The sequence below is a fragment of the Schistocerca americana genome, chromosome 1, assembly GCF_021461395.2.
Source record: "Schistocerca americana isolate TAMUIC-IGC-003095 chromosome 1, iqSchAmer2.1, whole genome shotgun sequence".
Lineage (NCBI taxonomy): Eukaryota > Metazoa > Arthropoda > Insecta > Orthoptera > Acrididae > Schistocerca > Schistocerca americana.
The window spans coordinates 377225438-377483429 of NC_060119.1; the positions used below are offsets into that span (position 1 = coordinate 377225438).

A 257992-nucleotide genomic window follows, 5' to 3' on the forward strand; every position below is an offset into this window, starting at 1 on the left:
TAATTTACCAACAGCCGTATGTACTGTATAAATTTATTTTGTGAACTTCTTATGTGCTACCATGGATCAATACCTGTATATTTAATAGGATTGCCATATATCCTCAATGACAGCATGCAGAAGGTATCTGTTATTGTTGTATCGGAAGAGAGGGACATGATAAGAACTTATTGAGTTCTCTGTTCGCTGATGTTAGTGGAGTTTTTATAGTTCGTACTTTTTCTCTTTTGGATGGTAGAAGCTAATTAGGAGAGAGATAATATCAGGGTGAGAGACATGAATGAACCTTGAGGGATGCAGATCTTTGGACAGCAGTACCTGTGAGTATTTTGGAGATGCACCACAATGCGGTAGCAAAATCCTCATCTTTCTTCCAGTTCCTGTATGATGTGGAGTTGTCCCAATTTTCCTGATAAGAAACACCAGCGTAACTACTCATACTGTCTCTTCTACTAGCTTGTGTAGCAGAAGGAAGCTCCGTTTGGTGGTGGCATTACACATCATACACTGTTGGTGGAGCTATGTCAAGATCTACCCATTTCCACCTAGCGGTCAAAATACGGTCCTGTCGTATTAACTCAGCTCATCCTGTTTCTTCATGGGGATGTAGAACATCTTAGTTATAGAGCTCTGTGACTTACATTCGTTTCCGACTTAAATTGGAACGAACACGGATAAAGCTGCAGGGAAGATCCAGAGGGACTATCTCACAAACCACGCTGGGGTTTTACTGTACGGGGTTTTCAGCAGGGAGGTTCGAAGATGGTGACTCATCTTGGGAAATGAGAGTTCCATGAATATGATTCACCAGTGGCTGTAATCATTAAAAGACGTATCTGGTTGGATGGATAGACATGATTCCAAATGACAGATAGCATTTCTACCAAGAAGTGTACCACTATACGTCTGAAGAGTCAGGATTCTCTCATATGATTTCGTACATTTCTTATGCCATTTTTAAAGTGATTCCTCAAATAGCACAGTGTCTACTGTATGTGATCATTCTCAGTCAACCATCATCCTTCCTCGCCTATAACTCTGTGGATACGTCACAAAACCTCTTTTACACTGTCTACATTTTATCGATGTAGAATGCACTACAAATGCTGTTTGTCACCGTGGTAAGTCTCTAGCAGTGGCAAGATGGAGTTGTAAATATCGACTTAATGACATGATCCCCAGCTGAATCACTTTCTAAATTTGGTGATAAGGGTGATTTTATTATGAGCGTACACCGTTGGCGATATGCACCCCCACTTCTAGTCAGTTAATACGCACCCTGCAATCACTGTCTGTATTCAGTTTTGCGATATCTGTGTGGGAGACTACGTCATTCAGAGACAGTACGATACCTTGATTTATAAAGCATGTATAGTTTTTAACACGAATATCGTTAGCCATCCTTGTGTGTGCCTGTAGAACCAAGACCGCTTTTTATGCAGGGTGACAGTAACATGGTCTTTGCGATCGTGTTTTCAACGTCCGGCAGCTTATATGACGATTACGCCTCTCTTCTAAGAGACACTGGTATCACTTGCAGGAAAAACAAACCAGGTATGTTCATCCGTCACAGATTTTCGCTCAGTATTGTTTGGTACCAGCAACAAAGAGTTACTGCCGAAGTATTATACTTAGTAGGGGATGTGTGATAGATTCACTGTGATCGACAGGTTTATAACGTTTGTGTTGGGGTGTAAAGTTACTGTGAACATTGTTCCATCATGTGCAAAGAAAATTGCTGTGTGCAGTCGTAAGGGAGGTATAGATTTGATCTGGGCCTTTGCTGTTTGAAAGCACCGATAGGCGTAAGAGGAGGATGAAGGATTTTTTTGTGGAAAATTGTGTCCAATCAGAAGAGGGATGTAGATATTGATATTCCCAGAGCCGCAGCTGTCAATAGGAGGTATTTCCAGAACAATCCTCATTGTAGATTATTATCAGATTGAAGGTGCAATAGTAATATTTAATTGTAGTGACAGTGATAAAAATGTGGCTGGTTTCCTAGGATGGCACTGTTTGGTGTGCAGGGTGCATGGCAGAGGTAGCCTGTAGCCAGAACGAATGGCATTTCCGGCTTAAGGCTCTTGTGAGCGACTGGTACAAAGAAAAGTTTCAACTGCATGGGTAGTCAGTTCTTGCCCACAACTGCAGGGGCAAGTCCCAGAAGTGGCACTCTCTGGATAGCTGAATATCGAACTAATACTCAGTATGCAGTGAGCCGTCTCCACGATTGCGTGTTGCATGTATTCTCTGTGAGAAACTAAGTCAATATTGATCACTACCAAGTGTTGTTGCTGGATGTGTTGATAGCATCCAAATTCCTACCACTCCAGTCATGCCCTTCATGGCTGGGGGTGATGCACTCTAGCATACACATGTGTCTGTGACTATGGCTGAGGCCATGGCAGTAGTTTTCACCAGCTTCTGACCATTGACACCAGGGGAAAATGAGTGGGTTGGCATGCTGCATGTGGACATATGGGATCCGAAAGTGTTTCAGCAATCTCCAACATCTAACCAAGACAACTACTTCTACAAAGTGTATCGTAGTTTAAGTGTGTCATGTTTAGTGCTTCTCAGTACATCACACTGGACTCTGTCTTGCAGAAGTATTGTTGCTATTATGACCCCATTCTGTGGAGGACCATTCCTCCTCCTTCTCAGCGTAGTGGAGAGAACTAATTTAGGAATTTTACACTGCTTTAAAAATCCAATTGCAAAGTCAAATTCCTGACTGATCAATTTATTGTTTCAGATAATTGTATTGTGAGCACACATTTGTCCAGCCCCTCCCAGAAATTGTTTAGGGATATAGCATGCAACTGAGCTGAATTTTGAAATTTTCAGCTATCCACAGAGAAGAGGCAAGGAGAAAACAAATTGCAGGATCTAATTGCGCGAAATATTCCAGTCCTAGTACCCAACAATAGGAAGCAAGGGGAAACTGTTCCACACAAAGGGTATCGATTAAATTAATTAGTCAATCAATCTGGTAGAGTGAGGGAATATTTCCAAGACATCCACAGCTGATGTTTATATGGTAAATGCTAGATTGTTTACCCAGTTCGGTCCGACCATGGCCGATGGCATGTGCAGGCCTGGAGGTGACACACTACAGGACACTTGAGAGAGAGACAAAGCGAGAGACAGCTTGTATTTCGACAGGAATGTTGCAGGTATCAAATATCAAAGGGTTGTCACCACCTGAAACTATTGGTCAGGGGATTATTGCAACTTCTGGTCCCTACATTGCACAAGGTGGCTGGCTGTGTGGGAGCCGACATGACAACCCTCACGAGGTCCATTCTGCCTCCTCTCAATTTTATGTTAGAGTACACAACAAAAAAAAAACAAAAACTTTTACTTCTTCCTCGATCTCCCAACTACACCTGACATAATTTTCATTGTCGCTGCATCAAACAGTTCACAGTAATACCAAAATGTTCATTGTTGTTGTATCGAACAAGCCACCACAGTACCAACCTCTGCATTATCTATGAAATGTTCCTGGTAGCAAAACTCATCTACTACTTTTAGTTTCTCATTTCATAATCTAATTCCCTACCTGTTGTCTGGTTTAATTCGACTACACTCCATTCCGATGTTTTACTTTTGTTGATGTTCATCTTATAATCTTTCAAGATATTATCTATTACTTTCAACAGTTCTTCCAAATCCTTTGCCGACTGTGACAGAATTACAGTGTTATCGGAGAGCCTTGAAGTTTTTGTTTTTTCTCCATGAACTTTAACTCCCTTTCTAAATTTCTCCTTGGTTTCCTTTTCTGTTTGCTCAATGTGCAGATTTCATAACTTCAGGAATAGAGTATAACCCTATTTCCACAACTATGGCTTCCATTTCATGACCTTTGATTCTCTTAACTGTATTCTGGTTTCTGGACAAGCTGTAAACAACCTTTCGCCTCCCATATTTTATCCATATTGCCTTGCAAATTTCAAATAGTGTAGTTCACTTAACATTGTCAAAAACCTCCTTTACATCTACAAATGATATAAACGTAGGCTTGCCCCTCTTTAACCTATGTCCTAAGAAGGCAAAATGGTCTTCCCCCAAGGTAGCCTCTAAAATTTTTTCCGTTCTTCTGTGAAGTCATTTCAGTATTTTGCAACCATGCTTTAGTAAACTGTCGATTTGGTGGTATTCACCACTGTATTTGTCTGCCTTGTTTGGAACTGGATATTGCATTCTGCTTGAAGTCTGGGTGCATTTCACCTGTCTCATAGATCTTACACACTAGATAGAAGAATAATTTTGTCTCAGTTGGTTCCACTAAGGATCTCAATAATTCTGAGAGAGTGTCCTCAATATCAGGGGCCTTTTTCTACTTAAGTCTTTCAGTGCTCTGTCAAATTTTTGTTGCAGTATCTTATCTCCCACCTCATCTTTATCTAGTTTCTCTTCTCTTTATATAATACTGTTCTCAAGCTCCTTCCCTTTTTAATTATAGGCACTCCATATACTCTCTCCACCTTCCAGCTTTCCCTTCTTTGCATCGTTAGTGCTTGTGGCGCCGATGAGGTCGAGACCAGCATCGATATATGTTTGTCTCTAGACTCCGAGCATCGTCTTTGGATGCTAAGCTAAGATTATCTTTGTTCTCTTCCGCCATGGCCAGTTGTTTGTAAGCCTTGCGTGTAAAGAGATGAATAAATGAATTACTGCAAAATGGGAGTGTTGTTTGGTGTAACCGACCCGAACTTCCTCCTCACTGGTGACCCCGAGTTGTAACGTCTTCCGTTTTCGCCGTTCTACTGTGTCCGCAGCTTCTGCGTCGGTTATTTCCGCGTGTATTACATCGACACAGCATTCCAACAATGATTTCGGCCCATCGCCTAACGCCGGATTTTGTGATCGACATGCATCATGTTGCCGGCGATGTACACCTGCCAGGACTGCAACACGATGCCTCTCACTCGACGATTACGCCGATTTCGCCAGACGTTTTCGAGCCTGCAACAATAAGTGAGGTTAGGAGTGTGCATGACTCCAGCTATCAGACGCCTTTGTTGCCACCACATGTGACCTCCCTCATCGATGGTACAGTTACCTCTTACGGATCTCCGTGCAGTGCGAGACCAATGCCGATTTCTGCAAATGCTTCGTTGGACAACCTACCACTGCCAGGACAATGATTTGCCACGCCGCAATCTGTGCAGTACCATGCGGATTCCTGCCACGTGGCCGGAAATGCTTTGTTCACAGGTCAGCCTCCTCAGCATCCGACCACGCCCACGCCTGCCTTGGTTCAGCATCACCACATGCCTTCCTGCTTCGATACCTCAGCCTGCAACAGGAACAATAGCTTGTTATCTGTGCCTGACCTCCATCTCCGTCCCACTGCTACGCCTCAATGTTTTGTGTCTCGACATTCACCTTATCTGCACACCATTTTGGGTGCAATGACTATGAACAGTGAACATTCACACATTCTGTCCAACTTTCAACATCATTTTCCACACTGTGCTTCTGGACAGCCCACATCTCCGCAGCCTCACTGCAACATAGGTGGCTCCCGACTCTGATCATACGTCGAGCTTACCATGGACTAACACGCGTTTTCCAACTTTGAACATTTTCTCACCTGTCGCCCCCGCGCCGGCTCCAGTCGAGCTTCCACTACCGTACTCAGCACATCTCGGTGCCTCATCCGCATCAGCTTTCCGCGACACATCAATCCGAACACACTCGCAACATGTTGAGCTTCCGCAACCGCAATCGACACATTACAGTGTCTCACCCGCGTCGGCCTTCAGCGTCGCTACAGATCGCGCTCAACCGCAACGCATCATCTTCACGCTGCCACCCGACCAGCCGTCGTCGCCGCATCCCCTGGAGGCACACTCTCCTGGAATACTGCACCAACAACAGCTCGTTTCAGGCAGTGCCCCAACGAATTCAACTCAACCTGTTCTTCCGAACATTCTACAATGCTTACCGACGCAGCCGCCATTTAATCCCGACAGGGCAGCAACTTGGTTCAAAATTGTGGACGAAGTATTCAACCATTACAAACTCGACGAGTCAACCAGATTTCTGTGCCTCATCACCCACCTGCACGACCAGGAGGACTTGATTGCTGACCTGGTCGACGCCCCAGACTCATCTGCCCGGTACACTCTAGCCAAAAAGACAGTTCTACGTCAGCTTGCACGCTCAACTGAGGCAGCAATATGGCAAGTGCTCCACGTCAAGCAACTAGGTAATGACAAACCTTCCCAGCTCTGGAGACGGCTACGTGCCCTGGTGAGCGCCAATCTATTCTCTGACACAGCTCTCCTCGCCATCTGGTCAGATAAACTATCTCCTCACATCCGCTTTGCTTTAGCTCAAAGGTCTCCTGAACCTGTCGAGCAAAGAATGACAATTGCTGACAAGCTACATGATGCATCACTGCTCTATTTCGCCAGCCACTGCCTACCTGACAAGTCTCAGGTTCAGGCTCATTGCCCTGCGGCCGGATGCGGTTGGGGCCGTACTGTGCCGATCGTTCCACTCGCTCTGGGAAGCAGTAAACAAGCAAATGGGACGTCACCGGCTCTTCCTGCGGTCACACCCCCTCCTGCAACATGACCTGCTGCGGCCACCGAACCTCGGCCACCGCCACTAGCAACGAGCTTTCCACAGAAAATGCAACCGCACTACCCGTACTGTTACTTCCACACACGGTTTGCTGAGGCGGCACAGAACTGCACACCACCCCTGCTACTTCCCAAACGCCAATCGCAGGTAGGTTCGGGTGCTGCCTCCTGCGCACAACATGCCAGGCACCCCCCAGTGCTCCATTCTGTCTGGGAACGACCGGATAATTGTGGACGACTTTACATTAAAGACATTTCGTTGGGATACCTTTTCCTAGTGGACACAGGCGCCAACGTTTCACTGCTGCCCACGTCCGTAGCATCGTCGAACATCCGCCCTCATCATACTTCACTGCAACCCGTGAATTCAACTAAACTACAATGCTCGGGTTCAACTTCACAAGTTGTCTCACTCTCCGGAAACTGCAAACTCGAGTGGACTTTTTTAGTGTACGAAATTGACAAACCTATACTGGGCATTGACTCCTTGCGACACCACAAAGTTTCATTGGACCTAGTGCAAAACACTGTGTTTTCCACCATCCGTCCAAGACTCAGTCCGTGCTCATCTCATCCATACACGCTTGTCTCTGTCGACGGCGTTACAAGAAACCACGCATAAGTGCCTTGTCGGGCTCGAACACGTCGCTCGCCAATGCAAGGAAAACTTTGAGCGCTCCCTCCGGCTCCACGAAACACAGCTCCAGCTCTCCGATGCAGCAAAGGAATTACAGACACTACAGCAAGGACAAAGCAAGGTCAGTAAGGGCGCCGAATCTGCTTGCAATCCCAGCAATCGAGCCTCTGTGTGTTTACCTCCCACTACCCCTCGCAACTGTGCTATCAAGACAGCCATAACATGTACTGACAGCTCTGCAGGGCCACATGCTCCTGACACGGCAGCGTTTGACACTCGGCCGGACACAAGTGCGCATGCACGACGAGTGTGACGTGTTCCCGAACTGAGGGCTCCTACCCCACCCCTCACGGACAGCACCTCAAACTATGCAACTTCGGCTCCTACACGCTGCTGTGCGACCGCTACTGACAACACAAACAGTGCACTTGCACCCTCGGACAATGGACTCACTAACAGCTCACAAGCTCTACCGAGCTCACCTGACCTTGGTGCCACTGCTTCGGGCCGGTGGCCATCATGTCGCGTTGACTCCTGGGACACTTTGCCACCTTGGTTCCCGTCGGATCCTCCGAGTGGCTCCGAACACCGTGACCACGCCTCGCCCGCCCCGCCCGCCACACATGGTAAACAAACAGCCTCCCGTGCCGCACAACGGAAATATTCCGCGTTTGACAGGGAGTTGCTCGCAGTCTACGAAGCAATCGAGCATTTTAAGACTGAGTTGAGAGACGCCCTTTCTACGTTTTAACAGACCACAAACCCCTGGCTGCGGCCATTACAAACCCGCCAGCTGACCCGCCTCCTCGCCGCTTCAGATACATGGACTTCATATCTCAGTTCAGACACATAAAGGGTGCTGACAATATAGTTGCTGATTACCTTTCACGAGTCGACACCGTTCATTCGCTGTTAGACCTCTCTGAACTGCCTAACCTCCAGCCTGCCGACAAGGAAACACAAAACCTGATTTGAGACTCTACCTCTTCACTACACTTCGTCCGCACCACCTTCCCTGGCATTTCTGGTGGGATCTGGTGTGACAACAGTACAGGCACGTTACGCCTCCTCATCCCAATCACGCTCCGTGGAGCTGTCTTCAACGCACTGCATAATTTAGCCCACCCCAGTGTTCGTGCATCCGCCTGCCTCGTTGTGGAGCGCTTTGTGTGGAGAAATGTCAACAAGGACTGCAATGGGCATGCTCCTACGTTGCGTGCCAACGCTGCAAAGTACACAAGCACACTTCACCCCCCCCTCCCCCCTCGGAGTCTTTTCGATCCCTCCTGGGCGTTTCCAGCATATTCATATTGACACTGTCGGCCCTCTCCCCCCCTCTAACGGCTTTAGCTATGTTCTCTCGTCTATCGACCGGACAACTCGCTGGGTCGAGGCTACCCCCTCCACAATATTACGGCAGAAACTGTTGCTCGAGCTTTCGTCGAGTCATGGGTATCACGTTTCGGATGTTCAGCTATCATCACGACTGACCAGGGCAGACAATTTGAGTCGGCCCTGTTCAACGAGATTTGTAACATCTGTTGCATCCGGCGCATCCATACCACAGCATATCACCCGCAAAGTAACGGGCTAGTTGAGCGCTGGCACCGCACTTTCAAGGCGGCTCTTCGAGGCCACGACTCTCCATGGATGGAGGCCCTTCCCCTTGTGCTACTCGGCATTCATGTGATCTATAAGGAAGACCTCAAAGGCACAATAGCCGAGTTCGTATACGGCCTGGCGAACTTGTGAGCCCTTCCACTTCTCTCCCTCAGTCTGACTTACCTCCCTTCGTGGACCGCGTCAGACGCCACTTCATCAACCTCCATATCCCTCTGCCTTGCTTGTGTAAAGAGGTGAATAAATGAACTACTGCAAAATTGGAGTGTTGTTTGGTGTAACTGACCCGAACTTCCTCCTCATGCTGATTGCAGTATGAGCTCTTGGTATTCATACAGGGCTCTAGAGCCTGCATTTGTCCCCTAGGCATTCCCGCTTAGCCATTTTACATTTTATGTCGATCTCATTTTTACAGTTCTATAGTCCATTGCACTTGTTTCATTTTTGTATTTTCTCCCTTTGTCAGTTGAATTCAGTATCTTCTGCGTTATCAGAGATTTCTTCTGTGAATTATTATTACTCATATTTACAGATATAAGTTTCAAGTATGGAATAAACCCAATTAATATGAAGTAATTGCATCACATTTCCCTTTTTTTTTCACTGTACACAACCTTCAACAAATCTGCATACAAGTGCTTCTCCATGGCTTTTGAAAAAAAGCCTAAGTCTATGAATCATGAGTCCAGCGAATTTCTAAGAGCCAGTGTTCAGATAAAATATTCTAATTTTATAACATGCACAAATTATATATTTACTGAAGTTTGATGAAAAGAGAAAGGTCAGCGAAAAAAATTCATTAAATGCTAGCAGTAGAATGTGAGTTAAAAAAATAGGGTAAATACACTGTGGAATTAATTAAGCTGAGAAATTGACAATTTATGATAACATAGTACATGAAGAAAACTATGTGATACGAAAATTTATGAAGACTTCAAAGGAAGTCTTATTTCAATTAAAAGTCTCACGAGGAAAATATAAGGTGCCCTTAATAACTTAAAATTATGGAAGTTTTAGGTCTATTTGTACTAGCATTCAGGGCATAAACTACTCAACTAGGTCTGTTATTGTGTTGTACAGAAAATCTTCGCCGGCCTGTGTGGCCGAGCGGTTCTAGGCGCTTCAGTCTGGAACCGCGCGACGGCTACGGTCGCAGGTTAGAATCCTGCCTCGGGCATGGATGTGTGTGATGTCCTTAGGTTAGTTAGGTTTAAGTAGTTCTAAGTTCTAGGGGACTGACGACCTCAGATGTTAAGTCCCATAGTGCTCAGAGCCATTTTTGAAAATCTTCTTCCATTACAATCAAAAGAAGACCGTGCGTTATGAAGACTGTGAAAATAAACTACTCTGACAGCTATGACCTCTGATCAGTCACTAGATTTCTCAAAACAATAGCGTTCATTGCTGTTATATCTCATCATAATTTTTCCTATTCTATCAGTTGTCATAACCGTGACTTTGTGTGTGAATTCTGAGTCAAAACTGTATACTGTTCAATCATGTCATTGCATTTAAAGTTAAACGACAAAATCAACTACCCAGTTTTAAAGAGAAAATGTTATTTACGCAATAACAGGCTTTGTTTTCAGAGGATTTAATTAATACTCGAACAATGATTACAAAGCAAGCCTATTCTGAAATACTATCGTTTGGTGACATACCGTTCAAACCGATTAAGAGATTGAGGTCGGATTCCATTGGGAACCATGTGCTCAACGACTGCAGTATTAATACTGTAAACAAGAAAATTGGCAACATCGGTCGTAAGTGGTTTGAAATCATTTATTACAGCAAAAGATTTCAGTCACTATGTGACCATCTGCAGCACAAATTTTAAAGTCTTCAAGATACATGTACTATTAATTTCACCACAACCACTGTCTGCATATTGTCGTTCCTGTAAGCAATACAATTCGAAAATGATGAGGGGACTTCTATGATATTCCTATGACCACTCCTACCTGCATCAGAAAAAGGCAATCCACAATTTCTGAAACCACAACCATCCGAGTTAGGAAACTGTTACCAGCATGACAGAAAAGTACCCATGGGAAATCCGTAAGTTGGATGCATACTATTTTATTTAATGAATGATTTGGAAAAAGATGCAGTAGAAGCGATTACTTCCAGACATATGGTCCATTAATTGAGACTATTAATATTTCATTGGAAACAGTGAAACTTTGTTCCTGTCACACTGAAGATACTTTTGAAATAAATGGTCGTAGCTCCGTCATAAGCTGCATTAAGAAGTATCTTTTTTATTTCTTAGTGGTGACTAGTTTCGGACCCCTAAGTCCATTTTCAAACCATCCGTGTCATAAGTGTAGCAATACAGGCCTGTGTACAAAAATTACCCCTGTAGTGACGATCAGAGCAGCACTACGGCCGACATGAAAAAATACCACATAGGACAGACATTGGAGAACGAGAAGTTGCGGACCATTTTTCACCTGCAGCATGTTGCAAGTTCGAAAATACCTGTGCTTGTATTTCTGGAACCAATTGGTCTCATAAATGTGTGAAGCGCTTTAGCAGAAAATGTCTCGCAGTCTACCGTCGAGTAAGGCACTGCTGAGAAGTGCAAACAAGGATTAAGTGCAAAGAACCAGTACAATGCCGTCTCATATTTACTCTCGACATCTGTGGCAAATAACTGATAACAAACGCTAGTTTCAGAAAGACACTGAAAAAATAAGACACATCGTAACCCAGTAACTCTGCGAACATAACACGAAACAAAAATGAAAATCAAAATAATGTAAGCTATTGGAAATCTCAGCATTTCAGTTTAGTTTTATAATGTCATCAGAAAGATGGGAATCATCATACAGAATTTTGATGAATGTTTTATATAGCATGTTAACAAATATTCAATATGTTATTGTTGTTGTGGTCTTCAGTTTGAAGAAGCTGATGCAGCTCTCTATCTCTCTCTATAGTGCGCAAGCCTCTTCAACTCTGAATAACTACTGCAACCTGCACCCCTATGAATCTGCTTACTGTATGCGTCCCATCCTAGTATTGGCCTGGTGCATAAGTTAATAGCGTTTTTCCGAGTTAAACACAACAGGTATACATAACACAGACTTCAGTCATCGATAAATCCTCCTTCACAATTTACAACATTCTACCACATTCTACCAACGCTGGGGTAATTTGCGATTCGGTAACTGTAAGGTTCACGTTGTTTTAGGGCGAAGAACCCGTCCAGAGATATTCGGAGCGCATTTTCATCCGAATAGGAAACTCCTTGAAAGTTGTTCGACAGAGAGCGGAAAAGGTGAAAATCTGAGAGCAGAAGGTCAGGTGAATAAGGCGGGAGCGGAATGACTTCTCACCCCAACTCCTGTATGGCGCTTTTTGTTAGTCTAATAGAATGCAGGCAGGCGTTTTCATGGAGTAGCGTCACTTCATGCAGCCTTTCTGGTCGTTGTTCTTGGACTGCATCTGCAAGACTTCTCAGCTGTTGACAATAAACGTCAGCACCTCGGGGAAGCAACACGTAGTACGCCACACCATTGCTCTTCCTCCAGATGCATAACATTATCTTTTGTGAATGCTCACAGGTCTCTGTATGGGAAGATGCTGCTTTGATTGGGCTCAAGTACTCCTTTCTTTTCCTTATGTTAGCTTAAAGACACCATTTGTCGTCATCAGTGACGATATACAATACGAATGGCCGGTGTTGTTCATGAGACAATTGATGATGAGCAAGCAGAGATACACATATGGCCATCCACTGATTTTTGTGATTTTGGCTTAGAGCATGTGGAATCCATACGCCCTGTTCTTGAACCTTCCCCAATGCATGCAAATGTCGCATGGTGGTTGAGTGATCACAGTTCATCATATGAGACTGTGGTCATGTGTGTGTGAGTTGCGTTTGCGTGAGTGTGTGTGTGTCTGTCGTCCATTTTTGACAAAGGCCTTACTAGCCAAAAGCTTATTTTGTGACAGTCTTTTTGCTGTGCCTATCTGCAACTCAGCATCTCCGCCATGTAGTGAGTAGCAACTATCGTTTTCATAATATTGTTACATTCCATCCTGGGTTTTGCATTGTTTGATTTAACCATTTTAGTTTCTAGTATTTTGCTTGGGTTTTTTAACTTACGAGTACATTAATTGCGTATTAAGTATCAAGAAATAAATCAGACATTCATATCAAGTTATGCTAAAACCCTCTGAGTGCAGGTGGGTTGCTTCTGGAGAACTAGAAAATAACGATTCTGGCTAACAGACGCAGCTGAAGCGAACATACAAAAAGTTACCTTTCGTTGAAAATTTAATTATTTGATTACAAAGGTGCAGTAAGCAATTGTGTTTAGGCTGCACTCTATTCTAAGTAATGCTACCTCAAACATGTTTTTGCGTTTAAATGAATAATGTTACAAATTATGGAAAAAATAAGGTGTAATTTCCACAGGGAAGAAATTCTCAAATGCTGTTTTTGAGTACACTTGTTCGCACATAATTGTCTCCTCAAACACAATGAATTAGTGACTGCCTACTGAACTTAACAGTCCTGAGATTGCTTTGGTGTATTAGTTATCTATGATTCATTATTCTTGTGTGGATTTTCTTACTGCTTGAGAGTGGTACATTGTCTGAACTGGACAGAAAAGACTTTCTGAACAAAGTGGTTACAAGCAGGGAGAGTCAGCTAAATTACTTACATGTTTGTAAGCCTACATCGGCCACCTTTTGGCAACTGATATTAAAGATTCCTATATCATCTTCCACATACTGATTCTTTAGTGTATCTAATGGATGACAAGACCTGTCGTAGAACATTTATCATTCACTGCAGAGGTCATTATACAAAAAAGATGCCAATAAATTTAAATGTAATAATTCAGCACAGAGTTCAGGAACTTTGAGCTGCCTGCTATCATCAATAGCGCTTTTAATTTCACAAAATAAACTTCCCTGCCAGAAGAACCAGTTCACTATTATTTAACCGTCTTTAGATTCGAATCATGTCTTCCAGCTGCCCCAAACACCTTCATATTTCTGCTCTCGTTTGCTCGCTCATTTATCTCTGCAGTGACCAACCCTCAAATTCCCATTATATCGTCAATAAAACTATGCTAATATGTTCTTTTAAGCCAGGAATTGATAATAACTGAAGTTGCCACAAGCCCAAGTGGATCTACCAATATAAAAGAAAGCCTTTAGCAATAAAATTAATTCATCGGGGATAAATAAATAATTATCATCATCAGATATCCTTTTCTGCGCTTTTCCATGCGTTTTGATCTTCAGCTGTTCGTTTCAATGCTTCTGTTTGCTTTGCTATGCCATCTACACATCTTTCATTAAGTGGACGTTTTGGCTTTTTTTTTATCGGACATAATCGAACAAGAAACTTCCTTAAGCCAGGTGCTCGTTATTTGGGTGGTTAATTGTCCAGCCCACCTACATTTCGTTTTTATTCATCATCAACATCGCCTTCTTCTTCTTTTGTGGCACTACAGCTCATTGTGAGCCTTGGCCTCTTCAAGAATTTTCTCCATTTATCTAAGTTTGCTGCTAGAGCTCTCCAATTCCTATAACGCATTTTCCAGAGATCCTCAGTGACTCCACCCTCCCACCTGATTTTCTTCCAACTACACCATCTCTGTCCTCCTGGGTTTCCTTGCAATACCTTTTTGGTTACTTCCTCTTCACTCATCCATGCTACATGGATGATTTCACTATTCTTCTGATATATCAATTGAAGATATATGTCTGAAAATGAGTCTGTGATCATATTTTGGCACTTTATTCTTTATTTTACAGGTCTGTCTTGACCACACAAACTTTGTCACATCATTATTACCAGTTTTGGCTACTGCCATCTTCAGATAATAAAATATTCTGATGTAGTATAAACCTCAAACTAAACATGTAGGTACATAACACTTACTAAGTACCTACATGTTTAGTTTGGCATTGATACTACATCAGAATATATTATGATCTGAAGATGGCAATAGCCAAAACCGGTAATAGTTTGTGTGATAAAGATGGACCTGTAAAATAAAAATAAAAATCTTCTGTTGCATAGCTCTTTGTAAACTATGTGTGACTCCTGATTGTCTCTTTTCCTCCATATTCCTCTTTGAGAAATTGGACCAACGATTCTTCAAAAAATGGTTCAAATGGCTCTGAGCACTATGCGACTTAACTTCTGAGGGCATCAGTCGCCTAGAACTTAAAACTAATTAAACCTAACTAACCTAAGGACATCACACACATCCATGCCCGAGGCAGGATTCGAACCTGCGACCGTAGCGGTCGCTCGGCTCCAGACTGAAGCGCCCAGAACCGCACGGCCACTCCGGCCGGCAAAACGATTCTTCAAAGATTCTTTTACTGTTAGGGCACATTTAATCCATGTTCCTGCTAGCCAGTCCAAGGGTTGTGATTGTCTCGTCCATTACCTTTCGAGTTCTTGCCATTATACGTATGTCATCCACATAAGCGAGTATCTGCACTGATTTATGGAAGACTGTCCCCCTGCTCAAATGTTTACATCTCTCACCACCATCTCCAGGGTAATGTCAAAAATGAGGTGGGCCAGTGCAACTCCCTGCCATACCCCATTTTCACGTTTGTGTAACAGACATCATTCTACCAGTTCTAACGCTACGAGAGGCATTTAATAAGTAATGCAACACTTTTTTTTCGAAAAACATTTTTTTTCTTTTTTTGAGATTCCAACGTACCATATTATTCCCCACATGTTCTTAACATCACCTCACTGGGAGGGCCTTTTGTCCACAAGGTTCCACCCTACTTGTCGATGTCTAAGCCAATGTCGTGCTGTGTCAATAACCCTCGTATCGTTCACGTACTGCTTCCTGTGGAGTTCACTCTTCATTGGGCCAAACAGATACCAGTCACAAGGGACAAGATCTGGACTATAGGGTGGATGATGGAGAATAGTCCAATAAAGTTTTGTGTGCTCCTCTTGGGTGTGCAGACATGTGTGAGACCTTGTGTTGTCATGGAGAAGGAGAAGTTCGTTTACATTTTTGTGGCGACGAATATGTTGAAGTCGTTTCTTCAGTTTCCTGAGGGTAGCACAACACACTTCCAAGATCGTCGTTGCACTGTTATGCAGGACATCGAACGTAATAACACCTTCAGAGTTCCAGAAGAAAATCACCATGACCTAACTGTCTGACGGTACAGCTTTGAACTTTCTCCTCGGAGGAGAGGTGGTGTGATGCCACTCCATGGGTTGCCATTTTGATTCCGTTTCGAAGTGATGAACCCATATTTTGTAAATTGTAAATTTGTGGTAAGATCTTATGGGACCAAACTGCTTAGGTCATCGGTTCCTAAGCTTACACACTACTTAATCTAAATTAAACTAACTTACGCTATGGACAACTCACACACCCATGCCCGAGGAAGGACTCGAACCTCCGACGGGGGGAGCTGCCTGGACCTTGACAAGACGCCCGAGACAGCGCGTCTACCCTGCGCGGCGAACCCATATTTTATTACCTGTGGCGATGTCGCAAGAAATTGTCACGATCAGCCTCGTGATGGACAAGCAATTCCGCACAGATGGTCCTTCGTTGCTCTTTATGGTTTTTCGTTGATGGACAATAATATTTCAGTACCCCAGCTGGTGGAAGAGTGTGTCAGCACTATCAGCAAAGACGTCCCATTGTGCAGCAAGGTGTTTGTGATCCGTCGAACACCTTGAGTGAGAGTGTCCACATGTTCCAGAATTCCAGGAGTCAGCCGTGTGCAGCCAGCCAGCACCCAGAAGATCAGAGTGGTTTGTGCAGCTTTGCAGCAATGACGACAGATGCTCGCCCAATGATTCACCGTGCTTTTGTTCACTGCAAGGTCTCTGCAGACATTCTGCATGTGCCTAAGAATACCTGCCCTTTCAGGATAGAAGTAGTCGTGGAAACAAAATTGATGCCGAACTAAACGACACAATGAAAATTGTCTCTGGGACGATAAAATCAACAAAAGTTCACTGGCTTCATCCTAAATATCACCGCCAAATCTCAGACGACAGTTGGTTGTGGAGAGAGAATAAAGCAAACATGAACATAAGCTCCTGGAGGGAAAATTAGTCACCCCTAGAGAAATCATTACAAGTATAATTTGACACAGTGTAATTCTGCCACTTGACTTGATGTCTGGATGAATTCAGTTAGGAAGAGAATCTACAAGACTTTGCAGGTTAGGGACCGATGACCATAGTAGTCTGGTCCCTTTAATCCCCCAACCAACCAACCAACATTGCAGGTTAGGCCACTCGCTGGTGAGTTGATCGCTGAATTTCTCTAAATTGTGGGAATGCTGATGACAGCATTTTACCTGCTGTTCCAACATGTCCCACAGATTATCTATGAGTTTCAAGTCAGGTGATTTTGCAGGCCAGTCGAGAGGCAACAGTGCAGGGGAGTGTTCAGCAGACCAGTCACATATTCTTCCAGCCCAAAGAGTTTTGCTGTTGTCATATATATGTGCCTGTGTGACCAACGGACTCTTGCAAAGTGATCAACTCCAAACGTTCAATGCAGCAGTTCCTGTCCCAATGCACTCCCACTGACAGGTTGGGATGGACCTTTATTCAGGGCCTGGAGCAATTCCTTTACGGTTTGGAGGTGATTTTGATTCACAAGACATTAAACTTGACTCTTGTCCATCTCAATCAGGATCTTTTCTTAACCACAATATTGATTGCATTCCGTAGCTATATGTGATGCACCACTGCATTTGAGTAGTGGGGTAAAGTTCATACAAGCATACTTTTGACATAAAATATATATAAAATTAATTTACTAATTAATTAAATTAATCAGTTAATTATACCTTCCCTTCTAGGAAATCACCAATCCATCAGAGGGCCTGTCACCCTCCTCTTGGGGCAAATTTCCAGCTCAACCTGTCCCTTACCCCATCCTCTCCCCACACCATGGTTCCCCTTCTCCCACTCCTCCCAGAAAAAAATCGGCAGGAAAAATCGCTCACTCTGTGCCGAGCTGTTGGACTGGAAGGATATTATGGCGTCGGCTGGTTTGGGTGAGCGGTTGTAGGCGCTTCAGTCTGGAACCACATGACCGCTACAGTCACAGGTTCGAATCCTGCCTCGGGTATGGATGTGTGTGATGTCCTTAGGTTAGTTAGGTTTAAGTAGTTCGAAGTTATAGGCCACTGATGACCTCAGATGTTAAGTCCCATAGTGCTCAGAGCCATTTGAACCACTTTTGATCTCATGACATGAAACTGAAATCAGTGTCGATTATATTGCAGTGAATATATTGTTCATTTATAAAAGTCAATTTGCATATTCTTTATTTAATCAGTTTGCCGGAGACAGGGCTGTGCGTCTCTTTATTTGGCTCTCTGTTGTTTATTTAATTTTGGAAGGCGTAAATGTATCCCCTCCCTCCCCTCCCCATCCCTTCTCTCACCTGGAAAATAGCGGAAAACGCTCAGTCTTTGCTGAGCTGTTGGAATGGAATGACATATGTTGGTTCATTTTTTTTATTTTGGGTGTTATCCTATTGGAAATTGGCAGGAAACTCTCGAAGTGTGCTCAGTTGATGAGATGTTGGTGTCAGAAAGAAAGGAGTTTAATAACTGCATCACCTGTGAGAATACAGCTGTGGACTGTGTCCATAACGCCCTATACAAGGGTTGGAAAGAAAGATAATGGAGGAGCGTAAGAAGGAAAATACTTTTCAGCAAATAATGGTGCAGTTGGAGAGTTTGGAGACGCATTCCACAGCTGACACAGATAGTTGCTTATGCTGCAACTGTCAATCTTTTTTTCAAATGGCCAGTCAATATGCCTGAGAGACGAATGTGTGCTCTTCAACAACCCCAGCCTGACTGACGTATTTCACAATACCATCACCAGAGTGTGCTCCAAATTGTGACGTCGTGGGTGAAAAATTGGTGGGAACTAATGGCCAAGATGCATCCTGTCACGTCATCATGATGTCGGGGATATAAGGTGAACGCAGTAGCCTGCCAGTCTCAGTCAGTGGAAAGATCATGAGACTCCTATACCAGCAGCAGTTGAGGTCGTGCAGCACCTCCCAGCAGAATAGTGATAAGCAGAAAATAAGTACTCATTACATGTTTTTGTTTGTGTCTGTCCATTGCTGTCCATTGCTAGTATTACTACGGCATCCACTGGTTCTTCTTCTTTGTTCAACAGCAGATTTGATCTCCAGTATGTTGGGGCCTGCAGCGACAGTGGCCACCAAGATGTCAGGACCTGCACACGTGGCAGCGACTTCTGGCTTCCTGGGACCTGCAGCACCAGCGGCCTCAACTTGTCAGGACCTGAACCAGTGCCAGTAGCCTCTGACTTGTTGGGGGTGGAACTGGCCTCCAGCTCATCGAAACCTGCAGCAATCCTGATGTCTCAGGAAGCAGACACCATCACGTGCCACCTGCTCTCATAAACCAATACATGCATCATGATAGGCGAAATCCTATACAACCAACACACATACATATTGTTATTCTCTGTCTTAAACTTCTCCTCCTTAATGTCACTCATGTTGAAAACTAATTTCATGTGTGTGTCTTTGCACATCTTTTATATATACAATGCAATGGGGGGGATAGATTTTCTGTAAATAACAGCAACAAAGACATATGGTTATGAACTTCATTTTCCCATTCTCAGAGATATATAGATACAATTTGATTCTTTTTTTCACCACTCTGATACAATTTGGTTCTTAAGTTACAGTTTGGTTGTTTGGATCCAATTTGGTTCTTTTTCACATCACTGATAAGGTTTGGGTCTTTTTAACATAATATTTTTCAATGTAGAGATACTTTTTTATTTATGCACTACTGTTAATACTAATAACCATGATTTGAAGAAAACCTCCACAGTCCACCCAACACTTTACTGCTTTTTGGGCACACAAGCACTGGCTGAAAATATTCATAATTTTTTCGATGGATAGCACTAAATATTCACAAGTTTTTTCGATGGACTGGGGGTTAAATACATCTACACTAAAAAGTAATCAGACTTGGAGGAGTATCGACAGGTGGAACGTAAAAACGATTACATTTACATGATGGTAGAGACTATTTACAAATGTATGCATCTGAAAGGGCTATTTACTAGTATGCATTCTGCCGCCACACATGATGTGCGCACAGGGTCATTTTTTTCCTCTGTATACAAACTCTAGGGATTAATTTATGAGAGGATATGGAACAAAAAAGTTCTAATGAACTTATTCCCAGAAATGCACGGTTCTCATGTGAAAGATCATTTATTCAGTCATACATTGTTACAGACACTGCAGTCTAATACACGCCGTACCAAGCAGCCACTGTTACAGTATGTGTTGAAAATGGTTTCCATGTGCCTCTACATGTGTGTACACGCCGTAGCTTGTTCTGTCTCACACATACAAATCAGCTAGGCTACATGTGAACAGTGTCAAAGGCAGCATGAATACACATACATCTGGAACAGGCTCTGCATACACGATACTTTTGAGAAGGCCCTATATCCAGAAATCACACGAATTGACATCCAGTGAACGAGTAGGCCCTGCAACTGGACCTCCTCGTCCAATCTATCGAGCAGGGAAGACACAACTGAGAAGTGTCCGCACGTTAATGGTGAAGTCGGTTGGAGCTCTATCATGTAGCAACCACATAACTCTTCGAATCATCAATGGCACTTTTTCCAGCAGGGGAGGCAAACTCACCCATAAGAAATTCCGATAGTTCCGGCCTATTGGGCGGCGTGGAAGGAAGTCTGGTCCCAAAATATGGTCGCCAATTACCCTGGCCCACACATTCCAGCTGCACCAATGCTAATGTTCCGCTATCACCATGCCATGGAGTTTCTGCTTATTATCCCACAGATGACTGTTATGAAACCTGAAGACACCTCTCCATGTAAAGGTGGCCTCATCTGTGAATAGGATGGAGGGCACTAATCCCAGAATCGTAGTTGCCTGATGAAGAAAACAGCGATAAAACTGCTCCCAATGTGGAAAGTCTGTCGCTAGTAAGCTCTGCACACGCTGTAAGTAATATGGGTAGTAACAACAATCATGGACAATGTTCCACGTGGTGGTCTGGCTTACCCAGTACTGGCGTGGTACTGACATGGTGGTCGCCTTCCACAGTGTTAATCACATTTTCTTCCAAGTCTTGTGTCTGAACATTTCGGATGCGCTCCTCATCATTTCATGCTTCATGAAACGACTCTGTCTCCGACAGATGGCGAAACACTGTTGCAAGTATTGAATGGTTCAAATGGCTCTGAGCACTATGGGACTTAACAGCTAAGGTCATCAGTCCCCTAGAACTTAGAACTACTTAAACCTAACTAACCTAAGGACATCACACACACCCATGCCCGAGGCAGGATTCGAACCTGCGACCATAGCAGTCGCTCGGTTCCGGACTGAAGTGCCTAGAACCACTCGGCCACCGCGGCCAGCAAGTATTGAATGCTGTGGTTGTTGTCGGCGGGGATAGGTCTCCTGATACAACCTTGCTGCGCGCCACCCATTGCTATTTGCCTTTCCGTAAGTAAACACCATGTCGGGAAGCTCTCAATTCGAATATGAAACCATTGCATACAGTGCTGTTTACATTCACTACAAGATGAGTAAGCAAGAGAAGTGAATGGGACTCAACATTATCAATTACTATGGTAGTAGAGGGTGCTACGGAATGATGTATGAGGAACAGCACCACCCTTTAGGAGGAAACCATGCAGACTGTAACTGCAGCTGCATGGTACAGCATGTATTAAACCACAGTCTCCATAACAAAGTATGATTGAATAAATTGTCTCTAGCACAGAAACCATGCATTTCTGGACATCAGTTCATTAGACCTTTTTTGTTCCAGAATTTCTCATCGATCAATCCCTAGAGTTTGTACAGGGTGAAAAAAATCATCCTGTGTACAATATTTTACACGATTTTAGGTCTTTTTATACTATCACTGCACATATTGTGTGCATATATTTACAAGTGCACATAGTGTACAACTATGTTAGCACACATGGTGTGCATATATTTTACATGATTCTTTTGGTCTATTTATATTATCATTGCATACATGGTGTGCAAAAAGATATTTAAGCTATGATAAATGGATCATACCATTCCATATACAACTGCTATTCACACACACTCTCACTCTCTCTCATTCACACCACTCTCATCAAGTGAGTAGTGGAGGCGAGTTTCAGTCCTGTCCTCACAAATGACCTGCTTATCATCATGAGGAGACAGGCTGCAGCACAGTGCACACCTCATGCTCTCTCGATTGAATACTAATTTGCTGTACCATATGCTCCGGCTGCATTGGAGCACCACAAACACCACTGTACAGGCACTGCAAATAATTTTCAGTTGTGAAGACCCTTGATGCCATATGACGCACACTCTTTGCCCACCTCTGGGTGGCATGTCCCCATGTGCCATACACGCACATTTTGGATCTAACACCTACAAATTCCGCAATCAGCAACCCATTCACATCGCCTTTCATAAGACCAATGACCATCTTGTTCTGCAGAACAGAACCATGAGAATTATCAGTCTCATAGGAAGATGTATTGAGTGCATTAGTGCGGCACCTCATTACTTCATATTGATCACAGCCCTTCACCCAATAGATGCAGCTGCCTGTTTCCATATAAAGTAACTCCGGATCGTCGAACTGAATTTTCTAAAACTCATAATAGTATCTACATATGGGGTTTGGACTGGACTTACCCCACATAGACAGGTTTCATGAACTCTACTGCAGTCTTTGCCAACTCCACAGCAACAAAGTTCTTATTAAAGATAATGACTGGTTTAGAGTTTGGTCTGTTGATACGTTTCCTTATGCATCACATTGTATTCTAATAAGAATTTCGCATTGTTTCTTCAAATTTCCCACTGTCTTGCCGAAAATTGCGCTATTCACCAATTTAAAAATCTTTTTCGAAATAATTCTTCACAGAAACCCTCATTTCGGAATTTAAATCAATATACTCCTTCAACCAGTATGACTGCTTGGAGATAGCGCAAGTGATTCTAACCAGCTCCATGCCTAAGCTGAGACACTGATGAAGGTTTCTATAATGCATGACGTATCTCTGATTGTACACCAGTGTGGTCATCAGTTTGTGGATGGAGCCTCCTTGCAGAACTAGTTACTCTGTACACAGAAGCATATCGCTGTGTGCATAACGCAAACTAATAGAATATTTGAGGTCTGCCTCCACAACATACCCTGCCACAGAATCAGCCATTTCCATCTAATACGACACATTCATCTCCAGACAGACATCGAAATTCGCCAGTCAGCATCGATTTTTGCATGGCAGGTCTGTACAAATTATTTACATCCAAGCACATAATGTAGTTCGAATCTTCAGATGTGTGGAATCTCTCGTCCATCCATGGGCTATTAGCCTTTGCATGCCTATGGACACATTGGCAAAGTCCTTCGTGGATTCCTTGCTCACAGGAAAGAAGCATGTCAACACTGGTCAATAGTTCAATTTTGACTTACGTTTTCTTGAGCATAGCGTCCCAAGACAACGCAGGTGCTGTCTAATAATAAAAGCCGGGCTCCAGATCGTACGTGGTCGTGCATAATTCCTAAATTTCTCAAAAACATCTGCAAGCAAATGCAAGCCTGTGTTCACATAAAATTTTGCATATCTTCTAAAGTGGAGATGTTACACTCCTGCCAAACATTCACAGATCGCTCATACTCTGCATCCAATATGGCATTGGATGTAAGATTACTGGTGAATGAAGTTATCTCAGGAAGTCTGATTTTGTTGAGTTTTCTCATACAATCCAGATACTCATATGGAAAAAACCCCTTCCTTGCCACAAGTTTAAATTTTATGTCATCGGAGTACACACCTCGAGTGTTGTGCATATCCACCTGAGGCAGAGTTTCATCAAGGTCTTGGAGTGATCCCTGCATAAAACGTAACGAGTCCAGGACACGGAGCATAATTCTTGGCGTCATTCATTTCTCAGTGATTTCAGGCAGAACACTGACCTGATCCTTCTCCATATCGAAATCAGCCAAGTGCTCAACTAGAAAATGTGCTTCATACCAGCTCAAATTGTGCAAAAAGATGGGCATGTGTCACGGTAATTTGTAGTTCATGTTGCATGTGTTATGGGCAGCACTGGGGCTTCCCTGTTAGGTGACAATGGTGTCTACGAGAAGTTTCGTCTTTCCAATCTAGTAGCTGCCCACAGACACGACAATCAATCGTGTTTTTTTACAAATCATCATTCTCCTTTGACTCAGCCATGGGAATGTTGGCGCTGTAAAGTTTATCAACCTCGCATGAAAGTTTTTCAAGCTCGTGAGCCGCCAAATCACAGGATTATCCCCAGCATACGATTTGTAATGGCTAAGACTCGAATCATACGAACATACAGCCTGGTACGCTGCCACATATGGTATGTGTTTTCCTGTGAAGGTGGTATGTGAGGCTGCATGCCTTCATGGCATGTTTCAGGAGCAAGGTGGACTTCAAAGTCAGCATACACTACAAAAGGGCATCGCTCCTGTCGGTAGGCATCCTTAAACTTCAAGACTTTGTTTTCCTCAGTGGGCATTAAAAAATGTATGTGTTTCCTGGTAGAGCAATATGCTTCGCTAATAAGTCGCTTGTAGAAAATACATTGGGGTACTTAAGGCAGAAATGCTTTACACAACGATTTTTTGACAGCTGGGATGAAAGTAGTCTGTACAAATCTTTGATCCATACATAGTGATCACTATTATCCCCATCACAGAATAGCAGCATGTTTACATGCAGCTTATGCCGACCAGCAAATTCAGAGAAATGAAGCCCATAAACATGAGTCAATATCTCGATATTCTGTGACTCAGATTTAGGAATAGCCTTGATCTAACAGCTAGCTCGATATCTTGTAAACGGCCAGGGAAGTTATTACCTATATGGTATCTACTTGGACGCTGTGAATTTTTTATATAATTTCTTTCACAAGCCAGGATTGACCATTCAAAACAAAGTTGCCTTTTTTATTTTGGTCATTAATACATGCCTACTTGGCCACTACATCCTCTGGAAACTTGTTTCAGCTGGAACCCCTATTTATCTCATCAAAGAGATGTGTATGGATGTCGAGACGTAATACGCAGCTGAGTACTTTACCTGAGTCTCATACTTTCATCTCGAAAAACTTTGTCTGTACAGCACTTAAGGTGAAATCATGAAACCACTTAGTGATTGAGATGCTCTTCAATACCATGCCATTCCCCCCTCCCCCCCCCCCCCCACCAAATAGACGATACTCCTCTTGTTAACACCAGAGTCCTGTTTGGGAGGATTCATGGGTTCACAACATAGCAACACTCAGCACTTTGTGGTGGGGTACCACAGATCATTAAATGAGGAGCTCAGCACCCAGGACAAGTTGGCACACTTTCAGAAAACCGATCAGGTCTCTGTGCCCTCCTGCTGTATTCTCTAAGGGAGAAAATGAGATGCACTCCTCTAAAGCATTCTCAGTCAATTCGTAGTTTACCTGTGGCTTCACATTACTAACCCAATGTGCATCTACAACAGGCCAGGTGAGGGAACTGCTGCTAGTCACAGGAACACTATTAATAGCATTACAACTAGCAGCCGAGGACTGTGACCATCCTCTGGGCAAAGCATGCTGTGGGGTGGAGCAATGATATATACGGTGTGGTGCGCCAGCTCTGAGAGGCTGCTGATGGTGGGCTGCAGCCACGTCATGCCAGTGTGAGCATCCGGGCTGTGGTAATGGCTGACATGAGCTCTTCATAATTCCCAGTACCAACACAGTTGCCAGTGGTGGTGGCATCCAAGTGGCTGGAGGGGTGGAAGTCTATGCCTGCCAGAGTGGTGTTACAGTGGCTGTAGCGTTGGCAACGACAGTTGCAGGGATGGTGGAGGCTGAGATTGCTGTGGCTCACACAGCTGTGAGCCTCGTCCTTGTGGGCAAGGTGTGCCACACAGGGCCATGTTTTGGTGGTGTCTTCACATGCCCCAACATTTGCGCTACAGCATGCTGCAGGGATGGCAGAGAGGATCACACCCCTAACAGTGTTGGCGTGTCAGCTATAGGGACAGAGAAACAATAAGAGCCACAGCCGAAACAATAAGTACAGATGTTATAAACTCGCCTGCTGCTGCAAAGAAATAAAGAATGCTGATTATATGTGCTACAACTAATAAAGATTGATACATAAATTACCTGAAACTTTGCCAATGTCACCCTGCCTCCACAATGACACCACATCCCCATGGTCGTTGGGGACTGCCTCCAACAATTTCAGGGATTTGCAACAGGGATTCAGGGGGTGAAGCTCTTGTTCCATTCTTCCACCCACTGTGACATCTCCTAATCAGGACTGGCATGGAGCCACCGGTTTAGTTCGCAATCACCTACAAAAGCAAGGACATATCGATTTAAAAACGTATACACGTAAACGAAATACAACAGTGTGAAAAAAATGAAGAAAATACGTAGTTACGTGGTGGTATTGGGACTGGAGTCTGCTCCGAGGGCTGTACAGCGCCGCCCACAGACTCGATGGCTTGCTGCTGACGTGTTTCACCCTCCAGCTGCTGGTCAAGCTCAGCCAGCATATATACTGCAACAATAATAATTGGAAACATTTACTAGCGAAATTATACTATCAAGTTTGAACACGTGCTTTGATATTTGACGAGATGAAACTTTTGCAATACGCGAAATCTGAACACACAAACAATTGCTACGAAATGTTTTTTAACGAAAATATGCTTTGAAATCGGAACACGTTGAGGTACGAAATTCGTTTTAACGAAAGTATAACACGAAATATAGGCACAAAACTTGCTGCAAAACTTCTTTTAACGAAGATATACTACGAAACTTGAGCGCTCAAAGGAAAGAAATAATGAAAATATACTTTTAAATCTGAACACGATGATTTCATGAGCACTGGCTACTAAATTCGTTTAATGAAATCCGAACACTCAGAACAACGAAAGAACGAAAATATACGTCGAAATCTGAAGATTCAGAGCAACAAACACACTAACACTTTCCTATGAAAATATGTATTTTCATGACAATTCTTCCAAGTGCTCGGGCGTTTTCCGCCGCCAATGACGCTGCTGAGGCTGATTGAAAATGCTGAACGCTTCATGGCAGTACTGGATGATGACAACTCGACAAAAGAGGAGGACAGATGCACCAACGACGATGACAACCGAACATAGTCGCAGACTAGAGCCGAATATAGATGACTGTGGAGGGGATAAGGTTCATATAGACTCAAGCGCCGCCCACTAATTTGGTAGGAACCAATAGGAATGCTTATACATAGAGGGAAAAGCCTGGTCAACCTGGGTATTGTTCACATCCTTCAGGACCACCCACACACAGAATGCAGGTGAGAAGACATAGAATGCCTTTGTCTACATTCACCACTCTGTCTCAGAAAACCAGATATTGGCTACGTCGAAGTTGCTTAAAATTCCCTGAAACGGATATTGTTCGCATCCTCCAGGACCAGCCACATGTAGAACGCAGGTGGAAATACAGGGAATGTCTTTGTCGCCGTTCACCAGTCCACCCTGGAAAAACCCGGTCGTTGGCTACATCAGATCCAAGGTCAACGTCCTGGTGTTTGCCATACAACTTCTCTGGATGCCTTTGAAGGAAGTGCTTAGGCAGAAAACGTACCGTTCTTCTGGGAACCACTTTGCGCTTTTGTCAGCGTCTTTCAAGTGTGGAAGTGGTCACCATCTTCCAAGAACAACAGGATAAGCTGAAGAATGTCTCTAAGCACCCGCTCGTGTGTGACGACGGGAAATGCACCGTTCTTTGTCGGTCTTTCTAGGAAGGTATTTGAAGCTGCCACTAGAAGTTTGCTGGTTGAAACACATTGGGGTATGGGGTGGTTCAGACGGGAACAGTGTCCTTCAGACAGAACGCAGGAAGTATATCGTTAAGTCAACAGTCCTTCTAGGAAAAGTCTTTGATGCAACCATTACAAACCTACAGACTGCATCAAAGTGACACCGATGCAACGGTCACAAGACACCGACAAAGGGGGCCAGTTCCAGTCTACACATGATGAAACAAAGGCCCGCATGAGCCAGAAGCAAGGCCCAGCAGACCGCTGACTGCCGCTTGGGTTAATGTGCTCCCAGCGCCCAGCTCATGCAGCACTCCAGGCGCAACGCACTAAAGGTGTCTATTAGCGAAGTTTTTGTATCTTTATAGATGCAGTTTTTTGTGATTCAGAGTCAGACATCACAGACTGAGCATTTCATATCAACCTGTAATGGTGCAATTATGTGGGTGAGTGTTTTATGTTGATGGCAATTCCGTGGCAGTATTACACATATGATAGGGAAAAGTGGTCTATTTGAGTATTTAATTACTTTTTGACAGGTCGATATTTTTTCTTGAATTAATTTACAACACTCTCACCTTCCAAAATTAAATAAACAGCATAGAATGAAGGGCTTTCGCCACTAAATAAAGAGATCCGCAATCCTGTCTCCCACAAATTGATTAAATAAAGAATATGTAAATTGTATTTTGTAAATAAACTATATACCCTCTGCAATGTAATAGATTTCATGTCGTGAGATCTTTTCAGTCCAACATCTCAACACAGACAGGGCGATTTTTCCGTCAGTTTTTTCCAGGAGGGGTGGGGTGTGGGAGCATGTGGGGGGAGGGGGAAGGGTTGGGGAGAGCTGTGGATTTCCCAGAGGGAGAGGGGAAAGGGACCCTTCGATGGGTCAGGGATTTCCTAGAGGGGATGGGCTAATTAATTTATCAAATTAATTAATTAGCCAATTAATGTCATATCAATTTTATATCAAAAGTGTGCTCATATGAACTTTATCTTACTACTCTTGTGGACACATTGAACAGTCTGCGGCAAAGCTCCAACAAATCCAGCAACTTCACATGCCATACGATCAACTGAGCTTTTCAATTCTTGGAATAACTGCAGTCAGCAAAATTCTCTCTCTTCTCTCATATATTTGGCTTAGGTCTAGAAAGAATGTATGGGATTTTTGTAATCTCCTGCAACCTACTCCTTGAAATATAGAGGACCATTGTCCAGTCCGGTGGTCTAATGGGAACGTGCATGCCTGGATACCCAGAGATTGCAGGATCAAATCCCAGTCGGACCACGGCAATTTTCAGTCTGCCTTTAATTTAGCCTTCATCTCTTGACATGTGAGGAGTCAGCAGTAAAGACATGTGATTTTGATTCTACCTTATACTTAGCTTCCCATTACCCAATTGCATAAATGATGTATATCATGAACATACAAGGCTCTGAAATGTCGTACAATTGAAAGACCTGCACGCAGTCATTAAGTCATGAAGTTGTTAGAGGAGCATTGGATAGCTTAATTAGACTTATTTACCAGATAAGGCGTAAAGAATCGAAGCTAATCATACCACCTACAGGCGTGCTGCGGCCAAGGAAGATCTTGGTCCAGCTCAACAGAGTCAGAATGGGGTGTACAAGATGCAAACTACCCCTTTTTAAATGAACTATTGAATGCAGTCTAGAATGTGACTGTGGCACAAAGAAGCAAACATTACAACATGTTGTTAGTAACCCTCCTCCTATCACCCATGCCCTGGTCTTTATCCTCCACACCTTTGTTCTGTCAACCCTCGACTCCAAGTTCCTCGATACCCATACCCTCACCATGGAGATACGAAAGTATCTCCCAGGAGCTCCCATTTCCCAACTGATTCCCTGCAGGGACTCAGTCCTTTCAAGTCCTCCTCCCCCTCCTCATCAAGACCCCTCCCCCTCCTTTCATACGGACCTCCTCCATAAACTCCCACACGTCATGTTTGGCCACCACGCATCCCTGACACCCTTACTCCCATCTTCTTCTCCTCGCCAGCCCCAGCCTCTCTGTGGCTCCCCAACATACACCACCGTGATCACCAAGCTCAGCCCGGTGATCATGGTGGATGAGGTTCTGTCTGAACTCAACTCTCACCCTAGCCTTGAAATCGACTCTGTCCACCATATCCACAATGCCTCTGGTCCCACTTACTTCATGCAGGTCTTTTCAGAGTCCGCCCCCTCCATCGACCACCTCCTCACCCAGACTGCCCTGATTTTTCGCTGCCACCACCCAGATGATTCCTCCAAATCCCCTCCACAATCCTACTGCTACCAGCGCTGTCTAATGTATAATGATCACTTGACCCCCACTGTAACCCCCCTCCCCCACCTGTCCCCATTGTAAGGCCTCCCATTTTCTCAAAAACTGTCCCAACCTCAACACCCCTCCTTCCTTTAACACCACAAAAATAAGACCAAACGCCCACCACCACCACCACCCTCGAGCTTACCGTCCACATCCATCCCATCGACCACCCATCCACCCCAACAATTCCCTCTGTCTGCCCCTCATAGCTGAAGATGAAGAAATCATCCGTTTCTTAACCATAGTCCTCCAAAACATCCACCCTTTCCAATGCCCCGACAGGCTCCAACACATCTATCTCGCCGCCCACTCTCTCTTTCACCACAACACCTATGTCACTTACTCCCACGATGGAGCCCACTTCACCTTCACCTGCCACGACACCGTAGTTTAAGCCTCTCCTCTCCCCTCCCTTTACCTCCCCCTATCATGGAATGGCACAAGTCTCGCATACTCTTCCAGAACATCTGCTCCTTCTGCACCAACAAACAGCTCCTCATAAACATCCTCTCCCAGCACCAGGTTGACACCTTCCTCCTAAATGAAAGCTTTCTCCAGCCACACCATAGTGTCCACACCTCTCGCTATATTCTCCACCAAACTGATGCTCCTGATCACCGAGCACATGGTGGTGTCACCATCGTCCACCTTAAGCACATCCCCATCCAGCCACAACCCCTCCTCAATTACCCCACCGAACACCTCATCCTCCAAATCTTTATCCTCTCCCTCACCGTCACCTGTACCACCATGTCTGCTCCACTGTTCCTATTCCCTATTACTTCATCTCCCATGTTGAACACACCTTCTCCACCTATGTGATTGCCACTGACATCAACATCCACAGCCGCTCCCCTGCTACCCTTCGGCAGTGGCATCAGTTCCTCCCCACAATCCAAGAAGGCCTTGTTCCTCTTCCTCAGGACACCCATCCCGAAAGCAACACCACCCCCGATGTTATTGCCTCTGCCAACCTCCATGGGCGTATTGCTGTAGACATCCCTGACCCCACAGGTAGCAACCACATCCCCATCCCTTCTCATCGTACCGCTCACCACCTGTCTCTGGCTCCCCACGATTCACCCCCTCCCAAGGTAGTCCATGACTACCATTGTTCGAACTGGGATGCCTACTGGGAATCCATTGCCACACAGGTCCAAGCCACCCTCCTACCTATCACCATCCTGACAACATGTCCCACATCTCATCCTTCCTTCAGGAGGCCATTACTGACGCTATGGAGGCCCATGTTCCTATTACAACCATCTATCCCTACTGTCCCACTCACCCTCCACGGCCTGTCCTCCTCCTCTGTGAATCTTGTCACCTCTATCACTCCTTCCTGTGCACTCGTGACAGGGATGTACTCCGCTGCCAACAGGAACTCCAGTGACACGTTCAGAACCTGATTACAGCAAAGAAACACCACGATTGGTGCCAGACCTGTACATGACTCAATGCAACTCTCCCTATGAACTCCTCCAAATACTGGTCACCCATCCATCACCTTACTGGTTCCCATTCCACACCCCATTACCCCCTTCCCCATACCGACTGCCTCCTTCCTGACAACCTCAGTAACGCTAACCATTTCACTTCCCACCTTTCTGAGGTCTTCTCTGTCCCTAATGATCCCCACTTTGTTTATTCCCTTTTGTCTACCATAATGGAATGTGCCAGTATCTTGGTCACTTCACTCTCTCCCAGTCTCCAGTACTTGGGGCAGTTACCCCCCTTCAACATCAACACTCCAATCACAGCACAAGATTTTAAACCTATCCTCCAGGCTAAATGCAACACAGCCTCTGTTCATGACTGTGTCACCTATTGCCACTTCAAAGAATGCCCCTTCTCCTTCCTGACTGTCCTTGCTGCTTTCTACAATGTCATCCTCTCCACTGGCTTTTACCTCGACCTGCCGGCCGGAGTGGCCGTGCGGTTCTAGGCGCTACAGTCTGGAGCCGAGCAACCACTACGGTCACAGGTTTGAATCCTGCCTCGGGCATGGATGTGTGTGATATCCTTAGGTTAGTTAGGTTTAATTAGTTCTAAGTTCTAGGCGACTGATGACCTCAGAAGTTAAGTCGCATAGTGCTCAGAGCCATTTGAACCATTTGAACCTCGACCTGTGGAAGAATTCCTGCATCCTCTTGTTCCTCAAACCCAACAAACCCCCTTCCGCTGTCTCTTCCTATCGTCCCATCTGCCTCACCTCCATCTTTATTAAGGTCTTCGAATCTACCCTCTCCTGTTGTATCCATCACCACCTTAATCAACGCCACCTTCTCCCCCCTTACCCAGTGTGGCTTGCAACCCTCCTTCTCCGCCGAAGACCAACTCCTTAACCTCGTCCACCTTCCCTCCCTCCAACTTAACTCTCGTTGCTCCACCATTTTTGTTTCCCTCTTCCTTCAAAATGCTTACAACTGCGTATGGCATCCCAGTCTCCTCTTTAAATTCCAAACCTGCGCCCTGTCTATCAATTTTGTCTGTCTGGTTGCTTCCTTCCTCTCATGCCGTCCTTCCTATATCACCCTCCACGATACCAACTCCCATATCTCTCATCCCACCACCGATATCCCCCAAGGTTTCGTTCTCTCCCATCTCATCTACCTCTTGTACACTGCTGACATGCCCAAGCCACCCCAACCCGTACACCTCCTGAAATATTCTGATGACACCGCCTTCCTGGCTCTCTACTCGGCCCTTCAATGGTCTGAATGCACCCTCCAAACCCACCTTCACCAGTTCAACACTTGGTGCAACCAGTGGTTCCTTTGTATCAACCCCTCAAGACCCAGGCAATCATCATAGGACGCACCACCTGCTCCTTCCATCTGCATGATTTCTACATAACCATTTATGTTCGTCCCCTCCTGGCTCACCTTCAACCGCCACCTCACCTAGATCCCTCATCTCCTGACCATCCAGCAGAAAGCCCATACCCACCTTCACCTCCTGAAACTCCTGTCCAGCTGGACACGAGGATTACATCCTTCCACCATCCTCCACATCTGCAAATCCCTCATCTGCCCTATCCTCTGTTACGCCAGCGTTGCCTAGATTTCCAGCCCCTACTTTTATAAGGCCCTCCAAATCCTTGAACACCAAGTGCTCCACCATGCCTTTGGTATCTGCCTCTCGGCCCCCCCCCCCCACATGGCTCCTTTATGCCCTCATCCCCTTCCCCCACCTCCTCCTTTTCCTCCATCATATCCACATCCTTTACAGTGTCCACAGGCTTGATCCCCCACCCCCTGTTGTCCTCCTTCCTCTCCATTGCCACACCTCTAGTGCTGTATCCCCCCTCTCTCCACTTCCACACCCTCCATATCATTCATCAGGGCAATTTCCAGCACCTCCCCCTTCCAGATGATGAACTTCGCCATGACATCTACCCTTCCTACCAGCTGTAGCTGTGCCTTGTCACCCCTTCTCCAGGGCCCCCCTTCCCCTCCCTTTCCCTCAGAGCGGTTTCTCCTCCTTCCGCCCTGAGTCTCTGCACTCCCTCCTCAGCTGTTTTCCTCTCCTTCACTCCCCGGTCCCCTTCGGCGTTCCCCCACTCCATCTGCCCTTCTCTCCTCCCCCTAGCACTGTTTTTTCTCCCCTTCCTTCCCTTCTCCCTCCTATCCCTACCCCTGGCAGATCCTCCCAGTTTGTTCTTCGTCATCAGTGTGCTACGTCAGTGTTGCGTTTGGTATCAATCTACAGTGACATCAAGTGCTATGGTTTTAATCGTGTGCTTGACTTTATTGCCTGGCCGTACTTCGTCTTGTGTTATTTTAATCGTTACAGTGTGTTTTTTTCGTAATATACTTTTTTTAGATTTTTATCTGCGTTTTTACAGTCATTCCCTTTTGTATGCTTTCTTCCATAATCCCTTTTTATATCTATGTTCCGCCGTATTTTCTACTTTATGTTGTTTCAAATGTCTTCCTGTTATGTATTTATTGACTCTCGGCTGAAGAGTAGCGCCAGCTCTGGATTGGGAATTGAAATTCAATAAAGAAAAAAAAGTGCTGCATTAGATCCCACCTGGATTGCAACGTCTCTTGACGCCAAGCACCAAATAGTCGAAGAACTTCCTAAATTGGCTGCACTTTATCAACACCCGCTCTTTGATCAGGTAAAAACCAGATGACCTCAGAGGGCAGTATATCTCCATTTTCTCTAGGAGGTCGATGAATCTGCCATTCTGTCTTGTGCCACAACCTGACACCTGTCCTCAGAGAGGTGGTGTGTCCTTGGATCCACTCTCAACCAGGTGTGCAGCGAAGTTAATTCATAACACAGAGGGTGTTACGTGCACTACATGACGTAAATTAAGGCTCTTGTTTTAGGTAAAGTAAATTAATTCTTATTCTGTAATTTTCCTTGCAGTGATGCAGGAGGTCGACGAAGAGCTCCCAAAATCGGCCGCTCTTCGCCAGCACTTGCTCATTGAGCAGGTGAACGCCACATGATCTCAGATGGCAGTATATCTCCATCCTCTCTAGGAGACCCATGAATCTGACTTTCTCAGCCTTGTGCAGTACTTTGACACCTGACCTCAGAGAGGGGAGGGTGTGTTCACTCTCAACCAGGTGGGCAGCGAAGTTAATTCATAACACAGAGGGTGTTACTTGCACTACATGACATAAATTAATGATATTGTTCTGTGTACAGTAAATTAATTATGATTCAGTAATTTTCCTAGCACTTTTGGACTGAAGATGGCTATTCAGGTCTGAAATCTAGATGTGCAAGAGTAATAAAAACTATTGGAATTGCTACTGATTGCTGTGTGCCTCTCCTTACTTATAGTCTATGGTCGCTGTGCACAACAGTTCCTTATGGAGTCAAAGTCGGACAAGGAACTTGTTCATCTGGTGATCCCAAAGGGCTTGAAGGCACAGATACAGCCGTGGGATGTGTACAATGTAGTGCTCTGGTTGCAGCAGGTCATGTCGACTATTAGGCATTGAGGACAATCTGAACAGCACTTACTACACCGTTGAGGGTCAGAGCCAAAGTAAGGCTCTTCTTTCAAGCATCTCATCATACCAAATTTCAACAGATAATTGCCTGTCCACACGTGCTGAGGCAGGATAGATTGTCTTCAAAGAAATATGTCTACCACTGTTTCTTTGAAGCGTACATTCACGTGACACATCACTCATCACAAATGCCTAGGACATCATTCGTTCGTCAATTGTTCAGCGTAGCTTGTGGACTCCCATAGAAATCTCGTGGAGAGAGAGTCTCTCAGAACATATCCAGCCCCTCTTGGATTTCGAACCATGATATTTAATAACTAATTACAGCACATGTTGTTTCACACTACATCTACGTGATTACTCTGCAATTCACAATTAAGTGCCTGGTAGAGGGTTCATTGAACCACCTTCAAGCAATTTCTCTACCCTTCCACACCCGAAGGGCTCACAGGAAAAACGAATACTTAAATCTTTCCATGCGAGCTCTAATTTCTCTTATTTTATTATAATGATCATTTGTCCCTGTGTAGGTAGGTGCCAACAAAATATTTTAGCAATCGGGGGAGAAAATTGGTGATTGAAACTTCTTGAGAAGATCCTGCTGCAATGAAAAATATATTTATTTTAATGATTTCCACACCAATTCGCTTATCATATCCATGGTACCATTTTCCCTATTTTGCGATAGCTCAAAACAAGCTGCCTGTCTTCGTACATTTTCAAAGTCACTCACCAGTCCCAACTTTTGCGTATCCATCCCACCAGTGTTTCCACTATTTGAAACATTTTTTGTGGTCATCTTTAGAAATATCTAATAGGTACTCCCTCCTTATTTCCTTGACTTCTTCAATGTTGTCAAAGCCAGGTCACGAGAGTAAGGTAGTGGGGCAGCGGAACCATGCCCTTTTCAGCCAAAAACTCTATCTTCTAACAGAAGAAACTCTGAACGAACTACACCCTTGGCATCAAAAAAGCAAATCAGCATTGTTCTAATGTTTGATTTGATTTGATGACATTTTTTTGGACAGGGCGACGGTGACGTCTTCCATTGGCTTGACTGTTGCTTTGTTTCTGGGTCGTAACCACAGCACCACGACTCATCACCGGTAATGACATTTGACAGGAAATCTGGATCAATTTCAAGCTGTTGTTTCAAAGTGTGACATGTTTCAGCTCTATGTTCCTCTTGGTTAGCAGTCAGAACCCAAGGAACAAACTTGGCAGCAATCCTTTTCATTCCCATATCTTCCGTCAAAATTCACTGAACTGAGCTCCAAGATAACAGGCTAATCTCTGATAGTTGATCAATTGTCCGTCGACGGTCTGTAAGCATAAGTTCTCGCATTTTTTCAACATTTTCGTCGATTCGGGTGGTTGATGGAGTCCAGAACGAGGTTTGTCGTCAATAGACACGTCGCCATTTTTAAATCCAACAAACCGCTCCTACGCTAGAGTTTTTCCCATTACATCACCTTGGTAAGCATTAGAATGGTTTCGGCAGCATTTTTACCGAGCAGAAAACAAAATTTCCCAGCTGCACATTGTTCGCCTAAACTTGCCATCATAAGAAAGGAAACAAGAACAAAACAGCGCTAGCAAAAACAGTCTCTGCAGATAAACAACACAGGAGGCACTGAGCTGGCAATTAGTTGCACCATACACGCCTAGCGGCAGAAATGCGTACTACACAGTCTCCGCCCACAGCAATGCTATCCTTTTTTTTGGGGGGGGGGGGGGGGAGGGAGGAGGGGTGGTACCACTTCGTATGTGAACATTCCAATAAGTAACTTGTAATTTAATTCCTAAGTATTCAGTTGAGTTTACATCCGTAAGATTTGTGTGATTTGTCGTGTAACTGAACTTTAGCAGATTCTTTTTAGTGCTTGGTGAGTGACTTCACATTTTTTATGATTTACATTTTACAGCAGTTAGTTGTACCTTTTTGCACTGCACACATATCTTGCCTAAATCATTTTGCAATTCATTTTTATCATTGCTGACATTAGATGATGGTAAATGGCAGCATCATCTGCAAACAATCTCAGAGGATTGCTCAGATTGTCTCCTAAATCGTTTACGTAGATCAGGAACAACAGACGGCCTATAACACTTCCTTTGGGAACGCCAGATATTTCTTCTGTTTTATTTGATGATTTCCCGTCAGTTACTACGAATTGTGATCTTTCTGACACGAAATCAAGAATCCAGTCCCACAACTGAGGCAATACCCCATAGGCACACAATTTGATCAGAAGTCGCTTGTAAGGAACGGTCTCACAAACCTTCTGGAAATCTGAAAATATTGTTCCATACGAATAAAGAGGTAGTTGTGTTTCGTAACAACGATATTTTCTGAATACTCGTTTTGCCAATAAATCGTTTTCCTCGAGGTAACTAATAATGTTCGAACGCAGTACTTGTTCGAAAATCCTTTTGCAAATCGACGTTAGCGATATGGCTCTGCAATTCAGCGGATTACTCCTATTTCCTCTCCTGGGTATTGGTGTGGCTTGTGCAACTTTCCGGTCTTTAAGTATCGCAGGGATCTTTCGACGAGGAAAGGGTTGTAAATGACTGGAAAGTATGAAGCTATTGGATCAGCATACACTGAAATTCTGAATTGTTATTAAAGATTTAACACAGTTGTGTTATCCTGGTCACTTTTACATACTCGTGTACAGTCGACAAAACAAAGCTGTTCGACGGAAAATTGCTACACCCCACATCAGACATTCCCAGCGTGTACACTTACAAGGGGAGGCCGCCAATTGTGAAATTCAGATTCGATTCATACTGCGCATAATAAAAGCTCATGGCCAGAGGTGTAATGTGGCAAAGCACCAAGATGCACTTCTCAGCCGTTGTCGAGAAAATCGACAGTTAAAAGAAACCGTTGCGGTGAAATACCCTCTACGTTCAATACTTCTATACAGCGTCGTGGCGCAGTGGTAAGCGCTCGGGTTTGTAATCCGAAGGTCACCGGATCGAATCTCGCGTCATGCAACTTTTTTTTTTTTTTTAGTATTTGTTTTTTGTAATTCAAATGTGTGTGTATATACACACACAAGATATATATATATATATCATTCCCGGCAATCTGTTGCAACAATTATGCATATAATAAGTTGTAGAAAGTCGTTTGTCGTGGAAAAACTGGCGACTTCGAACATCATTACGTTTTCCGCAAGTCGTATTTCATAAATGTTATTAATTGTCCTCATAATCTTAACCACGTATAGTTAACGGAAGACGTAGAAACGATATTCCGAAACGAATACGTGTAGCCTAAGTCAAACGTTCGAATTAGAACAGAGACCCCACGAACACAAATTTGCTGTGGGAGGTATGAAATATAAACTCCGTTACTCGCTCGTTACACTTGAAGCACAGATGTCGAATGGGCCGAAACGAGCCGCCGCATAACAGTGTAGTTTCCTGCTAACTTCGAAAGGAGGTAGATGCGGTCCCTAGCGCAACTTATAACATCGTCGAAAATCGATGCGGACGTGAGAGCTTTGGTACACCCTGTTAAACAAAGGGAAAATGGAGGCGGTACAATTGGAGAGCGATCCGCCTTCACCAACATGCATAAGCAATTCATTAATAGTATATATATATATATATATATATATATATATATATATATATATATATATATATGTATATATATATATATATTATTTGAATTTCAAAAAACCAATAATAAAAAAATTGCATGGCGCGAGATTCGATCCGGCGGCCTTTGGATTACGAACCCCAGCACTTACCTCTACGCCACGACGCTGCAGAAAATTATTAAACGTAGAGAGTATTTCACCGCAGTGGTTTCGTTTAACTGTCGATTTTGTCGACAACGGCTGAGAAGTGCATCTTGGTGCTTTGCCACATTACACCTCTGGCCATGAGCTTTTATTATGCGCAGTATGAATCGAATCTGAATTTCATAATTGGCGGCCTCCCCTTGTTAGTCACAAATAGAAGAAACACTTTCGCCCTATTGATGCCCGTATTGGATTATAGCGGTAACATGCGGTCATACCAGCGAGACATACTATACAAAAGATTGGAAATTCATACCAATTAAACATTGTACACGGCAATATAGGATGTCGACTGCAATCGTGAAATATGTAGTGCTTTGACCGGTAGCGCTAGATGCGGCCCGAAGGTGATGTCTGCATCGCTGTGCAAGTACCTCACGGCCAAGGCGATGGGCAACAGCGGAAGTGCACTTGCGGCTCTCGCTTAACAAACCGCAGCGTCAGGCCACCGTCAATGAAGCAGGAGGAACGACATAACGCGCAAATGCCAGTAGCTTGGCCGTCGACAAGCGAAGAGCTGCCAGGGACGAGAACAGTGGGGCCAACCTCACTCGATGTGGCGGTAAACAACATAACACGAAGCCCCGAGCTAGCTGCCACTAGCGAAAACATACGAGGGTCACTCCAAAAGAAATGCACACTATTTTTTTTAAATCCATCTTTTATTCTACATGTTTGAAAGTTTTACAGTGTGTACATACATCCTTTAGGAACAATGTTTTCATTTCTCCACATAATTTCCATCCCTCTCAACTGCCTTACGCCATCTTGGAACCAGCGCCTGTATACCCGCACGGTAAAATTCTGGACCAGCCTGTTGGAGCCACTGTTTGGCAGCGTGCACAAGGGAGTCATCATCTTCAAACCTTGTTCCACGAAGAGAGTCTTTCAGTTTCCCAAAGGGATGATAATCACATGGAGCCAGGTCAGGACTGTAAGGTGGGTGTTTCAGCGTTGTCCATCCGAGTTTTGTGATCGCTTCCATGGTTTTTTGACTGACATGTGGTCGCGCATTGTCGTGCAACAGCAAAACATCCTGCTTTTGCCGATGTGGTCGAACACAACTCAGTCGTGCTTGAAGTTTCTTCAGTGTCGTCACATATGCATCAGAATTTATGGTGGTTCCTCTTGGCATGATGTCCACAAGGAAGAGTCCTTAGGAATCGAAAATCACCGTAGCCATAACTTTTCCAGCAGAAGGTGTGGTTTTGAATTTTTTTTTTTTCCTTGGGTGAATCTGCATGATGCCACTCCATTGACTGCTTCTTCGTCTCTGGTGAAAAATGATGGAGCCATGTTTCATCACCTGTCACAATTCTTGCAAGAAATTCATCTCCACCATTCTCGTACCGTTCCAAAAGTTCGCTGCATACCGTTTTTCTTGTTTCTTTGTGAGCCACAGTCAACATCCTGGGAACCCACCTGGCACAAACCTTTTTTAACGCCAACACTTTCAGTATTCTGCAAACACTTCCTTCCCCTATCCCAATATAGCGTGACAATTCGTTCACTGTGATGCGTCTGTCAGCAGTCACCTGTTTGTTAACTATCTGTACATTGTGTGGAGTGTGTGCTGTACAAGGCCTGCCGCTGTGAGGACAGTCCTCAATATTGTCGTGCCCGCTTTCATCACGTAACCTACTTGCCCACCGACTAACTGTACTGCAATCGACAGCAGCATCTCCATACACCTTATTCAACCTCTTGTGGATGTTTCCCACTATCTTGTTTTCACAGCACAGGAAGTCTATGACAGCACGTCGCTTCTGACGAACGTCAAGTGTAGCAGCCATTTTGAAGACATGGTGTGATGGCACCACTCACGGGAACAGGTTGAACTTAGTTTCAAAACAAGTGGTAACTATGTATCTACACACTGTAAAACTTCCACACATGCAGAATGAAAACTGTATTTTTACAAAAATAGTGTGCATTTGTTTTGGAGTGATTCTTGTAAGTATACAGGACGGGCTCAACAAACAACAACTCCATAATGAAGGCTCAGGAAACCGTCCTATAATACACAGTACGCAGACTTCTGAACAGACTGATGTTGATCTCTGAGCCATAGTACAAGATGATTCAAAAAGAAAGACCAGATTTCTCAGTCTGTTACAAACAATGAACGACAGAAATACATTGCGCACATCACTCGATAGAGGAAGGTTCATTGTTTTATGTTCGCCTAGACACAATACTATACTCTCAAAATGAGCACCATACGATGCTCGAGAACGTCGAAACGGTAGTCCATTTCAGTCCACACATATATCAACAGGTCCGTTTTTACTGAATCGATAGCTTCAACAATTCGATTCTCAGATCTTGAAGAGTAGCTGCCATGGAAGGGACGAAGACTCTGTCTTTTATATACCCCCACTGAAATAAATCGTAAGGTGTGCGGCCTGGTGACCTGCGAGGCAAAAATCAACGAATAAGAACTTGCCCACCTCTTCCAATGGAACGTTTTGGGAAGGTGTTGTTTATGATAACATCAAATCTCAAGGTAAAAGTGAGCCTAAACGCCGTCATGCATAAAAATGAAATCATTGGAAAATTCATGAACTTGAGGAAACAACCAATTTTGCAGCATATCCAGCTATTACATTCCTGTCACAGATTCCTTTACAAAAAAGAAAGGTCCATAAACTTCGAGAACAGAAATGGCACAAACACATTCAGTTTTGGTGGGTTTCTTTAATGTTCAACAACGACGCCACAGTTCTGTGACCTCAAACTTCTTACATTATAGTGGTTTGCCTTACGAACGGATGAATTGTCAATTCGTCTGAAAAAATTATGGTCACCGGAAAGCAGTTGGTGCAGTAACTGCAGCTTTTAAGGTTTCGTATGCACGAGTCATTTCAGAAAATACCACACTGCTGTTTGAGGAAGTTGCGAGTTTCTTGCCTGCTCCTCTTCTGGGCTTCAAGGGCTCTGTGTGAATACATCTCAGCTCTCAGATACACTCGACTTTTTCATGAGTCATGTGTGGCCGACCAGTCTTCTTCCCTTTGCATATGCAATCAACTTCCAAGAATTTGGCCTGTCATCAATCTGGTTGTGCAGTGGCGGCTTTTTGCTGAGTTGACAGCGGAATGCACGTAGCATTTGAAAAATGGATTGACTTCGTGCAAATTCCAACACACAAAATTATTTCTCTGGTGGTGTAGTCGCCATTTTTGTAGAAAACAACAGTGCAGCTAGGTCACAACTTCCTCTTAACCAGTTACGGAACAATGTGTTTATATGTTTTATAGTTTGTAACAAACAAATTAAATCTGTTGTTGCTTTTTGAATCACCCTGTAATTTTGAGACATTGAGTGTTCATGGGACAACGGAGGCAACATTCCCATCAAACATAGTTGCGCTGTGAAGATGGCAGCAAAGAGACCAAACATGACAACAGCTCAACCTGTCGACTACCAAAAAAAATCATCGTAGTCAGCGGACCGCCAAATCCAAATGGATGCGGAAGTAGAATCTCGATGAAACTCAGGAATTAGCGAAGAAATTGGAGCACACGAAGAAGATACTCCCAAAAGACAGCACAGAAGGTTTCGAAGAGGATAACGTCGGGGAAGACAACACCATGCCTTTCCGAAGATGTTATGTGGGTGTGGAAGGCAAGACAGAGTAACTAAAAGTACAAAGAAAAAGGAGACATGCTACTCCGGCCCAAGACAGACCATTCCAGCTCCTGGCGAGCAAAAAATTGCCAGCCGCCCTTGCGCGCCTTGACGTCACTTTGAGCACTGTCGTAGCAGTGCCTTCAGTATAAAGGCCGGTTCCCACTAGCGTCGCGGTTTGACCATGTCGAACTGCTGCCGCTGCCGCGTGCCGCGGTCCAGGTCCCCGCCGCCAATCACAGAACGCGCTGAGCGTGACGTCAGGTACGGAACCCCGGGCCACACGAACTTTCGCTGAACCGCTGGAGCAGGCGCGGCGGCAGCTGTGAAATACTTATCATCCGATTCCAAGGAAACTATTCGGTAGAAAAATTTGATTCTTGTGCATGTTACAGCCTGATATCTTCTCTCGATAAAGGACCGAATTTCTTTTCGTTAATCGTCATGGTTACTTGCTGTATCGCATTTACGTAAACCTTTACACAAAATTTTAATGAGTGTGCAGAGGTAAAACTGCATTGCGTGGACCTTGCGTACAGTTAAGTTTAGGTAATATATTATTGCGTATGAAATTTAGCCACCATATCGAAATTGTTTTTAAAGCTGAGAGCAGAACGATAGCTATCACCATTCTCGAGATATTGAATGATATGTCGGTGGACGGGCTGTGCGGTGACCGCACGCGGGTAGCTCGCAATGCGACCAATACTCTGTCCTCCTCGGCGTAACTCATGTGGTTGTATCAACCGCAAATTTCGTAAACTGTTCAAAAAATCGTGTTTTAACTTCTAAAAAGTCATGTATTTCGTCGCATGATAAATATCCAAAATCTATTTATCTACCGAGATATGAAAGTAAATACAGCTTTTCAGAAGGGATAGATGAATTTTTTTAAATGGCACTTAATAGCACGTGGAATGAGAAGTTAAACCGAAACTAATTTGCTGGTATGTCATAAGATGTAATTTGCTAAGTATCTACAGCTATTGAGTATTTCTTTTGGTAAGTAACAAACGTTTTTTTTTCTTGATCCTTGGTTCAAGACGCGTTTCGCCTTTTACTTTAAGGCATCTTCGGCGGAATCTAGAATGACTCAGTTTTGTTGCGATATGTGATACTTGCAGATTATAAAACAGTTCACATCTTTTTTTACGTGACTAACTGATTACTTACAGTTTTAGGCGGACATCAGCGTTTCCCCTCACCTGGCCACATGCTGGAGGTTGAACTGAAACTTAGATTATGGAACATAAGCACATTTTCAATTTCGCTCTTTTTTCTTCTGTCACTAGCTGTAGACATTTTACCGAAAACTTTGATTTGAAGTCGTAACTACAGTGTGTTCACCTCATGTCCCTTCCTGTTCAGTTTGTTTACGTACATGTTGCCAACCTAAGTAATTACATGCTGAAAACTAATGTTTGTTTGTTTCTGTTCTCCTTATATCTGTATGTGTGTGTGGCTAGCCTGTGATAGTTATAGAAAGTTGAAAGTGAATGCAGCAGTTGTCAGACAGTGGTTGAAAGGTTTGGTGTTCGGCTGATTTCAGTTTTGGTTTAAATGTTTTGTGGAGGAGTGCATGGAAGAGTAAATTCACTGCTTACATTAATAGACAGAGTAGTAGAATAGCATTTCAGCAGATGATTATTATCAGAATACTATCACCCAACCCCTTTGTCCTCACTCTTTGACGCCTCATAATATGTCCTGTCAACGAACCCCTCTTGTAGTCAAAATTGTGCCGTAATTTCCTCTTCCTCCTCTTGTTAATTCCGTACCTCTTCTTTAGTTACACGATCCTCGTATCTAATCTTCAACATTCTTATTCATCACCACGTTTTGAAAGCGGCCATTGTCTTCTTGACAGGACTGTCCATCATCCACATTTCACTTGCATACAAGGTTGCACTCCACACAAACACCTTTGTAAAATAGAACCCAACCATTAGAATTTATATTCAATGTGAACAAATTTTCCTTTTCAGAACGCTTTTCTTGCTATTGACAGTCCTCATTTTATATCCTCTCTACTTCTGCCTTCTCAATTACTGCTTCCCTTTCAAGTCATTGAAGTCTTAGAAAAGCAGTTTGGTTTCTGTACAAGCTGTAGATAATCTTCTGTCCCTGTGTTTTATCGATGACATCTCCAGAGCTTCAAAGAATGTTTTAATTAAGGTTGTCAAAACCTTTCTCTAAACATGCAAATGCTATAAACACAGTTTCGCAGTTCTTCAGTCTGTCTGCTTAGCTAAGTGGTAGGATCAGTATTGCCTTATGTGCTCAGACATTTCACAGGAATCTAACATTGTGCTTATGTTAGTTTGTACAACCCCTCCCACTCTCTTCTCTGCATTTTCCTTCCACTTTATAGCCTTCTCTTATTTACTTAGTTCTGGCTTGCCAAATGAGTTCTTGACAGTTGCTTCTCCTTTGAGCAAAGTTTCCTTTCTTCTTTCTCATTTTCATTCTCCTGTGTTTTCCAAGAGCAAAATGGCTTTGCGATTCTGGACTTTCTGTCAACATCATTTCTATTTCCCATGGCCTACTTCATTTGTTTCATTTTTATATTTTTCCCTCTTGTCAAATTTAATATGTCACGTTTTATCTAACGATTTCTACTGTACCTTCTTCCCATTCACATACTCTGCTGCATTCACCACTTCTTCCCTCAAAGATATCTATTCGTATTCTAGCGGATTCCATCCTCTGTTTCAGTCAGTCGTTGCATTACGGTAACGTTAATATTATCGAAAAACTGTGGATCTTGACTTATTCAAGTTCCATCTCCTTAATTTGCTACCGTTTACTGTCTCTTTAGTTGTAAACTGCAGCTCGTAACCAATAAACTATTGTAGGTTTGCGTCTGCACCGGGAAATGTCTTATAATTCAAAATGTGATTTCGAAAACTCTGTTCCAAGTATATATTATTCTTTCGTGATTCTTAAGCAAGGTGCTGGCGATGATTACATTATGCTCTGTGGGAAATTCTATCAGGTAGCTTCGACTTTCATCCCTTCCCCCTAGCCTTTGTGTTCTAACTGTTTTCGTGTAACTGGTAAAGTATCACATTTTAAATTTTTGTCTTGCTGAACTATCTGAATAATCTCTTTTGTCGAACATTGTTTCAATGTGTTAGCATATAGTGAACAATCATGAACGGTAGTCATGAAATCTGTTTATGGTGAAATGAGAAAACATGAATCATGAAATATGTGAAAGAGTACATTGTACAGAAAATGAAAAATTGGTATGTCTTCACCCAACTTCGTCTTTCCTTCATGTAAGTGTAAGATATAGTTCATCAAACGCTCCGTGCGTTTCAGTGGGTCCCGCCCCGTACCTCAGTGGCTGTCCGTCATTGGCTACCGCTAGCGTCTGCCGCTTCGAGATGGAAACGCCAATTCTGCGAGCCGCCACGTCAAAGCGGAAAACGCTTGTCGCTGCTGTTGCCGCGCGCCGCGCTGTCATGCTGTAGTGGGAACCGGCCTTAACACAGAAGACATGGTGTGCATCCAAAGAAAATAACACGTTTCATGTAAATCAGGACAAAGGATCACCATGGCACAATGCATTAACACTGCTCGAAAAACGACAAACGTTTTTAACATGGTTTTCTAAGAGGTGAGCAAGTGCAGCGTGAACAGCTAATTCGATGCAAACATGATGACAAAGTGAATGTGAAAACTGCACACATGTGTTCAGTTCATTTTCGACCGGAAGATGATGAACGAGATTTGAGAAACGAACTTCTAGGGTTACCTTCGATACAGAAGCTATTATCTACAGTAATGCCCAGTGCATACATTCCAAACCTGACAAGGAGAGGTGAGAAGCCACTATGTAAAACAGTCAAAATAATTATATCTCAAAAATTACCTTAAAGTAAATTCATTCATATAAATTTATTATTATTATTATTATTATTATTGCACACAGTACTGGAGTACTCTGTGACAACGAATGACTAGTTACATGGTGTAGGAAACAAATTATGTTACTGAGATTTATTCGGTTTTGCGTTTGGATATTACAGTTTCATTTCCCGTGGAAATACCTCTTATTTCTTCGCATTCTCAAGATGTCTTAACTATTTCAGTTTAAGAATATAGTGGACTGAACTCATTCCTGAACATTTCGCTTGGGGCACTGAGATTTTGGTAGTAACAATGTTGGCCAAAGTAGGTCTATAGCTTAACAGATAGAGAATGCGATTACTGTGGAAATTCAAGGGATGCATTATCTCGAAGAAATAGAAAGCTCAGTTAGTAACCTAATTTTTGATTATGAGGTTATTTAGAGGGACCTACTCGAGAGTAGCCACAGTGGAAAATTCTATAAAAGGCATCTGTTCACATGTAACAGGCACATGCTTAGAGACAATGACTTTGCAATACAACAGGATTTTGATGTAGAGGATGCAAACAACAGCCGCGCGGTTTGAGACGCAGTGTCACAGTTAGCGCCTCCCACCAGAGATTCGAAATATTTGGCCAAAGCGGTTTCTAGCACACTCTGCATTGTTGTCAGATGTATCCAAAATGGCGCCTATGACGTCATCCAAAAAGTGACATGTAGATTTGGCAACAGTGCATGGCATCATCCAATATGACACCTGTGACGTCATTCAAGATGGCCGACTTTGGCGGGAAGATAGGGCAATTGCGCAACCTCCACTAACCTACCCCCCTCCCCTCCCCCAGAAAAATGGCGGGAATTTCAAATTCCAACAGGATAATGCATCGCATTACTGTTATCCCTACTAAGCTAAAAAATCGTGGGAAGATAGGACACTTGGGCTACCTCCACTAACCTAAGTCACTCGATCGCCACCTCTTCCTTGGAACTAGCGCCAAGTTTGAATTCTGGTGGTAAAGAAAGGTCAATTTGCGTATCTTTACCAAACTAAGAAAATGGCGGGAAAGATGAGACACTTGGACTACCTCCACAAACCTAAGTCACCGCGACCACCACCTCCTCATAGGAACTGGCGCCAAGTTTGAATTTTGGCGGTAAAGAAAGGTCACTAGGGGTTTCTCTATCAACCTAAGAAAATTGTGAGAAACAAAGCTCACCTCCACTAACCTAAGTCACCCGATCGCTACCTCTTCCTATGGATTGGTGGGAAAAGGACTCAGCCTGCACTGAGCTGGTGGAGAGAGGAAGGAGTGAACTTTATTTATTTTGGAATAATTTATTTAGGGATGGAGTATATTTAACACAGTGATACAGAACACATGCTCTGACATACCACACAGCACATAGACCTGCAAACTATTACTAAATAAGTCATGTATGATCTTTACACATGCCCCTGCAAATTGTAAATTGTCAAAATAATGCATTGCACAACCTACAGACCTGCAAACCACTCGTAAATAATGCAATACATTTACGTCCAGAGAGCCAAACAACTCCTAAATTGTCAAAATAATAATCCATCTAAAAGACTCTGCAAACATGTTTGCTAATTGTCAACTGTCAAAATCATGCAACAGTCTTTATTTAAACAGTTTGAGCCACTACCGCCATCCAGTGTGCTCGCCACGAGGTCTAGAGCCCAACTGACCTAGTACACACTACCACCACCAGAGGGCACTGTCATCCGTTCTGTGACGTAATCCAAGATGGCAGCCATGAGGTCAGCTGAAGACGCAAGTACCATTATCCAAGATGGCGACAAGCAGTGTGTTCACCATGAGATCTGGTCCTAGTACACAGTACTGCAGCCAGAGGATGCTGTCATCCATTCTGTGACATAATCCGAGATGGTGGTCTGGAGGGGTGATGTAATCCAAGATGGCAGAGGAAAATGATGGGAAACAGTGTCTTCACCAAGAGATATAGCGTCCAGCTGACCTAGTACAAAGGACTGGCACCAGAGGGCGCTGTCATCAGTTCCATGATGTAACCCAAGATGGCGGTCTGGGGTGGGGGAAAATGGCGGGAAACGACTCTGGAAACAAGTTTTTATTCTGCTGGCAATGTCTCCACCATGAGATCTAGAGTCCAACTGACCTAGTACACAGTACTGCCACCAGAGGGTGCTGTCATCCCTTCTGTGACATAATCCGAGATGGTGGTCTGGAGGGGGAAAATGGCGCGTAAATGACTCAGCCTGCGCTGGGCTGCTGGAGAGAGTAAGGAAGGACTGTACTCTATTTACTTTAGAACATTTTATTTAGGGATGGAATATATTTATCACACTGATACAAAACACACACTCTGACATGCTTGGGGTCACGCTACACAGACCACAGATCTGTAAACTACTCCTAAATAACACTGTGCAGGCACTCAAATAACTCCTAAATTACCGAAATAATTTCAGTACAGACATACAAACTCCTCCTAAATAGTGTAGTACACAGATGTGCGAACACGAAATCGTAAACTTTCCAAATATCGCATAGTACAGCCTACAGACCTGCTCACAAAATAATGCAACAGACACGCAATCAATGCGTGCAAGCACCCTCCGCCACTCCCTGTCCACTAGTCCGCACAGGAGGCTACAGGCAGCCCCAGCAAAGTGATGCAGCTGTCAGCTGTCAAACTACGCAAAGCTGCCCCCAAAGCATGAAGTGGTGACATTCCTTTCATACTAGGTACCTAAGAAATTCCTCTCAAAATACGTGATCACCTAGGTACCGTTGATGATGCGAGCGGATGAGAGCGAAGACCTATTTCCAAAGTGCAGACGCTCCAAGGTGGGCAGCATACCTGTGTGTTTGCCACTGCTGGCGTGAACCCTCACTCTACTTGCGGTCTTTTGAAGAACTAATTGCCGAGCAACGCTGCAGAAATCCATTCCCGAATAGCACAGGCTGCTTTCCTCTAGCGATTCCAACGGGGCATGCGTGACATGTGGCTGACGGATCGCTGCACATCTAGAGCAAGCACATCTAGCAATGTTCTCAATGTCAGACTGATATCACATGGCTATGTAAAATAAAAGCCAAGTCGACCTCTCGGAAATTGTATAGTGTCACAGAAATAGTTAACGGTCGCTTTTGTAAGAGCATTCCTAATGTCTCGGCTTGTATGTACGGAAATTCTTATCCTAACAGAATCTGTTTACAAAAATAGCGCATAATAACCCAGTCCATCATGTGTTACCGTTCCAGCTATCAACATGCACAAACGTTCTCATTGCTTTGTAGAGACTCCTATATCCCAGCGCAAAGAATGTCTTGTGAATGAATTGAGCATTATGATTGGCTCTTATCGAATTTACCTGTGAATTACTGATGCCGCCAGTATCGAAGCACCATCCAACTTTTCTTTCTTTCTGCAGACAGGACTTTAAGCGGTAAAATTATTTTGCACAGATCGCAAAATTGCACTGACAGTTAAACCCACAAAGTTATATGTTGAGTATTGAATATTGGAAGACATTTACCAGTGCAATTACAATTAAATATTACGATTACTGCTACAGTATGATACCGATCAATGTACAGGTAATGTTTCCTCCATATGGCTGTGCTTCTGGAATTAATCTCAGCATCTATAGCGCACACAATTTTCTACGTAAAAAATCTCTCTGATACCCTCGCGGTTGTCGATGTGTCAAATCTATATGTTCCTCTCAATAGAACACACAGTCATCCTCTCTAGTCATGCCACTGCATAAACCACTCTAACTTTACAATGCAATATACAGGGTGGTCCATTGCTCGTGACCTGGCAAAATATTTCACGAAATAAGCGTCAAACGAAAAAACCTACAAAGAATAAATCAGATGGCGCCATGGTTGGCCCGCTAGATGGCGCTGCCATAGGTCAAACGGATATCAACTGAGTTTTTTTTAAATAGGAACCCCCATTTTTTTATTGCATATTCGTGTAGTACATAAGGAAGTATGAATGTTTTAGTTGGACCACTTTTTTTGCTTTGTGATAGATGGCGCTGTAATAGTCACAAACATATGGCTCACAATTTTAGACGAGCAGTTGGTAACAGGTAGGTTTCTTAAATTAAAATACAGAACGTAGGTACGTTTGAACATTTTATTTCTGTTGTTCCAGTGTGATACATTTACCTTTGTGAACTTATCATTTCTGAGAACGCATTCTATTACAGCGTGATTACTTGTAAATACCACATTAATGCAATAAATGCTCAAAATGATGTCCGTCAACCTCAATGCATTTGGCAATAGGTGTAATGACATTCCTCTCAACAGAGAGTAGTTCGTCTTCCGTAATGTTCACACATGCTTTGACAATGCGCTGACGCAAGTTGTCAGGCATTGTCAGTTGATCCCGATAGCAAATATCCTTCAACTTTCCCCACAGAAAGAAATCCGGTGAACGTGCAGGTCATGGTATGGTGCTTCGACGACCAATCCACCTATCATGAAATATGCTATTCAATACCGCTTCAACTGCACGTGAGCTTTTGTGCTGGACATCCATCATGTTGGAAGTACATAGCCAGTCTGTCATGCAGTGAAAGATCTTGTACTAACATCAGTAGAACATTACGTAGGAAATAAGCATACATTGCACCATTTAGAATGCCATCGATAAAATGGGGGCCAGTTATCCTTCCTTCCACAACGCCACTCCGTACATTAACCCGTGAAGGTCACTGATGTTCCACTTGTCGCAGCCATCATGGATTTTCCGTTGCCCAATAGTGCATATTATGCCGGTTTACGTTACCACTGTTGGTGAATGACACTTTGTCATTAAATAGAACGCGTGAAAAAAATCTGTCATCATCCTGTAATTTCTCTTGTGCTCAGTGGCAGAACTGTACACTACATTCAAAGTCGTCGCCATGAAATTCCTGGTGCATAGAAATATGGTACGGGTGCAATCAGTGTTGATGTAGCATTCTCAACAACGACGTTCTTGAGCTTCCCGATTCTCGCGCAATTTGTCTGCTACTGATGTGCGGATCAGCCATGACAACAGCTAAAACACCTACTTGGGCATCATCATTTGTTGCAGGTCGTCGTCGACGTTTCACCAAGTGGCTGAACACTTCCTGTTTCCTTAAATAACGTAACTATCTGGCAAACGGCCCGGACACTTGGATGATGTCGTCCATGATTCCGAGCAGCATCCATAGCACATGCCCATTCGGCATTTTGATCACAATAGCCATTCCTGAACACGATATCGACCTTTCCTGCAGTTGGTAAATGGTCCATTTTAACACAGGTAATGTATCACTGGCGGCATGTTACGTGATACCACGTACTTATACGTTTGCGACTATTACAGCGCCATCTATCACAAAGCAATAAAAGTGGTCCAACTAAAACAGTTATATTTCTTTACGTACTACACGAATATGTAATAAAAAATGGGAGTTCCTATTTTAAAAAAACTCAGTTGATATCCGTTTGTCCTATGGCAGCGCCGTCTAGCGGGTCAACCATAGTGCCATCTGGTTTCCCCCTTCAAGCTAGATGAGTTTCGTTTTTTGTAGTTTTTTCGTTTGATGCTTATTTCGTGAGATATTTCGCCTGGTCACTATCAATGGACCACCCTGTATACACATTTTACACAACATAAGCCACAGTAACTTTACAATACAATATATAAACGTTTTACACAAACACTGCAGTTATCTTTTATGTCTGTACAGCACCCAAAAAAAAAAAAAATGGTATGCCTACACTCACGCCAGCTACATGTCACGATACTCGTCAGTCCTAGGGAAGCACCATCAGTCTTTTATTTCCTTCTACAGACGTGACATTCAGTGGCAATAAACTATTTTACACTGATCACCATATTGCACCGACAACAAAACCTCACAAAGTGCCATACATATCGTCAGATACGGAAAGACTCTTACTCAATTACACTGCTCTCCCACTGAGGACAGGAGCTTGAATATTAGAGCGTGAAACCGATCTCCACCCAGCAATATATCACTGTGTACCGTGTCGATGTAGTAAACATACAATTCATATCCTCTGCCATACAAAATCATCCCTTTTACATCAAAAAGCCGTCAATAGATCGAACTCAGACTCAGACCTGTTGTGCAAAGACTGGCTCATTTCTCCCCCTCAGTACAGACGCGTTCTCGTCCAGACCTGCCTGCTTGCTCACGTTTCTACACCCATCTTCAGACTCTGGGATTACAGGAACATATCTAATTTTGCATGGTTTGTACGCAGCAGTTTCCTACTGATCGCTCACGCAACATAATTCCGAAGATACAGACGGAATTATTTCTTTACAAACCTGAAACTTTAGCTAGGTGGAGCCTGCTCTAGACCACTGAGCAACTAGAAACAAACAGACAAAAATGATATTTCCACCCGCGAATAACGTTCTGGGTGATGTAACAGATTCGAAATCATTCCTATAATTTACAAGGTCAACTGAACTGACAAACATGTCTTCCACATTCTAGATGCACACCCTACAGTCAATCTTCTCTCAATTAAATAAAGGAGCGAAATGTGCAGAAGCAGTCAACCGAACAATTTACATGGGAGGGAATAATGGTCCAGCGCAAGTACACCTCCAAATTCATTCTGAAATTTCCATGCGATCACAAAAGCTATCGAACACATACTAAGTATTAGTTTGCCATTCGGTAGTCTAGAGGACAACACCTTAATTCATCTACATTCCTACACTCCAACAGGCCTCTCCATTCTGACAGCTCCTGCCATTGATGGGAAACGTGAATCACCACCGCACAGGTCACCAACGCTGCAGCCAAGCATGCACAGGTAAAATTATTCATCCTAAGAAATCGGTCACATATATATTTCATCCCTGTACTTACAACTAAATGTTACGATCACGGTCTCAATTGAACAACATTTGATAATGAGTGAAGTATCGGAAATACACCCTGTTGATGGCTATGGCTCTGGAAGTAGAAATATCAGTACCATTCTTATGACTTGACATAATCTTCCCTTTGCTGTCACAAGTGGTCTTGGTTCTACAGATGCATACAAGTATCAATGCTAAAAGCTATACCCGCTTTACAAATCGAGGTAGGACATTACCTCTGAATGAGGAGGTATTTTTCCCAGACAAATACCATGACGGCTATCGCAGATTAACACATGCCGATGGTGCAACCTCGTAATAAAATTACTCAATTTAGAAAGTGGTTCGGCTATATTTGCAAATCCCTCGCGCCACTGCAGCTAGATATTTCTACAGTATTTGTAGCGCATTCTGTCTCGATCCCTTGTCAGAGGTTCGGTGATACATCCACTGAGCTATAGGCGATGGTTGATTGAGAAGGATCACAAACAGTAGTAGATGGCGCGCTGATTGAGGTCATAAGAAAATATTCACTAGTTTCTCAGATCTCTAGTGTTACGCTATCTGCTAGAAATTATGTCTGGGATTTGGGAACAGGTCTTTCCATTCAAGCACATACCTGCACTGGATCTTATTGACAATTCCTTTGATGATTTCAGCCACTACTCAGTCATATTTCTGACATTCCCATATCTCGAAACGAGTCACCTTTCCGGAACCTAGGCGCTACAGTAAAGTTCCAACGTGGTTTTAGTCACCCCATACGCATCTAGCAACTGATCCCGTTTCTACAGATCTCGACATGTGGTCGTTCCAATTTAAGTCGGAACTGAGCAGAAGTCAGAGAAAGACATATCCACCACCTTCTGCAACCCATGTAGAAACAGAACGACCTGAGTTAGAGCAACAGGAGCATGTTTTGACCATTCAGCAGAAATGCGCGCAATGTGGTACGTCCCCAAACTAGATACAAATACTACAGATCCATGTCCATTCAAATCAATCAGCCCAACATGCTATCATCGTTATTCTCTAACCCTCAACATACAAAAATTACGAACTATAAAAGCTCATACGATTTAGAAGTCACCTTGCTAGCGATGCCAACGCAATTACTCAAATCTGCAGTGGGCCTCCATTGCAGAGATGGAGATTCTGCAATGCTTCCCAGAATAGCGTAGCGTGTAGCCATCCAAGTATACAACCTCCCTCACCGAATTTACACCTCAAACTACTGCTGCTGCCGCCACCTATTAGATATACAGGCACCACAGAGGCCACTTTAAAGTTTGATCACCTATGTTCTAGCGAATGATCGTATCCCACAGACTATACTAAGTAGCAAGTGAAGCTCCCTCTGGTCCTGGTTCAAACACGGTTTTCTAACACGCTTTTGTACAATGCAAAAACATTTCGTTTTTCTGCCACGACTTCGAGGCCTGTGTATGGTTCTAAACTGACATTAAGATGTTCTGATCCACAGCCTTTTGCAGGAAACTGGACGTTGCATCGTGTAAATCATATTCTTACAGCGGGTAGCATAACATGCTACACATCGATTGATTTTAAATAAAAGACAATTACAACATAAGCAAACTGGAAGAGTTTTGCTGCATTGGCGTAGGTTTCCAAAGTACAGTCCGAAGGTGATTCACGAGCTCTACATTTAGACTCATCTCTCACACAGACGGAATAGCTGATAACTCTGTGTTCCCTTTCGACTGATACCTCATATTGCAATCATGCACGCGATCAGTGTTTGCGTGCTATCCACCCCAGAAGTTGCTGTCCATGCACGAAAACTTTTTCCCCAACTCAAATAAGCAATATCAGTCAATCAATACGTGGTAACCAGTGCATGGATGGGATGGAAAAGACAACATCCATGTACTCTAATAATAAATACCACACACGATAGCGTGAACCATTTTACAGTAACTTCAACACAGACCAGTGATGTGACAGCATGTTTCCCCAATTTCAGTATCATAGCTAAACCACCCCTTCTCCACTTTGCTAGTATCAGCTCAGTCTAACATAACAGTCGCAACACTTCGCCTAGATTTTGTTGCCTTCAGCGCCAGCAGCGCCCCAAGCGGCCGGTAGGTTGAACTGTGAGTTCGGCGCGATCGTGAAAGCGAATAGTGAGTGTTTATTTTGATTTATACAGTGGTTTTTACCATCGGGAGCGTTTGTAGCGCAATTAATTGCAGCAGCAACAGGAAGAAGACGCCACAGCTGTCTTTTTTACGTTTCCTAAGGATCCTGAGAGGTAAATACCATCATGTTATTAAATTGTATCGTCAGGATTCACTTGCAAACTGTGTGTGTATAAATGATGGCTGTTTCGTTTTAGGAGCAGAACAAACAAATACCTCTTCATGCATACCCTCTCCCAGCACCAGGTTGACTCCTTCATCCTTAATGAAACATTCCTCCAACCCCACCATGTTGTCCGCACCTCCCCTTATCTCCTTCACCGCACTGACAATCCCCTTCCCCTAACCCGAGGCGGGGTCGCCACCTCAGGCATCAGGCATCTCCCTGTCTGGCCGTAACCCCTCCTCAATGACCCGACCGAACACCTTCTCCTCAGCCTGTTTTTTCCCTCCCTCACCGTCACCTGTGCCACTATCTATATCCGCCCCGCAGCTCCTCTCCCCTTTGACTTCATTTCCCATGTTGACCGTACCTTCTCCACCTATGTGATCACCACTGACCTCAACATCCACAGCCGCGGTCCTGCCACCCTTCGGTGGTGGCATCAGTTCCTTGCCACCCTCCATGGTGACCTTGTTCCTCTTCCACAGCACACCCGTCCTGAAAGTAACTCCTCCCCGATGTTATCCTCGCTTCCCCCAACCTCCTTGGTCGCATCGCCGTTGATGTCCTCGATCCTGTCGGTAGTGACGATCTCCCTGTCCTTCTCATCATCTCCTCTACCCATCCCGCCACTGCAGCCACCCACCCAGCTTCCCCTCCAAAGTCTGTCCATGACTACCACCATGCCAATTGGGATGCCTACCGGGAATCCATTGCCTTACAGGTCGAAAGCCACCCCCTCACCTTTCACCACCCTGATGACATCACCCATGCCTTTTCCTTCCTTCAGAAGACCATCACTGACGCTGTGGAGGCTCATGTCCCTACCAAACTCATCCACCCTCACCACCCTACACTTCCTCTGCAGGCCATCCTTCTTCTGCGTGAATCCCGCAGGCTCTACCACTCCTTCCTCCGTACTCGTGACCGGGATACTCTCACCCGCCACCAGCAATTACAGCGACATATCTGGAACCTCCTTACAGCAAAGAAACGCTGGGACTGGCGCCAGACATGCACATGACCCAACTCCACCCTCCCTGTCAACTACTCCAAGTACTGGTCAGCCTTCCACCACCTTACTGGTAGCCATCCCACCCCGCATTACCCCATCCTCCATGATGATCGACCCTTCCCTGACAACCTCAGTAAGGCTAACCATTTTGCTTCCCAGCTATCCGAGGTCTTCTCCATTCCTGACGATCCCCATTTTGATTACTCCCTCTTCCCCACCGTCCTTGACCGCACTGACACCTCTGTCCCCCCACTCACCCCTAGCTTCCAGTACTTGGATCGGTTACCCCCCTCAGACATCAACACTCTCATCATCACACAAGACATCACACTCGTCCTCCACTCCAAACACAACACCACCCCTGGTCATGATGGCGTCACCTACTGTCACCTCAAGGAATCCCCTCCATCCTTCCTGTCTGTCCTTGCTACCCTGTACAATGTCCTCCTCTCCACTGGATTTTACCCTGACCTGTGGAAGATTCCCGTGACCTGCTGTTCCCTAAGCCTAACAAACCCCCCTCTGATACCTCTTCCTATCGTCTAATCTGCCTCACTTCCATGTTCAGTGAGGTCTTCGAGGCCATTCTCTCTCGTCGTATTCACCGCCACCTTAACCAGCACCACCTCCCTCCTCTTACCCAATGTGGCTTCCGGCCTTCCTTCTCCGCCGACGACCAGCTCCTTAACCTTACCAATCTTCTTTCCCTCCAACTTAACTCCCGTCGCTCGACTATCTTTGTTTCCCTTGATCTCCAGAACGCCTGTGACCATGTCTGGCATCCCGGGCTCCTCTTCAAACTCCAGACCTATGCTCTCCCCATCAACTTCGTCCGTCTTGTTGCTTCCTTCCTCTCCCATCGTCCCTCCTATGTGACTATCCACAATTCCAACTCCCGTACTTTCTACCCCTCTGTTGGTGTGCCCCAAGGTTCTGTCCTTTCCCCTCTCCTCTATCTCCTGCACACTGCTAATATGCCCAAACCTCCCCCTTCTGTTCATCTTCTCCAGTTCAATGATGACACTGCCTTCCTAGCCCTTTATCCACCCCTTCAACGGTCCCAATGTACCCTCCAAACCCACCTTGACCAATTCACCGCTTGGTGCAACCAGTGGTTCCTCCGTGTTAATTCCTCCAAGACCCAGGCGATCATCATAGGCCGCACCACCCGCTCCTTCCACCTTAATGATTTCTACCTCACCATTTATGGCCGTCCTATCCACCTCACTCCTACCCTCAAATACCTTGGCCTCACACTCGACCACCACCTCACCTGGACTCCCCATCTCCTTACCATCCAAAACAAAGTTCACAACCGCCTCCACCTCCTTAATCTCCTGTCCGCCTGGATGTGGGGTCTGCATCCTTCCACCATCCTTCACACCAACAAATCCTTGATCCGCCCCATCCTCTGTTATGCCAGCGTCGCTTGGATTTCTGCCCCTCCCTGGTTCTATAAAGCCCTCCAAATCCTCGAACGCCATGCGCTCCACCTCGTCTTCCGCATCCGCCATCCATCCCCCATGCACATCCTCTACGACCTCATCCCCTTCCTCCACCTTCTTCTTTTCCTTGAACACATCCTTGAACATGTCCGCTGCCTTGATCCCCCTCACCCCCTGGTGTCTCCTATCCTCTCCACCCCCAACCAGTTGCCGTGCCTTTACCATTGTGTCCCACCCTCTCTCCATCTCCACGCCCTCCATCTCCTTTCCCAACACAACTTTCACTGTCTACCCCTCCCGGATGATGAGCTTTGCCCTGACATCTACCCTTCCTACCAACTCTAACCCCATCTTCCTGCCTCCTCCTCAGAGCTCCCTCTCCTCCCCCTCCCTCTTCCTGAGCGGCTTCCCCCTCCTACTCCCCCTACATCTCTTGTGTCTCCTTTCAGTGTCTCTGCGCTCCCTCCTGCCCTGTCTTCCCTCTTCCTCTCGTGCCCCACGTGTCTCCTGCCTCTTCGTGAACCCACTGATGCCCCTCCTCTCTTCATCCCGCCGCTTCCCCAGCTGCCCCATGCTCTCCCCTCCTTTTCTATCCTCTCTGACCTTTCCCTCGGCAGGTCCCACCTGGCAGTTTTAGTCTTTGTCGTGTGTGCTCCAAATGGCTGTTAAGTGTGTTGTTCTGGAGTGTTTTTAATACTGTGGCCGACTTCTAACCTGTGCATGCGCATTCAGTGTCTTCTCTGTGTTTTAAGAATCGCCAAATGTGTTTTTTAACTTTCTGGTGACTTTTTTAACTGTCCCCCATGAACGTCTCCATGTCAGTGTATTTTTACCTCCATTTTCTCCCCTTATTCTGTTTTATGTTCCCCTTTTTTATCTCCTTATGTATGTATCATTTTATTCTTGTTTTAGTTGTCGTGTCACTCGGCTTAAGAGCGGCGGATTGTGCCGCTGACAGCCCTCCCCTGCCCATATGGGGCAGGAGAATGAAATCACAATAAAGAAAACAAAAAAATTTAGGAGCAGAAAATGGGTAGGTTAATAGCAGACGAAAAGACCTTATGAAGAAAGACCCAGTTTACCTGTATAATAATATTAGGTTTTGTTCGCTACATTTCGAACAAAACCAGTTCATGAACGTAGACAATAACAAACTCGTGTGGAATGCAGTACCCACACTGTTTGACCTTCCAAATAAGCCACCTCAGCTGTCGATGAAGAGGAAACTGCTACAAAGATTCGACAGTCAATCTAAAGCTGTAAAACAGTCCTATGACACAGAAGCAGTCAGTTCAACTCTCCATGTATCAGTGTCAGATTCGTGTGACTCTTCAACACAGACCTGCTTTGACGATGAAGTGGTTAGATTAAGTGCAGCTGTTCGTGTCTTACAAAAGCGTGTGAAGAGTCAGAATGTGCAGATCGCTAGACTTCGAGCGAAACTATTATGGGACAAGGAAAATGCCTACAGACAGATTGTTTGAAAATTATTCAAATATTTGGTTTTTCGTGAAATGTAATGTAATCAGCTCATTATAAGGTTTTCAGTATATTTCTCCCACTATTTGGCAGTTGCTTGTCCCACTTAGAATAATATAAATATGAAGGTCGTACTTGTGGCGACAGGCGACAATGACAAACACAGTAGGCCTACAGAACAATAAACGAGCTATCGATCGCTTTTTCATGTAGAGGTACATGTCTGTGCTTCTTACATGTGAATCTGTGTGTTTATATTCTTTTGATATCAACATGGTAAGCTGCAATTCTGTCCAATGTTACAAGTGTTTCTTCACGAATGTGTTGTAGCTTGCCACTCTATTCATGGTTTTTGTCCATACTTGCGCTTATTTTAGAATCATTTTTTAGAAACATATATGCCTTCTGATACTACACAAACTCTTGGAGGCAAGAAAATAACTCTAATAATTCGGAAATTACGTAGGAAATGGATGCAAACAAACATTATGCTTACGACGCGTCTGACGTTCACCTTACCTGCCGCTTGGAGCGCTAGTGTCGCTCCATCTGTCAAACGGCAACAACTTTCACAGCAGTGAGTGTCGCGACTGTTACGTTAGACTGTGGTATCAGTGCGAACATGGATAGATGACTGTGCAGTACATCCATTCAGTCTTAATTCTCGAACACATAAATCATCAAAACATACCAGACAGCGCTCCACATATTTCTATCACCTTAAGCATAGTGTTAAATTTACGATCTATCTCTCTGCGTATGAGAGTCACAGAGCATTCTCGCTGTCTTAGGCTAAAATTAGAGAGTGAGAGGCCCTCCTCACATTGTCATTGACCAACCCACCCTGCAGCACCGTTAGCGAATCAATCTGCAACCGACCAGAAGAAGACCGCTACACTCCACCTCTCGTGAACGAATGGAGCTTTCCGAGTCCTCGCCCATCTCGAGATGCGTCCATGTCGAGGAGCTTAGCACTCCTTATCGATGTATAGTAACAGATTTCAAAGTGCAGACAGATAAGAACAAGAAACGAATGATTTTTGTAGGTGACAGAGCTCCAGACGGATGGAGTTCGACGCATTTTTACGTAAATCAACCAAGCTATCAACTCTAAAGTACTGTTCTAGAGTCTAGGATCGGTACCTGGAAGGTATTGGTAAGAGAGAACATAAACACATGCACTCCTAAGGCTACAATGATCTGCACTTGAAACGGGCCTCTAATGTTAGGCCACCTCCATTTCCGACCTATCAGACGTATGGAATGTAGCGTTGTTAATATTCCTTTGCGAGAAATATATTTCAAGCTCGCTACACATCCTCCTTCCCGCTTTCTCTACGAAAAACTATGTTATCGAATTATAAACCAATTGCTCTGCATGATACGAGCACAATATAGCTTTCCGGAGATGTATAGTGTCCACTGTTCACATCCGAACACTGTTCAGAAATTATACCATGCCTGCATCCGACCTATATAAAATGATCGTTAGTAGTGGGGGATACATCCTACAAGGAAACAAATAAACGTATAGCAGCAGCGTCCGACGTGAAAATTACAAGTCATTCCATCACCAACTCTGTAAACAGCACATCTGTCGGGCAAATGTGTACTCGGGCATTGCAACGCCTCACAAGCTCCTATCGCTAACTTAGTTATGATGCTGAAGTGTCGATTTGACATCCAAGATACGATAGGGGGGATGGAAAACATCACATAAATAAAATTTCGTTTAGAGGAAAGCGTCAAGTTTCATCACACATGAGATGGAAGTCCTCTGATGACATACAGGTCTACCATTAAAGATCTCAAGTAGACAGTGCTTTAAACTGCATACAGGACACGTGGCTGTATACGAGTAGAGTGCAGGCTATGTCACGTGACTGATGCATTTGGATGGAACACTGGAAAAATATTGACCTGTAGCAACTTCTTCTTCTCTAGAATGAATCACTCAGCCATTAAATCGTACCTCGTTACAGCTCCATCTCAATTGATCACCCCATCCACTATCTGTTATCCATTAATGCAGATGCAAGTAAGTTCAGATGTGAATGGTTCTCTGTCAATTTTTTACTTATTTATTCCCCTTCTCTACTCAGATTTAATAGATTTTTTTATCCTGACAAGCTTCAACATTTAACACAAGAAGCTGCATGTCACGAACAGAGAGCCCATTTGCTATTGGTTTTGTGATATGACTTTTTTCCCTAGATTTCTCTCAGGGCATTTACATATCCCTCTTACTAAGTTCGCAGTAGGTACTAAATTGAATGATAGTGTTACTGACTACAATAATTGCTCACTGACAGAGCTTCTCAATACATCCATGTTAAAATCACCAGCAACCACTATTTCCTTGTTTTTTGCCATGAGATGGGACAACAGAGCTTCCAGATTCTTTACGAAGAGTTTAAAATTTTCTGAAGGTGATCTGTATATACCTACTATCATAAAGGACTTATTATGAAATACTACATCTGTTGCACAAGCAAAATTTGTTAATGTCAATATTCTTGAAATCAAAACAGTTTCTAACAAATGTAGCAAATCCTCCTTTCTCCACATCTTTTCTACAGAAGTAAGAAGCTAACATGAATCCTGTAACATTTAGCATATCTACATCAGTGGTCACAAGATGTTCAGAGAGCCAGATTATATCACCTGGTTTGCTCAACTCTAATTCTTGAACAAAAATAAGCAACTCATTAAGCTTACCCCTTAGTCCTTGGATATTCTGATGCAATAAGGATAACTGATTTTGTGCAATGGCTGAGTTACAACTGGATGAACCTAATTTTCCTGTCAATTTTTGAGTATCTCTAGTTTCAATAAGAGGTTGTCTGCATGACATTAGAATTTGTTTTATGGCTGCCTGTTTTATCAATGTGAATGTCATTTTGAGCCTATCTCTGAACATCTTTTGTTTCCACCCTTCCTACACTAAAAAACTGCTGATCTGTCACTTGTAACCACTGGTACTTTACCACTTGTGACATTGCCCCCCTTAAGTTATTTGCTAAAAGCCCACACACAGTTTTCCTTCCCTTTCCTGTTGAGGTGAAGGCCATGCCTAGTATAGTCCCACCTACGGATATAGTCAACAAGAACCACACTCATATGAGACCCAATACCTGATACAACCATCCGTTCCACCTCTAAATTAACTCTCCTAACAGAAGAGTTTTAATGAGGCTGGTCATGCCGGCTCAGAACAGAAACAAGCCTAACACCAGTATGTCTCATTGCTGAAGCTGTCTTTACCAGGTCACTCTCAATTGTATAATTAGGGTTCCTATGTATGCTGCTTCCCCCCGCACCCACTATTACCATGGTGTCTTACTCTGAAAGTAAACCTACATCCTCTACCAGCTGACACAGACTTGCACTAGGTTTAAAAAAACTTGTGACTTGGTAACCTGACTCTAGTTCATCCTGAAACAGTTGTCCAACACCTCTTACATGTGAATTACCTAACAACAAAACTTTCTTTTTCTTCACAAATTTTTCTGACTTCTTATTTTTCAAACACTCTTTGAAAGTTTGTTGTGTTCTGTCTACTCCTACATCTACTTGTGGCTCATCAGTTTCCAACTGTGACAACAGATCAAGCATATTTCCCACATTCACAACCACACTGTCTGAGAAGGTCCTACTCCAATTTCTTCTATAACCTGTTGTCACTTCCCACCTCTTTTTTCCCTTCTCCCGCCTTAACCTTTCCACATCTTGTTTCGCCTTATCTAGTTCCACCTGAAGGAGAGCAATCTTCTCCTCCTGTTCCACAATCTTCCTATCTCTTCAGAAAATCCTGCACAACCAATGAGTGTTGTTTATTTCCCCAATTCCCATGCCGCTACTGTCACCCACATGAAAGAAATTGCATCAGCCCTCACACCACACTTTGGAAATAACAATCCTATGACAAGTCATATATTTCTCACACATGGCAAACAAATTTTAGCTTTAGTCTAAGTTAAAACAATAATTACTTCGTAGACTACTCAATTAATATATTAATAACTTTGTAGACTACTCAATTAATATATTAAATTTCTCAGAAAACTTAGGCCTACTGTTCAGATACTAATTCAAAACTTGTGGAGAAACAAAAATGATTTAACTTGTATTGTTTATGTGATGAAACAAAAATTAAACAAAGAACTGAGCCTACACTACATAAACTTTTCATTTATTTCAGAACTTTTCACTTTGGGTACTTACTAGAGAAACAAATGGATAGCGTATAAGAATACACTAACAACACAAACTTTACTTTATGAAACAATCACCTAACTTACAGTATACCACAACATAAACAAATCCTAGTCCAAAATTCGTGGGTATGAAATTTTGTCTTCTTCCAGAAAGTATGCAAAAAATGCGAAACCTTCAATTGATAGTGACAATAAGTATTAATTTACTTATTTATGATGTAATGTTGCCTTAATTAAATGTTTTACTCAATTAAACACTTATCTTTATGAGGGCTATGAATGTGCACCATTCATCAACCAAAGATACTATTGTCAAGAATGTTGTAGGATATCCTTGAATATTCCAGAACATTACAGAATCTTCTAGAAGGCTCGAGAATGTTCTAGGCTGTTCCACTGTGTTCTAATTTTCCAGAATGCTTTAGAATGTTGTGGAATGTTCCAGCTCAGAAGGGTGTATACAGAATGTTTGGCTATTATTATATGTACAAATGGATGGGGAAAGTAAAGGACAACGAAATAAGCAAATAATCCTAATAAACTAAGGGTTTATGATGTATTATGACTGAGTAAATGAACACCTCATAACAGAGTTTTTGAGGATCCAAACTGCAGATATGCACTTGACAAATGCATCACATCAAGTGCTCCACATGACCATCGGTCACGTGATGGCAGGCTTCAGCACATTTCCTCATCAATGACCATACACGCTCAAAAATCCCAGGCATGTTCTCAATGTACTGAGAATCATTCCCAATGCATTCTCAGAGATTATTAACACTATCAACAGAGCTGAAATAAACCAAAGCTTTTAAATATCCCTACACAAAAAATCCATTTGGTTCAAGTTTGGGAATCTGAGAGGTCAAGTTATCAGCGAGCCATAGCATATACATTTGCTGTCAAATATTCGTCCCATGAGTTCCTAAACAGCCACAAGAAAGTTAAAGTTCTAGTCTGAGAAGATGAATAAGACATGAAGATGCATGAGTAAAGTTTATGGATGTTTCACTTAGCTTAATGTCTGTGATGTGCTGCTTCTGACATTGTTTAACTTGTAAGTAACTATGAATGTACCAACGGAACTGTTGGTATTGTGTGTTTCTTAGTTGCAAGAATGAAGGAATTCTCTGTGGTATCAACAAAATTCTCGAAGCACAGCAAGAGATTGTGCGGGCCTGTGGGATGGATGTAATAGATAGTTCACCCTCGTGTGGTTGTTATCAGAATTTTAAAGGATGGAGTTGTAGCTTTCAATTAAGGTATGGACTTGGGCATAGTCTGCAGGAGAATAGTACTAGATATGTAAGAGTGTGAGGGAGTTCAGAATGGTTTGATACATGGTATGAGATCTTAAGTGGACAGGTAAATGATCACTCCCAGTTAGATCTCTGACTTCTCTTTTTGTGCACATCAAGAGGTTAGAGGAAGCAATAATGGCGTCAAGAGTAGTCTCTATGTTAGGTTGGGTATGGACAGGGATGCATATATGCAGATGACCATTGACAATGTTGATGAAACGATGCCATCTCTGTTTTTCGACAGCTGAGTGGAAGTGAAACTTAACAGCAGCAACTGTTATGGACGTGTTGCAGGCTAGGTCTATGTAGGTTAGGAAGTAGTAAGGGATTGGTTGGCTAAACAAGGATTAATGTGAATTTTGAGGGAAAGTTGGCGAGGACAAGGTGCTCATTTGTGTTGTTTGGGAATGGTAGTGTGGTAAAAAGGTTATTTCTAGATAGGCGATGTTACTCCTCACAGGGCAATAACATCAGGATTATCACTCTGATGTAGGGAGTAAGGAGTCATGTGTATGGAATGGTGCAGTTGCAAGAAGCTTTTGTTTATAAGATGGACATGGATTTCGTGTTGCCTAAGGATGTGCGCAAGAAGTTTATTGGAATGGAGGGAATTAATATTTTGGCATACAATGCTGTATGTCTGCTGCACCATTTTCAATCAGAGAGGGCGGTGTGTGAATATTAGGTTTAAACAATGTTTCTGGGGGTCAAAAAAGAAATTTGATTATTTTTGCAAATAGATGAGCTGTGTATTGAGATGTAAGACAGTGCGAATGACATAGTGTATTTGTTTTATGATGTGTGGTCTTTCCAATGGGTTGAATATTTATGTGGATAAAGGTTATAGTACAGATAATGTCTTCAGTGGTGGCTGGAAGACGGAGAGAGCTGTTTGATGGAGTGGTTTATCAATAGTAAGTATGGTCACCTTGACTTAAGGTTTTTGGGAAGGGAGATTGATAGGATGAGATTGGTTTGTTGGTTTAAAGGGGGGGGGGGTCATCAGTCCCTGATGAAATTGGTTATAGGTGTTGCAGGTAGATGGGAAATGTAGGTTTGGGCATAGTTTGTGAAGGTAGTGTTCTTGCAGAGAGGACAGGTGACTGGGTTTCTGCAGTTTTTGGTGAGGTGGTCGTTATATTGTAGGCATTGCTGACAGCAGTATATTTATATTATTGTTCTAGTTGATGATTGACTTTCCATAAAATCTTCATAGTGTTCACACAAACCAGGGTGTATACATGGACAAGGAAAAAAAATTCCCGGATTTTTCCCGGATTTCCCGGTTGAAAACACACTTTCTCCCGGGTGAAAATACATTTTTCCCCGTGTTATATGAGAGTATACTTTTCCTCGGCACTGTAAAACTTATTAGTCTTTTGAATGTTTATGGTTTTATACACTGACGTAGAATTTCCTGGCACTTTAGAAAACGAAACTGGGGGGGGGGGGGGGGGAGGGGAGGGAGAGACACGTTTTAGAAAGATCTTTGATGTGCGAAAGCAAGATGTACGCTGCATATTTTCGTGTTACAAAGATATAAATTCGAATTCCACCAAACAGCACAGGTTACTTTCCAAGGCACTGAAATCGAGATTGCGACGGGCTTTTGTAAGCCAGTCATAGCTCATGTCATGTGATCTCGCCAGCATAGGACACGTGATGTAGTCAGCCAATAGCAAGATCACTCTTAGGTAGCGCGAACACACAACTAAGAAAAGTTGATGGTTTAAATTAATATACATAGTGTTGCTACAAGAAAAACAGAGGTTTCACATATAATCGTAGCCTCGAAGATTAATAAGCTGCAAGAGGAGCTAAGCTTCCACATATAATGTTGATCTTTTTTGCACGTGTTACACTTTAAGATATATCACACAAATGTGCCAGTAAAATTTTTAATAACGACGTAAATGTCTAATCTTATGGGGTCGAAATTCTTCTAGATGGTCGTCCTCAAAGAGTTGATTTTTAACTGAGTGTCAAACGCTCTGTGATTTAAGAAATTCGTCGTACATTCTCGCATATAGTTCATCTTGTGTGAAACGAAATTTACTTAGAAAGTAACGCTTTTCAAACCACCATCCGCAATGTTTTCCTGTAACCTGTTAGAAACTGATTCGTTTCAGCAGTTGCCAGAGAGCACCAGATAACAGGCGTCACTGCTCTTGCGCAGCTACGATGACACAGGAAGGCCGTATGTCACAAAAGAAACAAGACATCAGAGGACACTTCAAGTTCATAGGAATTTCATGAACCATACTAAAATGCATAATTGGGCTTATAGTGTAAATTTTCTTGAGTACCAATACTGTATTATCTCATGTTTGGTTCTTTATTATGGCATAATGCCATGCGAGCTAGAAGATGGAAAACGTGCAGCGAACAGTTGAAACTAGCCAACAGTGTGAAATTGAACACTTTGTTTCAAATAAATTGACTGCCTCAGCCCAAAAGATTAATAAAAGCCAAATCTCTTTAGCAAAGCGACAAAAATAACTTCATTGTTCTGCAAGTCGATTAATACTTGACCGTCAGAAAGGTGGAAATAAAACCTGAAAATAATAACATATTTTAGCCTTCCGTAATTATGTGAACATGTTTTAATTCATTTGATAGCTCCCGGCCACAGAAATCCGTTTTGTTTTCATTTGATGTGAGAGTAATAAATGAAGAGGAAACAGCAAAATCACTAAACGTAAACACAGGTCACGTGAAGACTACCCACCTCCACACCACAACTCAGACTGCTCTGTGCATCAGCCCCTGATCTACGATATTTCCGAACCGGGGCAATACTAGATAGTGGCGCCCAGCCACACATCCGTACACAGATGCGGGAGAAGGTACTACCCATACGCGACTCAACTGCGCATGCACAAGAGCCCGCCCGCAACTGCTCAAACGAATCTAATGTCAGCAACTGTCACGTCACGCTCATCGGAGGCAATTTGTCGTTATGAATCATTGCATAGTGTTTCTAAAGCCTTTGACACACTTTGCTGTTGGCAGACGCTTCTATGACCACTATGTTTTGTAGTATATGGCGGATTTCCTTTGCGACTTAAGTTTTATTTTCGTTTTTTCTTCCTCTTGTTAATGTTTTGTTGCTGCAGTATTATCCTGCAGACGCGGGACACAGTAATATCCTTTGTTGGAGTATTGGTTCTTACCAATCAAAATCACAAAAATTTAACTGGAAACTAAATGAACGAAACATTCCCGGAATTCTAAAAATTCCCGGGTTTTTCCCGGTTTTCTCCCGAATGAAAAAATTCCCGCGTTTTTCCCGAATCTCCCAGTTGTCCCGGGTCGTATACACCCTGCAAACGTACAGTAAGAAAACTGGGAAAGTTGGTATCATGCGTAGTTTGCATCATTAATACAAATATATATTCCTTGTATTTTATGTATCTTTTCCTTATTAAATATTATGGACCCTTTCGCAGAAATTTGTACGCTGTCTTCTGCGGCCTTATATATTGGTGTTGTAAAATGTGATGGAGGCGGATACAAATATTCTCAGTATGCACTGGAATGAACGTGGCAGTGGCAGTGGTCATGACACAGGTTCACACCTACTCATTGTTTTTGTTGCTATTAGACCTGCAGCGGCACTAAAGTGATTTTGTGCACATGTGACATCGAAGAACAAACGACAATGAAATTTACGTAATTCGTTTAATCCATGGTTGTAACCACACCCTTTTTTTCAAAAAAAAAAAAAGAAAAGAAAAGGATAATCTTTTCCGCCGTTGAAAATCTTTACCGCCGCTAAATCAAATATGAAGATATCGTCGTAACCGTGCAGATCGATTCACGCTGATCGAGACAGACGCCAAATTCGGTACGAATCTAGCGGTGTTGTGGTTAATGTTGCAAGGTGATGAAATAGAAGGAATTGATTTTATGTTTTGTTGTAATATTATGGTTATTGATGCAGTTAACAAGAATGACAAAGAATTTGATGAGAACATTGTTATACCAACGCTGGTCTAAAAAGTGTATGTTTGCGACCTCATGCACTAAGAAGATACAGGTGTCTCGTTGCAGTTCATTTTCTACTTCTTCGAGAACCGTTTCGATTGGGAAGTTTCATATTGGCAAAAGGCATCGTCCACAGTTTTATTCCGAACGTAACGGATATAACCAGACTGCTTGTAAAGGTTTGGCGCGGTGGGTTAGCACTGTCTGCTGGTGTTTTGTTGAAGTGAAGAGATACTTCTTTTAATTTGTTAGTGTATAGTAGTTTATGGTAGAAATAAGCCGGTGAATATCCGTTCTATGGGTTTGTCTCAGAGTGTTCGTACTGTCTTCATGTGTCTGTTTTAATTTTTAAATGTGTCCAAGGAGAGTGGTGGTTTCCAAGATCCACGTTGAATAATTCTCTGTGTTACAAGTACTGACAGATGATGATGATGTGTTTTATGTTTGTGTTGTCTTCGTATGCACGTTCTCTTTGTCATTGTCTCATGATCAAGTTAATAGCAGTTGTAATCGTATTGATGATAACGAAAAAAAGTAATATCCACAGTTGCTAACTTGGTAATTGCTGACTTTTGTCAATTGTGGTTCCGTCAGAAATAGCGACACTCCATATTACATGCGTTACTTAAATATCAAGTTTTTCCTTTTGGATTTAAATAGTTCCTGCATTGTTGCTTGCACGTATACCTAATTCTGTACTATTTGAAATTCCTCTGAAGCCTCGATTAATCTCCCTTTACATTTGCGATTTTCATTTCAGTTTTGGGCAAATAATTTAGCTTTCCAAGAGTTTCTTTTTCAGATTCAGCTTCAAACAGAGTTTTGTACTTATTTGTTTACTGAGTGACTAGGCTTATTCAGGCACTCATCTGGAACTTAAGTTCTTTCCTGGATCTACCTTGATGATATTCTGCCAGCTCACAAAGTTGTATCAGATTAGGTGTTAAGTTGAAGGCATTAGCCTACTGTTTTCACCAAGTTGTACATAGATAGTGTAGTACAGAGGAAATTGTGAACAGTGTCTTTCAGAAATTTATTCAGTGCTTCTGTGCAAATGGACTCTCACTAAATTTTGAGAAACACAGGATATACAATTGTTTACAGTAAATGGCATAACACCTTTGGTAAATATAGACTTTGAACAGAAATCTGTTGATTAAGGTGGAATATTCAAAATTTCTGGGGTTGTGTACTGATGAGAAACTGAATTGGAAGAAAGTTATTGAAAATTATGGTGATAAACATATCAGTAAGTTAGCCTACTATGCCTATTTTCATTCACTACTTTCATATAGCATCATATTTTGGGATAATTCATCATTCAGAGAAAAAGCATTCTTTGCACAAAAGTGTGTAATCAGAATAATAGCTGGAGCCCACCGAAGATTACTTTGTGGGCATTTATTTAAGGAAGTGAGGATATTCACAGTAACTTCAAAATATATATATTCACTTATGAAATTTGTTATTAATAACCCAGCCCAATTCAAAACTGATAGCGAAGTGGATAGCTATAACACTAGAAGGAAGGACTGTCTTCATTATTCTGGCTTAAATTGTATTGTGTTATGAAAACTTATGTTTAATTGAAACATTCGACATCACTATGAAATGTTGTATTCATGATCTGTGGAACAAATATTGATGTAATGTAACTGATGTGCTCACTTGTCTGACAGTAGACATTTGAAGTATTTGTCTGCCTTCCAGATCATGAAAGAATAATGACATTACCCACATCATTCCATGTCCTTGTCGTACCTGCACTTATTGCCATCGTCAGCAATATGTACTGTACTTCACATAAAACATGAGGTGCAGTTCCAATCATTTGTAAATATGGTGCCAGCTGTAGCTGTTTGTTCTGAACAGTCTCTTTGAGAGGATAGTGTTCTCTGGTGAAAGTGTTGAAGGAATGTTTATGTTTTGGCAGTACATTTTCTTTCTTTCATTTAAGATCGTTTGGTCTGTATAATTGCTTTTGAATTCAACTGAGATGGTCCAGTAGTTGAGGCACATGAGTTACATTTGATAGGAGCATATATGAAACCCTGTTTCCCCATCCAAGCATAGGTTTTTCACGAGATTCCATATAAATTGAGAATAATGCTTGTATGCCTCCTTTGAAATGGAGTTCAGCTTTAGAGGCTCATTCTTGTGGGAGCTTTTATAGGTACAGTTATCAGACTACAGTATTCTAATGTTGGACGTAGGTCCTGCATATACCACTTCAGCCCAGGCAGTGTGCATAACTAGTCATTGCAGAATAAATACATTGTAACTAACATGTTTAATTGTTTAATAATAGAAGGGTCTAATGCTTTAATCAGTAATTAAATAAGTTCATGTCTTATCAGGAAAATTGTGGTTTGTCACGGTGGAGTTCTTGGAGAAACAGCACAGACTCACATGAGCAAGGATGGGTGAAGGAAATTGTGCCCTGTTTAAGGAAACCACCCATGGACATTTGTGTGCAATGGTTCAGAAACATCTCTCTTGTTTACATGGGAATTTGTCATAGTGTTGACCGGTTTGTTAGCGAAATGATGTGGATCGAGTCAGTCATTATTTTTTTTTTTTTTGTCTTACTCAAGGAACTACACCTAACAAAAATGTTTATTTTATTTATTTATTTATTCGTGCTACCCGTTGTTAGACAAATTTATGTATGGAATAGAAGTTATCCAGGACAGATTGAGTTTAGGTTAGTTCTAAAATTTACTTTGCTACCTGTCAGACATTTTATGTTGTTGAGCAACCAATCAAAACTTTTCATATTGAACTCCAGTGAGCCATTGACAGCTTTAATAATTGATAATGACTGCTGTTTGATCCTCTAGTGTTGTAGATAGGGACATCACTGTTCTTCTCAGCTTGTGATGGATTATTTATGACATTTCAGTAGCAAATGTGTGTTGTGACAGTTCATTTAAAATGGCTAACTCCTTGGAGTACCTACATAATGACTGTGGGTGACCACCACATTATTCTTACTGCCATTTTTGTGCACTCGGTAAGTACCGAGCGAGGTGGCGCAGTGGTTAGCACACTGGACTCGCATTCGGGTGGACGGTGGTTCAATCCCGTCTCCGGCCATCCTGATTTAGGTTTTCCGTGATTTCCCTAAATCGCTTCAGGCAAATGCCGGGATGGTTCCTTAGAAAGGGCACGGCCGATTTCCTTCCCCATCCTTCCCTCACCCGAGCTTGCGCTCCGTCTCTAATGACCTCGTTGTCGACGGGACGTTAAACGCTAATATCCTCCTCCTCCTCCTGTGCACTCAGTACTTTTTTTAAGTGATGAGTTACCCTAAAAAAATTATTCCATAAGACATTGTTGAGTGGAAACATATCAGGAGATTGGTTTGTTGTTTCCAAGACTAGCAGTTACACGAAGACAAAAATAGTTGAACTTAATTGTTTGAGAAGCTCAGTAAGATGCTTCTTCCAGTTAAAGTTGCTTTTTCTGGGTAAGTGCTCTACCAGCTGAGTTACCCAAGCACAACTCATGAGCTGTCCTGATAGCTGTACTTCCGTCAGTATCTTGTCTCCTACCTCCAAACTTCCCAGAAGGTCTGTGAAACTGAGAGACAAGCTCTCCTGGAAGGAAGGATATTGCAGAGAAATGGCTTAGCCACAACCTGGAGGATGTTTCACAAGAGAATTTCTGTGAAGTTTGGAAGGTAGGTAGCTCGTGATTTGTGCTTGGGTATCTCAGTTGGTAGAGTACTTGCCCACAAAAGGCAAAGGTCTCAAGTTCACGTCTCAGACTGGCACACAGTTCTGTTTAAGTATGTTTCAAAGCAGTTCTTTATAAATCTATTGATTCCATAAAACTTGGTTTTTCTAAGAATGTAATATGATCTACGCTATCAAATGAGTTTGAAAGAGCACAAAAAATTTCAAATTGTGATTTTTATTATTTGATGTTTATAATATTTGATGAGCGAATGTGTTAATTAGCATTCTCAGTTGAGTAACCCTTCTGGAATCCAAACCGTGATATGTTAAGTAAATTGCTTCTACTTGGATGTGAGATTGCTATTGAATATATCACTTTCTCTGGTATTTTGTATCATTAAGAAAATTGAATGATTATGTAAGTCTTTCTTATTGCCTTTCTTGTGAAGAGATTTAACAATTTCATATTTTAATCTGCCAGGAAAAATTCTGTGCCAGTGATGCATTGCATGTATCACTAAGGATTTATTTATCAAGTTGGAAAACTTTTCAGAATTCTGTCTGAAGTTTCGTCGGCACCATATGGAATTTTGCAGTGAAGGATGTCGGTGCCGCACCCAGTACCTTAAAGTTTTGTGGAATGACATTTTTAATAATTCTCTTGCTTTTTCAACTGAACCATTTAATCCTATTTTTGCTGCTACATTTAGAAAGTGGTTGTTGAACAGTTCTGAACGCTTGACGAAATCATAATTTCTGTTGATGAACATATGTTAGCATATTTTTAGAGAGTCCTTGACTGCTGCCTCTGTTATGGTGCATCTTTAACAAGTTACTACCAGTTGTGCCATTTTGGTTCTATGCAATTTTGTGGAATCATTTATCAACCACAGTGGTTTGCTGAGCCCAGTACCCAGAGAAATTGACATAAAAATTTGTCACACCAATTTTATTCCTTTATTTTCCTGTATCTTCCAGGATGGAATTTTTGAACTCATATTTAACCTTCCAATGTATTTATGAAGTACGACAAATAACTGTTTGTTCATTATATCAAACATGGATCGGATAATCTTGCTAGAGGATAATGAACTGGAAATGGTATGGGTTTTTATGCATACCATCAGTGACGATTGTTGGGTTTATGTGCTATTTACACTGAACATTTTCTACAGGCAATCAGTTAAAAGCCTGACAACATGCAGAATGCAGCTTGTAGAATAGATGTATTACTTTTTACTTATCGCAAAACACTAGTAGAATCTGAATCATTGCAAAATTGTGGTGAGTGAGCTTATCTATTAAAACAGTGTTAAAACTAATGACTAATGGAAGCTTCTCTGTTGTGGTACGGGTAACTCATTTACACGAATTGCATCATATTTACAATATGAACACATGTTTTCTCCCCATGTACATTGTCCATCTGCTGCTGAACATTACCTCAACTAGCACCCATCAGAGTTCAAACCTATGATGTCCTCCCTGCTCACCTTAATCAACCTTAGACTTAAAAGTGGCCATCCTTTGAGGAGCAGACTTACGAACACATCAAGGGTACACCCATGGGAACCAGTATTGCTTCTTCCTATGTCAGGCTTTCCAGGGATCCTTAAGCCTTCAGCCCTTGGTTTGGTTTAGGTACAGTGATGACATCTTTGCCATAAGATCTCATGGTGAGGCTAACTGTTGAAATTTTTGGAATCTCTAAATACATTCTCCCAATTAAACTTCATACAGTTATCTGTGATCTACTGTGCCCATTAAACCCACAAACAAACAACAGTATATACTTTTGAACAGTAGCCATCTTTTTCATGTCAGATGTTCCGTCCCATACAGCATTGGTATTAGAGACAAATATTTTTGTTCGGATGCAGAATCTTTCTTTACATCAATAAACCACCATTGTCTCAGCTTTCACAGTACATACTTATCCAACCAGCCTATTGTGGGCTTGAACATATTAATCGTCAGATACTTCGTCAAGGTTATGACTTCCTAAAATTATGCCCTGAAACGAGGCTCATTCTGTCTGACATTTTGTCAGCCACACACCTAGAACGTCTTTCATCCTTTCCCCTCCCCCATATCCAAATCTTCACAATATCTTGGTCAGACCCTATGCACCCATTTTGCTAGCCTATGGCTGCTACTTTTGTTGCCGTACCAACTGTAAAACTTGCATGTTGCACTCTCCTACCACCCCGTATAGCAGCTCTGTAACTGGCAAAACATATACTATCAAAGGCCACCTACAAAACGACACATGCCATGTACAAGCGGGTATGTAAAAAGTGTTTGGTCTCCTATGTAAGTATGACAACCACCAAGTTATCATTTAGGAGGAAAGAGCATAGACAGAGGTTGTAAACTGTTACCACACAATATCCTGTTGGAGCACGCTCTACATTATGACATTCATGACCAGTTTCTCAAAATTCCATAGGTGGGAACTGGCGTTACAACATGTGATTGGTTCTCACCACCCACTTGCCCCAAATTTATGTTAATTTTTATTGTCTCTCAGCTTTTCTTACCAATAATCATTCCTTTCCTTCATTCCCTTAAATCTTTCTGCATCTTTTGTTTTCTGACCTGTCTATTTTTTTTCGCCCTGTCACCTGTCTAGCATGCATAATGCACTTGGCTTCCCACTCTTACTTACTCTTGTATGATGATTTTATTGCAACCACCATCTTGCTTTTTTACCCTGCCTTCTACCTATAGGTTCTCAGATTCTTAACCCATTTCTGCGTGAATTAATTTGCACTTCTCAATTTTGCAAATCTGATATTTATTTGTTCATTGTTATTAATGAAACGTACATCAAGAAGCTAAACAAAAAAAGTAATTAATAATTTAAGCAAAAGAAGATATAGCATATGTCATGCTTGGCAGATCATACATTTTAAGTGAAATACATGACAGTAAATAAAATAAAGCAGTGTACATCATTTACATCATGTTTAGGCAATAGCATTCATTTTCTGTGATATGGTACAAAGTACTCTGTGCGCAAACTATCACCACATTTGCAGCATATTGTTCTTTGCAGTGCAGCATCTTCTTTTTTCTGTGGCACCATAACTATCAGATTTTTTTTTTCCTCCGTCCCCCTCATTGTAAATGATGTCATGCAGGGCGACCAGGACTTCTAGGGATTGTTGCATTGGAAGTCAGGTGGACATTTCACAATGTAGTGCTGAAATCGTGGTTGTGGCATATTCATACCTGTCTTTCTGTAGAGAAGTCGCAAACTACGTACAGACACTTCCATGAGCTACCGTCAGTGCCGTCTTCTGATGCTCACTCTGTGTGACGCTGTACTTTCATCCCTTCAGTCAGTTCCACCCATATTTTTGTTGTATTCTCCAATACAATGTGGTCATGGTACAACATTTCTTTTTTCTCTTGTCTTGAATATCGGCTCACAGAGCTCACTGGTAATAATCATTCCACTTACCCTTTTGCTCTCCTAATCAAAATCTCTCTTATTCCTTTTGGACATTATTTAGGCATACAGTTCACACGAATAGCACCAGTAGGAACATAACTTAATTCTTTTAGGTGAACCAACAATGTTGGTGATGTAAACAGATTATCAAAATAAAACCTTTGGGGAAGATTTATACTTTTGTCAGAAGTGAATCAATCATTTGAACTAGAGATGCAGCAGATTTTCCAAATGCTTTCTCATATGTTTTGTTCCTTTATGGATCAGTTCCTTCATATATTTCAAACTGCACTAGATAACCCATGTTTGTGTTTACGCACCATGATTTGTACCCAGATCTAATGGATTTACCTTTCTGAAATTATTTGCATCCACGTCTGCAAAAATACTTAATCATGCTCTTATCACAATCCAAATCTTGCTCCGGCTAAATGTGGAGAGAAAACACTTTTCGTAACATATCTGTTAATGGCTGAAGCTTACACATTTTATTGTTTACTTTGATTTGTGTGTTATCATATGAGTGAATGAAACCTGTAATTGTTTCAAATCTGTCTCCTCTTGTCATATTGTGTACCATTTCATTTCCCATGTCCAATCATGAATCTCAGAAACATCTTGTGCTATACAGAGGATTAAAGCCCGCAAGAATTAGAATTCCTTGAAGATCATTTACCTCTTCATGTGTTATTTCAGGATCTGGACAGTCCTTGAATAAAGCGTGTTTTGTAGATTCAGTGCTGGAAAAACTGAATTGTTTGAACATTCCAAAACAGTTCAAAGCACTGAACTGGAGACAAGCTTCTGTATTTACTGCACTCACTCTCAGGAAATAAAGCATTGTCACTTTGCAGACTCTCCCTTCTCCAATCTCTTATTATGTAGTTTTCGTGATCTGTAGCTTTTCTGTTTTATCTGAAATGACATTTCCTGATGCATCATCGTGAGAGCAGTCAGTCTCAGGTTCACTACCTAATCTGTTGTTGTTGGTCAATACCACTTCTGTACCAGCATGATTTTGCCTAGGCCCAAGATTATGTATTTTTACACCCTGCTCTTCTTCACCAGAATCTTCATCTGACTCTACGTTAGCTTTAGGAGGCTCAGTAAATGCATTACATCTCAAGAATAGCCAGGATTTCATGCACAGACAGGCTTCTGAGAAAGAAGGAAGCATTATACTGACTGTTCTGCCTAGCATAATGTATGTGCAACCCTCTATTAAAAACTGGATTTGGAACCATAATGATGAATTACATTTGTGGCTAACTTATATTATAAATTTCGGTGCCTTTAACATTATAATTAAGCAAAAGTTTTAAAAATTGTGTGGTACATTTCGTCAGAAAATAGTACTTACTTCTTATTCCAAAAAATAATCTTATTCCGGAAAAGTCTTCAGTAAATGAACAATCAGACACTGTCATCTTCCTACTTTCTCTTCTTAAATATCAACAAAATAGCTTCCTCAACTGAGAGACGTACAACAGTAGGCATTCCAAATGCATGCATTGTTGCCAACAAGAGAAAACTGGTTGAATGTTACATGGCATATGTCACATTAGGCAGAAACGGGTTAGGCACCAAAAATCAGTTTTTCCTTCTCACCCCATCCAGTAAGTCTTTCCCGGACCCAGGATTGTGGATAACTTTTCTGTAACTCTCCCCATTTTGTAATCATCCCCCGCCCCCCTTCCTTTCCCTTCAAATTTTCTGTAATCTCTAAAAGCTTGCACATTTCCATATCTTTTACAAGCATTTTCTCCTGCCATTGTTCGGTGACGAGATTCTATTTACATACCCATATTATATTTTCAAAAATGAACAGATTGTTTTGTGTCTTCCATTCATTGCTGCAGTTGGCAGTATCATACTAATGTTTACCAACTTCTTTTAATGCTTGGGCCTTTAACAATGTAAAGTGTGTATTAGGAAATTAAGGTATATAGAATCTGCTGGAAGGCATACATTGATTTCTCACATGATATCTTATGTAACAGATGATCTGTGTTTCAAAGGAGTTAGGAATATGTCACAGGATACTTCAGTGGACCAACATCAAGGAAATCTGCATGTAATTTTACACTTTATTTTGCTGTCTCATACGTAGGGTAACCGGCACTGTTTTTCACTTATTTAAAATTGTTTGCTGTGCGAGAGACTAATAGTAAATGTGACCTTAGAAAGGGGCCACTGCTACTAAATACTCTTTGCCAAATCAGACCTGAATTCGAGCATGATCTGATGATGTGTTGTTTCGAATATCAGGAGGTTTATTTCTGTGTCACCCCTTGGAGAGTTTCAATGATTGTTGAATGTTGTAACCCTGTATGATCTTCCTGTGAGAATGATTTAGTCTTTGAATACAATATTTAGTACAAAAACTGTCCTTTTCCCGACTGCTTAATTTTGCACCAGACAGGTTAAGCGACTGAACAGAAGCTTTTGACCCACATGGTGTTTAATATAGGACCACGCCTGTCTAGGTTTTTAGAATAATCGTGGGTTGGTGTATGATGCTTACACATAACTGTCCCCAGTGACATATTAATTTCTTCTAACTGTCTATATTTCTTCACCATTGTCTCAGTTGAGAGTGCAACACTCTCTGCTACCTCAGTATTTTCTAGAAGTGATTATAAAACCAGGGAGGGTGTCCCCTGTTCTAAACAACTGAAAAAGTACATTCTTACCCAGGCTGCTATGCATGCCTAAGCTTCGCCCATTCTTTCTCTACATCTGACGAGTTGGTTTCGGAAGGAGGATGCTAACGACTCCTTACCTCTTCTGCTAAATATGAAAACTATTCAAGCTTTCTTGATAGATTTATTATCTGTAGTAACCATTAATGTGAAATTGTGGTTGTTAATCCTTGTCTCTCATTAATTGCACTGCCAGTAGTCTGGTATGTTTGCAACGTTGAAGGTTAAAATATTTTCTGTTACATGTGAGTGGTTGAACTAGTTAAAAGACTTTCATGGAGAAAGTATTCAAAATTACTTTGCAAGGTACTTTAAAGGCTCCTACTACTATTTTATGATCTGGTTTCTTCTGTGAAACAAAGCTTTTACTTATTGTTGTAGAACTTTTCAGCTGATGAAAGCATCTGATGCCTAATTTGAGGATGTGTTGGCCAATCAATTAGTGCCAAATAAATTTGTTGTCAGACAGAATTATAACATTGTTAGATGTATTTATTATTTATTTATTTATTTATTAAGCTTTCCTGGAGTCCTTGGTATGATTGCTTCAACAGTTGATATTTCAGTATCTCTACTTTCTTGGAAATGTTATGTTCTAGGTGCATGGATTGATGTGCGGCCGTTAGTGGAATCAGAAATTTCTTTGTGCCTAAAAATAAAATACCATGTGCTTCCCACATGTACTTTGCTACCCTGGTATCTGCTTTCACTGAGTAGCACAGGTGACATTAAAAGGAGTCCTTCTGTTAGCCACATCATATCACTGGTCTAGAAATCTACAGTGAAAGCCTGTCGCAGAATTGACGAGACTATTGTTGAGACCGTTCACCTGGCTCGAAACCATAATGCCCAAGTCAGTTCTGGGTACGATACTGCAGATGGAAAGCAGTCCATGCACTTTGCACGAGCGAGGTGGCACAGTGATAAGACACGGGATTTATATTCCGGAGAATGGTAGTACAAGTTACTTTCTGGCCATCCTTATTTAAATCTTCCATGATATCAATAAATCACTTAAGGCAAATGCTGGGATGGTTCCTTTGAGAATGGCCAAATTCCTCCCCATTCTTTCGCCACTCCGAGCTTGTGCTTTGTCTCTACTGAACTCATCGTTGACAGGACATTAATACTTAATTTTCATTCCTTTTGTGTGCAGCCTTGGCCACTTCTAGCAGCTCCTTATAGGAATTGAGGTCAGCCTCAGAAAAGTTAATTCTTATATAAACACTGACATGTGCAGTTAAACAGTTTGCATGACAATTAGAAACCTGTACATATATTTTCATGGACTTAGCTGAACCAGTTGAGCCACTCACACTTCATGGACTGACTCAAAGCTTCAGCTTGCTACAAGAACTTTTATCAAGTGATTGGTGGTTGTTGTATTTAATATAGTATTACTCCATTTGAATGTCACTATTATTTTTTTAACCCAAAACTTACCAGCATTTTGTATTTAACATATCGGTGTAAACATTTGTAGTCAACAACTGTTCCTTGTAAATGATTGATATTTATTGAGTGGCAGCAGATCAATAAGCAAATAGAAAAAAAATTGTACTTTACTGTGAGAACATAGATATGTAGCTGCATGGTAAAAGGTATTTTTATATCTTTGTTGTGCTGTAATTTATTTTGTCCATCTTCAGTTCATTGTAATTTCATTTTGGTGTACTCTCGTGTGCAGATATCTGTTTTGATATTTCCGTTTGCATGCTATGTTTGTTTTGGTTTAACTTCTGTTTTATTTGATGCAGTAGGAGGAGGGAGCCAGAGGTAATAGAATTATGAGAGTCTGATAGGCATTGAAGGAGAAAGATAATCTACAGAGAGTGGAAGGATGATGCTGAAGGAATGACTTAATGTTTCCTCCTTTCTTAAGGGCTTGCATGTTTCTAAGCTTACACAAATTGAGCAAGAATTTCAGAACTGAGAGGAAGCCTTGCTCGTGCCGGAGACTAAAACAAGTAAAAGCTACGTACAGTATTTGATGCAGTAATGTCTGGAGGCTAGAAGACGCAAACACCGTAAGTTACTACAGTTGTTGGAACAAAGTTCATACAGGTGAAATATGTGCACACAGAAAGGGGGGGGAAGAGGTATCAGGACAAAGGCAGACTTGAGTGGTGGTGAAGGGAGCCAGCATAATCGGACAAGAGAAACTCATTTCTGGCCACACTTGGTGGTAAAAGAATGTCAAAGTGGTCAGGAATGAAATGGTAATGTCGTACCTGGCACTTGCTAAACTCCACTGCACTGATAAACAATTTGCTGTACTTAGTAATTCAGGTCCCAATATCAGTGAGGCGAACCAGGCGTCTAGAATCAGACTTTGCTGAACCACAACAAAAATCCTTTGAAGAAGCGCAGTTCGAGAAAGGGGTGCAGGAGGTGCAGCAGAACCCATCTCATTTGCTGGACTGTGAGAAAACATTGAAATTGGATACAGGCATGGAACCCTGCTATTAACACAAACTCCATTGAAGTATTGCAGCTAACAAAATAAGCCATGTGGCATTGTGTGAGGTGAGCTGCCGAGAGTGCTGCCAGGAGATGTTACTTCATCAGAGCAGGAGCAGAGCCTGCGCAAGCAATAGTTGGGCCGCATGGCGGTCAAAGATCTACCTGTGACGGAAGAGACCAGCATGGGGGTGTTGGAGAAATACAATGAAACATTGGAGCTTGGCTGAACCCTCTCCTCCCTCAGCACAGCACATTGAGAGTGAAACACTGGCACAAACATAGCAGAGGGATGCTTGAAGCTGATTAAGGATGCCTGCTAGGGATCATCTGAATTGTAGCTGGGCAGGGCCATGTGGTGGCGTAGGATGGTGCCATCTGTTAGGTACCGCAAGGTATACGGTGTCTGGTGTTATTGTGCAGACCGACCATGTGTGACGTTGTGGCAGTGGCCGTGCCGAGGATGCACAAAGCAGCCAGTATGGGTCGTGGATCTCAAGTAACGGAGCACATGCATGGGTTGCCATTGCTGTGTCTGTACAAGTGCTCTAGCCTCTAGTGAGGGGATGTCATGGGCAGCACATTTGTGTGGTGCTGGGAGCACATAAAATAGTGTCACTGCTCCAGTGGTGTGAGCATTAGTGGCAGAGGAGGCAGCATTGGCTGGTGGTGTGTTGGATGCAACAGTAGAAGCAGTGGCGCATTGGAAACGTCGGGGTTGGCATCAGCCCGTGTTGTGTTGGAGGCGGTGTTGGTGGCATTGTGACTGGGGGCTATGGTAAGTGGATGCAACTCTACTTAGACAGTGCTGTGCTCGTTGGCTGGTAGTGGTGGGGGGGGGGGGGGGGCAGCGGCGGCAGTTTCTTCCAAACAAACATAGGCTGGCTGGCTGGACTGTGTTTGTGGAGACAGTTGTTGTGAACCCGTACAGATGGATGGAGAAGATTCTTGTCCCTGTGTTGCAGTGCCAGGTGCAGGCCTGGGTGCTGTAAGCAAAGCAGTGGTTGATATGCTCCATCCAAAGCATGACTGGAGTGCATCCTGCAGGGTCGCGGTGGATGAAGGTGCCATGCTAGAGGTGATGCTGTAGAGGAATTGGTCATAACTGAACCATGAAATCTTATCCTGTGCCAGCATGCCTCGATCTGTCAGCACATACACACTCCCTTTACTGACTTCCCTCCCACACAGCACTCGTTTGCACATGTACACCTATGTTCTGATTGGAAGGACGGTTCGTTAAATTTTCGGTTTGCTCATCTGGATTTTATATGAAAACCTTCTGTAAAAATTCTCTCCTTATCTGTCAAAATTATGAGCCCTTAATACAGAAAAATTGAGCTTGAAATAGGGGCAATAATTGATCTTGCATGAAATGAAATGTTCGATAATATTATTAAAATGTGTAATCTTATTTTGTTGCAGATATTCTACGTGTGAGGCAATGAGTGACAGAAAACATTTCATTCTTCCAAATGACCAGCCAGTGGTTGAACTAGACTGCACATCTGCCTTCAAAGACCTAACAGAAAATGAGAAGTTGTATGCTCACTTCTTAAGCCAGGCATCATGGAATGGAGGTCTAATTGTTTTGTTGCAGGTAGGGCAACATGTTTTAAGATGTATTTATAGAATAAATTAATCTGGAAAATATTGTAGCTGTGTTTGTGATGTTTTGAGGAAGTTTGTGATTGGGGTCAGAAGTTCCTGAGTGAAAAAAAAAAGGGTGCGGGTTCTTCTATTTGAGCCCTTCTTGCTCGGTGAACATATGTGTGCACCCAACTTATGTGTGGAATTGGTGTTTTTAATAATAATCATAGCTACTTTAACACCTTTAATTTGCTAGCATAAATCAGGAATTCTGAAAGTGGACTTTAACTAATTTCTGTTGATTTCTACATATATTAAGCTTTATAATACATGGATGTAAATTGTGAAATGCATTTGTCAAGGTCATTCAATTGTTCTAATGTGCATATTAGAGAATATGTTGACAAAATTCTATAAGAGTAGCTGTTTTAAATGAGTTAAGTATTGAGCTTATGATTTCAGACTTCACCGGAATCACCCCTAATATTCATACTTCTCCACAAGTTATTTTTGGGACAACCATTAACAGAACTACGAAAAGTAGCAATGGGTGAAGGTGGTCTGACTGAGGAAGAATATAAGGTAAATGGTGCCTTTTTAAAAATTTGTAGTGTAAACAGTCAAAAAAATATTTTGTCCATTATAAGTAACAAATACTTGATGTATTTCTTTATTTTCAGGCATTTTTGGTTTATTCGTGTGGTATTTTTACCAACAGTGGTAATTATAGAGGTTTTGGTGACAGCAAGATAATTCCAAATTTGCCTGTTGAGAAATTTGAGCAAGTGGTAAAACTGAGTGAAGCATATAGAAGAGAACCAAAAGTCTTGCAGAATCTGTGGGACAGGTGTAAAGACAGTATATATTCCTTGACTGAGAAGGAGAAATCTCTTGGTTTTGCTGATAAGGTACAGTATTATTGTACACAGTTATGAGTTTCATGTCAGCTAATTTTGATCAAGAGACAAAGAACTGCATTGAGGAAGGGGCAGGGGGGGGGGGAGGGGAGACAAGAAATTGCAGCAGTCAGAGATGGCAGAAAACTATGTAGAATTTTGAATTTTAATTCTCTGTTTCTACTTTCATCAGATAATATAAAAAAAAAGGTACAGAGGGAAGATATAACAGAAAGCACAAATCAGTTTGATTAAATAAGGTTTGTGGATGACTTAGACACAAAAATTGTGTCTTGGTCACATTTTATTATTTTTGATCATGCATTTTGGCAAGCAGCCATCCTTAAATCAAAATCTTAGAAAATCAGTACAAAATATTTCATCAAGTAGTACATGATAATACCAAATATAAGCACTTATAATTCATACGGTTGTCTACTACTTGATGAAATACATTGTATTTCAGTCATTTTCATTTACCCCTATTCTTTTCCCTCCTTTCTGAAGCCACTGGCTTCAAAAGCTTGCATGAATATAACCATAATTTGTGTTCTTCATTTTTTATTATATTTTCTGGTTTTGCATGTTTACCAATTTTGTGGAGAGAAATTTGTAAACTTTATGAATAACACAAAAATTTCTTTTGTAGAATATAAGAAAACTGCTATCTTCCTAATGTGATAAAAGATACACAAAAAGAGAGTATGAAAGTAAGGTACAACCTTAGGTGTAAAACCTGGCTGCCGGCCAGGCACTGCAGAGACTAAGTTAGTCATTCACTTTAGGCAGCCACCCCCCAGAATTCTAAGTCTGGCCATATGCACGATTTGGTAACACTGTACGATGAGAGAGTGCCAGGAAAAATTGTCTTCTTCTCAGTTTGTGACAGTGCCTATCAGCTGGTGATGTAGTGGTAAACATCACACGATATAGACACAAAGCATGAGTTGGTCCACTCCTTCCCCTATTTTTTAAATTGCTTTTCGGCTGTCTGCTAAAGTTTTCAGTCTCATGGAACTTCAAAGATAATTCGCTTTACTTTTTAACTCAGCAGTAATACAAAAACTTCCAGAAACAATTCGCCAAAGCAATTTCATAGCTACATAAAGTTCAGAACAGTCCACACTTTGAGAGTTTCCTCACTCTATTGTGACCATCAGCTACTGACTACAAGCTGTCTCATGTCAGGTGCAGTCCAACCAGGTGCTGTGGATGTGTTTCATCATGTGATTTTCTTATTTGATGTTCTAGTATTTATTTTGCAGCTACACATTAGATTTAGCATACTTATGAACATTGTTTAAATGTTGTAAAATACTTGGATGTGGAAAAAGGACTAAAATTTACAACATATTGTTTGCTTTGGTTTAATACAGCGGTGAAGGCAGCTCAAACTTTTGTATTGTGTTTGTGGAGTGCAGTGTTACGTGGCTTTATGCTTAATTACAGACTTACTATTTTATCACTCGGTTTGTTTTCACCACATAATGCCCGCTGTTTACGTCCTCCTCCGTTGCTGAGCGATGTATCACTTTTCGTTCTGACGCCGCAACTCTTCCTTTCCTATATCTTTACAACTTTTTATCTATATAAGTGATGAACTATTGGTTTTGCAGTTTAACAACTTTTTAATAACTGTGGAAGTATTACAGGCCTCGGGTCCCACTTAATGTGTCACCCGCCTATACGTTTGACATGAACCTTTCAAGACTCGATCGATCTGTTTACAAAGTGAAAGCAGAATATCTCTTCCTTTGACGTTGTCCAACAACGACCTAGGAAGCTCGACGCCCTCGCAGCCCAGGCTCTTCCGTGGCTCGCAGTAGTTTGCAGCATTTGTTTTATTCCTTGTCCTTTTGCCACTATGTCGAACTTTCATGGTGATCGTTGGGCAACGTCTTCCACGTTACCGGCAACATAAATAAACTTTCTTCCCACAGTATTTCTGAAAACCCAAAAACAAACTTAAAGAACATAATAATAATAACGGTTCTTACAATTATTCGTACAAGTCTTGGTCAGTTTAATGAGGGGTGGGACAGGCCTAAGCCTTGTGACACCAAAGGAGATAGTGCTTTTGTGCAAAACATGTCAGAAAAAGATTTTTTGCTTGAAGAGTGTTCTGGAACGAATAATTTTCCACTTTCAGGACATCTCAATAACTGAAATATTTGGTGAACTGAGACTATTATGTCAGAACTTGTAGATTTCTACTGGCATGGGATTGGTAAAAAACCTGAGCAGTGTCAGATTGTTTTAGATAATGAAAAAGAATATATCGTTGACCGATGATTAATTTGTCTCTGATATTCACTGTTGTGTTCAGTAAATTAATAGAAAACACTATAGGGTCATTTCATCTCAAATCAACTAACAGTCTGAACCTTGATATCTCAGATTTGGATGAATTTTTTTTCCAGGTAATGTACCCACTAACACTAGTTTAAATTTGAAATTTCAGATTTTTCTGACCTTTGGTTTTTGAGTTTCAATCGTTTTTGATCAATCGATGATTGTTTTAAAATGCTGTAGCTCAAAAACTATACAACCCAGAGAGATCAAACTTGCACCATTGTTTTCCTCTATAAATTCCCTCCAATTTGATATGTAACATGACTATGCTACCTAAATCTGAAAATTTAAACTATTCCAAGAAACATTTTTTGAAATTTCCAAAATACGTACCCTCAGATTTCTTTATAAAAATTATGTGTTTTGTCCAGTCTAACTGACTACATGCACACAAAATTTCAAGATGGGACCTGAATGAGTCCTTGTATAAAATAATAATTTACTACTGCAATACACACTAGTGAGGTGAAAAGCAGACTATTTCTACACTATGAATGCTAAGGTAGGCCTATGTAATTCTAACAAACTTAAATTATTATGTTAGTCTTTTTATGCAACGTTACCCTCTTATTGTTTGTTAATTCATTAAATGATATTTTAATGCGAGAATAAAATATATAAAAAAATAATAACTTAAGAATCTTAAGTTTTTGTATGGCATTCACTTTTTATTATAAAAAACGTGAGATTTCATATAGGGTCAAGGCTCTAGTTTTGGCCACTACCTCACTTACGGCCACCTTGATGCAACGAGGAAGCTACACTACATCCTTTCATCATATATTATAAATAGGAGGGAAAACTAAAGCATCTGCAGTATTTCTTCATATCAGATTGCCTGAAACATAATGCAGTCGTTTTCTATGTATTCCATAAAAAACTGTTAGAAATCGTAAAGCAAAACTTGCCTTTTGCACTTAAAAAGATTACTTACTTTTCTGATGGCAGCACTGCACAATATAAAAATAAGAAAAACTTCCTTAATTTGTGTTTGCATAAAACTGATTTTGAAGTTGAGGCAGAGTGGGAGTTCTTTGCAACATCCCATGGCAAGAGCACATGCGATGGCCTTGGCGGAACTGTTAAGCAGCTAGCTGCTAAAGGTGGCTTACAAAGGCCATATAACCAACAAATCTTAACACCCAGATCACTTAATGTATTTGTCATGGAAAACATAAAAAACTTTGGCTTTGAATATTGCACAACAGAGGACTGTCCAAAGGATACTTACTTCCTTGGTTTAGTGAATCAAAAGCGATTGTGGGAGCACAAAAGTTTCACTCATATAAACCCTGCACAGAGTGTCAAATTACTGTCAAGCCTTATCATTTTAGTGTGGATGAGTCTCTTGAATATGAATATGTGACAACACTGAACCAAATAACACCGTCACATATGGAAAATATTACTGCTGGTTTTGTGACAGTAGCATATGACGACTCTTGGTGGTTAGGGTGCATTGAAGAAAAATACAATGACATGTACTGAATAAATTTTTTACACCCAAAGGGTCCAGCCCAGTCTTTTTACTATCCACAGCCAAGAGATATATTAGATGTACCAGGAAATACTCTTTTACAAACAGCGAATCCGACAAAAGCTATGGGAAGAACCTGCACTTCAAGTGCTAAAGAAATGAAGTTGTCTTCTCTTGCTTTGGAAAAATATCTTAAAGATAATAAAAGAAGCACGTTTAAATTATGTTACACCTACCCTCACTAAACACTAAGTTGTATAAATACCATGTGTATTAGCTTTGTAAATACCAATTGGTATTAGAAATACAGTTCTATCCATGCAGATATCAACAAGTTAATCTTTTTCCCAAGTGAAATTACTTATACGCCAATTTCTGATGTAAGGAACTTGTTGTAAATGATTAGAAATAACCCTGGAAAACCAAGAAAAAGATAATCTCTGCCATTTACAACTATGGATGAAGGTGAGTGGCTTTATTCAAAATTTTAACTTGTAGCATGTATATTACAAATTAAAATGTGTTCACTTCCTTATGATGCATAGTTAAAAGAATCATGAACATTAAATTAAAACAGCACTATATCATTTAATGAATTAATAAACAATAAGAGGGTAATGTTGCATAAAAAGGCTAACATAATAAGTTAAGTTTGTTAGTTACCTTAGTATTCATAGCCTAGAAATAGTCTGCTTTTCACCTCACTAGTGTGTATTGCTGTAATAAAATATTATTTTATACAAGAACCCAATGAAATCCCATCTTGAAATTTTGTGTGCATGTAGTCAGTTAGACTGGACAACACATATAATTTTTATAAAGAAATCCGAGGGTGCGTATTTTGGAAATTTCAAAAAATGTTTTTTTGGAATAGTTTAAAATTTTCCGATTTAGGTAGCATAGTCATGTTATGTATCAAATCGAAGGGAACTTTTAGAGGAAAACAACGGTGCATGTTCGAGCTCTCTAGGTTGTATAGTTTTTGAGCTACAGCATTTTAAAACAATCATTGATTGATCAAAAACAGAGGTTTTTTTTTTTATTTTTAAACCCTTGAAACTCAAAAACCAAAGATCAGAAAAATTTGAAATCACCATTTTAAACTAGTGTTAGTGGGTACATTACCTGAAAAAAATCATCCAAATCTGAGAGGTCATGGTTCAAATCATGTAGTACAATTGGTTGATTTGACATGACTGTACCAAAACAATTAAATGCAGGGTGTATCAAAAAGAATCATCTGATTAAAAAAAATAATAACTATTATTTGAGATATGTGTGTGAACAACATACCGTTGGAAGGAGCAAACTCTCAAGTTTTACATGGTTCCCGCTAGGTAGCAGCAGTGTGCACCCACTTCAGTTCTAGTAAAAATGGTATCAGGTCAACAGAAAGCATTTTGTATTCTACATTTTGCGCAGTGCAGGTCCGTAACAACTGTGCAGCATGACTTTTGTACTGGGTATGGTGTGGATCCTCCTACAGCACAGAGCATGAACAATTCCGAGAAACAGGGTGTTTGTGTAAATGCAAATCGCAGGGCCATCCCCAAGTGTCTGACACAGACATTGAACCATCCGCCATAGCTTCACAAGGAGTCCGCAGAAATTCGTTTGCCATGCAGCTCGACAGGTCCACATGCTCCAGATGTCCGTCTGGTATGTGTTGTGTCAGCGTTTACATCTGAAATTATACAAAGTTCAGCTACTGCAAGCTCTATGTGAAGGTGACAAACAACAATGTGTGGAGTTCTGTAATTTCGTTCTTGGCAAGATAGAGGATAACAGTTTTCTTCCATGCTTAGTGTTTAGTGACGAGGCAAAATTCCATTTAAATGGAAAGGTAAACCACCATAATGTGAGAACATGGGGTATGGAAAAACTGCATGAAGTTGTAAAACATGAGAGGGACTCTAAAATTTAATATGTTTTGTGCAGTTTCATGGGAAAAGGCGTATGGTCCTTTTTTCCTTGCTGAGAACACTGTTACAGGAAGCACATATCTCAATATGCTGGAGAACTTTCTTTCCCCGTTGTTGGAGACTGATTCGAACAATTTCATTTACCAACAGGATGGGGCACTGTCACACTGATATCTGGAAGTGCAGTAATTTTCAAATCAAAAGATTACAGTGCGATAGATCGGTCACAATGGACCAAATGATTCAGCCTGACATTACCAGCCTCGAAGGTCGCCAGAGCTGACTATATGTGATTATTTGTTGTGGGGGCTTATAAAAGACTCTGTTTATGTGTGTCCGTTACCAACAACAGTGAATGAATGCGACATCACATAACAGCGGCTGTGGTAGCTGTAAGTCGAGACATTCTCGCTGCAGTGTGGGAAGAATATGAATGCTGCATTGACATGTACAGTGATCTCAAGGGGTGCATATTGAATAGCTGTGAAAAGGTATGAAAAAAACTTTCCGAGTTTCCTGCTCATCGTATATGCTTCTTAATTTCAGAAATATAGACTTGCAAATTGGATGATTCTTTTTGATACACCCTGTACTACGTACCACTACAACCTTAGGCAAAAGCCTATTTTAATAAAATAAAGTATCTGTAACACAAACATATCTATATCGTCGTGAATTAGTGAGATATTATTGAATTTAGGCTTTCATATGGCCTGCGTTTACTTGCTGTCCTGTGTTGTTGGTGAGAATATTATATGCTGCAGCATAGTATGTTTTGTTCACATTGCTCTTATTTCTGTTGTTTCCATTTTGTTGTTTAATTTGATTAGTTGATTTTTTTTTTGCCCCTTTCCGTCTGCCAGTATCTGTGGGTCAGATAGACATTTTGCTCAAGATTTCAAGCTTCCAACTGTATTTTCCTGGGGTGAGCTTGCTTTAAAGTTCTGCATTTTCATGCAGGACAGGTTTATACAATATCTTCTCTTCACGTCCTAGTCTTCCGTTCATTGGTAGAATTTTGGGAAGATGTGGTACATCTGTAAAGGAGACCGCTTATAAAACACTAATACGACCTATTCTTGAGTACTGCTCGAGTGTTTGGGATCCCTATCAGGTCGGATTGAGGGAGGACATAGAAGCAATTCAGAGGCGGGCTGCAAGATTTGTTACTGGTAGGTTTTATCATCATGCGAGTGTTACGGAAATGCTTCAGGAACTTGGGTGGGAGTCTCTGGAGGAAAGGAGGCATTCTTTTCGTGAATCGCCACTGAGGAAATTTAGAGAACCAGCATTTGAGGCTGATTGCAGGACAATTTTACTGCCGCCAACTTATATTTCGCAGAAAGACCACAAAGATAAGAGAGATTAGGGCTCGTTAAGAGGCATATAAGCAGTCATTTTTCCCTTGTTCTGTTTGGGAGTGGAACATGGAGAGAAGATGCTAGTTGTGATACAAGGTACCCTCCGCCACGCACCGTATGGTGGATTGCAGAGTATGTATGTAGATGTAGATGTGTGTGAGTTCAGAAGAGGCGGAGTAATGAGTAGGAGTTGAAGAAATTTTTGATGAATAAGGTTCTTAGATAGACATCTGCAAGTTCCTTACCCTCATACAAATCTGCAGATATTAAAGTTTTGTAAAGAAATTTCATCTGCCATTGCACCAACAAAAGGCTTGTGCTTGGCCTGAATTTTCGTTTGCTGGAGTCTGCACTCATCTTTGAAGTAAATTAAGCCCGGATGAATTTCAAGACAGTCATATAAATTTTAAATTCATTAGAATAGCATAAAACTTTTGCTCCTTATTTATGTATAAAGCTGTTTGTTGGGTACAATTTTTGTACTCTGTTTTCAACATTTTATGCACGGGACTTGTAATTAAGACAACCATATATCCATACTGTGATACCATGTGGCTTGACATATTATTGATATGGATGAGAAATAACTAGGGACCGGAAAATGCAGCATCTGTTATTCGTAAAATTTGCAGCATTTTTTGCAAAATTAGTATCGATTTTTGTCAAAATTCACATTTTTTAAAAATTGATTAGATGCATAAATTAAAAGGTTGTCATTGTACATGAGTGAAGACATAGCAAATCTTAGTTCTTTGAAACAAATTGTTAAAGAAACAGTCCTGATTGGGAACTTTTTGATGCAAATGTTTGCTTTTCCAAAACCTTGAACACCTTTTTCTTCCGAAATGACCTTTTCTTCATTTGTCTGTTTTCAAAAATGATTGCTTTGTTGAAAAGCAGCAGCATTTTACCATCAGTGAACTGGCTGTGTCTCTAACATAAGGTGTTTCTGGATGTTATCTGTCTTTTCCCGCCCAATTCAATGATTACAAAATCAGCAGACTATTAATTTAAATCTTACGTAGGTATTCATAGCTTTGCAACCCATGCTTGACAACGCCACAGATGGAACTGACAAGGCATGTAGCTTACAAGTAGAAACGAACATATGGTAACTCTTACTTTAATGTCCACCTGCTTAGCTGGGTGGAAACATACTCACCTCCCATGCAAGCAGGCCCGGGTTTGATTCCCAGCCAGGTTGGAGATTTTCTCTGCTCAGGGACTGGGTGTTGTGCTGTCCTCATCATTATTTCATCCCCATCACCGGTGCGCAAGTTACCCAATGTGGCGTCGACTGAAATAAGACTTGCACTCGACGGCCGAACTTTCCCGGATGGGGCCTCCCAGCCAATGATGCCATACGCTCATTTCATTTCTTATTTTAATGTTAGGGGAAGAATTTCGGCACATGTAAACAGATTTTGTTTTCTAATCACTATAGTGCAGAGTGTGGTCACTATATGGTGTAGTGACAGATGGCCACGAGCATAAAAAAATTAGAATTTTGAATGCCAGTTGGGAGAGGAGCAGCCTACTACAGAACTGACACATTGTTGCAGGGATCACAGATTTCTTCTGGTGTTGTAAATGTTGTAATCAAAATCTGTGATGGACCAGGAGTAGTCATGTCACATATTTCAAAATAATAAAAGAAAACAAGAAGCAATGCACAACACAAAACAGTTAGGGACGGCCATCATGCAATTGCTTGTTGAGATGAGTGTTGTTTAATGGCATAGTTCATGCCCGAACTCTAGCGGTATTTGATGCAACCACAATTCAAAACATCTGACATCTACTTTGCCATGTTAAAAGTATCCGCATTATACAATCATTTGAGTTTTAGGCATTTCTTTGTTATAACATGGTAGATCTGACAGCTGTGTACTACATTACAGTGCGCAGCATGTATCTTTGACTATTCAACTGTCACAAGTGGCATGGCACTAGATCATGGAGGACATTGATACATCATTGTGTTCATACACTTTTTATTTTGCAATCTATACGAGTTGGGCTTTGCCAGAAGATGTAAAATACCACTAACTGAAAATTGGTACATTTTCAATATTTATATGCAGAAAGTAAACCTATTTCAAACTATCTCTGATAAAATACTTCATGTGGATAAAATTCGCTATGAAGTAGTGTCTGTCAAGTAATTTCGCATTTTCATACTTTGAGGGAGAATTTGCATCTATTTCGCATTTGAAACTTCCTGGCAGATTAAAACTGTGTGCCCGACCGAGACTCGAACTCGGGACCTTTGCCTTTCGTGGGCAAGTGCTCTACCATCTGAGCCACCGAAGCACGACTCACGCCCGGTCCTCACAGCTTCACTTCTGCCAGTATCTCATCTCCTACCTTCCAAACTTTACAGAAGCTCTCCTGCGAACCTTGCACTCCTGAAAGAAAGGATACTGCGGAGACATGGCTTCGCCACAGCCTGCCAGGAAGTTTCATATCAGCGCACACTCCGCTGCAGAGTGAAAATCTCATTCTGGTATTTCGCATTTATTGCAAAATGCAAATTTTTCCGGTCCCTACAAGTAACATACTGCCATAATTACTGAAGCAGATTTTATGAACTTTTCTGTGGCTCATTTCCACTGCACATAATACTACAGCTGTTGCATTACAGCTCAGTACTTCTCATATGAATGTTGTCTTGGTCTAGAGGCATTATTCATATGAAACTATATGGGACTAAATTGAAAACAAACTGTAATAACTATGATGCACTGCCTAGAAAATCAGCACTATGCTCAGCTTGATTCTCTGTCTTAAGTGTACTGCAAGTTGAAAAGCTCTTCAGCATTGACACTTTTTGCTGTTGTTGACAAAGCACCAATAGTAGTAATATTGCAAACATTATGAGTAGATGATATTTGTCTTTTGGTATTGAGACTGAATGACAATTTTGCTTAAAGATGACATATTCCACATATTACTGTCAAGTGTTCTGTGTTTCTTATGCCACTTTCTGGGGACAGCTGCTTCTCCTTTAATGTTTGCTAGTTGGATTTTCTCCACTCCGTTTTGAGCCTGCTAAATGGTTTCCATGCACAGTAAACTTTCTTGATTTGGAACTTTGTTACTGGTAGCTTTTGAAGTCTCTGTGTGCTCATGTTGTGCAATCAGTGCTGTGTTATCTTTTTGTTCGTGTTTCTTTGTTTTGGGGATAGTACAAATGACAGTTTTCATAAGAAAATTGTTTCAAAGGCTATAATGACCAAAATATGCGTTACCTGTCCATAATGTTTAAAGTATAACCACAGGAATGCCCCAGAAATGTGAATCCCATATGGCGAATGAACCTTCCAGTTTGCAGTAAGACAGAAAAAAAGAAAAAATTGTAACAGTTGTTGATTTATCGTATTTAGTTTGCAGTTGGTGCATATGACTATTATTAGTAACTACACTCTATGCCCTTAACCTAGTTACAGAAATCGGAATAAAATTCAGTGACATACTCTTTGGGTATTCTGACCCTTGGCAGCAGTGTCTTTGAGATGCAAGCTATAGCAGTTCTGAGCAACACATTGGCTGATATTGGTACTCCTTGTAGGATAATTGAATCTTGCCAACACGACGGGATACGTTTGCCAACTCAGTGCCTGATGAGTTCTTTCTGAGTGGTACAGAATAATCCTATTAAATTCACTTGATTTTTATGTCATTTCCGTTGAGAAATCTATGTGGTTTTTCACTCAAGGTGTGTCAACATTATCAGTTCATGGTCTTGACTCCACTAAAGTCATTACACGCAAAATTTGCAGCTAATCTCATATTCCACATTGCAGTTCATCTGTCCTAGTGACCACTGAGGCAACAGGTGAGTGATGAATACTGCAGCTCTTTGCTATCTCTGAGGTAACATAGCTATCTGTGAAGTGAAGGCTGTTGTGGCTTGCAGTTCCAGTCCTGCCGAAAGCCAGATTTTTGGCTGTTCTGTTACAGACATACAAGAAACCACACCAGAAATCAGTAAGGAAATATTAGGAAACCTTCTCCATCAAAAGCCATTTTGATACTTCCAGTATTTTGTAGCATAATGGTGAAGAACCTAAGATATTGCACAATTGATAATGCCTCCATCCACTTCTCCTGGACATAAATTATGGTTCTTGTGACTACACAGATTTATCTCTATAAAGTGTTCCATTTCTGTATCACTTGACTGTAACACAGGACAGCAAATAAATGCAGATTCTTGTGACTACACAGATTTATCTCTATAAAGTGTTCCATTTCTGTATCACTTGACTGTAGCACAGGACAGCAAATAAATGCAGACTATTTCGAAGCTCAGTCTGTAATAATTTATTAATTCAAGTCAATATAGGCATGCTCATGTTAAAAATACTTTGTTTTATTGAAATAGATACTCGTTGTGTGGTTATCGTGGTAAGCTGTATTTCATTTGTGTTGGTGCAGTGCATATTTTAATAGTTTTCCATTAATTTATTGAATGCAATGGTAAGCATCAGAGGAAAATTAATAGTCAACAATATAGCCTATTGTGTTATCTAAAGCAGTCTGACACTGCTCGGATAGTTTACTGATCCCACGCTGGTAGACACCTACATGTTCTGAGGTAAAGATGTTGTCAAACCAGGTTTGAAGTGCATTTTTGCCAAAAAACAAATTTCCTTGGCAGTTATTTGAAAAGAAGTGGGAAAAGTAAACATTGAGGGCATAAGATTGGAATAATTAGTGCATAAGGAATTACTTTCCAAACAACCTCCTGGATAGTTTTTTGAAAGGTATTTCATTTGATTGCAACAGGTACCAGCTGCAATGGACACACATCTGGGAAGGAGTTCATAGTGCACAACAGCCTTTTTGAGCCATGTGGTGCACAATATTATGTTAACCTAACCTTTGTTCAAGTGTGTGTCTTTTGTTAGAAGTTGGCTGCTAATTTCTTCTTAAGAAGTTAACGTAATGACATCATAATTCATCATCAGTAACAATATTACATAGGAATGCTTAATGAGTGAACTGATAACTTTCAAACCAAAATGCAGTAGTAATCATCCCTTTCATTTTTATTGCTTTGAGTTAGAACATGCAGTACTCCTACACAAGAGATGTTAACTTATTGAATGGAAATGTTACATGGCAATTAAATGGTTGCAGTTTATCACTTATGTCAGTTATTGAAACTTCCTGAATGTGGAAATCATTCAGTCCAGAATAATATTTCTTCAGACAAGAAAATTCTTTCCTTGTGTGTTCTGTGCAAAATCACTGTCCCTCACATATGGTACAAAGGTTTTCAGCTGCCTCTGCTGCATTCATCCTGTATTATACCTTAAATGAACAATAAGTTGCAAATGTTAGAACTTTTTCCACTTCTTGAGGAATGAAAACTGCAAACAGCTATGTCAAACAGCATTTATTTAGGCCCACGACCAGTTTCGTTGCTTAGAGCTTCAGGTGGGTATCTCAATATCGGTTAAAAACCAGTGTGTTCCCCCAATCATTAGTAACAGCAATAACAAATAAATACTGACAAACTGTTGCATGTGACCCAAATTTGGGGAGAATGAAGACCCAACATTCACTGTCCAAATAACAGTATTCCAGCAAGTGAGCATACTGCCAAATTATAGAGGAGCTGAATGATGCCATCAGGATCCCCCAAAAATAGAGCCAGAATATAACAGTATAAGCAGACATAATGTAAAAACTGTGGTATGTACCTTCAAAAGCCACATTCTTCACATTGACAAAATTTACCAAAATAGTTACCACTGGACACCACCTCATACCCTGTTGACTTAACAAGAAGGCATAACCGAACAGACATTTTAACCAATACAGCAAGTGTAGCATGTTAATAATATAAAATATACAAGTATCGATCTAAAAAACATCCCTGCCCCAGCCTAGGAAAAGCCACCCACACATGTAGGAAACAAGTTAAGAAATATAAGTGGCAGGGAATTAAAGTTAGCACATAGGAACCACAAAGCAAATTACTTAGGGGGATGGATAAGTCAACTCATTAAAAACAATCTGTATCAACACTAGTTTTTAGAGGTCCATAAGGCCTTGATGTAGATTGTTTTGCGGGGTGGACAACAGTAATTTGTTTCGCGGTTCCTATGTACTGACTTAAATCTGTTGCTACTGAAGTGTTTTAAATTGTTGGCTTAAAGTTTGAGTGGCTTTGCCGTGAGAGAGAGAGAGAGAGAGAGTGTGTGTGTGTGTGTGTGTGTGTGTGTGTGTGTGTGTGTCATTCCTGTAAATTATGTTGTATTATTAGCATGATGTTAAACTTGCTATATTGCTTCAGATGTATTTTAGTTACGCCTTGTAGGTCAGTAGGGTTGGGATTGTGTCAAGTGGTAACTATGTAATGTTGGATTGTTACCATTTACTGTTATAAAGAGCTCAGTTTTGTAACGAAGTTAGCCAACTGTCCCTCTCCGGACCAGAGCTTGCAGGATGGGGCTAACAAGAGGTTCTTGCTCTACACTGTGGTGGCGCAGCATATGCCTGGCCAATGAGCATGTACCACACTAGGATACATCGCAGTTGGCTCCTACAGGCTCAGTATTAACATGACATTGCTAGAGCTTGTATGGTGCAATGAGATATTTTTCCTGGATTTTGGTAAATTTTGCCGACATGGAGGATATGCTTACTGTGAGGGTACATGCCATGGTTTTTACATTCGGTTTATTATGTTGCAGGTTCCATCTCGATTTTTGGGGAATGCTGATGGCACTGTTCAGTGTAGCTTTATAATTTGGCATTATGCTTGTTTGGCAGATTGCTATTATTTGGACAGTGAATGGATGGTCTTCTACCCATCTCCACTTTTGGGTCTTATATGATGTAATGTGTTTTATGTAATTTAATTTATGTAATGTGTTTATTTGTTATTGTCACTATTAGTGATCGGGGAAAATTCTGTTTTTAATTGCTATTTCCCTTTTGTATTCAGATATCCATCTGAATATTTGGCTCTAAGCTGTGAAAGCACCTGTGGGGTCCAAATAAAGAATCTTATGTTCAGCTGTTTGCAATTTTCAATCCACACAATGTACATCCACAGCTGGGGTTGCCCTGAAAACGAAGTTGCTTGCAACTTTTTTCACTTGTGATTGTTTTTCAACACTTAAACAGCATTCATAAGTTCGAAGTTTGCAAAGTGTCAACTACCTTCACAGTGGCAGGCCCCTGTCCATACAGGGATCACATGGGTTCCTGAGCTGTAAACTCCCATTCATGCCAAAGAGTATATCCTGTTGTGTCCGGAGCACAAGGCTCTGGGCAACAGTTAACCAGCCATGTTGCCATTACTGTGGTTGGGTGGCACCTGTGGGGAGAGCCCCCATTCAAAGTAGGTGGCACCAATACAGATGACTTACAAATGAAGTGGCTCGAACTTTCTTTCACTGATGACAACACAGCCCCAGCAATCTCTTCTGAAGGAAAGGATTAAAACAACGCAGAGAGATATGACCACACAATGTTTCCTTCTCTGACTATGCCATGGGAGGAATGTAGAGCTGAGGGACAAGGGGAGAAATGCTCCCCACAATACTTAGTTTTTGCTAGGACCAATGTGGGGGAGAGGAGTCCTTTTTGTCAACAAAACTATTATTCTTCGTTGAACACCTTGAGGACAGGTTTGGGCAATTGTCAGCAACCCTGATAATGAAATGTGGTTAAATTCTGATTAAGCTCAGTCACAAGTGCTGCCCATCTGAGACAAGGTGTGTGATGTTCTTGGAACCTATCACCCCACCCCTCACCCCTCCCCCCCCCCCTCCCCCCCCCCCCCCCCACCCACCCACGAGACCGATGATGAGCTATATGCCATTTTAGAACGATATGGTTTGCATTTTGTTCATCCTGTCCAGAGAGGGCCAAATGACAATACAGTTGATACTGGAGCCTTCATCTTTGCCTTTGAAGGCAACTAGTTGCCTGAAACAGTCAAGCTGATGGCGTATGGATGTGACATGAAACTGTAAGTTTCACCTCCCATGATGTGCTTCAAATGCATGAGATTTGGGCACATGTCTTCACGTTGTAATGTCAGTTCTGTCTGTAGGGATTGTGGTTGTCATTTGCACACAAATGCTCCTTGTGTCCCTCTCCCCCTCCCCCCTCTCACCCCCACTCCCACTCCCCACCTTCTCACCCCTCCCCATTGTGTGTCATCTGCAGGAAGTACCATTTGCTCTGTTCACCAGACTGCACCAGTTCCAAAGAGAAAAGAAAATCCAATAATACAATATCCTTGGGTGACTCACATATCAGAAGGCAATGAATAAATATGATCGTTTGCTTCCTATCGGTATGAGGAAGATGTGTACTATGACTATGACGACGTCAATCTCTGTAGCAACAGTACCCTTCCCCTTTGTGCCTTGTAAGTCGGAGCCTCAGGGCTGCATGACTACACTGTCTCCCCTGTTGGTTACCCTTCCCCCCTCCTCCTACTGTTTACCCCCCCCCCCCCCCCCCAACTCACTGTGCGAGTGTTGACTCCCACCCACCAGGGACATCAATCCCCAACCCCAAGCCAGAGAAGTGATAACCTCTCTTGGTGTGTGTCACCAGGGAGGGATCCCTCGGGACACTTCGCACCGATCTGCAACTGGATATTAGCCAGTGGCTGAAAGAGCCTCAGCTTGCTGGTCGTAGGGCTTTATATCACTCCTCTGTCACTGAAACTAAGGCAGATTAACGCTTGCAGACATTGAAATCATCCAAGGAGAAGAGGAACAAAAAGATCTCGAAGACCTATGAGGTTCCAGTGATCCCCATGCCACTTTACCCCGTGCATTCTGACTTTGTACCTGAGGCACAGTTTCTTGTGGCCCCTGTGGCACCAGATCCCACACCTGACCTGCTTCAGAACTGTTGTGTATTGGTGCTATATCTTTGCAGCCAGTAGCAGCAGGTGACACTAAGGCATGACCTACATCCTTAGTTCTTTCACATTGCATAGGATGCCGATAGTGTGACCCGCTTGTTGAACTACTGTAGCGGTTGTTTACACGACCTGGCTGAGCTACAGTGAGCTTTCTGAATTGCCCACCAGGAAAAGCAGTTCCCAGCATTGCAAACCCTTACCCCCTGCAGCTATTAGGGCTATTTGAAGTATTGTGCTGACTATGAAAGAGTGTCAGGTGGAGCTTGCACTCATGTTCTGGACTCTGTCAGCAACAAGCACATGCCACTTGATACAACTTAGGAGGCTGTGTCCGTATTTTACCGTGTGTAACTTGGGTCTTCCTTCCAGTGGTGGAGTGTGTTAGACTGTGTTGTCTGCACTGCTTTCTCAGCACCCCACCCTCCCCTTTCCAGAGTGACGTCAATGCCCACAATCCTTTCTTGGGTGGGATGATGACTATTGGTTGTGGTAAAGCTATCAAAACTTTGCTGTCAGAGCACTTCAATACTAGTGCCTCCACACACTTCGGTGTGGCATGTGGATCTCTTATGACCACTGAACTTTCCATTTGCAGCCCTGATTTCCCACCCCTACCCCCTCCCCGTCCATTGGAGAGTCCATATGACCTATGTGACAGTGTTCATTTCCCGATTGTCCTATCCATCCTGTAGAACCACTTTCCTGGACATCCATGCAGGGGGGTGGGGTCTCAATAATGACGATGAGGACACCTGTGCATTTGCCATCACATTTAGCACCCTGTCACATGGAGGTATCAATGTGACTGTCAAGAGCACAACTGCAGCCATTATATCAGCAGTAGACTTAGTGATTCCCTATTCCTTTGCCCCCCCCCCCCCCCCCATCCCTGTCAGAAAACAGTAGCTTGTGAGACTTCAGAAATCGCTGTGGCCATTAGAGGTTGCACACAGGCTCTCCAGTGCCATATGTGACATCCATCAATGGAACACCTCATTGTCCTTGTGAACAGCTCTGTGCTCAGGTCTGCCACCTGATAAACAGACAGAAACAAGAATCTGGAAACGATATGTTGCTACCATTTCGCGCCATGCCCTTCCTTCATACGTCTGAGCAAAGGTGCAACGCCTCTGTGGACACTGGACCCCACAGGTGTGCCTAGTATCTACACTGACCCCTGTGCTGTCTCCAAACACTTCATTATGCTTGAGCCTCTGTGCCTGAGAAGTATTGGCCTGCATTTTATGTCCTCAGACAGCAGGTGGTATGAGTTCACTTACCATTGACTACACTTCACCTAGAGCCATGTATTGCTCCATTCAGTGGGTGGGAATTCCTCAGGTTTAGGGCCAGGCCACGTTCACAGCCTAATTCTTAGACATGGATTGATGGATTTCCAGTGTCATGTACTTGCCATTTTCAACCGCATTTGGAGCAAGGATGAGTTTTTACCTCAATGTGAGGAAGTGTAATTGTCCCTGTACTGAAACCCGATAAACGTCCTCCCAATTATTCTCACTGGCGTTCCATGCAAGTTGCTCAAACATATGGTGAGCTGGCAACTCCATTGGTACCTTGAGTCCTGGCATCTTTTGGCCGTATCCCAGGGCAGTTTGTACCAAGGCTGTTCAACTTCTGACAATTAAGTCTTCCTGGAGATTGCCGTTTGGTCAGCTTTTGTCCAGTGTCGACACCTTATCACTGTCTTCTTTGACTTGCAAAAAACTTATGACACCACATGGCATCATTACATTCTCATTACCCTACCTGAATAGGGTCTCCAGGGCTCACTCGTGATTTTTGTGCAGAACTTTCCAGATTCAAGTTTGTGCCCTTCACAATACCCCTCCCCCATATACAAGAGAACTGTCTCCCAAAGAACTCTGTAATGTGTGTGCACCTTCTTCTGGTGGCTATCAGAGGGCTATCTGTAGCTTTGAGGTCAACCGTTACCCTCCCTGTTTGCTGATGACACTCTCATTTACTATTTCTACTCCACTGTGGGTGTTACTGAACGCCAAGTGCAGGTGCAGCCCGTGGATCTCACCCATGGCTTCCGGTTTTCAGCCACCAAGACATGCGTCTTTACCTTCAGTAGCCTTTGTACTGTCCATCCACAGCCAGAACTCACCTTGACGACCAATTGGCAATTTAATGGAGTGTTATCACTTTCCAGGACTTGTCTTTGATGCCTGGTTGGGGTGGCTTCCCCATCTTCACAACTTAAAGGCAAACTAGCTGGTCACACCTCGACAGTCTTTGCTGCCTCATTAACAGCAATTGGGCACAGACTGTCGTACACTTTTCCGATTTGACAAAGATCTGATTCTGTTTCAGATTGTTTGTGGGAGTCTGACATGGCTTGGCATTGTCTTCAGTCGTGTGGATGCTGGACATGGTACACCACTGTGGGGTCTTACTTTCAAAGATGGCTTTCTGACCAGCCCTGTGAAAGGCCTACTCGGGGAGGCCGAGGTCCCTCCACTACAGATCAGGAGCCAACAACTGTTGCTCAACTATGCGATATACGTTTGCTGCTCCCATGAGCATCCAAAATTCAGCATCCTTTTCGCTCATAGGGTGCTCCTCCACCTGCAACTGAGGCCCAGGACTGGAGTCTTGAATGCAGTATGCATACGGTGTCTCTGCTCTGAACTCTACATTCCCCAACTGCTGCCTCTTGTCAGGGATCACTTGTGTATGCCCCCATGGTATGTACATCATCCTTGGATGTGTCTCAACCTATCCTTTATACCGAAAGACTCTGTTGACCCAATGTTTTTTTCGCTGCCTGTTCCTGACCAGCCTTCATGCATTTCTGGGTTCAGAAGTGGCATACACTGTTGGCTCTACAGTTGACGGATGAACTGGCTTTGCCTACACACATCCAAGGTACAGTGAAATATACTCTCTGCCAAACAGGTGCAGTGTATTCACTGCAGAGTTGGTGGCAATTGCTTGAGCTCTGTCTCTTTTGTTCTTGCGCCAACAAGATATTCTTAATTGGCAGTCAGTGTTGGAGGCTGGGAACACAGAGTGGTATGCCCTGGTCTCTGCAACAAACTGCAAACAATAAGGGGGACTATGACCATGTGCAACAGTCTTCCCTTCGTGCTTCTCGCAGGGAATATCGTTCTGTTGGCTTTTCATTGGTCACACTTGGCTGACCCATGGCCACCTCGTATGACATGAGGATCGACCTAACCGTTGATGTGGTGCCTTTCTGAAGGTGGCCCACATTCTGCTGGACCGCCCCAATTTGGTACTTTACAGTGAAACCTTACACTTGCTGGCAAACTGCCTCTGATGCTGGCAGACAGTGCCAAAGGGGCTGATCTGGTTTTATATTTTGCCTGTAAAAGTGGTTTCTGCCCCTCTCTGCGAGGTAAGGCACATTGGCCTTGTCAGCCTCTTGAGGAGTTGGAGGGATGCCCCGTTGCCTGCTCCAACCCAGGGGGCCCATGGTCGCCCTTGCTAAGTGGTCTGTCATGTCTCGTACCCTTCCCAACATTTTATTCTTTGTATTCTTTTATATCTGCTGTTGGTTTAAATCTTGTCGCCGTTATCTTTCCTGTCCATGTTGCTAGTTTTCTTGTTGTAATGGAGGGTGAAGACACACCAGACAGATGTAGAGGTAGCGTCTGGCATTGCATAATATGTACTGAGGGCCTCCACTGGTTTTTGGGCAGAGCAATTTGCCTGCCTCCACCCTCTTACTCCTCTCTCAGGACTCTTACTGGTTTGATGCACATAGGATGGAGGGACTGATCACCTTGAAGATTGGTCCCTTTAACCCAATATTCCAATCCTTTATGTCAAGACAAAATACTGTACAAAAGTTTACAGCCCACAAAAAAACAGAATTAAGTTTATGTATAGCACACACAGCTTGCCAGAATACAATGCATTCATACAGACTTTTGTTATATCTTATGAAAGCTATATCACATTAAGTTACATAAAAGACAGGCCCAGTAGTGATAGGAAAATATTTGTGGGTAACACAAAGCATTTGCAGCCCCTGTCAGAGAAAATGGGAACTGTGTACAATCTTTTAACTGAATTGCAAGCTGTCTGCTGTCCCTCACAACAAAAAATATTTTAAATGCTAACAAAATGATGTTATAGAGGTTGAGTAATAGCTCTGCAAGTAGTTATCAGAGTCTCCATGTTTGGAGAGTGCTGCTGTTACACAGCCTTGCACTGAATTAATGAATAATCACTAGAATTGCTAAAAAGTTCTTTACTTTACTCAATGACCATTCTGCTTTCATATCAATGGAGTTTTGTAGTGAAATCTAAAACTGACATTGTAAATGCATGATGTAATGAGTAAACACTTTACATAAGAGGAATGTAAGTGTTTTAGCATGTGAAATAATAAGTATAGAACAAGAAAGAAAGAAAAGAATAATATAACTTACATTGCACAGTGGTGAAGCAACATCAAATGATTATGCAAGTAAAAGTTGGGTAGTTTTAAACGTGATATTCCCAATAATATTGTAGGAAAAATGGGAGTCACGCTTACTGTAGATTTTGTACATTGAAAGTATTGGCATGCTTTAGCAATAAAAGAAATTATATTTTGATATGTTCAAAAATCTAAATTGTATGCTCTACCAAAAATAGTAACAGGTAATTATTTAGATTTAATGAGATTTTAAAATAATTGCAGTGGACGGTGCGTCCAGGTCAAGCATAAAATTACACCCTGTAGCGTGAGCAGACAAAAGTTAAACACAGGGAACTGTAGATGCCACTAACATGTCATGGGTGTAATGTGGACCACTTTCAAGATAAGAACATTTTCACTAACATCTGAATGCAGCTGTAAAATAGTGGAAGGTCTTTAAAGGAAGCTATCAATAATGCTTCCTCATACAGCCAGGAGTCTGATGTTTCTTAGTGTGCCCTGCTCATTGAGTGTCATTTCCCTGGATTTTTTTTCAGGTGGGCATAAATTTCTGTTCCCTCATATATGTCCATAAAATATCTGTTCTTCACTGTATGAACAATTACGAGGTTTTTTTCCATACTGTGCACCATGTGTGTTGGAAGTTATTTAGAATAAATGCCTTGACTAAAAAATTCACCTTTAGTATTGCTGCTATGTACACTTTTTGTACTTTTTTTTCCCCCTGCTTAATTCAGGTTTGTGACTGTTCGTGTTACGTTCATTCTGTGTAAAAATAAATTATTGAGTTTCAAATCATAACACATTCTTGTTTAGAGCTCAAATAACACATTATGGGCCCAGACTACACAGCTTGCCATTATCACATAAAACAGCAGTCTTTTTTGAAGCAAACAAAAATACTTGTGCCTCCATTATGTCAAGAAAGTTAACTTCAGGGCACAAATACAGAATGTCAGTGAGTGGCATCAGAGCTAACTCGTTGCCATTAATCAAAAACCTAAAAGGAAGAGAAATTACAACACAAGGCAATTTGCAATGAAAACTAATTGCAGTGTGAACAGTTGTGGCAGTACATAATGAGCATGATGAAAAATGAAGTTAAGATATGCACTGCAAGGGCTAAAATAATCTGAAGAGTTCAGCTTGCCATTTATGTGCATCTAGAGCACACTTCAACTATGAAAGAAGCAGAGGGTAAATTAAAACAAATTTAAAAGGACTTGGGACTTTAGCAAGGAGTAGGATGAACACTTTCAACAAGAAGACTGGAGACGTGTTTGTCTGTGGAAGAACGTGTTGAGAATAATTTCATTTTTAAACACATTAAAAGATTTTAACTTTTGAAGTGCAGGGCAATTGGGTACGATGTATTCTGGAGAAATCACAGCATGGCAAATTTCAACAAATGGAATGCTCGCAGACATGATGATGAAGTCCCTGCCAAGAACAAGACATCAGCTAACCAGAAAATTTGGGCTCGTTGGGTGAAGTACTGAGAGTCATCACTTCTATTGGGGGTGTTAGAAATTATCATTCAGAGTCGTTGCTTCCATTAGGAAGTTCAGCTTTGATGTTGTTGCTATGCATGCTTTTTGTGTATGTTCTTTTGTTTGGTTCAGATTTGTCATTGATAGTGTTACATTTGTTCTGCTTAAAAATAAAGTGCGTTATTCAAACTGTAATCACGTTTTCATTTAGAGCTTAGATAACATAAATGGGACTCTCTTGTATGGGGTGAGCCACGACGGTGAATTTACTTCCTATGCTACTTCTTTCTAAATCTGTGAGTTCCTTGTACCATATTTCCCATTTGTCCAAGTTAGCTAGTTTTACTGTCAGAGCAGTAGATCTTGTATTTGTCACCATTTTGTATTTGTCACATTTTGTGTTAATGTCATGTGTAACAGTGAAGGTTGCAATTTATGCATGGAATCTAAATTTTCTTTTTTAATAAAGGTTGCAAAGTTATCGAAACCTGGCTGTAGAAAAGGAACTTGACTGGTGTGACATATTGACTAAAATAATGTCTTATCACAGCGTGGTAGTTGATGAAACTTACAATTTGCCAATGTCTAAAATAAATTGGTTGCTACAAAATTTCCACATGAATTATCCAATTGTGATGCCTTTATGCTAGTAAGAGGAAATACAGACATTAAAAATTGCAGGCTTATATCTAATTTTTTTGCTTAGACTCTATACGATAGAGTAGTTATTTATATTTGTTGGAGGTGGGGGAAGGAATCACTCTGCAGGACATCAAAGAATTTGTGTTTGTAAGAATGGTTTAAATTACTTGTGCTATAACCAAGGGTGGTATGTGAAAAGTGTTTAAGAAACCTGGCTTAATGAGTGTCTAATTGCCACCAGCCTGATGTGTCTGCAGTTTTATTTCAAATGCTTGATGATTATTTGGGTAAGTAATCTGAAAGTGTGGGAAATAAGCAGTGAGTGGCAGAGTTATTGAATGAAGTTTTTGGGACCTGTCAGTGGTGGTATAAAAACATAATGTGAGCCTGCCACAACCCCTTTATAATCCTGTAATTTCCTTGAAACTTTTAGTGATAAAGACACTGAATTTTTATTTGGGAGTAGCAGAGCTCAAACTCCAACCCGACCATCCTGATTTAACTAGAAGAGTCTTCGCTAAATTGCTTCAGGTAAAGAGCAGATGTTTTCTTCAAAAAAGCCTTGGCAAATTTGGTTCCCACACTCTTGTCCATCTGCACTACTTTTCCACCCTTAATGATGGTGCTGTCGACAAGATATTAAATCCTAACCTTGATTCATTCCTATTTACCTTTCATTGCTGACAGGACTAATGCTAGGAACAACAGATTTTTTCATAGCTTGCAGGTGCGTCATTAATTATAAAACTCATTTGTGCTACTTTTTTATGTGTAGTCCATATCTGATATTCACTTTCAGTTGTTGGAAATGTTTTTTTTGCTGTTGCCTCAATGCTGAAGTTTGCATTAGTGTTTTGTTTTTCCTGAGTTAAAGTCACAGTTAGTGAATTTCCATATTCCGTGATTTCTTGTTGTCTCTTAATGCCCCTACTAAAGGAGATATATTTACTAATTGTGATAGATCAGCATTAAATTCTCTCTCTCTCTCTCTCTCTCTCTCTCTCTCTCTCTCTCTCTCTCTCTCTCTCTCTCTCTCTCTCTCTCTCCCCCTAGGAGTTCCCAGCTAATTTATATTAAAATTGTTTTTGGTCTTACTTGGAACTGTAATCTTTATGTAGATTTCATTCAGTGGCGATTCCAAAGTTTAACTTGTATTAAGTGGAAAAGCATGTTTCACACCTTACAAGTACATACTGCAATTGTCCAAACCTGAACTTCCCGTTAGAAGATTCGGGAGATAACACAGTGTCAGTCTGTCATATGAAGGTATAACTTCATTTTTCATTTGAAAGAAATTATGTGTTATGAATATCTGCCAATACTGATGTAGGGATCAACATTTGCCTCTCGTTTTTGACAGTGATATATTTTATCATCTGTTACATTTTAACACTGTTTCATTTTTTCATATGTGAAGTTTTCTGAAAGAGAATTAATTCTTTTACCTTATGATTTTCAGGGAATCACAACGTACTTTTCTTCAAATTGTACATTAAAAGATGCTGAAATGGTGAATGGTTTTCTTAAAAAGAATGAAATGGATGCCTATAATACCAGGACTTTCAAGTATTCAGAAGATGGGGTAACAGTTTTTGAGGTAATGTAACAGAAATTCATGGCTATTGACATGTATGTAGAAACACAGATTTATTTACAAGTTTGGGCTCAAAAACCATAAGTAGAAGAAGTTGTGCAGTATGAAAGGTAGAACTTGATTCTACTTGTCTTCATACTTCTTCAGTATAATGGATCACATCAGTGTCTGTTAATGTCAGTATAGCTCGAACATTAATTTGTTGTTAATATATTTAAAATTTTCACATTCATGGAGAAGTATGAAAACACTGCCAGATATTGGTCAACAGTAAATGCCATAACAACAGTTGTATGTAGATTGTTTTACTCAGCAACATTCTATTTTATTTCATGATAATTTCCTACTTTTATAAAGTAATTGAATTTTAAATTTGATTTCCTCACACACTGTGAATATTGGTGTAATTGAAAGGCATGCCAGCGTAGTACAGCCAAGTGCCAAGGGGGCTGTGCTGTTAATAAGTAGGGCCTATGTTGGTGGACATGTGCATATTTCTCCTAATTTTTCATTGATTCCTCATGACCTAAAAATCGGGATGGAGAAAGAGATAAATGCAGAACGGTTTTGAAGCTTATGAAAAAGACTATGATTTTTTAAAATCCTATGTTCACTGGCTCAAGTAAAAATAGTTTTTTGTTTTATGGGGAGTAATTTTTTATCCTCTAAATTACTGTGTGTCCAGAGATTCAAAGAAATGGGAAATGATATGTTGTATGATTTATTTTAATATTCAACATTGGCACAATGTAGATGTGATCAGATGGCCAGTGGCTACAATGTGTTCAGCAGTATTTGCTGCTTGCAAAAAGCTTTTTCATTCCTAAACATTGTCTCTACATGTTAGTACAAAGTGTGCTATTTGACACGAAGTTCAAATGTTTTTCGTCATAGTACTGGGAGAAGAGAACCTCCTTCATCTCATTCCTTTCCACTAATTTGGATGCAAGCAAATGACCCCAAAAAAGTTTGACCATTGTATCTGTCACGTTAGTGGAGTAGCAGTTGCTCACCAACAGAGTGATGTTCCTAAATGTAATTTCATGACTTTGGATTTGCTCTCAAGACTGAGAGTATGATGAGAGAGTTTTTCTCTTGAAACTTTCTGGCAGATTGAAACTGTTTACTGTACTGGGTCTTGAACTCATAATCTTGCCTTTTGCGGGTAATGCTCTTACTGACTGAGCTATTCATATATGACTTATAAAATACACTCACAGCTTCACTTCTGCCAGTATTTCTGTCCTATCTTCCAAATTTCTCAGAAATCTTCCTGCATACCTTTCTGAGGAAAACCTTTGCTTTCTATCTCTGTGTGCCAGCCTTGATACTCAGTGCCTGCAAGCCACCTTGTTGCCCTCGGCCGGCAGTGTCATTCAGATGCAGTGCTGGGTCAGCACACTGCTCTTCCAGGTGTTTTAGCTTCCCACACAGTGGAGCTGCTGCTTCTTACTGAAGTGATATCACAAGGCTACATGTACCCTGTTCCAATCTTCCCACTAAACAAAAAACCCCTACCAGTTCTAGGAATTAAACCTGGGTCCTTTGCATGGCAGACAGATGTGCTGACTTCACAGCTATGGAGGCAGGAGGACAACTTCTGTGAAGGTTGGAAAGGTAGAAATGAAGTTGTGAAAATGAATCAAGAGTCATCCCTCAAAAGCTCATTCAGTAAGAGCATTGCCTGCAAAATGCAATGTTTTAGCTTTGAGTCTTGGTCGAGACACACAGTTTCAATCTGCCAGAAAGTTCCAAATAAACACAAACTTTGCTACAGAGTGATAGATTCACTGTGAAGATTTTTCTCTTTCTCACAGCACATTGTGTGTGAAAAAAATGCAGTTAAACAGCAGATAACCTACCAAACAAAAGCAGGACTCAGCATGTCCACTAAATAAATTATTCATATAAGTCATCTTCAAAGTGGTATCATTGTACACTTTGACAAAGCCTTCACGCACCGTCTTGAATGTGATGTCAAGTTACATGCATGGGAGATTATAAATGCAGTAGCACCATTCTCGTAGATGTGGTTTCTCTTGGAATAAGCCAACAATGGAAAATGAATGAGTTTGAACATCACATGATTGTAGGCACACAACAGTTGACATGCAGTGAGAAATTGCACAGGCATCACATGTGATTAACTTTACTCTTAACAATGTTCTTGTGAAGTGCAGAGTCAAGAAAGCACTGAATATAATCATTGCTCAGGTAGGCTTAAGGCATTCACTGATAAGGTCCAGCAGACTCTAAATCTTACTGTATGAACCAATCAAGAGAAATCCGTGTCATATGTTATAGGACTTCTGTCAGGAGTTCTGAGGTCAGTGTCAGAACTTACTGACAAAAGATGACATGGCCCTATTTTCAAGGCTGTCACATGCCCAGAAGCCACTGATATGAAGACATCAGAGATCTGTACAATTTCACTATGTTGTAAACAATGCTTTCATCATAAAATAGCGTAAGAAGATTACGTGGAGTTCTAAACCACAGTAGAGTATGTGTCATTTATGGATCTAGAGGATTTGTGATAATAGCATTTATGTGTATTTTACAGTGATGTTGAAATTTAGCATTGTGGGATAGCGTAGTAAGATTTTAGAAAGCACCCACAATTAAAATGGTGGCTGGTGACTCCGCACAGCAGGAATCCAGTCATTACAAGATCGAAGTGCGATGTTAACATTGTCTTATACAGAAAATCCAGGATCGTATAATAACAATATTATGAAAAGGATAGATTTCGCTGTTATAGAAACGGATAGATTGCTACTCACCTTACAGTGGCAATGTTCATTTGCCGATTAGGCGCAACAAAAAGACTACTAAACACGTAAGCTTTCAGCCTGAAGGCCTTCTTCCAAAACACACACACACACACACACACACACACACACACACACACATTCATTCATTCACATGAACAGAAATCACACAAACGACCACTGTCTTTGGCTGCCAGGGTCGGGGCTGGCCCTGGCAGCCAGAGACGTACACACGTGTGTGTGTGTGTGTGTGTGTGTGTGTGTGTGTGTGTGTGTGTGTGTTCGTTCACTTGAATTTGTATTATGGATTGAGGATTGGTTATGTTTAATCTGGCAGCTCAGCCGTATAACAATGAGGCCTTCGATGAGATGACAGTCAGTTACCACTTAAAAATCACTGAGGAGTACTTGATTGAAAGTATGAAGCAATTTAACCACTTGACAGCCAGGAAACATGAGAAAATTTTATTACTCATACTGACAAATGGCATAACTTTAAACTCAAAGAAGCCCACGTGAGTTTTGAAGGCTCTCTTTTCTTGGTCAGCCTCATCAGTGTCAAGCATGTCCATAGTTGAGAAGTGCTTTCAAGCAGTCTAGGTCAGGCCGTTGTAGTTCGCATGTCTACCTGGGAGCAGCTGAGCAGGCATGGGAACAGATAGGCAGGTTGGGCAAATGACTGGTCCGCACGTAATCTTGGAGCCAGGCCGTAGCTTAGCTCAGGCAGCTGAGGATTCCCAAGCAGCTTGCACATACGCAGAACGAATGTGATCACAGATGATGCAGTTTCCTACTACAAAATACAGGCTGAAAAAGCTGCGCCAATATTTCAAAGTAGAGCAGTGATTATCAACTTGCTTTAAAATGTTCAAAAATGTAAAACATGTACATTTCACAAAACAAAATGATAGTATCCTATTAATGTAATGTTAGTGAGTCACAACTGGAATCTATGAACTCATACAAATACTCTGGGGAAATGCAGACAGTGTATAAAGGAGATTGCCTACAAATCAGTCATGTAACCGATCCTAGAATTTTGCAGAAGTAGTGTGGGACCTGTACCGAAGGACCAGCTGGAGATATTGAATGTACACAGAGAAGAGCAGCACAAATAGTCACAAGTTTGTTTGACACACAGGAGTGTGTCACTGAGATGTTGAAGGAAATGAACTGACAGGCTCTTGAAAATAGACGTACATTATCCTGATATAGTCTATTAACAAAGTATCAAGAACTGGCCTTAAATGATGACTCTAGGAATATACAGTCATTTCTCAAGAAAGTGTACACCATTTTTTTGAGCGTAATATCTGCAGCAACATTTCTGGTAGTGGTCTCAAATCTGTGCTCAGCGCGCTTTTGCACAGTGTGTTGATAAACAGTGTGACAGTATCGGTGTAAGTTTAATGTTTTGTTTTGTCAGTTGCGGTTTAAAATGAGTGCAAAATATCTGAAGTGTCATGAGTTGGTGTTCCTTATAAATTATCTAAAGGGACCAAAACTTTTGTAAGAAGCTGCTGCTAAAATTCTTAGAAAGTCAAAGACATAAGTTGTGAAGTGGGTCAAGACAGTGGGCTGTTCACGATAGATTGGCCTCCAATGTCTCCGAATACGAATTCAGTTGAAAATGTATGTTCGTATAATAAGATAAGCTGAAAGGTAGCCCAATATATACTTTGAAGCAGCTTTCATATAAAATCAGGATGATATTGAGAGAATATGCAGAAAATCTCGTGAAAAGCATGCCAGTAAGGTGCCAAGCTATAATTGATAATGGTGCCATTGGATTAACTATTTAGTAATTTTGCAGTTAGTAATAACATGTATTTTATATAATACTGCAGCAATAAAACATCAACAAGAGAATGAAAAAAAGAATGAAAATAAAACTTAAATTGCAAAGGAAATGCACCATATACAACAACAAAACCCAGTGCTCATACAAGCGTCTGCCAGCAGCAAAATGTGTCAATGGCTTTAGGAAGACTATGTAATGCTTTATAACAATAAATTGCTTCAGAAGAGTGTGACGTCACAACTGATCACATTACATTCATTTGAGCAGTTGTGATCTGGCTCATGCGCGTGCGCAGTTGAGTCGACCAGATTCACGCACGCACAACAGGCCCATATCTAGAGGGCAGAAGGGGGGGGGGGGGCAAACTGGAGTATCTGCCCTGGGCGGCTATTTGGGGGGGGGGGGGGGGGATAGGCCACCAAACTCATATTCTTGAGGAAAAAACCTCATTTCACAAGGCGTCTGGCATCCAGTGCACGTTGGTCTATCAATTATTCATATGATTTTGAAACACATCCCTGTCAGTTTTTGAACTATGTATTATTGCACCGGTTCGGAAATTCATAGACCCCGGGCTGATGCACAGAGCGGTCTGAGTTATAGTGAGGAAGTGGGTAGTCTCCATGTCACCCGTGTTTACATTTAGTGATTTTGCTGTTTCCTCGTTGTTTACTGCTCTCACATCAAATGAAAACAAAACAGATTTTTGTGACCAGGAGCTATCAACTTTATTAAAATACATTCACATAACTACAGAAGGCTAAAATATGTTATTAGTTTCAGATTTTATTTTATTTCCACTTTTCTGACAGTCAAGCATTAATCACCTCTCAGAACAATGAAAATATTTTTGTCGGTTTGCTAAATAAATTTGGCTTTTGTTAATCTTTTCTGTGGAGGCAGTCAATTTACTTGAAACAAAATGTTTAATTCTTCACTATTTGGTAGTTTCAACTGTTCACTGAATTTCAAGGGCAAGTTTTCATTTTCTAGCCATAATAAAGAATCAAACAGTACTGGCCCTCCAAGAATATTCACATCCCAAAAACCACATTGAAAAGCTTAACGTAAGGCCTTGGCCTACTTCATTGGGAATGTGGACGTACGAATGTGCACTTTTACCTGAATTATGCATTTTAGCGTGGGTCATGACATTCCGGTGCTCTTGGAGTATCCTCTGATGTCTTGTTTCTTTTATGACATAATGTAAGATCTTTTAATGTTTTACATGTACAAACAATAAGGGCTTACTGCGTCATTGTAGCGGCGCAAGCACTGTGACACCTGTTAATCTGGCAGCTGCTGAAATGAACCTGTTTCTAACAGGTCGTGGGAAAATATTGTGAATGGTGGTGTGAAAAACATTATGTTCTAAGTAAATTTTCTTTTATGCAAGACGAACTATGTGTGAGAATGTATGATGAATTTCTCAAATCACAGAGCGTTTTACTCTTATTTTAAAAATCAGCTCTTTGAGGATGACTGTTCAGAAGAATTTCGAGCCCAGAAGCTGATATTTATGTCGTTATTAAAAATCTTGCTGGCACACTTGTGTATCTTATGTGCAAAACAAGATCAACATTATATAAAAGCTTAGCTTGTCTTGCAGCTTATTAATCTTTGAGACCAATATCATATGTAAAAGCTTTTCTTTTCTTGTAGCAGTATTATGTATATTAATTTAAACCATTAACTTTTGTGTGTGTGTGTGTGTGTGTGTGTGTGTGTGTGTGTGTGTGTGTTTTCTACTTCAGTGTTGTTGCTATTGGCTGACTGCATCACAGGTCCTACACTCTATCTGCTTTCATCGGCTGGCGAGATCACGGGTCATGAGCTATGACTGGCTTACAAAAGTGCATCGCAATCTCGATTTCAATGCTGTGGAAAGTAACATGCGGAGTTGCGTGGAATTTGAATTTGTACTTTTGTAATATGAGAATATGCAGTACACGTGTTGCTACAACTCGAAGATCTTTCCGAAACATGTCCCCCCACCCGAGTTTAGTTTTTTTATAGTGCCAGGAAATTCTACGCCTGTGTATAAAACCATAACCATTCAAAGGATTGATAAGTTTTACAGTTGCAAGGAAAAGTATCCTGTCACTTAACACGGAAAAAATGTATTTTCACATGGGAGGAAGTGTATTTTTAACCGAGATTTCTGGGAAAAATCCAGCAATTTTTTTTCCTTGTCCGCATGTACACCCTGAGAGATGTAGATATTGAAGTATCACAAGAAGTTTCCTGGCAAGGTATTAGTTTTAGCTTTCAAGGAATGTGGAAGCCATGGTGACGATTATTTGAATGACACTGTGCTTCTACATATGTATATGAACCATGTGCTTCCTTCAGCAATTACAGCAGTTTTGCTGGGTACATGAATCCCAACATTGCAATAATTTTTTGTTGTTTGTTTCTGTATTTCAATTTAGATTATGAGAAATACATTGTTAGTATTGACATGGCTCTTAGCTTATTGTTATATTAATGCTCGAGCGGACTTGCCATTCTTTATAAATATTACCAAGTTAAAGATGTACGAGAAACATTAAAATAAACTTAATTATATGAGCTAAATCAGTGTTTCATTAAACAATAATAAAATAAACATTCATGACATTACTCTGATGCCGCGTGTAAGTGTTACCCCACAGTAATGACCCACTAGAAGCACTAAACAGTATACTTGTATCAGATCCCAACCACTAACTTACTCAGTTGCTAATTATCTTGCAGACAAGTGCCTCATTGAGGGATTGCACTGCTAGCTTGGAATCGTGAGTTCTTTTTTTGTATAGATCATAAATTTTTTATCACCTAGCTTGCTGTTTATTTTACATACAGTACTGCTGCTCACTTGTACGTATGGCGGCACAACTTACCACAGTATTAGCTGAAGCAATAATGGGGAAATAGACATGGGCTCGCAATTGTAAAACAACAATGGAATGGTACAAGAAAATGTTGTTTGTGGTTGGTGCAGTTTATACATACACTGTGTAATCAAAAGTATCTGGAGACCTGGCTGAAAATGATTTAAAAGTTTGTGGCACCCTCTGTAGGTAATGCTGGAATTCAGTATGGTGTTGGCCCACCCTTAGCCTTGATGACAGCTCCCACTCTCACAGGCATATGTTCAATCACGTGCTGGAATGTTTATTGGGGAATGGCAGCCCATTCTTCACAGTGTGCTGCACTGAGGAGAGGTATCGATGTCGGTCGGTGAGGCCTGGAATGAAGTCAGCTTTCCAAAACATCCCAAAGGTGTTCTATAGGATTCAGGTCAGGACTCTGTGCAGGCCAGTCTATTACAGGGATGTTATTGTCGTGTAAACACTCGGCCACAGGCTTTGCATTATGAACAGGTGCTCGATCATGTTGAAAGATGCAATTGCCATTGCCGAATTGCTCTTCAACAATGGGAAGCAAGAAGGTGCTTAAAACATCAGTGTAGGCGTGTGCTGTGATACTGCCATTCTAAACAACAAGAGGTACAAACCTCTTCCATGAAAAACACAACCACACCACAACACCACCGCCTCTAAATTTTACTGTTGGCACTACACACTCTAGAAGATGATGTTCACCAGGCATTTGCCATACCCACACCCTGCCACCGGATCACCACATTGTGTACCGTGATTTGTCACTCCACACAACGTTTTTCTACTGTTCAGTTGTCCAATGTTTATGCTCCTTACATCAAGTGAGGTGTCGTTTGGCATTTACCGGCTTGATGTGTGTCTTATGAGCAGCTGCTTGACTGTGAAATCCAAGTTTTCTGACCTCTCGCCTAACTGTCGTAGTACTTGCAGTGGATCCTGATGCATTTTGAAATTCCTGTGTGATGGTCTGGTTAGATATATGCCTATTACACATTTCGACCCTGTTCAACTGTCGGCGGTCTCTGTCAGTCAACAGACGAGGTCAGTGTGTACGCTTTTATGCAGTGCAAGTCCCTTCACATTTCCACTTCACTATCACATGAGAAACAGTAGACCTAGGGATGTTTAGGTGTGTGGAAATCTCGCGTACAAACATACGACACAAGTGACACCCAATCACCTGACAATGTTCGAAGTCCGTGTGTTCTGCGGAGCTCCCCATTCTGCTCTCTAACGATGTCTAATGACTACTGAGGTCACTGATATGGAGTACCTGGCAGTAGGTGGCAACACAATGCACCTAATATGAAAAACGTGTGGTTTTTTTTTGGGGGGGGGGGGGGGGCAGGTATCCAGATACTTTTGATCACGTAGTGTAGGTGCACCCACTTGAGGGTTAAGTTAAAAGAGGACCACAAAAGTGTACATTCAGTTCTTGTGTGTCACTATGTAGTGTCCATTTTAATGCAGCACATTCGACTTAACTGACCTGTTTACATAGTAGTAAATTTTTTGCCAATCTCTCTGCACATTGTACATTTCTATGTTTACAAGGTCTGCTGCAGTTTGTAATATGTCATTATTTTTTGCCTTCAATGTAGAATCACTGAAACTATTTCTATGTAACCCAAACCACAATAATTTTCTTTCCTTTAACAAGCTTTTTAATTTGTATAAGCTGTTTAACAATTTTGCTGTTCACCTGATCTCAGAATAGGCAAGTTTTTAAAATCTGCTGTTGCTATTGCTTTTGATATGACTGTTCACAAAATATTCGCTCTCATTATGGCTGATAATGTTTTCATTTTGTTCAACATCTATCTTAAAGGATGAGGAAATAATATAGATAGGAAAATGGTAACTAAAATAGGGAATCTGGCTGTGTTCAGTATAGGTGAGACAAAAGTCTATTGAAGTAAAATAAGTTATCCTAAGAAGATAATTGGTAGGAACAATGTTTGGCAATGAAGAAAGCTAGATCACCGTTTAGTGGTAGTGAATGTGGAAATGGCGCAAGAATGAAGTCGTGTAGAATAATAGTAAAATGCGTTATTGCAAGTAAACACTAATTGCTGGAAGTTAAATGAGTATGGAAGAGTAAAAATGTTCTGAAAAGCTAATATTGTAAAAATGGTGACATAATCAGAACTGTGAAACAAGTTCTAAGATTTTGTGACACGTATGATACACGTATTGACTTGTTTATGCTCACACCTTCTTACTGAAAACACACAGAAGAGATAAGTGCAAAGTTTACAGTACTGTACATGCACTCGAAGAAAACTCAGTCTTTGTAAGTGTATCGTGTATATTTCTGAGTTTATGTAAAGAGATCTGTAACTCAAGTGGTGAAATGAAAGTTTCATCTTTCAGTTAAGTTGATAATACTAATTATTGATTTCTTATTCTTTTGCAGATTCGTTTGGCTTCAGCGGATACAGGTGATTGCCCTGGTATCACATTAAATGATCAAGAGTATGAAGGATGTAAGTTTAGAGTTACCCGAGGTGATTACTCAAAGCTGATGGACCTTGTTATTGACAATTTGAATCATGCAAAAGTAAGTTTACTGTAATAATAGTAGTAGTAGTAGTAGTAGTAGTGTTTTACACTTGGAAAGCTTGAGTAGACATTAAGAGTAAACAGTGATCGTTTGGGAAACATATAAATCATTCTTTGTGGTGTCCAAAGTGAAAGCAGTGGCCCAGTGTGTCACTTATGTCACCATTGCCAATGCCCGGGATAAACATGGGATCATACATGTGACGTGGACTAGTGATAGAGCGCACACCGGCAATGTCAAATCATTCGCTCACCTTCTTCAAGGCCCGATACAACTTTCAGATTTTGTATAGAATTTACACCTAAGTTAGCAGCCCTCTTGATTGAACTATACTGAAGAGCCCTTAAACAAAACAAAACAAAAAACTGCACCTGGTGGTTGGAAGCAAGCACAGACCACATCCAGCTACAAGAAATGTAACAGAAGTGACCCACTAAACTATTATCAAATATAATTGATATCCATCTGTTGTAGAATCTGACATCACAATTGGAGCTCAAATGTAAGGAGGTGTAGTGACTAAGATCAGTCTTAGACTATTATGTTCCACACAGCTGTCAAATAGCTTGCTTGTTGGCCCGACATGGGAACAGTACCAAACATCTTGCCATGTTAAAGTTGGAGTAGCTGTCTTCTGTCCCAGGTTCAGACTCTAATAGCATCAGAGACAATCAGAGATCTGGATGACAGAATTCAGGATGCAATAATGCCGCTCTCCATGAATGTAGTAGTGGCACCATACAGAAGTGGTTAGTAATTGGCAGTGACATGCACAGATTGTGATGGCCTCTCAGATGATATTGATGCTTTAGCTGAACAGGTAAGTAAACTGCTGTCTCATTGTAATTCCATCAGTGACAGAGAACGCTAGTGCAGGTGGTTGTCTAGTTATTCCACGACTCGTCGGTTCTAAGTGGTGCAGAGCAGCCACATGGTGTATGCTTATATCACCAGAAACATGGAGATCAGGCACACAAATGCACTTCACCTTGCATTTACCCAAATGGCAACGAAGCGAGGTGGTGCAATGGTTAGCACACTGGACTCGCATGCAGGAGGACAACGGTTCAAACCCGGGTCTGGCCATCTTGATTTAGGTTTTCAGGAATTTCCCTAAATCACTTCAGGTAAATGACAGGATGGTTCCTGTGAAAGGGCACAGCCAATTTCCTTCCCCATCCTTCCCTAACCCGATGGGACTGATGACCTCGCTGTTTGGTCCCCTCCCCTGAAGCAAGCAAGCAACCAACAAACCAACGCAAATGGCAGCAGCATTTGGATGTAGGCATGTCTGATTGCCAAAGTTTCAGTTTCTCTTAATTACTGATCGGAAGACTGAACAAAAATTTCTTGAGGAGACTGGCTCAGACTTTTGCATTTATTCATGGACTTTATTCTACAATTGTCAGCCACCAATTTCATTTTGTGTTTCTATTGCAAACAAACAGTACACAACGTATGGTTCTGGACATGGAGCTGTGGTATGCGTTCACCTGGAATTTCATCATTGCTGATGTCACAGAGCCCATAATTGTAACCAACTTCCTAATACATAACCATCTACTACCAGATGTAGCGAGTGTTAGACTAGTCGATAACATCACTGGATTTTCAACAGCAGAAATAAAGTATGCCGAGTTGACTGAAGTTTCCAACTATAACCTGACAAACAGGTGCTCCGACAGAGGTATTTCGCAGTACCATGCATTATACCAAAAGACCAATGGTCCGGCAGTTATCCAAGGCATGGTGATCTTCTTGCTATTGCAAAAGTAGAATTTGACTTAATGCTTAGGGAAGGTATTATTTGCCCTTTTAGCAGTCCATGGTCATAACCTCTCAATCTAGTACCCAAGAAGTGGTGTGTGTGGTGTCTGTTTTGTGATAATCGTGCACTTAAAGCAAGGACAGTTCTGGACAGATATCCAGTACCCCTATTAAGAGATTACAACTATGCTCTACATGGGATCACTGTGTTAAGTACACCGGAGTGTGCAAAATCCTTTACACTAATTCCTGTGACAGGCGAATGTATTCCAAAAACGGCCATAATCATACCATTTGGCTAGTTTAAGTGTCTCTTGATGTCATTTGGTTTATGCAGCACTGCTTAGTCTTGGCATAGATTTATTGATTCTGTGTTGCAAGGGTTGTCATTCTTTTTTGCTTACCTATACGATCAAAACTTGGCGGAGGTTTTCAAGTGCTTAGAACAGCATGGTGTGTTGTTATAGTCCGTGAGACGAGTGATTGGTACTGACAGTTCCGGCGGGCAGACGGCGCTGTTGCCGAACGTGGCTCACAGCACGCGGCGCCCTGTCTGCTACACGCATTCTCTAGCAGCAGAAATAAAAGTGAGACAAAATACAAGTCGTATTGGTACGCGTGAATTCATTTAAAGTTGATGCTTGAAATATATTAACTCGAAAACTGATAAGAGCTATTTAGTACAAGTATCTAAGATGCTGAAACATAATAGTTATTTGTTAAACTTCACAACTGAAATGAAAACTGTTTTTGCAAGTTGTTGAACATTAGCAGTTTTGGTTTCCATCGTTAAGTATCAGCATTATTAATTTGTTTTACTACAAGCTACAGAATAATTGGTCAGTGTATTAAGAGTTATAATCTGAAGAAAGTACTCACAATATGATGATCTGGTTGTAGATCGATAGCAAACTCCCTCCTTACATTCCTGAATACGTTGTAGTTACTGTAATGGAAAAACACCACTCACATCACTGTCAGAATCTGATTTGACATTGTCTTTCTCAGCACTACTCGAACTATCACTGCTCTCTCCCAGATGTATAATTAAATTTTCGATGCATTCTTCCACAACCCCTTCGGTTTTGGCCGCCTCTCTGATGGCACTTGCAGTGCTGTTTACAATTTTAGCCCACGTCTCGCTTGTCACTTTATTGATAGCCGCTGGAAGGAGAGTTTCCACTTCAGAGATCGTGAATTTTTTATTGTTTGCAGCAATGTAATTTTTTATCTGCGCCCACACTCCTTCAATTGCATTGAAGTGACAGTGGTATGGAGGAAGCCGAACGATTTCGTGCCCGTGCCTTTTAGCAATCTCGTCAATTACATATGTTGGAAATTGGGGTTTCTTTTGTGCCACAATTTCGAGCAGTTCCGCCTTCCTTAAATCTTCTCTGAAATCTACTTTTCGCCGTTTCAACCACTGAATGATATCTTCTTTTTTTGTTGCCAAGGTTGGTGCCTTATCGTGAACAACGGAATGATAAGGCGCATTGTCCATAACAATCACTGATGGACTTGTCAGATTCGTCATAAGCGATGTCTCGAACCATTCTTGAAATACTACACTGTTCATTTCTTCATGGTAATCTCCCGTCTTTTTTGACCGAAACATTTTCAAGCAGTTTGGCACAAAACCTTTCGATGTTCCTGCATGTAAGACAATAATACGCCCTCCTTTGCCAACAGGCACTGCCATTGTCCCCTCGGACATTCCATCATTCCAGCCTCTATGTAAAGAATGGCTGGCATTGCCCCAAGTTTCATCCAACCACACTATACTTTCGAATTCCACACCCATGATCCTACGCAGAAATCTGCACCACCATGCAACTACATGTGTCCTTTCCATTAATATTTTGTGTCCGTTAAACAGTGAATAGCTGAAGCCTGTGTCTTTCAACACTGTACGCAATGAAAATTTGCTCCCTTTAAAAAGATCGTCTTTCTGAAGCGACACCTGTAATTTAGATAGTGGGATGTTCCCTTCTCTTATAATAGCTGTATATATGACGACGAATAGCGTCTTTCTGAAAATCGTCCAAAGCTGTCACCTGCTTATTTCTCGGTCGCTTGTTTCCTGGTGTGTGCAGCTTTGTTGTGCCACTCTCGTCACAATCTACATTATACTGTTCTTTCCCTATCTTTACAACAGTGTTCTTACTTATTTTCAATGCTGCTGCAGTTCTCTTCACAACCTGAACAACAGGAATTAAGGGCCCACCTTTGTCCTTTTCTTTCTCAAAGTAATCGCTCACAGAGCACACGAATTCACGGACCTGGGTGTGTAGCACACTTTTCTTCCTCCGTTTCACTTCTTGTGTTGGGCTGGCACTACCCGCCACACTAGACATTGTTTACAACGAAACATAAACAAAGAAACACTAAAAACAACAAAAACGAGATAAACTGCGAATTCAACTTCAGACAAACGACGAACGACCGCACCGCCTGCACGCGAGACACTGGTAAGTTTTAAGCGCGCGCGACCGGGTTTCAGAGCGGGAACGTGGCCCTTGCTACCCGCTCAAAGTCAGGCCGTCATTGGCTGCCTGCCTGCGGTCGCTAGGCAACGGAAAGACTCTACCGAGCTGTCAATACCAAAGACTCGTCTCCCAGACTATAAATACTGCCAAATGTGTGTTTGTGACATCATCTGTCCCACTCAGCTGAGTGGCAAGAACCACTGACTGCAACACTTTTTGGACCTAAGACTGAGGGAAATTCACTGATCCAATGGACAGATGCAATGAGCTCTGCTTTTGAGGCAGCAAATCTAATGCTACACACCTGGCACACTACATGTGGTTGATGCTAGCCAGACTGCTATTGGTGCAGCATTGCAACAGCAAGTTGATAGTACTTGAAAACCTCTCGCCTTCTTCTCACAAAAGCTGTCCTCTACACAACAAAAATGGAATGCTTAGTTGTGAGTTCTTGTTGTCTATGAATCAATCAAGTACTTTTGCCCTCTGTTGGACGCTATAGTGTTTACGATATTTACAGATCACAAGCTGCTTGTCTACACCTTCAGACAGATTAACCAACTGTTGATTATGACAGTATAACTGTCTGGAGTTCACCAATATCCATCATATTTCAGGTATTGACAATGTGGTCATTGACTATCTCGAGTTAGTAGTGTAAGAAATGTTCCTAATTTTGCCAAACTTGCACACAAGTGTCTGATGAGAAACTCCACAAACTGTTGAAACATCTATTGTCCATCCTTATTACAGCTGGTAGACATTCCTGGTTAAGATGTGAAGTTATCTTGTGACATTTCTAGTGGAAGGTCTCATCCTAGTGGAAGGTCTCATCCTTTCCTGCCACCTGCATTCCATAGATGTGCTTTTGGCAGCATACACAGCCTATGCCACCCTGATGTCAAATCATTGACTCGCCTGGTTTCTAAACGTTTTATCTTGCCTGGTATGCAGGAGGATTATATGAAAGAGCTTGTGTATGCCTTCAGTGTCAGAACAGTAAGATGTCATGCAATGTGCATGCGCCTTCTTCTCACAAAAGCTGTCCTCTACACAACAAAAACGGAATGCTTAGTTGTGAGTTCTTGTTGTCTACGAATCAATCAAGTACTTACAATGACACACTACGTGCATGTGCACCATAATGTAGTAGATCCACTTCCTCTGTGAAATGATCAGTGTATTTATTACTGCAAGTGACTGTTTCACTTGTTGGCCAGAAACTAAGCCAGTTGAGAAGATATCAGAAGCCTTTGCCTTTTTGTCAAATTAAGTTTTGTGCTGAAGTTGTCAGCTGCGCATCACCACAGACCATGACTGGCAATTCAAGTCTGAGTTACTTACTCACCTTAGTAAATTTTGTGACACACTCTGTCATAGGACAATCAGCTATTACCCAGTGAGCAGTGGCGCGATCGAATGTTGACACTGTTCTTTAAAGGTTGCACTGATGTCGTGACTCTTTGTGGATAGCTGCTTTATTCATGGTCTTGCTTGGTCCTTACACCACGTAAAAACTGGACTTGGATTAACTTCAGTGGAGCTTGTGTACGGAGAAGCACTTTAACTTCCTGGCGAGTTCGTAGACTCAAATTCCATACAACCGTCTGACCATGAAAAATCAGATTCCATTTGTCACCTGAGGGGAAAATATTGCATGCATTCAGCATCATCAAGCATTGGAATGACACCTACTTACATGCCCTGTGACTTGCAAATTCGCACGTGTGTCATGTTACAAACGGCGACAGTGTCAAACCATTGGTACAAATGCGCCCCCCCCCCCCCCTCAACTCTCCCCCCCCCCCCCTCCCCCAATGGCCCATATCAAGTTATCAAAACAGGAGCACGAACTCTGGATATACTATTCAATGGTAAGACTAGTACAGTCTTAATTGAAAGGGTGAAAGCTGCTTATGTGTTCCCAGAAGTGCTGACACGTGCCGCAAAACAAGCCTCCGCCTCATGCACGAGTGCAGCCATCTGAAGCAGACCCACTACCCGAATGAACAACACTCTGGACATAGAGTGCACTTTCCTGCTATATTTTTGAACACCCTTCTGCTTTCACTGAGGGGCTGATGTAGCAGTCAAAATCGTCGACCACTGTTTTCGTCACAGCCGTCGGAGAGTTTACCTTCCAGTTGCCAAATGCAGTGCTGCTCAGCATTGGCAGTTGATTTGTTCTTCAGTGTTCCTTAATGATATGCCATAAAAGTGACAGTGTGTGAGAATTTCCTTGTAAATCGAGACTGATTTCAGCTAACTCTAATCTAAAGCTGAAAACTAGTCTGAAGTTCTTACAGAATTTCTTTTGGAACATGAAAACCGAATTGGTTTGTATGCTTAAAACTTAGGCACTCCAACAGAGGTACCTTGAAGGAAATGACTTTCTTCATGCCAACTTGCATGGATTCCAAAAACGTTGGTGGTGCTAACCCCAAATCATGATTTTCTCTCGTGACATTCTGAAAACCATGGATCAATGCACACAGGATAGAAGCAGTATTGTTTTACTTTCTGATAGCATTTGAGTCACTACCACAACAAAGTTTCTTAACAAAAATATATTTAAATGGAGTATGAAATAAAATTTTGTGACTGGCTTGAGGATTTTTGATATGGAGATTGAAGAATATTATTTTAGATTAAGAGTCTTTGACACAAGTAGAAGTAGCTAAGGCATGCTCCAGTGAAATGTGTGGGGATGCTTTCTATTCATGTCAATGATCTGGTGAACTGTAGTGTAACCTCAGACTGTGCAGATGATACTGTTATCTCCAATGAAGTACTATCTGAAAAAAGCTGTGCAAATACCTGGTCAGAGCTTGATAAGGTTTCAGAGTGGTGCAAAACTTGGCAGCTTGTTTTAACTTTTCGGAAATGCAAATTTTTGCGTTCACGAACACAAAAATGTATTAACCCATGACCGCAATATCAATGAGTCACATTTGGAACCAGTCAACTCATACAAATACGTGGGTGTAAAAATTACTGGGGATATGAAATGGAATCATAAAATTATGAGCAGATGACAAATGTCAGGTTATTGGTAGCATATTGGGAAAACGGAGTCAGTCCACAAATGAGATTGATTACAAAATACTTGTAAGTTCCGTCTTAGAATATTGCTCAGGCGAGTAGAGCACATATCAAACACGACTAACAAGGAATGTTGAATGTATACAACTAATGGCGAATGTAGGGTCACAGAAATGGTGAAACACTTGTACTGGCAGAAAAATGAAAGCAGACGTCAGTTGTCTTACAAAAGCCCATTTGCAGAGTTTTGAGAACCAGTTTTAACTGACAAGGGAACTCCACATCACATCTGCCTCCTTGTCCGATTTAGGTGTTCGTATGAATATGAATGTGAATGTGATCACTACGAAGGAAATGATAAGAACATAATAGTTTGTCACATAAGCTGCAACAAATGAATGGAACAGTTTCACAAACACACAGTTTCTTTGTACTCTGTTTTAACATCTGTTTTAATGTTTTTAAAGTTGCATTCAGTTTTGGAAGTTTTGACTCTTGAATTTCTTTGTTGTAACATAGTTCACAGCTGTTTATTTGTTGTTTTCATTTCTGTGAGACATCTATGTGGTATCTCGCCTGCTCTCATTAATCATCACTTACTCTTATCACATGAACATGGTTTGTTTGCTTTGCAGGCCAAGGCTTCAACCACGACACCGTTGGTCTTCCACTTCACTCAGTGTTGCACTCATTATTTTTTGGCTGTTCACTGTCTCAGTTTAGCTCATTTTTCACAGTTCAGTACACCTTCTTCCTGTTTTCATGCTTGATCTGTGTTCAGTTTTTGACAGGCTATCCACTGGGCCATATTCACTAAATCTGAGGAGGGTGAGATAGAGTGTTTCCCTTTGGGTGAGATAGAGTGTTTCCCTTTGAGAAAGCTACAAATTTGCTGCAGCTCAACTATGTATCACTTCCGTACAGGCTGTAGAAGAGATAAAGCTTAAGTTTGACACAGAGGCATTTAAGCAGTCAATTTTCCTGTGATCAGTACATGAAGGGAATGAGGAAGAAACTCTTATGTTTAGTACAACACACACACACACACACACACACACACACACACACACTTACCACTTACTCTTGACTGCCATACATCCAGGCAAACAGAGTAAGATGGCATCTGCAGTGTACAAATCCAGTCTCAGGATTAACATTAATTGCTACATATTGGAATCACAACCACACTTTTCTGACATCCTCATTTCCTTAAAAAGACAAGCCCATACCCAGGCACTTTACTGGGTGCAGACCTTTCATGCTTTAACTACAGTTACATAATCGGTAAATGCTGTAAAAATATATTTATTTCCAGGCTATAATTTCATTTTAGTATGTAGCAAGTATTTATAAATCCAAGAAAAATAAATGATTAAGAATGAAGAAGTGTTAAAGATCAGGCTGCCAAAAGTCAAATGTATGTATTTTTGTTTTGTCAGTATCATGAAAGGGATAGATTGTTACTAACCGTAAAAATGACACATCCGGTTGAGAGGGGCATAACGAAAAACTGTTACACATTGAGCTTTCAGTCAAAGCCTTATTCAGAAATGAAACAAACACACACACACACACACACACACACACACACACACACACACAAATGACTGCTATCTCCAGTCAGATTCTGGCCACAGGAGCCAGAGGTAGCAGTTTCTTTTCGTTGTGCCTGTCTGCAGCTCAATGTGTCCATCTTTACAGTGAATAGCAATCTGTCCTTTCCATAATATTGTTGATATGCCAACCTTGACTTCCCATTGTTTTATTGTGTTGTCAGAGTTTCTACACAATGCAGGCAGCACACCTGTCTGACAGACAACTTTAGAAGCTGTAAAGTAATCATTCTTTAATTTTCCTTAAATCTGGATTACTTCTTTTTCAATGTGTCATAGAAATATGCTGCAAATGAAAATGAGGAAAAGATGCTGAGCCATTACATAAAGAGCTTCACTAGTGGTTCATTGAAGGATCACAAAGATGGTTCCCGCTACTGGATTAAAGACGTTGGACCTGTCATTGAAACGTAAGTATTTTGTATAATATAAAATTTTGTCCATGATAAGCTTGACCAGTCCAGCAACAATAATGGCAGCTCCTTATTCTGATAATTTTATATGAATATCTGGTTTCCATTTCAGTAAGACCTCGTATATGGCACCTTATGAATCATACCACCTCACATTATATCTAAAAACACAGATGATGTGACTTACCGATCGAAAGTGCTGGCAGGTCGATAGACACACAAACACAAACATACACACGAAATTCAAGCTTTCGCAACAAACTGTTGCCTCATCAGGAAAGAGGGAAGGAGAGGGAAAGACGAAAGGATGTGGGTTTTAAGGGAGAGGGTAAGGAGTCGTTCCAATCCCGGGAGCGGAAAGACTTACCTTAGGGGGAAAAAAGGACAGGTATATACTCGCGCGCGCGCACACACACACACACACACACACACACACACACACACACACACATCCATCCGCACATACAAAGATATGCCTCTGTACTTCCGCCTCGACTGACATCTCTACCCAAACTCTTTGCCTTTACAAATGTCTGCTTGTGTTTGTGTATGTGCGAATGGATATGTGTGTGTGTGTGTGTGTGTGCGAGTGTATACCTGTCCTTTTTTCCCCCTAAGGTAAGTCTTTCCGCTCCCGGGATTGGAACGACTGCTTACCCTCTCCCTTAAAACCCACATCCTTTCGTCTTTCTCTCTCCTTCCCTCTTTCCTGATGAGGCAACAGTTTGTTGCGAAAGCTTGAATTTCGTGTGTATGTTTGTGTTTGTTTGTGTGTCTATCGACCTGCCAGCACTTTCGTTCGGTAAGTGACATCATCTGTGTTTTTAGATATATTTTTCCCACGTGGAATGTTTCCCTCTATTATATTCATACCACCTCACATTGTTATATTTACATATATGCTTAGTTAACTGGTAACAGAGAGGTTAATAATGCATTCTGTGTTTGATACACGCTCACATGTGCACATACAAGTTCATGCAGAGTTCATTTTCTAGTAGGGGGGGGGAAAGCCTAGCTACAGCTCTTTCAGCAGATTGTACTTAATGCAGCAGATTTTTGACATCAACAGCTAGGTAAAGGCCATCTAGACTACTTTGTGCATTACTGTGTAATGGGTAGATCACATAACGAGTGAGATGGGTAGATCACATAATGAGTGAGTTGGTACTGAATAGAATTGGGGAGAAAAGAAATTTGTGGCACAACGTGCCTAAAAGAAGGGATCAGTTGATAGGACACATTCTGAGATGTCAAGGGATCACCAATTTAGTACAGGAGAAAAGTGTGGGCTAAAAATCATAGAGGGAGAGACCAAGAGATGAGTACAGTCAGCAGATTCAGAAGGATCTAGCGTGCAGTAGATATTTAGAGATGAAGAGGCTTGTGAGTGTAGAGTAGCATGGAGAGCTGCATCAAACCAGTCTTCGGACTGAAGACAGCAACAATTACTACTACTACTACTACTACTACTATGTTTCTACAAACAACTGTAAAATTATGATATTATTGTTGTTATAATTGCAGTATGTGATTCTACAACAGTGATTTTGTTACATTTTTGGTCTCTTGATTTCTGCACCTGTTCTTTATGCTACTTTAAGTAATTTATTGGTGAACCATGGACCGTACTGTTGGTGAGGAGGCTGGCATGCCTCAGCGATACAGTTCATCGTACCGTAAGTGCAACCACAACAGAGGGGTATCTGTTGAGATGCCAGACAAACGTGTGGTACCTGAAGAGAGGGCAGCAGCCTTTTCTGTAGTTTCAGGGGCAACAGTCTGGGTGACTGACTGATCCAGCCTTGTAACATCAACCAAAATGGCCTTGCTGTGCTGTTACTGCGAATGGCTGAAAACAAGGAGAAATCACAGCCGTGATTTTTCCCAAGGGCATGCAGCTTTACTGTATAGTTAAATGATGATGGCGTCCTCTTGGGTAAAATATCCCGGAGATGAAATAGTCCCCCATTCAGATCTCCGAGCAGGGACTATTCAGGAGGATAACTTCATCAGGAGAAACAAAACTGGCATTCTACGGATCGGAGTGTGGAATGTCAGATCTGTTAATCGGCTAGGTAGGTTAGAAAATTTAATAAGGGAAATGGATAGGTTGAAGTTGGGTATAGTGGGAATTAGTGAAGTTCGCTGGCAGGAGGTACAAGACTTCTGGTCATGTGAATACAGGGTTATAAGTACAAAATCAAATAGTGGTAATGCAGGAGTAGATATAATAATGAACAAAAAAATAGGAAAGTGGATAAACTACTGTGAACAGCATAGTGGCATAGTGAATGCATTATTGTAGCCAAGATAGACATGAAGCCCACACCTACCACATTAGTACAAGTTTATATGCCAGCTAGCTCCACAGCTGATGAAGAGATTGAAGAAATGTATGATGAGATAAAAGAAATCATTGAGATAGTGAGGGGAGACAAAAATTTAATAGTCACGGGGGACTGGAATTCGATTGTAGGAAAAGGAAGAGAAGAATAGTAGTAGATTAATATGGACTGGGGGTAAGGCATGAAGAGGAAGCCGCCTGGTAGAATTTTGCACAAAGCATAACTTAATCATAGTTGGCACTTGGTTTAAGAATCGTGAAAGAATAATAATCTGGGAATTCCAAACACAGAATAGCGGAGCACTGCTGTATGTGGGTCAGACAGGTGAGGACGCAATGCATAGGAATCGTGTAGGGCTCTTACTACCTAAAAGCAGCCAGAAGAACTTACTGGAGCGGAAACCAGTCTCAGAACGCGTAATAACCGCGCGCTTTAAAACAAATGTGCGATGTATCACTGTAATTCAATACTATGCACCTACTGAAATAGCCAAAGAAAAATTCAAAGATGCATTTTACACAGAGCTTAACAGAGTCCTTAGACAAACAGTCTAGGGACATAAAAATTGTAATGGGTGACTTGAACGCAAAGGTTGATTCAGAAAATGAAGGGCTTGAACGTATAATGGGTGTGTATGGCATGGGGATCAGAAATGTAAATGGTGAACTGTTGATAGATACATGTGCTGGACATGACCTAGTCATTGGAGGCACATTGTTTCCACATCATAAATACTGCCATAAGATAATGTGGGTTTCTCCAGACCTCATTACTGAAAATCAAATAGACCACATAGCCATTATCCCCAAGTTTCAACACATCTCTGTAAGATGTCAGAAATAGAAGAGGAGCAGACATCGGAAGTGACCACCACCTTGTTTCGGCAGAATTCAGATTTAAGATAGTGGCAAATAGAACCAAGCTAAATCACAGGAGCAAGAAAATAGATGTGCCAAGGTTAAAAGACCGCAGATCAAAGAAACATTTGCTCTTGAACTACAAAACAGATTCCAGGTCTCCTCTGAAGAAAACTTTATGGAAGAGGGAATTGAAACAGGTTGGCAAAAAATAAGACAGTTATTTAGATGTGGGAGGAAAAAATCTTAGGATTTAAGGCACATCAAAGGAAGGATTGGATCTCCGATGCCACATCAGGATGTATACCACCCAGGAGAACCGGGAGATCTGGGAAAAACCGGGGAATTTTTTCATCTGGGTGAAAACTGGGAAAAACCCAAGAATTTTTTAGAATTCTGGGAATTTTTCATTGTTTTAGTTTTCAGTTAAAATTTTTGTAATTTTGACTGGTAAGAACCGATACTCCAACAAAGGATATTACTGTACTGCAGAATAATGCTGCAGCAATAAAACATGAACAAGAGGAAAAAATGTAAATGAAACTTAAACTGCAGAGTAAATGTGCCATATACAACAGCAATAACGACAACACACAATCCTCATACAAGCCCCTGCCAACAGCAGAATGTGTCAAAGGCTTTAGGAAGAGTATGCAATGCTTCATAACATCAAATTGCCTTCAATAACCAGGACGTCACAACTGTTTCATTAGATTCATTTTAGCAGTTATGAGCGAGCCCATGCGCATGCGCAGTTGAGTGGGGGGGGGGGGGGGGGGACCAAATTCATATTCTTGAGGGGGGGGAAAAAAACCTTATTTCACAAAGCGCCTAGTATCCAGCGCACCTTGGTCTAATGATTATTCATATGACTTTGAAATGCATCCCAGTTTGTTTTATAATATTTTTGAACACATTCTAAGTTGATTTTTGCATGAATCATAACTTGATTTTTGAATGCGTGCATAGTGTACATGTTATCTCTGTCAGGGGAATCCTCATCGCATCTAGAAATAAACTTTCCTGCAGACAAAAGGGGACGGGGCTATACAAGCTGAGCGGAATAAAGCTGAAAGGGTGAATGCCAATTGCTGTTTATATGGTTGACTGGGTTTGCGAATGATCAGCTTTGTTATAATTACTAGCAAAATCCATAGATTCAGACTACCAAAATAGAAATAAATGAATAACAGGTAAGAAAGATAATCTATTATCTTCTTGCCAAAGAAAATTTTTGGCCAGACCACTGCACTAGTGAGGGCCAGTTGTACAGTCCTCGGCTAGCAGCCGCTTAAGTTCTGTACTAGAAGTAGTGCAGAAAATGCGTTGTGCGAACGTGTAATAATGTCTACCCAGAGAATAATCAAGGGATAGTTAAAACAGTGATTCTGGGAGGGTTATTGAAGTTAACTGCCAAATAAGTTTTGACAACGGCAGGAATAGTTACAGAATTGGTGATGACAAGATTGTTTGTTAGAACGAGGAAGGAGAAAAACGGGGACATCTCACAAATTATAGAAGAATGACGCTTCCAAATGTATATAAAAATTTCATACTACTACATTTTGATTTCGTGCTTGAGAAACTGTAGTATATGAATGAAATGTGGAACATTTCCTAACATAAAGCCTTTTGCTTGTTGTGGTAGGCCTAATAGGCATTTGATATTGGTACTACATGAATTATATTCTGCCGTGTTATAAAAATGACCATTTGTGCCAAAACAATCTCGTTTATTTGGTGTGTGTTAAAATTGCTGAAATATTAGACAAGCCTATTTCATTCTATGTAGCAGTCAGTGACAAAATAGACGTAATCAGATCGAGAAACCGCTGTCTACTGTTGCCCCGGTTCGGAAATATTGTAGATCCAGGGCTGATGCGCAGAGCAGTCAGAGTTATAATGGGGAAGTGGGTAGTCTCCACGTGACCCATGTTTATATTTAGTGATTTTGCTGTTTCCTCTTTGTTTACTGCTCTCACATCAAATGAAAACAAAACGGATTTCTGTGGTCGGGAGCTATCAAGTAAATTAAGACATTCACATAACTACAGAAGGCTAAAATATGTTAATTAGTTTCAGGTTTAATTTTATTTCCACCTTTCTCACAGTCAAGTATTAATCACCTTGCAGAACAATGAAGTTGTTTTTGTCAGTTTGCTAAAGAAATTTGGCTTCTATTAATCCTTTCCACTGAGGCAGTCAATGTATTCAAAACGAAGTGTTTAATTCCACACTATTGACTAGTTTCAACTATTTGCTGCATTTCAAGTGCACGTTTTCATCTTCGAGCATGAGTGGCATTGTGCCATAATAAAGAACCAAACATGAGATAATACAGTCCTGACGCTCCAAGAAAACTTGCATCCCGAAAACCACACTGAAAAGCTTAATATCAGGCCGAGGCATGCTTCATTGGGAATCTGAACATACGAATGTGCACTTTAAATGTGCACATTTTAGTATGGTTCATGAAATTCTGATGCTCTTGGAGTGAGTATCCTCTGATGTCTTGATTCTTTTATGACATAATGTAAGATCTTCTAATGTTTTACGCGTACAAAGATATGGGCTTCCTATGTCATCGTAGCTGTGCAAATGTGGTGGTGCCTTTTATATGCCACTCTCTGGCAACTGCTGAAACATACTTATTTCTAAGAGGTTGCGGGGAAATATTGCGAATGGTGGTTTGAAAAGCATTGCTTTTAAAGTAAATCTCCTTTTACATGAGTGAAGGATGTATGATGAATTTATTAAATCACAGAACGTTCGACTTTCATTTAAAAATCAACTCTTTGATGACGAGCCATTTAGAAGAATTTTGAGCCCAGAGCAGACATTTAAGTCGTCGTTAAAAATTTTACTGGCACATTTGTGTGATACATCTTAAAGTGCAACACACTCAAAAAAGACCGATATTATATGTGAAAGCTTAGCTTGTCTTGCAGCTTATCAATTTAAATCATTAACTTTTCCTTTTTGTGTGTTTGTGCTACTTAACAGTGTTGTTGCTATTGGCTGATATCATGTGTCATATGCTCTGAATATCTGCTGTCATCGGCTGGGGAGACCACGTGAAATGAGCTTTGACTGCCTTACAATAGCGCATCGCAATCTCGATTTCAATGCTTTGGAAAGTAACATTCAGTGTTAGGTGGAATTCGAATTTATACTTTTGTAATATGAAAATACGCAGCGTGTGTGATGTTGCACATCAAAGATCTTTCCAAAACACATTTTCCCCCCGAGTTTCATTTTCTAAAGTGCCGGGAAATTCTGCGCCCATATATAAATCCATAACCATTCAAAGGATTGATAAGTTTACAATTTTGAGGAAAAATATACTGTCACTTAACACAGAAAAAGTGTATTTTCACCAGGGAGAAAGTGTGTTTGTAACCGGGGAATCTGGGAAAAATCCGGGAATTTTTTCCTTGTCCGCGTATACACCCTATACATGGAATGAAATCAGCCACAGGAAAGAACTAAAACTTAAGTTAAATCTTTGCAAGACAAGAGCGCTGAAGAGTGAAGAGCATAAAGAATACATGGAGGCGAACAAAGAAGTGAAGATATGGCTACGTCAAGATAAAGGAAATGGCTAGATGAGCAAGTAACCATCTACCTGGCATTCATTGATTTTGAAAAGCCCTTCGATTCCATGAAGCATAAAGTGCTCTGGCAGGTAAACATCATAAAAGATCTATATTTGGATTTTGCAGGCGATATAGTTTTATTAGTGCAAAGGCTGACTGATAGGCAAGCTAACTTAAATTTGCTTAAAGAAGAAGCAGAGACTGCTCATCTCAAGATAAATATAAGCAAAACAAAGGAAATGAGAGTAAATTCAGGGAACATGAGAGGTGCCACTGTTAATAGGGGAGCAGCGAGTGGAGACTGTCAACCCATTCCTGTATCTGGGTAGTATAGTGATGGAAGATGATGGAGATGGAGCTTATGTGAAAAACTGCATTAAAAAGGTAAATGCTGCCTTCATACAGTTGTATCCAACATGGAAAAATAGAAATATCAGCTACAAAACAAAAATTCGTATTTTTAATACAAATGTGAAGGCTGTCCTTCTGTACACCAGTGAAAGCTGGAAAATGGATAAAAAGATAACATCCCAGTTACAGAGCTTCATAAATAGATGTCTCCAACACATCATGAATGTCTGGTAGCCAGAAAAAACGTGTAATGAGGAGCTCAGGCAAATAACAAACCAGGTACCTATAGAAGACCAGATACGAGAGAGAAAGTGGGGGTGGTTGGGGCACAAATTGAGAAAACTAGATGGAGCCCTCAAGAAAAAAGCATTGGAATGGAATCTGCAGGGAACAAGGAAGAGAGGAAGACCTAGGGGCACGTGGAAGAGGTCAGTGGAAGGGGAAGGAAAGAGAGTTGGCAAGACCTGGACAGAATTGAGGCAAATGGCAAAAGACAGAGACAGATGGCATGTTCTCTTGGATGCCCAATGCCCCCATAGGGGTTCAAAGGAATTAAGTCAAGTAAGTGAAGCAGGTGAAAAGGTATACAAACGTCTCAAAAATGAGTTTGACAGGAAGTGCAAAATAGGTAAGCAGGGATGGCTAGAGGACAAATGTAAGGACGTAGAGACACCTTTAATTAGAGACACCATTGTAGAAAAGAGAGCTAACTGTATGAATATCAAGAGCTCAGATGGAAAATCAGTCCTAAGCAAAGAAGGGAAAGCAGAAAGATGGCGAATATAGAGGGTTTGTACAGGGCAGTGTACTTGAGGGCAATATTATGGAAAGGGAAGGGGACATAGATGATGGTGAAATGGGAGATATGATACTGCATGAAGAGTTTGACAGAGCACTGAAAGACCAAAGTCGAAACAAGGCCCCAGGAGTAAACAACGTTCCATTAGAACTACTGATAGTATTGTTAGAGCCAGCCATGACAAAACCCTTCCATCTGGTGAGCAAGATGTATGAGACAGGCGAAATACCTTCAGACTTCAAGAAGAATATAATAATTCCAATCCCAAAGAAAGCAGCTGTCGACAGGTGTGAAAATTAACTGAACTATCAGTTTAATAAGTCACGGTTGCAAAATACTAACACAAATTCTTTACAAACGAATGGAAAAACTGATAGCAGCCGACCTGGAGGAAAATCAATTTGGAATCTGCAGAAATGTTTGAACATGGCGAGGCAATACTGACTCTACGACTTACCTTAGAATGTAGGTTAAGGAAAGGCAAACATACGTTTATAGCATTTGTAGATTTAGAAAAAACTTTTGGCAATATTGACTGGAGTATTCTTTCAAATTCTGAAGGTGGAAAGTGTAAAATACAGGGAGCGAAAGGCTAATTACAATTTGTACAGAAACCAGATGGCAGTTATAAGAGTCGAGGGACATGAAAGGGAAGCAGTGGTTTAGAAGGGAGTGAGACAGGGTTGTAGACTATCCCCAATGTTATTCAATTCATATATTGAGCAGGCAGTAAAGGAAACAAAAGAAAAATTTGGAGTAGGAACAAAAGTCCATGGAGAAGAAATAAAAACCTTGAGGTTTGCCGATGACATTGTAAGTCTGTCAGAAACAGTAAAGGACCTGGAAGAGCAGTTGAACAGAATGGACAGTGTCTTGAAAGGAGGATATAAGAGGAACTTTGACGAAATCAAAATGAGGATAATGGAATGTAGTCAAACTACATCATGTGATGATGAGGGAATTAGATTAGGAAATGAGTCACTTAAAGCCGTGCAGTTTGAGGAGTCATGTCACGGAGGTTAGTCCTCCCTCGGGCATAGGTGTGTGTGTTGTTCTTAGCAGAAGTTAGTTTAAGTAGTGTGTAAGTCTAAAGACCTATGACCTAAGCAGTTTGGTCCCTTAGGAATTTACACACATTTGAACATTTGAGACACTAAGTAGTAGATGAATTTTGCTATTTGGAAGCAAAATAACTGATTATGGTCAAAGTAGAGAGGATATTAAATGTAGACTGGTAATGGCAAGGAAAGCATTTCTGAGGAAAAATTTGTTAACATCAAGTTTAGATTTAAGTTTCAGGAACTCTTTTGCTGAAAGTAATGGAATGAATTGTGGCCATGTATGGAAGTGAAACATGGATGATAAACAGTGTAGACGAGAAGAGAGTAGAAGCTTTTGAAATGTGATGCTACAGAAGAATGCTGAAGATTAGATGGTTAGATCATGTAACTGAGGAGGAGGTACTGAGGTACTGAATAGAATTGGGAGGGAGGGGAGGGGGGGGGGGGGGAGAAGAGGAATTTGTAGCAAAACTTGACTAGGAGGGACTGGTTGGTAGGATACCTTCTAAGGCATCAAGGGATCACCCAGGGCTGCCACAAGTTGTGGTAATCAGGAAATTTCAAATGTATCAGGGAAAATAAAAAAACTGGGAAAAATCTCATTTTTTGTCGCAGTGGATGAAATGGTTTGTTTACTGAGATGTCATGCATCGTTACTGGCTCGGCTTAACTGAGTATGTGTGCCCCGTTCTTACTCCCTCATTCTTACCGCTTCTCCCTGTCCTACCACTCATCTTAGCTTGCAGTTAGTGCTGCCACCACTTCTTGCCGACGAGAGGCAGGGAGGCGTTAGGAGTGGTTTGTTTTGGTCTGATTCTCAGAGATTATTGATGCAACGGCCAGAAATGACAGTCATGTATGCATTGGTTGTGTCTGAGTGTATGTGTGTATGCTCTTGTGTTCTCATAAAGGCTATGGCCGAAAATTTAGTTGTGAGAGTATGATCGTCTTTTCTACGTGCCCGTCTCCAACTCAGCATCATCTTTACGGTAAGTTGCTACCTATACTCATTATACTGATTCTCAGAGTATTTGCGCAAGTTATCTGTTGCATGGATTTATCAATGCAGTGTCGTTTCATCGACATGGTGTCTGTGACATTGAAAAGCTCGCCACATTAGTGGATTTCCATGACTGGCCAAAACTGCAGTCCATTTCTGTGGGTATCTGTAATGGATTGGGCCTGCAGATCTGAAGCCCATCATTTCACACTAACGCGCAAGCCCTGCCCATCGGATATAGTCTCACTGATTTGCCTGCAGTTCGGGTCCATTTGTGTGTTGCATAATCTGTCAGATTTTCATGGTTTATCCAAGGACCCAAGACTGCAGTGCTCGTTAGCAGGCCAGAGGCTGTGGGCGATGGATTTCAGGTACTGCGACTGTCTCACTGCAAGTACATTGTACAGTGTGGTGTTTAATAGACATTTTATTTATTCTAGTACATTTTAGTACTTCAAAGATAGTCTATCTCTTAGAAAGTATGGACGATAAGAAGAAGAAAGTTGTGGCAGTCGCTGGCAGTTTGTATGATGCGTACTCATTTATTTCTCAAAAGAAAAAAATCACACAATACCTGTAAAATAATAGACATAACACATTGACTAATAACCAACTGTAACAAACGTAGGAGAACCAACATTTTATTACTGTTTACCTGTAATGTTGGTTGTATTTTAAATTTGTCTTGTGACTCCACGGAAATGCATATTTTTATCACAAATGTGTTTTGTTTTATTGAAATAAAATAACAGTGGTCTTAATGAAACACACACTCACCATTTACCTTGATTTCTCCATCAAGCTTTGCTCCCCTCAATACCTTGGCATTTTGTATTTCTTGTGGCATTTCCTGTCAATAGCCACGTGGTCTATCTGAAACTCACCCAGCATGTGATTTGGATTCCTCCAGGTCATAGCCTTCCTTAGTAGTTGCTTGAATGCAGTTGATTTTATGGCCAGGTTGTAGTTGTCACAAAGGTCTGAGGCACTCATTTCTGTTGGTCCTCTTGTATGCTGGGTAACCGCCTACTATCCTGCAGTACTTCTTTTCCTTGCCAACTTGTGCGTTGAAGTAACCCATGAGTATAATGGTGTGGTGGTTAGGGATCTTGTGTAGGGTCTCTTCAAGTGTGTTCCAGTAGTATTCTGTTGCTTCCACGTTTCCTATTGATTTCATTTGTAGGCGCATGGAAGTTAGCTATTGTGTATGCTGTATTGCGGGACCTCAAGGATAATGAGGAGGTTCTGCCATTGGAAGATACATATTCTAAAACATGGTCAACCATTCTATGATGTACAACAAAGTCAGTACCCAGGTGTGGAACTTTCATCATCACTCTTTCACCTGGTTTTCCTGTATAGATCTGGTATCATTGGGGTTCCATTGCATCCTCATCTGGGAACTGAGTCTCTTGTAATGCCACTGTCATGATGTTATTCTTCTCCAACACATCAAGGGTGCGTTTGAGTTTACCAACCTTTAACAGGGAGTTCATGTTCACTGTAGCTAGGTAAGTGATGTTTCTTTTCTTTTTCTGTTCTTGTTTATGTGAGGTAAGTAGTAGCGAAGTACATAAAGGTGGGGTTCCCAGAATCCAATGACCTGCTTGCCCCATCATGACTGGGGGTGGTTTGGTTTCCACCTGGGGTGTTATTTCTGTTGATATTTCTCTTCATGTTGAGTCCAACAAGTGTGCGTATGGGATTACCCTAGTGGACGACGAAGTTAACTCTCAAGTTTGTTAGCTCTGAGGTATATTCTGTCAGCCACCACTAGTGGAACAAACACTTTTGGGGTACCGCCACACATGTGGAACCACCAGGCCCTTGGTATTTTATTTTCCCGGTACCCACCATATATGGTGAGCATCCCCCTATCCGCCGCCTGGGGAGCCGCTCGATAGGAGACTAGCAACTCCCGTTCAGTACACTGTATTTATTAATATTTTCATAAAAGGTATGTAAAGGAATAGCAAAGGAGAATTTGGGTTTGCAAATAAATTTTGAGGAAGGAATTCTAAGGCATACATGAAAACTTCATATTAAAATTAGATACTTTTATTATTTTACAGTTAATGATTTACACATTTCGGGCTGATATTCACTGTAAAAGCAGAGGTAGCAATAATTTTCTTGACATTATAAATGCCACATTTTTACAATTTTGTGGTTGTTTTAAAGTTTCTATAGAAAACAAATTTTGTTAACATCGACAAAGGTTCTCTTTCGTTTAACAGTTTGGCAGCAAACAACGCATAACACACAAATTGGCCAAGTATTTACGAGGATTGGTGGTAACGTACAGTGGAATGTATTTCAATGCAATCTTCTTGGAATGCTTTTTTTTTTCTCTCCCAGTGAGATAAGAGCAGGCTTTAGGAAGACTATGCAATGCTTCATAACAACAAATTGCCCTTGACGAGCGTGAAGTCACAACTGTTTACATTAGATTCGTTTTAGCAGTTACGAGCGGGCGCATGTGCGGTCGAGTCACGTTTGAGCAGTAGATTCTCCTTCTTCTGGCTACAGGAATGTGGCTATTGCCTGTGCAAGCAGTCGCAGCAAGCGGCTAGTTGCTACCGGGAAAAGGGGGCGCCAAAGTCATATTCTGGAGGGAAAAAAAACTTGTTTCACAAAGCGCCTAGCATCCAGCCCACGTTTGTCTATCGATTATTTTGAAACGCTTCCCTGTTGGTTTTTGAACACATTTTACGTTGATTTCTGAATGAATCATAAGTTGATTTTTGAAAGCATGCATAGTGTACGTGATGTATCTGTCAGGAGAATCCTTGTCACATCTAGAAATAAACTTTCTGCAGACTAAAGGGGTTGGGGGTATACGAGCTGAGCGGAGTAAAGCTGAACGGATGAATGCCAATCGCTGTCTGATTATGTAGTTGATTGGGTTTGCAAATGATCAGCTCTGTTATAATTATTAGCGAAAACCGTAGATTCAGACAACCAGAATGGAAATAAATGGCTGACAGGAATAACAGGTGAGCAAGATTACGTACTATCTTCTCGGTGTACCCAAGAAAATAAAATTTTGACAGAAAAGTTTTGCCCAGGTCGCTACACTACTAAGGACCAGTTGTACAGTTCCCAGCTAGCAGCCGCAACTTCTGTTTTGGAAGTAACCCGGAAAACGTGTTGTACGAACACGTAATAATGCCTAACCGGAAAACAATCGCGAGGTAACTAAACCTGGGCTTCTGGCAGGGTGTGAAATTAATCGGCGAACAAATTTTGACAATGGTAGGAATAGCTGCAGAATTGGTGATTACAAGATTGTTAGAACGAGGAAGGAGAAGAAACAGGGGCATCACACAAATTAGGGAAGAGTAAGACGATTCCAAATTTATATAAACATTTCATAATACTACTATTCAATCTTGTGCTTGAGAAGCTGGTGTGTATGAATGAAATGTGAAACTATTTCCTAACATAAAGCTTTTTGCTTTTGGTAGGCCTAAGAGGCATTTTATATTGGCATTTTGTGAATTATATTCTGTCGTGTTATAAAAATGGACATTTTCGTCATGACCTGGTGGCTATCCAATCTGCCTGCCTTCAGACAGGAGAGTTCCTGACATATTTTGTCAATTGTGGGATTCCACACTGCACTGAGTTGAAAACTGCTATCCCTGTTTACTAAATTGCTGTGCAGACAAATCTCCACTGCTTCTTTGAAGGTCAAGTCCCAGAAACCATTGGTGCTGCACAGCGTCTTTGTTTTTTCGACTCCAGGAACGTTACCAAAATGTGACATCAGCAATGTCGAGCAAGCCATATGTGGACTCCCGCCGAGAGCAGCCGAGGAAGTGAGGAGGGAGACCAGCAGGGTACTCGAGAAAGCAAGAATGCCAAAGAACAACATTACGGCAGAAGAATGCAAGGCACTGTTGAACCTTCGTGATGACAAGGGTATAGTGGTCTTAGCAGCAGGCAAAGGGAATGCGACAGTCCTACTGAAGCCAGAAGATTACTGGCAGAAGATCGACAACCGTCGGGCACCGGCTGCACCACGACTGTATGGCCTCCCGACGATCCATAAGGAGAATGTCCCACGACGTCCTATATTGAACACCATAAATTCTCCGACGTATGGTGTAGCCAAGCACCTAGCGCAGCCGTTAAAACCACTCACCATGTCAAGAACTCAACCGAATTTAAGGTACTCGAAGGGTTACGCCTGGACGAGAAGGATCTACTAGTCAGCTTTGATGTCACTTCTCTTTTCATCCGGGTGCTGCTGGATGATTCCTTAGCTATACTCGAAGATCACTTCGATGAAGACACTCTGACTCTTTAGTCTTGTGTTAACCAAAACATACTTCAAATGTGGTGGGAAATTCTATGAACAAACAGATGGTGTTGCGATGGGTTCCCCTTGGCCCCAGGTATTGCCAACTTGTACATGGAGCACTTTGAAGATATGGCACTGAACACTGCCCGCCATAAACCAAAGGTATTCACAGATATGTAGACGAGTCTTCTGTAGTGTGGCCCCATGGCAAGGAAAAACTACATGAGTTCCTACACAATCAGTGGCATACATGACAGCATGAGATTCACCATGGAGGTAGAAGAGAATGGCTGCCTTCCTTTCTTGGATATTTTGATTAAGAAAAATCTGTATGGTACGTTGGGACACTCAGTCTACAGGAAGAAGACACATGCGGACTTATATCTCAATGCTCGGAGTTGCCACCATCCAGCACAACGTAACTGTTCTGAACACCTTAGTACAAAGAGCCAGGTTGATCTGTGACAGTGAGAGTTTGCAGTGTGAGTTATCACATCTGCAGGAAACCTTCCGTAAGAATGGCTACACTGAGCCACAAATAAGACACATCTTGCGTGCAGACAAGAGGCGGGAGGAGAAATCAGAACAAGACGAAACAAAACATGTGGTGTTTATGCTGTTTGCTGGACCGCCAACAGCCAAGATCGCTAGACTATTAAAGAAGCATGAAAAACTACCTTGTTTTGTGCACTGAAAAAATGTCAAAGGTATACTTGACTCAACCAAATACCAGCTGGGGTTGCAGTCGCCAGGCATTTACAGTTGTTGAGTGCAATTGTGGGATGGAATATATCAGGCAGACACAACGATGTATCTCCCAGCGCTGTACTGAACACATCAGGAATGTACGACTAGGACAGACAAACAAGTCTGCAGTAGCAGAACATAGCATTATTGAGGGGGACACCTTTGAATTCGAAAAAACGAAGAAGCTGTGCAGCGCCAACGATTTCTGGAACTTGATCTTCAAAGAGGCAGTGGAGATATGTCTGCACAACAATTTAGTAAACAGGGATAGTGGTTTTCAGCTCAGTGCAGTGTGGAATCCCACAATTGACAAAATATGTCGGGAATGCTCGAATCTGAAGGCAGCAGCATCCGCAGACAGATTGGATAGCCACCAGTTCATGACGCCGCACCGCGGTCCCCCCACCACTGCCGATGCGGTACCCCCTTCCAGAGGAACGTGATTGGCCGGCCTACAGTAATGGACAACGGCCAAGCAGCTATATAGATGTGCAGAACATAGCATCCCGACACTTCACCAGAATATGATGGGTACAAAACTCATTGAAATGTTGTGACAAGACGTCACCACCACTCGGCTGATAACCCGAGAAGAATTCATCAGTGAAACCTACATTGATCAGACAGCATGCATATTCTGTGAAAGGTGTGTTGAACATTGTCGCCACACCCCCATTTCACAGCCCAGTAAGTTTGTCATAGCCGAGCATTGTGTTCCCAAAGGAGATTACATGGATATTCTGTCACAGAAACCTTGTCCTTGACAAGATCCCTCGAGGATTCAATTATTAAGGAATCGGTGGAAATATGTTTGACAGAAGATATTAATTGTGTGGTGGCTTTCAACTGGATAAGGTGTGAGACCTGGTGATTTCTCTGACATCTTCAGAATGGAAACATTTTGATTACTAATGACCAATGTGCATGTGGTATCATTATTAGATATGCACCTGTGCACCATAGATGGAGCAATATTTGAACAGGGTGTGAAGCTAGATAGAAGTCACTCGCGCAGCGGCTGCCTTTGTGCATGAGCCTTCTCACTAGTTTTTGGAATAAAGTTAACAGTGTGAACCAACAACCTCGAGTGCAGAACACTCACTTGAAGATGGCTGAACTGTTGTCAGTCGAAATATTGTATGTGTATCAACCACTTGACACCTAGTTTAGGACTTGAAAAACGTTCCCTCTGCTACAGTTTCAGATACCATAGAGAGAGAACTATGATTCAATGTTCAGCTCTTGGGAAATGAGAGAGGATAACTTATTGCAGCTTAAAGTTCCTAAAGAAAACATTCAACATAACAATGGGGTTTTCATTGAAAAGAAGCTTTGGGCACCGACAGGTGGGGTATTCCACAAGCTGATATGGTCTCACTCAGACAACCCATTTTAAAAAAGCAGTTGTCAGAGCCTGTAATGTAAATTAAGCCTTACAGCTGTTCATTTCAGTAAGCATGTAATTGCTTTGCCCACAACGCATTAATCACACAAGCATGTAGAAACTTGTTTAATGGGTTACTGTAGAAGAAATGTATCGCTGGAACTTTGTGTTGATCCTTGATGTCTAGTAACTGTAATAAAACAGACTACAAAGAAGCTAATTGTCAAAGTTTGGATACTAACTGTTAAAATTAACATCAGTAGTGTTTTCAGCCTTACCAGACTCTTGCCGGCCGGTGTGGCCGTGCGGTTCGAGGCACTTCAGTCTGGAACTGCGTGACCGCTACGGTCGCAGGTTCGAATCCTGCCTGGGGCATGGATGTGTGTGATGTCCTTAGGTTAGTTAGGTTTAAGTAGTTCTAAGTTCTAGGGAACTGAGGACCTCAGATGTTAAGTCCCATAGTGCTCAGAGCCATTTGAACCATTTTGCACCAGACTCTTACTTTTCGCAGTCAACAGTTCGTCTTCTGCATATTGTAATTTGCATGATTTTCATCTGCTTCATGTAGAACATTAACACTGGGCAGCAAGGGCGTCATTCAGCTGGCTCTCATTGAAACAAACCATCTGGCTACAAAGGAGCATTCCCCTCATGAATCAGTACCACACAGGACTGGAACAACTGAATCATGTTCTGATTCGGGGTTTCAACTTCCTCTCATCGTGCACTGAAATGTGGAATGTCCTACTCACTATCCTTCCCTCCCATAGTGGTATTCTGCCACCCACTGAAACTGCACAATATCCTCTTCCATCCCAATACAACCCTGCTCCCAACACCTTGCCTCACAGTTCATATCTCTGTAATAGACCTAGATGCAAGACCTGTCTCATACATCCTCCCACAAGCACCACCACCTACTCCTATCCATTCACAAGCATGACCTATTCCATCAAAGGCAGGGCTACCTGTGAAGCCAGTCATGTGATCTAAAAGCTAAGCTGCAACCACTGTGCTGCATTCTGCATGGCCATGGCAAACAACATGCTTTCTGTCCACATAAATAGCCTCCAACAAACTGCGGCCAAGAAACAGCTGGACCATCCCATTGCTGAGCATGCCGCCCAACAGGATGTTTTCATTTCAGTGAGTGCTTCATAGCCTGTGCCCTGTGGATCGTTCTGCCAGTATCAGCTTTTCTGAGCTGTGCAGGTGGGAACTCTCCTTGCAATACATTCTACGTTCCCGTAACCCTCCTGGCCTCAACCTTCGTTAGTCGTTGTCCTTACCCATCAGCCCCTTCTTTGTTCCCATTCCAGCACTACACAACCATCTATCCCAACAATGCACTCAGTCTTCTTACTTTCGCCGTTTCTGCCTCTCCCACCCCTCGTCCTCCATCTAATCTCCCGACTGCACCTAGCTGCTATAGCCTCTCTCCGCCTCATCCAGTACACTCCCACAAGCAGCACTTTACCATCCTCCTCCCTGTACCCTGTTATCGCTCCCCTTCCCTGCCCCAGCCTCCTCCTTGCCGCCGCCACCTGATTGCTTCTCCCATCATGCGCTGTTACTTGCAGTCTGGCCTCGGCAACCAGAGACTGTGTGTGTATAATATGGTTGAGATTAATAAAAAGTTGGAGAAAGGTGAATTTGCCATCAAGTTCTCACTTTATTCTAATGCTGGGTCAACAAGTCATAAAACTATGAAGCTTGTCAAGAACACGAATCTGCAAGTGGTTTACACCAAACAGATCACAATTAAGAATTGTTATGTAAATTATTATTAGAAAGAGGAGGAGGGTAAAGAAATTCTGTTAAGAAATCATAAAAATATTAATTTGAAACATGTGTCCTATGTGATCAGAGTAGCATGGCACATTGTAAAGAAAAAAATTTGAAAAAAGCCTGGAATAAAATTTTGGGTATGTCAGAAATTCTATATGAACAGAATGACTTGTCAGAAATGCTCAATATGTTAAAAACTCATTTCCCGTGAATGTGTTGAGGATGATGAAGGATTAGAGAATGGATGAGTGTCAACAATACAGATCCAGAGCACCAAATATTGCAGGGTAGCGAAATTATGTAAACCTCATCACTGATAAAGCTGATGCTACCAGCACCTCATAAACTAGTGGTCCAGAAAATGAAGATGAAAATATACTGGCTGCTTTTGAAGCATTTACATGTTTAGATACTGCCTTGTTTAGATACTGCCTTGTGCTGGTTTGAGAACCAAGATAAAGTGTGTGACGTAGCTGTTACGTTAGTAGGCTTTCCTAGACAGCTCAATATTAAGGATTTTTTAAGTGTTAATTATGTACATATGAACTCTACATGAGAAGTGCATAGGTATTACATATTTTTCGTTTAGACAATGGAAAATTCCCACACCTCCCATAGTGATATTCCGCTGCCTACTGAACCTATACAGTATCCTCGTCTGTTCTTACCCAACCCATGCTCCCAACCCCCTTGCCTTCCAGCATATCCATGTAATAGACCTAGACGCAATATCTGTCTCATGCATCCTCCCACCAACTACTACTCTAGACAGGTCACAAGCATCACCTATCCCACCAAAGGTAGGGCTACCTGTGAAACCAGTCATGTGATCCACAGGCTAAGCAGCAACCACTGTGCTCCATTCTACATTGTCATGACAAACAATGTACTGTCTGTCTGCATGAATAGCCACTGACAAATTGTGGCCAAGAAACAGTTGTACCACCCAGCTGCTGAGCACAGTGCCCAGCACAACTTTCTTTGCTTTCATGACTGCTTCACAGCATGTGTCATCTGGATCCTTCCTACAAATACCAGCTTTTTTTAATTGTGCTGGTGAGAACGCTCCCTGTAATATATCCTATGTTCCCATAACCCTCCTCGCCTCAGCCTTCGTTAGTCACTGTCCTTCACCCCTTCCCTGTTCCTACTCCAGTGCTACACAGTCTTCTATTCCACCATTGCACCCACAGTCATGTTACTTTTCTCCTTTCCCCCTCCCCTCCCCTTCCTCTCACCCCTGCCCTCTGTCTAACCTCCCACCTGCACTTTGTTGCAATACCCTCTCCCTACCACATCCCTGTATGCTCCCACAAGCAGCACATTACTGTCTCACACTCCTGCCCTGCAATTCCTCCCCCTCCGCGCCCAGCCTCCTCCTTAGCCCCTCCACAAAGATTGCTTCTCCCACCCTGCCCTGTTGCTTGTAGTGTGGCCTTGGCAGCCAGAGACTGTAGCCATGTGTGTGTGAGTTGTATATGCATGATTGTGTTTGTGTATGTCATCTAATTCAGGAGGCGGCCTTTTGTCCAAAAGCTTACTACTTTAGCAGGCTGTTTGTTGTGCCTGTCTGCAATTCAACATCTACTAGGCTGTAATACATACATTCTTACTGTATGTGTCTTTGTAACAATAAAACAATCACATTATTATAAATATATTTAGCGTTTATAGGTAAACTGATAAATTTAAAAGCATACAGTTTGATTGTTCAAATAAACCGGTTTTTTGAACGCCCCTGTCCCCCCAACTATTTTGGATAATTGATGTTCTACTGTAGGGTCAGTTCTCCTCACTTGTTGTTCCTAATTTTGTCGTGACGGATATATTGTGTTTTGTTGTCAGCTTTCTGCTGTTCTGTAGACAATATTTACACTCACAGAAGAAAAATGTGTGAAACAAATAGGTTTCCATCACTACCTTCAAAATTAGAATTTTTTTCGTAAAGCACTGAAATAGTTGTTCTACAAAAACCTCATCTTCCCATCACTTAAGGCCATATTGTAAATACAGGGTGTACATAATACAGGGTGTACATTAAGTCCAGGAACACTTTCAATTATTTATTGCACAAGAACCAAACATTGTACAGATATCATACATAGTTTCTTTTCATGTATACCACCACAGCGTAGTTAGGTAATTTGCCGATAGTCAGCTCTAGTCGCAAACATGGTGAGTTCAGGTGTGGGGCAAGCTTTCTATGTATTGAAGTTCGGTGTGCTACAGCTGTTCAACGGATGTTTAGAACCAAGTACAGTAAGAAGCCACCAACAAGTAAGGCCATTTACCACTGGCACAACAAATTCATTAAGATGGGTTGCTTGTGTCCGGCAAAGAGAAGCGGACGTCCCAGTGTGAGTGAAATGAATGTGGAGCACGTACAAGAGACATTCATAAGGAGTCCAAAGAAATATGTGCATTGTGCATCCCTTGAACTTGAAATGGCACCAATGACAGTGTGGAAAGTCCTGCGACAGAAGCTGTCTATGAAACCATTCAAATTGGAGTTGGTGCAGAAACTCAATGACGACGACAAGACAAGTGTTTTGTATTTTGTTCGCAGTTGCAACAATTGAATGAGGATGGGGATGGCATTGATCACTTAATTTTTAGTGACGAAGCCACTTTGAACCTTAATGGGAAAGCGAAAAGGCATAATTGTCGAATCTGGGGTACAAAGCGTCCACACAAATGCATTGAATTTGAACATGGTTCCCCAAAGGTAAATATTTTTTTGTGTCTTGTCATGTCGAAAACTGTACGGGTCATTCTTCTTCGCCGAGAGCACTGTCACTGGATATTCCTACTTTTATGTGTTGTAGCAATGGCTGTTGCCTCAAATGCGATTAGACTCTCCATTCATCTTTCAGCAGAATGGGGTTACACCCCATTTTCATTGTGAGGTTCGTGGGTACCTGAACACAGAGTTGCTGCATCGATGGGCCGGACTTGCTACAGAAGGGGACAGCTGTTTCATGAAATGGCCTCCCCGATCGCCAGATCTCACTTCGTGTGACTTTTTTCTGTGGGGGCACATTAAAGATCTGGTGTATGTACTGTTTCTACCACGTGATATAGCAGAGCTCCGGGAGAAAATACGGGAAGTGACTGCCGCAGTCAATGATGATGCCATACTGGGACGGTTATGGCAAGAATTTGATTACCATATTGACATCACTCTTGGTTCGCATATCGAATGTTTGTAAAAAAAAAAAAAACCAACGTTAAGAGTTTCTCTTCAAACTGTAATATGTGTGACATCTGTACAATGTTCAGTTCTTGTGCAATAAATAATTGAAAGTGTTCCCAGAGTTCACGTACACTCTGTATATACAAAGCATATGGCAGACCACAATCGAAGTCATTTGCACTGCTTTTTACCTAGTAAGGTATCATTCATTACAGCTAAGTGATTGTGAACATTTCAAAGCAAAGTAACACACAATATTGTCCATTTTTCCTTTCTTGCCAATACAAACAACAGGTGCAGCCATCTGTGGGGTTTTTTTTTTTTTTTTTTTTTTTTTTTTTTTTTTTTTTTTTTTTTTTTTTGTGATAGTACAAGCAATATACAGTACCTTTGTACAGATGACAGACATAAGACAGACATTGGATTATATTTACAAATCTGAGAAATGGCCAGTATAGGTCCTAAGTCACTAATTTTCTCAGAGTATAATCTGTGTGACTTAGGAGCTGCAGCATTCATCTACAACATGTTAAGAACTAAACAAATGCTATGTAGAAGGTACTTATTTTATGTGCTTAATTGATTTAATATTACTGAACTTAACCATACTCAATGAAACTATCTTGTAATCAGTGTTAACTTTCTTTTTCTAGGTACATAGGTTTCATAGAAACTTATCGTGACCCGGCAGGGATGCGAGGAGAATTTGAAGGTTTTGTTGCCATGGTGAATAAAGAAATGTCCTCAAAATTTTCTGAATTAGTGCGAAGAGCTGAAGGTCTTCTGACAGAGTTGCCATGGCCTGCTGCATTTGAAAAGGATACTTTTTTGAGACCAGATTTCACTTCTCTTGATGTTCTAACATTTTCGGGGAGTGGAGTCCCAGCCGGAATCAACATCCCTAACTGTAAGAAGTCATTTACATCTTTTAACATAGACAGTGTTTTTATATATTTGTGTAAACATGTAGTTACTGGCCCAAGTCAAAGTGGATGGCTGAAATAAACAAATTATATTACCATTTAAAGAAGAGTAAAAGAAACATCCTAACAGAAAAATTATTTATTTGTTTGTCTTCAACAAAAATAATATAGATATATTAAAAACAACTGTGTTACGTTGTATTTATTTTATTGAAGATTGAGCCAGGCATTGTAATGTGATCCCTATGCTGTTCAGGAAAGAAAAATGTCCCTACATACATGGGATATGTGAGTGAGATGGGGGAGGAGGGGGACTGAGTGGGGGGGGGGGGGGCTGCACAGATCATAATCACATAATTTTAACTCATTCTCCCTGAAATGATTTCTTCTGTGGCACCATAGCTACCAGAGATTCCCCCCTCCCCCCCCCCCCCCCCACCTCCCTCCCATTATATCTGACAGACATTCAGAACCTGTAGAGATTGTTGCATTGAAAATCCAGTAACATTTCACAATAGGCACCGAAACTGCAACTGTGATTTATTAACACCCATCTTTCTGTAGAGAATCCACCCATAATGTACACAGCCATCCAGTATCCACGCAAAAATTGGCCTCCACCATTTCTTTCTTCTAATATCTCACAATATGTAACTACATATTCATCCAGTCACTCGATCCCCCCATATTTTTGTTGTAGTCTCCAATAACGTGCAGTTATAGTATGACAATTCAGTTATTTATCTGATGGATTCATGCCATGCCTGGTCAAAGCAGTTCTTACTGCAGAATTATCTATTCAACTGGTAATGATCATTCCACTTTTCTGTTGCTCTTGTGGTCAAAATATCCTCTCATATCCCTTTTTAACATTGTCGTAGAGGATATATGTTGTCATTCCTTAGACAGTTGATTCTTGCGAACAGTCCCAGTGGGATAATAACCTGGTTACTTTAGGTCAACCAGCAATGTTTGTTATGCAAACAGAATGATAAGAGAACCTATAGGCAGATTTTTACTATTTTTCAGAAAGTGAATTAGTCGTTTGAACCATAGGTGCAGCACATTATCCAAATGTTTTCTCATGCATTTTTTCCTTTTATGGCTCATGCCCTTGGTATATTTGAAAATCTATTAGATAATCCATGTTTGTGTCTAGGTGGCATGCGTTGTTCCCACATCTAATGGATTTCCCTTTTAGAAATTGTTTCCATACGTGCCTGAAAAAATACTTTATCATGCTATCATCATAATCCAAATCTTCCGCAGGTTGAGAAGTGGAGGGAGGGGGGGGGGGGGAGATTTTTAATTATTTATTTATTTATTTTTTAATCATATCTGTTAGTTGGCAGAATTTTCGCATTTTGTAACTTACATCGATTTGTGTTTTTCACGTGAATTATAATTGTCCAATCTGACTCTCGTCTTCAAGCTGTACACCATTCCATTTCTCATGTCCAGCCCCAAGTTCAGTAACATCTGCTAGGTAGAGAATTAGAATTCCTAGAAAACCTTTTATATTTTCAACAAACTAAGTTTTTTTTTTTTTTTTTTTTTTTTTTTTTTTTTTTTTTTTTTTTTTTTTTTTTTTTTTTAATTCAGTGATGAGAAATTTAATTATTTCATCATTCCAAAACATTTCAAAGCACTGATCTGGAGACAAGCTTCTACATTTATTCTGATCACTGTCAGAGCCTCCCTTCTCCAGTCTGTGATTACAAATTTTAATATTTGCAGCCATTCTGTTTCATCTGAGTTAGCATTTTATTACCAATAGAGCAATCATTCTCAGGTTCATAACCTAACCTATTTTTGCTGGTTAAAACCACTTCTGCATCAGTCTGAAGTTGCCTTTGTCCAAGATTATCTGTGTTTCCTCCTCACTTCACCAGAATCATTATCGGACTCCACATTAGCTTCAAGTAATTCAATAAATACATCTGTTGCAATATCTTCCTCTTCACCCTCAAGAATAATGAGGATTCCTACAGAGACAGGCATCTGAAAAAGAAGGAATCATGGCATTGACTGTTCTGCCTTGTGTAACACACAGTTAAAAACTGGATTAGAAACCATGACAATAAATTACCTTCTGTGACTAAACTGTGTCATAAATTGCAGCACCTGTAACATTATAATCAAACAACAATTGTATTACATATTGCAATACAAAGTAGTTGCTTCTTACCCCAAGACATAATCCTACTCAGAAAAAAGTCTTCAGCAACTGAAATGCCAGACATTGACCTTTCGCTGCTTACTACTGGCAGAACCCCCCCCCCCCCCCCCCCCCCTAAAAATGAGTAATACAACATTCTTATCTGACATGCATACAAAAAGGCATTTTAAACACATACATTGTTGCCAATAAGAGAAAACAATGACAGACTGTTCTGTGACATATGTTGTGCTAGGCAGAAACCAGTTGATCAGTCTGTAAAGCTCGTGTATAAAAGTAAACCATGAAGTAAGCACTTCATAAGGAAATATAATCATTTTATGATTTTGTAAAGCTGAAAGTTGTGTTAAAACAACTTGGCTGAAAAGTTATGGATGTGTGCTTCTAACTCTTCACCTTGTTTCATTCATGAACAGATTATAAAGTTCTGTGATGTGCCGTATTTACTCGAATCTAAGCTGCACCTGAAAAATGAGACTCGAAATCAAGGAAAAAAAATTTTCCCGAATCTAAGCCGCACCTGAAATTTGAGACTCGAAATTCAAGGGGAGAAACATATTGGTCCATTGTAATATGAGACACAATTTAGGTTGAATGAATGATGATACAGCAACAGTTGTGTGGTTTGAGTCGTAAGTTTAGCAGTTATGCTTTACCATGTAGCCATTGCTGTGCGTCAGGCGCTCCGTCCATATTTATACGGGTACCAGTACCCTTCCTTTTTCGCGTGATTCATCTGGTTTGAATTGATTGCTTATTTTTCTTTGATGTTATAACTGCTGCTCTCTTTGTTATAGATGTTTACATGACTCTAAGCTGAAAACACATTACTGTACTGTGTCATGCATTGTTTGCCGCATTCTGATAATGAGTGTTTATGGCCTGTCACTGCTCGTGGCATGCCTTGTTGCTTTTGTGCGTGCCACAGCCGCCCCTTTTTTTTTTTTTTTTTAGAAAAAAGAAGAGGATCAACAAGAACCAAATAATAGACTGTGTATGATAGAAGATGTTCTGAACGAGAGTTTAGCGAAAATTTTTCTCCGTTTGAAAATCTTTGCACACGCCTTTTTAGTACATAACATTCTGCACAGAAATTAGTCATCTTAGATTTAAAAATCTAGTCAATTGCCGTGCTTTATTTCTGACTGTATCACTATTAGGCATAAGAATAATATGAATATGAACATGACAAGATATGTACATTCTTCCGCGTTTGCTGTTGTCTCATCTAGTTTCGTGGTTTATTAGGCACACAGGATTTAAATGAGATAGCAGCAAACACGAAACAATACATGGCAAAATGTTTATATTCGTATTATTCTTATGGTGAAGAGAATACTGCATGTGATTCACAATTCATAAAAGTTACTATTAGCAACCATATCTTCTCACAGGTAGGAAAAAATTCAGAACGTAGAGTTGGCCATATTGACAAACATCCCGAACAGTCTTGCCAGTCGGATTTTCGTAGTACATTGAAATGCTGCTCCGTTCGAAGATGAACAATACGGAATTTGTATTTACTTCGTTGGATAATGTATGAAAATGCAGTGGTTGAAACTCGGGGCGGAGAAAAAAAGCTCGTTTTCCACCTTTTTTAAATTTATTTACTGGCGCAGAGGTTTTGGCGCCAGTATTTATCTTTTTGCCTGCAAAGCGTGCCTGTGTAGTGCTACATATATTCGATGGCAGAAGTTAGTTGTGGTGGCACCTACCAACATTTTTCAGAACTTCCTCTTACTTTGCACTCGATTCTAAGCCGCAGGCGGTTTTTTGGATTTCAAAAATCGGAAAAAAAGTGCGGTTTAGATTCGAGTAAATACGGTATTCACTGGAAACACCTTCCTTGTAGTTCCCAAAGTGAGGAGCAGAGGAATGGGGGCAAAGATAATTGGAGAATGGGCAATAGATTTGAGGCCAGTAGGGTTATGGGAAGAAAGGATACATTATTGGGAGAGTTCCCACCAGTGCTGTGTGGGAAAGCTGGTGTTGACCATTTGAAGTAGCCATTTAAAACAACCACATTATATTGTACAGCATTATCTGTAACCGGGTGACCTATTTATCTTCGCTCAGCTTTGTGGCAGCCATTCATGTAGGTAAATAGTTATTTTAACATACTTGGGTAGGAAGCTACAGTAAAATAATAATACAATATGGCTGCTTTCACAGTTGGCCCTGCTGCCTAGGATGGGTGTAGGAAATGCCGCAGACAGAACGGGAATAAAAGGACCAGGACAAATAAATTTTATCCTACACCAGGGTTTCGACTTCTCCTCATGCCCTGAAATGAAGTATATCATCTTCACAACCTTCCCACTTTCACCCCAAATGGTATTCCTCCATCCTCCCAAACAATGAAATATGACCCAGCTGTGAGACATGTCCCATACATCCACTCACCACTTTATATTGTAGCCCCATCGCTATCATTTCCTATCCAATAAAGGAGAACAGGGACTTGGGAGTGGGGTGGGGGTGTCACTTGTAAAAGCACTCACATCATACACCAATTTTGTTGCAACTACTGTGCAGCCTCTCATATGGATTTCACTGCAAACAACTGTCTAACTGGATGAATATCAAACACCAGACCATTGCAAAGGGCAAATATGGTTTACCCAGTGCAGGGCATTCTACGCAACAAATATCGTTGGCTTCAAATGATGCATCATAGTTTCCAATATCAGCTTTCTAAGCAGCACAGGTGGTAATTCTGACTGCAACATATTCTTTGTTTCCACAACTATCCTGACCTCAATACCTACTAGCACCAATGTTCCATCTGCTATCCTCTTAGCTCCCTCTCCTCTCCTTTCCACTCCTCTCTCCTACCCCACACTGGCCTCTACTCCCTATTAAGTTCTATACTTTCCCATGTCTCACACATTGTAAACTTTTATTACCTCTTTTGCTTATTTTTTACCCTCCATGTTCTTCCTGCATTTACCTTTTATCTTTCTATTTTCCTTGTAACTGTCTTTTAACCTGCTCCATGCATGCATCTACAAGTTCCACCCCTGAGGAATATTTCCTACACACCTTACCATTCTATTCCTCCCATCTGTTCCCTCTACTCCACTCCATTCTCCTTCCACTTGCGTTACACCTACTCCCACCTATGAGAAGGAAAACCTGTTTCATAAGAATATTTTGTGTTATTGTGTAGTACAAACACACACCCAAATTTTTATTATTGTTGATGAGAATATGAGATATTTATTGTTTGATGAAAATTCTTTTTACTTTTTTCCTTTCAGATGATGAAATTCGTCAAAGTGAAGGATTTAAAAATGTGTCTCTTGGTAATGTAATTCCTGCAAATTACAAAGAAATAACTTTACCTTTTCTCGGAGATGAAGATAAGGAGCTGCTTAATAAGTACAGAGTTCCTGCATTTGAGGTGGGTGTTAGTGATTTGAACCAAATGGAAATATTGAGAAGCTTGGTATTCTTAAGAAATATTACCTCTTTCACTAATCAGTCACTAGTCTTAAATGCACTGAGAGTCTGTGAAACCGAAAATAATGCTAACTTAAATGACTGGTGAATTAAAAAAATAAAGAGGCAGCAGCCTGCGTAGTATTTTACTAATGTTTCATGTTTGAATGATACGGTTCTTTTGTCAACCATGTTTCTTCCTTAAGTCATGTTGTCCTTATTTTACATGTCAATTTGTGTCTATTAGTGTAATCCAGTTCTCAAACTAATGACTTATTATACAATAACTACTAGAGTGACATTGTTGTCAAAATCTTCCACAGAAATGCTCATGAACTAATCAACTTGTTTCTTAGATGACAAATAACAAGAACTCTTTACCACAAAATAACTACATTTCAATATAACCCTCCTCCTCAGTGTCTCATCATTCCCCACATTACTTTAGAATAACCTTTGTTGTTGGTGGTGGTGGTGGCGGTGGCGGTGGTGGTGGTGGTGGTGGTCGTGGTCGTGGTATTATTATTATTATAATTATTATTATTATTACTACTATTATTATTATTTCTTTCATGAAGACACATCTCACCCCCCCCCCCCCAGGGGGTCCACAACTCTTTTGTGGATACGTGCGTGGCGAGCACGGGGCCCCGAGCCATTGCAGCCGTCTTTCTCTCCCAGGCTGCATTTCCTTTCCCTTCCCCTCCTTTCCCCTCCATGCTCCTTTCCCCTCGCCCTCTCCTCTCCCTCTATTGGTGTCCTTGTTTATGTTGGCCCCGCTATCCTCTTGGTTCTGTTGGTTTTATACTCCGGCTTTGTTGCGTAATCGTCTCCTCCTTTTGGCATTCCTTGGTCCCCCTCTGGGGTTTGACCTCCATTACAAAATTTCTCCTCCGTAGTGTGAGCCATTTGGGGAAGAGCACCTTACCTAGTGTCTCCGACGTGCGCCCTCCTAGTACATTCCACCTTTTCTTTCACGTCGTTGTTTGATGCTAGGGTGCATAGCCAGCACGGTAGCCAGCCCGTGTGGTGGGGTCGCTATGTACCCTTTTGGTTGAGCCCCCTGAACACACAGGGATCACACTTCTGATACCTGAGCTGTGACCTCCTCATGCATGCCTTGGAGTGGTTGCTCGTCATCCTGGAGCATCGGAACTCCCGGCAATGGCCGCCGTGCCAGACGGCCCTTGCTGTGGCTGGGTGGCGCCCGTGAGGAGAGCCCCTGATCGGAGTGGGTGGTATCAGGGCGGACGCTATGCAGATGAAACGCATACGGGTCCAAAACTCTGGCCATTCTTCTGCGGCCGTCTCTCTGCGTGGTACTGATTCCTCAAGTGCTGCTTCTCTTGCCCCTTCGGCCTTCCCTTCCATGGCTACCCCCTGGGAAGAGGGTCAGGCCCGTCGTCTAGGGGCAAAACCTTTCCCCCGTTATCTAGTTTGCACCAGGACTGATGGGGATACTTTCACCAGTGTCAAGCCTTTATTCTTTGTGGAACACATTGAAGACAAGTTCGGCGAAGTGGACTCCCTTGGCAAGATGCGGTCGGGTTCGTTGCTGATAAAAACCGCTTCAGCTGCCCAATCTGCGGCCCTTTGTGCCTGTACCCATCTTGGCACAATTCCTGTGTCCATTACCCCTCACCAGTCTCTAAATATGGTACAAGGTGTGATTTTTCACAGGGACCTCATCCTTCAAACTGATGAGGAACTTCGGGACAATCTCGGACGGGGGGGTGTTCACTTTGTTCGGCGTGTTCAGAAGGGTCCTAAAGATAATCGTATTGATACTGGTGCCTTTATCCTGGCCTTTGAAGGGGATACCCTTCCTGAGAAAGTTAAGATTATGGTGTATCGTTGTGATGTGAAGCCGTACATCCCACCTCCTATGAGGTGTTTTAAGTGCTTGCGTTTTGGCCACATGTCTTCTCGCTGTTCTCAGGACCCTCTCTGTGGTGACTGTGGACGTCCACTCCATGAGGGGAGTCCCTGTGTTCCCCCTCCTGTATGTGTAAATTGTCATGGTAGTCATTCTCCACGTTCACCAGATTGCCCAGTATATAAGAAAGAAAAAAAGATACAGGAGTATAAGTCCCTCGATCGTTTAAGCTACACAGAGGCCCGTAAGAAATATGCACGACTGCACCCTGTGTCCATGACATCTAGTTACGCCTTGGTTACATCTTCACCCCTTCCTCCCCCTTCCTTACCCCCATCCCGGACCCCTCTCCTCCCCCCCTCCCCTGCAGCTCCCACACCTCCTCTGGGCACTGCTCCCCCTCCCCAGCCGGAGAAGTGTCCCACTCCTTCGGCGTCTGCTGGTCAAGGGCGCCTCTCCAGAGATGCCCCTTCCCGCTTCCCGGCACCTTCCAGGTCAAAGGTCTGCTGCCGCGCGGCGACTGCGAGAGCCGCGGGCTGTGGGCCCGCAGGTCACCCGGTCTCTTTCTGTTCCTGATATTGCTGCAGCTGGCTCCTTTATGCCACACAGCCCTCCTCGTTCTCAGCCTGAAAAGAAGAAGAAACATAAGTCCCGGGACAAAGAGCCTCTGGTGTCACCGGAGGTCCCTTCCCCGACTTCACAACCGGATTCTGACCTGTCGTTCATGGATGTCGCCCCCTCCTTGTCGGTGACGGGTGGGGACCCTGCGGTATGACTGGTTTTAGCGTGTTCCGCCCTCATTTCACCCATCGTTCTGTGGTTCTCCAATGGAATTGTAATGGCTACTATCGTCACCTTCCGGAATTGAAATCCCTTCTTTCGTCCTACTCTGCAGCTTGTGTGGTTCTCCAGGAATCTCATTTTACTGATGCTCACTCACCGACCCTCCGTGGGTTCCGTGTTTTCTGTCGAAATCGGGTCGGACCCTTGCGGGCTTCTGGTGGCGTTTGTACGTTGGTCCGTACAGACATTGCCAGCACGTGGATTCCTCTCCAAACTACATTGGAAGCGGTTGCTGTTAGGGTCCACTTAGACCCTGCAGTCACAGTTTGCAATCTTTATCTCCCTCCTGACAGGACACTTACACCTGCTGCCTTAACCACCCTTCTTCAGCAACTTCCTCCTCCCTTCCTCCTCCTTGGGGATTTTAATGCTCATCATCCTTTGTGGGGCAGTGCTCTTCCATCTCGACGAGGTCTTCTTATAGACCAATTTATTGCAGACCACGACCTGTGCCTTCTTAATGATGGCTCCCCTACTCATTTCAGTGCTGGTCATGGTACCTTTTCTGCCATTGATCTTTCTCTTTCTTCTCCCTCTCTCCTCCCTTCATTAAACTGGTCGCCACACGACGACCTTTGTGATAGTGACCATTTCCCGTTGATTATCACGCTCCCTTCCCGCTCCCCGATGGACAGATTACCTCGTTGGTCTTTCCACCGCGCCGATTGGCCGCTATACACTGCACAGGTCGAGTTTTCTCCCTCTTTGTCGGGTTGTATTGATGACGTCCTACGTGACGTGTCTGACGCGATTGTTCGTGCTGCTAACGTTGCTGTCCCGCGCTCATCTGGACCATTTCGTCGCCGGCAAGTCCCGTGGTGGAGTACGGCCATTGCCATTGCCATCCGTGATCGCCGTCGAGCTTTGCAACACTTCAAGAGGCACCCATCCGTAGCCAGCCTTACTACCTTTAAACGCCTTCGCGCTAAAGCCCGTTATTTAATCAAACAGAGCAAGTGGATATGTTGGGAACGATTCGTTTCTTCCCTTGGTTCCACTGTCCCTCTGTCACGGGTATGGGCTACACTTCGCTCTCTCGAAGGTTGCCATCGGCAGTCCACCCTCCCAGGCCTTCACCTCCCAGATGGCATTTGTACGGACCCATTAGTTCTCGCAGAACATCTTGCGACCCATTTTGCAGTGGCATCAGCATCAGCCTCCTATCCAGCTGCTTTCCTTCATCAAAAACAGCAGGCTGAAGCTCTCACCTTATGTTTCACCACTTGTGAGCCAGAATCTTACAACGAACCTTTTACTGAATGGGAATTTCTTTCTGCTCTATCTTCTTCTCATGATACGGCCCCTGGCCCAGATTCCATTCATAACCAACTGCTTCAACATCTCAGTGCTCCACAACGGCAACATCATCTTCGGGTGTTTAACCGTATCTGGCTCCAGGGTGACTTCCCTTCTCAGTGGAGGGATAGCATTGTGGTTCCTGTCCTTAAGCCTGGTAAGAACCCCCTATCTGTTGACAGCTATCGTCCAATTAGTTTGACCAATGTTGTTTGTAAGTTACTTGAACGGATGGTAGCCCGTCGGCTCACTTGGGTCCTCGAATCTCGGGATCTATTGTCTCCTTACCAGTGTGGCTTTCGAGAGGGACGATCTCCAATCGATCATTTACTTCGCTTGGAATCTGCAGTTCGGCAGGCTTTTTCCCAGCGCCGCCATTTGGTTGCAGTGTTTTTTGACCTTCGCAAGGCCTATGACACGGCCTGGTGCCATCACATCTTACTAACCCTTCATCAGTGGGGTCTTCGGGGCCCACTCCCGATTTTTATCCGCCAGTTCCTGCTCCATCGGTCATTCAGAGTTCGAGTTGGTACTGCTTTTAGTTCTCCACGGACCCAGGAGACGGGCATCCCACAGGGTTCTGTCTTGAGTGTCCTTCTTTTCCTCATTGCTATCGATGGACTTGTGGCCTCTGTCGGTCCCTTGGTTGCTCCTGCCCTGTATGTGGATGATTTCTGCATTTGGGTTAGTTCCTCCTCGATGGCATCTGCAGAACGGCAGCTCCAGATGGCTATACGGCGTGCCTCTGCATGGACCCACTCACACGGGTTTCAATTCTCTCCTTTAAAATCGCGGGTGGTCCACTTCTGTCGCCGTACTATGGTCCACCCTGATCCAGAGCTCTATCTCGACGCACAACGATTGCCTGTGGTCCCACAGTTTCGTTTCCTGGGTCTTCTTTTCGACAACAAGCTCACTTGGCTGCCCCATATCAGACTCCTGAAGGTAGGATGTTTCCGTGAACTCAATGTCCTTCGCTTCCTTGCCCACTCCTCGTGGGGTGCGGACCGTTCCCTCCTCCTCCGTCTTTATCGTGCTCTCGTTCTGTCTCGTTTGGACTATGGTTGTCAAGTTTATGGTTCAGCTGCTCCTTCCACACTGCACGTGCTGGATCCAGTCCACCATCGTGGTATCCGTTTGGCCACCGGTGCCTTCCCTACTAGCCCTGTTGATAGTCTCCTGGTTGAAGCTGGGATCCCCCCCCCCCCCCCCCCTTCTGTTCGGCGGTCCCAGCTTCTGGTGTCTTATGCCCTCACTATCCGTTCTTCTCCCACTCACCCTTCCTATTCTATCCTGTTGCCAGACCATGGACGTCGCCCACCCGACTCCCGCCCTCGGGCGGGTTTACCGGTTGGACTGCGCCTTGCGTCTCTTTACCGTCATTTTCAGCTTCCTTCTTCGTCCTGTCTTCCTCGCTCCCTCCCCTCCACCCCTCCTTGGTTAGTTCCTCGGCCTCGACTTCGGATGGATCTCCGCCGCGGACCGAAAGATTCCATCCCCCTGGTGGTGTTCCGTACCTTTTTCCGCCAAATTTTATGGGAGTTTCGGGATGCTGTTGTTTTTTACACTGATGGCTCTAAATCTGCTGATCATGCTGGGTATGCTTTCACGTCCTCTGTTGGAACGGAAAATCATCTGCTGCCACCTACATGTGGGGTGTTTACTGCGGAATTGATGGCAATTTCCCGGGCCCTTACCTTTATTAAACAATCCCAACACAATCGCGTTCTGTTATGTACGGACTTGATGAGTGGCCTTCTTGCTATTGACCGGTGTTTTTCGCGCCATCCCTTGGTCTCTGCCATCCATGACCATCTCGCTGATATTCACCGTGCTGCTTGTTCTATTGACTTCCTTTGGGTCCCTGGCCATGTGGGTATCCCGGGTAATGAGCTCGCTGATCGTTTGGCTGGGGGAGCAGTTACTTACCCCCCGTTTTCCGTAACCCCTCCTGCAGCGGATTTACGGCTTCACATCAAATCCCACTTCGCACAGTCATGGGCCAATTCTTGGGAGGCTACTCCACTGTCTAATAAACTTCGTGCAATTAAGGTGACACCAGGCCCATGGCGTTCTTCCTTTCGCCTCTCCCGAAAGGACTCGACTACACTGTGTCGTCTCCGCATTGGCCATACCAGGCTGACCCATGGTTTTCTTTTGCGTGATGAGCCACCCCCGCTTTGTGGTTGTGGAGCCTTCCAGTCAGTAGCCCACATTTTGGTTGAATGCCCCCTTCTTTTAGCTCTGCGTGTTAAGTACAGACTCCCCCACACTTTACCTTTGATGTTGGCTGACGATTCGCGGATGGTCTCTCTGGTTCTCGGTTTCCTCCGGGAGAGTGGTTTTTATTCTCAGTTTTAAAGTTTTTAATCTCTCTCTGGTGTTGGGGCAGGGCGGTGAGTGTTTGGGTTTCTCCCACTGTAGGCAGTGTTCAGAGATTCCCGATTCACCTCCCTGACTGGAATCCTCTTTTCTTCCCCCTTTACTCTGTTTTTACCCCTTCTTTTTAAGGCTTGGTTAGTCTTTCTATTCCCATACGTACTTTCTGCATTATAGCAGTTGTACCTTTTAAGTCACAGGTGGTCTTGCCTATGCTGTTTCAGCATAGTGTTGGGTTCGTTTCTCTTGCCAACTTCCCTCATTTGTTTTTACCAATGACAACATGACTGCCCTTTTACGTTTTTCCCTTTTTCCATTTTATTGTTCTGACTTTTCTGAGATGTCTCGTTAGCAGAATGGAGTATATTTGAAACAAGGGACTGATGACCTCGCTGTTTGGTCCCTTACACCTCAAACAACCAACCAACCAACATCTCACCCCTTTCCAGCGTGAGCTAGTGCACTAGAGAATGCATCTGTGTGGCAAACTCATATGGGTAGAATTTGCTCACAACACTCGCTTTGCACATAGCCTGGACTCTCCTAATTTCCTATCATGCAGCACTCTCTTGCTGCCGCTTGCTATATTGCTTTTTCACAACGTAGCGGCACTGATGGGTGTGCCAAACTTTGGATTTTATTTAGAACTAGAATTTCTTTTTAGCTACCACTATTCAATGGAAAACATATTTGCTGTATACCAGGGGTTCTCCAAATATTACCACAGTGACTGAGTAAAATTATGTGTAAAGAAAGTTAGTGATAGTCAAATATTGAATGTTATTGATGGTCATTGATTTAATTGTGGAGACAGAAAAAAGAAAAATATTTACATGGAGGGGTGGGAAAAATGATTCTAATCATCAATTTTGTTTGTAATCAACATAAAAAACTTCAGTCCATGTACACTATAGGCTCTCAAATAACATTAACAGTACTGCTCTCACTGCGAAAGAGAAAGGAAGTGCAAGGTGTACTGGTAGGCAGAGAACTGCACTATTCAAATAAATTTCTAACTGAATAATTATATGAATAAGTAGATCATTCAAACACATTTATTCAAGAATAAATTTTTGCAGCCAAAGAGACTATTCCTCTCTTTGAATACAAATAATTATTTATCATTCATCACTTAAAGAACAGATAATGTAGAACGCCACCACATGTTCTTTGTTCACTTTATGTACAGCATTCTGTAACTATTGTTTGTCCTCCAGCTCAGTTTCTGTTTTATTAATAACTTATACATGGTTTATCCTGAAATTGGGTTCAGTGGGTTAAGTTTCAGATTACAAAACCATAGATTTTTGGGGTTCAGTACCCCATAGGTCGTATAATTTGCTGTTATTTGTTGCTTTTTTTTCAACTCTGACAATGAGAAATATGTAAGTCAAGTTAAATAGTGTTTTGAATTACTGGTTGAAATGTGTGTCCTCTTTTTAACTGGTAGTACAAGTTGTTTCAGAGGTAGAAGAAAGGTAAAGACACACCACCATGCCTAGCAAAGCACTGCAGTATACAAACCAACTTTGGGATTGAACTTTGCAGCATAACAAGTGCAATGTAAAAATGCTTTGTTGGCAGACAGCCTTAGCCCTTAACACCACCAACGTTGCCCAATTCAACCAACTCTGCATTTGCCTGTAATCTCCCCCTCCCCCTTGTAATATTCAGAAGTACTGTATGTAAGTAGACAATGTGCCAACAGAAACTGTTAATCTAAGACACGTTCTTCCAATGTACCGAGATTGATAACACTATTGGATAGGTATCTCAATATGAGTATGCAGTTTGTTTGTGTTTTTAGTGCTACAACTTGACTGAACAAATTAAGAAGTAAGTTATTGCTCATGACAAACATCAACAGACTTAATATAAGTCTCCTAAAATGATGTAGAAAATCTGATGGACATCGAAAGGCATCACAAAGTGCTTCAGAGTAACTCTGAGTAAGCTTTCCATTAAAAGATGAAATAGCTTTTTGATTCAGTATGCATCTACATAGAGATTAGAGATGGAAAAATTTCAGAAGAGACCATAGGTTTGAGTACGTAAGAGTTCATAATATTGCAGCGCGCTGGCAACATTTTTGTCGAGAAAGTGCCAAGAGACTGTTGGAATGCTTTTTTCACCTTTCTACAACAATTATTGTATCAATGCCTTTCATTTGATTTAGAGACAAAATAGTTGACCTGTATTACTGTCCATGATCCAAGGGCATTAAACAAAACTACAAACACCAATAGCCAAAGAAATCGGGTTGTGATTTTTGTATGATATTACGACGTAAAAAGAAAAATTATTTTTAACGTAATTTGAAAGGAGAATCTTGTGTGTGATCACAACAATGGTATTTGCCAAAAGCTATGGTGGAGTTGATGATTTCTCAGTTTTTGCTTAAGAAAATTGCAGTTTGAAAGTCTTGTATCGTTATCCTGAACTAAAGACAATTTCAGGAGTTTTGCGAATGTAAAATGTATTTTCTTTACTGTGTCACAAAGGAAAATCTTTGACAATCAAATAAACTCTCTAATGGGTGTGGGTTTTAAGGGAGAGGGTAAGGAGTCATCCCAATCTCGGGAGCGGAAAGACTTGACTTAGGGGGAAAAGGGGACAGGTATTCTCTCTCTCTCTCTCTCTCTCTCTCTCTCTCTCTCTCGCGCGCACACACACACATCCATCCGCACATATACAGACACAAGCAGAAATATGTCTGCTCGTGTGTGTGTGGGGGGGGGGGGGGGGGGGGGGGGGGGGTTGCGAGTGTATACCTGTCCCTTTTTCCCCCCAAAGTTAAGTCTTTCCGCTGCCGGGATTGGGATGACGCCTTACCCTCTCCCTTAAAACCCACATCCTTTTGTCTTTCCCTCTCCTTCCCTCTTTCCTGATGAAGCAACCGTGCGTTGCGAAAGCTTGAATATTGTGTTTGTGTTTGTTTGTGTCTCTATCAACATACCAACGCTTTCATTTGGTAAGTTACATCATCTTTGTTTTTAGATATATTTTTCCCACATGGAATATTTCCCTCTATTATATTCAAACTTTCTAATGAGATATTTAAAAAAGAGTACCGTATTTACTCGAATCTAAGCCGCACCTGAAATTCGAGGCTCGAAATTCAAGGGGAGAGAAAAGTTTTAGGCCGCATCTCCAAATCGAAACAAAGTTGGTCCATTGTAATGTGAGACACAATTTAGGTCGAATGAATGACGATACAGCTACAGTAGTTTGGTTAGAATTGTAAGCTTAGCAGTTAAGCTTTACCAGGTAGCCGTTGCTATGCGTCAGGTGCTGCGTCCGTATTTATACGGGTACCCTTCCTTTTTCATATGCTTCGTCTGGTTTGAATTGATTGCTTATTTTTCGTTGATATGATAAGTGCTGTTCTCTTTGTTATAGGAGTTTGTCACTCAAAGCTGAAAATGTATTACTGTACTGTGTTGTGCATTGTTGGTTGCATTCTGATAATGAGTGTTTACGGCCTGTCGGCGCTTGGCGGTATGGCTTGCTTTTGTGCGTGCGCTACCGCCGCTTACAATTTTAAAAAAAGATAGAGGAATCGTCTGATTAGCGAATCAATGGCAAGAGACTGCCATTTGTTGTTACTTACACTGCTGCTTTCTTTGATAATGATCAACAAGAACCAAATAATAGATTGTGTATGATAGCTGTTCTGTACGAGAGTGTAGCGAAAATTTTTCTCCGTTTGAAAATCTTTGCAGACACCTCTTTACTACATTACATTCTGCACAGAAATTAGTCATCTTAGATTTAAAAATATAGTCAAATTGCCGTGCTTCATTTCTGACTCTCACTATTAGGCATAAGAATAACACGAATATAAACATATCATGGTATGTATATTCTTCCGCGTTTGCTGTTGTCTCACTCTAGTTTTGTAATTTATTAGGCAGACGGGATTTAAATGAGATAGTAGCAAACACGAAAGAATACATGTCAAAATGTTTATATTCGTATTATTCTTATGGTGAAGAGAATACTGCATGTGATTCACAATTCATAAAAGCTCCTATTAGCAACCATCTCTTCTCACAGGTAGGAAAAAATTCAGAACGTATAGTTGGCAATTTTGACAACATCGCAACAGTCTTGCCAGTCGGATTTTCGTAGTACATTGAAATGCTGCTACATTCGAAGATTAAAAATATGGAAACTCGGGGCAGAGAAAAAAGCTCATTTCCGCAGTAGTTCTGAAAATTAATTTTAAAACAACATAAAGCACATTTTTTTAATAAATGACAAGGAATTGTAGCAATATGTCTCATTGCAACTTCAAATTCATCTCTTATTTGCAACACTTTTAATTCTCAGGTGACAAGTAAATTTTTTGTTTATGTAAATGAATAATGTTTCATGTAAATATTTTTATTCATTATGTTGATTGAATAAATTTTGTCCAACTCTGGCGTAAGGGAAGTGTATGTGCTCACTGCAAATGCACAGTGAATGTGAGTGCATGACACCTGCATTGCCATGGAAAAGTGCTCCTCTTCTGCGTTGTGCTTACTCAGATGTGCCATTAAGCTACACATCATTGGTCATTTCCGGCAACTTTCGCCCAAGTATGCAAAGTGTATTTGCACTTGCTCTTGCAAGCTGTAGTTAATTCCATTTTAATAAAAATTTCATTATGTTGTGAGCACTTCAAAAGTAATTGTGAAGTTATCTGCACGATAGTTACTGTATATGCAACTAATTGCCATGAACATGTTAGATTATGAATTTGTTGTAACAGCATTGATATTACAAAAATTGTGCAGACATTTTGCAGGATTTTGTCCAAAAGCTAAGCAGTTTTTGTACTGTTTCTGTTCCCTGCTCAATGTTCTGCTTACTGCATCTTTAATTTAATGTAAGTGATCTGTTCCCCTGTGAATATTATTTTTTACACAATGTTCAATGAAATTTTTGATAAAATGCAGTGTGCTTGAGAAAGTGTATTAGGTGCATACACTTGTACTCAGAAATCACTTATTAATGCACATTGCTTGTTTATTGCTTTTTTATATGAACATCATGATGGACATCATAAGTATGAGGGGAAATCGAGAAAGTAAGCCCCTCACTGAGAATTTTCCAATTTGAAGCAAAATTTTACAAAATTTTTGTGGATATGTGTGAGAAATGCAACAGTCGATGTGCCTTGATTGCTTTCAATATTGCCGCTGTAGTGACTGAAAATTATGGCCTTGCTTCTTTCTGACACAAAATGTGAGTGTAAGTGTGTGAAATAGTTTACACAAACACAGCACATAGTGACAGTCAAAATTAAGTATCAGAAAGTCTAGTGTAGTACATCACAAATAAGCAGTTTCTCAGTTGATAGTGCATACATTTTTCTGAAGATTGGGAAAATATCCATTCTATATAGAGTATCTGAGTTGTCCTTTATAACTGACGGCACTGTAGAGCAGATACTGCAGTGTAGTATCAAGAAATGGCACTTTATGAATCTGGCACCCAGCAGTCCTTACCTGCAGGTATCCAATTCGTGAGATGCAGTAAATAGTTCATAATAAGATAGGCTAAATGCTTAGTGTGTATATTTTGCTGGTTCATGACGATGGTAGTTGACATAGAGCTTAACTGGGAGGTAGCATTTGTCCATTTATCTTATAGTACTAGTCTCCCTAAAATTAATTCCACTTTCTCTTACACTTTGCGACATTTCTCCATGGTCAAAATTTTTATTGTGATGAAAAGTTGGAAAAAGGATATGAAACATTAGCTTCAATACCAGTTGGCACACTTCTGTGACAGATTAATACAGATGTTAATTATGGTGGTGGATATGTTTGGTGGTAACTTAGCAATTGAAATGTTTTCCTGCAACTTTATTTATCTTTACAACTTTATGGAAGCTTACTTTCTGGGTAGACCTAATAATTTACGAGCTTCATGTGTATTATCAGTTGTTGTGACAACATTAGGCTTTAATTCTGATGTCGGCAAAGAAAACTACAAATTATTTCTAAGTAATCATCATCATCATCATCATTTAAGTAAGTAATGTTTTTCTCTTTTACTTCATAGGTCCAAGTTGGGTTGCACGAACTTTTAGGCCATGGAAGTGGAAAACTGTTTAGAAAAAATGAAGATGGCAGTTTCAATTTCAAACAAGAATCTACTGTCAACCCCCTCACTTCTGAGAAGGTGAGTGTAAATTATTTTTTTCCCTTTGAAAACTTGTTAAACTGTCTGTCTGCTTTTGCTGTTAATTAAAGGAATTTGAAAGTACAGTTATAAAAAGTATGTAATCCAGAGGACTTTACTTTGAAATCTGTGAAGTGTGTACTTCATATAGCATCCATTGGATAGCCAATCTAATTGTCCTCAGTTTTCATGGAACCATGCACTGACAATATTAGTTAGTACTTAAGAAAGAAACAAATATTGATGTTCTGTCACCTACTATTACAAATTAGGAAAAGAATGTGACCGGAATAAGATATAATTTCCCATCTGGCCATCCTGAAACTTTAGGATACTGTTAAATACTTCAGGTGAATGCCAGAATATCATTTCCTCCTCCACCTTTTCCTAGAAGATTGCAGGCAGTCTCAGATTATGTTAACATCAACATAATGTTAAACTCCCCCAACACCCCTTTCTTCAGTCTTGTCAGTTGTGTTACCCCCTCCTCTTTTCTCTCACTTAATTGATAACAACACCTCACCTCTTTTAATGATGACTGATTGACTAATTAATATAATTTAATTACAAGTAGTTGAAGTTCAGAAAGTACAACAGACTAAATTGCAACTTCTGATTTATTAATGCCTTTGTAGATGACTATTATGAAACCAGAATAATGAAATCAAGCCATGAGAGTATAACAGCTTGCATTCTAAAATGAATCATTCTGGCCTTACGTTCCCAAATATTACACATTATCTGCACATATGGCTGAACACACATTACAACACTTTTATCTTAATGATTCCAACCAACTCTGAACAAAACTAAGACTACCAACTGTGCAACCCAGATGAGCAACATCATACCTGATTGATGTAACCAGAAAGGTTTAACCACAAATTGCTGCAGAGGCTATATTTGTTCTCCTAATGAAAGAAGCACACCTATGGTAACCTTACAGTCTCCCATAGAAATCTGCATTTTAGTCACTGAAATTGATTCAAACTGCATACATTCACCACCGTCCATCATCATCATCATCATCAAATATCACTGTCACACTTTATTCCTGCTTCATGTGTCACCCTCTTCACCCAAAGTGACTGTCCCATATTCCTACTACAGTGATGTCTACTGTGGGACCAGGTCACAGGAGATAAATGGCAATCATTTTTATGTTTTTCTGAATCACAGAAACTTCTCTAGATTTCTCTCTTACATAGCCTCAACAACAAAAAAACATTTGAAATTCTTGGACATTTCTTTGTTTTCTCTCCTTACCTGTTTTCCCTTACTCTCAGTTCCACTTAACATTGATACACCCTTTTATTGCATTCCTGTTATAAGAAGTAGATTTTACCATTTTCCAGAGAAATATTTGCGAGCTTCTTCGCACACAAGATCCACAGGGTGAGCATGACTTTTTGGAAACCTTCTTGGTTACATTAGTGTGGCTAGCTTCAAATTTTATAGGCCTTATATTTCATCTTGATTATGAACCGTAACCAGCTTTCCACAGTTGTCATGATATTTTCACCTATTATGAAATTATGATATTTGGTGATTTAAATCGGTTAATAATAAGATTACCATCATTAAAATGGTAAACAGCATATCTGTGGTGTATTGGGTTAACATCAATGGTTTTTACATATTTCATGAATAAGGAAAAGGTAGACGATGTAGACACTTTCCCACACCCAAATTATATATACTTGTCATGCCTGTGGCCTCTTGCTGATTCTTGTGCACACATTTGTTTCACTTCAAATGATAAACAAATAAACATACTGGTATTTAACAAGGCATTCAATCCTTGGGTCACAGTATTTTCCATAAGCCCACACAGAGTTTTATCTTCAGGCAGCAATCTGTCATCATCCACTTCTTCCCAGTGAAGTATTGTGGACACTTAAATAGAGCCTGAACCATTTCAGACAATAAATTTACAAAGAGGCTGGATATGGAGAACAGCAGAATTGGTGTGCATTTTAACTCATACTGTATGACAGAGAACATCCAGAAAAAACTAATAATCCTCTTTCTATATATTGGGAATCTCTCACCCAAGATTATCAGGATCCTTAAAAAATCTGATGTTCAATTTTGCACATATGTATATTCTCTTTTAGGTTCTGTTTAGGACAGTCTGTGGCTCATGTAGAAAGATGTTGAGACACCGTGCTAGTGCTGTGTCCATTAAATTTTACCAAGATTTGACAAACACTGCCATTATAACTCTGTTGAGATACTGGAAGAATTATCAATTGGCAAGCACTGTCTGAATACAGGAGATGAGATGGATGGAGGTGCTACCATATTCAGTTGAAATCCTTATCATACTATTTTTGATGCCCTTTTTGTGCTGGCAGGCTTTGGTGAGCCTTCTGGATGTTGTCCTGCTGCATCCTGACTTGTGGTTTTGATTTTTTTTTATATTACATGTAACATCTGCCCCAGCTTGCTTCTGACTGCTTCACAGTTCAGTGACTTCCAAGAGAAAAATAATACAAACTGTTACAAATTCCGTCCCACACCACATTCCAGTAAATTAATACTTGTATGTATTTAAATGAATGTGTGATTCATTTAGTTATACCCAATTACAAGAGCTACTACAGCATTTGAGACAAAACATTACCCCATAATTTTTTGTGCTGTCACACTACAAAAATGAAAAGATCCTTCTTTATTACATGCAATGCCCAACTTTTGTATTTCCTTGAAATAAGGTTTGTTTTATTATGAGAAACTTGTGAGTGATGTTCTGAACAGTGCGACAGTTGCATACAGAAAAAGTGAGAGTTCAGCCTCAGTTACTACTGGGGACAGTATTCCAATGATTATTGAGTAAGGCTGTTTGCAAGATGAAGAAGCAGATACTGTAAACAAAACAGCAGTAGTTGAAAACTGTCTGTAAATGCTTAATAAGATTGACAGAACTAACTAGTTGCAATTAGTCTTGCCCATAATTTAATGAAAATTGAAAACTTTATTAACTTGATTTCATGAGCCACTGTGCTAACAAAAATCAGCCTCTAAGAAAAATGTAATCTGTAGGAAAGAAAATGCCTTTTGAGCTTCAGAGAGAATATTTAATATCATGGAATTATAAAACAGAAAGCAGAATCCGGGGGAAATGACCGGTGTTGGTACAGTTTTCAAAGTTTTCGTATAACCACAAAAGACAAAAAATAGCCATCCACCAGCCTTAATAATGGATTCAATTGGGTGAGGGCAAGTATTCACAAGTTTCTTCAGGTATACGAGGGTGGTGCCATAAGTACCTGACCCAACGAGACCATTTTATCTGCAGGCAAGGTCATGGCATCTGGATAATTTTCATTGACTACCTTGAAAGAGGAAAAACTATCAATGGCAAGTATTATGCAAACTTATTGCAATGTTTGGGCAACAAAATAAAGCAAAAATGGCCACATATGGCCAAGAAGAAAGTGTTGTTTCTTCAGGGCAGTACACCAGCTCAAAAGCCTGTTATTGCAATAGCCAAAATCAATGAATTAAAGTTCGAATTGCCACCACACGCACCCTGTTCGCCAGATTTAGCCCCCTCAGGTTATTTTCTGTTTCCAAATGAAAAAATGGCCCTGTGGTCGAAGATTTTCAACAAATGAAGACGTGATGTTGGTAGTTAATGGCTATTTTGAGGAGTTAGACAGTTCTCATTATAAAAAGGGTATTGAACTTATTAAACATCGCTGGGAAAAGTGTATAGACTGAAAGGAGATTATGTTAAAATAAATACATTTTTTCCTACATTTTTGTGTTTTCTTTGTTGGGTCCTTGCCTTCTTTCTCCAATTTGTGTCCATTGTTTTGATTGTTCTTTTGTCTCAAGAGTGAAGTGGTGGACTTGTGTTTCATTCTTGGTTATGAAACGGAGCAAAAAAGCAGCTTCGTTGCTGCAAAACTTTGCTAAACGCTCAATTGAAACATCATCACGACACTGTTTTTGCTAGAGCATGAGCAAATGTAGCACAAACCTTGCACACAGTTTTCCTTTGTCCAAATTTTCAGATAGTATGTGATGTACCGCACTTTTTGAAATGCCTACTATATCTGCTAGCTCACGCACTTTCATTTGTTGATCATCCAGTACCACTTTGTGGATTTTCTCCGCCATTTCTGGAGTTGTCACCTCATTTGGTCAACCACTGCTATGCTTGTCTTGGCAGCTCATACAGCCTCATTTAAACTCAGTTACCCAATATTTTACTTTTTTCAACAAAGTAGCAGACTCTCCCAAAGTAGAAACTAGCTCAGTTTCAATATTGGTTGCATCGAGCCCTTCAAAAAAATTGTGTCATGTAACGATTACCAATTTGCTTCATTTTCACAAGTTCACTCGCAACGTTCACTATTGATGGCTGCCAAACAAATACTAAACAGTGTGGTGTCTTCAAACTTAAAACATATGCTTCATAGATCGTATACTTTCTAATCCAGAGAGATTTTTCAACGACTGCCATCTTTCGGTCAGGCCGGGTACTTATGGGACCACCCTCATACCATATCCATCTGAAGTCTTCCAAACAGTACTAGACATTTTCTATAAGATTAGGATTGAGTGATTTAGTGGGGGCCAATTTAGGTGCTACATGATGCTCAAATGTTTCTCAAAGCTGGAAAGTATGAGTGCAGCCCTGTTAACATAGCTGTTGTCACCATATGCTTTCAGCATACACACCATGAAGGTGTAGAAGACAATGCAACACTTGAAACTTCCTGGCAGATTAAAACTGTGTGCCCGACCGAGACTCGAACTCGGGACCTTTGCCTTTCGCTGGCAAGTGCTCTACCATCTGAGCTACCGAAGCACGACTCATGCCCGGTCCTCACAGCTTTACTTCTCCCAGCTGCGAGGACCAGGCGTGAGTCGTGCTTTAGTAGCTCAGATGGTAGAGCACTTGCCCGCGAAAGGCAACGGTCCCGAGTTCGAGTCTCGTTCGGGCACACAGTTTTAATCTGCCAGGAAGTTTCATATCAGTGCACACTCCGCTGCAGAGTGAAAATCTCATTCTGGAATGCAACAATTGATTGCCAACAATGTTGAAGTAAACTTCCTGATTCATGTTCATAGTAACGTGAATGGGTGGGTCTAAACTGTGACATGGTGAACAACCACAAACATAACAGAACTGCCTTTGGCCTGAACTGCACCATCCATACACTGCAGATTAATCATCCCGTCTGGCCACTTGTGCACTCAGTGCCTTGCAGAATGGAAAACAGGCAAAATTGTGACTCGGAGAACTACAGTGAGTGTCTCCAGTCAGCTAGTGCCCAATTTGTATGTCATTTGGTCAATTGAAGACACACAGCTTTATATTCAGCTGTGTTCAATTGCCTTTTGTGAGGTACCAAACTCTGAATGTCAATTGGATTGTAGTGTACACTCAGAAACTGGTTGATATGGACCTGCATTCACTGACAGCTGCAATTCCTGTCAGGTTTGAAATATATTGTCATTGACAGATTGTGACACTCAGCTCTGGTTCCCGACAGGGTCTCTTTCAACCACTGCTTGTACACAGCATTAAATTTCTGTGAGTGGTAGAGTGTGCACACATAGTTACCTGGCTCCTACCTGCACAAATGATGTGGCAGGGAAGGCTACAGCAGTAGTGGCAGAGGTCCCATTGCAGCAGCCACCTCACAGTATGGAAAGTGAAGTCTTTGCTCAAACACTTACTTTGCAGAACTGAATTTCTAAGCTGTAGCGTGTGGGTCTGCAAATGATCATAGTAACAGGTTGTGAATACAACTAATAATATGACAAATTCATTACAACTAATAATTTGATAAATTCATATATTCAAAATCAGTTGTGGCTTACTACGAAAACAAAAAAGATGTGTAGGGAACTGGTGTCGGCTCCTAACTGGCAAAGCACTCAGCTCAGTGGCCGTTCCTTCAGCATAAAGTTATAAACTAACTCAGCGCTGAGGACAAGAATGTGTTTTCATGCACAGCCCAAATTATTTTGCATAAAATACAGATTATTCCTTTTACAATGCACTGGACAGTCCACATAGATATACCAATAAAGAAACAGCCTCCTGGCGCTCAGCACTACTTCACTGCTGTGACTCGCATCAGCAGTGGACTCGCATCAGCAGTGGAGGGTTATATGACTGCCTGGTACAACTTCTGCACCATCTATAGTGCTGCAAAGTGAGTCACATTTATTCTGTGCTCATCATCACTACCGTTGGTTACCAGATAGAAATACCTTACTGGCAATCAAGTACTGTAACGTTCAACATGGGTACTATATGATGTGTTGATGCTTTAGGTTTCATTGTGCAGTATTCCATACGGATCATACATTCTGATGTCTTTTTGTGTCTTTGTGATGTAGCTGTTTCATGCTGAAAATGGTATTTCATTTTTGTACGTACAGATAGTTTAGTTGTGGCTAAACATTTTATGTAACTGGCAAAATAAAATTCTGATCATATGGTCCTTTCCGTGTCTATGCCCTTACCACCTTTGTAAGTATTCAGTTTAATCTCTCTCTCTCTCTCTCTCTCTCTCTCTCTCTCTCTCTCTCTCTTTCACACACACACACACACACACACACACACACACACCACTATGTATACCATTCCCAGCAACAATTTTTTTTCTTCTTTTTCAAGCATAGGTTATATTTTTTTTTATAACCTAAATGCCATTTTTAACAGGCTTAAAAAACTTCATGTTGTTGTTTTACTTAATATATATTTTTTGTCATCCACTGCTTAACATTTCTTAGGCTGTGCTCTTAGTGGCACTGACAATAGTCAGCAGACACAATCACCATAGGCTGCTCAATAACATCGGATGACAGCTTCATCACAGTGTGTCTAATTGCCTTTGTCAGTTTTTAGTGGGATGGAGGAGATTAGGTTAAGGTAGACTCTGTTAAGGTGGTTAGATGCTTCTGTGCTTGGAGATGAGTGCTGCTTTGCAGCTTTTGCTATTAAAATTACTCCAATGCCTGTGAATGAGCTATATCTGTCTCAAAAAGAAAATGGCGAGTACTGTACACTCTTTCCTCAGTTACTGGAATAACCAGATAAGTTTTACGAGTATGTGAGATGAAGGGAGAAACATTTTGTTGCATACTTGAGATGATTCATGGTGACACTGAAAAGTGAGATTACGAACACTTTGCACAACTTCAAATAAACTCATCAAAATGGGCATATGTCAGTTAATCCTCAATGACTGTCATTCAGCATGTGTGTGAAAGAAAAACATAAATAGATCACCTCATATAACACAATCACGACCCTACTAGCATAAAAACACCATTAACCAGTAATAATAGTTCATAGACAGCTAATGCCCACCTAGCACAACCCAAAATATACCCACAGCAGTAACTTTAAAGTATGAGATATATCACCCTTCTCACTTGAACTTTTTTTTATTGTTATAATTTACACCTAAAATTTCACAAAGATTTTTCCTATTGTGGTTTCTAATAAATCTGATTTTAGTCCATAGATTCTGAACTATATCCCAATTGTGATTTTTTTTTTTTTTTTTTTTTATCATAAGAATGCCACAAACTCCTTTCTTGGACTAAACTTACCAATTTCTCACAGTCTATATTTCATGTCTGAGAACCTTGACAAACTGACTAAAGAAAGAAACTGATTTGAATTTCACTGATTGTCGCCCAAAGTCTATACATTTGGGTGATGAGATCAGCTGCACACACACTGGCGTACTGATTCGAAAAGATCGGTCGTGTTTGGCCAATGTCAGTCACCATCAGAATCCACGAGTGTCAGTGCCAGTGCAATTGCAGCCTTATGTAGGAGCATTTTCATTTATCAGATTCATTGATGGTTGCAATTAAACTGTAGGTTACTGAAAATGGCATGAACATTTGTCAATAAAACTTCATTAACTTTTCAGATATTGTAATAAGTAAAGACACCACTCAGTGTGGAGAAGCATTGAGTTGTGGATGCAAACATAACAAAAAGTTGAACACCATAGCTCTGCTTTTGAATTTCTTAAGGCTCCACCTTCATGACCTATGGTTTCCCTTACTTGTTTGATTATTTGTATTCCACTCAGAATTTTCAATCTTTGAATGTCAATATTTGGAAAATTTTTGTGGCTCTGTATTACCCTTTTTGTTTAAAAATGTTTCAGATAAAGTCATGGTATGAGGTTGGCGAGACATATGATTCCAAATTTACGACTTTGAGCTCAACATATGAAGAATGTAGAGCTGAATGTGTTGGCCTGTATCTGTGTTTAAACAGAGATGTTTTAAAGTGAGTTTTAATTGTGTATATCAAATCATCTATTAATTTGAGGTACATCTTCTCAAACTAGATTGTTTAACTAGAAGTCTAACGTTGAATAAGTAGCAAAGGCATAGTTTGATATACTACATTTTTTACTGAAATATGTAGTGACACGCAGTGTGTTAACTTAAAGTTGGCTGATGAGCCACTTGGTCCTGAATCATTAGGGTTTTTGGTTACAGCCAGTGTTAACCAGATAACAGTACTGTGTGTGATACACATCATAGGCTGTTGTGTTGTAATTTACTCCATTTAATAGTGTTTGCTTTTCTTGTGATTGTGTGCCTATTTTACAGTCTATAAGATGCAAGTCTTTCTTCAAAAAGTTGCCTCCAAAATTCAGGTGCATTGAAATTAGTATAAAAATGTCAAATGTTTGATTTAAAATTCCCGATAGACTTGAAAATGACGATATATTTGACATCACAGGAAACTTACCTCTAAATGGCAACATTGGATTCACCTGGCAGCAGCAGCAGCAGTACGCTGATGAGACGAATATGAGTTGCGGGGATTCTCATGCTTTCTAACACTGTCTCTCTCGTGCCCCTCCATCAAGAACCCAGAACACTGTGTAGTCTATGACACATCATTGCAGTAACAGTACAATACTTTGTTAATTGCTAGTTTCATAATGGAAAAAAATAAAAGGTGTTCACATGATGTGAGCTATAAATTGAAATTAGTAGCATATGCAGAATAACATGGAAACAGAGCCGCTGGTGGCATTTTGGCCCTCCACCAATAGAAAAAAAATTCCCAATTGGCGGGCTAGTAAAGAAGAACTGATGGAAATGAGGAAGACTAAATGTGCAAATAGAGGACTGAATGTAAAATGGCCAGAACTAGATGACGTATTGAAATATTCGAGGACACCATCAAAATGGAATTGGAATTTATACAAAAATGATTCAAATACACGCTCATAAGCTAGCGCCACAGTGGAACTTAACAGACTTATTTAAGGGTGGAGTTGATTGGTGCTACAGATTTATTAAGTGTCAGATTGCGAACCAAAATCAAAATATCTCAGAAAATGCCTCAAGAGTGTGAAGAGTAAGTATTATCTTCCCATTGCTTTATTATTCAACATCGAAAGAAAACCGGTGTGGAACTAAGTGAAATAGTAAAAATGGACGAAACACTCCTGACATTTGATGTGTCGAGTAACAGAACTGTTGCCATGAAAGGTGCTAAAACTGTAACTATAAAAATGAGGAGCCATGGAAAAATGCACTAAACTGTTACCCTTTCATGTTGTGCAGATAGTACTAAACTTAATCCAGTGATCATTTTCAAGCACAAAACAATGCCAATGCGTCTGAAATACTGTCAAGTGGTGATGTTCACATACATGGCAAGTATTGGATGGATGAGGCTGGTATGAAATAATTAATTAACAAAGTGTGGGAGAGAAGGAAAGGTGTTTTACTGAAGAAGAGTTCTCTTCTTGTGCTAGATCAGTGCAGTAGTCACTTGAAATACTCTGTGAAAGACAAAGTGAGACAGGGAAATACAGAGCTTGTTGTTATTCAGGGAGTACTTACTTCACAATCACAGTCTCATGATGTCTTGATAAACAAACCATTTAAAGCGTTTGAGAGAGGAATGGAACGAACGGATGATGGATGAAACCCAACATGAATTCATGCCAAAGGTAGCTTTAAATGGATGTGGCATACATAATTGTCTCAATGACAGTGAAGATGATCTTACTTATGAAGAGGACAAAGATGATGACAAAGAGGAAGAAGAAGAAGGTCAGTTCAGTTTTATAAACTTAAGGTTTTTTTTCTTTTTAGTCTGGCTTTGCAATCTAATAATAAAAATTGTAAAAAATATTATTTTTTTAAAAAATTGCTTTAAAATTACCGTGTATTTTATAGACTGTAGTGTCTCACAGCCCATGAAATACAGTATGTAATTGATGCTTTGAGAATCTTTATTAAATATGCCAAGAAGGTTTGAGTTTAGATTACAAACAATATTTAAGTGATTTTTAGCTTCATGCTTGACCTCTGCTTTCAGAGAACTTAAAGCACAGGTTAAGTTGCATAAACTGCTCTAGATAGGTGTGGATTGTTCACCTGCAAAGCTCCTCATCCTGTAGTAGTCTGTGTGAGGGCCATGCTTGCTTCCTTCCCTCTCTCTAACCCATCTGGCAATTGGTCAACTTCAGTTAACACACAGTGTCATAACTTAAATTTTTGGAATTGTGGCAAGATATGTCTAACAAATTGCCAACAGCCTATATTGAAGAGAAGATGAAAGTAGAGTATTTTCTAAAGTATATGGAGAACAGAAAAATGCACCATTTATACATCTAGTGTACTGCAGTCAGTGTAACATTTATCGTTACTTCACACTCAGTTACATTTCATTATTGATTTTCCAGTTTATGAAAAACAGAAATGTGCTACATTTTGAACCAAAAATAGATGTCTTGGCGCACTGTACCGTACATCTACAGTCCAGTACTTCTAGGTGTTTATGTATGATTTAACTGACTGTAGATGTAACTCATTAATTGTGTAATGAATGTTTAATTAGATTTTTGAAGCTATGTGAAGTGCACAAAATTACGTTTTTCTATGCCAACACCCAAACCTCCGGATGTCAGACACTCAGTTTGGTACCAAACACTGTTATGCTGATAGAGAATCAACCGAAACTCCGATTTAATTTGTGCTATGTGCTGCATGGGCATAAACATTGATTAAAAGCAATGCCAGACCTGTGGAGCATAGATAAAGCATAACTGTGAGTAGCTAATAATTATGTATTGCTTCTGTGGGGAAGTTGGTGGAATGTTAGATTATCATACCAAGGGTCCTGGGTCCATGCCCCAATGATGACCATTTTTGTGACTGTATTACATGTGCAAGTGTTATATGGGACTATTAAGACTTCCACATGTGTAATGCAATTGTTTCTTTGTTCTACTGTTCTGATAGTTTGTTTATTCTGTGAAACTACAAATGCACTAGCTGCTTCACCAGGAGAGTGTCTGTTCTGTCGCACATGTCCAACGCAGTGTACTCTATAGATTTGCTACTTTCAACATATGAAATGAAAGCAGACTGCCCATAGAACATGGCTACAAAATCCAAAAAGTCCTTTTACATGTCACGAAAATTTTCTCCCGTATGACAGTTTCACACACAAACAGTTAAAACAAGTTGTTATCATTGGAGATAGAAGTGAGTTCTCTGGCACGACCAACTCACACTCTACCAACTCAAGCACACGAGATCTGTAAAACTATCACTCGCAGATATGCGTTTCCTGTGCTCCATAGTTCTGATGTTCCTTTTAATTACTTTTTAAGCATACCTACTGGATGACAGAACATACCATGAATTAAATTGGTGTTTTGGTTGATACACTATCTGTGTACTTTGAGTGTCTGACATCTGGAGGTTTGGGTTTAAGAGATAGTTGCCAGTCTTTGTACCATCCTTAAGATTCTTCCAATGAAACTGAGTCTGGTGTCTGCTTTTCCCCCTATCAGTTTTATGTGGTCATTCCACTTAAGTGTCACTCTGGATGGTTATGCCTTGATATTTTATGTCAGATACTGTCTCCAGCTGTTTATCATCAATAGTGTAGCTGTACAGTAGTGGATTTCTTTACCTATGTATGCGCAGTATGTTACATTTATTTACGTTCAAGGCCAACTACCAGAGCCTGCACCATTCATCAGTTCTCTGCAGGTCATTGTGAAAATTCTTACTATCTTCTGGCATTGTTACTTTGGTATAAACAACTGCATTATCTGCAAATAGCCTTAAAGAGCATCTGATGCTGTCTACTAGATCATTTATATATATTGTAAACAGCAATGGTCCTATCACGCTTCGCTGTGGTACTCCAGATATTACTATTACATCTGTCGATTTAGAGCGACTTGTTGAGTTCTATCAACAATTAACAAGCAATTTACGATAAATTACTGCCAGAAAGGAAACAAGTTCTTTCACATAATCTTTTTAAAATCTTATAGGTACCTCATCTGGTCCTGAAGCCTTTCCCCTACTTAGCGATTGTAGCTGCTTCTCAATTCCGTGATTGGTTATCTCAATATCTGCCAGTTCAATGTTCGTACGACAATTGAAAGGTGGGACAGTGTTACGATCTTCTGCAGTGAAACAACTTCAGAAGACTGAATTCAGTATTTCGGTCTTCTTCCTATTATCTCCCATTTCAGTGCCGGTGTGGTCACTGAGAGAATGAATAGATGATTTTGACACACTGATTTTACTTACAACCAAAATCTCTTACGGTTTTTAGTCAGGTTGCTTGTCAACGTCCTACTTTCAAAATCATTGAACACTTCTCTCATTGCTCATAATGTTAGATGATGGGGAAAAAAATACTCTTTTTACTATTTTTCCTCAGAATTACCAATTCCTCTGGTAATACTAACTATGCAAGGCCATAAAAAGAAGAGGTAGGCTTATGCTCAGATTGAAATTGCTTTGTGATTCACATTTCAGCAATTCGAGTGGTTGGGGCCAGCCACCAGCCAATCGTAATTCTTCCTATAGTGCCATGTGCCCACAGTGTTGCCAATTTTGTATGTACATGCAGCTCTCTTTCTGAAGTGCAGCTGGCTTGATGCTGGCAACACTGCCAGCCCCCCCCCCCCCCCCCCACACACACACACACACACGCACACACACACACAAACTGCAATCTGTCAATGACAAATAATTTTAATTGGAGTGTAGGTGCCATCCGATTATTCTTATCACACACACAATTCATGTTTCATTGATAGCAGGATGTGTGCCTGATCAGTCTCTCACTATAACAATTCTGCCAAAAGGTAACCTCAAGGTGAGCCAACACAGCTGATAAAATTTCTAGGTCTGACATTACATTAGTGCTATGAACCAGGGTACAAAGTACCTCTTCACACTGAGCCAGATGGTGACAACTGTCAGACCTTAGATAAAAGTCCATGTGAATTGGCTTCCTATAAACTGCATATATCAAAGTACTATCATCCAACCTTTCGTCTGACACAGCAACTGATATTCGATATTCGAATGGATTGGATTTAGATGTTCTAAAAAGCTGTACATATCCTCACTGCCATGAGTACAAACAACAAAAGTGACTTCTTTTTTTTATAAAAATTTCCGCTTTTAATGCACTAACAACAAAGCACATTCCTCAAAATCTTCCATAAAAAGATTGACAATGATGGGTGGCAAAGGGCTCCCCAATACAGTCCCGTCTGTCTATTCATAGAACTCACTAGTGTCATCAGGGTAGCCTTCCAGTGGCAAAGGGCTACCCATCACAGCCCCGTCTGTCTGTTCATAGAACTGGCCAGTATCATCAGGCTAGTAGCCTTCCAGTGAAGCAGGTAGGACTTTCGTAGACAGCATGCCTCCATGTGTTCCTATCGTATAAATTTCCTCTCTCCTTTTTTACATGTTGCAATATTTCTTCTTGGTAAAGGAGTTCTTCATTTATTTGATCTAGCTACCCCCTTCTGGAATCTCCAACAGGTGTTTTGCCATGTACTGTCATTTCCAAGCAATGTCTAGAGGTTCTAGTCTCTTAAATCCTTTGCACATCCCCAAACTATTTCAACTGTGCAATGCATAAACTTTCCTCCATTGTACAGGTCACTTGCACATTGTTCCTAAGGCACTCGTTCCCAGTTTGGTCTCATATTGTCTGTTGCAGAAATTTTATTTCAAATGCTTCTAGTTTGCTGATGTCTCCTTTCAATAGTGCACAAGTCTCCAAGCTATATAACAGAATGGATGATTTGAATATTGTTTATGTGGCTTTTATGAGAACTGCTGTATCCTCCAGTAGATTTTGTACGTGGTAAAGACCGAGGAAACTTTTGACACTTTTTTTGGACTTCTAACGTAGCACTCCACTTGTTTGATAAAATACTTCCAAGGTAACTGGAGCTTTCCAATCATTCAGTTCTTTCTCAATGGAGTTTGAGGCTACTTTGGCCAGATGTTCTGCTCAAGTTCATTGCTACTGTTTTCTTCTTACTCACAGTTTACTTTGTGTTGATTGAGTTTGTTGGTTTAATGATCTGCTTTCCTCTGAAGCTCTTGCTCAGTCTCTCTCCAGATGGCAACCTTATTCACAGAAACCAATGTGCTCAAATATCCATATTCTATGGCTCTAATTTCTTTAATAATTACACCCATGGGTACCATAAAAAGTAGTAGAGATTGTGCACTGCCTTGTTGTACACCTCTGTGTAGGGAACCATTTTGATCCATGGTTTCCTACTTGTACACTGCTTTCAGTCTCTGTGCAGTAGTTGAATCTAAAGAAATTGAAACTCATAGTTTGTGCATGTACTCCCAGATATTGCTCCTTGGAACAATGCTGTAAGCTTTTTCTATGTCTAGTTGAGTCCCATAGTGCTCAGAGCCATTTGAGCCATTTTTTCTATGTCTAAAAATATTATTATCAGACCTTTTCCTTTATCCCAGTACTTTTTCGTTAGTTTCAGAGGAACATTTGACCTACTTTTATCATTATGCAGCTATGTTGTTCTTCTTTAAACTGAAATTCTATCCTTATTCTTGGTCTTTTTACTATCATCATTTCTGTTGTCTTGAGAGAGTTTGACAGCAGGGTAATTCCTCAGTAGCTTGAAAGCTTTCTCCTTCTACCTTTCTTAAACACTAAAGATCAATCACTTCTTCCAATCAGTTGGTATCTTCTTTATATACTGAAATGTCAAAGAAACTGGTATAGTCATGGGTATACAAATACAGAGATATGTAAACAGGCAGATTACGACGCTGCAGTCAGCAGTGCCTATATAAGAGAGCAAGTGTCTGACACAGTTGTTAGATCTGTTGCTGCTGCTACAATGGCAGGTTATCAAGATTCAATTGAGTTTGAATGTGGTGTTATGGTCAACACACAAGCAATAGGACACAGCATCTCTAAGGTAGTGATGAAGTGGGGATTTTCCTGTATGACTCTCACACGAGTGTACCATGAGTATGTGGAATCTGGTAAAACATCAAATCTCAGACATTGCTGTGGCTGGAAAAAGATCCTGCAAGAACAGGACCAACAACAACGTGACAGAAGTGCAACTCTTCCACAAATTGCTGCAGATTTCAATGTTCGGTCATCAACAAGTGTTAACGTACAAACCATTCAATGAAAAATCATTGATATGGTCTTTCGGAGCCAAAGGCCCACTCATGTACCCTTGATGACTGGATGACACATTGTTTTACACCTCGCTTGGGCGCATCAACACCAACATTGGACGGTTGATGACTGGAAACAAGTTACCTGGTCAGGTGAGTCTTGTTTCATATTGTATCGAGCAGATGGACATGTACGAGTATGGAGACAACCTCATGAATCCATGGATCCTGAATGTCAGCGGGGGACTGTTCAAGCTGGTGGAGGCTTTGTAACAGTGTGTGGCATGTCAGTTGGAGTGATATGGGACCCCTGATACACCTGGATTCAACTCGGACAGGTGACACGTACGTAAGCATCCTGTCTGATCAGCCTGCATCCATTCGAGTCCATTGTGTGTTCCGACGGACTTGGGCAATTCCAGCAGGACAGTGCAACATCCCAGATGTCCAGAAGCGCTACAGAGTGGCTCCAGGAAGACTCTCCTGAGTTGAAACACTTCCACTGGTCACCAAACTCGCCAGACACGAACATTATTGAACATATTGGGGATGCCTTGCAATGTACTGTTCAGAAGAGATCTCCACCCCATCATACTCTTACGGATTTATGGACAGCCCTGCAGGATTAATGGTGTTAATTCCCTCCGGCACTACTTCAGACATTAGTAAGTCCATGCCATGTTGTGTTGGGGCACTTATGCATGTTCACGGGGACCCTACACGATTTTAGGCCTGTGTACCAATTTCTTTGGCTCTTCAGTGTAGGTTACTCATAATGTATGGTACAGCCAGTGAAGACTTGGTATACAATAGAAGCTTACTAAGAGACATAAATGGTGGGAACAGTTACAGCAGCTAATTAACTTTTATGCTGATACAGTTGGAACCTGTGACAGGCACAGTCGTTTTTTACGCCATTGGCTGCCTAGGGCAGCCAAATTTTAGGGGCAGTAAAGGACAGAAAAAGATTAATTTCAAATCAAACAGTGAGAAAATTGAGCAGATCAGAATAAAAAATGAAAAAGAGGAAAAATCAATTCACCAAATCGTTTTCAAAACAATACAGAACAGTTACTTAATAAGTCCTTACTTATTTTGACGAAGTAAACACATTGCCTCTGCCTCAAAGCTGAAGCAGCCACTTTGAGTACAAATTTTGTAGCAGTTAGATAAAGTAAGTGCTAAATTTTATTGCACTGGTATATTCCGTTGATTTCTAGTTTAAAATGTTCAGCCCTTTCTTCCTATTTCTATTATTTAGGGAAATTTCATAAATTGAGAGAAAAAAAAGAAATTGAGGACATTTATTGTCCTCGATGAATTTTGAAAGAATTGAGGACTGTTCCCAGAAAATGAGGTGGTCTCTGGGCACTTGAGTTTAATGGTTAAAAGTATAATAGGACATTTGCTTTGTTGGGAGGTGGAGGAGCTGGAGTGTGGGAATAGGGGAGTTTGATGGTACTAAAAAAAGAAGAGCGACATTTTTCAGTTCTTTCCTAGAGCAGCAAAACACTTAGCAGCAGCCCTGGTGACAGGTATTTCACATATACAGGGTGCCCAGAAAATGTCTGAGAGACTTGCAGGGACGTTGCCGGGCAGGTTGTACTGAGACATAAATGTTGCGCCGTTTCCAAGTAATTTAGCATCTATATTAGCCAACCAGGGTGTCATGCGTGCACATTCAAGTGGTCTGCCAGGGGTGGCTTTGTCCAGTGGGTGCTTTATTTGGTTAGCTGAAACTTGAATTTGCTCACACAACGATATTATTGGCTAACTTCAATGCTAAATAACTCGGAAACAGCATAACATATCCAATTTTTTTTCTTAGCATTTATGTCTCATTACAACGTGCCCTGCGACATCCGACAAGCATTTCAGACATTTTCCGACCACTCTATGTGTGTGGGTTTTTTTTCCCCCACCTGTGTTTTTGTTAATTCCCTTTTCTGGCACAAGTTGGTCAAATAAATTAATAAGGCCAAACATTGCTGTAAGTACAATGAATGAGAAATGTAGACAAAATTGGAATGCAGATGGGATTAGCTGCTTTTGTACTTTGCCATGTCACAGTAGAAACATGAGGAAAAGAAAAAAACAGTCAGCTATTTCTGATCCAACATGTTAATTGTTTAAGACTTATTTCACCCTTAAACTCTCTTGTGGTCTCAAGACCCTCTGCTCTTAACACATTACTTGAAGAAAGTTCTCTGTCACTGTACTTGCTGTGTAACTTGCAAATTGATCTTATCAAAAAACAATCTATTCTTATTTGTGGCATGACTACTTGTTCTCCTCTTTTTGTTACATCTTCTGGGGCATACTTTATTGCTCTATTTGCACTTCCTTCTATTCCTGTGTTTTATACTTACCTGAACATCTGTAAAAGGTTACTGTCCTGTTGACTAAAATATATATGTAGTGTCATGCTGCACTTTACACAACCAGAATGTTGTCAGTTATCAAGGTAATGATAAATCTTGCCTAAAAATGATGCAAATTAATAGTGTGTGCTTCCTGATGTCGTGCCGAGGCAAACTTCTTTCTTATCGGTAGCCACAAGAAATATACATACATTCGGAATCATTCCTCTCAAAACAAGCACAATAGATTAAACAAAGTAATATTAATACAGCAGTCATTGTATGCAATATTTCAGAGAGGAGGGGGTAATTTTTTTATTGAATTCTAGACCTTCTGCCTCTAGCAAAATTACATTTTATTATGGGAGCATCAGTTTTTGTGACTAGTTAATTTCAGTAAGAAGCTTCTGGGTGTGTGTGACCACATTATAATACGATAAAGTTACCAACATTTCAGCTACCATTGCAGGCGGTCTTAATCGGCTTGAATATTAAGTTTAGCTTAATTTTATGATGTTGAAAGTTTCAGCAATATCATTACACATGATTTTCTCATTACTGACACTATTCTTTTTGTAAATTATGGCATCTAATCCAAAATTGCACCTCACGCAAAAGCTATGCTGCATCATTTACAATTTTTGTTGTTGTTGTTGTTGTTTCATATTCTAACAAAATAATCAGTCATTGTAGTTATACTGTAACATATGCACAGGGTACGGCACTTATCAAAAACAAGTAGGACTTTATGGATGAAGGTAATAGCTGACTGAGCATAATTATGATGATGATGATGGTGATTTTCATTGAATGCAAGTGCCATGTCACAATATTTTTCAAAAGACTATATATTATTTTGCCGCTTTATTGTATGTGCATTTTCATGGTGGGCTCGTTTTTCCCTAGATAACAGTTTCTGTTTCCATTCTTATTCTTTTTCCAGGATATTTGGTTTTGAAGGAACAGCAGCTGATGATATCATATATGTCAACTGGTTGAGTCTGATTTACACCGCTGTAGCCAAAGCATTAGAAATGTACAATCCAAGTAATAAAGCATGGTTACAGGTAAGGAGCTTTTTTTTGGTAGTTGCCATTTTACCAAGTGAGCGAGAGGTTGTTCCTAAAAGTTCAACTGTTAATGTTGTTTTCTTTCTTCATAGGCACATTCTCAAGCTCGTTATGTAATAATGCGAGTACTTTTGGAAGCCGGAGAAGGACTAATTAGTGTCACAGAAACAAAACCGGGAGAAGATCTTCTTTTGAAAGTGGATCGCTCTAAAATAGAAACAGTTGGTAAAAAAGCTATTGGTGACTTCCTTCTCAAGCTGCAGGTAAGACTTAGTTTCAGTCTATATAGTGAAGATTTTGTGCTTTTAAAAATAAGCTGGCTTTCTGGTATACATTAAGAGTAGTTTAAAATTTGTTGCCAGGGTCTGTGTTTCCTTTACTGCCCTAATCCCTGAAACACATCAGTTGTCAAAACTACCATAGATTAACTATAGTAACTAGTTCATGAATTTATTTATTTTTGCTCTTCTATTAATGACTTAGTATGTAGTTCGTTGAACCTATTTCAAACAACATAAATTGAGTTATGTTACTAGAATAATTTTCCTGCTCCATATTGAAGGTCAGCATGTAAAATCAAAATGAGTTTGAATTTTTTATTCCTATAAAACATTTAAATTGTAATCAACACTGTATTGCAAGGTTATCTGTGAACACTTCCAAGTAGAATAAAATTAGGAGGTAGTATATTACAATATGCAGGCATTAATCTTATATTTATAGGTTATTGTGAAAACTGAAAGTCACATCAAAAGCAGCAAATGATATTCTTGAGTTCTGTTGGTTTCATTATTTTAATGCACCCTTTGTTGCATACTTATCATACACATTGCTATCATCTTGTTTGTTGTTCTTCTGCCCTCTCACTCCATTATTATAAAGATGGATTTTTAGTAAAACAGTAACAGCCTTATACATAAATCAGAATTTAACCAATATCATTTGGACACAAACATAAAATCTCAACCTCCTGAAGTTAAGATGTCATACTTGTAATAAAGGTAGGAAAAAAAAGAGGAGAAAATGGCAAATGATAAGGGAGATAATTATTAATTTTGAACTTAATGACATATTTATTAAAGAGAGGCCAAATGGTAAACCGAAATGTCCACAATACTCCTACATAGCTATTGAGAAAGTAAATGGATGTAGTGTAGTTCAAAAGTATATTTTTGCTCCTACATGGCATTGCTATTGAGAAAATAAATGGATGTAGTGTAGTTCAAAAGTACATTTTTACGAGACAAAAGGTTGCACAGAACTGACTGCACGCTTTTAATATTTGTAGCTGAACTACATTAATACAAACAGATAGTCATAATAAGTTTTTCCATACGCTTTAAAAGTACTTCAGCATACACAGTATTGACTGTCTGTATATTTAAAAGTATTTGTAAATAAAGTTATCATTTAATATTGTAATGAAGTGTGATTGTGAAGTTATAATTTTCATGTGATCTGTACTGAGCGGAATTTACTCACTTCTATGTAAATATAGAGAAATTTCATAGGAAAATACTCTCTGGTCTGTAATATGTTTATTTTATTGAGAACTTAGTTCGCTACTGTACTCTTGACAATTCACAGTCCCAGAACCTATATATTCCAAAATTTACGAGAGACTAGGCCAATAAATATGTTGTAAGTTCATTATGTGTAGATGAGGAGTAACAGCTGCACAAAATACATTCTTCCTACATGGCTGTCTGCTTCTCACCACTGCTATTTTCCAAAGTAGTTTTCAGCCTGAAGACTTTGATGAAGCTGTTCATACTAGTCTGTTATGTAATTTTCTTCAGCTCTGCATAATTCTTTGCAACTTACATCCATTTGAAGCTGCCTTATACACACACACACACACACACACACACACACACACACACACACTAAATTAAGTAGTCCTTGATTCCTCGGGAAGTGTCCTGTCAACTTACCTTTCACTTTGGCGAGTTTGTGTCACAAAGCTTCTTTTCTCGCTGATGCGATTTGGTATCTCTTCATTAAGTACCTGATGCATTCATCCAAAATTCACCATTTTTCTGTAGCACCATATTTCAGAAACTCCTGTTCTCTTCTTGTCTATTACTCATATTTTACTTCCCCTTAAGGCTACATTTTGAGCAGTTGCTTTCAGAATATACGTCATATTAGTTTTACTTAAATGATTGTGTGATGTTAATGTATTTCTCTCTTGTAGAAAAACTTTTCTTAAAATTGCTAATCTGCATTTTATGTCAGTTCTAAATTTCCTACGATCAGTTATTTTGCTCCACATTAGCAATACCTGTCCACTGCTGTGGTGTCCCCATTCATTGTAGATGTCTAATTTGTTTGTGAGCTATAACTTCTTGATATTAGTGGTTTCACCTTGTGGATTTTGTTTTGAGATTCCATCTAGTTTAGCATAATTTGTAATTTTGTAAATGAATACTACACTTCTCCCATATGTGGGAGGCACATTCTTGGTTTCCAATACACTAACTGGCCAGATTAACATTCCTTTATAAGGAAAATCACAATAACCTCTAAACTTCCATGTAAGTCATTATTTTTCCATGTGCTCTGCAACTGTTTGTTTAATTACTGAAAAGGCCATTTCAGTTGCTCAGAAGTAGTTTTAGCCCACTATCGACCTCGTTTGTAACAGCTGTACATGTGGAAGATGTATACATGTATTTGATTGAAGATGAACAAAACAAGACTTACACTTGTTTATTTACCAACAGACTATGAAACATAGTCCTAGTGTGCAGTGGTTGTTGGCATAGCCTGGATGTTAGCATGCCATATATGATAACATCCAGGCTAAAAATAGTTTTTTTTTAACAAAAGTGCAATATAGCTGTAGTGGACAGGGCATCCAAGTCAAGTGCAGAGTTTATGGGAACTGCAGAGGTTGTTGGCATAAATTGCTTGTTGGCGTCCAGGCTATGCCAACCACCTCGGCAGTTCCCTGTAGTATAACTCTACACTTGATTTGGATGCCTAGTCAGCTGCAACTACACTGCACATTTATTTAAAAAGTATTTCTAGCCTCTCACTTATATAACATGCAGATTTGAATATCTCAAAACATAACTCTCCATAAACCCAAAGAGTAATTGTAATGTAATGAACAATACAGTCTTGTGATGACCATATTCTCACGACATGATTAGATGAGGAAAATTTTAAATCTGCCAGACTTTTATTTAAATCTTCTGTACATTTCTTCTCCACTGTAAGTTTTATAGTCTGTCTGTGCATAAACATGTGCAAACCTTGTGATTCTGGTAATTTTCGTCGCACAAAAAGTATTCTGTGAAGTTTTGGGACTGCAGTTGGCTGATGTAGACTTCTTTCCATGATATTTCAGCTGACAACCACGCAGCCATCTTCAGGTGAATGTTTTGCACTGAAGACTGCTGATTCACATAGCCAACTTTATACCAAAAGTTGGTTCGGAGAAGCATGCACAAAAGCAGTTGCTTTATGAGCGACTTCTGTCAAGTTTCATACACTCTTCAAATATTGCTCCACCTGTGGTGCACAGGGGCATGCCTAGTGCTTATACTACATTGCACTCTCTTTTGGAATGCAGGCTTGTGGATATAAAATTCAAATGTCAAATTAATAAAATTGTCGCAGGACGTGTCACTAGTCATAAAATGTTTGGATGACCAATTTAGGCTTTGCCACCATGGCAAGATATTCTGGAGATTCCAGCTGTCCGCAGTCCCAGATCATGCTTTACTAAACCGAGAAGAGCACATGTCTTTGTAGGTGGCTGATAGATTACTTTGACATAATATTTCCTTAGGATTCTGCCTAATTTGCTCATGTGGGTAGTCATTTTTATTCCTCGTAAAAATCGTGCTGATCTGATGTGAAGAATATCTATTATCCTTTGAACACAGATTTTAGGTGTTCCAGCGCCTTTGCAAGGCTGTCTATCAGATGCAATAGAGTACAGTGTAGTAATGTCTGAAGGACACCTGTAGTTTGCAGTGGTTGGCGGCAACTAGATGCCTGCAAATACAGGTCTGTCTGTCTGTGGACTTATGGTAGACAGATTACTCAAAGGATCCTATCATTCATGGAGGTGGCGAGATTGGACTGAGCAAAGGTTGGGAATTTGTACATGCACTGATAGCCACGCAGTTGAGTGCCCCACAAACCCATCATCATCGTCATCCAGGGATCCTACCACTTTCCAGCTGACAAAAAAGTCCAGAAATGCCAGACAGTCACCCTTTTCCACTTACATCGTAAGTTGGATGTTCTCGTGTATTGATTTTAGATCCTGGAAAAAGCCTGAAGTTCTTCACCGTGGAGCCTCACTGCAAAAATATCATCTACATGTCACCAGAAGACTTTTGGTTTAAGTTCGGCTGAATCAAGACGATATAACTGCTCTATTTAATCAAGCGCTTTCCTCAACCTACTTTTTACTAAACTGTGAATATTTTAAGCATACCACTGGTGTTGCCATGAATAACCCTCTCCTCCCTTGTGGTAACAAACTTTTTTGTGGACGACTGGAAAGAGGCCACTTGATTCGGCCGAACTTAAACCAAGTCTCTTCCGATAATATGTAGGTGATACTTTCCTAATATGGCCCCGTGGTGAAAACTTCATGTTTTTGCAGCATCAAAATTCATCCCACAAGCTACAAACTTCATCTCGCTCCATTACCTGTTATTGTTACAAGGTTTCTTGGTAAAGGTTATTGTTGTTCTAAAATATTTGGCTGCAAGAAAACATTAAATGAAATATATCTAATTGTTTATACTTTTACGAATATAATAGAGGGAAACTTTCCACGTGGGAAAAATATATCTAAAAACAAAGATGATGAGACTTACCAAACAAAAGCGCTGGCAGGTCGATAGATACACAAACATACATACAAAATTCAAGCTTTCGGCGCGCGCGCGCGCGCGCGCACACACACACACACACACACACACACACACACACACACACACACACATCCATCCGCACATACACAGGTGTCTGTGTATGTGCGGATCTGTGTATGTGCGGATGTGTGTGTGTGTGTGTGTGTGTGTGTGTGTGTGTGTGTGTGTGTGTGTGTGTGTGTGGGCGCGCGCGCGCGAGTGTATACCTGTCCTTTTTTCCCCCTAAGGTAAGTCTTTCTGCTCCCGGGATTGGAATGACTCCTTACCCTCTCCCTTAAAACCTACATCCTTTTGTCTTTCCCTCTCCTTCCCTCTTTCCTGATGAAGCAACAGTTTGTTGAGAAAGCTTGAATTTTGTGTGTATGTTTGTGTTTGTTTGTGTGTCTATCGACCTGCCAGCGCTTTTGTTTGGTAAGTCTCATCATCTTTGTTTTTAGATATGTTCATACTTTTACCATGAAGAAAACAAAACTGAGTTTATCCATTCTCACTGCTTAAATTTATCATACTCTCTTATGAAATTAGACTTCAGTAATATTTTCTGCATAAACTGCATGGGTGATAACCCTCATTTTCCATACTACCTGTAAATTGTGTCTTAAGTATTCTGATTGACTCATTAATTTTTAATATAATCCACAATAGTTTTCCTTTAATTGCTTAATGTTAAGTGCTTGATATGTTGAGTAGTATCAGGTAAAACATTTACTGATTTTTCAAGTGACTTACCAGATGAAATGAAACCATGATAAGCTGACGATAACTTCAGGAATGCCTTTATATTGTCACTACTTTTTTATTAATTTTTATTTTTGGAAATACAGATAAAAACAGGTCCACCACCAGAAATAACACACAACAAAAATTCAACATTAAAATCCTTTACATTCATGATAATAGTGTTAGTTGTATAAAGTATTATTAATACTCCTGCCCATTGCTTGGTAAATTAGACTATTTCATGTGTGTTGCCAAAAATGCTGATGATGCACAGTATTGCAGGATCTTCTAATGCAAAGTTTGTCAATGTCTGATGTGAGCCTGGTATTGTGTAAGTAACATTTTTTTCTTTTCTTTTACTAATTCTACGACAGTGCTAAATCAGCTTGATGACCTCAAGACTTATTCATTTGCTACTACTATGTGTTTACCCAGTGCTCCTTTGCATTGATGACCACTCTGTTGGCTGTCCCACATCTGAAGCTCCCTACTTTCTAAACAGGAGCATTATCACACTGATACAGAAAAAGGTCCAATTTCGAACACTCACTGTAGTGAAAGGAGCATGCCATTATCTAAAATGTTGTTATAGAGGCCTTCATTAATTTTGCCATCAACCAAAATTAAGGAGCAGAGCACAGGTGTCAGATTCTACCATTGCCACAACACAGGGAAAATAAAACTCAATAAGCATCAGCCACTTCCACACACACCCATGTTATTGCTTATCACACCATACAGCCTTTTTCCTATGCTACACAAACCAACAGCAGCACTCTCTACATCACTGTAAACAATGTAACTCATTCACTCATATGAACAGTTGTTCCTGTGTAGCAGTGTGACTGTGGAAATGCTACCCTGACATCTTTTGATGAATTTTCTGTCACCAAATTCTGTATGCGAGTTGCAATAAGACCTAAACATTTTAGAGTTTCTCAGTCCATATCTGTTAATTTCTTATGAATAACAGAGCAATGATTGGACTATGTGCTTTCATCATTCTAACACAGAACGCATCTACAATAATGCTGCATTGGACCTGTGTGTACATACCTCAAACAAGTAACTTGTCATAAAACAGAGCAGTGTCCAGTGACGTTTGGCTTCATAGTGTGCATTTTGACAAATTGTAGCCGAGGAAATTTAATTTTTCACACTGAAAACAGTCTCACATCATTATAGATTTTCTGACAAATTGCAATTGTGTATCAGATTGGGATGTTGTTGTGAGCTATGCCTGGATGGCTCTGTCAATAAAAACATTGTCAACAAAAAGCAGGGTTCAGAGTTAGTCCCAGTCTGGCACCCAGCTTTACACATAATCTTGTCAAATGATCACAGAGGGATAATTTTGTAACAAAGCTACAGATATTAGTTGTATCTGTAGTTATTCTGCATTTATTCCTCCAAATACATGTTTTAATTATGTCGTCTGGCAACGAAAATAACAATTCATGTATTACTGATTAAAGAAAGCTGTCACATGTCCACTCATTGGTTTAACAATGTCTTTTGTGTATACCTTATGTATTATGTACAAATTTCACACTTGTGTTATGATTTGTAACATAATGTGTTGGAAGATGTCTATTTTGTACATATAATGTTTTCAGGTTTATAAAACAACATGTGATGTGGCAGCGGCACAAGAGATGTATAACAGGTATTCAGAGGTGCCTGAGGATGGTCCATGTCCTTGGGGAAAGTGGAGAGATATCATAATGGCTAACAGACAGCCCCGTAAGATGCTTGTCCAGGCAAATACTTTTGTTAAAGGTAAGAAAATCATCAGTGTTTCTGCCTGGAGTTTCCAGTGTTTGACTTGTTAAATGTAATACATCTTGTGATCAAAGTGTATATTACACTTATGTTTCTCCCTCCAGCGTCTCATGGCTCTTTTGTGAGTTTGTGCGTGGTGCACTTGCGGCACTGAGCTATTGCTGCCATTTCGTCCTTCCCAGGCTGCATTCCCTTCTCCATGCCCCACCGGCCATGTTCTCGCCCCTTCCCTTCTTCCCTCTCCCTTCCCTCACCCTTCCCTCTCCCCTCCTCCCCCCTCTCCTCTTCCCCCGTCTCCTCTTCCCCCGTCTCCTCTTCCCCCGTCTCCTCTTCCCCCGTCTCCTCTTCCCCCGTCTCCTCTTCCCCCGTCTCCTCTTCCCCCGTCTCCTCTTCCCCCGTCTCCTCTTCCCCCGTCTCCTCTTCCCCCGTCTCCTCTTCCCCCGTCTCCTCTTCCCCCGTCTCCTCTTCCCCCGTCTCCTCTTCCCCCGTCTCCTCTTCCCCCGTCTCCTCTTCCCCCGTCTCCTCTTCCCCCGTCTCCTCTTCCCCCGTCTCCTCTTCCCCCCCGGCCGTCTCCTCTTCCCCCCCGGCCGTCTCCTCTTCCCCCCCGGCCGTCTCCTCTTCCCCCCCGGCCGTCTCCTCTTCCCCCCCGGCCGTCTCCTCTTCCCCCCCGGCCGTCTCCTCTTCCCCCCCGGCCGTCTCCTCTTCCCCCCCGGCCGTCTCCTCTTCCCCCCCGGCCGTCTCCTCTTCCCCCCCGGCCGTCTCCTCTTCCCCCCCGGCCGTCTCCTCTTCCCCCCCGGCCGTCTCCTCTTCCCCCCCGGCCGTCTCCTCTTCCCCCCCGGCCGTCTCCTCTTCCCCCCCGGCCGTCTCCTCTTCCCCCCCGGCCGTCTCCTCTTCCCCCCCGGCCGTCTCCTCTTCCCCCCCGGCCGTCTCCTCTTCCCCCCCGGCCGTCTCCTCTTCCCCCCCGGCCGTCTCCTCTTCCCCCCCGGCCGTCTCCTCTTCCCCCCCGGCCGACTCCTCTTCCCCCCCGGCCGACTCCTCCTCCCCCCCGGCCGACTCCTCCTCCCCCCCCCCGGCCGACTCCTCCTCCCCCCCCCGGCCGTCTCCTCCTCCCCCCCCCGGCCGTCTCCTCCTCCCCCCCCCCGGCCGTCTCCTCCTCCCCCCCCCCGGCCGTCTCCTCCTCCCCCCCCCCGGCCGTCTCCTCCTCCCCCCCCCCGGCCGTCTCCTCCTCCCCCCCCCCGGCCGTCTCCTCCTCCCCCCCCCGGCCGTCTCCTCCTCTTCCCCCCCGGCCGTCTCCTCCTCTTCCCCCCCGGCCGTCTCCTCCTCTTCCCCCCCGGCCGTCTCCTCCTCTTCCCCCCCGGCCGTCTCCTCCTCTTCCCCCCCGGCCGTCTCCTCCTCTTCCCCCCCGGCCGTCTCCTCCTCTTCCCCCCCGGCCGTCTCCTCCTCTTCCCCCCCGGCCGTCTCCTCCTCTTCCCCCCCGGCCGTCTCCTCCTCTTCCCCCCCGGCCGTCTCCTCCTCTTCCCCCCCGGCCGTCTCCTCCTCTTCCCCCCCGGCCGTCTCCTCCTCTTCCCCCCCGGCCGTCTCCTCCTCTTCCCCCCCGGCCGTCTCCTCCTCTTCCCCCCCGGCCGTCTCCTCCTCTTCCCCCCCGGCCGTCTCCTCCTCTTCCCCCCCGGCCGTCTCCTCCTCTTCCCCCCCGGCCGTCTCCTCCTCTTCCCCCCCGGCCGTCTCCTCCTCTTCCCCCCCGGCCGTCTCCTCCTCTTCCCCCCCGGCCGTCTCCTCCTCTTCCCCCCCGGCCGTCTCCTCCTCTTCCCCCCCGGCCGTCTCCTCCTCTTCCCCCCCGGCCGTCTCCTCCTCTTCCCCCCCGGCCGTCTCCTCCTCTTCCCCCCCGGCCGTCTCCTCCTCTTCCCCCCCGGCCGTCTCCTCCTCTTCCCCCCCGGCCGTCTCCTCCTCTTCCCCCCCGGCCGTCTCCTCCTCTTCCCCCCCGGCCGTCTCCTCCTCTTCCCCCCCGGCCGTCTCCTCCTCTTCCCCCCCGGCCGTCTCCTCCTCTTCCCCCCCGGCCGTCTCCTCCTCTTCCCCCCCGGCCGTCTCCTCCTCTTCCCCCCCGGCCGTCTCCTCCTCTTCCCCCCCGGCCGTCTCCTCCTCTTCCCCCCCGGCCGTCTCCTCCTCTTCCCCCCCGGCCGTCTCCTCCTCTTCCCCCCCGGCCGTCTCCTCCTCTTCCCCCCCCCCCCCGGCCGTCTCCTCCTCTTCCCCCCCCCCCCGCCGTCTCCTCCTCTTCCCCCCCCCCCCGCCGTCTCCTCCTCTTCCCCCCCCCCCCGCCGTCTCCTCTTCCCCCCCTACGCTCTCCCCTCTCTCCTCTTCCCCCCATCCCCTCCCCTCTGCCCTCTCCCCTCTCCTCTTCTCCCCTCCCCTCCTACCTCCTCCTTCCTCTCCTCCCTCCCCTCCCCTCCCCTCCCCTCCTACCTCCTCCTTCCTCTCCTCCCTCCCCTCCCCTCCCCTCCCCTCCTACCTCCTCCTTCCTCTCCTCCCTCCCCTCCCCTCCTCGTGTCCTTCCTTGATTACATGGGCCCAATTATCCTGCTATTCCTTATGGTTTTGTTCTTTTTCTCCCCTTCTTTGACCTTCCTTCTGTAGTTTGTCACCACAGTGTTAGCTGACTGGGGAAGAACTCTTTACTTAGAATCTTAAGCATGTGGCCTTACTGCTTCTGTTACAGTCCATCTTGGAATTTCCATTGTTTGAAAGTGATTGCTTGTCATCCTGGAGCATCAAAACTCTGCCACACCAAACCGACCTTGCTGTGGCTGGGTGGCACCCATGGGAGAGCCCCTGACAGGATTGGGTAGTATGAGGATTGACGCTTTGCATATGAAACATATTAAGCTCCAAAAATCTGGCTGTTCTTCCATAACCATCTGTTTGATTGGGAATGAATTCCTTAATGCTGCTTCTTATGATCTTGCAGCCTTCCCTTGCTATCCTCTGGGAGGAGGGCCAGGCTCACTGGGTTGGAGTGATACCCTTTCCTGTCTACCTGGTCTTCGCTGAATGTGGATGCCCATGCCATTAGGGGAACTCTTCCGTTCAACCACCCATGTGCATTAATTGTCATTGCCATCACTCTCCACACTTAGTGGATTGGCTGGTTTATAATAAGGAAAAGAAGATAAGAGTTGATCATTTATCCTACTCTGAGGCTCATCAGAAATATTAGTCTTCATCCTGTGTCTGTGACTTCTAATTTTGCCTCTGTTTTGTCCTTTTCCCCTTCCATCTTATTTTGCCTCTGTTTTGTCCTTTCCCTGCTCTTTCCTCCTCCTTGTCCCAGTTGTGCCACATCTCTCTTCTTGCACTCCCCTGTGGGTGGTGCTCCCCCTACCCAGCCAGAGATGTGTCCACAGTCTTCAGCCCCCCCCCCCCCCCCAACCTATGAAAGATAAAATGAAGTAATACCTGAACAAGGCCTCTTCGGTGTCACAGAAGGTGCCAACTCCCCTCTCACAACCTGAGCCTGGCCTCTTGTTTATGGTTGTCAGCCTGTCCTCCTTGGTGACGGGTGGTGACATAGCAGGTTGACCAGTTTCGGCTTATTCACCCCCCATTTGGATCCCCATTCCACACCTATGAAATGGAATTGCAACAGATACTGCCATCACCTTCAAGAGCTACAATTTCTTATTTTCTCATACTCTGAAGTTTGTGTCATTTTGCAGGAATCTCATTTTACTGATGCTTACTTACCAATCCTTCATGGGTTTTGTACTTTGTCGGCCCTCGTGAGGGCTTACGGTGATATTTGCATGTTAGTCTATATGGGTATTGTTAGTATATGGCTCCCCTTTCATACCACAATGGAAGCAGTTGCCATCCAGGTCCACTTGGAATCTGAGGCCAGTTTACAATCTCTATCTCCCTTCTGGCAGGCCACCTATGCCCACTGCTCTTTGTCTGGTTGTACTGATGAAGTCAGATACAATAATTCATGACACTGGCATTGCTGTCCCCAACTCAGTGGGCCCTTTTGCCACCGGGTATCCTGTGGTGGAACACAGCCATTGCCATTGTCATCATTGATAGACATTGAGCCTTAAGTGGCACCCATCCTTTGCTGGTCTTATTAAATTTAAGTGCCTTTGTGCCAAAGCCCATTACATAAGTAAACAGAGCAAGCTGGTGTATTAGGAATGCTTTTCCCTAGATTCTTCCGTCCTTTCGTCACAGATGTGGGCTATGCTCAGCGTCCTCTAAGGTTGCCAACGGCCTTCTTCCATTCTAGGTGGCCTTTTGGGGATCTGTCAGCTCACGCAGGACGCCTTGTGGCCCATTTTGCAAGGGCTTCAGTGTTAGCCCCCTATCTGACCACCTTCAGCCTTCAGAAACAGCAGGCCGATGCCTCCCATTTGATAACAAACCTTTTACTGAATGGTAACTACTTCTGGCCCTCTACTCTTCCCACAATTCAGCCCGTGGCCCCAGTTCCATTCATAACCAGTTGCTTCAACACCTCATTGCTCCACAATGACAATATCTCCTTCGAGTGTTCAACTGTATTTGTCTTCAAGGTGTTTCCCCTCTCAGTGAAGGGATAGTATTGTGGTTCCTGTCTTTAAGCCTGATAAGGATCCATCATCTTTCGATAGTTACCAGCCAATCAGTCTGACCGATGTCCCCTGTGCAAGTTATTGAATGGACGGTGGCTCATTGGCTCCTTGAACCTCGAGACCCCAATGTCTTCTTACCAGTGTGAATTTCGGTAGGGATGGTCTCCAATCAATCATCTGTTTTGGTTGGAAACCACAGTTCGCTTGGCCATTTCTCAGCACCACCATCTTGTCACAGTTTTTTTCATGTCTTGGCACCAACACTTCTTTATTACACTCCATGACAGGTCTTTGGGGCCCCCTCCGAACTTTTATTCACCAGTTCCTGTCCCACCAGACATTCAAAGTTCAGGCTGACTCCATTTTCAGCTTTCCGTGGACCGAGGAAAATGGCATTTCATAGAATTCCATTTTAGGTGTCGTTCTGTCCTCATCTCTATTAATGGACTTGGTACCTCCATCAGACTATTGGTCACCCCTGCTCTGTATGTGAATGATTTCTGTATCTGTGCTAGTTCCCACTCAGTGGCCTCAGCTGAGAGACAGTTCCAGGGTGCCATTAGGCGGACTTCCACGTGCACTCTTTCACACAGGTTTAAGTTCTCTATCGTTTTTTAAGTTGTGGGTGGTGCATTTCTGTCACTGTACTATGGTCCATCCCGATCTGGAGCTCTACTTTGATGCCAAACACCTGACCGTGGTCCCCCAGTTCTGTTTATTGGGTCTTCTTTTCAACAGCAAGCATGCTTGGCTGTCCCAAATCTGCTTTCTTAAGTTTAGCTGTTTCCGCTTATGGTTCAGTTGCACCTTCCACATTGCTTGTCTTTGCCCAATGACCCCTCCAGGGGCAAATTTGCAGCTTCACATCAAATTCCTTTTTGTTCAGTCATGGACCAACTTTTTTTTGTGGTGGGGGGGGGGGGGGGCTGTCTAATCAACTTTGTGCAATTAAGATGACTCCTGCCATGTGTATTCTTCCTTCTGCCTCTCCCAGCAGGAATCTCTCATTCTCTGCCATCTTCATATCAGCCACACCAGGTTGATCCCTGTTTTTACTCTTCAATGACCTGGCTCCCCTGCCATTTTCTAGTTGTGGGGAACCATTCACTGTGATGCATATTTTTCTGGACTGCTTCGTGACTTTTGGCCCTTCACACTAAATATATGCTTCCACTCCCCTTGTCACAGGTGTCAGCAAACGACCTTTGTGGGGTTACACCTGTCCTCAGTTTTACTCATGAAAATGGTTTGTCCTAGCAGATTTAAGTACCTGAATTTCCTTCTGGAACTAGAATCCCATGGTTTTTGTTGGCATTGGTTTGGGATGCCTTCAGCCTTGCCTCCATGATGGCGAGGTTTTCCCTCCTGCCTTTTTCCCTATGCTTTGTCTGGTCTTTTATGCCATTTTGTACCATGCACGTTTTTTGTATCTTTTTCGCCTGGTGCTATCTCCTTTGTGTTGCAATCACGGTGTGGTGTAAGGATGGGGACGGGTCGGTGGCAGTGGGGATTGAGATGGGTCGGCAGCGGTGCTGTCACCTCAATGAGCATAGCACATCTGGGGCACCCAGTGCTCTTGTCATCCCCTCTCCCCTCCTGTTCTGTACAGTTCCTGTCATTCTGATTATTCTTCTAGCTCTTTGTTTACCTGTTTTCCATCCTCATTGACTGGACTATGCTCTTGATATTGTTTCTACCTTAATTTGTGCTACCTTAGAACATGGGACCAGTGGCATCGCTGGTTGGCACCTCTTCCCCCGACCCCAGTAACCATCCAACCAACCAACACTTGTTTTCCTCAGACTCATGACCATTATCCCCTGCTTATTTATGTGAAACATGTTGCATTTCATTAGTAATTTGACATGTCCCATGGTACTGTATCTTACTGGATCTAAGGTGCTGATTTAATTTGTTGCATATTTCCTAAATATTTCCATTTACTCCAACCTAAACCTCTCTCTCTGAATTTGCTCACGAAAATGAAAACTGTGAAAATGATGAAGTTGGTTTGTGGAACTCTCAACATTGTGGTCATCAGTGCCTGTACAAGTTCCAGTCTCCCCATTTCCAGTCTTGCCCCTAACCCAATGATGATGAGGACAACGCAAACACCCAGTCACCAGGCAGAGAAAATCCCCGATCCGGCCGGGAATTGAACCCAGGAAAACTGTGAAGGTGGTCCTTTTGAAAAGTATGAATATCTCTCTTGTCCCTTCCCCCTAAAGAGTTCTTTTGTGAGTTCATGCATGGGTCCTGATCTTTTGCAACCCTTCCTCCCTTCCTGGGCTGCATTTTCCTCTGTGTGCTCCTCCCTCCTCATCCTTGCTCCTTCCCTGCTGCCCCCCCCCCCCCCTCTCTCTCTCTCTCTCTCTCTCTCTCTCTCTCTCTATCTCTCTCTCTGTATTCTTTTTATGTCAACCTGGCATTCTACCTTGTTTATTGTATTCCTTGTGGTTTTGTTTCCCTTGCCTTTTCTCTTTCGTCCTTTTTGGCATTTTTGGTTCTTCTTTGCAGTTTGACCCCACTTTTAAATTTTCTGTCTGTAGTGTGAGCCATTTGGGGAAGTCTTTAACTCCCCCTCTAGCATCTACAGCATGGCAGCATGGGTTCCTCTCCTCCCTTCCTTAGCCTCTTCCTTCCTCACTGTAACCCCCCTCCACCCCGCTAGGTCACCATGATGGGTAGCCAGTCCAGATGGTGGGGCCACTACGTACCCATCTGGCTGAGTCCCCTGACAACACAGGGATTGCACTTCTGATGCTTGATATGTTGCCTCACCATGCATGCCTGGGAGTGGTTGGCTGTCATTCTGGAGCATCGTAACTCCCAGCAATGGCCACCATGCCAGACAACCCTTGCTGTGGGTGGTTGGCACCCATGGGGAGAGCCCCTGATTGGATTGGGTGGTATTAGGGTAGATGCTTGGCACATGAAGCGCGTCAAACTCCAAAAATGTGGCCATTCTCCTACAGCTGTCTCTTCGAGCATAAAGGATCATTGAATGTGCTTCTTATGGCCCTGTGGCCTTCCCTTCCCTGGCTACACCCTGGGAGGAGGGCCAGGCTCGCCAATGTGGAGCAAAACTCTTGTCCTGCTACCTGCTCTCCGCTAGGATGTATGGGGACACATTCATCACTGCAAAGCCACTATTTTTTGTGGAAAACACCAAAGACAAGTTTGGCAAAGTGGAGTCTCTCAGTAAGATGCAGTCAGGTTCCCAGTTGATCAAAGCTGCTTCTGCCACACAGTCTGTAGCTCTTTGTGCTTGTGACTGTCGTGGCGACGTCTTACTGTTTGTTATGCCGCACTAATCTCTGAATACTGTCCAGGGAGTAAATTTTCATCAGGACCCTGTCCTTCAAATGAATGAGGTACTTCAGGCTAGTCTGGAATGACAGAGCATTCATTTTGTTCAATACACGCAGAAAGGTCGTAAGGACAACTGCACAGATACCAGCACATTTACTTTGGCTATCGAGGGAGATACCCTCCTAGAAAAGGCCAAGGTTGTGTGCTATTGGCATGAGACGAAGCCAAACGTCCCACTATCTATGAGGTGCTTTTGGTGCTTGGGTTTTGGGTGCATGTCTTCCCAATGTTCGGCAGACTCTGTGTGGTTACTGCGAATATCCACTCCATGAGCAGTGCCCCTGTGTCCCACCACCCATGTGTGTAAATTGTCACAACTATCACTCTCCACACTTACCAGATTGCCTGGCTTACAAGAAAGAAAAGAAGATACAAGAGTATAAGTCCCTGGATTGCCTATATTAGAGTCATGCTCATCAAAATTATGACTGACTCCACCCTGTGTCAATAGCTTCCTGCTTTGCCTCTGTTGCGTACTTCCCCTCCTCCCTCTTCCTTAGCCGAGTCCTATCTCCCCTCCCCTCCCCTCCCCTCCCCTGCGGTTTTCATGCCTTCCCCAGCCAAAGAAGTCCTCCTCCCCCACCTACCCCCACCCACTTTGGTGCCTACCGGTGATGAGGACCCTCTTGAGATCCCTTCCCCCAGCGTCTGACTGGAGGGCTGCTACCACAACTCAGCCATAGGAAACACACAATCTGTGCATTCCAAGATCACCCACTCTGTTTCAGTTCTGGGTCTTGCAGAAGCCTGCTCTCCCTCTGAGCCCTGTCCGCCTCAGCCTTTGGAAGAAGAAGAAGAAGAAGTCCCAGGACAAGCACCCCACCCCAGTGTCCCCGGAGCTATCATCTTCCCACTTGCATCCTGAATCTGACCCCTTATTTATGAATGTCATCCCATCCTTGTTGGTGACATGGCTGCATGATTGGCTTCAGCTCATTGGCCTCGCATATGGATACCCACTCTGTGATTATTCAATGGAGCTTGGAACTGTAACAGATAGGGCTGTCACCTGCCAGAGTTGCAGTCACTTACTGCCTTTTATCTGGCAGCTTGTGTCGTTCTCCGGGAGTCTCATTTTACTGAAGCTCACTCACCGACCCTTCATGCATTCCATGCTTCCCGTTGGAAGCAGGTAGACTTTTTGAGGGTTCCAGTGGCATCTGCACATTGATCCAGAAGGACATTATTCTTGCCAAAGCCGATTACCTAACCAAACAGAGCAAATGGGTGTGTTGGAAATGTTTTGCCTCCTCTCTAGGTTCTTCTGTCCCTTCTCGCACATGTGAGCTACAGTCCATACCCTCCAAGGTTGTCAGCAGCAGTCTTCCATTCTGGGCCTTGCCCTTACAAGTGGGCTTTGTACAGATCCAGGAGTTCTTGAAGAACACCTTACAACCCATTTTGTGATGGCATTGGCATCGGGCTCCTACCCAGCTGCCTTCCTCCTTCAGAAACAGCAGGCTGAAGCTTCCCCTTATGTTTTACTCCTTGTCAGGTGGAATCCTACAATGAACCTTTTACAGAATGGGAACTTCTGGCCTTCTATTCTTCTCATGGTTCAGGTGATGACCCTGACTCCATCCATAACCAATTGCGTCAACACCTCAATACTCCACAATGACAATATCTCCTCCAGGTGTTAAACCATGTTTGTCTCCAAGGCATTTTCCCCTCTCAGTGGAGAGACAGTATTGTGGTTCCTGTCCTTAAGCGTGGCAGGGATCCTTCGTCCCTTTGTAGCAAACTGGCCCATCAGCTTGACAAATATTCCTGGCCCCCTGCCAGTTATTAAAACAGGTGGTGGCTCATCAGCTCAATTGGGTTTTTGAATCTCAAATCATTTCATCTCCTTACCAGTGTAACTTTCGGGAGAGACAGTCCCTGATCAATTTTTACTTAGCACTGTTCTCAGCTCTCCGCAGACCCAGGAGAATGACATTCCACAGCGCTCTGTATTAATTGTTCTTGTTTCTCTAATCATTATTAATGGACTTGTTTCTCTAATCATTATTAATGGACTTGTGGCCTCTGCCAAACCATTGCTCACCGCTGCCCTCTATGTGAATGATTTCTGTATTTGGGCTAGCTCCCACTCGGTGGCCTCTATGGAACGACAGCTCCAGGCTGCAATCCGGTGCACTTCCACATGGACACTCCAGGATGGAATGTAACAATAGTAGAGAAGGAAAATTGCTACTCACCATATAGCGGAGAGGCTGAGTTGTGATAGGCACAACAAAAAGATGCACACAGTTATAGCTTTCGGCCATTAAGGCCTTTGTCAGACACAGACACACACACACACACACACACACAAACGCAACTTGCACACATGTCTGTAGTCCCAGACAACTGAAACCACACTGCGAGCAGCAGCACCAGTGCATGATGGGAGTGGCAGCTGGGTGGGGGTAAGGAGGAGGCTGGGAAGGGAGGGGGATAGTATGGTGGGGGTAGCAGACAGTGAAGTGCTGCAGTTTAGACGGAGGGCAGGAGAGAAGGTGGGGTGGGGAGTTAGTAGTGGAAAGGAGAGAAATAAAAAGAAATTAAAAGACTGGGTATGGCAATGAAATGACACCTGTGTAGTGCTGGAGTAGGAACAGGAGGGGGCTGTATGGGTGAGGACAGTGACTAATGAAGGTTGAGGCCAGGAACCGTAGGATGTATTGCAGGGAAAGTTCCCACCTGCACAGTTCAGAAGAGCTGGTGTTGTTGGGAAGGATCCATATGGCACAGGCTGTGAAGCAGTCATTGAGATGAGAGATATGTTTGACAGTGTGTTCAGCAGGGTGGTCCACTTGTTTTTTGGCCACAATTTGTTGGTGGCCATTCATGCTGATATACAGTTTGTTAGTTCTCATGCCTACATAGAATGCAGCACAGTGGTTGCAGCTTAGCTTGTAAGTCACATGACTGCTTTCACATGTAGCCCTGCCATTGATGGGATAGATGTTGTTAGGACAGGAGTAGGTGGTGGTAGGAGGATGTATGGGACACGTCTTACATCTAGGTCTATTACAGGGGTATGAGCCATGAGGTAAGGGACTGGGAGCAGGGGTTGCAAAGGATGAATGAGTGTATTGTGTAGGTTCAGTGGACGGTGGAATACCACTGTATGAGGGGTGGGAAGGATAGTGGGCAGGACATTTCTCATTTCAGGGCACGACGAGAGGTAATTGAAACCCTGGTGGAGAATGTAATTCAGTTGCCCCATTCCTGGATGGTACTGAGTTATGAGGGGAATGCTCCTCTGTGGCCGGACTGTGGGACTTTGGGAGGTGGTGGGAGACTGGAAAAATAAGGCACTGGGGATTTGTTTTTGTACAAGGTTGGGAGGATAATTGCGGTCAGTGAAGTCTTCAGGGAGACCCTCGGTATATTTTGAGAGGGACTGCTCACCACTTCAGATGCAATGACCACAAGTGGCTAGGCTGTATTGAAGGGACTTTTTGGTATGGAATGGGAGGCAACTGTCGAAGTGGAGGTATTGCTGGTGGTTAGTAGGTTTGATATGGACGAAGGTGCTTCTGTAGCCATCTCTGAGGTGGAGGTCAACATCTAGGAAGGTGGCTTGTCGAGTTGAGTAGGACCAGGTGAAACAAGTGGGGGAGAAGTTGTTTAGGTTCTAGGTTCTGGAGGAATGTGGATAGGGTGTCCTCATTTTCAATCCAGATAGCAAAGATGTCATCAATAAATCTGAAGCAGGTGAGGGATTTAGGATTCTGGGTTTTTAGGAAGGATTCCTCTAGATGGCCCGTGAATACCGTATTTATTCGAATCTAAGGCGCACTTTTTTTCCGGTTCTTGTAATCCAAAAAACCGCCTGCGGCTTAGAATCGAGTGCAAAGTGGAAGTTCTGAAAAATGTTGGTAGGTGCCGCCACAACTAACTTCTGTCGTCGAATATATGTAGTGCTTCGCAGGTACAAAGATAAATACTAGCACCAAAACCTCTGCGTCAGTAAATAAATTTTAAAAAAAGGTGGAAGACGAGCTTTTTTTCTCCGCCCTGAGTTTCGACCACTGCGTTTTCATACATTATCCAACGAAGTAAATACAAATTCCGTATTGTTCATCTTCGAATGTAGCAGCATTTCAATGCACTACGAAAATCCGACTGGCAAGACTGTTTGGGATGTTTGTCAATATGGCCAACTCTGCGTTCTGAATTTTTTCCTACCTGTGAGAAGAGATGGTTGCTAATAGGAACTTTATGAATTGTGAATCACATGCAGTATTCTCTCCACAATAATAATAATACAAATGTAAACATTTTGCCATGTATTCTTTCGTGTTTGCTGCTATCTCATTTAAATCCTGTCTGCCTAATAAACTACGAAACTATAGTGAGACAACAGCAAACGCGGAAGAATATACATATCATGTCATGTATGTATTCGTATTATTCTTATGCCGAATAGTGATACGGTCAGAAATGAAGCACGGCAATTGATTATATTTTTAAATCTAAGTTGACTCTAATTTCTGTGCAGAATGTAATGTACTAAAGAGGCATCTGCAAAGATTTTCAAACAGAGAGAAAATTCTCGTTCAGAACATCTTCTATCATAGTAAGTAACAACAAATAGCAGTCTCTTGCCATTGTTTCGCTAATGAGACGATTCCTCTTTTTTTTTTTAATTGTAAGTGGCGGTAGCGCACACAAAAGCAAGCCATGCCGCGAGCGGCGACAGGTCGTAAATATTCATTATCAGAATACGACAAATAATGCATGACACAGTACAGTAATGCATTTTCAGCTTTGAGTGACATAAACTCCTATAACAAAGAGAACAGCACTTATCATATCAACGAAAAATAAGCAATCAATTCAAACCAGACGAAGCATATGAAAAAGGAAGGGTACCCATATAAATACGGACGCAGCACCTGACGCATAGCAACGGCTACCTGGTAAAGCTTAACTGCTAAGCTTACAATTCTAACCAAACTTCTATAGCTGTATCGTCATTCATTCGACCTAAATTGTGTCTCGTGTTACAATGGACCAACTTTGTTTCGATTTGGAGGTGCGGCCTAAAACTTTTCTCTCCCCTTGAATTTCGAGCCTCATTTTTCAGGTGCGGCTTAAATTCGAGTAAATACGGTATGTTGACGTAGGATGGTGCCATGCGGGTGCCCATAGCTGTACCCCAGATTTGTTTGTAGGTAATGCCTTCAAAGGAGTAGTAATTGTGGGTGGTGATATAGTTGGTAATGACGACTAGGAAGGAGGTTGTTGGTTTGAAATCCATAGGGAGTCTGGAAAGATAGTGTTCGATAGCAGTAAGGCATGGGCATTAGGAATGTTAGTTTACAGGGAGGTGGAATAAATAGTGATGAGCAGGGCACATCGTGGTAAAGGGACAGGAACTGTGGAGAGCCTGTGGAGGAGATGGTTGGTATCTTTTATATAGGTGGATAGGTTCCAGGTAATAGGTTGAAGGTTTGGGCTACGAGAGCAGAGATTCTCTCAGTGGGGGCACAGTAACTGGCCATAATGGGTCATCCTGCGTGGTTGGGTTTATGGACTTTAGCAAGCATGTAGCAGGTGGGAGTGCAGGGAGTGGTAGGGGTAAGTAGAGAGATGGATTCTGGGGAGAGGTTCTGGGATGGGCCTAAGGATTAGAGTACCGATTGGAGATCCTGCTGGATTACTGGAATTGGGTCACTGTGGCAAGGTTTGTAGGTGGAAGTATCTGACTGCTGACGGAGTACTTCCACCAGGTATTCCTTGCGGTTCAAAACAATGTTGGAGGAGCCTTTGTCCGCAGGTAGAATTATAAGGTCGGGATCCATTTTTAGATGGTGGACTGCTGTTCTGTTTGCAGATGTAAGGTTAGTTTGCATGTTAAGGGATTTGGGGAATGATGGAGAGTCCCTCTCAAAATATACCGAGGGTCTCACTGAAGCCTTCATTGACTGTAATTATCTTCCCAGTCTTGTACAAAAACAAATCCCCAGTGCCTTATCTTTCCAGTTTCCCACCACCAACTCCCAAAGTCCCACAGTACGGCCACAGAGGAGCATTCCCCTCGTAACTCAGTACCATCCGGGAATAGAGCAACTGAATTTCATCGCCAGGGTTTTGATTACCTCTCATCGTGCCCTGAAACGAGAAATTTCTCGCCCACTATCCTTTCCACCCCTCCTACAGTGGTATTGGTATTCCACCGTTGGTCGAACCTACACAATATACTTTTCCATCCTTACACGGCCCCTCCTCCAAATCCCTTACCTCATAGCTCATACCCCTGTAATAGACCTAGATGCAAGACATGCCCCATACATCCTCCTACCACCACCTACTCCTGTCTGTTCACTAACATCACCTATCCCATCAAAGGCAAGGCCACCTGTGAAACTAGTCGTCATGTGAGCTACTGGCTAAGCTGCAACCACTGTGCTGCATTCTATGTAGGCATGACTAGCAACAAGCTGTCTGTTCACATGAATGGCCACCAACAAACTGTGGCCAAAAAACAAGTGGACTACCCTGTTGCTGAACATGCTGCCAAACATGATATCCCTCATCTCAATGACTACTTCACATCCTGTGCCGTATGGATCTGTCTCACCAACACCAGCTTTTCTGAATTTGGCAGGTGGGAACTTTCCCTACAATACGTCCTACATTCCCGTAATCCTCCTGACCTCAACCTTCGTTAGTCACTGACCTCACCCATCTAGCCCCCCTCCCTGTTCCCATTCCAGCACTACACAGCTGTCATTTCACCACCACACCCAGTCTTTTAATTTCTTTGTATTTCTCTGCTTTGCGCTACTAACCCCCCTCCTCACCTTCTCTCCTGCCCTCCGTCTAAGCTACAGCACTTCACTGTCTGCCACCCCCACCATACTATCCCTCCCCCCCACCCTGCCTTACCCCCACCCAGTCGCCACTCCCTTCATGCACTGGTGCTGCTGCTCGCAGTGTGGTTTCAGCTGTTTGAGCCTGCAGACGTGTGTGTGTGTGTGTGTGTGTGTGTGTGTGTGTGTGTTGCTGACAAAGGCCTTATAGCCGAAAGCTATAATTGAGTGAATCTTTTTGTTGTGTCTATCGCAATTCAGCATCTTCTCTATATCGTGAGTAGCAACTTTCCTTCTCTAATATTGTTCCACATGGACACTTCCGCACAGTTTCCAGTTCTCTCCTATTAAGTCAAAGGTGATGCATTGCTGTCACCGTACTATGGTCCATCCTGATCCAGAGCTCTACCTCGATGCCCATCATGTAACTTTGGTCCCCTAGTTCCATTTCTTGGGTCTTCTTTTTGACGACTAGGTCACTCGGTTGCCCCATACCCATGTTGGCTGTTTCATGTAAACTCAATTTTCTTCGCTCCCTTGCCAACACCTCTTGAGGTGCGGGCATTCAACCCGTCCCTGCATTTAAGAGGCATTAGTTCCATTGTCTGCAGACTATGGTTGTCAAGTTTATGAACTAGCTGCCCCTTCCACACTGCTCGTTTTGGCTACAGTTCACCATCATGGCATCCTTTTAGCCACTGGTGCCTTTTTGCAGTAGCCCTATCGATAGTCCTCTGGTTGACACTGGGATCCCTTCCATTTCAGTTTGGTGGTCCCAGCTCCTGGTTTCTTATGCCATCACTATCCATTCTTCCCCTGCTCACCGTTCGTATTCTATTTTTCTCTCTACTTCGGGTCATCACAGCCTGCCCTTAGGTGGGTTTATCGTTTGGGCTCTGTCTCACTTCTCATGCCATAGCTTCCATTTCCCCTCCTTGTCCTCTTCCCCACATTCTCTCCCAACCACCTCCCCTTCGTTAGTTCCTCAGCCATGGATTCTGAAGGCTCTCTTTCGGGGACTAAAAGCTCCATTGTTCCAATGGTGTTCTGTAGTCCCCCCCTCCCCGAATGTTCTTATGGGAATTTCAGGATGCCATCGTTTTTTAGAATGATGGCTCTGAATCGTCAGATCATATGGGCTATGCCTTCATGTCTTCTGTTGGCAAGGAACACCGTCTCTTTCCTGCCACATGTTTGGTGTTTACTGGGGAATTGGTGGCCACCTATCAGGCCCTCTTGTTTTATTAAACAGTCCTCCCTCACCCAACTTTTGTTATGTACGGACTCAATGAATGGCGTTCAGGCTATCGCTCAGTGTTTTTGCCACCACCCCATGATCTCTGCCATCCACAACCTTCTCACTGGTCTTGGTGATGTTGCTTGTTTGGTTGATTTCCTTTGGGTTCCTGGCCTCATAAATATCCCAAGTAATGAACTTGCTGCACATCTGCGTGGGGAAATTACCACCTACCCCTGTTTTCTGTGGCCATTCTGGGGGCGTATTTGCGACTTTACATCAAATTCCTTTTGGCTCAGTCATGAGCTGACTGTTGGGAATCTACCCTCCCTGTCTAAGAAACTTCATGCCATCAAGGAGACTCCCACAATGTGACACTTTTCCCTATGCCTCTCTGTGCAGGAATCTAACATCCTCTGCTGTCTTTGTATCGGCCATACTAGGTTGACCCATGGTTTTTAACTCTGCAGTGAGGCACCCACCCCCCTGTAGTTGTAGGGGTCCACCCATGGTGATACAGATTTTGCTGGACTGCCTCCGCCTTTTGGCCCTTCAATGGCTAAATTATTTTGTTGTTGTTGTGGTCTTCAGTCCAGAGACTGGTTTGATGCAGCTCTCCATGCGACTCTATCCTGTGCAAGCTTCTTCGTCTCCGAGTAGCTAATGCAACCCACATCCTTCTGAATCTGCTTAGTGTATTCATCTCTTGGTCTCCCTCTACGATTTTTACCCTCCACGCTGGCCTCCAGTACTAAATCAGCGATCCCTTGATGCCTCGGAACATGTCCTACCAACCGATCCCTTCTTCTAATCAAGATGTACCACAAATTTCTCTTCTCCCCAGTTTTATTCAATACCTCCTCATTAGTTATGTGATCTTCCCATTGAATCTTCAGCATTCTTCTGTAGCACCACATTGTGAAAGCTTCTATTCTCTTCTTGTCCAAACTATTTATCGTCCATGTTTCACTTCCATATATGGCTACACTCCGTACAGATACTTTCAGAAACGACTTCCTGACACTTAAATATATACCCAGTGTTAACAAATTTCTCTTCTTCAGAAACGCTTTCCTTGCCATTACCAGTCTACATTTTATATCCTCTATACTTCTACCATCATTAGTTATTTTGTTCTCCAAATAGTAAAACTCATTTCCTAATCTAATTTCCTCAGCATCACCCAAATTCATTAGACTACATTCCATTATCCTTGTTTTGCTTTTGTTGATTTTCTTCTTACATCCTCCTTTCAAGACACTATCCATTCCATTCAGCTGCTCTTCCAGGTCCTTTGCTGTCTCTGACAGAATTACAATGTCACCGGCGAACCTCAAAGTTTTTATTTCTTCTCCATGGATTTTAATTTCTACTCCAAATTTTTCTTTTGTTTCCATTACTGCTTGCTCAATACTAAATTATTTAAGGGAATAAACTATATTTTACGAATTTTTCAATGGAAATTTATTTAGATTTGGTGTAATTTTTTGTCATATATTGTAAACACTAATTGTAACTATTCTATTTTCCAGATGAAAAGGTGTCACTGAAAACATATGAAGCATCACATGAAGGTCTCATTGAGTCATTCATCGATAGATTCCCATCATCTGATGTTGACGTGATTTTGGAAGAGTTGTGGGAAAAGGACCAAAAATATTTTTGATGTGTCATTGTGTTATAAAATGGAAATGCTGTGATATCTGCATTTAAATAAAGTTATTTTTATGCTTTTAATATTTTATTGTTAGATGTTGTCCAAAACACCGACAGTACAAAAGAAATGTATGAGGTACATTTCAAAATTACTTCCAAAAACATTTCACGCGCCTACACAAATTCACACACAAGGATGTGAAGCAGCACTTGAAATTGAGCATCTTACATTGGATTAGGTTTGGTTTGCAGTGCCTGTCTCTGACTGCATTGATCAGATTTTCATCATACAGGGCAAGAAATTGCTTCTTGCTGCATATGGTTCATTCACAGGTGACAAGATTGTGTCAGAGTGACTTTATGAAGAAATGGCAGGTACTAAAATGTAGATACTTATGATGTTTAGTGGGCTTGATCTGGACAGAAGTTCGAATGGAGAGATGCAGGTAAACATCAGAAGGGGGTATGATGGGCTATGGACCAGGTGAAGTAAATGGACTTCCTCAGACCTCAGCGTGTCACCTTCCTAGAGGTTGCTCACCACCTCTCTAATGGCTACATTCAAGCCTCTGTCTATAGACTATCCACTAACCATCAACAATACCTGCCATCACGTCCACAATAAAAGGTATGGATGGAAGTAAAGTTCCTCTGTCCTGTTTATATGGTTATTGATGACTCAGCACTTCAGCTATTCAGGAAGTAGTTACCTTTCCTTGTACAGTCACATAAATTTCATTCAAGGAGTTTCCTGTAGCACTTTTTTACTGATTAAGTTGCAAAAAAATAATCTGAATTAAGATTTGTTCAGCCCACCGACCCCTTCCTGTCTCCACTTTCCCTCCTTGGAGGTCATTTTTATGACAGTGTATCCTGTATGAACATATTGACACAGGATCAGGAAAGAAAGATCTGTGCCCTTCAGACACAACTAGGAGAAGTCAGAAATTAACTAACAAGGGGATCTTCCGGTCTTGGGAAATTCGGTTCAGGATGAGACATCGCAGGTTAGCAGTATACCTTAAGGGTGTCCATTCATAGAAGCCTTAAAGCACACTATCTAGAAAATTCTGAAAAGAAAGGGCTCTGAAGTTGAAACGTAGCACATACACCTCTCATATTTGGGTCATAAGTAGCAAGATAGCAGTTAAGTGGAGGAGGTCAGTCAGTAATGGGCTAGACTGTCATGTGGACGATCTGGTTTCTGGTCTAACTATCTGCTGGTTTAGTTCCATTTTATTTCGTAATTGTTTTAAAAATTATAACAACTGTTAAATAAAGTTAATGACATAAAGTATTATCAGTTAAATCATAATTTTTGTGTAATGGCTGTCATAGTTACTTAAAATATGAGTTACGTTCATCAGTATTTTCTTTTTAAGAAGTTGAATAACTTCAGATGCATTTTTAATGGAGGTAAATTAATTACAGCTCTCACAAAATTCTGGGTGGAGTTTCAATTATATAATTTTTTTTTCTTTGTAGTATCATGTACATTTGTCAATTTCATATTTTATGTGTTAGCACCAGAATGATAATTGTCATAAAAACACTGAAAACAAAATATAATTTGGCAGCTCGCATAGTTTACAGAAACAACATTTATAAAATGTTTGTTGAAAAACATACTTTGTTCACATTCCTGAGAACTTCTCTTTCATCAGAAATCCTGGAAGCATACCAGGCACATCGGATCATTTCCTTAAAAATTGGCAATGATGGCTGATTGTATTTTTATACAGTCTCCATGAGAATTTATTTATCTATTATTTTCAATAAGATAAGCGCAGTTTTGTGTACAATTTATCAGATTTTTTACTTGTCTATAAAAATACATGTCACTTGGTTGAACAAGTTGAGTATATTTCAGAGGAATCACTTTAATTGTACATGTTGTTTAATTTCTTCTCATCCTGAAAAAAATCGTCGTATAATTCCGGCTTTACTTACGCACCCCAAGAGTCAATAATTAACAGAAACTGTTCTTGACCCACATAAGACTTCAAACACCAGTTGAGAAAGTCTGTAGACATTTCTGTCATTAGCTTCCCAGATTTGGAAGATGTTATTACAGCGTTTTTATAATTTTGCTTATATTCTTTTACTACCTTTTTAATTTTTTTTATTTACCTGGGGGAACTAAAGTTATAGGTTGCCTCGTTTAAACACGCACACACTTGAGGTAAGATGTTTCCAGACAGAGAGCATATTGAATGGTATACGTATGCATCACTTTATTCATGTCATGTTTTGTAACAATGAAAATGCAGATAAAATACCTTTCGCACTATCCAAAATGTTTTAGCATTTAATATCTGTTGATAACTTGTATTGTACTTCTGATTCTGAAAATGTAAGCTTTAGTACAGACACTATAGTTAATATGTAATGGATGTGATAGCATATTTATAGCTGACTGTATGTAACTGATTGTAATTATAATGTAAATATTATAAATTGCTGGGTAATAGCCAAGGAAACTTTATTTTAATGTATCAATAATCTTTGCATATGGAGTGTCTCTGTCGTGCTGCAAGCAGAGAGGAAGCAGAGCAGCTTGAGTGATGAGAGTGCGGGAATGTTTGTTGGGCGCTCCCACAGACACGGTGTGCAGCTATGACAATGCCAATATATATGCACCAAACTCATTAGCCTGCAAGTATTGAGAGCATGGTAGTTGTGGACAGCTGGAGGAAGTTGTAATTCTAACTACTGCCTGTCCCATAATGATTCGTGGCTCTGTAGATGACTCGGGGCTCTCGACCAGCAGCGGCAACGGTCGCAGCTTAGCATTTTCATCAGCTGCGTTCTTAGTCATCCACACAGCTACAACATTGTAAAACTGATAAGTGACAAATGACTAACCTAAATGATAACCTGCAATAGTTAAAATTTGTAGGGCACCTGTGGTCATTGTCCTTGGGCATTATTGCCAAACAGGGTCCCTTTCCTTTCCATGCAGCCATCAAGTGTCATAAAATGAAAATTGAATAACTATATACTGCCAGTTTTGTTTGTTTGCTAATGACCAGTTTGTCTAAATTTTCTGCCTCAGTAACTGTTTGTTCTTGTATTCCATAACAGAGGCTTAACTAATTTAAAATTTTGGGTGTTAACTTCATTCACTTAAGGTAATATAAAATTTTGCTGGCAAAACTAATAAATAAAGATACAGCACAAATTACGAGTGTGCAATTTAGTTTATTCTGTATTTAGCTTAGCGAGTGACTTCTGCTGGCTTGGTATGTATTTTGTCATAACATTAAAAGTAAAATCAGTAGCTCTTTTGCTTGAAGTAAATTCAACACAGTCTTTCAATAATTAAAAGTAAACTGCTTACTTTTTTCCAAATTTTGCATTATGTTATGCTGAGGTTACTGGAAGTCATCTTTTTTACATAACAAAGTTTTTGTTAGCTTTATTTAACCAGTAACTTCACTTAACTTTACTGTCAAAGTTCAGTATTTCAGAATAAGTATCTGCAAACTCTGTGCTTTCTGATCCATTTATTTTCTCATGAACTGTTGTGTTGTGGAAAGTGTGACAAACTGCTGTTGCCACACAAGTGATTATTTGTCTGTTTCTTTGCCATTATCTTTCTTAAGATTCTGAAGATTCATTGCCTTAGTGGGCTGCTGACTGCTTAATTATCACCTTTTTAGCTAATTAGTGTTTTTTTTGTATTATCAATATTTTTGTATTAAATATTACTTCAGAAGGGTCTGTTGTACACTTTCTTCCTCCTAGCCAGTATTATTTTCCTTCGATGGTGATAGTCTTAACTCACTGTAAAATTTCATAAGGCATATGCGATCATGGTCAATTATATCGCAGTCCAGTAGGTTGATTACGAAGGTCTTTTGCTTCCTTCGAGAGCCAGACACTGTTGTATACCAACTGATACTGACCTACAGGCAAGAAAAAACAACAGAAATTAAAGTATTTTGTCAGAGAATCATGAAAATAGAGAGTAAAATAAATTTTTAAATACACTGCAATAAATACCTGTCTTTCATTCTTGATAACAAAATCTTTGTTGAAATTCAGTATTAGTTTTAACGTCTGGGTTTGAAAAGTGTCTGCAGCAGCCAAGGTTTCTTAGGTTGTCACAGTTGCTTGTCTTGAAACAAATCCTGTCACTTTTTGCTGACAAATTCCGTGCTTAATTTGGTATCTGAACTCAGCTGTCACAAGCTTTAAATTCAAAATCTGTTAACTTTTGTGCTGCTGCTAAAACCCACTGTTGCAAGTTCCATGTAGCCCCTACTGATAATTTTCTTGGGATTCCACAAAATGATCATACATCCAGGAACTGATTGCTGTGTACTTATCAAATTCATTGCCTCCTCCTTTTATTTCTTCCTCCCATTCCCTCTTTCTTAACCAGTTGCATCTCTCCACCCCCCCCCCCCCTCCCCCCACATGGTGTGAGCCTTTGCAATATTAGCAATGTTAATTTTGTATTCCAAAAAACAACGGTCTACTTCTCTTGCCCTTTTTTCTCCTGGTTCATATTCGCTGATGAGCTATGGTCTATGAACTTTCCAAAAGGTTCGTTTTCGAGAGCAAATTCACCATCAGTCAAAAATATTTTTTCACCAAACATGTCCATAGCACGTCTGTAAATTTCTTCACCCATCAAAATTGCGTCATGAGAAATTGTCGCTGAAGATTCTGATGCTGTCAAATTATTTGCAGCAAGCAAGATTTCATAATAAACAACTCCCCCCCCCCCCCCCCCTCCCTGTGGGTCTGGGGGTTAGAAAAGACCGGAGGTATCCCTGCCTGTCGTAAGAGGCGACTAAAAGGAGTTCTCAGTCTTCAGCCCTATGAGTCCAGGTCTCATTTTATGGTTCGACCTGCCGCTTTCAAATTCAACAGAAATGCGGGCCATTTGGGGAAGGACGCCTCACGTGGTGCACGAGTGATCCATAGTGCCCTTAGATTCAGTCACCTGAATCTCTTGTCATGGCTTTGAATCTCCACCTGCGATTCAAGTATTTGGGGGAGGACACTTTCCGTGGTATGTCATCTTCTCCCGTTGTCTCCTGTCCTCTTTCGCCGCCATGACAGTATTGGATTTCTCTGCGCCCAATATCCAGCACAGTAGCCAGTCCGTTGTGTTGGGGCCCTCATGTACCCATTTGGTGGTAGCCCCCCTGACAACACAGAGACCGCACTGCTGGTGCCTGAGCTGGAATATCCCCATGTATGCCTGTCTTCCTGGGACATCAGGACTCCTGGCAATGGCCTTCAAGCCAGTTGGCCTTTGCTGTGGCTGGGTGGCGCCCACGGGGAGAGCCCCTGATCGGAGCGGGTGGCATCAGGGCAGATGACCTGCAATGAAGCAGACTGTCATCTCTTGCTGGTGACTGTAAGACATCAGCAGTCTCTAACAAGGGAACCTCCCCATCGCACCCCCCTCAGATTTAATTACTAGTTGGCACAGTGGATAGGCCTTGAAAAACTGAACACAGATCAACTGAGAAAACAAGAAGAAGTTGTGTGGAACTAAGAAAAAATAAGCAAAATATACAAACTGAGTAGTCCATGCGCAAGATAGGCAGCATCAAGGGCAGTATGTACTCTGAAGCGCCGTGGTCCCGTGGTTAGCGTGAGCAGCTGCGAAACGAAAGGTCTTTGGTTCAAGCCTCCCTCAAGTGAAATTTTTTTTTTTATTTTCAGACTATTATCAAAGTTAAGGCACTCAAACATAATCAACTTCGCTCTCTAAAATTCCAGAACATGTTCAGATTTGCTTGGACACGTGCAGGATTTGACGGTCTACACACGGAAAAATTTGAAAACGTTAAAAACATATATTTTGACAGAGCACAGGGAAAACTGCGACTGTGAAACTGCTGCATTCATTTGTTGCTGTTCATGTGACAAACTCTTATATTTTCATCACTTTTTTGGGAGTGATTATCACATCCACAAGAAAACCTAAATCGGCAAGGTAGAAGAATCTTTTACCCATTCACCAAGTGTACAAGTTAGATGGGTCGACAACATATTCCTGTCAGGTGACGCACATGCCGTCACCAGTGTCGTATAGAATATATCAGATGTGTTGTCCTGTGGAGGAATCGGTTGACCTATGACCTTGCGAGGAAATGTTTTCGGTGCCCATTGGAGAGGCACGTCATTTCGTCTACTAATCGGACGGTTTTGCGGTGCGGTGGCAAAACACAGACACTAAACTTATTACAGTGAACAGAGACGTCAATGAACGAACGGACGGATCATAACTTTGCGAGAATAAAGAAAGTAAAATTTTGACTCGATGGAAGACTTGAACCAAGGACCTCTCACTCCGGAGCCGCCCACGCTAACCACGGGGCTCCTGAGCTCACGATATCCTTAATGTTGCTTATGTTGCACATGGACTACTCGGTTCGTATATTTTGCTTATTTTTTTCGCAGTTCCACACAACTTCTTCCTGTTTTCTCGATTGATCTGTGTCCAGTTTTTCAAGGCCTATCCACTGTGCCAACTTATAACAAAATCTGAGGGGGGTGCGATGGGGAGGTTCCCTTGTAAGAAGGGCAAGACCAAATACAATGCCGACATGACCCTAAATCGTTTCCCTCCCTCGCTACACCATGGGGGGAACATAGGGCTACAGAACGGAGAGAGAGCCATATTCGCCTCGGTTTTTAGTCTGTAGTAGAAGTGATGGGTTACTCCTTTCTATATACGAAGCCTCAATTTTTCATTGAGTATCTTGAGGTTAAGTTTGGAGAAGTGACAGCACTGTCCACAATGTGAAACGGCGCCGTCTTGATTCAGACAGCATCCCCAGCCCAATCCCAAGTGTTAATTGCATGTGACAAGCTGGGTGATATTCCTGTTTCCGTTACTCTCCATAAAAGCCTCAACATGGTCCAGGGGATCATTTTCCATCGCGATCTCCTCTTGCAGTCTGACGCCGAGCTTCGCACCCATTTAGAACGGCAATTTCATCCAGCAGGTTTACAGGTGACCCAAAGACAACAGGGTTGCTACTGGGTCCTTCATCTTGGCCTTTGAGGGTGATTCATTGCCTGAAAAGATCAAGGTGATAGTTTACCGCTGTATCATTAAACCATACATCCCCTTATGTGGTGCTTTAAGTGCTGGAAATTTGGGCACGTCTTCCCGCTGCACTTCCAGCGCCACATGTTGAGACTGCAGACGTCCACTGCCCCCAGATACTCCATGTGCACCACCTCCCACTTGTATCAACTGTGGAGAGCACCACTCCCCCTGCTCGCCAGATGCCCAGTACTCCGAAAGGAGCGGAAAATCGTGGAGTACAAGACCCTGGACTGGTTGACTTACAGAGAGGCTAAACGTAAATTTGAAAGATGACACACCATTCGGTTGATGTAGACATATGCTGCAGAAATATCACCATCTCTGTCCCAAGTGCCAGTGTTTCCTCACTCTATGCCACGAACAGTGGTCCCTCCGGACCACCAGAATACATCCGCCCCCTTAGTGGTAGGAGGCAAATCTTCCTCTGTTGCTCCCAAAGCACCTATTAAGGGAACAAGGCCCCTCCAATTGCAGGGGACATCAGTCCCCTCTCCCCTCGTGCAGAAGCAACAGCCTCCTCCGGTTCCTCTTGTGTGGAAGGGGTCCCTTGGGGCCCTCTCTCCCAAGGTCTCCACTAATGCCATGGCGGACACTCGCCAGTGGCTCAAGGAACCAAAAGCTGCTGGACGAAGAGCTTCACGATCTTCCTGCATGCCTGAAGCTTCTTCGGAGAAATCTTCCCAGCAAGTCCCTAAAGAGAAGTGATAGGGTACCAGACCCCAACAGGTGTTCCCAGTGTTAACATAAGTGGTGTGTTATCTACCGACACAAACACGATTGTTGAGCACTATGCTCTTGCGTCTGCGTCGTAGGATTACCCCCAGCCTTTCGCACTCTCAAATGGTGGATGAAAGGGAAAGTCCTCTCATTCACTACACACCTTGTGAACGCTATAACGCCTCATTTACATAGTGGGAACTCCTCAGTGCCCTTGCACATTGCCCCGACACAGCTCCTGGGCTTTATCGGACCCACGGTCAGTCTCTCGTCTGACTACAAGCGGCATATCCTCCCGATCTTCAACCAGATCTGTTGCAATGTTGTCTTTCCATTGCACTGGCGGTAGAGGACCATCATTCCAGTGCTCAAACCCAGCAAAAACAGCCTCACCAATGTTCTTTGTAAGCTGCTGGAACGTATGTTGCGTTGGCGGTTGCGTTGGATCCTGGAGCCACGTGGCCTACTGCCTCCGTGCCTGGGTTGCTCTACCACTGAGAATCTTGTGTCCCTTGAATCTGCCATCTGAACAGCATTTTCCAGACACCAACACCTTGTTGCCATCTTTTTTGATTTACGAAAAGCATACGACACCATCTGGCGACATCATACCCTTGTCACATTATTCAAGTGAGGTGTCTGAGGCCCACTCCCAATTTTTATACAGTGTTTCCTGTCACTACATACTTTCCATGTCCAAGTTGGTGCCTCCTATAGTTCCCCTCATGTCCAGTAGAAGGGCTCTGTATTGAGTGTATCTCTATTTTTAGTGGCCATTAATGGTCTAGCAGCAGCTGTAGTGCCATCGTCTCATCCTCTCTGTGTGCAGATGACTTCTGCATTTCGTACTGCTCCACCAGTACTGGTGTTGCTGAGCGGCGCCTACAGGGAGCCAGCCACAAAGAACCGTCATGGGCTTGAGCCCATGGCTTCCAGTTTTCGGCTGCAAAGTCATGTGTTATGGGCTTCTTTTGGCTTCATGCCGTTCATCCGGAACCAGAACTTTACCTTACTGATGATCGTCTCAATTTAGTGGAGATATATTGATTTTTAGGACTGGTTTTCAATCCCCAATTGACTTGACTTCCTCACTTCAGTCAGCTTAAGCAGAAGTGATGGCAGCAGCTCAGTACCCTCCACTGCCTGAGCAACATGAATTAGGGTGCAGATCACTCTACAGTTCTACAGAGCCCTTGTTCAATTCTGCCTTGACTATGGGCGTCTGGTGTATGGTTCGGTGGCAACCTCATCTTTACTCAACCCAGTGCACCACTGTGTTGTTCGACTAGTGACAGGAGCTTGTAGGACAAATCCGGTGACCAGCGTCCTGGTGGAGGCTGGAGTCCCTCCATTACAGGTCAGGTGTGCACAACTGCTCACCAGTTACGTTGCACACATTCATAGTTCTCCTGTGCATGCGAATTACAGTCTCCATTTCCCACACACAGCGGTTCATCTCCTGCATTGGTGGCCCAAGTCAGGGCTTACAATTGCAGTCCACGTCCGATCTCATCTATGTGAACTGGAGTCCTTGCCTTTACCACTTATACTCGAGGTCCATTTGCGTATACCTCCATGGTGTACACCTAGTCCGCGGCTTAGCCTGGACCTTTCACATGGCCCAAAGGACTCAGTTCACCCTCGTCTCTCTACTGTCACTTCCTCTCGATTCTTGACATGTACCGAGGCCGTGAAGTGGTTTACACGGACTGCTTGCTGGCTGATAGTCACGTTGGCTTCACATATGTCCATGGAGGACACATTGAACAGCACTCCTTGCCAAATGGCTGCAGTGTTTTCACTACAGATCTGGCGGCCATTTCTCATGCTATTGAGCACATCCGTTCATGCCCTGGGGAGTCGTTCCTTCTGTGTACTTGCTCATTGAGCAGCCTACAAACTATTGACCAGTGCTACCCTCGTAATCCTTTGGTAGCGACCATCCAGGAGTCCCTCTATGCCTTCGAAAGGTCCAATCATTCAGTGGTGTGTGTGTGTGTGTGTGTGTGTGTGTGTGTGTGTGTGTGTGTGTGGACCCCAGGACACGTCGGAATCCCAGGCAACGAAGTTGCTGGCCAAACAGGCTACACAGAAACTGATTATGAAGATCAGCATTCCAATAACTGGCCTGCTTTCGTTTTTATGCCACCATGTATTTCGGCTTTGGGAGACAGAATGGCACAGTCTCAGTATCCACAACAACCTGCATGCCATTATGGAGACTTCAAATGTGTGGCAGTCCTCCATGCGGGCCTCTTGCAGGGACCCTGTGGTTCTCTGCATTGGTCATGCTTGGGCAACCCACATCTACCTCCTGTGCCGTGAAGACCTGCCTCAGTGTCAATACAGTGCCCGGTTTACATTGGCCCATATTCTGGTGCACTGTCCCTCTTTGACTGCCCTGCGACGAAATCTTCGGTTACTGGTCTTGTTGCCACTAATTTTATCTGACAACGCCTCATCAGCTGATTTAGCTTTACATTTTATTAGTGAGGTTGAGTTTTATCATTCTATCTAAGTTTTAGCGCATGTAATATGTCCCTCTGTGTCCTCCACCCTAGTGCTTTCAGGGTGGAGGTTTTAATGTTTTGCAGAGTGGCTGGCTTCTCCTTTTTATTCTCATGGTCAGCCAGCCCTGGTAATCTGTTTTGTTGTTTTAATCTCTTCTACCTGTTCCTTGCATTTCTGTGGGTTTCTTCTCCACATTTTTCTTGTAATTTTTCCTTTCTCTCCGTTTTGTGTTGTCAGTCTCGCTTGTTTTATTCTGTCCCTTATGGCATTGTTTTATTTGGAACCAGGGACCAATGACCCAGCAGTCTGGTCCCTTCCCCTCCTCTTTTCAACCAACCAACCAATAAACAACTGCATCTTTTAACATCATGTCTGACCACTTCACTGTATAATGAATCTGCAGCTTCTGACAGTTTTGTGGTGTCCTCATTGACAGACTTTTTAATTCACAATATTGTAAAAATTCCAATAATATTTCACAGTACAGCATACTCCAATCTCTGCAAAAGTCAGCAATGAACTGGCACTATTGCAGGTAAGGCCATTGCTCGATTAGTTCTCTGCGGGCCTAGATGCTTCCTGACTGTCTGCCTGTCTGTATATAGAATAGGACGACAGCTATACTCTGCTTTTCCACAAAAACACTGGTTCCTCGAATTTGCAATGAATATTCGTAACCTTACCACAGCTTATATCTCACCCAATTTTGTAAAACATACTAATGACAGTAGTTACCTTCGTTAAAAAAGCATTTGAAATTATTCAACTTTTTGAAAAGAGAGCAGTGATGAGAGTAATTCACATTTTTAGCCTATGATAGCCATTCCATAAAGAAAATAAAATTATATATGATTTAATTGATAATACTTTAGGTCATTAACTTTATTAAAAAGTTGTGATTTTTAAAACAATTAAGAAAACAAAATGAAATCAAGCCTGTAGGTAGGATCAAACCCAGATCAGCTGTATGAGATTGTGAGATGTATATTAGTTATGCTAAAAACCTCAGAACTTCTCTCTCTCTCTCTCTCTCTCTCTCTCTCTCTCTCTCTTCCTAGTGTGCTTTAAAATTTCAGTGAGTGGACACGCTTGAGGTATACTATCAACCTGCAAAGTCTCATGAGTAAGATTTGGGGGGGGGGGGGGGGGGGGGGGGGGGTTGCTAGTAAGGGGACAAGAAGAAAGAATATTCCCTCTGAGAGTTTCATTTTGCACACAAAAAACATGTTTCACTAGTTGCAAGGGTTGAGTGGAAAGGACCTTCTGACAGAAATAAGTGTACAAAACATGAAAGTGACCAGTCATTAGTAGGAAAGCCAGAGGTGTTGAGAAGAAAAAGAAGAAAGACAACAGAGCCACTGCTGCTAGTAGCCATGGACAGGATGTAGGCCCTCAGTTACAGAGTTCCTAGTCACTAATATCTTCAAACCTAGTGCAGAGCTTAGATATGTGATAACAGACCTAGGGCATGTATATACAGGTCACTGAGAAGTATGGTGAACAATAAAATAAGCACTAGAGACAAAAGAGCAAAAGCTAGAAGCAGTACAACCTAGAATTAGCGAGCTGTGTTACTGAATAAACATCTTACACAAATTGATCTAATGATCAAATGTTTGAGTGAATACTGTAATGTTTGAACACTGTTTAAGAACAGATGTAACATCAAAACAGTGGTTACTGTACAAATCAGCATAGTCTGTTACAATCTGGTGTTATGCACTGAGGAAATACAAGTTTTGCAAAGGAGTAATTGAAATTTCGAAAACTAGCAATACTGATATGAAAACTTCCAGGACAATGTTTAAAGAACTTACAGTTATCTGTTCCAGGTGTGTAATAAGAAATTTGTACATCTCCCAGAACATGGCAAAGAAACACTCTCTCTCTCTCTCTCTCTCTCTCTCTCTCTCTCTCTCTCTCTCTCTCTATCTCTCTATCCTTTTTTTTTTTACAATGTTTGTTTCATTTTCACTTGAGAAATGACGTGTAATTTATACTCATGCATCAATAATGTGTGTATAAAAATGCAAGAAAATATATATATATTAAAAGTTATCATAGCCACAAGAATATTTTTATTTATTATGACAATATTCCTTCACAAGCACGACTTTTGCCTGCAATAATAAGAAGCAGTAATTTCTTCCATCCTGCAAGATATATACATGTACTAATCATCAAGATTTAGTGGATGGACTATATGATCGGTAACCACAGAAGATAAGAAGTAAGTTAATGATATCAGCGGAACATAATAGTGACTTACATTTTAAAGATGAGGTGACTTACCGAACGAAAGCGCTGGCAGGTCGATAGACACACAAACATACACACAAAATTCAAGCTTTCGCAACAAACTGGTGCCTCATCAGGAAAGAGGGAAGGAGAGGGGAAGACGAAAGGAAGTGGGTTTTAAGGGAGAGGGTAAGGAGTCATTCCAATCCCGGGAGCGGAAAGACTTACCTTAGGGGGAAAAAAGGACAGGTATACACTCGCACACACGCACATATCCATCCACACATACAGACACAAGCAGACAGGAACTTACAGATCTGTTATTTAAGTATGAACATGTATTTGGAAAACAACCCAGAGTGCTCAAGGATTATCAGTACAAAATGGACGTTTATCCACATGAAACGTTTTGTGTATCATCATATCCCATTCCTTGGACAAAAAAAAGGGGGGGGGGGGCATTAGTCAATGGAAGTGTCCGATTCCACCAGTCTGCTCTGACCCGTGACATAAGGGTGTTTTGGTGTGTGACTTCATTACAGCATGGTGTTTATGAGTTGGTTGTGTTTGTAGATGTCGTCTTGTGTTTTATGGTGCCCTCTGGTGGTGGTGGTGGTGGCGTGTGTGTGTGTGTGTGTGTGTGTGTGTGTGAGAGAGAGAGAGAGAGAGAGAGAGAGAGAGAGAGAGAGAGAGAGAGAGAGAGAGAGGGGGGGGGGGGGGGGGTACGGTTGGACTGGCAGACTTTGTTTGCAGCGCTGTAATTTATTTGTTGGTGGTAAGTAATTATTTTTTCTTATTCTTCTCGAGTTGTGATGTTTTGTGTATTTATGGTTTATTGAAAGTGTTTAATCTTGTGTAGGGATGTTTGATCTGTGGATTTTTGAGGTTGCGGTTATAGTTTTATTTTTTTGTTGTTGTAGGTGTTGGTTTTTTGGTATCAATGATAAGCTACGTCAGCAGACGAGGTGAAAGCAATGACTAGCGCACATGCGCATGTTGACTTGGCCGCAGGAGGTTTAATTATTAGAAAGCTGACACAATTAAACACAACTCGCCCACACACTGTTTCCAAAAAATGAACAAATATTTGTGGAGGAATCCAAGGTCCAACACACAATGACTTTACTGTTTCACGCCATGTGAAAAGGACTTCACACAAGTTGCGGCGTTGCAGTTCCTTTCTGTGATTTTTACCAGCACCTGCCTGTGAACTCGTCAAAGCAAATCACCGGTAGGAAAGCCGAGCAGAAACCTGCCGTACTGCGACTCGCACCAGGCTGCATACAATGTAACTGTTCTAAGAATCAGGAAAAGGTCTTAATTTTGAATGAAAAGTCTAAATACTGGCAAAACTTTGGTAGATTCTGAAGTTGAGAATTACACATTCACAGACAAGCCCGGGCTAATCCTGACACAGCCACGCACAAATCCTTTCATTCACATTAGCAAGTTTATGGAAACGTATTTCCCGAAATCTGAACAGCTACTAAACATGGATTGTTCTTAAAAAAAAAAAGTGCTTACCACACTATTAAATTTATTGGTGTCTAATGCACTCAAGTTTATGGTTATCGATCTGCTCAATATGTCATGTGGAATTACTGTCTTTTCTCATACGCAAAATTACTTAAAAAATAAATACTTTCTAAAGAAAAAGAAAGAGAAAACACACGGGAATAAATTTGCCTTCGCCTTAAACCACTTTTCAAGCATGTAGCACAACTAAAACCGGTAAACTATAACTTCCTTCGGAGCTCATACTACACACGACCGTACCATTGAAAGGCTGGTCTCCGACTACTTTAAGACTGCTATAAGCGTTCTTTAACTCTAATAGAAAAGACGCACAAAGAATACTCCACTCTGTTTTTTCAGTTTTCTTTAAGGCCAATAAAAAAAAAAAAAAAATTATGCTCCCGCATTCGACCGCGCTTTTCGTGACTAACCAATCAACAAATAATACACTTTCGAATTGTACTTTTTCCCAAAATAAATATTTAACATTCTGATATTTTATTTATACTTTACATTATTACCTATATTCATTGGCACTCAAATTAGCTTTCCTTTTACTTTAGATTTACTTAACATATTATAATACAAAATTCCCCATCCTCTGCATTCACACTGTCTTTAAAAATACCTCACACTAGTTCGTAGAGTGTTTGTCAGTATAACAGTGATCTATATATTTACTTTAGACCACATTCATGTATCATTCACACTATTAAAAACATTTACAAAGCTGTAAAAACATAAATAAACAAAAAGGTCTTCAAGAAATAAACAGAACAATTCACAAAAATATTCTCTTGACCTGTTTCTTGAATATATCTGTCCGCTACGGTACTCAGGTGGTTGAAAATAAGAACTACGTACTCGACTGAACCCACTTCAGATCATCTGTCATCGTGCACATGAGTCATTCTCCCGATACACAGGCTCCAGACGGGAGCGATATAAAGGCACCTCACACCCCCTATGATTGTAAATTTTTTTTCCAAAAGTTTAGAATTATACAAAATTATCGATCCTGGCTTCAAATTTTTAATCTTTCAAAAAATTCTCATTCTTATAAACTAAAATTACAAATTTCTTGCTCTGGACTTGGCAGTCTACAACTAACCTAGCCTAATGTTTTAATTTCTTTATGAATAATCGTTTCTTACTTGACAAAATTGATACAAATTTTCAACATTTTAATAACTTTTGAAGTTACCCTTTTTTCACATTTTTATTTAAAGGCACTGCGATTTTGTGTCCTTCCATTTAATAATGGTATTTTATCCTACCTTAGTACAAGCACATCACTATAGTCATCACATAATTTTGCCAATTTTTTGATTATGGCACCTTTGCATTGTAGTGTCCATAACATTCCTCCATTCTCCACATATCTGTCCTTCCAGGGTTTACATGCAACATTGTCCCTGAAACTATACTTTCATCTAAGACTACTTTCTTTACATATATCCTAATATACAATCACTTATCATTACAAGAAACTATTTACAAATTTTATATTTTGTTTAACATGATTTCAAATGAAAGTAAATTAACAGAGTAATTTTTTCAAGAATTGATTTCCTGTGGAAGATTTCATGAGTTTTTTTTAAAAAACTATTTGCAATTGAAAGCAAAAGTTACACTTTTTTCTTTGATAATAAATGTTCTTCAGCTTTATCCAGATATATTTTTTATCAACTGCACTTATCACATCTGGTTACTTTCATTTCCCTACATTAACATACTTATGTCGCCATTTCACTCCATTACAATTTGACCCCCATTTCTCTCAGCATAAAACTTATTTCATCATAAGACACCATAATGCCCTTTGAGGCTCTCAAACACTTTACCTTCACTGATGAAGAAGAAAATTAAAGATGATAGATTCAGTTCAGAATGACAGAAGAGCAAGATTGACAATACGAAAAGAAACTGAAGCAGCATTGTCAATAACTTGACCACCTGGTGTTCATCAAACACCTAGCATTGTATAGGTTGTAATGCCCCCTGAGGCCTACAGGCTTAGCTCACATCTAATTCTGGACTAATGTATCTTTTCAAATTGATAACAGTTCTTATGCCCAATGGTTTCATTTTCTCAGGGTCCACCCCCAAATCATTCCCATACTCATTGTAGCCCTCTAAATCTTCGATCCTTCTATGATACCTAATTGTTGTACTTGCTACTTCTTATTTGGTCAAATTATTTTTCCGAAAAAATGGTGCAACCATATCTTTCCTATTTATTTCAAAAGTTACTATATTTTCATTAAAATTTAATCTCTCTTTGTACTGGTTAAAGAAATCTATGCCAACTAGCATTTTTATACATAGAGCAAGGATTATAAGGACGTAATGGAGTACTTTCACACCATTTATTTACACTGCCAATAGAACTCTTGTTTAACTTTTTTTTAACTTTTCCTGTTGCTATAATTATCTACACCCCCATTACTGGCGTTATTACAAGTTAATTTCTATTTGGCTACAATTCTAACCAACTTATAATACAGATTTTTGCAGAATTACCCACATCGCTTTTCTCTCCCATACTAACAATTCTGTCCACTAATGACGAATCAAATTTTTTTTCCGGCATTTCACCATTCTCCCTTTTCTCTCTCCCTCCCTTTTTTCCACCATTACTTGGCTGACCCCCATTTTGGTCATCATTTTCCTGCCTCTTCCTCATAGCCTCACAAATGTCGTCATTTATAGATTTCTTCTACACTGACATCACTATTCTCCTGTAATTCTGGATCTTCTGTACTTTCTCCTTCCCCAGAACATGACTCGACTTCAACTTGGGTGCCAAAGACTTTCTGGCAATCAGGTTCTGTCACATTTTCCGCTGATACATCACCTATTTCATCTGCAATACAGTGCTTATTTTGTTTATGTCTGTCCAAAACCTCCCCTAAACCTCCATTAAATCTACATATTTTTATGTAGCTTGTTTCATCTGTTGTTACTACGTTCTTTTGCTACTCGCTTATAATTGCTGTCTGTTTTGTGCTAACACATACAAAGGGTTTTGCTAGTGGGTTCAAATTACTACTTCCCATCTTGTAAATGCTAGCCCTTTCACATATGGCATTTAGTTTAATGGATTCTGGGATTCTGTACCATTTCTTATGTTTAGCCCCATTTGCTGTTGCCTTGGCACAATGTCATCCTCCCGCACATGAGAATACGATCAATAATTGTGCACCTTCTCCCCATTATATCACCTATCATTTGCTGGATAGCATCACCTCCCAGCAGCTCTACTCCTGCTGTTTCCACACTACATGCCAATTCTGCTAACATTTACATTCTGCCGCGGTTATGCATTATTTGGTGGTCTAACATTACGATTTGCATGCTCCACCTCATGCAACAACTTCTCAACTCTCTCCAGATAACTAATGAATTTATGAATGTCATCCCTCAGAGCTGCAATAATTTTGTTTCGCCAGTTCATGGGCAGTTTACCTTCCAGGTCCATAACAATTTATAGTTTAAATAAGACAAATTGGTCATCCACTTAAAGGCAAATGTTCTTACACTTTCCTTTCTGGGATATAACTTTTCCCCAGCCCCGAAACTATTTAGCAACTCCATTTGTTTTTGCTTGCCCCAGTATTCCTTAAAAAATGCCTCTTTAAATTTATCTAGAGTATAGTACTGTTCAGTAGTGATAATCCCCCAAATTCTAGCCTCTCCCAAAAATTTAGACATAATAAACCCTATTTTTTGTCTGTGTCACCACAGACTAGGTAGAACACATTCAAAGACATTTCAAAATTCTTTTGGATGTACATTTCCTGTTGGATCAAAACGTAAAAACTGCCTGTTAGTGACATATAGTATTTCAGACAATTCTGCTACAAAACTACACCCACTACTGTTAGTTCCATGTTTGAGGTTAGTCTCAACTTGGCATAGCCAACTGCTATGCTCATCCAATTTATTTTCAACCTCTTCTACCTGGTTAGTTAGCTGAAAAACATTTTCTTCAGATGCACCCACTCAGTAAGATACTCTTTTTACTTCATTAATACATTTGGCATATTCAGAACTGGTTTTACTTTCTAACAATTTGCTCTACCGCCGCTATTTTGGCGTCTACTTTCTGCACACTTTTTCTTATCAAATCTACCCTTTGTTTGTTTCCAATAGCAACTTTTTTCAAGGCGTTTGTTAACTCACTTTTTACAGTTTTAATGGATTGTTGGTAGTTATTCTCAACCCGAGAAATTTTGCCATCCACTTTACTTTCTAACAACTTCAAATCATTTTTCCACATTTCTTTTAAAACTGCAGTCTGCTTTTCAAGTTTTTCCATAAAATCACTAGTCTACTTTTTGAGTTTTTCATCAAGTTTACTGATTTTCTAACCATTTGTTTCAGCCATATTGTCATGTTGTTTTATAGAACCCATTAATGCTGCAAACATTTCTCACATATTTCCAGGTTCTATTTTCTGCATTACTGTTTCCTGTTTACCTCGTTCCACCAGTACTAAACCAAATTTGGTATCCACATTTGACACATTTGATTCAGTAACACTACCAACATTGTCATCATTCAATTGGTTGTTACTGATTTCATGCTTAATGTCACTTTCAGGATTTACATTATCTCCACTAGTTACATTAACTGACATACTTGAAGCAGATTCTAGTCCACTGTCCACAAATAACAAAGAAATATAGTCAAAAACCTCCTCTTTTGCTTTAACATCTACTCCTCCTCTTTGTTTAGGCGTGCTAGTTGGTGAAGCACTAACACTGAATGATAGTTTGATTGATTGATTTCTTTATTAATCCATGTAACAATTTACATTAAGTGGATTTCGTCAGCAAAATCATATAAAATACAATATACCTACAATTTATACACATAACATTAATATTTACACACATTTTTAAAGTCTTTAAATATGTCTGCTTGTGTCTGTATGTGTGGATGGATATGTGCGTGTGTGCGAGTGTATACCTGTCCTTTTTTCCCCCTAAGGTAAGTCTTTCCGCTCCCGGGATTGGAATGACTCCTTACCCTCTCCCTTAAAACCCACTTCCTTTCGTCTTCCCCTCTCCTTCCCTCTTTCCTGATGAGGCAACAGTTTGTTGCGAAAGCTTGAATTTTGTGTGTGTGTTTGTGTTTGTTTGTGTGTCTATCGACCTGCCAGCGCTTTTGTTCGGTAAGTCACCTCATCTTTGTTTTTATATATCATTTTTAAAGTATCTTAGATTATTTTTATATCCTTATGTAATTTTCTTATAGTACTGTACAATTCTGGATTTCATAGTATAATTATTTCCTCATGTATTACAATGCAGGCTACTTTAATTACACTACATGTTTTAATTCAGATAGTCCATTACTGTGTAATAACTTTTATTTAATAAAAAAAAATTAATTTTGTTTTGAACTGTCCAAGTGTGTCAATATCTTTTATATTTTGGGGTAATTTATTATATAATTTAATGGCATTGTACAAGAAGCTCTGCTGAGTTTTAACTTTATTTTTCGTCTCTAGATGCAGATTGTATTGGTTTCGAGTTTCATAGCTGTGTACTAAAGAATTTTTAACATAGCAGTCAATTTTTTTTTACATACATAATACTTTGAAAGATGTTTTCTCAGGGGACAGTTAGGATTTCCAGCTTTTGGAAATGTTCAAGGCAGTGAGCCCTACTGCCACTCTTGGTTATCATACGAAATGCTCTGTAATTTGAGAACTATTTGAATATTTTTACTGTTGACTCCCCAAAATATTATTCCATAGGTAATAATAGTGTGGATATAGAAAAATATACAGATCTGACACATGTAGTATCACACACTGCAGTCAGAATTCTAAGAGCATAGCATGCTGTAGCGATTCTGTTACTAAGTATTTTAATATGTTCTTCTCACTTTAACTGACTGTCAACATGCATACCAAGAAATTTTCTGTAGTCTACACATTCTATAGTTTCATTGTTTAACTTAAAGTTGTTATAGTGTGGTTTTTTGCAGACATAGAAGTTAACAGCATTTGTTTTTTCTTTTTTTTTAATTTAGTGTTAGTTTCTTATTGGATGCACACTCACGTACACTGTTTACTGTTTGTTCGGCTTTTTCTTTCAGTGCATCTGGTGATTTGTCACTGATTAGAACATTTGAGTCATCTGCAAACAATATTGTTTGTCCATGCTTGATGCTCTGTGGGAAGTCATTTATGTAAATGAAGAATAGTATTGGGCCAAGGGCAGTACCCTGTGGGACACCTGTATTTACATAATTTGGGTCTGAAGTATACTTTACAATATAGTTTGAGCAACTTGAAATATGTGTGATTTCAGTTATCTTGCTTCTATTTTTTAGATATGACTGGAACCACTTTTTCACAAGTCCCCTTATTCCCAGTTCATCTAACTTATTTAACAATATGTTGTGGTCTACTGTATCAGACACTTTAGTTAGATCAAGAAATATACCTGTTGTGTAGTTCCCTTTATCTAATGCTTCTAGAATGTGTTTTGTGAGATGTGCTGTTGCTGATTCTGTGCTTTTCCCTGACTGAAATCCAAACTGGCCAACAGACAGTAAGTTGTATTTATTTAAATAATTCATTAGCCTATCATTCATAATAGTTTCTAATATTTTTCCAAAGCATGAGTCCTTCTTCTTTTACTGTATTGACAAAATCTTTATCACTTTCCATGTTACTCAGTCTTTCAGCACACACACACAACAAATGTAACAAACTTATCTTTTGTTGAAAGCTGCAGCCTTAGTGTGCCGAAACTGCAAGTCCGACCTACTTCATCTGCTGTACCACTCGTTGTGTAAGCTGGCAGCACTGCCCTGCAGTACTGCTGCTCGTTAATATTGCTATGATGCCATCTGGTGCTTTGATGTGCCCTCATTGTTATTGTGACTGATTAACATCATCTTCTTTCTTGTAAGTCTCTCCAGTGACTCGAAACAGGTTCAGTTCAAAATTTCATGTGCACCGATTTACTTAATTTTTCATTATTGTTCACTATAAAATCTTTGACAAAATTTCTGTCAACTACAGATTCAATGTACTACAGCTTTTTAACTGTTTTCCCAGCACAGATGTACCATGTGAGGCAGGGCGGTCCCTTTCTGTGTTTTTGCCAGCACCTACCTGTGAGCTCGTTGCAGCGGATCACTGGTAGGAAAGCCAAGCAGAAATCTACCATACTGCGACTCGCACCAGTCTGCACACAATGTAACTGTTCTAAGAATCAGGAAAAGGTCTTAATTTTGAATGAAAAGTGGAAATACTGGCAAAACTTCGGTAGATTCTGAACTTTTAAATCTTAAATGGAAATACCCATTTTTATTGCAGATTCAGATTCTCCATAAAAAAGTGTTCAAGTTTTGTCTGAAACATTTTTTTAAACCATTGACAGAGGGCACTGAAATCGAGAAAACGTAAAATTGGGGAAGAACTCAGATTTATTTAGAATAATCCAAGAAAGACACATCAAATCAATAAAAAATGTGCACCAGTTCTTTTGTTACGCCAAATTAAGCTATTTTGTACAAAATGTACTGTATCCTACTTTTAGTGTTACCCAGGAATGATGACATGGACGTAGTAGAACGATGTTCCCATGGGGTGCTTCATTAGTGTTAGTGTTCTTGCCTCTCACATGTTGGGGTGCTTCATTAGTATGAGTCCCCTTGCCTCTCACAATTTGGGGTGCTTAATTAATAAAATTAGCCACAAAGAAATTGTTAAAAATTATCCCCATTTGCTTCAGTGCATAAAGTCAATCATCGGCGAAAGTTGTCCACAGTTTTGAGCAGTACATCCCGTGGTAGGGCTGCACACGCTCTTCAAATGAGTTGCTCCATATCATTTCTGGTTGTGGGCTGTCTTTCATACACAATATTTTTTAAATAACTCCACAAGAAAAAAATCAGAAGATGTTAGGTCTGGTGAACATGGAGGCCACTGAATTGGTCCACTGCATCCTATCCACCGACCAGGGTACTGTAAATTTAAAACATTCTGCACATTTTTAGCATAATGGGGAGTTGCTCCATCCTGTTGGTACCACACTCATTGCCTAGTTTCTAAATCAACATCTTCCATTTGCTCCAACAAATCATTGTGGGGAAGTTGTAAATAAGATTCCCTAGTAACATTTCGGTCAAAAAAATACCGTCCTATCAAGTAACCATTTAAAATTCCACACTAGACCATTTGTGTTGATTGTCAATGGGCCTGTGCCGCTGTGGATTAACAGGGGACCAATAATGACAATCATGACGATTTAATTCGCCACTGTTTTTGAATGTAGCTTCATTGGTGAACATAACATATCTAAAAAAAAATCATTGTCACCTCTTATCATTTCCAAGGCCCATTGGCAGAAATGTACGCATATTTGCGTATCTTTTGGCGTTAATGCCTGTGTCAGTGTGATATGATACGCATGATATTTATGTGCCTTCAAAATCCTCAAAACAGTTGACTTCGGTATTCCAGTTTTTCTCCGAATCACATGACTACTAATTTCAGGATCAATTTGAACAGAGGTGAGAACAGAAAGGGTACAAGCGTCATTTTCATTGTATTCGCGATGACGAGGTGGATGGTGCATGTATCCATTTCGAGCTCGTTGAGTGCAATTTTGAATAATGTTTTTGCTTGGATTACATCTGTTTGGGAAATGATCCGCATACAATTGCGCAGCTCCAGTGTAATTGTTATGCCACTCACCTAAAATTAACATCATATCAACAATCTCTGTAGGAGGATAGTGATCCATGTTTTGCTAAAGAATAATTTACTTTCGTCAGGTAATGTTTACGGTTCACAATCTGAAAGTGAAGTGATGTCTGATCGCATTGCACCAACCTTTATACCATACCAAAGAATTGCTGAAGCGCCTAAACAAGTCTGTATTTACAGGAAGAATGATGTCAGATTGTACGGGATCATATTCTGGGGTAACTCACCAAACTGAGCAAAAGTTTTTAGTGTGCAAAAGCATTTAATAAGAATCATTTGTGGTGTAAATTCAACAATATCATATAGAAACCTGTTCAAGGAACTTTGTATTCTAACAATTGCTTCTCAGTTTATTTATTCCCTAATGGAATTTGTTGCAAGTAGTATATCTCTCCTTCCAATCAATAGCTCAGTAGGTAATATCAATACTAGGAATAAGAACAATCTACATAAAGACCTCAAATCACTTACCTTTGTCCCAAAAGGAGTCCAATATTCATGGACACACATTTCCAATAAATTGCCAGCAACCATTAAAAACTTGGGTTCAGATAAAGAGTTTGAAAGACTTTTTGATAGGCAACTCCTCCTACTCTGTGTCAAGATTAGGTATTTTGTGCATGATAAATTCATTAAAAGTGCATAACAAGGTTTCATTCTGATAGTGTATTAATTCTGGAAATATTAGCAGTTCTAGTTTACTGCAATGTATTCACCTATTTTGACAATCTCATGACAAATGATCAGGGTAGTAAGTATTATATTCAAATGTTTTATGGTTTTTTATGTTACACTTTCTGCGATGTTCCACAACCACAAGAATCATCTCATTTTTGTGTCTATGGAACAAAAACTAAATCTAATCTAATCAAATATAATCTTTAAAACCTAGTCCCAGAGAAAGAATATTGTTAATAGATGATGCTAAAAGACAATGTTTAAAGCTGAGTAATGATCACTTGTTATGTAAAAAGCTAGATCAAAGTCATAGAGTGTGTATACAGACTTTTGTTCTTTTGTCAAAGTATGATTATGAGGTGCTTGAAGCAATAATGTTAAAATTTGTTATGATGATACCCAAAGATTGTACACAAAAGTATATAGTATTAAACGAAAATGTTTGGACTGCAACTAAGATTCTACTCAAAGGTATACAGTATTAAATGAAAATGTTTGAACTGCATCTAATCCTGCGCAAGCAGTCAAATATCTGGAGTTGATAAAAGATGAGATTAAAAATAAGAGATTCTTGATAACATTTGTTACAGGGGTATCAAATGGCTAATATGTAGCACCAAAAGATGAAAGTCTTCCAGTATTATGCAATGATAATGAACACACTGAGAAGTTATTCATGGTACAGGTAAACTGATATTTCTGCGTAAATGTAGAGAATATGGTGCTCAAACACTGATACAGTCAGTGTATATTATTACAACCAACATAAGAAATAATGATGTAGTTCTTAACTAGAATATGGATATACAGTGTTGTACTGTTAATCGAGGAAAAAGGACTATGAGGGGGTACTCAAAAAACCGGAATAACATTGCCATGAATGGAGCTTGTATGGTACACATTTCTGCAGCTAGGCATGTATAGTACGACTCATTGCCAGTTCAGTGCCACCTGTGTTGTTTGCTGGCTTGTTCTGTTCATCTGCAGTGATTGTTTATGATAGCACTGTTTTGTTCTTGTTCCATTTTTTATGATGGCAAGTATAAGTGAACCACGTGCAGCTGTGAAATTTTGTTTTCTACTCAATACAAGTGAAAGTATTTTAATGTTGAAAGCAGCTTACCAAGATGATGCTATGGGAAAAACTCAAGAGTATGAGGGATCTGCTCAATTTAAAAATGATGACAAACCTCATTCTGGACATCCATAAACTGTCCAAATCGTTCAGAGTTTGTTCCCCCAGGCCAGATTGTCAATCAGACCTTTTATTTGTAAGTTTTAATAAGATTGCGCAACAGCATTTGTGAAGAAAGATCTGATTTATGGCAGACAGGAGACTGGTTGTTCCACCACGACAATGCACCTGTACACACAGCCATCTCTGTTAGAGAGTTTTTGGCTAAGAATGGCATGTTTCTGCTGCACCATGTGCCTTACTAGCCTGACCTGACTCTATGTTTCGAACAGCGGAAGCACCGGCAAAACAAATGTATTAATTGTAATGGAGAGTATTTTGAAGTGGATAAGGTTGTTTTGTAAACAATTTGAAAATATATAGCTTTTAAAAAATAATTCAGTTTTTTTTGTACCCCCCCCCCCCCCCTCGTATAATGGAACTTACTTCAAATTTGTCTACTGAGCATGTGGTAAGACAGCTAGATACTTTAAATGCAGTAGGCCATACACTGGGTGAGTTAGGGAATGAAATTTTATATCAGTAAAAGACTGTTTTTAGAGGGTTTTCATTAAGTAGCATACTGTAGTTAGGTGGGGTCAAGTATAGTAATTATGATTGTGATTCTTTGCATCTATCAACAACAGAAATTTTGTATAGATTATTTTCGGTTCATGTGTAGTAAATGTGTATTCTGGTAGAGAATTGGTCAGATATCGGCCTGCTCAAAGAGATATAGGAGAAAATGAAGAAACTGTATTTGAGAGAACTTCCATTAGGTATGAAGATAGAAGTATTAGTAATGTAATGTGTGAAAGAAGCATCGTATCAACAAGATATTTGTAAGCTCCAGAGAGAAGACAACCCTTAATGCTAATTCAAGAACAGATGAAATATAAACCAAGTGGCAAGAGAATGAAAAAATATAGTTCTGTTGTAATTGTAATGAAAGTGTAGCCAAAATAATGTTGTTGTGTGGCTTTGATAATAAAAAAGATCATAATGTGTTTATGATATGTGTTGCTTTGTGCGAACATATGGATAAAAAGAAGAGAGATCAAGATGTATTTATGATAAATGAGTTGCTTTCTACAAATGTGTGTACTATGACTTGTTTATTTATAATGTGTTTATGATAAAATAATGATGTATGTTGCCCTAGATAAGTAATTGTTATGATATGATATTGGCAAAGGAGTTGATCTGTGCAAAAGTAAGCATCATAAAATAATTTTATAATTCAAGATACAGAGTCATTGCTGATGTATGCAGGTAGAAGTACTGTAAAAGAATATGTGTAAGTCATAATGAGGAAATTATTCTCTGTAGTGTATGTTGAAAGCAGCAATATATGATAGATTGTACATATTGGAAAAACATGTGTTTCAAGATCAATGACCAACAGAAAAAGTGTAAATGTATAGTAAAATATATATGTATAAATGATGAAAGAGATTTACTTGTAAGAGAACAATATATGGGAAAAATGTAAATAAAATAATGAATTCATGAGGCACATACTAACACAGCTAAGAGAAAATTTTTGCAAGTGTGTGTGTGTGTGTGTGTGTGTGTGTGTGTGTGAGACTATGTGACTGGCTGTAGAGAAGCTTCTGGAAGGAACAGAGGTCAGGAGGACAGCACTTGACCACATGGGAGGCGTGCCATGTGAGCCTTTATAGATGGCGCCAACTGTGCTGTTGGGACTTTCGAACTCAGTCTGCCGCAGACACTGGACCTGCATTACTCTGCCCCTCGCATGGGACATAGTTTCTTGTGGCATTTAGCTGCACTGGGTACATGCAGAACTGTACAACATAGTTAGTGTGTTATTGCCTTGCAGAATTTTCCAGTAGTTTCCTGTCCTAACTTTTCGTTCAGTTTCAGCCATTTATCAAAGCTCCTCATCCTTTTCCCAGTGAGTTTCCTTGTAGGAAAATATTTCCCGACACCAGGTCTAGAATTTGGATGAGCCACTTCACAATAGGAGATAGTGTCAGGTCCCATCCTGATCTGCTCACAGCACACTACAATGTTTCCTAAGTACTGTATTTGTGATGCTGCGAATGAGTATTTTTTCAACTTTAAACTTAGATGGGTATTCTGTAACCTCACTAACACATTTCTCATTCATTTTTCATGTTCTTAATGGCCCAAGAAAAAATGATTTCATCATCAGACTAAACAGGCAGTAGTTTTAAGACTTCTTAACAATAAATCAACAAATCTCTTAAATGTGGCAGGTGCATTTCTTAAGCCAAAAGGCATTTGCAAAAACTTGTACAAGCCAGAGGATACAGTAAAAGGTGTTTAAGGTTGGTCCTGTGAAGCTATCAGACTCTGATGATATCCTGAACACATATCAAATGTAGTGAAAAACTTGCAGTTTCCAACGAATCGTGAATATGTGGGAAAGTATAAGTGTCAGGTGTAGTAATTCTGTTTAAAGTTCTCATATCCATGCACAAATAGACTTTTTCAAGATGATGACAGTCAGACTTGACCAAAGGGCTAGCTGATTGTTGAATGATTCTGACCTAAAGTTGTTGTTGGATTGTTTCTTGTACAACAGACTGTAACTGATACAGAATTCTATCTGGCTTTTGGGCAATGGGCCTTGCATTTCTGGTTGAAAAGTCATGGTATGCAAAATCAGTGGCTGGTAAATATTGCCTCCCTTTGAATGGCCATGACAGTTCCTCCAAAACCAGGTGTAATAACTTCTGCTCAGAGTCAGATAAACACGACTACTTGTTCTGCAATTGTAGCTTCAGGAGTGGTAATGATTTTTGTCTTTGATTCACTTTCTTTTCGGGAATGAATTCTTCACCATCAGCTACCTCTTGTATACTGGCCAATGTAGTCGCTCTGGGCATCTCTACATCTCGGATTCCAAAATTATCTACACACACAGGTATTCAGACTGTCTCTCCCTCGGATTCTACTCTGCACACGCTTTGTTTCACATGCACTTGCAGTCAATTGAGGACATCATTTGGAGTGAGCGGGCCAGTCAAAAGGACGTTCCCCTTAGGTTTCTGCATTTTGACAGTCAACGAGAGAACTCTTCCAGTCCTGCCAGCTATTTTTATAGGGATATTTGCTTTCAACACCAGGAAACACAGTGTGTAGGAACTTTGGGGAATGGGCCCCTTCCCTGGGTTTCCACACATCTATTATGATGCTGCCATATTAATGAATTCCTTCACCACATTTGAGTGTATGTGACTGGAAATCAATCACACTCTGCTGTTTCCCAGTATGACGTCAAAATCAGACCATCTTTGCCTTATTGTCTCCATCTCAAATTCAGAGCTGCTGTCATCAATTTTCAGCTTAACTATACATGCACCTGCAGGATTTACTACTCAAACCACTGATATGGCAGTGGAATGGTTTCAAAGGCCACTTGTCATCAGGAGAAAGAAACTCTAAACTTTTCTGTGCAGCTGTATCCACTAGAACACAGGCCAGTTTTCCTCGTATCTCTCCGCTAACAATCAACAATCATGTTCTCCACCTCCCCCGACTCTCAGCAATTTGCAAGGTTCACTAACTTCAATGGGGCTGGGGTTGGGTAGCTGTGCCATCTGCTGCCCAACCCCCCCTCCCCCCCTACCCCACTCCAACTGTGGTTTCCCTGAGTAGAACAAACATTTCCCCTGTCAAGATGTCAACCACCATGGTCATGGAATGAACAATTTTGATTTTCTACATCTACATCTACATCCATACTCCGCAAGCCACTTGACGGTGCGTGGCAGAGGGTACCTTGAGTACCTCTATCGGTTCTCTCTTCTGTTCCAGTCTCATATTGTTCGTGGAAAGAAAGATTGTCAGTATGCCTCTGTGTGGGCTCTAATATCTCTGATTTTATCCTCATGGTCTCTTCGCGAGATATACGTAGAAGAGGGCAATATATTACTTGACTCTTCGGTGAAGGTATGTTCCTGGAACTTCAACAAAAGCCCATACCGAGTTACTGAGCATCTCTCTTGCAGAGTCTTCCACTGGAGTTTATCTATCATCTCTGTAACACTTTCGCGATTACTAAATGATCCTGTAATGAAGCGCACTGCTCTCCGTTGGATCTTCTCTATCTCTTCTATAAACCCTATCTGGTACGGATCCCACACTGGTGAGCAGTATTCAAGCAGTGGGTGAACAAGTGTACTGTAACCTACTTCTTCTGTTTTCAGACTGCATCTCCTTAGAATTCTTCCAATGATTCTGAGTCTGGCATCTGCTTTACCGACGATTAATTTTATATGGTCATTCCATTTTAAATCACTTCTAATGCCTACTCCCAGATAGTTTGTGGAATTAACTGCTTCCAGTTGCTGACCTGCTATATTGAAGCTAAATGATAAAGGATCTTTCTTTCTATGTATTTGCAGTGCATTACACTTGTCTACATTGAGATTCAATTGCCATTCCCTGCACCATGCATCAATTCATTGATCCTCCTGCATTTCAGTACAATTTTCCATTGTTACAACCTCTCAATATACTACAGCATCACCGACAAAAAGCTTCAGTGAACTTCCTATGTTATCCACAAGGTCATTTATATATATTGTGAATAGCAATGGTCCTACGACACTCCCCTGCGGCACACCTGAAATCACTCTTACTTCGGAAGACTTCTCTCCATTGAGAATGACATGCTGCGTTCTGTTATCTACGAACTCTTCAATCCAATCACACAATTGGTCTGATAGTCCATACGCTCTTACTTTGTTCATTAAATGACTGTCGGGAACTATCAAATGCCTTGCAGAAGTCAAGAAACACGGGCATCTACCTGGGAACCCATGTCTATGGCCCTCTGAGTCTCGTGGATGAATAGTGTGAGCTGGGTTTTACACGATCGTCTTTTCTGGAACCCATGCTGATTCCTACAGAGTAGATTTCTAGTCTCCAGAAAAGTCATTATACTCGAACATAATACGTGTTCCAAAATTCTACAACTGATCGACTTTAGAGATATATGTCTATAGTTCTGCACATCTGTTCAACGTCCCTTCTCGAAAACGTGGATGACCTGCGCCCTTTTTCAATCTTTTGGAATGCTATGCTCTTCTAGAGACCTACAGTACACTGCTGCAAGAAGGGGAGCATTTTACTTTGCATACTCTGTGTAAAATCGAACTGGTATCCCATCAGGTCCAGCGGCCTTTCATCTTTTTAGCGATTTTAATTGTTTTTTTCCATCCTTGTGTCATCTATTTCAAAATCTACCATTTTGTTGTCTGTGCAACAACCTAGAGAAGGAACTACAGTGCAGTCTTCATCTGCGAAACAGCTTTGGAAAAAGACATTTAGTATTTCGGCCTTTAGTCTGTCATCCACTGTTTCAGTACCATTTCGGTCACAGAGTGTCTGGACATTTTGTTTTGATCCACCTACCACTTTGACATAAGAACCAGAATTTCTTAGGATATTCTGCCAAGTCAATACATAGAACTTCACTTTAGAATTCGTTGAATGCCTCTCACGTAGCCCTCCTCACACTGCATTTCGCTTCGTGTAATTTTTGTTTCTCTGCAAGGCTTTGGCTATGTTTATGTATGCTGTGAAGTTCCCTTTGCTTCTGTAGCAGTTTTCTAACTCGGTTCTTGTACCAAGGTGACTCTTTTCCATCTCTTACGATCTTGCTTGGCACATACTCATCTAATGCATACTGTATGATGGTTTTGAACTTTGTCCACTGACCCTCAACACTATCTGTACTTGAGATAAAACTTTTGTGTTGAGCTGTCAAGTACTATGAAATCTGCTTTTTGTCACTTTTGCTAAGCAGAAAAACCTTCCTATCTTTTTTAATATTTCTATTTATGGCTGAAATCATCAATGCTGTAACCGCTTTATGATCACTGATTCTCTGTTCTACATTAGCTATTTCAAATACTTCAGGTCTGTTTGTCACCAGAAGGTCTAATATATTATTGCCACGAGTCAGTTCTCTTTTTAACTGCTCAAGGTAGTTTTCAGTTAATGCACTTAAAAAAATTTCACTGGATTCTTTGTCCCTGCCACCCTTTATAAAAGTTTGAGTCTCCCAGTCTATATCTGGTAAATTAAAATCTCCACCCCACACTATAACATGAACGGGAATACTACTCAAAATATTTCCCAAATTTTCCTTCAGGTGTTCTGCCACAACAGCTGCTGAGCCAGGGGACCTATAGAGACATCCAATTACCATGTTTGAGCCTGCTTTAAGCGTGACCTTCACCGAAATTATTTCACATTTTGGATCTCCGTCAATTTCCTTCGATACTATTGCACTTTTTATCGCTATAAACACACCTCCCTCTTCACTGTCCAGCCTGTCTCTGTGGTATACATTCCAATCTGAGTTTAGAATTTCATTACTGTTTACATCTGCTTTCAGCCAACTTTCCATCCCTAGTACTATGTGGGCATTGTGACCGTTTATTAATGAGAGCAGTCCTGGGTCCTTTCTATAGACACTCCTGCAATTTACTATTACCACATTAATATTGTCATTCCCTGTTGTGTTTTGCCTACTGCTACCTTGTCGCGTCTCAGGAGACTTCTTGTCGGGCCTAGGGAGGGAATTCTCTAACCTAAAAAACCCACATGTGCACTCCACACGTACTCCGCTACCCTTGTAGCCACTTCCTGCATTTAGTGCGCCCCTGACCTGTTCAGATAGCTGACAGCAGAGGTCGAGAAATTTGCACCCCAGATCTCCACAGAATCGTATGAGCCTCTGGTTTAAGCCTTCCACTCGGCTCCAAACCAGAGGACCGTGATTGGTTCTGGGAACGACACTTGGCTACAAATAGTTAGCTCAGATTCCACCCCACGAGCAAGGCTTTCCGCCTTCACCAACTCCGCCAACCGCCTGTATGAACTGAGGATGACCTCTGAACCCAGATGGCAGGAGTCATTGGTGCCAACATGAGCAACAATTTGCAGTCGGGCGCACCCAGTGCTCTCTATCGCCGCCGGCAGGGCCTCCACCACATCTCGGATGAGGCCACCTGGCAAGCAGACAGAGTGAACACTGGCCTTCTTCCCCCTCCTTTCCACTATTTCCCTGAGGGGCTCCATTACCCGCCTAACATTAGAGCTCCCAATCACTAATAAACCCCTCCCCCCATGTGCCTGCTAAGACTTTGCTGGAGGAGTGGCCACATGTCCACTCACAGGCAGAGCGGGCGATGCCACACGGCCAGCCTCCACATTGACCCTACGCCTCATGCAACGTGAACACCGTTGAACCCGCCACTCCCCTTTTGGAGAGGGTGGCCCAACCGCACCCGGTAATCGCAAAGATGTCTAGACAGCAGGGACTGTGAGTGTAGCATATAACACCTGGGGTGTACCATGCAATGCAATAGACTTCTCACTGCCACTACACTCCGAGGCAGCAGCCTGAATATGGCTGACGATAGCCATCAGCACATTCAGCTGTTTTCGAACAGTGGCCAGCTCCTCCTGCATCCATACACAGCAGTCACACACACTACATTCCTAAAGTCCAACTCTTGGCAATCAGGGCTTTGTGATTGGTGTGTTTATATCAGCCACACTCCGTTTCAGTGCAAACACATGGCAGGCTCGCTATTATGTGCTGGGGCAGAAATCAAGTGGCCAGCTTCCTCAAAATAATGCCCTGTGGACTGTTACATGGAGTATTGCATATTAATATCACGGATAAAAATATCAACTGCACATGCCCCATTATATTCAAGGAGAACATCATTGCAGGTGGTACCCACCCAAGTGTATAGGTTTTATATGAAATGGTTTGTATGCAATCAGCAAATTGTTCGAAATCTTGCCTTGACTTTTGTTGAAGGGTGGAAGTTTGTCACGATAGTGACTAGTGCCATGCTTGTTGAAATACTGCACTGCCAATCCTTTGGACAGTGTTTCAAATCTGGTAACATATTTTAAAAAGTCAACCAACTCTACACACACACACACACGTGTGTCTCAGGCTAGTTTCAGTCATGCCATATTAAACTGGCAAGAATCTGGCCAGGCGCAAATGCAATGCACACCAAAGACATTTTGCAAAAAGTTTCCACATTCTCTGTGGTTCATCCTGAGGAGGATGCAGTACTAGATGGGACACATGAGATCTGTAGTTGAGCTGCTTTCAACTACCCTAGCGTTGCCAAGGGTAGTATGAACACTGCAATCTGTCTTTGATGGGACTGGCCTAGTTGCTTGGGTTGTTTGGGTATTCAGTTCAGCTTTCTTCTCCTTTAACTCTATATTTTTGAAATCATTTAGCATTTGGTGCAGGATCTCTTATGGATCTCATTCATTCTCCTAGTTATTTCACTCTGAGGTCCAGTTTTTGGAGGCATAGTTACAACAAATGGGGTCTACAGTGAGCACAATGAATTACAATAGTACTGAGATTACAACAAACTCTGTATCCTAAAATTCTGATCTCTCTAGGCTGCTAAGTTATGCTTAAATTCATCAGTAGATCAGCAAAGGGTGCAAAAGTAGAGATCGGTGACACATTAATGACATTAGAGGAAGACGACAGCGGTGGCGGAGCATTGTGACACCGCAGTGAGATGAGGACAACGTAAGCATCGAATCTGTGACTCTCAAGTGATGATAGGAACAGGCAGCAGGCATATCTCAAGATCAGGCAGGCAGGCAGGCAGTGAGCTGCAGAGAACGCAGGCAGTAACATTGTGTCGACCAGACAGGATTCAACACAGCCAGAGGCTTTGACAGAAGCAGTGCACACTAAATGGCTCACACACACTGAGACAGCGAACCCCACACACGCATGTGCAACAGGCATCCCATGGTGGAATTCTGGAGTGTAGTGGGGACAGAGTACTTACCTCCACTGTGCTGGCCTAAGCTGAGCCAGAGGTGACCTAAGAATGTACCAGAAGTTGTGCCACGCACTTGTTCACCTTTAACACATAAAGTTATAGGGGCAACACACCACAAAAGGACCAATACTTCGCACTGGATGGTGGGACTTATCCCCTAGTACTGACACCAGAATGTGCAGGCAGGACACAAGTGATTCAGGAGTGCACATCTGGATTCAGGTGATGTAAATGATGATTGACATTGTAACTGGTAAAAAGTGATCTCCATAGAGGTTTGGGTCCAAAGACAAGAATACATCAGTGCCACAGGAAGGGGAGAGGTAACCCAAAGAAAAATTCTTTAAGCTCTCCCAGTGAAAGGTGACAGCATAGCATGGTGTAGTAGAGTGGGAGAGGTGGGTGTTAACAGAATGAGCATCGGACTTCTAGAGAGCGATGTGCTTAAACGTGGTCCTTTGCATACCTCTGTCCATGATCCCTCTCAAATCATTCCATTGGCTGAGCAGGTTCACCAAAGTCCATTGAAGGCATACCATCTTCAGCACTACTCACTATAATGAAGGCGAGCAACTGGATTGCTATCTAGCATATAAGCCAGCTACCACTTCTCAGTAAGGAGAAGTGAAAAAAAAAAAAAAAAAAAAATTGTTCTAACAAACTATAGCAATCCTCTTCTAGGTGGGGGAGGCACTTACAGGAATTCACATAGCCCAAAGGGTGTAGTTACTTTGGTTTTACAGATGTCCTCTGTTGCCACAGGTATTTGATTTTATGCTTTTACTAGATCCAACATTGAGAAAACAGTGCACCCTGATAGATGGAATGCACTCAGGGTATCAACTGAAAAGTGTTTGACTGTTGATCCCTTATAGTTACCACAGGGATACCAGCCGTTTCATTTCTTTGGTACTAGGTGGAGGGGAGAACCCCAGTTGCTTTCAGATGCCTGGTGCTCTAAATGTCAATTGGTTCATTTGCGATGCTGGGACAGTCCCAAGGGATTGTAGCAGCTACTAAGTCCCATGGAACTAGTGACTGCAGGTAGCATAATGTCAAACCTATGGTACAGGTAGAACTGGTGATGGCTGTTGCCAGGTGACCAGCATTGCCAGAGTACCCAAGCACTCACTTTCCTGTCTGCAGGACTGCGGCAACGCTTGTAGTTGCACTGAAGGTGATTTGGCACTCCTTTTACTGTTATATTCCTTGTCATTGTGGCATTGCTTTTATGTAAAAGTTATAAAATGATGATTCATGATTCTGTAAGCTTGCTCTCTCTTTGAATTCATGGATGAAATTTTTCTATAGGTGTGAGTTGTTTTATTTCAATAATACAAGCATAAAGGAATTCCTATTTTTATTCAAGCATTCTGAGCACCCTGAGTATGATAAACTGCTTTGTTCATTAACAAACAAAGCCCAGTACATTTAGATAGGTTTAGTGGATGAATTTCTTTTCATATTTCTAGTCTGTTTCAACGAGCAGATGCTATTTTGTAACTTTGGGTTGAACGGGACTCAGATAAATTATAGAAGCTAATGTATTCAAAATTTAACTACCAGAATATGCACTATCACAGAATAAGTATTTCAATAACAGAGTATCATTTTCACTTCAATGATCTAAAAGACAAAGCTGCTACAAAATAACAATTCAGTTTTCACTGCTTTTAATAATATAACTTCCCCTCCCATAGTATTACTAGAATGCTGTTCAAGATATATTTACATTTCAGCAAGATAAGCTATGTATTAGGTAGTGGATGGTTATAGTGATACTTCTGCTTCCTGCTGTGTTCGTGGCTGCTCCTGGTGCCTCCGGTCCTGCTGAATGCACAGTAGCTACTGCTGCTTTTGTATTAACTGTTGGTGGTGCTGTAATTGTTGCTGTAGCTGTCCCATTTGATCTTGTTACTGCTGCTGTTATCATCATTGTTGTTGTTGTAACTGTCCTTTGCTACTTTCATTGAGATTACTATATTGCAGGTACTTAATAAATGGTACACGTCACCTAAAGATAATACACTCTATTGGTCTATACAAGATATGTAACTACTATTACATATACTATTATTGTCCCACTGGTTATTTTACATAATGCACTGTAAGATAACCAACCTGATTTTCATCATCTCTTCTTCTTTGCCTCTTTGGTAGCACACTAGTCTGTACTCGTGAAATTGAAAGCCTCAATGAATAGTGGATGGTGTTTATAACAACTTGCTAAACTTCAAAGTTTTGGATTCACATTTTTTACACATTTAATAAACTTTATGTCATATTATTGTGACAATGACCAGTCTCCCAATCTTGTAGCACCTAATCAGGCTAGCTCTCACATCCAACAACAGTCTAATGCCAGCATTTTTCAGATTAATTACAATGTTGTTGAAGCACAGTTTTTAGGAGCACTATCAACGAATAGACTGTTGTCATAAAAAGTCTTCAAAACAAAATACTGAATGTGGTGCAGAACACAGTTCGCATTTACATCGTGGATCACTCTAAACACAGTGTCTTGCAGCGATCCATCAGAAAAGTTGCACAGACACTTCACTCAGTTCAATTCTTAATGAAGATCGATTGTTCCAATGATCCAGCTTTCCTATTATTTACAACACAATTTAATCAAAGTATTCACAAAGTTGATTTAGAGATCACTAGTGGGTTCTTAATCACCAGTATTACTAAGTTTTGCAGATACGAAATGCCTAATGTCACAGAAATGTTAGTGTAGTGACTCCTGCAGACTTTTATGGATAGGTTGCACATAGATGTTATGTGAGTGAATAAGGGAGCAGGTTGAGGATTTTGGATGGTGTCTGACTGTTTAAAGACTGTCGTCTGAACAAATTGTTATCTTGGAAATAACATTATAATTTCTACATCTTACAGGTTAGTTTTTGCTACCCAGAATGAACTTTAAATATTAATACTACCTTGTTTATGACATACGGAGGTCTAGAAAAATTAGAACAGTTTATGAATCAATCTTACGCATCTACATTCAGAATATCCTACTTACAGGGACAAGCATCATATTGAAAATTATGAAAATCTTAAGTAATGGCCTAATCAACTAGTGAAGTGTGTCATCTAGTGCATAAATTTCATGTCAATAAAGTACAATGGCAAAGGTGGAAATCTAACAAACACAGAGGCAAAAACTGCAACAGAAAATGTGACTACCTCTGAACTTTAATGTGGATTATTTAGTAAATTAATTAATTTCACAGAAATTTAAGTATGTTACTGAAAAGTTGGAATGTCAATCTTTTTAATGGGCGTTGTCTGTATTATCAGATCTACTGATTAGCTCACTAGGAATTTACTGTTGTGTTGCGAAATTCTGTTAACCATACCAGTTTATTAACAGAACCTTCATGAAAACTATACACTAGAAGAATCAGAATATTAAAAATGACAACATGAACAATGAATCCAAGTGAAATTCAGCCTAGATAACATTTGGAAATATTTATGTACATGCCACTTAAAAATGATACAGGTAAATTTATTAAGGTTGGGTAAAGATGAGAAAAAATTAGTCAATATCAGGAGTTGCAATTATAACAGATGGAGTAACTCCAACATGTTAAGTGTCAGTGCATCCCGTAACTGCATATACTCCAAAGCTCATGCCATTGCCAGTAAAGACCTCCTGACTAGATTGTAATGGCTATGTCTTAATCAACTGATACTTCATTAAAATTTTGTAAGCAGTCTCAGTTTTACAATCGTCATTAGATCTAAAAGTTACATCAATGCGAAGGTATATAGTACATACGTACATGGCTGTGTGACACTGCTGTAATTTTTAGATGAGATCGTGGCTGCTAAGCCGAATCCAGTAATCAATTTTTTAACAACATAGACTTTCATAATCTAAACCAATAACAAGGTCACCAGTCTCCTCAGGAGCTCCAAATGGCCTCATTTTGAAATCTATCAACTGCTGGAGAACATGGCCTTTCCAGCATTTGGCGTTGGTTGTTAGCAATGTTGCCAATGGATAGATGTGGTATGACTTACAAGCTGAAGTCTCAAGTGTAATGTTTGCCACCGTGAGGAAGTAATCATTGAAATTGTAGATAATGATGCAAGTTGTCTTGCTGCAACAGCTATTATCTGAAAATGCAGTTTCATTTGCTTCAGTTTTTATTGTTTGTTGTTTAACAATGATCCAATCCATTGTTGCTTCTCCTTGTAGAGTTTTATTTTTAGACAGACTTAAGAATTTTACAATAGCTTCACTAAAATGCCAGAAGACAGTACAGAATGACCTGCAGAGGACTGATGAATGGTGCAAGGCTCTGGCAGCTGATTGTGAATGTTAACGATTGTAACATATTGCACATACACAGGAAAAGAGATCCACTACTGTATGACTACACTATTTATGACAAATTTCTGGAAACAGTATCTCCCATAAAATATCTATGCGTAACTGTCCAAAACGACCTTAATTGGAATGACAATATAAAACAAACAGAAGGAAAAGCAGATGATGGACTACGATTCACATGAAGAACCTTAAGGAAGTGGCATACAAGATGCTCATTCAGCTGATTCTTGAATATTGTTCATCAATCTGGTAAGCTTATGAGGTAGGACCGACAGAAGAGATAGATGAGATCCTTACACCTTTTCTTCTGGCACAAGATACTTTTAATCCTAGGTGTTATCCATGCTTCTATTTTATATTATTACCTAAATTTGTGATAGAGGAAACATGACTTAAAATACTGCAAGAATACATTTTTAAAATGTCTTACATGAATACTTGTAGGTTCGCTCTTACTGGAATCTCATTTGTTACACAATATTTTTCATTTCTTTTATGATAAACCTAATTGGACAGCATGTGTTACTGTTAAGATATCCTTGGCTAGAGAAAACCTTTACTACAACTTTTACATCTCAATCACTGAACTTTGTAGCATCTAAATACTCAACTGTTGCACTATAATCTTTTATCTTAGGTGGGAACTTTGCCAAGGAAAACAGTCCAGTGCTGACCCTCAACACCATTGGTGTTCTCAAACCTAACCATCCAACAGAAATTGTGGCTCTAGAACTTATCAGAACAGTTTAATACAACCTAAAGACTATTTCTGCTGGTTTCTTGAAACCTGTCAATACCACCTATGGCTGACATTCCATCCATCGCTTATACTATGAACATAAATGTCTTAAGTTTTTAAAATGTTATAAAATTTTCATGAACTGGGTTCTGTTACTACAGTTTGTTTGTCAGTTTCAACTTCTCTTCGTTCACATCACATGTGCAAATTAATACATATGATAGATATATGCTTCATTCTACATATAGGCTTTTATCACTTATGGGAGCTCATTTCTTTCTTAGGTAGAAGAGGGAGAAAAACATTAGAAATATTACTAAAACATTGCGCATTACTGGCCTAACCATGCTTGGCGCCACCACCTTGTTTGAGACGGAAGAAGGGAATACTCATCTACTGGTTCAAGGAATTATGAGGAAATGTTACTCGTACAATGATGGACTAGTTGCCAAGGAACTTTGGTTTCATGGAAATAATGTGTACCGACTAATCACCCATGTAGTATCATGTTGTTTCTTCATGTGTTAGTGCTGTTTACTTCAATTCATGTGTAGCTTAGTGTGAAATCTGATATTTTAACCATTGTAGACTTATCCTTCTCCAAATACCTGGAAATGTCATTATTCAAGCTTTCACGTGACGCAATAAAAATTAACTGGTTTTTGTGTACTCTGCAGCAAATAGGTACTGATAACTGTTAAAGATACACACTGCAACTATGCATATTTCATTTTTAATTTGTCTTATGACCTTTGTATAAATATCCTTTTAACTAAATTGTTTACTCAAGGTGCAACCTATTTCTTCATTTGGTACCCGCTACTCTCAACGTAATTCTCTTCTTCTGCACCATGACAATGCACTGGTCACTGAAAGAAAAAACTTAAAATTAACTTAAAAGTAATTGGATTATGTAGCTCGGTGGCCACTGGAGCATTTGGTCATTGCAAACATCCACAGATATTTCCATACTTTGTTTAAATTCATAGACATTCATTTATTCTGTTACCCATTATGATAATTTAATCTGCAAAGAAAATTATTTGACATTTCTCATGGTATTTTGACGTTAGTCTTTAGCTTACACGTCTCTTATAGTTTTTCATAATGCTTCCTTCTGGTTGTAAATATGTTGTATACAGCTTAGTATTTAATTAAATCTCCGTGTACATTTATCAATAGGTTCCTTAGTTCTTAGACATTAGATGTATTTGCATAGTATTTCCACTTACATTGTATTTAGGTTAGGTGCATATTGCATTCCTATTTTGGTTGCGCCTTCTGCCAGTCTGTTGTGCACGCGCGCACGTCAATGTCTGCTCTGATGCTACTGACATCAGCACGTATTGTTGAGTGTGAGACAGCTGAGCAATAAACTAATTTCGTTTATGGTTTCGCTTTGTATGACGCGGTGTGTTACTTCTCATTGCTGTTAATTTTTACGTCTATGCATACATATCAAAAGAACTACTTATGCCTGTACACATTACTTTATATTAAAATACACTCCAGAAGAAAAATTACACTTACAATTATGTACATTTACATTGTGATAGAAAAAATGTTACCACGCTTCGTCATTCTATAAAGGCTTTTATATCTTTGTGAGGGTGGAGACCCTTGTCTCTTCCTGTTTTCTCATAAGCTGATCTGTCCTTCCCAGGATATGGTATTTTTGAAATTACATACGGTCCTTAATAGAGTAATTGCCACTTCTTATTCAGTTTGCCAAATTTTGTTGATTTAGGGTGCGTCCGTAAGAGGACTCGTTGCCCTTCAACATGTTTCAGTTACTTGTTATAAATTTTCCTTCTATACTTGGTCCTGTTTTCTAGTGTAACTATGGCTTGTTTGATTTTGTCTTGTAGTGTCATTTCTGTAGTGGGTACCTTTGGTATGGGTGACGCTCCCTCATTCGTTTGTTCTGTTCGGAGCATCAATTAGTTAGGTATGCGAAACCTGTTGAAGAATATGGAAGGCTATTGACCAATTGCATGAAAGGAGTTATGTATTCTACCCATTGGGTGTATTTGTGAGATGTGTATGTCCTAATAAGCCGGTTAAATTCTTCAAAGACTCGTTCTGATTTCTGCATCCTGCTCTGTTAATTCACCAAATTCCTCTGAACCTTGTGGTAACATGGACAAGGTGTCCGCAACAACATTCTGATTTCCTTTAATATAAATGATCTCAAAATTGGATTCTTGTAAATATAGACACCACCTAGCTAATTGACAGTGTAATAGTTAACATGTTAAAAGAAATGACAGTGACCGATGGTCACAGTAAACTTTGGTATTCTTGCCCTCACAAAAAATATTCAAACTTCTTAAACACCCATATTACCGCTGTTGTTGTTGTGGTCTTCAGTCCAGAGACTGGTTTGATGCAGCTCTCCATGAGTAAAGCTGCATGCGCTTGGGAAAAATTACGGCTGTAATTTCCCCTTGCTTTCAGCCGTTTGCAGTACCAGCACAGCAAGGCCGTTTTGGTTAGTGTTACAAGGCCAGATCAGTCAATCATCCAGACTGTTGCCCCTGCAACTACTGAAAAGGCTGCTGCCCCTCTTCAGGAACCACACGTTTGTCTAGCCTCAACAGATACCCCTCCGTTGTGGTTGTGCCTACGGTACGGCTATCTGTATCATTGAAGCACGCAAGCCTCCCCACCAATGGCAAGGTGCATGGTTTATGGGGGGGATACTGCTTCTGATAACGTGCGACTAGCAAAACTGATGACCTTGGGTACTTCCTTACCTTCTCCTTCTTGCATCTGGAACAAGCATGCCCCCAGCCCTTGAGATGAGGCATCTGTGCATAGACAAAAATCCTTGGACATCTCAGGGTGGCTAAGAATGATGGCATTGACCAATGCCTGCTTAATGTTATTAAAGTCCTCTTGACACTTTTCATCCCATAACCAAAGCCTATTTTTTTTGTAATAAGTTGAGCAATGAATCCCTGTTCATCAGTTGTTGTGGTATGAACTTACGAAAAAAGGAAGCTTGTCCTAAAAAAGCTTTTAGTTGTTTTTTATTCCTTGGAGCTGGACAATTGTGTATGACATCAATTGTTTTTGGATTAGGTAATATACCCAGTTCTGACCCAACATGTCCTAAAAATTTGACTTGCTCCTTTCCAAAACTAGACTTTTTGAAATTGGCTGTTACTCCATGATCTGCAAATTGTTGGAGCACCTGTTCAATGAGCCTAATATGTTCTAACCAAGTGGGTGTGGCTATTAACATATCATCTACATAAACAGTGACTTTTCTAAGCAATTCTGGCCCCAAAACCTCGTCCAATTCGTAACTTCTGCCAACACAAACAAATGCAGTATATTTTTGACTTTCTTTGTGGAGCTTTATTAGCCAGTTAGGACATCTTGAGATCGAGTATACTGAAATATTTTGTATTGTAGAACTTTTGAAGCTGTTTGTCCTAGTTGTCTGATCTTATGCATACTGGTACTATAATCTTATTGATATGTCTAGCATCTAGAACTAATCTTACAGAACCATCTGGTTTGCTTACTGGTAATATTGGACTACAATAGGGTGAAAATGAAGGTTGTATAATTCCCCACTTAATCATATGATTGATCTTTACCCTTACTGCCTCTGATTTTGCCCATGGAATAGGATATGACATTACACAAAATGTTTCATGAGGATAGACTTCAAACTTATGTTCATAGTCTTTGATTACTCCTGGATCCTTACTGAAAACATTGGCACACTTAAATAACAAGTTATTGTTGTTGCATCTCATTTAGTGTCTGTGATTCACTTAGTTTCTTCTCTACCATTTCGTAACTAACCTCAGTGTTTGCTTCTTGTTCAATATCAAATTTGTTTTTGAAATATACAGTTGGAAAGGAATATTCTACCACTACATTTGACTCTAGTTTGTTTTTGTTACTTTCATCAGGTGTTCTGACTAAATCAATAGAAAAGATCTGATCCTTTACAAAAAAGTGGCATTTACCATTACCTATGTCAATTTGTGTTTGTATGTTCTAAACATGTCCATACCAATAAGACAATTAACTATAAGTTTGTCGATTATAAGAAAGTTGCACTTCACTGTATAATGTTCAGTTTGTATTGGAATAAGTGCCTGATGTTAAACCAATTTAGTCTTACTGCCCTTAGCAGTTTGCACCTTGCAATTTTGGACAGGAAATGTTGGGAACTTGCCTCTCTTCTTCAATTCACAAAAAATGCATTTGACATTAGGTTAGTAGTTGAACATGTATCTAAATTTAACTGTGTGTCAATATTAAATATCTTTACCTTAATGATTGCTTGTACTTGTTCTTGTTCTTCCTTGACTTTATCTACTATATCTAACTCATTCTGATACAAATCATCCTTGATGTCATCTTGTTTGTCAAACCTTGTGAAACATGTTTGTAGATTTTTTGTTTTGCCCCCAATCTCTGAGAGGTCAATAGCCTGGGGCTTAACTACAACCGGTTGGTGTTTTCCGATGGCATAGTGTTACTTAATTCATTATCTGGAGAAATTTCAGTTAGTTGCACTGTGTGGGTACTTCACCAATTTGTGTCGTTAGCTGCTGTGCAATTATTTTTCTGCCCAAGGGTCGGCTTTGCCGCGCATCGGTCACTGCTGCAGCTGACTGTTTCTATTCATGTTCGGCATAGGGCCTCGTGATGGTGAACTGTAATTCGCTTGATTGTTGAAATTACCCCTGTTGTTTTGGAAATTTCTTTTAAATCATTTGTTTTTTTGCATTCCCAATAGCGTACTCATTACCTCTGGGTATGTAATTTTGCTGTTGTGTGTACCACCTTGCTGTGTATTTGGATCACATTTTACTGACTGATTTATATAACCATGTTGTTGTACCTGATTTTCTGTTGCTCTTTTGAGTACAGGTCTTCTTTCCTCATAGATTAAGTTGATAGAATTAAACACTGACAGAAAATATTCAGTGTCATGCTCTGGCATTGTGACTAATTTTTCTCTAATGTGTGATAGTGAATGACTTTTAAAATTTTTTAACAAATCTACCTGTGATATTCGGTTCATCCAGTAGCATGTCTTGTTCAGGTATTTTTCAAAGTATCCACATAGACCACTGAAAGGTACAGCGTTGAAAACCTCGAATCAGAGTATTTTTTGCACTGCCTCAGAACAGTATTTGTCGAGGAAAGTTCGTTAAAATTGGATATAAGTGCTGCAATGTTCGGCCACTTCAGTTGTCCATAAAAGCACATCACCTTGTGTATATCCGATGACATAACTGATTTCCTGTGCTTCCGTACAGTTGCGTGGAAATACTACAGGATCCATTTTTTTTACCTTCGGTAGTGAGTGTAGGAAACTGTTGATGTCTCAGCAAACCTTCGTCTGCAAAAATAGTTGATAGAAATGTGGCATTTTCAGTCGTATTTATGTTGTTATTGTAGTTACATGTAATTCCGGCTGGTAACTGTTCAGCTATTGGAGTTGTGAGTATGTTTACATTTTGCATTCTACAACTGTCACTGGTACCTGCAGTGGGGCTCGTGACCATTTGTGGATAAATACCGACAGGTTGTAGTTTGTTCGCTGTAGCCTGTGTATTATTTACATGCATATTTCGAGATCCAGTAATATTTTCTACAAAAAGATTGTGGGTCCTATCTTCTGCAGATTGTATGTTAATGTTTACTTTGTTTACAATTTCATTTTCTTTTTTCTGGATAGCCTCTTCTACTACATCTGCGTATAACTTTCGATCAGTTATTAACTTATCTGCAATGGTATTACCCTTATCTAATGTACCTGCTTCAGCTTGACTAATAATATCACTCAGATTTTCATTGATCTTCTCTCTCTCCTTCTTAGCACATGCTGAGTCAACTTCTAATGTTGCTTCCCTTAAAGTAAGCTCTTCTACAGCTAGAGGTACTCATTTATAGTCTTATTTAGTTTGTTAATGACAGCGGTTACCTTTTTTACTGTCAAAAGCAACTGGTTTTGTGTGGCTTCAATGCTTGTGTTTGCGTCTGTGATTTTCTTTATTTGATGCTCTACTGGAACGTGACGGTCATTAAAAGAATCTACCTTCTGTTTAAACTCCATAATGTTACTGTTCACTTCAAGTACCCCATGCTTTACCTGTGTTTTCATATCATTCAATTTTTCGTCCATTTCAGTGCAAAAATTTTTGGCTAAGTCATTGAATTTCTGTGAGACTGTGTCTTGCAAATACTTGAATACTTGTTTTTGTTCTTCCTTCATTGCACTGAGATCTTGTGTAACAGTGTTTTGTTGCTGTTTCACCATGTTCATATCTTACGTCAAATTACTGAAATTCGTGTTCATATTGTTTCATATCATCAAATTTCATATTTATTGTAGATAGTAACTGCCGTAGCAGTGCTTCAGTTGTACTACTGTGGTTGCTGTCAGCTATACTTCCCAAGTTAATGTTTGTGTTGTGACCAAATGGTGTTTGTAACGTGTTGTCAAAATTCACATTGGGATTGCTCTTTGATGTTTCATTCATGAGCGGTACGTCCCTCTGGAAGATGCATGACATTGTCTCGTCAATTTTGAACATTGTGTCATCAAGGTAGTTCTACTGTGGAGTGTCACTATCATTTGTCACTCCTGCGACACTCATTTCTGATCTACTTACGCCTTCTGCAACAGGCATGCATGGCGCCTGAACTTCAATTGTTTGATCACACAATTCTACGCCATCTTAACTGATTGCATTTTCGCTATCAATATCAACAATGGACATATATTTTTCTGCCATGTTATATGAATACGCAAAAATTTTAATTCTCAAAAATGTTAAAATTTCATATACTAATCATTATACTTGAAAATTGTAGCCTGTTTTAGGTCTATTATGATGTGCTAACTATTGTCACAATTATTTATGTTTTACTGATAATATGTATCACACTGAAAAATTTCTGTAAATTTTTCGTAAATAAAATTCAAAGAAGGGAATAATGAGGAAAAGGTTTCTATCTACATCAAAAGAGGCGCTACCAAGCGTAACCATGCAAGCAACTTGCGTAGCTGTCCTACCTTTGCTGTGCCCAACAAAATCGCTTACTATTGGAAATTTTTACATAACCTGGGTCCAATTCTTATTCCTTTCAAAATTTTTCTCCTCAGTTTTTGCCTTTTTGTAATACTTGCTCCCCGTCATGCAAACAGAAAATACAGGCAATTAGTTTTTATGATTCATAACAATGCCATAGAAATTTGTTACTATCACAATAGTTAACAAACATTACTCACAACCAGTGCCCTGAAGTCCTGACATACAGGTCGACAGTTGTAATAGAAAAAAAATAAAATTAATTAAATTACTAAATATTAGTGGTTATGCATATGAAGGCACATTTTTGTAGAATGTAGTACAATTGTGTTATTAAAATGTTCTGTGCTTATTTGTATCCTTTGGGCATTGGACGTCGCTCATATTTTAATTGTAGCTGGAGGCAGCGGACTCCGGGAACAACGGCGCTTGTCATAATCAAGAAAATCCTCATTATATGTTCTTCTCTTTACTTCACTTCAATAAATAAGA

At 41.4% G+C, this 257992-nt stretch overlaps 1 protein-coding gene across 3 annotated transcripts; it reads left to right on the plus strand.

Moving 5' to 3' along the window:
* The first annotated feature begins 68744 nt into the window (after positions 1–68744).
* On the plus strand, positions 68745–211930 carry LOC124600577 (dipeptidyl peptidase 3). Of its 3 annotated transcripts, none has more exons than XM_047136175.1 (15): positions 68745–68906; positions 82771–82945; positions 83398–83517; positions 83616–83843; positions 107857–107994; positions 117865–118008; positions 127199–127329; positions 149416–149669; positions 155125–155267; positions 167754–167873; positions 176033–176157; positions 186651–186774; positions 186870–187040; positions 194015–194177; positions 211726–211930. In XM_047136175.1, the coding sequence occupies exons 2-15, from the start codon at positions 82790–82792 to the stop codon at positions 211857–211859; spliced, it is 2151 nt and encodes a 716-aa protein (XP_046992131.1). In that variant the 5' UTR covers positions 68745–68906; positions 82771–82789; the 3' UTR covers positions 211860–211930. The 3 variants fall into 3 exon arrangements, with proteins under 3 accessions (XP_046992131.1, XP_046992130.1, XP_046992129.1); XM_047136174.1 differs by having other exon boundaries at positions 68790–68942; XM_047136173.1 differs by lacking the exon at positions 68745–68906 and adding an exon at positions 68958–69235.
* Positions 211931–257992: the final 46062 nt, after the last annotated feature.

Bases quoted from the DNA above. Each gene is read 5' to 3' on its own strand.
- LOC124600577 (XM_047136173.1), top strand. From the start codon at position 68,997: ATGCAGTTAACAAGAATGACAAAGAATTTGATGAGAACATTGTTATAC. The intron at 83,518-83,615 runs GTAAATGGTGCC...CTTTATTTTCAG, and splicing joins TGACTGAGGAAGAATATAAG to GCATTTTTGGTTTATTCGTG. The intron at 194,178-211,725 runs GTAAGAAAATCA...TCTATTTTCCAG, and splicing joins GGCAAATACTTTTGTTAAAG to ATGAAAAGGTGTCACTGAAA.